This window comes from Vicugna pacos, chromosome 8 (assembly GCF_048564905.1).
Source record: "Vicugna pacos chromosome 8, VicPac4, whole genome shotgun sequence".
NCBI lineage: Eukaryota > Metazoa > Chordata > Mammalia > Artiodactyla > Camelidae > Vicugna > Vicugna pacos.
The window spans coordinates 42,882,258-43,141,511 of record NC_132994.1 but is presented as its reverse complement, the minus strand read 5'-3'; the positions used below and the strand labels follow the sequence as shown (position 1 = coordinate 43,141,511).

The 259,254-nt window shown below is 34.4% G+C and overlaps 2 protein-coding genes and 2 long non-coding RNA genes across 8 annotated transcripts; 1 reads left to right on the top strand and 3 right to left on the bottom strand.

The window, feature by feature from the left end:
- Positions 1 to 11,559: 11,559 nt before the first annotated feature.
- GJA1 (gap junction protein alpha 1) lies at positions 11,560 to 24,412 on the bottom strand. Its single transcript, XM_006200105.4, has 2 exons — positions 24,210 to 24,412; positions 11,560 to 14,472 (listed from the first exon to the last, which is right to left on the bottom strand). The coding sequence occupies exon 2, from the start codon at positions 14,454 to 14,456 to the stop codon at positions 13,308 to 13,310; it is 1,149 nt and encodes a 382-aa protein (XP_006200167.1). The 5' UTR covers positions 14,457 to 14,472; positions 24,210 to 24,412; the 3' UTR covers positions 11,560 to 13,307.
- A 22,684-nt stretch (positions 24,413 to 47,096) lies between these two features.
- LOC140697714 (uncharacterized) lies at positions 47,097 to 71,759 on the bottom strand. The gene is made up of 5 exons (XR_012074971.1): positions 71,669 to 71,759; positions 71,374 to 71,511; positions 60,839 to 61,037; positions 55,843 to 55,984; positions 47,097 to 47,862 (listed from the first exon to the last, which is right to left on the bottom strand). It is a non-coding gene; the product is annotated as an uncharacterized lncRNA (long non-coding RNA).
- A 74-nt stretch (positions 71,760 to 71,833) lies between these two features.
- On the top strand, positions 71,834 to 203,271 carry TBC1D32 (TBC1 domain family member 32). 5 transcript variants are annotated; one of them, XM_072965805.1, is made up of 34 exons: positions 71,834 to 71,922; positions 72,094 to 72,251; positions 78,588 to 78,749; positions 85,114 to 85,291; positions 91,727 to 91,795; positions 93,926 to 94,051; positions 95,055 to 95,133; positions 95,257 to 95,360; positions 95,456 to 95,517; positions 96,076 to 96,220; positions 98,560 to 98,619; positions 104,136 to 104,226; positions 105,625 to 105,765; positions 108,334 to 108,426; positions 110,399 to 110,541; positions 112,128 to 112,255; positions 117,987 to 118,188; positions 118,741 to 118,823; positions 126,901 to 127,039; positions 129,513 to 129,600; positions 131,496 to 131,614; positions 134,886 to 135,002; positions 141,903 to 141,991; positions 153,736 to 153,858; positions 154,883 to 154,991; positions 155,708 to 155,804; positions 171,217 to 171,342; positions 175,845 to 175,928; positions 185,682 to 185,751; positions 187,514 to 187,629; positions 188,430 to 188,584; positions 190,479 to 190,619; positions 192,859 to 193,047; positions 202,972 to 203,271. In XM_072965805.1, the coding sequence occupies exons 2-34, from the start codon at positions 72,097 to 72,099 to the stop codon at positions 203,089 to 203,091; spliced, it is 3,903 nt and encodes a 1,300-aa protein (XP_072821906.1). In that variant the 5' UTR covers positions 71,834 to 71,922; positions 72,094 to 72,096; the 3' UTR covers positions 203,092 to 203,271. The 5 variants fall into 5 exon arrangements, 3 of the variants coding, with proteins under 3 accessions (XP_072821906.1, XP_072821907.1, XP_072821908.1); XM_072965806.1 differs by lacking the exon at positions 98,560 to 98,619; XR_012074970.1 differs by lacking the exons at positions 188,430 to 188,584; positions 190,479 to 190,619; positions 192,859 to 193,047; positions 202,972 to 203,271 and adding an exon at positions 177,381 to 177,464 and having other exon boundaries at positions 187,514 to 187,533.
- Positions 203,272 to 211,498: 8,227 nt separating this feature from the next.
- On the bottom strand, positions 211,499 to 222,462 carry LOC140697715 (uncharacterized). Its single transcript, XR_012074972.1, has 3 exons — positions 222,273 to 222,462; positions 215,199 to 215,417; positions 211,499 to 211,576 (listed from the first exon to the last, which is right to left on the bottom strand). It is a non-coding gene; the product is annotated as an uncharacterized lncRNA (long non-coding RNA).
- Between the last annotated feature and the right edge of the window lie 36,792 nt (positions 222,463 to 259,254).

The window sequence follows — 259,254 nt, the reverse complement described above, 5'->3', positions numbered from 1 at the left end:
TGCTTAAAATTAACTCCTTGCTTTTCTTTCCTATTCTGCTCCTTCTTGTTCAAGATATTACTAAATCAGTGAAATGTTTTTGAAATCTTAACCTTGATTTCATAAACATTATTATCTCTAGCTTCCCATCTTCTCACTTTTCCCCTGGACTCAATTCAGAAGACAGAGAAAAGTGTCTTCATCTGTTGCTCAAACCACAGCAAGCCCAAGTCTTCATGGCATTTCTTATTTTTTTGCATTAAATCCAGGTGGCTTACCAGAAAATAAGTTATTTGCTCAAAATTACCTTTTAAACTGAATGAAGGTATCAAGTAGATTTAGTTTCTAGATTTGTTTTCAGAGAATACTGATATCGAAAAAAGTTGAAAATTATACATAACTTCAGAAATTATTGATTTATGTAAGAGTTTTATGTTTGGTAAGAGACTGTGACCCAAATATTTGGATTTAGAAAAACCTTTGTTGTTTTTGAAAAGTTTAAGAATCTAAGGAAACATCTGGAAGAATAAATAGGTAAGACTATTTTATAAAAGTAGATCTTGAAATAGTGGACTAAGTACTAAAAAGTCCTTCTGGATATTAAAATCTATTCTGAAATTAAAATAACTTTTATGATGCCGTTATAACATGAAACACAGTTCAATAAAATAGATCTGATGGAGCAGAACTGATTCTAGTATATGTAAATTATAATATAATATGGGAAGCATCACAAATCAATCAGAAACAGACGGACAAGTCAAAAAATTGTGCTGACCAAAAAATTCAGTGTCATGGAAAGTTGGGAAGAGACTGTTAGAGCCTTAAGAGACACAACAAAGTGTAACATACAGACTTTGTTTGGTCTCAAATGCAAAGAAATCAGTTGTAAAAAGGCACCCCTAGGCTATTGGGAAGATCTGAATATGAACTGAGTACTAGTTGATATTAAGAAATTATTTTTTTTACCTGTGATAAAGGCATGGTAATTATATTTTGAAAAAGAGTGTATCTTTCTTGGGTAGAAAAACATACTAGATTATTTACAGTTGAAACAACCAGATATCTGGGATTTGTTTTAAAATATTTGAGATTAAAAAAGAAAAAAAGAGTGAAAGAGAGAGAGATGAAATAAGAAAGACAAAATAACTATTGGTAAAGTATGGGAATTCATTACATTATTTTTGCTATTTTTATGTAGTTTTGAAAATTTCTATAACAAAAAGTTTTTTAAAAAACACTGGAATCATTTCTTCAAGTAAGTCTTACACTGAAACAAGATAAAAGGCAGAGTGTTTTACTGGAGGAAGAGAGAGAAGAGAGCTACAAACTTCTAGTTCTTCACCCTTTCCCAAGAGAGTCCCTGAAATGTCTCTGTGAAACATGGTGTGAAAACTGCGGCCTCTGGTTCAGCTCCCTCAGCTGACAGCAGAGGCTCTCTCCAGGCACCATAGTGTCGGTGCTGACTGTCCCCACCCCACAGCTGACCTTTTTATAAAAGTGTCCTCTGCACTCAACTCCCTGTGCAACCCCCTCCTCACCTGCCCAGGTAGCCATCTCCCTTATACACACTTACTTCACCCCTCCCCTTGCCCTTGGTGCCTGAGAACTTGGCAGATATGTTACTCATCTTTTGATTTTTTGTCTTTATATGCAGAATATTTTATCGTAGAACTAACCATAGTCTTCATCTTAATAAAGGATGGTTTTAAAAAAGACAATAGTGTAGAGGCAATTGGTCAACCAGTCAGAAAGAAAGTCAGTAGATGCGTTAACGTATGTCCTACTCCAAAGACTCAGGAGTGGTAAAACATCAAATGTAAAGTAAAAATAAAGCCATAAAATGAGCAGCTGAAATAAAATTGAGGTTGAATATCAAATCTCTAGGTGGAAGGTGTGATTTTCTAATCTTGAAAGTAAAGACCAAAATTTTTAGTACACAGAGTCTAAGAAATTTCATCCCCAAAACATACAAATGTTTTAAAGGTTAAAATCACATAATAAGCTAGAAAAAGAGCCATAGCAAAAAAAGACAAGTGGTTAAACTTTTTATTATAAAAAAGCTCTTAAAAATACTGACTACAAATCAGCAAAAGGCAAAGCTCACAAATAGTCTTTTCATATGAAAAAAAGTATCATAGGCATATCTGTATAAATATATAATTCTTGTAATCATTAATTAATAAAATGCAAGTTAAAAAAATGAGAATTTCCACCTGTCAAAACAATTAAGATGCCTCAACTATAATTCTCACTAGGTTCAAAAAAGTCTTTAAAACATTGAAATCTTTGACTCTAATTCTTAGAATTTATCCTAAATAAACAAATTTGATTTAAAAAAATTAAGTTGTTTATTAAATGTTACTTATCATAGTAAAAAATTGACAGCAAACTAAATGTTGAACAATGGAAGAATGATTAGATAAAAAATGGCTCAAATGCTCAATGACATTTAAAAAGATTCTGTTAATGCAAAACCATTTACACTTTAAAATTAAGCCTAAAAAAAACTGAAGGTTGTAGATTTTCATATAAAAACTATCACTAATATTTTCAAACTAAAAGCCTACCTATTCGTATTTTCAAAAAATCCCAAAATCTCTACATTTAGTCATTCTTTCCTTTGGATGTTGAGATTCAATTATTTTTTTCTTCTTTCTTGTTTTTTCTTAACTTTTAAATGTCTTTCAAACTTTCTTTAAGAAATATTCACTACTTTTATAATTTTGTTAAATATTATTTGAAAGAGGTATGCGCTCTACGTGCAGTATAAACAACTAGAGTTGATTAGGAAAGACTGATAGAAGTTCAGCACTCCAAACTGGTCCCTGATCTTCATAGTGTGTCATATTGAAATTTATCTTGTCCTTTAATTACAAGTCTTTGTGTCAAGCAGTTAGCTAGGCAGAAAGTGAAAAGAAATTGCTGAGCACAGATGAAATAGAGGTCTCTGGCAGAGCTCTAGATCTTCCCTTAGCAAAGTTCTTGGAGATTATGAAAGATAATGCTTCTTGTTACATTAAACCAAGAATTGCCCTCTTGATCAAGACATTTTCTATCATAAGCCAAACACAATGCCAATCATGTTAATAACCATATGCTGATTATGGAGCATAGTGAAACACTTGAGATACGTCATTTAGGGGAAAAAAGGGCATTCTGCTAACTAAAGTTTCCTCTTTTAATTTTAAAAACATGGCCAGGATATGAGTGCAAGTACTGTTGTGTTATTTATCATAATGACATACTGAGAAAAAAATGAAATGCTCATCAATAGAGGAATAATGAAATACAGCACTGAATGTTCATCCTGTGGAATGTTATGCAGCCATTGGAAATGAGGTGGGTCCATATATTTTGAAATGGATGTTTGTAAAGAATAAAATAATTCACAAGCATGTGTGTATATGCATATAATTTGGTTACTTTTAGGAAGTGGGTTGGAAAGAGCCTTCACTTTTTTATGTACTTCTGCCTTTGTTTGCATTTTTATGGTGAGAGGGTGTTGCTTTTATAACTAAAGGAGAAGGAGAGGAAAAGAAGAGGAGGAAGAAGAGGAGGAGGAGGAAGAATCAGGAGTAACAGCAGCAGAAGCAGCAGAACAAGGAAGGAAGGTGGAGAAAAGGAAGGAGAATTTGCAACTGCTGGATACAGAAGGATATGGAGCCCTTCTCTAGAGTTGGTCTTGACCATCCAGAGAGAGTGTCACACAGGAGCATTGTCTTAGTGAAAACACTGTTGGCCAGGGTATGGTTCTAAATGTTTACAGCTCAAATGTCAGTTTACCAAGAGCTGATCTATTTATGGAATGGAGGCCTAATGTTTTCTGCAAATATGAGGCAGATGTAAAAACTAGGAAACCACTGCCTACATTCATAATTAGAAATAGAAGTAAATATTGGACCAGAGCCTCACAGCCTCTGACCAGCCTAGCCCCCTCTACAACAAAGCCACTTGGGAAAGCAGAGTGGGTGAGGATGCAGACGTGGTTGCAGAACTGGACTGGGCCACTTACTGCCACTGATTTGGTCCAGTTACTTAGTGTCGGTTTACTTATCTGTAAAGTGGAGACAATAATTATCCCTCCAGTTTGCTGTGCAGAAAACAGTACACAAGTATAGTGAGCATCCTGAGGAGCATAGTAAAAGCGGGAAGAATCTGACATGAATGGCTAGCTTCAACGCTATGTATCTATTTCCCTAATGGGGACGCAGAGGACATAGAACCAAAGAATTGTATCTATAGCTGCAGTTGCGTTCATTAATTAGCAGTCAATAATTCTTAGGTATTGCTGTAATTACTATGCCAGGCAAAACACTAGGCACTAAGAATACAGCAGAGAATAAGTCAGGAAAAAAAAAAGGCTCCTGTTTCCATAGTGAGTATAATACACAGATGGTCCCTAACTTACGAAGGTGGGAGTTATGATTTTTTTACTTTATGATACACATTGGTTCAAATTTTGCATTATGATCTTTTCACAGGTTAACAGTATGCATGTGGTGTGGTACTTTTTTGTGATGCTGGGCAGTGGCTTCTGTAGCTCCCAGTCAGCCTCTATCAGGACGGTAAACAAGCAAAAGAACCTTTCTATACCCACATAACTATAGTATTTCACTTTCAGTACAGTATTCAATAAATTACATGAGATATTCAATACTTCATTATAAGGTTGACTTTGTGCTAGATGGTTTTGCCCAACTATAGGCTAATGTTAAGTGTTCTGAGCACATTTAAGGTAGGCGAGGCTGAGCTGTGATGTGCTGTGGGTTAAATGCATTAAATGCATTTTCGACTTATGGTGTTTCTAATTCACGGTGGCTTTATTCAGATGTAACCCCATCTTAAGCCGAGGAAGATGTGTAGTAGGGAAGTCAAACACTAAACCATTCAGTCCATGTTGTAAAGAGAGCAAGATGCCATGGGAGTATAAAACAGGCAGCCCCAAGAAATCATAGAAAGGTCCCAGGAGGAAGAAAGATTTCAGCTGAGCATTGAAGGATGAAAAGGAATTAGCTAGATGAAACATGTGAAAAATTAATAAGTAGAAACCTCAATTACATACAGTCAGGAGACCAGAAGGCTCTCACACACTGCTCTGATAGCAGAGCCCAACAGGACAAGGAAAGACTCCTCTTCTCTCCTTGCAACAACTCAGCCAATGAAAAGCCATGGACTTGGTTTTTGATCACCCTCCCAACTTCCTTTCCCCTCTAGAAAAGTATCCTCTTTCCCTTGCTGGGCAGGAGCTGGCGCCTGGCTTGCCAGGGTTACGGACCTTGAACTGCCATTTTCTGCTGATCTTGAGTAAATTCATTTTTCTGGAGAAATAATTGGCAGTCTATTTATTCTAGGTCGACACACAGAAGGAGGAATGTGACTCAGGCAGAGGGAACAATTTGTGCAAGGACCACAAGTAGGAAGAAAATGAAAGCTTTGGAGGGACTAGGAAAGTCTGAAACGGCAGTGGTCAGAAGGCTATGAAGAGGGATGAGTCTGCAGAAGAGCAGGTCCAGCTGATGTCATGTCTTCGAGGCAGACTGAAGGACTGCTGTCATCATTTCCACAAAGACAAAGGGCGTCATTAAAGATTGCTAAACTGGAAATTCATTCTATCTTCCTTCTCTCTTCTTTTCCTTTCTGTGCTAATGGTACCCCTTCCAGCTGCTGCTTTATGGTGAGGACACGTTCTGAACTTTTTTCTTTACAGGTTAATATTTGTTCATCAAATCCTCAGAGAAATGACTGACTATGTATCCCTGTCTACCGTAGGGGCTGAAGTTATTGAAAGTGCTTCTAAAAAACCTTGTTTTCTTTTCGTATTTCTAATGTTCTCCATTTTCTAGTCCTCATGGGGGAGTGAGACACTAAGGTTTGTTTTTCAATGGCTTTGTGATTACACAAACTGTCCTATCATTGTTTTACTTATTACAGTTTTTATAGAAGTAGAAAACACAGTGGCAATATTTGAGACTGAGAATTTGGCTGTACTGGATTTTTTCCCCTCAGCAGTACTACCTCTCCCTTTGCTCATTCCCCCTGAGAGAAGCTGTAACCATTAGTTAATGGCTCCCATCTATCAAGGACGTACCTGCATGTCCCATGCACTTCACTCACATTTCATTTAATTATCACAGCAACCTTGTGGGAATGAATCTATTTTTTTGTAGTTGGGGGACTGAAGTTCAGAGGTTATATACCTTGTTCAAGGTCACATCATGAATAAATGGCAGACACTTCCCCAGGTAGTCAGTTTCAGGTTACCAGTGATTCTGCCAGCTTCAAAGATTACTAGAATCATAAATTAAAATTAAATTTAAATGTATTGCATACTTAAAAAATTCATTTTGAAATTATATGCATTGAAAAGCGTGAGAATAAAGGTATTCTGCTCCTCAAACTCTAGCCTAGAAACAACTAACAATATGCAAAATCTGATCATTGATGAAAAATACACATTACTTGCTTTAAATGGAATTCAGTGATAAAAATAAAAGTTAAGGACACCACATCCAAACCATCAGTAGAGCTTTGCCATGACATATGGTTATATTTATGGTTTGAGGAGATACTAAAAATAACAAGAAAGGGCACAAGACTGGTTTAAAGCACCATCTTTAAAAATGTGTAGCATAGAAGGATGAACACATGATGAAATCTTATTTAACGTGGCAAGAATTTTTTCAGGAGCCGTTTTCTTAGAAATTTCTCATCAAATTCCACTTACGTCATTCTTGCTTGACATATCTTTTCACCACAGAGTACATTTTTATTGATTATCCAAGTTTTGTGAACACTTTTAAGAGGCAACAGAGTTTATGTCCCACAAATATTGGAAATTCCCCAGAAGTCCTGGGATTTTTGGCAAAATCTTGAGACATTCATGTTTTTAATTCTTGAAAACATTTGCAGCTTTAATGTAATGTGGCTTTTAAAAACAGTACCTGCTTTTAAAGATCATCTTGCATTTAGCCATAAATTGTGAGGATTGTTAAAAATATTTTTTTAATGAAAAACAAAATCCTGTCTAAATACCAAAACCAATCAGGTTATCTTTGTCCTCATAAACTATGGGCTTAGCTTTACGAGGGTAGATTGATTCACACCAAATTGATAGACTGAATTTTTTTGTTTTATTTTAATAATTGATTTCCAAAGCTAAGGCGCTGCTGTAAGCCAAAAAAACTTGTAAATTCCTCAGTTAACTAGCTAACCACACTTTGTTTCTGTTAGAACTACTCTTCTTTGTCTTACAAGGTTAGAGCACTTTTGTGTGAACATATTCCCACACTGACATATTTACTCTAATTTGGTGTTACTTGTTCTACATGATAGCTTCTTTAGCTCTCTTTCCTCCCACACATAATAGCTAATTATCATATAGAATCATCAGTTTAGAGGCAGAGCTCAGCAACAATGCTGACAGAAAAGACTGGTCGCATGCCAAATAGCACCCTGGTTTCCACATTTGCCACGTTTGTAGTTTTAGATAACCATCACTCACAGTGCTTACACTCATAATTATAAAGTGCTGCAAGTCCTCCAGACAAGTGAGGACTAGAGTAAAGATGAAAATTAAACACATTTTTTGATGGTTTCCAATGATACTCTTTAATTACAGATGTTAAACATCTGCTAGGTTATTCCAGAATTACTACTGAAATGTTAAGTTCGCACTTGTTTGTTAAAAGGTAAATATTTAGGGGAGCGAGGTATAAGGTATACGTGACCGAAGAAAGAATATCACAAATTAAGAAACAAAAACCAACAACAGAACTGTTTTAAATGTGTGTAAGAGAAAGAAAGAAAGGAATTTGATGGAAATTTTGTATCACTGAAATCCTTTTAAACTTTAATTGTAGATTCAAGGTGGGAAAGCAATTTCACAATTGACACTTCAGCTATGAATGAAACCTGAGAGGAAAATAATGTGTATCTATTTCAAGCTATCACAAGTCAGAAAATTCTGGTAAGAGGTTAGACTGAAGAAACAAAGAATGTGAAAATGGAGAAGAAATAAGACTGAAAGTTCTAGACTGAAAAAGATAACTTCAATCCCATTAGGTTTCATTGTATCTGCTGTCATTTTTATTTTTAAAATTATGAATTATGCAATTATAAATTATAAGATATTTTAAGTGTACAGGAATAATATAACATGTAAATATCTTTTGTAGTTTTAATTTACATAGAATTATAGATAACTGAATGATGGTCATTCCAAATTACTTCAGTCTCACAGAAATTTGTAACTCATGAATGTAAAGTGGTTCCCCCAAATATTTTTAAATTACCTGCCCAAGAAAAGGCATTGCCAAAGTTTGAGAAGTTTGGCCAAAATAAGGAAAATTGTCTTAGAACAAACATTTTCCTAATTCAGTTATGTCTGTCTTTGAATATGTCTTTATACAGTGAGTAGCTTGAATGATTAGAAATTAATATGTTCACAAATTATAAAGGTCAGTTTAATTACAGTTACTCGGAGTTGAGAAAAACTCGAACGTGAGCTGTAATCACATCAAAGTCTTTCATGCTTGGGGACTCTGGGTGGATTTGAGGCTTCAAGTAGTGTTTTAAGGAATCTCAATCTTTTACCCCTTATGTTCTGGAGTTCTCTGAGTTAACCTCAATTGTAGTTATTTTCTCACTGTTTAGGTTTAAAGTTAGTTTAAATTTTTGCAGGGAAGGGTTTCTCATTTAGTTGTGTTCAGAATTAAACATACCTAAATATATGAAATACATAATGGTGACCCAAGTTTTTTGAAGCAGAAGGCAGCCTTAACAACTTCTCTTCATTTGCTTTGAAAATAAAATAACCCTCATGGTTTCTGCTACTGTAACAAAAACTCCCTTACTATCTATACTAATTCTGACAAACAGTTTTGTTAAGAGTAGCTGGCTGATGAGACTTTCCAGCACCAATGCCCAACCACACTCCATTTCATTCCGTATTTCGTAGGGACAGATGGCTCATTGCATTAAATAAGACGTGGGCCCAGGGTTTGCTTTCTAAAGTGGATGCCTCTTGAGACAGTTTTTATATTCAACAGGAAAGTGTGTGGGCATTGAAATTGCTGTACACGTCATAACCCAAATAAGCATTTGGTCGTTTGAGAGAAACATCCGGAGACCAGAAGAAATAATCTGACTTAAAATTTCAATACTTCTGAAGACCAGGAAACAAATGTAATTTTTTCCTCCAAATTAGCTTTCTTCTTTACATGATACTCTTCTTACTCTATTATCCTTGAAGCAGTGTTTCTATGGTGTTTGTTCCACGTCTGCTCTTGAGTTCTGAAAATTGCCAGCTGCAAATTCTGACATGCCAAGGGCTCAGCTATATTTGCCCAACCAACAAAAGGTAAAAACAGAATCTCAGAGCCAGTAAAGATTATAAACATGTTTCTACACTGTTGGTGTGCTGTTTATAAAAAGAAGTCACTCTGAGACTTTCATAAGCCCCCAAACTTCATTATTTTGCTCTCCCTCCAAGTACAAAGCACAGATGTTTTGGCATGTTGAAATTTGAAGATTGGAATTTTTAGGAGAGGCAATGTGTGGGCAGGGAACTAGCACCATGGGCAGGTTGAGGTTCAGCAAGTTTCTCAAAATAAGGTAAAAGAACAGCCCATGGCCTGAAAGCTTCATGAAGATCCACAGGGGCTAGGATGCTAATACATTCAACCAAATTTAATCCCAATATTTAAAGACATTAGACAATCCTGCCACCTTTAAAAATAGGCAACAGAAGTTGGTGTATAAATTCTCAAGTAAAATGATGGTAATGTAAAATATGTGATTATCTTAAAAAAGACTAGGGAATTTCACATGAAAGCAGAAGCTTCACTTAAAATAAGGGTTTCCCACTGTTTACAGAATAAGAAACAATGTTAGACTATAAAAAGGACCTTGAAGTCTCTTTCCTGTTTCTAACATGCCCATCCTCTCCCCCATCTCCAACCCAGCAGACTCAGGAACTGCACTGCCCAGTGCCATAGCCATTAGCCACATGCAGCTTTTTAATTAAAATCAAAATAATTCTTTGCTTCAGACTCATGAGTCACGTTTCAAGTGCTCCAATAGCCACATGTGGCTAGTGGCTACCGCAGCGAACAGACTAGAACATTTCCACTACAGAAAGTGTTCCTACTTCCAGAAGATTCAAAAATTTCATTTTTTAAACATGAAATTTTGTGCAAAAAAATAAGTATCTAATAAATATTTGTGGAATGACAAAGCATAGTTTTCTCATAATTTTTAAACACGGCTCAATGTAATTTTTAGTTGTGGAAAGTGGGGAGCCAATTAAGACAAGCCACAGTGGAACATCGTTTTTAAAACTTCTGGAAGGATTCCTACTCATGGGGCAGGGGACTATGGTGTCATATTAGAATCCCCAGTACTTAACAACGTGCCTGATAAATGGTTGGTATCTGAAACTTTGCAGGAATTAGAATTTCTCTATGTTGGCAAATGGGAAGGGATGAGAGGTTTGATTTTCTACTTCATGTACTTTTGTAGTTTAAAACTGTAAGTTTCTAATATGTTTAAATATTTCTAAAAATAGTGGCAAGCTTTCAAGTTGGGAAATATTTAAAATGGACTATTCCTGAGAGATGTAACTTGGTTTCCCACCTACACACACGTACATCAGAAACCTACATTAAGCCATCAGTTTCTCTATTTCCCACAATAAATGCAAACACAGACGTGCAGAGGAAACTTTCCTCTCCCTTCAGATTCTCAGCCAGGCAAATAATACATGAAGAAATGTTGACACTATCAATTATATTGACTTGTTAACTGATTACTAGATAATCTTTTGACTTGAGGCAAGTTTCAACTTTTGTTCACTGAAAAGAAAAAAGCCACCAGTTATTTCTAAATTAGGAATATTTCTATGTTCCAGTAATCTACTAGTTTGCCTTGAGACAATAAACCTTTATGTAAACAATTTTAGTAAGCTAAAAAGCTTTCTTGAACTGTGACTTTAAAGTGTTCATACATTTTATATTCAAAATTGCTGCAATATTATCAATTGCCCAGAATTGTTCTGGTCTCTCTGAATTGTTCAATTCCTTGGGTGATGAAAATTTTTTAAATCTTATTTTCTGTGTTTTCACAATGTCTTGGAATAATAGGATTATATTTATTTCATTCTTTTGTCACAGAACATGACCATACTCAAACTGACTCTTCTAATTCTTTTACATCTAAAAGGCTCTCTAGCTTTAAGACGTTCACACCCCCATCTGTTTATGCTTACTTCTGTCAATGTAGAGATCTACTAAATTACTCAGTAGTACCTTTAGATTTTATCACACATCTCATTAATCTTAATTTCCAACTTTAACATTCTTATACTTTATCTTCTCCATCGAATAAATATCCAAAAATGTTGGTCAATGTTGCACAGAACTGAGCTAATAAAAAACACTGTCCTTTTAAAGATTCTGGAGCCTTGTGAATCTTCTCTGCCCAAATCCCCAACCAACAGAAATGTCTTTGATCATTGTGAATAGATGCAATAAAAGTTGATGCAACAAAAGTTTTAAAAATCACACGGTTATGGAGGCTATCTTTATACTAAATTAAAACTTTATTGAATAAAGAACACTCTTCAGAACACATGATCTGATGGCCTAGGTCTGCATTACATGCAATGAAGCTGAACATGACAGTAGTTTAACATGGAATGTCAAACAAATTAGTATTTCTCACTGTACAAAATCGTTTATGTTGTTGACATGCAAGAAGAAAAGTATGACACTCTGCATTTTCACTAATCATCTGTGATGAGTTCTAAAAAGGCATCTGAAGAAACTGGTAGATTTCCTTCGGATATATTTCAAATAAATTAGTTACATGTGTACTACTGAAATCTCTTTCAACCTCTCTTGCATTCCATATAAAATCTTAGTGCAAACATCAAAGTTGCTGGTTACTCCAAAAGACTGTCAAACTTCAAATACAAGTTCTGAATTAATGTATATTACGTTGAACAAAACCAAGAATACCAGTTACTGTAAAATTCATTTAGGCACACTTAATAGCCCACTCTAAGCATTTCTTCTAAGTCTCTCACATTAATTACTAAAGCCTGTTTACAGTACTAAAATTCTATCATTCAAGCATCAATGATTATATTTCAGAAAAAGAAAAATCATTCATTTCTGCAATAGCATTACTGCTATATTCTAAAAAAAAAAAAAGAAAAAAGAAGAAAGGAAAAAAAAGAGAATCATAATTAATAACCCCAGTATCCATAATAGGATACCTGGGGAAAAAATATTTTAGGGAAAAAAAAATGTGCTTTACTTGCACAGCAGGAATTCTATAATGTAAACACCATATTGGCCCACACCACAAAATCCATGAGGAAGGTTCAAATTTGAACACCATGTGTGCATTATTTTCAAATCTGTGTTTGTGAATATATACTGCATCTGTTTGTACCAATACATGACAAATAAAACACACTCTTCCACACACATACACATACAAGTGATTGTTAAATATTGAGCATGGCTTTCTTCCCTGACTCTAACTCACAAAACGTTAAGTGACATCCCAACTGTTTTAAAAGGTTTACGGAAATCACTAAATGAATGTGAATAGTAGTTGAGGAATGATGCAAGGTGATGGTAATAATATCTGCAAGTGGATGTAAAAAAGAATGTAAATGTGAATGGCCGAGATGTGCAAACGCATGGAAAGTCTTCTGTGGGCCTTGTCTGAACTTTTAAACTGATACCAAGAATAAAAAGTATCGTAGCACACGAGTCCATTGACACCTGGAGGGTCAGGCTGAAAAAGCTTACCTTCAAAGTGCAAATTTTAACAATGGAATGTTCTTGCAGGGACATAAGGACAATCCTCTGTCTTTTTCTTGATAAAGAGAAATAAGATGTTCAGGAATTACTTTCTCCTGGCCAAAGTTATTTCAGTTTCTTGGTAAAACAAAAAAATATCTAGTCAAAAACATCACCCACTCTTTCACATACACAGAACTATTCTTGGGGGGGGGTGTGGGGAAAAGCCCTCACCTATGGATAGCCTAATGCATCTTTTATTTAGAACTTAGGTTCTCTGAATCAACTACATTAAATACCAACATGTACCTCCCTCAGCTCCCCCCTCTCCACCCACCTTCCTATCCCTAACACCCCCAAGGAACCAGGTATTCTAATGTATTTGTTTTCTAAGCCTCGTGACAAGGCTGTTGAGTACCACCTCCACTGGAACTAAGCAAACACCTAAGGTGCACTTTCTATAGCACCTTTTTCTTCTCCACATTGAGTGGAATCTTGATGCTCTCAAGCCTGGATCTAGATCTCCAGGTCATCAGGCCGAGGTCGGCTGCTGGCGCGACTGCTGGCTCTGCTGGAAGGTCGCTGGTCCACAATGGCTAGAGGCTGTAGTTCGTGGCCAGCATCGAGTTTTTTAGCATTCTGGTTGTCATCAGGGAAATCAAAAGGCTGTGCGTGGGAGTTGGAGATGGTGCTTCCTGCCTGCCCCATTCGATTTTGTTCTGCACTGTAATTAGCCCAGTTTTGCTCACTCGCTTGTTTGTTGTAATTGCGGCAGGAAGAATTGTTTCTGTCTCCGGTAACCAGCTTGTACCCAGGAGGGGACATGGGTGAGAGGGGAGCTGTTGGTGAGGAGCAGCCATTGAAATAAGCATATTTTGGAGATCCACAGTCTTTGGATGGGCTCAGTGGGCCAGTGGTAGCATGGTAAGGATCGCTCTTTCCCTTTACACGATCCTTAACACCCTTGAAGAAGACATAGAAGAGTTCAATGATGTTCAAGGCAAGAGACACCAAGGACACCACCAGCATGAAGATGATGAAGATGGTTTTCTCCGTGGGACGGGAGAGGAAGCAGTCCACCTGATGCGGGCAGGGATCTCTTTTGCAAGTGTAAACAGCACTCAGGCTGAATCCATAGATGTACCACTGGATGAGCAGGAAGGCCACTTCGAAGACAGACTTGAAGAGGATGCTGATGATGTAGGTTCGCAGCAAGCCCCCCCGCATCTTCACCTTGCCGTGCTCTTCAATGCCATACTTGAACTTCTTGATTTCAATCTGCTTCAAGTGCATGTCCACGTTGGCACCATCGGTTTGGGCAACTTTGAGTTCCTCCTCCTTCTTATTCAGTTTCTCTTCCTTTCGCATCACATAGAACACATGTGCCAGGTACAAGAGTGTGGGAACAGATACAAATATGATCTGCAGGACCCAGAAACGCACATGAGAGATTGGGAAGGATTTGTCATAGCAGACGTTTTCACAACCAGGCTGTTGAGTGTTACAGCGAAAGGCTGACTGCTCATCACCCCAGGCTGACTCAACCGCTGTCCCCAGAAGCAGGATTCTGAAAATGAAAAGGACAGACAGCCACACCTTCCCTCCAGCGGTGGAATAGGCTTGAACCTTGTCAAGGAGTTTGCCTAAGGCACTCCAGTCACCCATGTTGTCTGGGCACCGCCTGAAAAGAAACAAAAAGATGACTAAATGATCGCAGACTACAAATCATTAGTTCGACATGTAGTTTCCTTCAGCCAACAGTCAAAATATTGCAAAAAGGTCTCACCTCTTTCTAGCACTCTTCCAAAAACTCAAAAAACAAAACAAACAAACAAACAGAAACAGCACAAGTGCAAACTCTTCCACTTTCCCCTGAAAAGAGGTCTTAAATTTTCTTGAGACGTGCTAAATCTTAGAAACAACAGAGCCCATGTGCCAAGTAAATTGCAATCTTAACCTTGCGAAGATGTATTACTTGCTCAGCCACTGCCTTGCCATGTGACTTGAGAAGCTGCCTGTGCTAAGTGCCTCTGCTTATTTTAGCCATCTGACAAATGAGGACAGCTCTTGCCTGGTAGGCCTGTGTCTGCCTGCACGCCTGAGCAAAATGCTGATGTGAGGTCTTCAAAAAGCATGGGTACCTAAGAATCGAGGTAAGAACACCCGTACCCATGCACAGGCACGCTGCACGCAACCTGTTTTCAAACCTCAATCCCAGTACACATAACACTTTATTCCTAATTGTACCCTGAAATAGTTCTCCTTGGTATTTCAAGTGTAATTTGTGCATACTCTGTATTGTGGTCATTTATACTTCTGTTTCTTCTTAAGCAGTGACTTATGTGGTTCACAAGTCTGTCTTCTGCCTGGAGGAAAATATGGTACTGAAACACACCACTTTAACACAATGTATAACTAGATGCAGGAATCTACTTTCAAAAACAAAGGCTGAGGGCACATCACATTTCATGGAAGAGTATAGTTGGCTTCAATACTAATTATAGCCTGAGAAATACAAACATCACTTTAAGGGGTTATCTCTAGCAAAAAATGATTAACTTTTATCTTTTGATTGCTGTCCACCTTCAAGTTCCTTTACTGGGCTGTGGGCCCTCAGTTTACACACTCATTTAACTCCCCATCGATACCTAGATATCTTAAGCCTAGGACTTCCCCATTATTGGGGATGAGAAATAGCCTCAAGTCTGTAGAGATGACAAGAATCCCAAAAGTTATTTATCTAGCTCAATTTATACTTCTAATTGCCAACAGTCCATTTAACTGATGAAAATTGAAGTCGTAAGTGTATAGGCAATATTCAGCTATCAGTAAAGCCGGAAAAAAATTTTCAGTCCCAAGACCAAGGCTTCCCAATGCATAACGTTGGTCTTAAAACTACAGTAAATCTGGGTTAAAGCTAGAAATGTTTCCATATTTTGATAATATACAATCTTAGCAGGGGCTGAAATCTAGGAAGAAGTAAGTAACATTACCATTACATGGGTTGGTCAGAGAGAATTTAGTCTAATTTTCAGCAGAGAGTAATTGGAGGATTCAGAACAGGATGAAGTAGTCAAAGATTATTTGGTAAATTAAAAGCAAGCAAAGCAAAGACTTTCCAGGAGCTTGGTCATGAATTTTAAACAGTGTAACTACAAGTAGGATTACATAGGCTTCTTAGAAATAAGTTCATTGTCTGAATTTAAAGAACTTTCTCATCTGGTATTGAACTGTGAGCCATCTTCTCCTAGTAGGAAGTAAATGAAATCCAGAATTTTCTTCCCTTCCAAGCAGTATTACATTTCTGTCTAATGCCTGTACCTCCTGGCTACAGAGGCCAGAACAAAATGAATTGGAACCCTGGCCTGGGATTTCCTGGATGGAACAAAGAAGAGATGGCTGTTCTATGAACTGAAACTGCACCAGCCATCAAAATTAGCAGTCAGTGGGTATCTGTGATCACAGCCCAGAGACAGGGCCAAAGACTGCAGGGGGTAAGAGTGGGAGGCGGGTGGGCAGGGAAATCACGCCTCCCAGGGGTCATAAAAAAGGGAGTGTCCCCTCTAGGAAAGGGTATTTTACATTGTGAAGTGACACATTAGACAGTGAAATTGATGTTATGGAAAGAGCAGTCAAACAAGAACAAAGGCTTGTAGGGTTGACGAAGAGTTAAACAGCCAGGGGAAGCCTGAAGTGAGAGGGAGTAATTTAGCTTTGATGGATAGTTTGATGGTGAGAGAATGTGAAAGATTAAAAAAAAAACAAAAAACCTACAATTTAGCAGAAAATACTACACTGGGAATGCAGTACAGTCCACGAGGGTCAAACAAACATAACAGAACTTTTGGAGTTATATCAGTAGATAGTTTGCTATGTGATGATGTGTAAATTGGCCCTAATTCTGTTCGTAGAGAATACAATATTTTGCCAGTGTCATCTGCTTTTGCTCAATACTCCAATTGTGGGGGGTGGGAGGGTGGACGAAGAACAAAAACAAGCAAGTAAAAAATGATAAACTGCACACATCTCATCACATGCATGAAATGACTGAGCTTAAGAAAAACTTAACATGTTTCAGGCACACAGAGAAGTTGTCAGTTTGGTCAGTGTTTCAATGTTAATCAAAGTAAAATATAATTATGTAGATGCTTGTGGCAATTAATTACTAAGTTTCTTTACATTCTATGAGAAAATAAAAACTGACTTTCTTGTAATCCCGAGATTCCACAGAAATACCCTATAGTGCCATAGTATGTGAATTGGGTCACTGGGCAGTTCTCTGGGTATTAGTTCTTTATTAATATACCAGTGACTTAATTGCAAACTTGTCTTTTAAGCACCCACCCAACTGTCATTTGCATTAATGAGTTAGGCTCTTTCATCTGAATAAGATGAATAACCCAATTGGACACTCAGTATCCTGTAACGTGTAGATATCTGGCATTAGCACTGTCATAAATCCCATCAGATAATGCTTAATGTGATGGCTTGTAATGATTGTGATTCTCAAGGAGAGGTAACAAAAACAGTTACCCTTTTTGGTAGCCATTCACTTTGTTGTGAACCAAAAGTTCTATTAACTGGTTGCCCCCTCACCCCCATTAATATTTTCATTTTTCTAAGTCATAGTTGAAAAGTTAATGCCTTTTTCTAAGGAGAGGTCATAATTATATGTTTACAGGATCCCTCGTGTTGATTTACGAACTATGTACCTCATTCATGCTCACCAGTATGAGGCAGGTATATTTCTTGTGATACATGAGAAAATCATGGCAGTTCAGAATATATCCTATATATTCATGCCCTCACCTCTAGGTTCCCAACATGGAACTTTGTATGTAGATTAAGGCCCATGTTAAGGAGTTGTGCAAAGATCTTATTAGGAGTAAATGCTTGACAGCAGCTGGACCGTACTTCTTGTGTCCTCTGTTGGGTCACATTTTCCACTGTTCTTCTTAGCCCTCTAGACTAGAGGCCAAAAACCACAGGCACCCCAAGTGTGACCTGTCCAAGGACCCTCTGGACTCTTTGCAGCGGTTCCTGAATAGCATCACAATCACTTGGCAGCATTTGTTAAAAACATACATTCCTGGCACTCACAAGTTTGGAAGAATACGATGAGGTGGGGATGGCTGGGAAATCACTTTTCTGTTGTCTTTTTTCTTTTTTTAAACAAATGAACCAGGTGATTCTAAGGTAAGGCTTCAGGCCAACAGGCAAACAATGGTTTCTGGACATTTTTGGTGCTCTCTCATTCAAAAGATTTAGAAGTGGGGACATGTCAGGAGAGCAGAAAGGGACAGGGTGTCTAAAAAGGCCGAGGGGAGGGGAGGTGTCAGTGTGAGGGGCAGAGGCTCTCTGGGCACTTGAGAACTGAGCTCACCCTCCACTGCACAGCACTCTGTCCTCCACCTCCATTTGCTGCTCCCCAAGAGCACAAGGACTCCAACACTTTTTATTCAAAATGAAAAGAAACCTCCCATTTTAAATTACTTCTGACTGCCCCTTTTCCAGAGCCTTACAGACAGATCACCAGGCCAAAGCTGCAGTCAAGTCACTGTGTCATTAATGTTCTAATAATTAGACGAATTACAGAATATTTTACTTCCCATTTGAAAGATTCTTCCAAGAAGAGACGCTGTAATGAGTTGAAAGTGGGGAATTAAAATAAAATAAAGGTAAGTAGGGTTGTTTCGTGATAAAATTATTTAATGGATTTTTTTGAGGGGTGGGGAAGGGAAGTGCCATGTGTGTGTTTCTAATATCCTAAAGCCAAAAAACTGTAAGCTCCAAAACTGAACTGTAAATCCTCCTAATGTTTTTCTTTAATTTGTATAAGAACCCCTCTCCCTTGCAGTAAATGTCTTCGAGCGGGCCCCGTTGTGGCCATTCCTCTACAGTTACAACAGCCAGGTGCTCTTTCAGTCATTTTCATCCCCACTCATAATGAACACAACCTGTACTCAGTCCAACAGCAAATGCTCTAGGTTCCATTTTCCCCCCAAAACAGACTGAGAGTCTCACCATCACCCCTGCTCTCGGCCCAGTCTCAGCCGTCATCACCTCTTATCAGGTTTCACGTTAAGAGCCTGGTTACCCTGCGTGCCAGTCTACTCTCCTCCAACAGTCAATCTGGAAAAAACTAAAACTCTGATCTGCCGTGATCAGCTCCATTCCCTCCCGGGGCTCGCTCTGGTCTCACCTCATCAGCCAGCAGCATTCCAGACCTGACACTTGCTATTCCCCTTGCCCTGTTGGTTTTTTAATGGCCCTTAGTTCTACTTGACATATATTTACCTGTTTATGACTTGTCTGCTTCTGTGACAAGCATTTATCACTATCTGCTTTCCTCAACTAGACTGCAAGCTCCATGAGGGGGTTTCTTTTGTCCACTGTTTTATCCCCAATGCTTAAAGGAGACATTGAATAACTATCTACTGAATGAATTAAATCAGAAAAGGCCCCAGGTCTCACCAGTTTTGTTTACTCTCTCCTTGGGATTCTCTTAATTGTAGTTATACCCCAAACTTCCGAAGTTTCAAATTAATTGAAAAGGGATTTTCACAGTAAAAAAAAAAAAAAAAAAAAAATTATCCTTCTCTCTCTACATAGTCAGCATCTCATTATACAGACTATTAAATTTTTAAGTGATAACTGCTCAAGAAGGGAACAGCATGTTTTAAATGATTCCTGAGCAGGCAATATGATCGAATTAAGAAAAGTCTCCTTAACAAATTCTTGAATTTACTAGACAAGGTTGTAGGGACGGGGGTTCTTGCAGAGCAGCATCAGGTATCATAAGATGTGTACTCAGTTTCACTATTGTGCTGTTTTATGGGTTAATATTTTAAAACAACAACAACAAAATCCTTGTGTTGTCCTGTTCCAATTCTGCAGTATTCTAATTCTGACTGTACTACACAGTTCACTTGTCGCTGAGAGTAAATAACACCATGGTGCCTTGCAATGGAAGAAATAGTCTGTGAAAACTTGTGTTTATTTCAAGAATGATAAATCTTGGGGGTAAGACTGGGGCTCTGAAGGTGAAAAGCAATAACTGATATCAATCTTGGTTAATATAATTTTTATGTAGTGTGAGTTTATGTAGGCAGTTAAGTGGTTTGAATCAGGTACCATGGAAAATGTATATTTCCTGTTCATTAGAAGACTGCTTTCTTGTACCTGGGTAGTCAGCCTAACTCTGTAGTGTATCAAACCTATTCCATGTAAACATTTTATTCTGTTTAAAATTCTGCCTCGTAGCTCCCTGATTAGCCTTAGATTCCCCTTAAAGAATGATACTGCTACATTTCAGCAGGTATTTGATGGGTGGCATTGATTTTGCAGAGGGGGGAAACACACTAACAAGCCTTTCTCTCCTCAGACTCTCACCCTTTTTCATCACATAGTCAACCTACATCAGCCTCCACAGAACAATGAGATAAGATGGGAGTTGAGGAGTGAGGGACTCCATTCAAAGAGAAGATGACGCCTACCAAACACACAATCCCCTCCTTGGTTGAACAGCTGCCACTCAACTCCGCTACTAACAGAAGTTTCTCATGGTCATTTTAGGGGTGCTCGAGGAAAGAGCCTACATCAGAGCTGCAGGCTAAAAGCCGAGTTCTTTGATGGTGGTGATGGACTTGGAAAATGTTATTCCTATCAGTTATTGGCGCTTCCCCCAAATCTCACCTCCGAGTTGACTTTTTAGTGAACGGCCCAGTGATGCTGTTGACATAAACCCATCTTCAGAGCCCTCACAAGTGTATTAAGACTAGTCTATTTTCCTTAGTGAGTACTGAGTAACTCATGCACACAAGCTCTTAGTAAAAGCTCAGTAAAGTCTAGCTATTGCTCTTTAAATGGTCTTTAGATATATAGCCCACTTATTTTTTAATTTTGGCATCCTTTCTTTAGCAAAACAGCAAGTAAGAAATGACTAACAATTTCCTAATGCTAAGTTTTCAAGATGGTCTTGTAATGAGTACAATAGTGCTCTTTTAGCAACCTCACAGAGATCTATGAGAAGGAGGAATTTACCTTTTATCAATTAATAGGGAGACAAGACCATGAAAGGGTCTGCTTGTCTCTGTGTTTCTCTTTGGAGCCATCTCCTCTAAATCATGAAAAAATATCATAGCCTATGGAATGTATCTGCTTCACAGAAATTGCTAAAAATCACTCCTTTTCCTCTATTACTGTGAATTTTAAACATCCAGTAAAACACATTTTTAAGAAATTATTTAGAAATCTAGGAAAATCTGGACATGAAGTTTATAGAAAATATTAAGAAATTTTTGAGGAAATATATATCTATGTATGTATTGTATGTATATGTATATATATATATATATATAAATGGCTTACCATGGTTTATGTTTTAATTTGGCAAAACACAGTGTGTATATACATACATAGCCAAATGGTGAATCCAGACAGTCGAAGTGGAGAATATATGTAGTTATCCCAAGGCATGGGGTCGGGGGTGGGGGGGGGCTCCTATGGAGAAACTCGGGGGATTTTTTTAATTTCACTTATCTATATTGAATATTGACATCAATGGTAAACACTAGATAAGAACTTCTCTCCTCAAAGCTGCACTAATGTGTGAGAATACACTTCAACAATCTATTCAAACAACCGAGAATGCTGAAGGGAAGTCAGAGCAGGAAGGGTGGAGTAGAAGGTATTAATCACTGGTGACTTTCCTATCATTCCCTTCCCCCGGGTGTACAGAGAGAGAGGCTCTGAGGCTCACACTAAGCTACACCTCTGGGTATTGTCAGAGAAAGGAAGGAATGCGCTGTATCCTGAGTTTTTCATCCTTCTCTATGCAGGAATGGAAAACATCTAAGTAACAAAACAACTCTCAATATCTGAAAACACGCCCTTTTAGATGCTTGCTTGGAAGTGTGTTTCCCAGGGAGGGTCAGCAATGTGGGAATTACTCTGTAAAGGGTGAGGAATTGAGTGGACCTGGCAGCTGTGGTGATAAACTATAAAAGGTAGTAGAAAAATGTGGAATGTGTTTAAACCGTGAAGAGAGTAGGATCAAAGCACTATCATTGCATTTTCCAGGTGAAAGACAGGTGACAACTACACCTTGGCTCTGGGAACTACAGGGCACCACGTACACACTGCTAAGGACAGAACGCATTCCTGCCACTGGTAGAATTTCTGGCCAGTTTGGCCTACTTAGAAGAATTAATTACTTTTCCTCCAAAGTATTTTCTACCTAACTGGCTTATTTCATTCTTGGGGATGTGGTTAATTTAGTGAGATCTCTGTACTATTACACAATTTCAGCAAGCTATGTACAAAACCAAAAGTTAGGCTTCCAAAATTTTTTTTCACAATCTATTCTTCAAATTGCCTGAGGCACTTAAGACAGAGTTCAAGTGTGCCCAATTTTCAGAGGGTGAGATTAAGCATTTTCTCTACTAACTCGTTTGAGAAGCAAAAGAAACCCACATTCAGTAAAGCCATGTCTGTTTTTCCAACAGTTTATACTTCTCCTCTTCCCACCCCCACTTTGTACTCCTGGAGAGAAACACAGGCACGCCCCAGGATGTGGACGAGGTTGGTCCAGGAGAGCTTTTGATAAGGTTTATATCAGAGATGCTCCGTGGACATTTGAATGGCATGGGTGATCCGCTGCTAGGCACTAGATGAGTGAGTTTCCGAATTCAGTACTGATTTGGCTTTGGACGCACGTCTCATTAGTCATTAGCTTTTTACTCATTTCATTACAGGGCTTCCTCCGCGCCCCCTTCCCCACCCCCACATTCCTGGGACGTTTCGAGAACTTTCAGAAGAGTTACAAGTGCCAGTTAGTCACAGTAATTCCCAAGGTACTGAGGTTTCCTTATCAAGGCTTATACAGTAGGATTCAACAAGTTGGGGGGGGGTCACTGCGGTTAGGGAGGAGAGGGAAGGGAAATTAGATTGACAAATTTAATTTAATTAACATTTGCTCTTCTTTTACCCTTTGGCACGCAGCCCCCCTCCCCGGCGCCGCTCTCCGCCTCCGGTTCCTTTCCAGTGGCGGGACTCGGACCTGCGCTCGGTTTGACTTGTAAGGATTTGGGGGAAACATCTCAACAAACCTTTACAAAACCGGGAGATTTGGGCAGCGTAGGAGCCCGGGCGAGCCGGGCGGATGCTAAGATGGCAGGAGGTGCCCCGCGCCCCCGGGTCCCAGGCCCCCATCCTCCTTCCACAAAGCTTTCATTTTTATTTGCTTTTCAGCATTCTCCTTCAAACGCAGGATCACACCAAGAATTTAAACTACTTAGTGGAGTTAGAACAGACAAAAAAACCTTATCGGGTAAGAAAGTGCACGGTTCCATTTCAGGCTAACAATGTGTGTTACCCGTAAGAGCATGTAAGAAAACTGAACCCTTTCATATAACAAATCAGCGTTATCCTTGCCTACTGGCAGCACCCTAGTGGCTCAAACTCAAAAAAGTTGCTCCAGGGCTCTAAACTCTGTTACAGGTTCAGACAAGCGGAAGGTGGCGGCGAGGGGTGGGGGGAGGAGGGACGTGTTAGCTCTAAGGCGCTGTTTTCAGAGACTTCGTTTCATATTCTTTCTAGGAGCCCCGTCTTAGGAGAGCGTTTTGGAAATGCACCCTGTCATACACTCTTTTCTAAACGTCTGTCCTCCCTCTCAATGCTTTGAAAGTAACCACCACCCATTCAAGGGATTTCACCTTCTGAATTGCCAACGTGGTCGACTCAAAGGTGGCTCTCTTGAGGGTCTCAGATCTTTTCAGAGCGATTACTAACACAAAGTAATTCTTTACTGTTGCTTTAAGAACCTCAATATTACAAACTCTGATTTTTATACCTTTTTGTATGCTGGGGGAAATTCTAGGAAAGGACCACGTGGAAGCCAAGCAACCGCAAGGTCTCAACAAAGCACTTTGTTAAGTTTGCTTTGCAAGGATATAAAACATCAATCAAGATTTCCATATGAAAAAGCACAAAGCGTAGAATTCTATAGCAAGCACACTAGGCAAATTTGCACTTTGATTTCTGTGCTGTTGTCAGTCAAACTCTCAGCCTAGGCCCCTACCCCCCAACCCAAAAAAAGTTACAAAGCACTTAAGACTATTACTGATTACCCCAAAAAGCAAAGTTATACTGTAAAATGAAGAACTAAATATCCAGTAAATTAGTTCTTTATTCTAATCAGAAGAGTCTGAATCTTATTTACCTGTTGCGTTATTAAAAGAAAACTTTCTAACAGTCAAAAAATAAATACCGTAAGTTCAATTTCAACTTTAAAACTATAAACACTTTCATCATTCCATTTACAGTAGCACATCAAAGCTAACTCTAACACATTTAAAAACTTTAGAAAAGTTTTACTTGTAGAAAAAGAAACGAATAGGTAAAGTTCTTAAAACTTACTCTTTCTCTTAAAAGAAGTGAAGTAGGCACGCCAAGTTATTGAACTCCTTAGAGGATGAAGTAAAATGAAAAAGCAAGTTCAGGCACTCAGACCTGTCTATTTAAAGTTTAAAAGTCTGCTGCTGTTGGGTACTTTCCTCACTCCTTCCCCCTAATGAAAGAAAAGTGCTGATACCTCGTAAAAGCTTTTTTCTTACTTGGAGCACAGAGCTTTTAAAAGTTTCAAGCCACTGACTCAACAAGGAGGAGGGACTAGGAGGAAGGGGAGGGGATGAGGAAAGGCGGGCGGGAGAGTGGAGAGGAGGCCGGCGAACGTGGACGGATGCGGGGAAGAGGCCAGGAGGAGTAGCCAGGTCCTCGATAAAGTTGTAGTTTAAATGTGCTGACGAGAGAAACGACATAGCATTAGAGACGTGAATGCCACCACTTGTAGTTACTCCTTACAGATAACAGTTGCGGTTTTAGTTAGTGCTTTTTTCACCAAAAGTCCAGGGATAATAAAAAGTTGTATTTTTTATAGTACTACGTGATGGAAGAGAGTATAGCCTGGGCAAACTTGTTTCATACTGGCCAAGGTGTGTGAAGTTAAAGGTGGGTGTGAGTGAGTTATTTGATGAGCTAATTCCTTTCCTCTTAATTTGAATAGGGACAGTTAACAAATGAAATGGTGGAGATGGGAGAAATTTCAGAAATGAACATTTTATAGGTATGTCCATGCCAAAAACCACCCTCCAACCCCTTAACTGCTTTGAACTTTATTCTTTCCTGCAGTTTAGCAAAAACAAATTTATATTTATAACTGTGTATTAGTTATAATACATGTTGACTGGAATCTTGATATCTGACCTCTACTGGATCTCTGGGGAACTCATAATTTATATTATCTCAGACCTGTTCATGCCAACTCACTAAAAATGAAATCTCTTTTGTAATGAAATGTCAGGATACTTTTTAAATGAAATACTTCTATGTTAAGTTGTCAGTAAGTGTGTCCCCACACTGTCAACCTTCCTGGAGACCATCACCCTCTCTCTAAAACTCCCTGGAGAGTTTTTTGCCTGATGATAGCAGAGCTATGTGTAAAATTTTTGTTTGCTTTTCCACCACTTCCATGGGCCTCCCTCTTCAGCACTCTGTATTAGGGTTTATAATAGCCTGAGTCATGTGGCCTCAGTCTTAAGAGTGGGTAGAACCTGTGAGGGCTCTCCAGATGCCAGACTAGAGGTCTGTGGGAGGACAATTCCCCATAAACTGGCTTCAGTGATGCTTCTGAGGTTGGGCAGGGAACTCTCTTGGCCATTATTTTCTGGAAACAAAGCAAACTCATCCAGCCATAATATTCCTTACTCTTTTCTCACTAATACAAATATCAAGAAAAAAAGGAGGATGGCAAATATTTTCTGATAGATATCTTTCTCTAAATTTCATTTCATTGAAATGATTAATAAAACACCTTTTGAAATGTAGTTTTAAGACACAATATTGCTGTCTCATTTGCTGGCTATGCTATTTCTAAGGGGTACATTTTTCTTTATGTTAAAAAAAAAGGGAAAAACAAAATAGAAATTGTAACCTGACTTTTAAGTCTTCAAGTTCAGCAATCCATAAATATTGTTTTGGTCTTTATAATGTCCTTTCCTTCAAATGAACCTACTGTTTTATCCCAATTAAAAATTACTTCTTTTGATTCAGAACATATTCATGAAATATGATTTATTCTTTTTATTTTAAGAAAATCTGTTTTCCTTCCTTTTAAAAAAAAGGAATGAAAGCATTTAACTTACACAGCTATTTGGTTTACTTTTGTAAAATTATTTACCAAGTACATTACTGAAAATCATCCATTTTATTTAAAAATTTCCTAAAATGCTAATTCAGAACTAGTAACATGAAAGGAAAGTTGGAATTGGCTATTCTATAACAGGGTTTTTTAAATGAAAAATTGTGCTTATTTCCAATTTTGTTTTGTTAGGTGTATAAAAGGACATTGTTATCTAAGTATTCTGGTACCTTTTCTTTTCAGCCTATTGACTATGTGACCAATTAGAAAGAGAACTAAAGAACTTCTTTATACTAAATTAAGTTACCTATGGAAATCACTTGAACCATTTTCTAAGCCAAAGGGATTAGTCACAGCATTAGCCAGAAATTAAATAGTAAGTTCTCTTAACGTATGGAATGTACTATGCTCTTATTTCTAAAATGATTTTTACAAAATCATTCATAAAAGATGAAGACATTCTATGTGATTTCTTCTTTTGGGATAGTGGCACCAAGACTTGATCCTATGAGTAACAGTGCTCGAGCAGAGCTGGGCTCCTGTGAACAGCTTCCCTGTTGGACCACTGACGACATTCTCTGTCGGACCACTGACGACATTCTCTGTCATGGATACCTCGAGGCTTCTCCCAACGTCCAGAAGCAGAAACTCCTGTTATACTTCACACTCTAGCAGTGCTGATGAGTGATATTCTGACCAATAATATATTCTTTACAAAGTATCCCACTGACCTTAGAAGTTCATCTCCATGGGAATATTTTGCAAAAATTGTGGGATAGATTTTTTTAAATGTGCTTTTCTCGTAGTCTCAAAAATGCTAATGCCGTTTCATTAACACAAACACGGACATTTCTGAACTGTATCTTCTCTGATTACCAGAACTTGTCTAAGCAGAAGAGATGGATACAGACTAATCTGCTCAGGAACACTGCTTTCTGAGGGATGAGGGATAGTCACTGAGCGTTCTGTCACCTGCGAATTTCTTTAGGAGCCACCTCCTAAATGAGCCAGGCCTTAGGCTGTTTTATCCATGTTGCTCTGTGTATTGAGAAACACATATTGCTGGCACAGTGAAGAGTAGACTATTTCTCAGAATTGTGAGAAGTATTTCTTAATATGAAAACCAACTGCTTTTTTTAATTTTTACCTTTGTTTCAAAATAGCAATTTCTGAAATTTTAAGAGATGAATGGATTGACTTGTAAGGATTTTGAGTGCTTACCTCACACAAACTCTGTTGGACTACTCCCACTTCAATAAGCAGCATAAATCTTAATAAGTAACTCGTGGTTGTAGACTGAGGATTAGTAAGGAGAATATTATAATGGTAGAGGAGTGAGTTACAAAAATCTGAACTATGGTACTAGGAGTAAGACAGGACAAAAAAGTAGAATTATCAGAACTTGATGACAGACTGAATGGGGAAGAAAAGAGAGAGGAGTGTGGAAACTAATTTTGGAGTTTTGGACTGGGAAAATGTTACTAACACAAAAAAGGAAGTCCAGAGGAGGAACTGATTTGCTGAAAAATATTTAATGATTTCAATTTGGAATACTTTGCTATGAAGAACTGAAACAGCTAGGTGAGGCTATCTGATGTGGAGTTCAGGTTAAAATTATTACAAGATTTGGGATTATACTCATAAACTTGATATTTGAAACCACAGGTACAGATGAGATTACTAAGAGATAGGATGTAAGCAGTGTGCCAAAAAGACAGCACACACAAAACGTCAGTGGATTTCCTCACTTAATGTAGGCAAAAGAAAAGAATGAAAAAAGAAGCCAGGTAGAATCTGGTAAAGGGAAGAGGGCTTATTTGTAACGAGTATCATCAAGTACTTGGGGGAATCTTAACTTTCAAAAAAAAATTAGAACAGTTATTCCTTTAAAATGAAAGTGAATGCAGGCCATAAAGTAAAAGAAATGTTTTAAAGTGCAGAGTATGGGCATTAGAAAGCAAGGGTTTAAATGAAGGTAACTTCTCAAAGTAGATGAGGTTATCAGCTGGCTCTCAGGCTACAAGTTGATCAGAGTTGATGTTTGCATTACCTCTGGGGGACTCCAAAGGCAGCTGTAGAAGAATAAAAAGATTATCTAAGACTGGGAGGGTCTAGGATGATTTTGTTTTGGAGGAAGATAGCACTGTCTTATGGGTTTCCTTTCATTAACATCGGAATAATTCTTCCCAGTCACCAACTCTCCATTTTATCTAATATTTATTGGACTGTAAGGAGAAAAAGTTAATGTGGATCTCAGAAGTACACAAATTCAGAAATACTCTACCCAAATTGTTAAAACCAGCCAGCGTATGTGCTCTTAAGGTGACTGTTGGTGAACTATATTCCCTTTGGATAGTGTAGATTTCCCAACATAATACTGACTTGTGCTAGAATCCTTTTTCAATAGATATATTTCTGGGGTCTGACAGTTTACTTCGGAACTCCAGAGTATTCACTTAACTGAAATTTGTTTGCCATTTATTTACCATTCTGTCATCCTTAAGAGAGATTTAAGGAGGAGAGGTTGTCTCAATCCCGGTAAAATCTGAACTTATTCTGTCGCCCACACCTGTGTCCCAGTGACTCTTACTGTGAGGCTACACACAAAAAAGTATTTGTCAAGGGAAGAATTTTTTTGTTTTGTGTTGTTTAATCAGAAAGAATTCCAGCCAAAGATAAATATGTCTTTGGCTCCACCTTCTGTACAGAGTGAAAATCAGCATCAGAAGTCACTGGTAAATAATTTGTTTAATACTTTCACTTAAAATTTTTTCACCTTTTTTATTAAGCGTATTAGTTTTTCTGTTTACATTCATTCATTCAGCAAATACTTATGTCTCAGGAGCTATGCTAGTGAGGACTTTTTAGTTATGTAGCAAAAACATAAACAGCATCAGGTTGAACTTTATTCAGCTTCAGCCTTTGAGTTTCCTTTAACTGAATTCTGAAAAAGTAAGCAAGTAATGGTAGGAAAAATAAAACTAGTTTTTTTTTTTTAAGAACCTATTATTTTTCTCTATAATTTGACAGGAGGTTGCTATTTTTAAGCATCCTGTTAATGGTGGGCCCACTTAAAAAAAAACTGACCAGAAGTAAAGCTAGAAGTTTTAGATGTGAAACTCTTGATTTTACACATACATTAGTTTTGATTATATAAGGAAAGACAGTACGGCATTTGTACAAATTGACAGTTGGCTGTTGGCTCTAACAGTTTAAGTCAGCTGAATGACATCTAATAAACAGGAAAATATTATAATATTTTAGGACAAATAAACAATGTTTTAGGCCAAATAAAATAAAAGTTAATTTAAAATCATTCAGTAATCTCATCAGCATAATCACTTGCCCTTACTTTATGTTTGCCACTGTAGTAGATGCAGTGGAAATTTGGGGAAGATAGAAAATGATTCGTAAGTGCAGATGACTTCTTTATGTGCAAATGTTCGCAAACAATCCAGACCATGAACAAACATATATTTATAATAATAAATGTATGAACAGATATACTTGTTGAACTGATGCCAAAGAAAAAGACTTAGCATTACTTCAGAAGTCAGCTGAGATAAAAATTCCCAGATGAAATATTTATATGCTTGGTTATAGCACCACTTACCAAAGTCGTTAAAATGCCTTTCTGTTGTATGTCTAAGTCTGCTTGGTGCACAGGAAAAGGTACCTATGGACAGCTTTATACAGTACATCTCCTTTATAGACATCACCAGATTTAATAGAATTTTCTTTTAGGATAACATGAAACAACACAATTATCTCTAAGATGTCATGTATCATAGTAACTATAAATTTTATATGTGTTAAAAATAAGAATGACAAAATTAAAAAAACCCCAATTGAATTCCAGTTTTCTGGAGCTCTAGTAGCAGAATTAAAATATTTGGAAGGTTTAGGTGACTTTTTCAATTCTTGGAAATTCATGTGGTCCCCTATAACAAAACACTAGATGCCAAGGTCAGCCCAAAATAAAGTCAGAATATTATCACCCAATTAAGTACATATTAAGGGTGTCTAAACCATCTGACCTACTCACTCCCTATGGAGGCTAGATTTTCCATCAAGTTCCACCTTTGGATTAAGACATTGGAGTTTTTAAGAAGAGGAAAATGGAAATGAAAGTATATTCTTGGAAAGGGTAAAAGAAAAATTAACAAAAATTAGTTTACCATTGTGACTTACAAAGAAAGTTTTAAAGGCTGAGGATGTAAATTTTTAGGGGAATAAAGAGAAATAAATCAAGGGGTCTGATCTAAATTTGATCCAACTGACCTTAACTTCTTCGGGGCATGTATTAGTGGCCATCACAAAAGATCAAGGTTTATTAAATTTACTCTCCCTTGACACTTGTACCGGCTTAAAATAAAGCAAGCCTTGGACCAAGTTTGGCTTCACATTTAGGTACTTATTTAATAAACACTTATTAGGAAGTAGGCCCTAAACATTTCATACAACTTATTTTATATTCTTTATGAAGTTCCAACTCTCTGTTCCTTTTAGCTGCTGAAACCACCATCTTGCATGAAAAGTTCTTTTAAAGCAGAAGTGACAATTATTCCAGAAACAGCACTCATTAGTAATAGAAAGTCTCAGCCACCAGATATCCTCCCAACCAGTGACTGGATGCAGAACCATTTTGGGGTCAAGTAACTAGTTTCTTAAATTCTGTTCATGCTAAGTAAGGTCTCTAAATTATAGCCAATCTACATTAGTTGAATACCACTCATTTCACCTAGGAGAGTCTGTTTCTACCATTTATTATGCTAATTAATAAATCACTAATTTCATCAGTAAAAATCCATATCTGACATGCAGAATGCTAATTAGCAAATATCTGGTGTGTTTCAAAGACATGAGTATGGAAGGACTTGTAGTCCTCTCTGAGGAGGCCTTTTTGATGTATGTTTGCCATCCACCTCAAACCATGAATTATTGAAAGTATTCAGACTCAATATGTAACTGCAAACAATCAACACACACATTTATGGTACTGCATCTTTGCCGAAGTTTTTAAAAGTAAATTACAGACATCACAAAACAGGGAAACTATGTACTGCTTATACAGTGCAATTTAGTACACTGGAAAATGGAATTAGCTCCTGGATTCCTGGTGTTAAGAGATAGAAGCAAGCGCCATGAGTTGAAAGGAGATACCAGAAGAATTGGAGCATATTAAGAACACACAGGGATATTTCAACAATTTCAAATTTGAATGGCCCCATCTAAAGAAGTTATGTATTTACCCCTAAAAATGGCATGATATTTTAAATGCTTTTAATTTAAGGTTAATATGTGTTCTTAATGCTTCATAATGCTTTCTAAATACTTGCTTCATAAGTAACTAGAATCCTACATGACATGAAGTTCAGATTTACTCTTATTCAGTGGACTTTCTTTATGTTTCACACTGACCCTCTCCAGCCCACCTTCCATCCCAACACCCCTGTCATTTTCCTGGCCCTGGGACCCTCATGTTGAAATACTGGTAGGCAGGTTGTTATCACCCGACTTCTGATCTTGCAAGCAGCAGAGACAGCTGGTGTTGAGTATTCTCTTGACAATCTTGTTTTAAAAAGTTCCCAGTCAAAATAGCAAACTTGGTATGTTTGGAAGGTTCGGGTGACTTTTGTAATCTACTGGAGATTCATGCGGTATTGGGAGGGATTCATTTCAATACCGATTTCACTTCAATAATTTTAGTAGTTCTTTTATTTTCATTTCTTGAATAAAGTATGAATGGACTTTAAATGTTAACATTCAAAATAGTAAAATGTGGAAAGTGAAAGTAATCAAATTATGATTATTATAGGTAATAGAAGGTTTTTTTTTTAATTCCAAAGCTTTAATAGAGGCAATGTCTATAGTTCAGTGATGTGATTTCTCGTTTTATGGATTTCTATATGAAGAGTTTCAGTAACTTTCTTGACTTTTTATGAAACAGCTTACCCATTGGGGGAAAGGACTACAGAGTTGTGAATCACACTTTTGATTACACCTATCCATAAAAAAGACAGCACATTGTGTGTTTAGATTAAATTCTAAAATGTGGCCAGCTTTAGCAGACATTTTTACTGAATTGACCACTGAACCAGGTAGAACATAAAATCAAACTTTATTTAGACCTTAACTAGGTGATGGAAATTGCAATTTTAGATCCAGATTCAAGAAGCAGTTATGAAAGCCTATTATTTCTTTAATATTTCTGTGGTTTTATGTACAGGCAATTCTGTTAAGTCAGATTCATTCCGAAGTGCTTCCAATATCCTTAAAAATGAAGACATGCCAAAGCCAGATTATATAGTGCTTGATATAGTTTAATATTTAAAGAAACTAGTTAATAATTTAAATATAAATCTCTACAAAGATATATAACTTTGCTATTAGTATCATAAATTACAGGATCAATTAAAACAACATAAAATTGACTAATAGTTTATCATGAGGCAGGATAAGCTGATAATGTTCAAAGATTTTCGAACATACTCTTCAAATCATCAGATTATCTCCTAACTCTATGCACATTATTTGGAAATGATATCAAAACTCCACATTTGAGGCCCTTTTTGAATAAGATGCCCAGGCCAAATGGCCCCCTGATAATGGCCTTTTTGTCCACTGTGTTCCCAGCCTCTGAGGAAGGATCTGGATTCTAGGCCAGAAATTGGAACTCCTCCTTTGCCACCTTCTTGCTTGTCACTTTTGCTTTGGATAATTCGCTCTATCTCTTTTCTTTCATACCAATTTTCTTTAATTGAAGTATAGTTGATTTACAATGTTATGTTAATTTATGGTGTATAGCATAGTGATTCACTTATACATATAATATATATATATTTTCATATTCTTCATTATAGGCCATTATAAATATTAAGTATAGTTCCCTGTGCTATACCAACTTTTTGATGTATAACATACTTAAAGAAGAGGGAACACATAAATGTGTAGTCTGAAGGAGTTTTGCAAGTCGAATACACCTGTTTAATCAGCAATCATATCAAGAAATGGAAAATTACAATAGCATCCCTATAGCTTCCCTTGAAGACTCCTCCTTTCATTAATACTTCCCCCGTAAGGGTAATTGTTCTTCATTCTTTCCTATTTTTACCCCCTCTATAAATTCAGTCTTAAAGAATGCACTTCTTTGTGTCTGGCTTCTTTCATGTTCATATTGCTGCAGGCAATCACAGCTCATTCAATATTATTGATGTGTAATATCCCCTTGCAAGAATATGTCACAATGTATTTATCTTTTCTACTGTTAATGGGCTTTTGGGTAATTTTCAGTTTGGGGATTTTACAAATAAAAATCCTCTGGACATTCTAGTACAGGTCTTTTGAGTTGTCTGTCATTTTGTAGTTCTTTATTTATTCTGTCTATGAGTTGTTTGCCAGGTAAGTGTATTGTGAACAGCTTTTCTCCATCTGGGTTGCATTTGTACTTGCTTAATGGTTTCTTTTGATTAAAAAATTTGTAGATGTAAGATAGTCTGAATTATCAGGTTTTTTTCTTTACAATTATCACTTTTTAGCATCTTTTAAAGAAATGTTGCCTACTCCAACCAAAATCAAGAATATATTCTCCCATATTTTCTTCTAAAAGTTTTACTGTTTTATCTTTCACATTTAGATCTGAAATACCTGTGAAATTGATTTTGTGTATGGTATAAAGTAGCAGTCAAAATACATTTTTATCAATATAGAAGTTCAGTTTATTCAGCACTATTTATTAAAAACATCCTTTTCCCACTGTACTGCAGTATTATCTTAGTTGTAGAACAGGTGACCATATATGTCTGGGTCTATTCCTGAACTCTGTATTTCATTCTTTTGGCCAATTTGTTTATCTTTGCACCAATAACATGTTCCTTTAATTTGTATACTATTATAATTGGTTTTGATATATGATAGTATAAGCACTCCGGCTTTTTTATTCTTCAGGACTGTATTGGCTGTACATCGCTCTGCATTTCCATATGATTTTTAAAAATTATCTGCTCAGTTTTCACATACACACAAAATAAAAGATAAACGTGAAAAAAAGAACTGTGGGGATTTTGACTGTGATGGCATTAGGATGGCTCTATAGATCTTTACTCTTTATTTTGCCTCTATTTTCAAAGATATTTTTACTAGATATAGAATCTGGGGTTGACAGTTTTTTTCTTTAAGCATTTTTGTGCAGAATGTTCCATTCTTTTCTGACCTCATAATTTATGAGAAGTGAGCTGTTTAATTGGATTATTATTGTCTTATATGCAAAATGTCATTTTTTCTTGCTGCTCTCAATATTTTCTCTTTATCTTTGGTTTTTAATAGTGCATCTATTGTAAATGAAAATTTCTTTCATCAAATTTGGGAAATTTTGCTTATTATATCTTCAATTAATTTTTTTCTGTTACAGTCTCATTTTCACATCCTTTTTGAACTATTATGCATAAAGAACTATTTGTTACCACCTAGTGGGTCTCTGAGGCTCTCTGTTCCATTTTTTTCCTCTTCATATTGGATAATTTCTCTTGATCTATCTTTAAATTCATCTGCTTTTTCCTTCTGTCATCTCCATTCCTCTAAGTCCAACCATTGGTCATTTTTTAAAAACACATTATGTTTTTTGGACCTAGAATTTCCATTTGGTTTTTCTTTTACCATTTTTTATTTCCCTGCTGAGATTTCCTATCTTTTTTATTCCATTGTGAACATATTTTGTTTTACTTCATTGAGGTAAGTTGAAAAAGCTACTTTAAAACCTCTTCCTATACCAACCAACACTTGTGTCATCCCAGAGTTGTTCTTCACTAATTCTCTTTTCTGTTGGCAATGTGTTCCTTTCATCTGGTTTCTCATGTGTCAGGCAATTTTAAATTATACCCTAGGAATTATAAATGTTAAGTTGTTGAGATTCCGGATTCTAATATTTTCCCCTGATGTGTGTTATTTCTTTTGTTTAGCAGGCAATTATCTTATTGGAATTTGTGTAGGATAAAATTATTTTAGAGCTGGACTAGAACAGCTCTATGTTTACCTTCAGAGACTTCTGGTAGTCTGGCACCTTATCTATCTTGGCCAAGAAAAGGTCAGTCAGCTAACTAATGACATATAATATTCTGGTTTAAGTTCAAAATTTCCCTGGAGGCACCCAAGACTGGCTTGTTTATTGATGAATTACACCTGGCATGACCAGTTAAACTTTGGGGCTTGGCTTTTATACCCAGAAGAGTATAAAAGAGCCTGCTGGAAACTTTTGGGCAGCTCTCCTGAAACCAAGACTTATCAGAGAAATCTTGGCAATTCAATTTTGGGATGAAATACATATTCATTTTGTGAACATGACAGACCATGAGGAGCTACACCTAGAGGCTTCAAGCACCCTCAGTGCTTTTTTTTTAGAACTCTTTTTCTCTTGTTGTACCATATCTTTTGCCTTTAATAAAAATCTTACATGAGTACTGCTGTCCCTCAGTGTTCCTGGGGGATTGGTTCCAGGATCCCCAGCACATACCAAAACTCACTGATACTGAAGCACCTTATATAAAATGACATAGTATTTGTATATAACTTACATAACCCTCCCGAATATTTTAAATCATCTGTACCTTACTTCTAATACCTAATACAATGTAAACGCCATGCAAATAGTTGTAAATACAATGTAAATGCTATGCAAGTAGCTGCTGGTGCAAGACAAATTCAAGCTTTGCTATTTGGAACTTGCTGGAATTTTTTTTTCCTAAATATTTTCCATTCACGGTTGATTCTGCAGATGTGGAGCCTGTAGATACAAACGGCCGACTGTTTGCTCTGTGGAGTTTAATAAATAAATACTTCCAACTATTAATCTAAGCAAAATTGGACTGCAAACTCTGTTTCTTGAGTAGCAGCTTAGGCTCCTTTCAAATCGATTACTATTAGCCAAGATGTTTTCTATCTTCTTTCTACACATGTGTGGCTAATGCGTCAAAGATATGGGTGAGAAGGATTTGAGAACCCCCTTTATGATTCTTTTCCTTCTATACTTTACCTATTCTCTTCAATGGCCACAGTTTTCTGAGCTTGTTTTCTGGTTTACCAGGCCATGTTCCATCATGGCGCCACTGCCTCCAGCGCCATTTGCACTTGGACTCAGGTTGAAAGTTGCAAAAAATGGAAATTCACTTTATGGAACTTCACTTTTCTAGACAAGTACACTGCTTCAGGGAGCTGCTATTTGTATTAGGTCCAGATTTGTTGTTGTTTTCTGTGGAGGACTGAGTCTGGTTGACCTCATTCCATCATTGTTGAAAGTGGAATTCCTCTCATAAAAGATGTTGTTGGTTTTTGTGTGTGTTGGGGGGGGCTATATTCAATATCTTGTAGTACATAAAAGTACAAAAAAAATTTTTTTTAAACTTTTTAAAAGCTACATTTTAGTTTGTTTGGCACACAAAACCTATTACCAATCTTGAGCTAATGGAATGTTTAGAACCAGAGCATTTAAAGGAGAGGCTGTCTCATCTTTAAAATAATCACAAATCTCTTTTTTTTAAGATCAGGATTGGTCAAAAAATTATTTTTACCAAAAAAAAATTTTTTTATTTTACCCCCTCCCCATGAAGAAAAAGTTTCATCAGTTGTCTGCTAATTATAACTAAGTGGTCTAATGATGCATTTGACTCTACTTTCTCACTACAGTCTTGGTATTTTTGAATGATGACAGGTAGGTGAAATCTAGAAAGAAAGATTGCTGAGCAATACATGAACATAATCCCTTCCTCCTTTTCACTATGTTAATATGTTATCTCATTTAATCCTCAAACTAATTCAATGAGGTATTACAAATCTATTTAACAGATAATCAAACAGATGTTCTGGGAAGTTAAGTAACTTGCCCAAAGGCACGGTACTAAATGATAAAGCCTATTCTATTTGATTACTAAACCCGAGCTCTTGATTATATATACCACATGATTAACTTTTGTGAGTTAGTTGGTATTTCTACAATATGTATGCTTAAGTATGCTTTTAGTATATTTTTAGTAAGTGATATTCCTGGCAGAGGGAAAAAGAGAATTATTAAAGGAACAGGCACCTACAAATGTTTACTCTATAATTTCTTGTGCATACTGGTATTAAATTGATCAGGAAATTAATAGGTTTGGTATGAGGAATATAAACAAGTTTATTTTTAACCATAACTATTCAATTTTCTTTAGTATATTTAAAGTAATTATGTCCTATAGCTAGTACCTCTGGAAGTCTAAATATCATATTTCACAGTATTGTAGGAAAGACCTATAAAGCAGGGGTTGGCAAACTACCATCCACAGCCCAAATCCTGCCCACCATCTATTTTTGTTAATATATTTTTATTTTATTTTCTTGGAATGTAGTCATGATTATTTATGTATATATTGTCTATGGCTACTTTTGTGCTATAATGACGGAAGTAAGTAGTTGAAGCCGATACAGTATGGCCCCCAAACCTAAAATATTCACTCTCTGATCGAGAAAATTTGCCAACCCCCTACTCTTAAAGAATCTTTGAAATTCTCTAATGTTTCTTTCTCTCATACTCTCTACTTCCCTATCTTATTAGTAAGACACTTGAGATCCAGAGAGGCCTAGTAAATAAGTTAATTGTGTATCTAAGACTAGAACCCAGGTCTCTTATTCCTCAATTTAGCACTTTGAATGAAGTCTTTTTCTTTTTCTTGTCTTTTTTTCTTTTTTCTAAGGTTTATGTTTATAGTAAAACCTGGATCTCTGAGTGGATTTTATCCCAGTCTTTCTCTAAATCATTTTCCATAGGATGAATTAGGTGCGTAAGCTAGAAAAACATTTCCTTCAAATTTGCAAACACAAAATCAAATCAAGAACAATCTGTTTCAAATAGCTACATTTTTACCCAGATAACACATGACTTGGCAGTTAATCATTTAGAAAACCAATGTCAATGAGTAGAAACAATTTGTTCACTTTATACTTGTTTTTCTTAAGTTACCTGAGATTCATATTTACTGAAATGTTCAGGTGTATAATTGACCTGCCTAAAGGTGGTTGCTGGTCATCATGCTAATCCAAAGCTTTAAGACTGATAGTAAAATATTTCAGAAACTTAACATCCATGTATTGTAGAAAGACTACTGTTCTAGCAGGTATCTTTCTAATGTAGTATGTGTATGAATTTGCCCTTTATGTTTCTAAAGTGTAAAAGAAAATTCTTTTCTTAATATTGATTCCTCCTGAAAACCAAATTGGGATACAGACAGAAGACTTCAAGCCTACAGTTTTATTTGTGTATTTATTAAACCTTCCATCTGTAGGCCGATCATGATGATGGGACAGCAGCCCCTGCTTCACAGTGAAAAGCATTTTTACCATTAAAATCTTGTCTAAATTTTATTCACAAAATATTTTACCTATGTCATACAAACCCCTCTAACTTTTTTGTAGGCTTTGAAATAGTAGTATCAAATCTGCATTTGATATTTATTTAGTGAATTTATTTTAAATGCAGACGACTGGGCATCACTAGAGGTATACTGAATTGATATTTTGGGGTGGGAGCATTTAGGGACAAATATCTTTTTAAATATCTGCAAGTGATTCTGAAGCACAAGCAAAGTCCCTCTGGAAACGAGGAAACAGTTTTCATCTGGCAATCTGGAAAACCAGGTTCTAATTCTGGCTGTCTTGTTAAATTGCAGTGTGGCCTTGGACAAGTCACTTAAGTAGCAAAAACAAAAACAGAAAACAAACAAAAAAAAAAAAGGAAGGAAGGGCTCCTACTGAAAGTTCCTGTCTTGTTCCATAGTTGTTCAGTTTCTTTAGTTTTCTCATCTCTAAAATGGGGATAATAATAGTATTCACATCAGAATTGTAAGAAATAAGGTCATGCAGAGAAAGTATTTAATATAGTGCCTGTTACATAATAAGAACTCACACCTCAATGTTCATAGCAACACTATTTACAATAGCCAAGACATGGAAGCAACCTAAATGTCCATTGACAGATAGCTGGATAAAGAAGTTGTCGTGTATATACACAGTGAAATACTACTTAGCCATAAAAAATGCCATTTGCAGAAACATGGATGGACCTGGAGATCATCATACTAAGTGAAGTAAGCCAGAAAGAGAAAGAAAAATACCATGTGATATCATTTACATGTGGAATGTAAAAAAATGACACAAATGAACTTATTTACAAACTAGAAATAGGCTCATAGACATAGAAAACAAACTTATGGTTCCTGGGGGGAAAGGAGTAGGGAGGGATAAATTGGGAGTTTGGGATTTGCATATACTGACTACTATATATAAAAACAGATAAAAAGTTCCTACTGTATAGCACAGAGAACTATAGTCAGTATCTTGTAATAGCCTATAATGAAAAAGAATATGAAAAGGAATATATATATATGTAAAACTGAGTCACTATGTTGTACACCAGAAATTAACACATTGTAAGTCAACTATAATTTAATATAAAATAATTTTTAAAAGAACTCAGTAGAAGATAATTTATTAGATTTCATTACTATTAGTACTGATACCAAAATGATACAGAACTAGAATTCAGTATAATAAACACGCTATTTCCCCTACAAAACCAAGAAAGGGCTGGCCTTATTCATTTGCTCATTCATTCATCCATTTATTACAATAAGTACTCATCACTGCCTGCTGGGACCCAGGTGCCGCACCGCACTGAGGATACAATGTTGAATACTGTGGAGTCTCTGACCTCAAGAGACTTAGGTACCAGTGGAAGATAAAGGCCATAAAAACAACTCATTATTCCTATAGTTTTCCCTTTGAAGTACATTCACTTCATGAAGAAAATAAACTGACAAAGCTATGGGGCACCTGTGGGACCTTGCTCTTCCCTAATGAAATACACAGTGTATTGCTCACACTCAAGTACTCAGCAAGGGAGAGAAATGATGGCTCTTTTCAGCAATCTGCAGTGTCATATTGGTATCATAACAGAATTTGTATCAAAATTTATGTCCAAAGATGTAATAGTCAAGCATCAAACTGTTGCTTTTATAAAGAAGGCCACAAGTGTTTGATGAAAAGTCATTTCACACACTTCTACAAAGACAGTAATAATTTCCATTTGATAGTTTTATCTCTCTTCTTGAGTAGTGTGGTATATACACACTAGACAAGTTTGCATTTCTGGAGAATTGTTGCTCTGAGAGTAGTTTAGATAAAATGAGCTGCGAGAGTTCATTTAAGCTCCCCTCATTGCCTTTGACTTTTTGAAAAAGTTTTATAGTTTTTGTTGTAATTTTTAAAGACTTAATACATGTGGTGTTAATAGCTTTTCTCTCATTTAAAATGTCTTCTGTCCTTCAGAATTCCACTATTGCTTCCGATAAATTACTTGTAAAAGAGTATAATACATATTCCCTCATAAGAGGGAATTGGGAAGGAAGATGGAAAATGTTTAGATGATCATAAATATACCCAGTATCAAAGTATACTTTAGTAGAAATAACACTAAGATTGTTAAAAAGAGTAAGTCAAGAGATGCCATGCTTATTGTTCTATAAACTGAAACTTGTATTTTCTACTAATTAAATAAGAGTATCAATTGAACATGATTGCTTTTCTTACCAGATCTCCCTTTCTCAAGTTTGAATTTTAGAAATTTCCTGAGGGGGAAAAATAGATCTCACATATGTAAAAGTCAAGCAACAGATTTAAAAAATTGTAACACATGTGGAAAATTAAAGTTAAAAAACTTTTTATAAAACAAATTCAGACTGCATAAAATATCATCATTAACCATAATAGATAAATAGGAAAAATATATTAACAAACAAATCAAAATGGTTAACACATTAGAAACTATCACTCCTAGTTTAAGAAATGTAAACTAAAATAAAATATAAACTAAAATAAAAATAGCACTTTCCCTATAAAATTAGTACAGATTTAACAATAGCAATATGAAACACTGATAAGGATGTGATGATACCCTCATTAAATGGTACTGTGTATATAAATTACAATTTCTTGAAAGTAGAAATAAAGCATCAATCTTTTTTCTTAGTTGAAGTATAGTTGATTTATAATGTATTAGTTTCAGGGGTGCAGCAAAGTGATTCAGTTATATTCTTTTTCATTACAGGTTATTACACAAGATACTGAATATAGCTCCCTGTGCTATACAGTAGATCCTTGTTCACCTATTTTATATATTGTAGTATGTATATGTTAATCCCAAACTCCTAATTCATCCCTCTCCACCCCTTTCCCCATTGGTAATCATAAATTTGTTTTCTATGTCTGTGAGTCTATTTCCAGTTTGTAAATATAAGTTCATTTCTGTCATTTTTTTTTTAGATTCCAAATGTAAGTGATATCATGTATTTGTCTTTGTTTGACTTACTGCCTTAGTATGATAATCTCTAAATCCATCATGTTGCTGCAAATGGCGTTACTTCATTTTTTATGGCTGAGTAATATATACATATATATATACACCACATCTTCATTATCCAGTCATCTGTTGATGAGCATTTAGGTTGCTTCCATGTCTTGGCTATTGTAAATAGTGCTGCTATGAATATTGGAGTGCATGTATCTTTTGGAATTAGAGTTTTTTTCAGATATATGCTCAGGAGTGGGATTGCTGGGTCATATGGTAACTCTGTTTTTAGCTTTTTAAGGAACCTCCATACTATTCTCCATAGTGGCTGCACCAATTTACATTCCCACCTACAGTGTAGGAGGGTTCTCTCTGGTGGTCACTAGAAAATTGGGCTTATCTCTGACTAAGTTATCAATCTATAATGAAAGGGAATGACTCTTCCACAGTAGTTCCTAGAAAAACCAGGACTGAGTCTCGCTGCCTGTGCTGAGTCTCTCATTCAGTCCTGAATGAGTAACTGCAGCCTGAATGGAAGAGGTTGACTTTACCCAAATCTCTTGGGATAAGAGTGATTCTCTGAAGTGGGATGCTATCACAAAAAGAAGGGGAAATAAATACATATTTACTACACAATTTCACCCTTTAATAACGTCCCTGTGAATCAGTGTCAAGAAATAATAGATGCAGATTTACATCAGTGTTTATTAAATAAAGCTTTAGTGACAATGCTAAAAAATAGAAAACAAACAAAAACTTATATAATCCTCTTCCCCAACAACAGGGAGATTGTAATTATGGTACATAAAATGTTTTAGGGAGCCCTAAAATTAAAATTTCGAATGTTTTCTAGTGCTTATGAGGAAATGACATCTTATAATAGAAAGCCATAACAGCAGAATATAAGATAACATATATAGTATGATCTCACCTCTGTAAAAAATTGTACAGAAAAAGCTTAGGAAAAAAAAATCTATTAAATAATAATTAGCTCCAAGAACTGTTGGAATTCACTTATTCATAAAACAAATATTTTTGGAATGCTTATTTTATGGTAAAAATTTTTATTCTGAATACTATTGTCTATAATTTCCATATTTTTACATATTTTACAATAAGCAACTGAGAGGTGCATTACATTTAGATTGAAATATTAATGACCTTACTTAAATCCTTATTATGTTCCAAATATCATTCTAAGGTGCTTTCAGGTACGTCATCTCATTTCAGTGTGTCTCTTATGAAATCAGTTGTCATCTCTAGTTGCTCCACGGGAGTATTGTTCTTCTATAGAAGCCATAGATAAAATCTGCTGATGGACAAAGTGATTCATTTGTTCATTCATCCAACCACCTCTGAATTGTTGGAGGAATTAAAAAATAACCCTTAAAGAAATTTCCTAAAATTGGAAAGATAAGAAAGCTTTTAAACTGTCATAGGTCACTGTACCGGTTTTTGCAGTGATTAGAATATGTTAATTGTTCTTTGCTTTAAATAAATGAAGAACTACATGAATGTCAGCAATAATGGCAGAACCATTGTGTGTGAAGAGGCTGTATTCATGTACAGTAGCATTCAGTTGCAATCATAAACATCATTTATTATGTAAATGGTTTTTCTGTAAAATTTTTGAATTGTAGTATCCTATTATTAATGTTTAAAAATACTATTAATGTTAAATATACTATGTATACATTTAATGTAGTCATAGTTTATTTTCTACATATTTATTTATGAACAATTTTCACTCCATCTGCTGGCTCAGGTGGAGAAAAACGACCTAAAGTTTTCTGTTCAGAGTATCCTTCTGCTGAGAGTTTGTGGCTGCCATCCTTTGAAACTTCAGATTATGATCTTATTTGGGAAGGTGGTGCATGTAAACCTCCAAGGAGACTGCTGTGGCCAACTCTCACAAGAAATAGTTGTAGGCAGAGGTTTCCAGGTTGAAACCTCGGATGGGACTGTCAATAGTAATTGTAAAAGAATGTTTCCATAGACTGTCACAAGGCAGGCAGCTGTGCTACAATGGCCTGGGGCAGGTTTTAGCAGGCTAGAGGAGAGGCGCTGCACACTTCTCTTTCCCCACCTAATGCAAAGCAAGAAGGGGGCATACGCTGCCTGTCTAAACGCAGAGCTTAGTGTGTCCGGATAACTTACTGCTTATTACATCTGCCATTTATTGAAAGCCAAACACCATTCTTAGTGATTCACACACAACAGTACACTTGCTCCTCACTAAACCCTATAAGATAGGTAATATTATACAGATGAAGGCACTTTATTCCCCCCTATAAATGAAGGAATCAAGACTTTGAAAAGTTACAAGACCAAAGTTACTTGACAGAATTAGTAAATATCTGAGCTCAAATTCATGCTCTGATTCCAAGAGGTAGTTTCTAAACTGCTGAAGGGACACAGACAGGTTACACTCGATAGTGGCAGGTTTTCCTTTTTATTTAAAAAAATGCATAATTTTTACACTGCAATGGAATAAATAAATTTCTTTCAAACTGACCTCATGTATTTTTAAAGTTCTATTATATTTTAAAAATATGTTTGTTTTCAGAAGTTGAAGGCATGGAGGATAGGCTGTTAAATATCCTACTCCAATTCCCAGTACCCCCTCCTTACATTGATGCCTGGGAGTGGGGAATTCTGACCTTCCAGCTGCATTTGCATTGCTTACCACTAGAGGGAGAAATCAGACCACGGAGAGCAGCAGCAAGTCAGCAGAGGAACTCCTTGGTCACTTCACGCATTGGCAGCTGCAAACTAGACTGAGCATGAAACTGGGAAGCCCTTTGTTAATAAAAACAGATGTCTTCTTGTTATCTGGAAGAGATGATTTCACAACTCCAGTAAAGAGAAGAGCCAAGTTGTGGAGCCTTGAAGTGAGAGAAGCTAACATGCCTAGTATCCTAGATTTGATCTTCAGCACTACTGGCATTTTAGACCAGATAATTGTTCCTGGGGGTTGTCCTGTACATTATAAGATGTTTAGCAGCATCTCTGGCCTCTACCTACTAGATACCAGTAGCACTCTCCCCTCAACTGTGACAATCCAAAGTGTCTGTAGACATTGCCAAATGTCCCCAGAGGCAAAGTTGCCTCTGGTTGAGAACCACTGTCTTAGAGATCCCAAATCTCCTGAAGACTTGAAGCCTCAAGGATAGATAAAATATCTCCTCTCCCTGGTGACCGGGGAATCTGGGGCTCTTCTTGGTCTGAGATTCCTCAATTCAAGGCTACGCATGGAAAATGAGATTAGTCCCAGTTTATAAATGAAGTGTGGGCAAAGGACGACACATGTTATAACACCAAGCAAAATGGCTAAGGAAGCAAGAAGCAGCTTGAAGCTTTGCAGTTAGGGAGAAAAGAGTAAGAACTGAATCCAAAGGGATGATAGAGTTGATGTTAGGCAAGAAAGAGTTATCAGACTCAAGAAGCAAAGCCTTTCACAAGGGGAGAGCTCTTAATGAGATATCTGCACGGATGGGAAAGAACTATTAAGTTCTTCACACCAATTTAAATACCTGCTTCCAAACTTCCTCTTCCAATATTTTCTGTCCCACTTGCTAGGACTGTTCCCCTTACTCAGTCATGCTAGAAACCTTGGAGTCATCCTTTGCGGTCAGTCTCTTTAGGACGGAAGTGATTTAAATATGAGTTTGCTTACCTATTAGGGACATTCATGACTCACAGGACCTAGGTTACATTGAGGGATGCAGTGAACACAGCACATTCCAGCAGGCTGGCAACAACTGCCTTTCTTGCAAGCATACTGGCCACAAACCCAAAAGAAGTTTAATTAAGAGGGAAAAAAGCAATTACACAAGAGGACAAAATGAAACTGATACTACACAACCAGTGGAGCATATGAATGCAAAATCCCCACGTGTTCTGTCATGTCATATAGAGGCTCTCTCATACTGCCAGGAGCTCTGTTTTTGTCAAAAGTGACATCCATGGGTCCTGGTCTTGACACCAACAACTCACTGGTTGGTGCTCCTGGTAGACTCAGGTCCACCCTCTGCTGTATCCACTCAGTTTTCTAGATACTCTTTGCAGAAAGGATAGTGTGTAGATTCATCCCACCCAGTGATGAACTCTTTGTTAAAAATATGGTTTCTTACACTAAATCACTAAAAAACGTTAAGTCTGTCACATTCAAGGGCATCTGACTTGAACACAGTCAACATTGTTTATTGGAGTAAGCAGGACTCAGTAAATGTTTCTTAATTGATTATATGAAGAAATGAATGAATGAATGCATGGCTACACTCAGAACTTAGAATATTGTAGTATTAACACTTTTCCTCAAACATGGAACTGCTTCTCCTTCTTTGAGTACTTGCTTCTGCTCTGGGAAGTAAAGGAATTTTTATCAGAGGAAGGTGTTGGTACTTGCCTAGATTCCTTTTGTCAGCTGAAGCACCCATCCCACACGGGCTCTGAGTATTAACAACAAACCAAAGCTTCCCCTTTTTCTTTACTGAGAATTTCCCTAGGTCAAGAGGTAGCCAGAAGCTACCTCACTGCCTTGGAGGCTATACCTTCCCAAACTTGACCAGTGACTGACTGATGGGAATTCAAAGATCAGCCCCTTCACCTTAAGGCAAGTCAAATCTGTGGTGTAATTTCTATTCCAGAGCTTCTCCATGGGATCAGACTAAAGCTATTGTTCCTGAGACCGCATTTTGCTGAGCTTTACTTTTCCCTGCCTGTTCCTCTTCCTTCACCCCTCTTCTCCTGAGAACGCTCCTCCAATAAATCAACTGAACAGAAAACTCCTTCTCTGGCTCTTTTAGGGAGTGTGATCTAAGGCAATCACTGATTGCATGCTCAGAGCTACCAAGATTACATGTCAATATTGGTGTCGTTCCAAAACTTTTCACATAAAAAGGAATGGCACAGCATCCCAATGGCACATAACTCTTCTCCAGTTGTTTTGAAGTCACCACTCTCATCTTATTTTAAACTTTTATTTAAACTCAGTGTTATCAGTTTAAGTCCTTGTGAGACAGGAGGGAAGGGGCAAGGCATAACCTTTACAAGAGTGACACAGCCACTGAGGGTACAACAAAAAATGGTTAGAATCTACTAGGCCCAAGATGGTGGAAGATCTGACTTCCAATAAACCTTGAGCCTCATTATCTTCTCACTGTAAAACATCAGCATGAGAAATTGCACACCCACAGGCACCATGACAGTTCTGAGGCTGATCGGGAAAAGCCAAAAAGTGGGTGGGGTGAGCCCAATTCCTGGAAATCCCTGCCCTTTCTCCAAAACAGTTGGAATAATTCTCCTACTTGTTAGCATATGAAATTACCCAGTCCATAAAAACAAACCACCCCCAACACATCGGCTGCCTCTTGCTCTCTGTCTATGGAACATGTATCTCCCTTATACAAATCTGTTTTCACTATACTATGGCTTGCTCTTGAATTCTTTCCCTCATGAGGCGGAGGACCCTCACTTGACTGGGTGCGTCACTGGGACTCGCTTGAGACCTGGGGCATGATTATCCTCTCACGCCCCATTTTCTTGCAATTACTGAGTGAAAGCAATGTAATGGTAAGATCTCAGGATTGCTGTTTGTAGAGGGTAGAATATTACAGCTGGAAAGGACCTTAGGAATCATCTAGCTTAACATATTTTACAAATGAGTTGATTGTGGCCCAAAGACATGATTTTCTCAGGGTGATAGTTATTGAGTGACAAAGCCAGTGCAGAACAGCTTTCCAATCTCCTATTTTAGTGCTTTCTCTAAGCCTGTTTGTTTCTTGTTAGTAACTGTGCCTACATGAGGGAATCTTTGTTTAAATAAATTTTAAGAACAGTGTGACTGCAGGATGATTACTATATAGGTCTTTATTTTTTAATCTTCTATAAAAATTATCTGAATTTCCTTGCTAGGTATAAGTAAGATAATAAGACAAGATCCCACCTTCAGAAAGTTTTGAAGGGGAGACAGTCAAACACTGGGGCTACTCAAGTGTTGTTAAGCAAATTTTGGAGCCAGAAAGAGGCAGTAATTAATCTTGTCTGGCAGAACCAAGGGAAAGGCTCCCAGAGGAGGTGATATTTGAGATGGTTCTTGAAGACTGAGTAGAATTTTGATAGGTAGAGAAGAGAGAAGGACATTATAGTTAAAAACAACAGAATGAGCAACAACAGCACAGAGATTGGAAAGTTCAGGGCGTGGAAAGCCTTCCCATGTGGCCAATGTAGGTACTTCTTAAGAAGAGGGGCTAGGAGCTTGACTGTTTGGGTGAGATTGCTATGAAGGGGCTGGGATGGCATACACAATGTTTTGTCTCCTAATTATGATGCCTTTTCATTCCTTCCCCCAACTTTCACCTCCCTATAAATTATTTTACCCTTCTTTAGCTCTTACAGGGTATGGCACCACACTGAATACTTTGTAATATGCACTTAAATTAAATCAGAGAAGGGAAAAAGGAGAAGGGACCTGCAGCTGTCATCTTCATCTCCTTTTTTGGGCACTAATAAAAAGAAATAAACAAAGAGACTTTAGTGAGAGAAAGAAAACTGGGAAATAAAACTGTAGCTTCAACAAAAATTTAAACTGTTAGTCCCTTAACTAATGAAGAAAAGAAACTAACATATTGGGCATGTACTACGACTATTAACTACTACAACTGCTAAATATGTGAGCACTTTAGAGTTGCCTAATGTGGCTCTGACAAATTATTCCATGAGACATATAACTGTAATTATCTTAAGTGTAAAAATAAGAAACCTCAGATACAGGAATTGCCATGCAGCCAAGGTCAGAGCTACCTTGACAGGAACACTCTGTCTGAACAGTTCCATCTGTTCAACAGGCTTCCCAGGAAGCAGCACCTAAGAGTCAGGTCTAAGAATCTCTTTTTAACAGAAAAATGGAGGGAAAAAAGAGGAAAAGAGGAAGGTAAGACAGAAAGAGTAACAGAGATAGAAAAGAGAAAAGCATTAAAAAGGAACAGTAAAGATATGCTTTAAAAGCATTGGATTGATTATTATTCTCTCCACTAAAATACTTAAATATACAAATATTACATCTCTCAATATATAATGAAAAAAACTTCAAGGAAAACATTTGATAGTATAAAATATATATATATATATATATATATATATATATATACATACACATATGTGTATATATACATTTTGACCTTTGGTTTATACGGGCTTAAATTATAAAGTAAAACTCAACAACAAGATGACCTTGAAAGGAATGATCACAACCTTTGCTAACAATGTAAATACTTTTTAAGAATTCATCATCTAAAATACTGTAAAAATTTTCTCAATAAAATATCATCTACATTTCAAATCTATTAAAATTCTTTATTTTTCTGAAAGAAATATATTGAATTACTTTGAAATGCTCTCATCCATATGTATAATAATGATAAATAATTTATTTCCTGAAACATATTATGTTTTTCCCTGTGGATTAGCATTGCTAAGTTAGACGTGGCTCTGGAATGCAATGGGAAATATTAGATTTCAGACACTCAGAGGAAATTTTCTGCCCACACATGGTGGATAAACACACATTATATTATTTATACATATTGTATTTCTTCTCTCTCTCACTTGGGAAAACAAAGTCTATAAATTGTCTTTATGTTGTTAGCAATGGAGTCTTTGTTTAGTGAACCTTACAGAGCATCAGGTGTTTTTCTCCTTGGGTCCTTAAACTGAAACTTAATTGTCCTATGTCACATCTGTTCACATCAATCACACTACATTATTTTCCTTACTATGTGTTCTTCGAGGTAATGTGATTGATGTGACTAAATGTGATGGATCAAAAAAGGTCTATCAGGCACTACAAAAATTTCAGAATCTCAGGCCTGCAGGCCAAGGGATCTCTGTCTATGCATAATTTGGTATAGAGTTAAATTTAGGAGGGCAATACAGTTCACCAGATTAAGAATTTTTGACAGTGATTCTTGACAAACTACTTTCTGATGATGAAGAAAAAACATGAATAATTTGCTAGGGCAGAGTTAAGGTGAGGGAGTCATGGCTCTGTTGTAAATCAATAAATCTGGGAAGGAATACATGCGGAAAAGGATTTTCGATTGGAAGACTCAGTTTTGAATCCCAGCTCTTCTTGTTCCAGTTACATGACCTTGGAGAAATCACTTTAATTCTCAGAACCACAGTTTCTCATCTGTATCATCCATGTAGATTAGCGTGAGAATGACAGGAAAGAATATATCTAACAGGTTATGAATTACAAAGTGTTAAAACAAGATCCCACAGTTTTTGTTGTGAGCCTGCACCCGGTAGGAATCAGATTATTTTAAAAGACACAGAAAGAGTAATGGTTAAAATAACTAGATTTTGATACCCAGCAGCACCTCGAATTCCAAAAGGGAGTAAAGGTGTGGGTGAGGCAGAATGCCTCATGTCCAGACTCCTCATACCACTATTAGTTACTGTTCTGTTTTGATCATTCACACATTCAAGCAGTTGTCAAAAGTCTAAGTGATCATTCTTGTTGAAAATACTCTCCTGTCAGATGATACATTCTCCATTGTATTTCCACTAGAGTTTTACTGTCATTATAAACCTTAAACTGAGAATGCTGTACCAATATTATTAGAACTCTCAGAGTGGAATTGTGGTTTGGAATTTTCTCCTTCCTACTTTTCCTTCTGGCCCAAGACATCTATTCAGAGTCTATCAGTGACTTTGGGTTCCTCCTTGACTTGTTTTCAGAGGTGACCTGCTGTAAAATAACTTTTTTTTAAAGCTTTTATAAACAATAGATACACAGTCCTGAGAAGAATAAAGAGCTACCTCATTAATTAGAGATTGGGGTGAGAAAATAAAGGTAGTGGCTGGAGAGTCAGATGTAGGGATGAGAGCCCTTGTGAGGAATCAAGATACTTGTGTTTGGTAAAGAAGGCCAGCTTTCTACTAAGGTCAAGGGGAGTTAAAATTGCCCTTTTGCAGATAATAACTAATATATATAAAATAGATAAACAACAAGTTTACACTGTATAGCACAGGGAACTGTATTCAGTATCTCATAGTAACCTACAGTGAAAAAGAATATGAAAACGTATGTATGTCCCTATATGACTGAAACATTATACTGTACACCAGAAATTGACACAACATTGTAAACTGATTATACTTCAATAAAAATGTATTTTAAAAATGCCCTTCTGTATAAAACAGATAAACAAGTTCATACTGTATAGCACAGGGAACTATATTCAATATCTTGTGGTAACTTACAGTGAGGGAGAATATGAAAACAAATACATGTTATGTTCATGTATGATGGAGGCATTATGCTGTACACCAGAAATTGACACAACATTGTAAACTGACTATAACTCAATTAAAAAATATATATATATATACAAAAAAAATTGTCCTTCTTTCTTCAGCTTTAACCTTGGCAAGGACATTTCAGCTCTCCATGCTTCAGTCTTCTCATGGATAAAACCTTCACTCTATAGCTAAACTACTGTATTTTGAGGAGGCAAACTGTCACCACTACAACTCAGATGTGCAAAGAAACAGTAGGTTTAAGTCTTATAAGTCCTTAGTTCTGTCTAAATTTCTAAACCCCAAACAGAGTGTTCCATTCTTCAATCTCCAGCTCCCAGGACCCTCATCCTTATTACAGCAGACACCTTGACAAGCTCCCAGCTAGAGTTTAGAATTGCTGCCAAGTATCCTTGGCATGGTTCTGCATCCAGTTCTGAGAGGTGGGTCTCCTTTTAAAGTTTCAAAGATAGAGAAGGGCCCATTTCTTACATTTGGAGTTTACCCAAGTTACTTGTCTTCTTTGTGAAGAAGATTGGAGAAGGTAGATCAGCATCCACATGTTCTACTTCCTGGACTTCCTTTCTCCCTCTTCTTTCTTTTCTCTACTTTCCCCTCCCTCTCACCACACCACAAAGGAAGGGATTTTTAAAAAAATTGCTCTATATCGTATTCTCTTTTTATAATAAGATGATAAGACATCCTAGTCACTATAAGTAGAAGGAATATTTTTTCTACTCTGTGGGAGAAATCCCATGATCTAGTTTATCAGATGGAGGCTTTGGGTTATTAAATGTGCACCTAATAATATTCATTAGATCAATATTTATTACTTGTATTTTTTGACCATTTAAATAAAAATGAGCTGAGCTCATTTAGTAAAATATGAATAGCTTCTCTTTCCTACACAAAATTTTTTACCTGATATTGATTATTTTACTTCTAGTGCCCTGTGTGGTAGTATTAGGAGGTGAGGCCTTTGGGAGATGATTAGGTCATGAGAGTGAAGCCCTCATGAATGAGTTTCACGCCCTTCTAAAGAAGTCCAAGAGGCTCCTTCATTCCCTTCTTCCATGTGAGGACAGAGCAAGAAGTCTGTGGGGTTTGAGAGGAAGACCACAGAGTGAAGTGCTATTTTCATTGCGTTGTAACAAGGGTGCACACCATCAACATGACTTAGACTGTTGATGTTGACCTTGATTACTCGGCTCAGCCAGTGTTTGTCAGGTTTCTGTACTATGAAGTTACTCTTTTCTTTCTCTTTCCAAACTGTAATTTTTGGAAGGATGTCACTACGCACAGCCTATACTTGAGTGGGAGTCATGGTCTACCTCCTTGAGGGCAGAGTATCTGCATAACCTACTTGGAGTTCTTCTGTATGAAAGATCTACCTCTTTCTTTCTTTCCCTTTCTTTCTTACTTTCCCTTTCTTTCTTTCTTTCTTTCTTTCTTTCTTTCTTTCTTTCTTTCTTTCTTTCTTTCTTTTTCTTTCTTTCTTTCATCATTAGTTTATATTAGTATGGGCTCACAGATACTTATTTTGTTGCTCAAATTGCTCAAATTGGTTTCTGTGTCCCTTTGACATAACTCCATCATTGCAGGTTTTTGTTTTGAGAACTTCCTTACTTCCTAACACCACAAGATAAATCAGTTCATGTTGTGTATTGCCTGAACCAGTCCCATAATCAGCCATTTATCCAAGGATCCCTTGTTCCTTTAACTAGAAAATGATCTTAAAATCTGATATGAGGGCTAGTTGTACTCTTTGCTTTTGAGGTGTTACTGCTTCTAGGCCCTCTCAGCTGACAGAGCAAGGAAATACCTATGTGTATATATGCAGATCTATAAATATTTCTCTGTATAACAATCTATTATTAAGCTAAACCATATTAAGCTAAACATGAGTTCATACTGATGTCTCCAACTTTAATCCACTACAACGTGGATCATTCTAGCCTCCTCTACTTGTTAATCTGTAAACTCTCTCTCCAACAGTGAGTCACCTGGCTCCCACCACCTGCCATCTGTTTCCTTAATTTTTCAATTCCAACATATATGAATAGCAATATTAGAATTGGTAACCTATACCACTGTGGAGAAAAGATGTTATCAACTAGAGTAAAGTGTTTATGTTCAGGTTTTTTTACCTTTAGTCTTACAAACTCCACATAATTCCAAAGTTATTACTAGGTCAGCACAAGTTTCCTTCATCCTCTATATTTGTTTTTAAAACTTTAAAAATTTTTGTTTCACATTATTTCAGATCTGCACTTACGTGGGATCAATATTGGGTGAATTTCAGTCAAAAGTGAGGTGGTTTCTCTACAGTTCTAGGGCTTGTCAAAAATAAAGATACTTCCTATGGGGTTAGTCTGCTTGTTGAAACTGTTATATCATGAAGAGAAAAACAGTAAGTCTTTAAGATATAAGTATCAGTCAAAAATTTTTGATTGTCCCTTTATTCGTTGAGCCATAGTGACAGGCAGCACCCAGATACCACCTCACTATTCCTGCCCTCTGCTTGAAGTGGGATTCTTTAATTTCCCAGGTGGCTTGGAGTTCCAGAGGTGGGAGTGAATGACAAAGAACTTGCTGAACACCTACAGCAGAACTTCTATCAGCAGGACTGGGTTCCTGACAGAAGGGGTTGAAGGTGTTCCAACCCCTTTTATTACTTTCCTTAGGGAAGAAACTGTCTGCCTGTGATTAGATCCACTCATGCTTCATTTGGGGCTCTGAGAGCAAGTTTCTCTTTATCCTTCACAGAAACAGAAAAAATAAGGCTGATACCTAAACCAGCCTGCTATGAGCTGAGTATTTACCCACTGTAAGAAATTCTCTTTCCCACCAGAGATAGCTGCCTGTTTTCTAAGAAAGGGTCATAGATTTTGACACTTCTTTGAGTAAGAATAATAGACAAAAATTATGGTCCATTAATCTCACCTACTTCCCATGTGGAGGAAAAAAGTCATTACATGGTGGCAGATATTTCAAGTTCCCCAAATGAGATTTTTCTGAGGGGCTCCTATAAGGCATCATCTTTTTGCACTAAAAAGATCACTTACATACACACAAAAAAATCCAAAATATTTTCAGAGTCAACTAAACAACTTTGTGGATGAACTCATCCACACATTGAAAAGCTCCTGGGTTTCAAATTCCACATTTAGGGAGTCCCGTGGAACAATGCAATAGAATGGTTTGGAAATCAGCCTCGTCTAGGTGATTCTGGGAGCACCTTTTTAGAATGCCAGTAATGCTCTCACCATTCTCAAAACAGTCCCTTAAGTGCCGTATTTTGAAGTGACTTAGGTTGTTGTTCTATGAGAAAGTTGTTTTCTAGGCAATTTCCTATGGAAGTGGCAATTTTATTTCAACAGCTACAGAGATGATCCTGTTAAAGCCTCAGTACAGGTCATCCTCAGGAGAATTATCTATTGAGCTGATGAAGGAAATTTTGCTCCATAGGTATTCCATCAGGATTGTTACCATGGTGATCATTGGATATAGTTGTTCATAGACGGACCCTTTTAATGCCTTGCTGGGACCGTTTCCACATTTCTGTTATACGCATCACTTTTTAAGGTGACCATAAATTTCAGCTGATATGTCTGTGTCCCCAGGGTTCACACCTATCAGCCCTAATATGCCTCTAGAGTATCAATGGAGAAATCTGATATAACTTTCTCAGGAAGCAACCCAGATTCAACAATAGAATTTATATCTGTTAGTTTTGCCAAATACTTACTGTATATATTAAATAAATTGCAGTATATAACATTTAAATATCTATCAGTCTGATTCAACAATATGATTTATATTTATTAGTTTTGCCAAATATATATTAAATAAACTACAGTATATAATATATAATTATTTATCTATCAATCTATTTATCATCACTCTCTGCAGACAGCCTCCATCCTTTCATAACATACATGAGCAGAAACTAGGTGTTTCTAGAAGCCTTTAGTCAAATTTTCCCTTTATATGCCAGAAACATCCTGACACACTATATTTTTCCTCACTTAAAAACATGTAGGAAAAAATAACTTTGCTATTTTTTCCTCAAATAAGTCGCACCAAGATTTATGTGTATATTACTCAGTAGTTGTAATAATGACAGCTCTAGCCAGAAAGCAAGGTGAGTAGACAGATTGGGTAGAACATAAACGAAATACAGTACAAACATATTATTTGTATTATTGAGAATAGGACTGCTTTCAAATTCATACTGTGAAAATCAATTTCCTTATATATATATATGCTTTGTTATTAATTATGAAATGTCTTCATATTCCAATGTGTTTCTATTTGGGCAAGTACCAGTAACATAATGTTTTACAGTTTAGAGATTAAATATGTGCCTCGATTAAAAAGATGGTATAACATAGAGGCTAAGAAGGGAGGTTCTGGAACCTGACTATCTCATTTTGAATCTAGAACTACTATGTACCAGCTGGTATTGTGTGACCTTGAGCATATTATTTATCTTTTTCCTGCTTCAGTTTCCTTTTTGGAAAAATAGGGGAAAACCTAGTTCTACATCACAGAGTTATAATAAGCATATCAACTTAATTAATGCATGTCAAGATGCTTAGAATAAAGCCAGGCATGGAATAAGCATTCAATAAATGTTAGTTATGTGTTATATGGTCTTATAATGCCACAGTCTGTTTTAATTTGTATGGACTATTCAGTACTTGTAACTAAATAGAAGCTACCAAATATGTCAGCTTATTAATCATCTGGATTACTATGTTAGACAAAAAAACTTGAAAGAAATTAAAAAATAAGACTAATTTGCTTTGAAATTACAGTTTAAATATCTATCATCTCATGGAATAATAATCCATAATCTATACTATTATCCAATAAAGCTGGACCTCATTCTGAAACCTCTAACTCTGAAATCAACCTGAACATGGTATATAATTGAAAAACACACAAATAAAAAACATGATACAATATTTCTAAAAATTTAGAAAGTGACTTAATTTACCAATGTATCCCCCCAAAAAACACAAAACAGGATGTTCAGTCCTAATATATGACAAAAATTCTTTCAATCTTCTTTTCACCTACCTTCCTAAAGTCTCTGCCCACATGGTAGAGCAGATCACACTAAACTCTTATCCCCGGGCCTCAGGCATCCCCTAAGGCCAGTCTGGATTCAACTTTACCTTGCTTGTCCTCCTTTCCTTTATTTCTTCTTTTTTTCCAGAACTTTCTTCTGCAGCTCTTTGTCATCTCCAATTTAAAGCAATCCAACTGGTTAAATTCCTTTCAGGTCTTCCCTTGCCTGGTATCCTGACTGAATAAGACCTGGGAATTTAAGAGGCAAAAGAGAAGTAGGCAGGGAAATATTCATAGTGGGCAGGGTTGAAAAGTAGGATGTGAAAATCTCTTACTTTTTTTTTCTGCAGCTAATGGAGTTGTAAAGCAGAAAAAAAGAAATGGAATATATGATAATATAAATATATACTTATATAAATATTTAGTATTTCTTATTCAATCTTCAATTATGCTTATTATTCAACTGGCAAAATAAATAAGAAAAAAATAACTATAATTCAAATCATGCCTTCTTTAGACATATGGCAAGCTTTGTAAGACTTAAGTCTACTGTTAGAAAGAAAACAAAGATCAATTGATCCTAGTCAAAAAATAATGGTATTTTACATCTTAAAGTAGTTATACACTAGTGGTAACTATAATTAAGCACGTGTTTGGGATAGTGTCCTTTATTTCCAAAAGTTGAAAAAAATAATATTAAAATTCTGTTTCATCAGAATATTTAGTTGAGCTACCCGTTTTGAACCTTTGAATCATTTTTTGAATCTGATTATTTTATTCCTTATTTTCTTTAAAGAAAAAATGAGAGAATGGAGAACTTAATGCCTTATCAGTCAACTGATTTTTTAAATTCAGTAAGAAAGAATTTCTCATTTGAAACATTCTACTGGAACATGAAAGAGATAGGGAGGTCAGAATAGTAATTCTGAATAATACCCAGTTCAGTAAATCGTATTTACTTTCCAGTTTCTCTGATATAACTTATTGCTGATACGTCATTTCGTCATGAGAAAGTAGAATCAGGCGTGGATAATTTGATATAATGTTATTACCAAGCGATAAAATGTTTGATTGCTTTATACTTCTGCCTAAACTCACCTCAAAATGAGTTTTTTGATTAGGAATAACTTTTCAGATATTATGTTACAGACTGTAATCATTTGAAAAATCTTTGAGGTTTAAATGAAGATAAATCAATACTTGAAAATATCTTCATGTAAAAAGGTAGGGATTTCATCATAGGGATGATGCTGGTGTTTCTTTCGGTTCATATTTATAAGCAGCTTATTGAAGGGTCAAGTACAGGTCTCTCTGAGCATTCCTTTGGACACTTAGAAGAAAGTCATAAGCTATGTTATTTTCTACCACAAGGATGCATTTTCTGAAACACAATGACCCCCCTAAAATAAAAATGAACACAATCAATAGCAAGATTTTCTGAACCTCAGCCTAGTTTTTGACTATTTGCTGTAAATTATCATACTTTTATTCAAAACCTTAATATCTAGGTATCAAAAAAAATTGGCTTAACTTTTTGCCTTAGGAAACAGTTTAAATATATTTAAGGATTAGACCTTTGGGGAAAAATAAATCATTCAATTTTTCCCTGTATAATTTATTGTCTCCATCACAACTGCATATTAACAGTTCTTCATGGTGAGTATAAGTAGTGCTTTATATTTAACTATGAGAAAAGTTAGCCCTGGGGCGGGGGGGGCGGGAACTGTTGCTGCTTGAGAGGATAAGTTCTCATTTAAGTACTATTATAACATCTGAGCTACTTAGAGGAAATTCTTTCACCCTTAGCCTAGCTGTCAGATGTTTTAAGACTTATTCTACAGGGCCATCCTTAACTCCTGTTAGTCACATTTAGTAACTTCCAAAGAAATATGCAGAATATATAGTTGTACCATAAATTATGGTCATTACCACAGGAGTAACAACACACAGGATATAAACTAGTAGTTATTTTTATGTTTCTCTTCTATTGGCTTTTTATAGAAATTTGTGGGAATTATTCTGTGTAATATTTAAAGCAAAGGGAAGCAAAGACTTCAACCTAAGGTGGAGACAGGAAATTTCAAGTTCTCAACCGTCAAGACTAATTATGTATTTTTTTTTTCTGCAGAAAATCAAATAGCACAATACTGAATGAATAATGTGCAGAACCTTGGTTGTCATTTACCGTCTACCCACAGGTCCCTGAGGCTGTCTGCTCTGTTCCTAAATGTAAAGTAGCTGATGGCAGGGTATTTTCATCACCAGTATTCTAGTCCTTCCTGTAAGTCTATCAAATGCTACTAGAAAAAGAAATCACTAGCCCTAACAAATGTTCCCTGAGGAAGCTCTGTCTTGATATCAAAAAGTAGGACCCGAGTTTTGGTAGGCATAGGCTAACTAGCAAGCAGCAGAAGAACATATAAAATATGCTTTTCTTCACTGGTTACTAACTTGGAAAGTAGTGTTTCCAGATCACTGACTACCGGACAATGTAGAGACATTACCAAAGATATCATGAATTATTATAACATCCTCCCCTTACTTGTCAAGCTAAGAAAAATAATGAAGTATTGCTAGAATAAGTTAACTGTGTGACATTAGGTAGAACAGCGTAAGTTTGTACTTACTGTGATTAAATTTGAGGTAATAAATTTTCTTTTACCTTATGCTTTTTTCCTTTTCTTTCTTTACTCTTCTTGTTTTCTTTTAACATTTGAATCCACTGAGTTAACAGGTTTTTTTTTTAGTTTATCATTATTTTTAAAATTTTATTTATTTATTTTGGGGGGGATAATTAGGTTTATTTATTTATGTTTCAAAGAGGTACTGGGAATTGAACCCAGGACCTTGTGCATGCTAGGCATGCAGTCTATCACTTGAGCTATATCCTCCCCCTAACAGTTTTTTTTTTTAAACTGCTTTCCTGGGGTTCTTGATTCTTCAGTTAGTAAATGGGTAACACTGCTCTTTATGTGTCTTAAAAGCACTTTTTTCTAGCCACATGCCATGGCTTATAGCTACTTTAATGCAAGCACTTGAAATACTACGCCATTGTTCTTTCCCTTGTGTCTACTGCAGGTAGTCGAAGGGGTGATGAGGATCAATGATCACTATATTCCATGTCTTGACAGTTGAAGTAAGACCTAAACATGACTCAGACAAAACTACATAGGACCCAGTGTGACACCTATGACACATATTAAAGATACTGAGATTTTGGATTCTACCACTATCTTTGTAATCTATGTAAGGTAAAAGTGCTAGGTTTATACTTTTATTCATACCACTCCCATGCCTTTTTTGTGGTCACTTCTTGGATTAAAAAAAATTGGTTGAGGAAGTAAAACTCAGTGATAACATTTCATATTGCACTGCTAATTAAAATCTTCAGGGCTTTTATGAATTTCTTTGTACAAGTAAAAATATTACTGTTGATTTTTTTCTTAGAGATATTTTGTTGGAAGAAGCAAATCCATAAATATTATTGAGTCAAGGAAGGTTAGTTAAAGTTGTCTGACTGCCAAGACACCTCACAGGACAGCTCTACCTTGGAGAATTTACTGCAGTGTGACACTAGGGTCTGACACATTGTTTCAGGCTTTTAAAATTTTAAATATTTTTGTCAATGTGCCACAGTTAGAAAACCAAAAACTCAAAGTAGATTAAGTAAAAATGTGATATATCTGCAGGCTACAGGGGAAGAAGTTCATGGAAAGAAGTTCAGAATGAGAAGCCAAACCTCAGGAACAAAAAGACAAGTAACTTTCTAATTCTCTCTTGGTCCTTAACTCCTTTTATATATTTTTTCTATTTTTCTTTTGTAGATTGATCTCATATGTTTATCTTTTTTTCCTTTTGCTTATATTGTTGAAGTCAATTTATTAATTTTCAAAGAGAAATATAACCCTCAAATGCCAGTACATACTTCCTCAGTAGGCAAGCTTCAAGGTAAACCAAAATATTAAATGATACTTTTGTGGGCATGGAGTCAGATCAGGTGAACAGGTATGTCTATGTAACTTTCCAACAGCAGCCACTTTTTTGAACTTGTACCCCTCTCAGAGCCCTTGTTGAAGTGATGGGTTTGGGTGGTCATGTTTGTACTGTGCGATTCCATGACAGGTAGAAAATCTGTACATGGACTAATCATTCAGAGTCTCAGTGCTTGGAATTTGAACTGAGGGACACAGGCATGAAGTAGTTTGAAAATTGTGCGTACTGGATTCTCCTTGTGAAATCAATGCCAGAGTTGGCTCCTTAGAGAGACTAAGCAGCCAATAAGCAGATATTATAGGGAAGAAGAGAAAAATGGAGCAAATACATAAATATAATAAAAAACAAGGGCATTTGTGTTCTAGAGTGAGAAAGACTTAGGCCAGAAAAATAATGAGACATGGAAACCTAGCTTTGGGTCCCAAATTTGCTTGAAATTTCTTCATAGCCTAGTAATGTATGGTATTTTAACGATCTATTTTGGGTTAGTCTGTATACACACAGACACACACACACACACACACACACACACACACAAAGTTACACAAGTACATAATTTAAAAGTCAAATAGTAATTCAGGGTTGATAACAAAAAGTAGCAGTGGTTCATTTCCTCCCCATTCCCAAATAATTCCTCTTCTGAACTTTCAACTGTTACATGGTTTCTTTTAGAATTTACTTCTATATTTCTAAAACTTTTGCTTAAATTCCTATTTGCCATTCTATCAATTTTAGCATTGTGAATTGACTTCCTACAGTGAAAGAATAGGATTTAGCTGCCTTTGCCAATTGTCCTCCATTTATCTAGAACAGTTTTATCATAATTTTAGGTGAAATCAACATTTAGCTTTTATATTACTATGACTATGGCTATATATTATTACTGTGTACATATTATTCATAGCTGAGACGTAAATTGTACATGTCCTTTTGGAGTTAATGACTGCCTCATTTTGGATAGGTTTTAGGTTTTCATTTAACTATCATTAATTCTTCCCCAAACTCTGTAACAAAAACCTGAAAAAAAGTGTAAAGAAACTCTTGATATGGTTTAAAAAATCAGGAAATCTATCAATTTCTTTTGAATCTCAGAAAAGTCACTCCACATACCTTCCATCTTGCTGATTCAGCCGAGAGTGGTTAATTTCAGTGTCTGTTTTACAGCTGTCATTCTGATCCATCCACTCACCAACATTTAAGAAATCCTTTGTCTCCTTGCTGTGTTGAAGTTTTTATTTTCTGGGTTCCGTGTCTTTCACTTTCTTTATTGACTACCCCATTTCAGCAAAGCACATCTTCCAGCAGCCTCCTAAGAAAGGGTTTATGGAAGGCAAAATTTCTGAGCACTTGCTTGTATGAAAATTTCATTTTTCCATTTCTACACTTAATCGATAATTTGCATGTAAACTTCAAACTTAAAAGTTACTTCCCTCCTCCTCAAGAATTTGTCTTCTGTTTTCCAGCTTCTGTTATCAACTATGAAGAATTCTAAAGGCCTGTTCTCTTCTGTTTATGACCTATCCCCCCTTCTAGGCCACTTGGTGTGAGTGTATTTTTTTCATTGACCATTTCGGGCATCAGGCAGGTCTTTTCTATGTGGAGTTTAGGTCTTTTTGCTCTGACTTTTCTTTTCTCTTAATTTATACCTTTAATTATTGCTCCTCATCCATTTTCCTTATTCTGTTCCTGAAAATTTAATTGATCAAATTTGGGTCCCTTGGTTTTGGTCATTCATCTTTTCTCTTCCATGGTACAACTCTTTGTAATTTTGTTATAATTAATAAGGAATATTCTCAATATTAACATCTAGAAGTTCTATGATTTAAAAAAAATTATACAATTATACATTTAATTTCTAAGAGCACATTGTAGTTGCATGAATATTCCTTTATTTTTACCCTCAGTCAACAAGTCAACACATAGTTGTAGCCTTCTGAGTTATCTTGAGGTGGAAGTTAGCAGCGTAGGCATGTCCAGATTTTGACCCACAAAAATCATGAGATTTTTACAGAGAGAACAGAGTGGATTAAAGCATTATTCTCTTTAGATAGAGCAGAAAGAATATTTTATACCCATTTATTATTAGTGCTCTTGTTATTATACATAGATCAAATAACAAAAAAGGAATGCAACTATATATTTTTCCCTTTCTACCATTTATGAATTTATGACTTGCCACCTTAATAATACTACTAGTAACTCAGAGAGCATTTGTAAAGTAGCCAGAGAGGTAATACTTAAATGTGATGTCAATGAGTAGCTTATCTTCTCAGTTTGTTGTATTATTTTCCATGTTGTCAGCCAGTATATTTTCAAATTGTACTGAATCAAGATCAGTCTTTGACTCACAAAATCTCAAATCCTCGGTGTATTAAGAGCCCTCTTCTCCCCTTCCCCAACCACTACCACTAAGGTAGTACCTACTGTAGTCAAGACCAGGACTGACATGAAATCTATCTCATTTTGAAACATATGTTCATTGAAGAAGCTATGATCAGGGATGAAATTAATGGAAAAAAATGGGAGTTCTGTGCACAGCGCTTCTTTTTTGAAAATAATCTTTGCCATTTGGCCAGAAACTAGACAAGGCACAATGTACTGTAAGAGAAGCACTATTATAAAGAAGAAAAAGCACCATGATAGAAATCAGATACAGGCAACATACTCAATACCAAATAGTAAAAATTATAATTTTAAAATAGTATTTGAAAATGTAGGTGGAGGAGAGTAGGAAAACAACTTACTGAATAACAACTTTGTACCAGGAACTATGCCAGTTGCCGTCTCACTTAATCTCCACAACAGCTCATTAAATCAGGCATTACAACCTTCCTTACAGACTAGGAAACTGATGCTCACTTGTTAATGTCAGGACATAATGAAAGATGATGCTAAAATACGAACACAGATCTATCGAACCCTAGAGCCTAATCTTCTTTCTCTGTCATTTTCTTCCTGATACAAATGGGGAATTTTAATTTAATATCCCTTGACATGATTATTCCTTTCATATATATTTAGCTATTCCCACATGCCAGCGGCAGTGCTAGGCATTGTGGATACCAAAAAAAATTTCTTGCCTCTTAATTTTCGTGACTGTTTTCCTCTTCTAAATATGTGAATCAAGTCTGATAATTTCAGTTATGGTGGATGCAATTAAATAGACTCAAAATTTCTGTCGTTTTGTTCAGCAAACATTGAATTAGATAGCAAAACAAACACAATTAAAGGTCACACTCATAGAAAAAACAAAGTAAGTTAGACATAACATCTTATGAATGTCTTTTTGTCATTCTAAAAAAACCCAGAAAATGTTTTTAAGATTAACATTACTTATCTGAGTAATCTCAACTATGTGTACTTGGCACAAATTCTGAAGACATGAGTTTCTGTTTGGCATTTGGGAAAAGTACATCAAATGGGCTACGAAAGAATAATACGATCTCTTATGAATGTTAGAACATTACTACATTATTTCTGAGAAGTGAGAGCCAATAATGAGGAACTTTGTGTAGGTGTTTGGGTTCAAAACTTGATGTGTAACTGAGTGACGTAATATGTGTTGGCATGGGGATAATATTCCTGGAAAAAACGTAATCTTGTTTTCACCAAAAGCAATGATATCAGGGTGTAATGAATGCACACTTTTCTCCTGATATTTTTACCTACTGTAGGATATGCAATATATGGCTTTTATTGGAAAAGGAAAAAAAAACTTGGCATTCTCATTACTTTTTGAGAAAGGATTTCAAAATTGTTTAGAAATCCTAACATTTATACTGGTTCTTGCATCTCATCTGAAAAAAATCAGCAAATTAGTTTGTTTTCATAATCCTACAACTCATCTGGTGGTTTCCGGTACCATGGTAGGCTAAGTGCCTAGGCTGAGTTGCCAATAAAAACAACTAAACATTTCTCGCAAAATATATTTAATAAAATTTTCTTAAATGCATCAATGAATTGACAATAAGCTAAGAAAATCTCTGGTCAATTAGCTAAGTGAAGTCAGGAACTCAGAAAAGTCAGGAAAGAAAGCCCAAGACTTGTTCAAGATAATGAGTCTAATAAGAAGGTACGTCTCTCTCATAAACCTAGGACATCAAATGGCCAAATGTATAATGGTGAGTCAGCATTAAACCTTCCCTCCCTACCTCACACCCCTGAAGAGAACAAGGAAGATCAACTTTCTTGAACCTAAGTGCTGTGCTGAGAAGGGTAAAAAGCTGTCACTGAGATTTTGAATCAGTCTGATCCTCAGGCTTAATATGTACTAGAGGTCCAGTATAATAAGAAAGAAAAATAAATACAGGAGATTTGGATTGGAAAAAAGAAACAAAGTAGCCATTATTTGTGGATTTTGTGAATAGACATAGCATAGTAAAAAATTTAGAGATAAATTTCTAGAATTAAGAAGAGATTTTAATAAGGTTGCTGGATACAAAATTAATATGCAAAAAGCAAATGCAATTCTGTATGATTTAATAGTTTTGTTTGCAATGGCAAAAATAGTGGAAACAACTCAAATGTCAAGAGTAGAGTGAACAAAAAATGTGGTATAGGCAAAAAAGCAAATAGTATACAGTGACAAAAAATTAATGGCAGGAACACATCTTCCTAGGCCAGTCTCACAAATATATGTGAGAAAATGGAGCAAGTTGTAGACTATATGCAGTGAGGTTCATTCAGATAAAGTCAAAAACAGGCATCACTTAACAACCTGTTGGTTAGGGATAAAACCTTGATGGCACAAAGATAAAGAAAATTGAGAGAATGATTATGACAAAAGTAGATATAGTAAATATGGCTTTAGTAGGAGAAACTCTGACCTTCAATTTGGCATTGAATTTCACTGAAAGTGTTTTGAGAATGCCATCTTAGATAACAATGTTGTAGATTCTGGTCCTACAGACCTGTATTTTACATGTTATCTCTTTATATCCTTATTTGTAGTCATTTCACAATTTAAAATGTACATTTTTAATATCACTTTTATTTTTTAAAAATAATACATATATACAGTTTAAAAGAACAAACAGTACAAAGCCTCTGATCAGTAAGCACTAACACTCAGCCCTCTCTCCCTCCAACCTTGCGATGTGATTTCCTTGAGAGGTGAGCAATTTCAAATACTTAAGTTTTTTCTTCTCTTCTTTACCTTCATATTTTAAATACAATATTAATACTGCCATTTCCTGATGTTTTTCAATTTAAAGCATATATTGACTTCCTCATATGGAAGACAAAGATTAAGCACTATAATAATATATATTCACTAGTTCATCTGCTTATATATTTATGTCACAATTTTTAGTCAAATTTGTATCCATTATGTCTATATTTGTGACATGGAAATATTGTTCAATAGCAACCCACATAGTACGCTATGATTATAAATTACTTTTCTATACAATGCTTTGTTTTTCCAGGAATCAATGGTTGTCTTATCTGTTGTTGTTATTGTTGACTTTGCTTTTTATATTCCTACCACTAATTCTTTCCAAACTGTAAGATGGTTGCCAGAAAAATACCTCAATGTGGTCAAACACTTCAGTTAATTTCTCATTTCCAATTTTATTTGGCAGAAATCATTCCAGGACCACTTTGCCTTCGATTACAATATGGCTGCTCCTTAGGTCGGGCATTCTCCCCCCACCACCCCAGCTTTATTCAGATATAACTGACATATAATGTTGTTTAAGTTTAAGGTGTACAATATAGTCATTTAATACACTTATTAAGAAATGTCTACCACCATAATAGTAGCTAACACTGTCATCATATCACATAATTACCATGTCTTTTTGTAGTTAGAATATTTAAGATTTACTCTCTAAGCAAATATATAACACAGTATTATTAACTATAAGCACCATGCTGAAGTTTGTACCCCTTGACCACATCTCCCCATTTCCTCTACCTCCCAGCACCTGATAACCACCACTCTACTCTGTTTCCGAGTTCAGATCTTTGAGATTAAGTGATATCATACAGTAATTGTCTTTCTCTGTCTGACTTATTTCACTTAGCATAATGCCCTCAGGGTTCATTCATGTTGCAAGTGGCAAGATGCTATTTTTCTCACAGCTGAAAAATATTCTATTGTATATATACACATCTTGTTTACCCATTCATACACTGACAGACACTTAGGTTGTTTTCATATCTTGGTTATTGTGAATAATTCTGCAATGAAAATAAGAATGCAGATCTCTTTAAGAATCTTATGGAAGGGATAAATTGGGAGTTTGAGATCTGCAGATACTACTATAGATAAAGCAGACAAAACACGTTTATACTGTATAGCACAGGGAACTATATTCAATACCTTGCAGTAACCTGTAATGAAAAATAATATGAAAACAAATATATGTATGTATAGATATGACTGAACTACTATGCTGTACAGCAGAAATTGACAGTAAACTGACAGTTCTTCAATAATAAAAAAAATCAATTTCTTTGGATAATACTCAGAAGTGGAATTGATGAATCATGTGGTAGTTCTATTTTTGATTTTTTGAGGAATCTCCATACCATTTTCCATAGACGTTGAACCAATTCACATTGCCATTAGCAGTGCACGATGGTTACCCTATCTCCACATCTTCATCAATGCTTGCTATGTCTTGTCTTTTTGATAATTTCCATTTTGATAAATGTGAGAGAATATCTCATTGTGGTTTGATTTATACTTACATAATAATTAGTGATGGTAATCACCTTTCATGTATCTATTGGCAATTTATATCTCTTTTTTGGAAAATCATCAAGACTTATGGACATAGAAAACAAACTGTGGTTGCCAAGGGGGAAAGGGTGGGAGGTGGAATAGATTAGGAGGTTGGGATTAATAGATACACATTACTATATATAAAATAGATAAACAAAAAGGACCTACTGTATAGCACAGGGAACTATATTCAATTTCTTGTAATGAGCTATAATGGAAAAGAATTTGAAAAATATGTATGTATGTATATGTATAATATGTATAATTGTATAACTGAATTGCTTTGTTGTACACATGAAACTAACATTGTAAACTGACTACACTTCAATAACATAAATATTAAAAAAAGAAAAAGGTAAACCCTCATCAGTAGTCTCCACACAGCACAAACCAAACTCTGTCATCTCTTCTCAAATTCTCTTTGTCCTTAGGGTGGCTTTATGTCTTTTGTATTTCTTTATCATCATTTTAGGGAGGTTTCTGGATAGAGCAGGAATAAATGCATATGCTCAAGTTGCCATATTTAACAGGTCAAATAACCTTAAAATCATAAAAATCCACTACTATATTTCTTATAGGGTGTTTCTAGTTATAACAAGTGTATACTGATAGGCAACCTTGCTAACAGCAAAGTAAGTTTCTCAAAATGATTTTTTAAAAAGGTTTTAAAAATTACTCAGTGCCTATTGTTGGTAGCTTACAGTATTGGTGACATTTTCCTATAATTTTGTAATTCACTAGAATGTTGTATTATGGAGTTATGTTAGTAATTTTTTTATATCTGTATTAGGAAACAAATTTAAGTTTTTTACAGAAAACATCAAGTTGCCAAATTCTATTGAATTGATGCTTCTTCTAATTCAAATGTTATTTTAGTGCCTTGCTCGCTTTAAACTGTGTTATCCTAATGTTCATGGTCACTATAAACAGGAAAAGTACCTGGGAAAAGAAAGGATATGCTTAATTTTATTGTTGAGAGCCATATGTAAGTAAACTTGAAACTGGTACTAAAATATTAAATATTACAGGACCCAAAGGCCATTTTTAAATCTATATATGAAAGAACTAGCCTGGGAAACAGATTTCAAAAGTAATAATGGGATAAATACAGGCAGCTGAAGAATTTAAATTACACTATTATAGCATCACTTAGATAATGCAAGTATTATATGCCAAGATAAAAGGAATGGACAAATGATTGATGAACTGAACAGATTCCAAACACAGATTCTTAGAACTGGAGGAAATCATTCAAGATGATATTTAGCTAATAATTTAAAAAATTCTTTAGGCCAACTTAGGTGGGATCAGGAAGTGAACTCTGCAGATGAGAAAAATCGATACCTATACTAATTGAAAATCTTTTTCCAGATATTGGAGCAAACCCTCAATGCCAAGCATCTATATTCTGAGTAAATGGCTAAACTCTATGTCAGACTTTTGGAGGAACTGTTCATCAGTAAGACTTTGGTTTTAAAAGCAAATGACAATATTCTTCTGGGAGAAAGCAAGTCCATTCTGAAATGGAGGATCCAAAGATAACAAAAGCTTTAATTAGGGATGTGGGAGGGCTATATCCTAATTTCACTTTAATTTATTGTCTAGGGGGAAAAAATAACCAATTTCAATACTTTGAAAATTTAAATTTCTTTACTCTCCTATTAATAAGATTATATAAGTTCTATGAAAATATTCACTTAACACTTGTAGAAATGGGTAACAAGGATGATAGTATCCAATGGTTATTAAAATACTTTCCCCAAATTCAAGGCCCTTGTTAGTCTTTTACATGTTTTATAACTCACTGCAAATCCATGAGCTCCAAGCACCTTCCATGCCCACAGTCTAGTTTTGATTTTGTTTTTAATTAAACACATAAAACCATGTTTTAAATAATTGCTCCTACTACTGTGTCCATATATGTTAGGAAGAAAAATCAGTGCCTTGGTAAAAGTCCACCATGTACAGAACAAATAAAATAAGAAAGATCAGCAGTTCATGCCATTATCAGAGACTCCTCCTATTAGGAACAACATGTATTGGATAATGTGATAATATGTAACTGATCAAATCAGATTCTGTAGCAGAAAGCATTTCCATGGAAACAAACTCTGAGAATCTGAGATTTGTATGCAGTAGGTTTATTAGTGTGTATTCTTGGGAACAGTATCAGGTAGGAGGCTGTGAAGCAAAGTCAGGAATAAAGGGAAGTTTAACTATAATGCCCTTGCAACAGAGACTAGCAAATCCATATGAGGAGTTCTGAAGCTGGAATGGTGCTTCAGATTTGTACCAACTGAGATAAGAGGGATGGCTCATTTGATACCACATTGACCAGTCGTTAGAAAGAGGCCTCCCTCAGGTGGGGCACATAACCTCGGGCATGGCCACTTCCTCCTTCCTGGGCAATTCCTGAAGAGGGTTCAGCTGTAAAACGTCAGCAGCTTACAATAAGGAGCTCGGGAAGTGAGTGAGTGGTCCTGAAGGGAAATCTGGGCTGTGCTGTGGCATCCTCTGCAGAGTCTTAGGGAGTTTTGAATGGAAGAGGCATTGAGAAAAGATGATCAGAAGCAATAGAAACAGAAATAATAAAGACAGAGACAAACTGAGTCATGAAAATAACAAGAGTTGTTATAGTCTGAACAGCAAGGTAATTAGGTTGCCGCAACAGCTTTTGGATATGTTGAGAGGCTTTTGTATCTTTAACAATGATAAATGATATTTCAGGTTTTCATAAATGCTAATTGTGTAATTGCTGAGGCAACTGTATTTTCCCTACCTGTTTCCTGCAATCTGAAAAAGCAAATGTAAAAAAACATAGATCTTAGTTACTCAACTTTGAAGTGCATCTCATTCAGGGACATTTTATAAGAACATGTGCAGAAACCTTCTCTGGGAAATATTAAAGACTTTTGAAGAGATCAGAAACTTGGCTTACTTTAAGTTCAAAATTGTTATATCTTCCTATCAAATTAAACAATCTTTTAAAATTATGAAGTGACATGCTATTTCTCTAACATTTTTTTCTTAAATTTTATTTTTGCTGACATAAATTTTCTTTTGGATAATATTTACCTGGTTTGTCTTTCCCTACCTTTTTATTGTTAACTTTTGTATGTTTTTAGGGTTTTGATAATTAGCATATAGTTGGTTATTTTAAAATCTAATCTGATAGTTCTTTTAACTAGAGGGGTGAGTTCATTTAAATTTATCAGTGTTTTGGACTTTTTCTATCATGTATCTTTGTATATTTTAAGTTTTTCCTATTTTTATTTGCTTCTGATCTCTTGACTTTTTTTCAAATTGATTAGGGCTTTGTATCATTTTATGTCCATTTTTTGTTTTAAGTTCTGTATTTCTGATCTATTAATGGTTACATTTGAAATTTCACTATGCCTACCCAACCAAGCTTAATATCTTAAACTCCCTTTAGAAAAATTCAAGGATCACAGAATACTTCAACTTATCATTACACTTTTTACTTACACAGGGTTGTTTACAGTATTTCAAAACTATGCATTTTTACCTGCACAAATTAAAATATTATAGATTACTCTTTTATACAGACAATATTTATTGAGATTTACTTAAACACATTACCCCTCTCATCTCCTTTTTGGCTAACTTTTCTTCTTAAATATCAGGTATTCTTTTATGTTTTTTTTCCAAGGTGTATCCTTTAGATCAGTGTTTTCAATTTGTGCAGTTCAAATCTCCTCCAGTGCCCCCCTCAAAAAGCATTTTAGAAATATGTGGGATATTTTGTCATCGTAATGATTTGATGGTATTTATTGGTATTTGTAGTGTGACCTAAGGAATTCTTGAAAAAAACAAGATATTCTCCCACATGAAAGAATTATTCTGATTCCTATGTGACTTTCAATGGTCCTGCTGGACATTCATGAAGATGAAAAAGCTCATGATAAGTATCTGAGTCTAGGAACTAATTCCATTTATATAAAAAATAATATTTGGCACAGTTTTAGTGCACTGATTTTTCCAGGAATGTAAAAACTATGTAAATCAAATAAAGAGTATATTTTATTTTGTTCTGAAGTTTACCAATAATAGTTTACCACTTCAAAAAATCGTATCACTAGTTGTATATTAATCCTGGTGTCTGAGTTGCCAATACAATTAAACTGTGTTGGTCTGAAAATGTAGTTTTCACATTGCTAGTGATTCTAACATATACATATTGGGTTTTATATCTTCGCTCACATTAAGGAAAAAGATACTGGCAGAGTTGGTTCTAGTGGGACAATCAAAAATAAGCATATATTTCACCAAGAAATGTGTGGCTAGAGCTGGCAAAGATATAGCATAATTTTGCTCCTGGAAGTAATAGCTTAGACATCAAAGTAGTCATTTATCCCGGCTAACATGTAAAATTTGTCAGATGTTGTTGGACCAGGGGTGTAAAACATAAAGCTGGATAAGGGTGAATTTACTGACACTGAACCACTGATCAGTGGCTTGAGACTGACTATTCTGCAGGCACTAGGATCTGATCCTAATACTCTGCTAGGTTGGTTCCTTGTAGCTCACATGATCATAGTCTGGGGATTTATCTAGATTGGAAACTGGATGAGGGACTATGATTATCCACTGTAACCTCCTGTAGAGTGATATTTATAGAAGATATATCATGGTGTCGCTCTGGGATTCTATTGTGTCCTACTACTTACAAGATAAATCTCTAATCCCTTAAGAGTGTCAAATAGGACCTTTTTCCGATGTGGCCCACTTACTTCTCTAGACTCCTCACCTCTTTCTAATCCTACAAACTCAAGGACTGGAATATGCTACACTCTCTCAGATCCTTACCCTTTGCAAGTCATTTGTTTACTCTTCACTTCTTTCCTTGGCTCTTTTATTGTGTTAAAAGGTGATTCGGGGTTTCCACAGCACCTACCTGGAGCATTTCTCTAGCATTACACTTAACTGCATGGGTTGCAATCCTTCACTTTTGTCTGTTAGATTTTGAATGCATCCTCTTCTTCATAGTTCCTAGTACGGTGCTTCATAAGGGTTAGCAGTCAACAGACGTTAGCTGTTAGAAGGAAAGAGCACCGCAACACTTCAATACCATTCACTCAATTAAAACGTTTCAAGCTGCTTTCAGTTTCACTTCTATTATCCTTCTTTTATTGACATCTTTCCCTTCGTACTCTTTTTCCTCCTACATATAACGCTTTCAGCGAGCGCACCTGACGCTTCTTTAGGAGCCCAGTGGTCTGCAGGCGGCACTCCCTCCCACCTGGGAAGACACGTCAGCGTGCTGACGTCACGCGTAGCGCTGACGTCCTGCCGTCAGGTCCACCCATAGAGCCTCTGGGATTTTTTTTTTTTTTTTTTTTTTTTTGCCGTTAGCTGGGGCTCCTTGAATTCTGGAGGTACAGAAGGCCGGCAACGACGAGTTCTAAAGGCGGGATCCCGCGGATCCTTGCCTCCCCAGTGCAAGGTAACTTGCTTTCCTGAGCGACGCGGGCAGCCGACGGCCTACCCGCAAGCGTTTGCCGCGGTCTCCAGGGGAACGCGCTGTGCGCCGGCGGGGGCTGGGTGGGGACGCGCGTGCGCAGGGCGCGACGTTCGCAGGACCCTGAGTAATGGGCTTGGGCGTTGATTCTGACAGGGGATGGCCCATTTCTCCGCCGACGACGAAGCGACGCTGCAGGCGATGCTGAGGCAGCTGTTCCAGAGCGTGAAGGAGAAAATTACGGGTGCGCCCTCCTTGGAGTGCGCCGAGGAGATCCTCTTACATCTGGAGGAAACTGATGAGAACTTTCACAAGTAAAGTTGTTTTTGATGTCTTAAGCAAACTAGCTAATTCAGAAGAGGTTCAAGTGTAGTTAAAGAATGTTTATTTGATTATTGTTAAAATAGTGCCCACGTAAGAGGTTCATGTTTTCGTTTATTTACCTAAATGCCGAATTTATTTTTTATTCCTGTTTTCCAAAGCTTTGCCTTCTCTGTGCTTCTACTGACACCGCTAACATATCCTAATTATTTTTTCTCCTGGGCAGCGTTGGAACATTAACTGTAAATTATTATTGTTCATGTAAGAATGATTTTATTATCTCGAGGGATTTCTGTCACTATACCTAAAAGCATTCAGTTCCCAAGATCCCTATTCCTTTACTGATCTGATATTTCAGTGGATGCACCAATTCTGCATTCTGAGCACTGCAGGAATACTCAAGTGAGATTATTAACTTCTTATAGAATAGTTTAAGTTCCTACAAAGGAATAATGTACATACTGAGATGTCTGCGATGCACGTTGGGAATATGAGTGCTCTGGGTTTGGGAGCAGTGGAGATAGGAAGTTTAATGAGAGAGGCACCATTTGAGGTAAATCTAAAGGATATGTTTCTTTAGAGACGTGTTTTTCTTTTGATTTGATTCAAGTTATGTAATTTAAATTAAGCCTCTCCACTGAAAAGTTTACCTCCAGCTTCCTCAGTTTATTAGTAGTAGTGATGTTTTTAATTCAGTATTTGCCTTTCATTTTGATCTCACAGAAAATGACATTAAGCATTTTTCTTGTTATGTTACCTTTACTGACTCTTGGGTATAGCGGATAGGGAGACTCCCAAATTGGGAGGCCTGCGAAACGTGTGAGTCCTTGCCCGCTGGTTGAGAAAGAATTCTTAGCAATGGCAGAAGGACAAATTAGGGTGGGGGGAACGGCTTTATTGCTCACAGAGAGGAGAAAAAAAGTAAAAAAAGAAAATACTTGATCAGGGAGCCATTAGCCAGGTAATCAGACAAGACAGCTCCAGCCCTAGATTGGGCCGTGGGGTCTTTTATTGGATATCTCTGCCATGTTACCTTCATTCCAGTGGTGCCAGTCATCTTTTATTATGAGCTCTTTCCACCTGTGGAACTCAGCACTAAAATAGAAACTTCAGCGGGGAAAAAGAAGAAAGAAAGAGATACTGGGGTGTGTCCATGGGATTGACACAGGACTTGTGGAACATAAAATGTCCTGTTGAATGGCTAAGTTCTTGGAACCCAGGAGCCAGCTATGGGATAAGAGAAAATGTTCTGTGATTCAACAGCTTGGCATTTTTTTTCCCTGTGTTGATAACCACCCTAGGTTGGTAAGCCTGTCTAATCAACTCTCACTGGGTGCCCTGATGTTCTTATCTGGAACTTTTACCTGTTTCATACATGGGCATAGGGATCCTTGAGCCCTTTAATATTCTTTGTGGAAGTTTGTGTTTACTTGCAGTTTTATGGAAGAAGCATTTACAGTTTTCCCCAGATTCTCAGGGGGAGTTTTAAGAAGTGTATAATTCTTGTTGATACAGAATTTGTAGTTTAATTAGTATTTCTGGTTATCCGTATGGTTTCTTTTGTATTTCCATGAGTATCTTGTTTATTTCTTCATTAAATCCGCTACTAATAGCTGGTATTGTATTATAATATTCTTTATTTGGAGATACCAGAGACCAGCTTTTATTGTTTAGCTATTGAATTCTTAAACAGAAGAATATAGAAAAACTGCAAATTCAGATTTGGTCATTAATGTTTTGTATACTATGTAATACCAGTTTACTTCACACATCCACATCAAGCATTAAGTTTGAGACTTTATTTCTGATTTTTATTTCACATGCCAATACTTGTTTAAAATATTTGTAAATTACTGACTGTTTTCTAGGATTATATTCTGGGAATTTGTCCATTTAATCTAGATTTTTCAAATTTATTTATATAAAGTTTTTTGTTAGTATTCTATTTCCTTTTTAATATTTCTAGTGTCTATAGTTTTATTATTCTTTTTATTCTTATTTTTTATTTGTGCCTTCCCTCTTTTGTTCTTGATCTGTTACTGTTATAGGTTTATCAATTTTATTAGTCTTTTCAAATAACTAGCTATTAGCTTTGATTTTCCTTTATATTATGCATTTATTTTGTGTTTTATAAAATTTCTTTTTTTTTCCTTTTTGGGAATCTTTTTAAACTTTTATGTTGAATGTTAGCTCATTAATTTGCAGCTTTTATCCTTTTTAAAGTGTAAACATTTAAGGCTACACATTTGCCTGAAAGTATTGCTTTAGCTGTGTCAATTTTTAAATGTTTTTCAGGTTAAAGTTGGATCATTTTGGTTCCTCTCAGCAGTGTCATGACTGTTGTAATAAAGTAGTTTACTCTTCTTCAACAGTTCATTAGCTAGATTAAATGCCTGCTGGTTAGCTTGCATAGTTAATGTTTACTGTTTAATAAAGAGATTTACTTGTGGCCTACCTAGAATAATCCAGACACATTCAAATTATAACAAGTCTATAGTCTTGAAAGTAAGATTTATAATCCTAAAAGTAATTTGAGTAGTTTGTAGTCTTAAGTATAGACAATAAAATTCATGTGTTAGCTGCACTAGTCTGAGATCTGTGTCTTAGGAGGAAGGAACTCCTTCTGTAGCAGGGAAAAGGAGGAGATGCTTATGTTTGGTGTTTTTATAGTATCTTAGAATCTCAGAGTTTGATGAGGTCCTGTTAATTAGTCCAAGTACTCATATTTTCATTTGTCTTTCTATTCACTGACCTGACTCTTCTGTGTTCAAACAGTACATTTTCTTGAGTCACTTAGGTATATATTGCTTCCCAAAGTGTTTTCATGCCTCAGAATTATCTGTCGTCCCATCTCCACCATCAAAACATTGGTTCCTTAAATCCACCTGATGTTGTTTTAGTGTGTTGGCAAGAAAAAGAACCTTATTAAATAGACTTATAGGGGAATCTGGTGTTTCTAGGCTATTAGCATTTTTATAAGAAAATGATTGTTAAGACAGTTGAGTCCATAAATGATGGAATTTCAGGTAGTATAATAAATTTGCAGGGAATGCAGTCATTTGGGGGAGAAACTGTAGTGTAGGCAACAGCCCTATCTGGGGATTTGCCCCATAGTGCAGGTGCCCTAAACTTTCTCTGCTTTCCATTCCCTATTCTATTCTATTTTTTTTTTTTTACCTTAAACTATACACTTCCTCAAAAGAGACAAGCTTTCTCTGTTTTCTGAAAGTGGCAGCTAGAATTTGAGGCCTGTGGGCATGTGTGGGGGGTAGTAAAGAGGCATAAATCTAGAAGGATAAATTTGGATCTAAGAGGGCTCTAAATGTCAATAGCAAGATGTGTCTTAAATTTAGTAATTATGATAGTAATAATTTCTACTTCTTATTGATTGTTAAGTTTATGTCAGGCCTTGTGTTATTGTCTAGAAGCTTTATGATGATTTCCAAGATGGATGCTTTCCCCATTTCACAGATGCAAAAAACTTGAAGCCTAGAAAGAATATGTAATTTGGGCAGCCTCACAAAGCTGATAAGTCTGGGAGCTAATATTAAAAACTAATTCTACAAAGTCCTAAAACAATGTCAGGACCTGCTTATTCCAAGTTATTGGGATTTACACTTAGTCTGTTAATTGAAAAAATCATTTAATACAGAGGATCATAAAATGATACCTATATATTTTGAATATAAAGCAACTAAATGTATGTTTATTCATTAATAGTTTGGCTTAATTCTGCTTCTTTGAGTAGGAATCTGCTGATCAGAGTGCCAAGAAACTTAGGCTAATTTAAAAGCTATCTGGATACAGAATCTGTCCGGATCAGTGGTTCTCAAATTATGGTCTGGGAGCAGCATCATTGGCATTGGCATCGGCCTCGTCCTCAGCATTACCTGGGGACTTTTTAGAAATGCAAATTCTTGGGCCCGTGGTAAGCCTGAGTCGAAGCTCTGAGAGTGGGGCCCAGTGATCTATGTTTTAATAAGCCCTTCAAGTAATTCTGATCCATGTTATAGTTTGAGAACTGCTGATTTATAGGATGACCTAAGAGGGCTCTATGCAGTAATTTAACTAAAGATTATGAAGATGTGAACATCTAAATCTCTTGGCAGTGGGAAAGGAAAGAGTTCTAGAAGAATTTACAAAATTATAGCGCTTGCTAACTTATTAGATCTGAGATGTAAAGGAGAAGATTGAAGCTATACACAGGTATCTGATTGAAGGATGGTAACATTAACAAAGATGTATGTCAGAAGAGAAGGTGGTTTGTGAGTGGGTGGGTAAGATGATAGATTTGGTTTCGGTTATGCTGATTGGTGAAAAAACATTAAGTAGCCTTGTCCAGTACGCAGTTAATATACAGGCATACCTTGGGGATATTTTCGGTTTGGTTCCAAACCAATACAATAAGGGAAATACCGCAATAAAGTGAGTCACATGATTTTTTTTTTTTTTGGTTTCCCAGCACATCTAAAAGCCATGTTTACCCTATACTGTAGTCTATTGAGTGTGCAATAGCATTATATAAAAAAAAAAGTGTACCTCCCCTAATCAAAAAAGTATTGCTACAAATGATAACCATCATCTAAGCCTTCAGCAAGTTTTAGCAGTAACATCGAACATCACTGACCACAGATTATCGTAAGAAATATAATAGTAATGAAAAAGTTTTAAATATTGTGAGAATTACCAAAATGTGACACAGAGACACAAAGTAAATAAATGCTGTTGGAAAAATTGTGCTGATAGGCTTGTTCTGACACAGAGTTGCAACAACCCTTCAGCTTGTTAAAAAAAAACACCAATATCTGTGAAGTATAATAAAGCAAAGTGCAGTAAAATGAGGTATGCCTGTACAGATCTGTATTCTGGGGAGACATTTTTGGCTGAAGAAAGAGCTAAAGAAATCACCTGTTTGTATTGAATCTGAAGTTGAAGCTATGGGAGTGGAGAATATTCTTTTTAATTTTGTTGTTTGTAATTATAAAGTTTAAGGTTTTGTCTACTGCCTCCTTAATTTAAAGTAGTGCAATGAAGTAGACATGATCATTGCCAAGTTACAATGAGAAAACAGACTTCCCAGAGCCAGTCCAGCTAGAGGGGTAGAGCTGGAGCTGGTGTCCAGGCTGTTTGACTCAGCCTGTACTTTTGCTGTAATACTATATGACTTCATGTCAAATATCTCTCCTTGACTCTTGAGGCCTGCACTGTCTGTGGCAGGCCTGCCACTTACATTAGTGAAGCAGCCATGGGGATTCCAGGAGGCAGTGATGAGTTCAGGGTTATGGAAAGATTAGCAAGGCAGGGCAGGAAATCCCAATCAAAATCAGTTAAAATTGAAAATGAAATCCTTTGGCTGCCTGGGTAAGGTGGCTGTTCTTTAGAGGACATCAGCCATTTAATAAATATGGACTGAAGGCTATATGCTGGATACCATGATGGACTCATAATTATGTGAAGAAAATTGTTCAGGCTCTCCTGGATCTCTTGGACTGTGTATATGCAAGCCTCTTATACAATCATGTATTCAAAATACAAGTCTTGAACATAGTGGCATTTACAAAAATGGCCTGTCCTAAATTATCTGTGTCATTTAAGAGACCACAGAAACTTTAACCTTTCTAAATCGTGGTATTAATTATAATCATTGCTGTTTATTTTCAGTAAACATGTTTTTATAGAATAATTATCTGCTTTTGGAATACTTACTTTCCCATATTTGCTATATTGTCTAAGTTTGCAAATGAATTTTAATGTTAGCATTGACCTAACAGTATGAAGAAAAATGTCCAATGTATTGAAATGTCTGAGGTACTTCTGTCTGTGAACGTAGACAAAAGCTGATTAGGTGGAATATAGGTCAGTTCAAAATGTACACTATTTCACAATGTACACAAAAGTCTTCTGACGATTGGAGCTTAACCTTTTCCTATTTATTCTTTCATAATTACTGTTATTCTAGTGTAGTTTTCTTTGTCAGCTTGAACAATTATGAAACTCTTTAACAACTGCTTTCTCTTCCCTTAAGCATCACACTTAAAAGATATGAGCACAAAGTGTGAAAAGACTCCTAACCCACTAAATGTTGCACTGGCCCCGAAATTTTCTCTTCACCACCTGTCATCTTTAAATGTGATTTTTGCCATATGTCTCAGAGAAAAACAATAAAATTCTAGATTAGCTGTCTGATTGGGATGAATAACTAATTTAATCCTAGTTTAAGATAAGAAATCGGAATATGTTACAAATCTTTCTTTGGTAATTTTTTTTCTGGATATGATTGATAAGTAAGTTCATGATATTGACTGCATTTATTTTTCAAATTGTTTCAGCTATGAATTTGTGAAATACCTCAGACAACATATATGCAACACTTTGGGGTCTATGATTGAAGAAGAAATGGAAAAATGGACATCTGATCAGAATTGGGGTGAGGAATTTGGCTATGACACAGTTGTACAGCATGTTACTAAAAGAACTCAGGAATCTAAAGAGTGAGTATGCCCAGAGCAATATCTATATTTTTTAAATTCTTACTTTTTATTGAAGTGTAGTTGATTTACAATGTCAGTTTCAGGTATATAGCAAAGTGATTAGGTTATACGTATACACACACGCATATATATTTTTTCAGTTTCTTTCCATTATGGCTTATTATAAGAAATTGTATATAGTTCCCTGTGCTATACAGTAGGTCCTTGGTGCTTATCCACTTCACTTATAGTAATGCCTATCCATCAATCCCAAACTCCAAATCTATATCCCACTCCTTCCCCTCTGGTAACCAAGGTTTGTTTTCTACATTGGTGAGTTTCTCCCACAGTAATATTTTAAAGTTTTTTTTCTCTCAACAGAGCTCCTTGAAAGCTCCCCTAACGTATGTCTTCCACAGTCTATTTCCCTCATAGCAACCAGAATGATTCTTTAAAGCAATAAGTCAGATTGTGCCACTCTTCCAGTCAACTTTCTCTGAAGGCTTCTCATCTCATTCAGAGTGAAATCCAGTTTCTTCTGTAGCCTACAATGCTCACCATGAGCCTCTGCTCCCTCTCCTACCTGATTGCTTATCATATTCTCTCTTATTCCCTCATATTACACTGTTCCAGCCACACTGGTCTTGTTCTTTTTCAAACAAGCCAAGCAAAGCTCTCCCTCAGGGATTTGTATTCATGTTGCTTTTGCTACCTAGAACGTCCTTTCCCTAAATATTTGTGTCATTCACTCCTTCACTTTTCACTTTTTTAAATAGTTAATTTTTTAGAGAAATTGTTGGTTCACAGCAAAATTGAGCAGAAAATACAGAAATTTCCCATAAACCCCTGCTCCTACACATGCATAGACTTCCCCATTATCAACTTCCCCATTATTTCCTATCATAGTAGTACCTTGTTTCAATTGAGGAACCTACATGGCACTTCTTTGTTACCCAGAGTCCGTAGTTTACATTAGGGCTTACTCTTGGTATGGTGCATTCTCTGGGTTTGGACAAATTTATAATGACATGTATCCACCATTATAGTATCATACAGGAATTTTTCACATTCTTAAAAATCCTCTGTGCTCTGCCTATTCATACTTCTCCTTTTCAGCCCCTGGCAACCACTGACTTTTTTACTGTCTCCATAGTTTTGCCTTTTCCATAATCACATACTTGGAACCATATATATAGCATTTCAGATTGGGTTCTTTTACTTAATAAGATGTATTTAAGTTTCCTCCATGTCTTTTCATGGCTTGATAGCTCATTTCTTTTTAGCAATGAATAATATTCCATTGTTTGGGTGTGTCAGACATCTTGGTTGCTTCCAATTTTTGGCAATTATAAATAAAACTGCTGTAAACATCATGTGCAGGTTTTTGTGTGGACATATGTTTTCAGCTCCTATGGGTAAATATCAAGAAGTGTAATTGCGTGGGCCACATCATAAGAGTATGTTTAGTTTTGTAAGAAATTGCCAATTGTCTTCCAAAGTGGTGATACCATTTTGCATTTCCATCAACAATATATGAAAGTTCTTGTTGCTCTACTTACTTGACAACATTTGATGTTGTCAGTGTTCCAGACTTTGGCTATTATAATAGGTGTGTAGTGGTATATCATTGCTTTAGTTTACATTTCCCTGTGACATATGATGTAGAGCATCTTTTCTTATGCTTATTTGTCATCTATATCTTCTTTGGTGAGTTATCTACTAAGGTCTTTGGCTCATTTTAAATCAGGGTGCTTCTCATTGTTGAGTTTTAAGAGGATTTTTTTCTTTTGTATGTTTTGGATAACAGTTTTTTGTCAGATAGGTCTTTTGCAAGTATTTTTTCCCAGTTTGACTTCTCTTTTTATTCTCTTGACAGTGTCTTTTGCAGATGAGAAATTTTTAATTTTAATGAAGTGCCTTTGGTGTCTTATCTGAAAAGTCATCACCAAACTCAGGGTCATCTAGATTTTCTTCTGTATTATTTTCTAGGGACATTATAGTTTTGCATTTTGTATTAAGGTTTGTGATCCAGTCTGAGTTAATTTTTGTGAAGGATATAAGGTGAATATCTGGATTCTTTTTTTTTGCATGTGGATGTACAGGTTTTCCAGCACCATTTGTTGAAAAGACTATCTTTATTTCATTGTATTTTCTTTGCTCCTTTGTCAGAGATCACTTGACTATAGTTAAGGGTATTTCTGGGCTCTCTGTTCTGTCCCACTGATCTATTTGTCTATTTTTTGGCTGATACCACACTGGCTTGATTAATGTAGTTTATAGTAAATCTTAAAGTTGAGTAGTGTCAGTCCTCCAACTTTGTTCTTCTGCAGTACCATTCTGGCTATTCTGGGTTTTTTCCTCTTCATATAAACTTTAGAATCAGTTTGTTGATATCCACAAAATAAAATCCTGGGGTTTTGATTTGGATTGCACTGAATCTATAGTGCAAGTTGAGAATTGAGTCTTCCTAATCCATGAACATGGACTATCTCTCTATTTATTTAGTTCCTCTTTTATTTCTTTCAGTAGAATTTTATAGTTTTCCTCATATAGATCTTGTATGTATTTATTAGATTTATACCTAAGTATTTAATTTTTTTGTTATATTATATATAATATTTAATTATATTGTTGCCAATATAAATGGTATTATGTTTTTAATTCCAAATTCCACTTTTTCATTGCTGGTATATAAGAGAGTGATTGACTTTTGTATATTAACCTTGCAACCTTGCTATGATCACTTACTTGTCCTAGGAGCTTTTTGGTTAATTCTTCAAGATTTTCTGCATGGATGATCTTGTTATCTGTGAGCAGTTTATTCTTCCTTCCTAATCTGTTTGCCTTTTATTTCCTTTTCTTGTCTTATTGCATTAGGCAGAACTTCCAGAAGGTTGTTGAAAATCAGTGGGGAGATATACCTTGTTTCTGATGCTTCTTTACTCTTTTTATGTCTGACTGAGTTCAGTGTCTTCTTATCAGAGAGTCCTTCTCTGACCTCTCTACATAAAACTGTAGCTTTTTCTTATTATTTTCTCTTTCCCTCACTTTGCTTTATTTTTTTTCTTACCATTTTTTGTCACTAATTGATAAAGGAAAATGTGTTTGCTTATTTTCAGTATCTCTCCACTAGAATGTAAGCTCTATAAAGGTAGATATTGTTATCTTTTTTTTTTCTCCCTATTTCTGTTTCCTTAATGTCTCAGAAGTGCCTGGCACATCCGAGGTACTTAACAGATGTTTGTTGGATGCATTAATGATGTTGTCTCTTGCCAGTATAATCAATTTTATGTTACTGATGCTTGACATAATTCTCATAGTAAGAAAATATCCGAATTGCTAACATCACTACTCTTGTGCTTTGGGGCCACTGTTAAGTAAAGTAAGGGTGACTTGAACACAAACACTGGGATACTGATGAGCCAGATGGCTATTAAGTGACTAATAGGCAGGATACACTGGAAAAAGGGATGATTCACTTGCTGGGCAGGACTGAACTGGATGGCTCGAGATTTCATCACCTACTTAAAACAGCACACAATTTAAAATTTATGAATTGTTTATTTCTGAAATTTTCCATTTAATATTTTTGGACCACAGTTGACTGTGGTAACTGAAACTGTGGAAAGTGAAACCACAGATAAGGAGGGACTATTTTATTATAATTCCTGGTACTCTATTTCTGGCAGTATTGTTAAACTTATTCTAAAAAGAGGACTAAAACACTTTATTAACTAAGAAAATGAAAGCATTTTAATGCTAAGAGCAAAGTTTTATGTGGGACTGTTAGTAAATTACTTTTTATCTCTGGGTAAGCAATTTAATTATCTTGTGTTTTAGTTCATTCATGTGTAAAAGTTAATACAATAATAATTACTTCAAAAAGATTCTAAATGTCTTAATGAGTGTCTTCTGCTTTGTGAATCATGAATGACAGACTTTAAGTTGTACAGAGTATTATATTCTTTCTTTTTTGTGTGTGATTCTTCAGAAATTACTTAGGGTTGATGTGGCAACTGTACATCTATTAAAAACATCTTATGTAGTAATTACAAATTGCTTCTCTAATTAAATATTTTGATATTTTTAAAATAGAGGCTTGCATATGGAAGACTTCATTTGTAGGATCTATCATATATTACTCATATATGTAAGTGGAGGTACTCATAGTATCTGTATTTTCATTGTTCATTGATGTTGTTTTTATTCACTACCTCTTAGAGCTTTTACTTATTTTAGCTTCTTGGAGTATGAAGGATTCTTCTCAGTAGTGTTCATATTCTGTCCTTGGCTTTTTCGAAACAACAGTTGCTACTATTAAGTTCTAGTTTATTTAACTCATGATACTGAGGGTCTTACTCTCTAGTTTTTTTTACTTAAAAAAATTATTCTTCTATCTTCCTTCAATCAGTTTGCTGATATTTCTTGCAGAAGTCATGTTGATGGTTTCAAAAGATTATGTTTTCTGGAGGAAATATGTCTAAAATGAAACTTACAAATTTTCCATGGCTTTAACTATTACTCTTACTCTTATCCTATAAATCACTGATATTTACTTTTATATTCCTTTATGAAATCAATATATTGTGAGTTTTAAGGGGACAGGAGTTTATGTTCACATGCTATACTAACTGGGTTGGAATTTGGGAAGTGTACTTTAGTCCTCTTCTCAGCTATCATCCACTTACTGTGGAAGGGGAGAGCAGCTCTGGTGGATAGCTATTGATTGCTACCAACACATTGTTATACGCTTTCTCACCTCCATATCAATTCTTTTCTGTTCATGTTTTCCCTTTATATTGTTTCTAATCTATTTTCAACTTCTTTCAATACTTTGTGTTTTCTCATAATTTCTAGGACTTTAAAAATATATATATATTTATAGATGTATGTGTTATATTAAATTTATAGTTATATATTACATAAATTATATATGATTAAATATATATTTTAAACTACATATAGGAATTACATATATTTAGCAATATATAATATATAATTTAAAATGTATTTTAAAATTTCTTTAAACTTTAAAATCTCAGTCTATTATTTCTATCCAGATCCCCCAGCATGATTTTATTGCTTTTATGAAGGAGAGTACCTTACCCATCCTTTCTTTGATTTATGCAGTTAAATGACCCATTGACCAGAAATATAAAGAAAGGGAGGTTTCTGTGCTTATTTTCTAATGTATTTCCATTATTATAATGATAATAATTATATCTATTATGCTTTATATTTACAAAGAACTTTCAGATATATATTGTCATTTATTTCTTGCTGTGGCTGTGTGAACTACGTCAGCTAGATTTTTTTTTTTTAATTTGAAGTCTAAGTGGCTTTAGTCAATGATTCATGAATTGAGCAGCATCCCACTAGTAAATAGAAGGGTGCTTCTAGATTGTGTTCTTTTTATCTCATTATATAGTTGAGGAAAATGAGATTTATGTATGTTGACAGAGTTGGTAGGTAAAGTAGTCAGGATTCAAATCCAGGTTTTCTGATTCCAAATTTAGTACTTTATTCAGTATGTTTATTTAAATCTTTATACCTTCTTGTTTTAAATATAGACATTTCAATAGTACAGGCCACATATTCCTCATATGTAAAATGAAAGGTAGACTAGATTATTTTTATGTTTTCCATCTAGCTCTAAAATTCTATTTGTAGGGTTTTGGAGGATCTCAGTCTAATATTAATATGGATGCTTGGGAGTTTGCACTTAATAAATGGAGAAATTTATTATGTTTTTAAAAATATATTTTTAGACCTATAGAGGTGAAAGAGATCTTAGAAGTTACCTTCGAACTTTTACTAATTTCAGGAATCCTTTTCCTAATATCTCCGACAGTGGGTTCTGTAGCCTTTGTTTGAAAGGACCCACCAATAGCTTAACGCTTATTTAGGTCTCAGTTGTGGTGATGAATGCCTTTAAGGCATATAAATAATACATTATAGGCACGGGAGAAGGGAAGGAAAGAAAACAGAGGAAGGGAGGATAGAGAAAGAGATAGAAATTTAAAAAAGGAGTAAAATGTTAAAATAGTCTGGATTTTGGTAGTATGATATTAACAGTTGACTTTGTTTCTGATTACTGGAATCCTTGCCATTGGAACATTTTGCCTTATATTTTGATAATTTTATCACCTTGTTCCATGTAATCAGGTGAAAAAACTTAGAAAATAACACATTTTGGATTCCCTATTAACTTTTTCCCTGTTGTGTGAGTTCTGTTGTGCCATTTGTTCTTTAAGAAAAACTGACTTTTCCCTTTAGAATTGTGTTCTTAAAGGGGCTTTATAGAAAAAATAATCAGATAGTTTAGTTGAATATTTTAACTTGTGCTAATAGTTTTTCTCTTACTAAGATTGTTTTGAATTTAAAGATACAAAGAAATGATGCATTCCTTGAAGAACATCATGATGATAGTGGTGGAATCCATGATTAACAGATTTGAAGAAGATGGGCTACGAAGTCAAGAGAGGCAGAAAAAAATGCAAAAGGAGAAAAGCAATAGTTACTGCACAGACAATTGCTCTGATAGTGATTCATCATTCAGTCAGGTGTGTTGTTTAGTTTTTTGCTTATATCTTGAAGTGGTGTTTAACAATCACTAACTTTAGTACATTCTTTATTAGCCAAACTTTCTTCTGCTTTCTAGTTTTGAGATTCAAAAGAATAATAAATAATAACATCATTTAATATTAAAGATTTAGTCCATGAAATAACATCTGCTGTAATTATATGTTCAGTGAATAATTACATTTTATCTGAATAATTATTAATGAGCTAAGGAAATACACTAATGGATTTTGGGTTAAAAAATAATAACAAAACAAATTTGTTTAACCTTTAGTTAATCAAAAGATTCTATTTCCAATTAATCCTTATTAATCAGAGTTTATGTTGTAGATGAGATGTGAAGATAAAACATTTCCCTTGTTTATCTTCTGGAAATGAAGGTTGCTGTGAATTGTTTTAAAGCATTAAACTTTTTTTTTTTGATGTTGAAAGATTTGGAGTTTTACATTTTCTCTTTCCGATTATTGGAATCCTTGTCCTTTGGCTATAAGAGAGCTAAGAGAAAGACAGGCCAATGTCTAGTCCTAATAGAATACAATGGAAACTAGTGAGACTAGAGCCCATACATGCATTGTGAACTTTCACACAAAAACTTTCAGACCAAATGGAGTCTATTTGACCTTTGTGTGAATCCTATCTGATATTTTTAGTGAAACATTTTTACCTAATTAGTGCTAGGGACATAACTATAACATGCATCCTAAACATATACCAAAAAGGGATTTAAGGAGTTTGGGTGAAACATGAAATAAGTGTGTATGTTGGTCACAGTTGAGACTGCACTTTTGAGGGAAAAATGACTTTGGAAGTAGTCAAAGCAGAATGTAAAAGTTACTCTGCTCGGTTATTACTGCATCATTTAGCAAGATCTATTGTGCTGAGTTTTGAATTTTACAAGTCAGATTGATTACCTGATCTGATGGACGAGATGACAAAGATTGTGAATTTTCTTCATGTTGTAGCTCTTAATCATCTCTTATGGTGTACTCTTTGGAAGAAGCTGGACCCTGGAGATTTTAGTTCAGTTTAATGCAATCAGATAGCTTATTCAGTAGGTTTACTAAAGTTTTTCTTCAGATCAAGGACTTACTAGAATTGAAAGGCACAGAAAAACCCAACCTTAGGACTCTGAGAGGTCACAATATTATACATCCTTAGTTATTTGATAAACCATGTTTATACATTGAAATTGAACTGCAAGAGAAAAAAATGGAGCATTGTTCATTTGTTTTAAGAAGTACAAGTGTTCAGACCTAAATAGGATTAATTGAGTAACTGGCAGGTAAGAGGTGCTAATCTCAAATGCTAAGTTATTTCCCATCATAGAATCATGGATTTTTGGAAAAATTCAAAGCTTTGGTAAAAATGGGGTCATACTTTCAGAAGATATTCTTGTTTTTTATTTCTTGATAAGGATCATGCTTTAAGTTAATATGGCTTCCCTTGGAATGTCCACAGGGTATATCAACCTTTTCAGGTGCCTTCCTTATGAATTTGACTTTGTGTCAAAAGGGACTCATTGAATTAAAACTGAGCTATACCCACCAACAGGGTGTGGAATCTCTGGACTTTTGGAAAAAAAGCACATAAATGTCAGAACTATCCTGAAAGTGCTTTCACTGTGGTCAAACTCTAGGAGATGTTTAAGTATGCTTTTGTTTAGTGAAAAAAGACTCTCTTGCATGTAACTGACCAGAGAGAGGCTGAAATAATATGTTAAGAATTGAAAGGGTCTCTGAAAATACATCAGTCATTCATTCTATTAAATACTGTTGTTATTAATGATGCCATCAAAATTGATAAGTTACTTGCATTGTAAAGTAAAATGGTGAATCATAAAAAGCTGTCTGAATTGTTCTATGAATAACATTCAGTAAATAATTTTGATGCTGCTGTTTTGATATTAGTAGAACATTTTGCATTTTATGTATAGGATAGGCTTAATTACATCTTTATTTTAAAAATTGCATACTGATTATATATAGATTTCTGACCCATTATTAAAAAACTTTGGACATTCTTGCCTTGGAGGCTATTTTTATAAGTTTGAGGGTATTAAAGAATAAAGTTGAGAGATTTTTTTAATGCTAATTAACATCTTATTTATTTATTATTATTTTTTTAATTGAAGTATAGTCAGTTCACAATGTTGTATTAATTTCTGGTGTGTACAGCATAGTGATTCAGTCACACACACATATATATATATATTCATTTTCATATTCTTTTTCATTATAGGCTATTACAAGATATTGAATATAGTTCCCTGGGCTATACAATATGAACTTATTTATCTATTTTATATATAGTAGTTAGTATGTGCAAATCCCAAACTCCCAGTTTATTCCTTCACTCTCTCTTCCCCCCCGGTAACCATAAGTTTGTTTTCTATGCCTGTGAATCTGTTTTTGTTTTGTAAATAAGTTCATTTGTGTCATTTTTTTTAAGATTCTACATATAAGTGACATCTTTTTCTTTCTCTTTCTGGCTTCGCTTAGTATGACAATCTGCAGGTCCATCCATGTTGCTGCAAATGGCATTATTTTCTTTTTAATGGCTGAGTAGTATTCCGTTTGTGTGTGTGTCTGTGTGTGTGTCTGTGTGTGTATACTACAACTTCTTTATCCAGTCATCTGTCAATGGACAGTTAGGTTGCTTCCATGTCTTGGCTATTGTAAATAATGCTGCTGTGAAATTAGAGTGCATGTATTTTTTTGAATTAGAGTTTCCTCAAGATGTATGCCCATAAGTGGGATTGCTGGATCATAGAGTAAGTCTATTTTCAGTTTTTTTAAGGAAGAAAGATTGATTTCTTTTATTGTAGCTGTGAGCAGAGCACTCACTGGACAGATTTGGTATCGTGATTAAACCTGGAAAAATTCTCTGCAAAATAATGCTGAAAAGATAGAAATAATATTAGCTCTCTTTTATTGAGATTTCTGCCATATATTGGTCCTTCTGCTTGGCTTTATATTCACTGTGGGTGCTACTAGTCTACTTTACAGAAAAAAGTGAGTCTTACAATAATAAGTAAGTTATTTGCCCAAACTTGTGTTGCTGCTTAGGATTGAACTGTGAATTTAAGCCCAGTCTCTCTCCCTCCATAGTCTGTTTTCTTTGTTCCATGCTACACTACCTAGAGGTTTTTGGGTTCAAATCTTGGTTCTACCGCTTTCTAGCTATGTGACCTTAGACAAATGTCTAAACTTCGCTGTGCATTCTTTTAAAAATGGAAATAATAATCCTCTTACTTCATCATGTTGTTGAGATTAACTGAGTTAATGTAGATCAAGTCCTTAGAATAGTTGCTGCTGCTCTGTACATGTTAGTTTTCATTACTGTTTCTATCTCTTTAAGGACATGTGGGAATGGATACCATTCAGAGACATACTCAAATAGAAAATTTCCCAGCTATGGCCCTGTATAGTTTCTAACTGAGCTTCTCTAGGTCATTTTCTACTGCTGGAAGATTAGAGGATTATCTCTAATATACATTAAGCTTTCAAAATTAATATCCTTTCCTCTTGCAGGTTTTCTGTCTTCCTCTTCCCTGATAGTATTCAGTTGTAATGTAGCACAGGCATTATGCTTTTTTATAGTGTGTAAACTATTTTATTACATTCCAAGGAAACTCTTAAGATGTGCACTGTGTGTGGAGAAGGTGAGTTTGGTTATCTGCTGTTCTTGCTTCATGTGAACCTATTTAAGGCATTTACTGTTTCTTTGCTTTCATGGTAACCTCTCCCTGAAGCCCATACTTTGGTACTTAGAGTAGGCAGAAAGCCCTTTCAAGTTATCCATGTCTTAATCCAGATCCTGTGAACCTGTTACCTTAGATGACCCAAAGGACTTTGTTAATGAGATTAAATTAAGAATCTTCCGTTGGGGAGATTATTCTGGATTATCCAGGTGAGCCAGATATAATCACAAGCATACATATAACAGAGACTCAGGAGGGTCAGAGTTGGAGAAGGTGCTGTGCAGGTTGAAGTAGAGGTCTGAGTGATGGGATTGTTGGCTTTGAAGGTGGAAGGTGGCCCATGAGCCAAGGAATGCAGGCAAAGGCAAAGAAATGGATTCTCCCCAGGACCCAGGAGAAACACAGCTCTGCTGATGTATTTTAGACTTCTGAGCTCTAGAACTGTAAGATGATAAATTTGTGTTGTTTTAAGGCACTGAGTTTATGGTAACTTGTTACAGCAGCAGTAAGGAAGCTGATACAGTGCTACTGTGTTTACTTGTTCACCTGAAAGTTTTTTTTACTTCCTGGAAAAGCTACTGTTACTTTGACGTTGTGTTTGAACTACCATCAGCAATTTGAACTCTTGTCTTCTTGCCAGGAATAGATGAAGCTTTTCAAATTTATAAATCAAGTTTCTTTATCTCCCTTACTCAACCCCACAAAAATACTTCCCACCTCACTCAGAATATGAAAGTTCGACGTACATGATCTGGCCCCTACTTACCTAACTTTTGAATTTTTCCAGTAAGAATTTTCTTGAGTAGCTTTTTTATTTTATTGGGTGCATGGCCTTCCCCCTGTTTCTGAGTATATGCTGTGCTTTCAACCACCCTAATTTATGTTTTGCCCTGACTTCTCAAATCTTGATCAGAGTATTTTGAGTTCAACCTCTTTTCTGGCCTCTCCTAAAACTTTTGAAGCTTTTGCAGTGTTCTTTTAGTATTTTAATTGTTGTATAATGGGAACTCAGAGCTCTATTCTGAACTATCAGGCTGTTTTAGGTTTGTTATGGGGTGGCAATATGTACCCTGTATTGTTAGAGATGATGTAACATGGTGGGAAGATGGTTTTGGAGCCATTCTTGTATTAAGCAAATGTATATTGAGTGCCTACTCTGTATCAGGCAATGTTTCAGGTATCGGGGATACTATAGTGAAAAAGATCAAATTCCAAGTGACAAGAGAGTAACCATGCAAAAGTCTAGAGGAACAGCATTGCCATGCAGGAGGGATGGCACTGGCAAGGGTTCTTAGGCTAGAATGAGCATGGCGTCTTCCAGGAACGGGTAAGAAAAGCCTGCAGAGGGTTGAATGATATGAGAGAAAGTTAGATAAGTAGGGGCCAGATCATGTACGTCAAACTTTCATATTCTGGTAGGAATATGAGGTAGGAAGTCTTTTTGTGAGGTTGAGTAAGGGAGATAAAAAAACTTGATTTGTAATTTTGAGAAGCTTCGTCTGTTGCTAAAGATGATGATGGCGTAGAGTGGAATGAGATAATAGTAGAAGCAGCAAGACCAGTTAGAGTGAATTTAAGTAGTCTAGAGTTGATGATGGTGCTTTGTCCTAAGGTTTTAGCAGGGAAGTGGTAATGGGCAGTTGGAATTATGATATGTGAAAGTTGGGGGTTGTCATGGTATTGGATGTAGGAAGTGAGAGGGAGTGAGGAGTCAAGATTGACGCCTATTTTTGATCTAAGACAAAAATCTGGATGGGTGGTAGTACCACTCACCAAAATGGGGAAGTTTGAGGGAGGAGCAGATTTGGAATTAAAAAAAAAATCAAGAATTCTATTTTGGATATGTTAAGTTTGAGATGTTTGGTAGACACCCATGGGGAGTCATTGAGAGGATAATTATATATGTCATTTTGGAGGTGGAGTGACTGATAAATTTGAGTCGTCATGACGTACTTCAGAACTGGGTGAGACTACCTCAAGAGAGTAGAAATAGCAGAGAGAAGAGGGTCTCTATTGAGAACGGGAATCTGAGTTCTGATAGCTGGGTGACTTGGCTTCCATATTTCAGAATCATTGTGAATTGAGATAGTATGAGGCTTGTTACATAATACTGACAGCTTTGTTATTTTTAGATGATTATTTTAGATATTAGTTGTATTTAATTTGCTTTGGCAAGAAAAAGATTCTTTACTTTTCCAAAACAGCTTATGGTCTACTATAAACTTTTTTCTAGATGGAAGTTTTTACCTCAGAAATTACTCACCTATGAGAAGGCATGGAGAAAAGTTAAGGAAAAGTACAGGAAAGAAAAGGAACAAAAAAGTTCAAGCAGCTTTATAGTTATGCCTAGGATACCATTAGTGCCTTCTTATTTGTGTCATTTTATCTTTGTTTCATATATCTCATATTCCTGGGGACAAAATGTTTTTAGCTTTATGTGTTTTGAGTCTTACAATGGTCTACATGTTGCAGTTGCTTAGCAAATAATAACCTTAATATACATAAAGGTACACTGTCCTACTGGGATATTCAGTTCTCATTTTAATGCCTTGGGATACAGAAATTCTAAGTTTGTTGCCAAATCAAAATGGATATCCCCTTCTCTTGTTCAGAATGCATTTTGTGCTTAGAATTATATTAAAAATCATTTATAACAATACTTCTGGAAGTCTCCTAAATTAATGAAGGAATGAATGTTCTGTCAATTGTGTTACAGAGTTACAAATTTTGTCAAGGAAAATTACAGTTGATTTTAGACCAGTTGGATCCTGGACAACCTAAAGAGGTAAGTTTAAAGCATAGCTGTCAAGTTCAGTCATATATATATATATATATGTATATATATTTATAATATGTTAGATTATAATCAGTAGCAGCTGGATTATTTCTCTTGAAGATAGTCCTTTAATATCGTGGCATATTATTAGCAATATTCCTGCTATGCCTCCCTTTTGAAATAGAAGGTCACAGAGTAAGAGAGGCTCTCCTTGGAGAATTGTCATGGTTTGTAAGAGGAAATTTTTATTTCTAGTTTAAATTTTCAAGGGGTGAAGTTATGAGCAGTTTCCCCCAAACTTTTCCTCCACTGTCACTTTGTATGTGAAACTTCAGTGATATCTTTGAAGAAAAAAAAAAATCTTCATTTAATGCTCTTTCTACTTCTGGAAAATGTGAACAACTTTGACAAGTGTGTTCATTTATTAGAAAAAAATATTTTAAGGAAGCAATTTTATTGAATTGTGCCTGTTTATATTGTGTAAGATTGTGTAAATTAATTGTTTATGAAGTCTTACTTCATTTGTAAGTCAGTATATTTCATTTGAAATAGAAAATTATAGGATATTTGAAGTACCTCAGACTTTTGTTGTATCTTGCCATTTGGTCTTATTTTTTTTTAAATATTTTTATTGAGGTAATTTATATATAATGTAATATGGTCATTGAAACCATGTTTTTAGCGGAAGTATTGAGGATTGACCCCAGGACCTTGTACATGCTAAGCACACGCTCTACCACTAAGCTATACCCCTGCCCTGCTATTGTAATTTTGTTTTATTTTATTTTTTATTTTTTTATTTTTGAAGTACATTGTTTTTCTTCAACTTTCCATTCATTTTAAACTATATGAATAGCTATGATATACTCCCACTGATTTCTTTATTCCTAAAAAAAGAATCACTGATTAGTTTTTTTTTCTCTCAGCATTTCACTTTCTGACTTATCTTCTAAGTTTTTAGTAAATGTTTCAACAGATATTGGCAGTGGGACCTGACTTTATATGATAGCAATCTTATTGTCTTTAGTTTAAGTGGATTATTTGGAAATCTATGTTTGTTCGGAAACTTTTATTCTACTTCTGCAAGTAGTAAATTGTTAATGGAATTTTGTCCTAAAAATTAACTGAAGAGGAGAAATTACTTAATGTTTTTACTCTCTTCATAATTCCCCTAATTCCTATCACAAAGAAAATTGTATTTAGGAGTTCTTTCATGTGAATATACGGACATTTTTAAACATGCGTATTCTGTCTGTTTCATCTAAAACTTGACACCCTGATTCAGAGTGCCTGGTTTTTTGAGGTCTTAGCTCTTGTCTTTGACTCTTAATCATTTTTTTTCCCCTCCTTAGGCTTTAGTTATTTCACCTAGGAAACAACCAGATTTTGAGGAACAGGTTGAATTCAGTGTATTTTTAGTCACTAGTTGGAGTGTTAGTGGGGGAGAAGCTTTGCTTTATTTTTGATTAGAGCTGTTTGCCACTGCTGTCCCTTGGGTGATACAATTTTGAGTGAATTCTGATGGATTTTGAGAAGAATGATTCAGAAATAAGTTTTCTGTGAAAATTCAGAAGTTCAGTTTTGCTTCACATTGATGAATGACTTTCTCCCCTCTACTTCAGTGGTTAGAAGATCAGAAAATATACGGTGTAGCAGCAAAAACAAGTTCAAATTAATTGTTTTGTGAGAATTGTTCATATTCCTGGAATGAGAATGCTTTACCAGGGGTGTATCTGGGCAGTGTTTTAAAATTAAAGTCCTCAAACTGTGAGACCACATATGGGCTCTGTTCAAGTGAGGAAAGTCTGTGGAAAGAGGACCCTGGAATACCTTTCTCTGGTAATTCAGATCTGGCCACCATCCCTCCTCCTCTTCCATTTAGACATGTAACCTAGAATCTCCTAGTATACTTAGTGTTTTAATTTTTTGCTTTACGTAAAATAACAACCTGTTTTTTTCTCTGCCTAACAATTTTAAAAAATGAGTTGTCAAGAATTATTTTATAAAAGGGCATCTGATTCTCAATTGACTTTTAAAAACAATTATCAAACTCTACTCTTTCAGTGTTTGTTAATGTTTGGAGAATTGCTATTATTCTGGTGGCTGGGTATTAATAAAAATTCTTTTAAAAAATTACAGGTGAAATATGAAGCCTTGCAAACATTATGTTCAGCTCCACCCTCTGATGTACTAAACTGTGAAAATTGGACCACTCTCTGTGAGAAACTGACAGTGTCTCTTTCAGATCCTGATCCTGTGTTTACTGTAAGGAAATACTTATAGGAGTATTAAAAATTTCTGTTTTTCTACCGTTCTAGAAGCAAATGGGTTATAATGCTCTGTAATCATAGCTCAAATATTCACGGAATTTCAGTTCCAGCTTTTCAATTGTCAAGATTTTCTTTAAGGGAATTAACTTACTATTTCATGATTAGATTCAAAGTATGACCAGTATCACACTTCATTGCCAAATAATAGTAGATCGCGTTACCTTATGTATTTTGTTTCATTTTGCAAAGGGATATCCAAATATCTGTGTCATTGTTTTCTTTCCCCAGAGTAGAATATTAGAGGGAATTTTATATTTTTATTTAATGGAAAGTTGAATTTCAATATTTTAGGATTAATCTCATCAAAGTTGGTGAAATTAAAATGATAAGCTGTTATTTCTAAGTACCTACTACTGCCAGATACTGACTACATCTATCACCTCATTTAATTCATTTATGTTGTGTGATAGTTTCTACTTTTCTACTTTTTGTTTTAATAGTGTGAAATTTTGAAATATAGTGTTTTTCTTGGGAATAGGCAAAATTAATTGAAGTCCTGAAAGTCTAATTACTGAAATTACCCATGTAAGCAATTAAAACAAAAAGACTGGATTTGGAAAGGAGTGGTTTGTTTGTTTTTTTAAAAAAACATTTAGTATGCCTGTTGTTTCTTTGACACCTTACATTATGTCAAATTATAACAAATTACATTTTTCCTTTCTTCAGTGAACCTCACCCCAGTGGCCCCCATGTCTGTATCTACTGTTACCGGATTTTACAACAATATACTGCTGTATTAGATTGACTCTTAGTTTTAGTCAGTTTTACTTTTCGCCGACCAACACAAGACTGTGCTGTTTTTATAGTTACATTTCTACTGAAGTTTTTGAATGGTCTATTTTGTGTTTATTTTCTAAGTTTTTCACTAATTGAAAAATGATTCTTACAAAAATAAAACTAAGAGAATCTTGGATACAAATGTCGTTTCATTTCCATAGGACCGGATTTTAAAATTCTATGCGCAAACGTTTACACTTTCGCCATTATATATGACCAAAGAAATTTATACAAGCTTAGGTATGTTTCTTATATCATTTTAAAAACTTTAAAACTTGTACTTAAGAAAATTGGATAGGAAATAACCTTTCCAGAACGCACTGCATTTAATGGTATGATCTTATTTTTACTTTTTCTTTTTAGCTAAATATTTGGAGTTATACTTTCTTTCTAGAGAAAATCATATTCCTACTCTTTCAACTGGCATAGATATAACTAATCCTAATGTGAGCCGCTTACTTAAAAAGGTATTCGTTTACTATAATATGCTTTTATTTCTATTTAAATAATTCTAAATTTAAGAATTCTAACTTTTTGAAAATGGTTATATACTGTTCTGTAGGTTCGTCTCCTAAATGAATATCAGAAAGAGGCTCCATGTTTCTGGATTCGACACCCAGAAAAGTAAGCCCCCTAATTTATGCCAACATAAAATTAGGAGTGTTACTGTTCACATACATTTCAGAGAGCAGAGACAGTCCTAACTGGTTTATGTGATCAGGAAAGGATTACTAGTTTATTTTTCAGCTTTCCATGTTTTGTGCTTAGCTATGTGAGTAGCTTTGTGCAGGTATCATTTTATATCATTTAATTATTACAACAAAGTAAAAAGAGTGTGGTAGCCTCAGATTCTTTTATTACTGGTCTTTGCTACTTTGGTCAAGTTCCTTAAATGTTCCTTAAGCTTTTCCTTTTTAGTTCTAAGATTTTTAGTAAGATTGTAAGAGTAACTGTGGATCTAAAAATGAAAGTTAAATTTGGACAGCTAGTGTTGAAGTAGAAAGAACATGTTTTTAGAGCAGAAAAAAATTGGAAGTGAATCCCACTTCTGCCATTTACTGAAATATAAAACATGTTGTTTCTAAAGATTACTTTATCATTCCATAAATGTAAGATATCACTAGTATTATATATAATAGCATTTATTTTTTTCTAAAAATCACTTCTTTCTCAAACTTAAAGGTACATGGAAGAAATTGTGGAAAGTACTTTGTCTTTATTATCAGTTAAACATGATCAGAGCCATCTTGTCTCACAAAAGATTTTGGATCCGATATACTTTCTTGCATTGGTTGATACCAAGGCTGTGTGGTTCAAAAAGTGGATGGTAAGAAAATGTGGAATGTTTTTATACCTTTCATTGCAATTGCTTTATTGTTTCAAAGAATAGCTGCTGTTTGAGTGTTTGCTATATGCTAAGAGATCTAATTACTTTTACGTGTGTTAACTCAATTCTTACAACAATCAATGAGACAGGTGGTGTTATTACTCCATTTTACAGGTGTAGCAGCTGAGGCATAGAGAGGTAACGTGCTCAAGATTGTTTAGTAACAAGTAAGTGACAGAGCCAGAATAGAATTTTAAATGGTACTTCATTTGAATTTATTAAACTGAATGACCTATCCAAAATCATGTCCTAGTTTAAAAACAACAAATTTTTTAAGCAGATATAGTAGAACATTAAGGGTTCAATGCTCACTTTTCTCTGGCTTAGATGTCTGAAAACGTCTTTTCATTTGCCACCTCCTGAACCTGCAGTTTGGAAAATGTGTTTTTTACCTGAATGCTAGTGATTTCTTATGGAGCTCATCACTGTCCTGGAACTGAAACTATTACAAGAGCCTTGTACTGTTTCCTCCTTCATCTGCTGTTGAATAAGAGTGGTCTTTGTCTGGAAGTAGTGGTAGCCGTGTTGGCTTGCGTTCTTGTATCTTTGTCCCTCTCCACCTGTATTTATTGCAGTGGGGAAGGGAGAGATTGAGGCCGTGACTTGGCATGCAAAGCAGTAATGTGTTCATTTACTGCTTAGCACAATTTGCACAATTTGGCATTATCTAGCTGATGGCTTTTTTTTTTTTGGCCTTTTATTTAAACTGTATATAATGCCCAATTAACCAAAACAATTTTTAGTGCTTAGCACTTACCTCTCCTGTGCGGTATTACGTTTGATAAATGCTTGCTCAGTGTAATTTAACCCGAACCTTTTATTCCTCACATCTAACACTTAACCATTTTCTTTTCTTTTTACTATCAAATTACACCATATTGTAGAAAATATGCAAAATATGAAAAAGCAAAATTAAAATTAAATTTCTCTAATTCTATAACATAGGGATAACAGCTTTTAAGATTTTTGTCTTATATAGTTATATGCTTTAAAAAGACCTAGAAGGTAAATTTTAACAAATCATAGCCTATCCTAAGAGTTTATAATTAACTTTTTTTCCCTTAACATTTTTATTGTCACCTCCTGATTCTTAAGAGAATGAGACACATCATAGGAAAACTAACCTATAGAAAATTATTAAATCAGCTCCCCAAGTGTGGTCCAGTATTCAGAAAAATTTATCATGTTCTTTTCCACTCATAATAAGGCAGATGGTTGGCATTAATGTAATGGACCAGGCAGTGAATATTTCTGGCTTTGTGGGCTGTCTTGTCTTTGTTGCAACTACTCAACTCTCTGTTGTGGCACATAAGCATCCATAGATAATATATAAATGAATGGCTGTGATTGTTACAATAAGACCTTATTTACCAAATCAGATGGCAGCTGAATTTGGCCTGAGGGTTGTGGTGTGTTGACCCTGGTCTAAGGGATATGCTGTGAGGTTTTCTTTTCAGAACATGGTCAACAGTTTAATTGTAGATCAACATGTTTCTCTTACCAAACCTGAAAAAAGGCTGACTGGTTTTTTAAAAACATTTTAAGCCTCAAGGGTTGAAACACAGAATTTTGATTAACCCCCAATTAACCAAAACTGCATTTAATTAGTTTCTATTCCCTGCGTTTCTAATAGTTTTTACAGAATATTATTTATTTTTTTAAGTAAAATGAAGAAACTACATTGAAGGCTAATTATATTGAACATTAGTAATACTTATATAAACTTTCCCCTTGCTTTGTGCAATGCATAAAAAGCATATTTTAATTCGATCTATGTTTAGCTCTAGGGAGAGAGGTTTTTTTGGCGTTTTGAATAATTGATAAAATATGATTGACAGAGAATGATTAAGATACTGTCCCTTCAGAGCATTCAACCTTGGCAAATTTCTGCTTGTGTAAATAGTACAGTATCCTCTTCATTGTGCAAGTTGTGAATTCCCACCTCTCCCTCTCCCACTTCTTAATCTTTCCTTTAGTCTCTGTCATACAGTGGTAGTCAGATATGTTTTTGGTTTTAAAATAACTTAGCATGGTAACTGGACACAGCTGAAGGATAGAATGTTTTCTACTAGCCTGTTAGTAAATGATCATTTTTATATAAAATGCATTCTTGTGATTGCTGTGCCTATATTCATTGTGTATGAAAAACCTTTTGCACTGATGACAAAAATTTAAACAGTTATTGTGTAAGTTATATTATTGTAAAGAAATGGTGCAGGAAAAATAGATTTTGAATGGTATAGCTTGAATATAAATATCATTTTGCTCCTAATTTTTAGCACGCATATTATAGCAGAACTGCAGTACTAAGACTTCTTGAAAAGAAATATAAATCTCTGGTAAGTCTGTATTTCTGTTCTTATGTTGAGAAATAATATCATAACTTGAATGTGCAGAGATGAGTGATTATATTGGATAATGAAGCAATCCCCCTTTTATGTAACTTTTAAACTACCATTCTGTGAAGTGTAAAAGGATGAAAGTAGAAATTTACAGTACAGTCAGGATAACAATTAGGAAATATATAACTTTGTAGTAGATTGGGCTGCTAACAAGCTAGTTTGGGCTAAGCCAAATTTTTCAATATTATCATATAGTTTAATTTAGATCAAGTAGTTGTAGGGGAGTTAGTTTAAATTTTACCCATGCTTTAGACCGAAAGTTGATTGAAAAAACTCAGAATGGTAAATGCTTTTGTATTAGCAAAAATTGATTCAGGTTACACTAAATTTAAACTAATACTGTAAAATATATTAGTAAAATTTCTACATTTATTGCTATTAGTAGAAGGACACGTAAGGGCACTGAAAGGAATTGTAATCAGCAAGTCTAACAAATATTTAAAAAACATGAAAAATATGAAATTAAGTATTTAAAGTTATGCTGTGACTTTGAGATAATAAATATGGTTTACCATAGTTATGTAGAATCTTGAGTTTAGAAGTGAGGTGAAGGGAAAGATTTCTCGAATTGTGAATTTTAGGAAGAGTGCAATAGAACATAAATTGAAAAGTGGAACAGTAATTGAGAATAGAGAGAACTGAACTTCAGAAAGGAGAAGAGAGACTGAATAATAGGACAGAAATTTATTTGTAAAGGTAATGGGTATTTAAAAATCCTTAGAGACACTGAAAAAAAGTCTTTCCACATTACTCTCTCATTTCCATTTTGAATGAAAATTTGTTGTTGCCGTATAAGCATAGAATGATCTTGTTAGAGAAAGGGGAGAAAACCAAGAACAGAATTTTTTTCCTCCCATGACCTGACATAGATAACTCACTGTTGCTGTCACAGAGGCCCTCGTGGAAATATTTTAAATGTTTCTTATAGATTAACCTTTAAAATCTTTTCCTTATTTAAAAAGTTAATTGTACTATAATCAGTTCTTAGCCTACAAATAGCTACTTTATTATCAACTCAATATTCTGTCAATTTGTTCAAATATATTCATGTACATAATGAGTAAACCTTGCAGGAGATTTCATCTTAAACATCATTTTTAAAAATTGAAATGTAATTGATTTACAATGTTTCAGGTGTATAGCAAACTACAGTTGTACATATATATTATTTTTCAGATTCTTTTCCATTATAGATTATTGCAAAATTATTTATGGTGCGTGTGTATGTACTTCATATATATATATATATATATATATATAAAGTAAATTTGACCCAACTTTTGAAAAGAAACATTGGGGAAAATAGAAGTCATATGTATTTGTCCCCATTTTCTTTTTAGAATTGAAGATGAGATTTTGTACATCTGCATTGGGAACTGTGAACTGCTCTATGGATGTCTTTTGTTTTATAAGAGATCCTTACATAAGAACTAAAGTCATAGCAGTCTGTTTAGTATGAGTATCTGCTAAAGCATTTCCTCTAGGTTCTAATCAGGGCTGTCTGATAACATTTTCTAAACAGTGAAACATTTGCATTGTCCAGTAGGGTAGCCATTTGGCTGTATGCATCTACTGAAAATTTAATGTGATTAGGGAAACTAAGAGACTGAATTTTAAATTTTCTTTAATTTTAATTAATTTAAATTTAAAACTAATATGTGTCAGTCGCTACTCTACTTTTGCAGTTCTGTTCTGTCTGTGACACAAGACATTTTCAGTAGGTAGCGTTGGATCATGTATGTACAGTCAGTTTTTTAAAGAGCTACCTAAGGAAGTTGAGAGCTTTGTTTTTGTAGTGTTGAAAAATCATAAACTATTTGAAAAGCATTTTGGCTATCAGCATAAATATTTAATCTTTTATTTTTTTAGTAATTTGAATCTTTGTCCAATCTATCTTAAGATTGCCAGGCTTTTTTTTTAAATGGCTAAGTAGTACTCTATTGTGTATGTGTGTGTATATATGTATATATACACCACTACTTCTTTATCTAGTCTCTAGTCATCTATTGATGGACATTTAGGTTGCTTCCATGTCTGTGGGGAACTATATTTAGTATCTTGTAATAACCTATAATTAAAAAGAATATATATATATAACTGAGTTACCATGCTGTACACCAGAAACTAACACAATGCTGTAAATCAATAATACTTCAGTTAAAAAATTTTTTTAAAAATCAAAAACTTAAAAAAAAAAAAGGATTACCAGGCTTGGACCTGACAGGGAACCTCACTTTTAGCTGCCTGTCTTCCACCCAGGAGAGAGATTGACCTCTTCCCAGAAGAGGAGCTGGGAATACAGGGGATGTGGTCTGACAGCCCAGGATCTTCTGGCTCTCTCTCACTACTCTCTTCTCCATGTATCTGTAAGGCGAGGGAATGGCTTCTGAAAAGTTTTTATGTAGTACATTTCTTATTTTTCTTGCCCTCTTAAAGTCTTTAAAAAATATTGACAGCTAGTTTATTTAAATTCCCATTTGGCTTTTCCAACTCTACTGTTTTTTACACACACACTCCCCTTCAATCTTAGTGGTTACCAGTTAAGTGAACTGGCTGGTATATATTTCCTAGTGAAGGAAAGTAAGTATTAAATAAAATCCTGAATTTTCCAGCAAGTTTAATCTTTCCTAAGACTTAGGAAAACCATACTTTATACCCTCAACTTGACTCTTTAGTGTTTAAATTTACCTCCTATAGATCTGCTTTCTGCTCCTACAATTTAAAGGAGATATTATATGATGTGTTTGTTGCTCTTCTGAGATGTATCTTTTCCTGTTATTGTTACCCCTTATCAAAAGGTGGCACATATGAGAAGTGAGGGGAAGGAGTAGAAGGAGCAGAAGTGAGTTTAAGTGAATGGTGAAGATAAAGGTGGGTGGAGATGAGTTCAAGGAAGAATGGGTTTCTGAAGGTTTGGAAGTGGACTGAAGAGTGTCTGAAAGAGAGTATGTTGGAGATAGTACTGTGAGTTCTCAGAGGAGCTGAGTATTCTTTGTTCTTTTGTCTGTTACTTCTTTAGAGACTCTCAAGAATGTTATATTTGTCATGTCAGAAGTTCCTCATAATGGCAGTTGTTCTCAGTCATTTTTTATTATTCCTGTTTACCAACATATGTGTAAGAATTAGGATTTTACAAGTAAGTTCATTTAGGAAGTAGTTCTGTCAAGAATAGGTTGTAAGAGAAACTCATGACAAACATGAAACAGATCACTATACTTCAGGATAAAAGTGTGTGCTTACGAATGGTGTGTCTCAGATTCTGAGTAAGCAGAAGCTAGGAGAGGGGTGTATGATTGGTGACATGATAATCATTGATTCCACTCTTTGAAGAATTGACAAGTCAGGGAATGTCCTCATGAAATTTCTGTAGGTGTCTCAGGGCATTTTGACCAATTGCCTTTGCATAAGTTTGTTGCTGGTAGCCACTCCTCTCAGGGTTGACTTGGATTGGATTGACTGGAGTAGAGTAGAGTAGAGATTGTTGGACTATGCCTGCTTCTGTTTCCTATAAGCATGCCTTTATATATTCAGAAGATGTAAGCTAAACCAAAGCAAAACAGGAGTTAAGAGTCAGTACAAGTTACAAAATAAGTGCAGGCAGGACAAGTAGGTTAATAGCAAAAATATTGACCAAATGGTGCTTCTCCAAAACAGAAGGCTAGTTTGTACAAAGATGTATTTTAATACAGATCTGAGGATGATAAACTACAGCGATGAAAGCTCAAAAAAACAAGTTGGAGCTCAGATCATTGTTGAGACAGACTCACGTGGTAGTAAATCTGAAGGACTATCAAGTTTGGGACTCCGGGGCCCAGTGAACACTCTTCTTTGAGGATCCTGTAGAGTGATGCCAAGTGAGAGTCCTTAAGGTAATCTTTATGGAAGCTGCAGAATTGTTGAGGATTAAGACTGCTGTTCAGTATCTGAAACAATGTATGAAGCTACATCTGTTGCTTAATTAGGCAAAACATTGTTAATACAGGGTTTTGGGAAAACTTGGAACTGAGGGATGGATGGTCTCTCAGAGGTGAGAGTGAGTTCATGCCAACTGCAGATTTCCCAGAATTTTTCTGTTGTTGGCTGACTTTTAGAAGAAAGGAGCTAACTGACTGGTTTACTTCAGAAGTATATTCATTGAGATCTGTTGATTGTATTGATTTACAAGGTTTTAAACTTGTTCTAGATACCTGACACCATGGTTATATACAAATATGGTTCTAGTTTTTATCTATAGAACAGTTGCTCATTTCCGAGGATTGTGGGGAATTTTTTATTAGTGAATAGGTGTTATTCTGGAAAAGCGGGGGGATGTGATTAAGTGAGAAAATATTTCAGGGCCGTGGAGTAACATGTTTAAAGGCTTTAGAGATGGGAAAACACATAGTCTACTTGGAAACTGCACATATTTTATATGATTGGACATGGATTGCTAAGAGAAATGTGAATTAGCATTAGGGAAATTTCCTGAAAATCAGTTCCCTGAAAGCTAATATTAAGTAATGATGTTTTTTGGAGAGTTCTTAGATGCTTTCAATTGCATCTGTGCCAGCTGACCTGTTTGCTTCATTCTTAAGCATAACCATACCCTTCTAACCTGAAAAAGAATTCATTCTTGACTCTAAGATCCCACCCCTATTTTAATTAATTTTTCCCATGGCCAGCCTTCCTGAAAATGAAAATTATACAGCTAGCCTTTACTTTTTCAGTTCCTATTCCTTTTCCTTGTAGTTTGGTTTTATTCCCCAACCTTCCCTGAAACTGATCTTTTCAAGGTTACCAAAAATAGCCTTATAACCAAATCTAACAATTATCATTCCTCATCTCACAGATGGCCTATATTTTATTTGAGAGTTAGGATGAGAGGGCATCTACAGGAAGTATGTAGGTGCAGAGGAAAGGGAGATCTCTGCTTGTGGAGGACGGGAGAAGGAGGTAGAATAAAGACTATTGGAGAATCACTGGGTATAGTAGTTGGAGATCTGAACTTTGAATTGAGATTTTTCCATATCAGTTTTTAGCAATTCTGGTAAATTGAGATGGAAATAAAGGCTAGATCCAGTGCATGTTTCTCTGGCTAAGTTAGAAAGAAAAGAATCTTAGACAAGGGAACTGGGGATACTAGCAAGAGAATTTTTAATGTCATGGCCAGAATTTTTGCATCTTTCACTATAAGATGTACATGTGCATTTTCATCTTGACACCAACATTATAACAATACTGTATTTGTTGGTCTACAGGTATTTTCAGTATTTTCCAGAATGATGCCATAGTTAAATTTAAAATGTAGCTGGGGAGGCTGAGCTTCAATGGCCTGGAAAGGTGCTATTCTAATATTCTCAGTATTTTTCTTACGTGCTTTTCCAGCATATTTGCAGCCTTGATTCACTTCTTTTAATACATGGACTTGTGGGCTGCAAACTTCCAGAATTAATAAGCTGTTATTATTTTGGTAGATAACTACAGCAGTTCAGCAGTGTGTTCAGTACTTCGAGTTGTGTGAAACCATGAAAGCTGATGAGGCTTTGGGACATTCAAAGCCTCATGGTGAGTACTATGTTCTGTTAACATTTTAAAAATGATACATTTTATTAATCAAAAATAACTTAGTAGTATCTTTTATTTTTAAATAGTGTGATAAATTAGATTGCTTTTGATAATGTAAAATGCTTTCCACAAATTTAAGCTATACTATAATGATGACTTTTTATATCAGCTCTGCACTTGAAATTATTATGGTAATTCTTACCTTCTGCAGTTCTTCAGTTCAAACCAGGGTGTATGTCCTCGTCTGTTATACTGCAGTAACACTCTAGAGGAGGAAAGGATGAACAGTGTATCAGACATTTATGTATTTTAGAGGGAAGAACATTTCTATAAAATACTGTTGTTGCTAGACACTTCACCCCACCTTGTGATTCTTCTCTGCTTATCCTCAGTCTGAGCTAAAATAATCCTAAATGTTTCTTAATCTGGCCCTAACATCTCTATCCAATCTTATGTCTATTATTGATTAATGTGAATCTTCTCTTAGAAGACATACCAGTGCCTGTATACCTTTGTTATCCCTGCTCCTACGGCCCCTAGTCACAATCCTGAGCACAAATATAAATCTTACTGTAAAAGAATAAACTTTATTTTAAAATTTTCAAAAGGACTGCTCTGCTTACTCTGAATTTTTATTGCTCTGTTTTCCACATGCATATTTGATTACTTTTCCTGCTTAAAACCCTTTAATAACATCCCAGTTGCCTCTATAATAAAGCCTGTATTCCTTCTGCAGCTAAATCCTCTGTGATCTGCCACTGCTGCCCTCTAGTCTCTTGTTTCTCCTACTTATCCCTCCCATACTCTCTTCATAACAGTCTATTTGCTATACTCTTGAATTGGAAGCCCAGTTTCATGCTTCTTGGTTTTTGACACCAGTAAATAGTTCAGGGTCTTATACAAGATAGGTACTCAGTAGATCTTGAATGTACAGATGAATGAGTGAATGAATGATGTATATTAGAAGGTGTGTATATTTTAGAGATTCTAATTTCATTTGTAAACATGGTTATAAATATGATCTTTTGTAGTACTGGCTTTTAACTGGTAGAATTAAGCAGTAACTAATGTTTTCCATTGACTTCCTTTCCTCCTTAAATTGAAGTCCTTCTTTGCAATGACAAGTAACTAACAATCTTACAGTATTTGTTTTAGAATGAACACTGTATGTCTATTATACTTTTCTAAGGCTTATTAAATTTTACAGTGAATGCTTTTCCTCAGAGATTTAGGTGTGTTGAAGTATCTTGGGAAGCAGTAAAGTATTTTTTTTCCCGTTAATTTATACCAAGTGTCTCCATTACAGACTGCAACCTTGTTTAATGTTCAGAAGGGAATGAAGACAGGTACTATAAAATATAATGCCATTAAAATAAATGTAATTGTTTCTCTTTTAAGGGAACAAGCAGAAAACTTTCTACTACTCAGGACAAGAATTACAGTATATTTATTTCATTCACTCACTGTGCCTTTTAGGAAGATTATTGATCTATACACAAGGCAGGAAGTTATTTCCTATAAAGCTGAAGAATAGGAAAGGTAAGTGCAATTAGGAGACGTGAGTGTGTTCAGGTATGGTAAAATTTGTGCTGTGGATTACTACAGATGGAGGTTTGGCTTGGTCTCTCCTAGGGTACTAAGCAGTATATACCTTTTGGTCTGCTGACAGGCTTACATACCTTGAAGAGTGTACTTTAAATTTTTTTTCAGTTATGTACTTCTTCCTACATGTATATTCTTTCTATTTCCCCTGCCTTTAATATTTTCCATATTTTCCCTCTGCCTTTCCAAATCCTAGACATACTGGAGCTAGAACTGGAAGTCCTTGTCAAAGTCCTGGTTCCCCTAAACACTAGCTGTAATCTTTTGGGCAAATCACTTTATTGTTTCAACTTCTTTATCTGTAAGAATAGAATAGTATCATTGCTGGACTCAGGGAATTTTTGAGATGATCAAAGAGATGAGGTTGGGAATAGTGATTTATAAACTTCAAAGCCCTTTATCATTTGATATATTATTATATTATTGTTGCCATAATTCCCACTTTTAAAGTTTTCTCCTTCAAACTTCACATGCTGTTACTTCTTTTCCTTACCTCCGTTAAAACTTTGTCTATGTTAGGAATGTTGTGTAGAGATCAGCAAACTTTTTGTAAAAGTGCCAGAAAGTAGATGTTTTGGGCTTTTTGGGCCACTTACTGTCTCTGCTGCATATTCTCTGTGTGTGTGTGTATGTTCACCCATGCATACGCATCTGTGCAAAAAAGTTAACACGTTAGGTCAGAGACTGTTTAGGAAGGCCTGTTTGCAGGGTTGGACCTTGGTTTTTTCACTATTTCCAGAACTAATAAGAGTGGCTCACTGTGCCTAAAATGTTAATACAAATAATGTATTTTATGCTGAAAAGCTGCTTTCCTTCTGGGAGTCTGAAATTCTGGTGTTTGTTGGCTAGAGGGTGCTTACATGATCAGCCTCCAGTAAAAACTTTGCACATTGAGTCTCTAGTGAGCTTCCTTGGTAGATAACATTTCACACGTGTTGTCACGTCTGATTCTTCTGGGAGAGGAAGGACCCTTGGATAGTGTTACCTGGTTTGCTCTGGACTTCACCTTACATGTCTTTTCCCTTTGATTTTTGCTTTGCATCCTTTTGTTGTAATAAATCATAGTTGGGAGTACTATTATGTGTTCAATTCTATTAGTTTCCCTCGGGAATCAGTGAATCTGGCCATGGTCTTGAGGACCCTGATACATTATACACTTTTTTCTTTTTTTTTTTTTTTTTGAGAGGGGAGGTTATTAAATTTACTTATTGATTTACTTGATGAAAGTACTGGGGATTGAACCAGGACCTCATGCATGCTAAGCATGCACTCTACCACTGAGCTATACCCTTCTCCCCTTACAAATCTTTTAAAAATGGAAAAACCATTCTTAGCTTGTAAACCTTACAAAACCAGGATATGATGGCTCTAGTTTCCCAGTCCTGTTATAAAGCGTCTTCATTTTGAACATTTTATACTGTTTCCTAGTTTTACTTAAACCTTATCTCCTTGGTTAAGTTGATTGTGGGCTCCTAGAGAAAAAGTGCTTTAGGTATTTTTATTTCCCATGGTACTGCCACATAATCCTAGGTATAATGGGCGCTCAGAGAAATGGCTTTCAAGAAAAGAGCTACCATCTTATGGGTTATTCTGAACTTTATAGAAATAGAAAGATTAACATATACTTGTGATGTTTCAGGTATTCAACTTAAATTTATATGTCTGTCATCTAACTTATTTAGCACTTTAATTGACTTTTGACACCTACATTTGGCCTATCAGATAACTGGTCATCTCAAAACTTGAGAGGTCTATTCTACTGTGTTAGTAGGTCAGCATTCACTTTTAAGTTTCACATGTGCCCTCACCAGAAATTTTTTATGTAAGCTTCTATAGCAGGTGTTGATAAACTACAGCCTACAGGCCAAATCTGATACACTATTCTGTATGGTTTATAAGATTGGCTTGTATGTTCTTAAATTATTGGGAAAAACTTATGTGACATGAAAAATATATAAAAATCAAATTTTAGCATACATAAACTTTAATTGGAAAACAGCCACACTCATTCACTCGCACCTTGTCTATTGCTACCTTAGTGCTTCAACAGCAGGGTTGAGTATTTGTGAAAGAGACTGGCCACAAAGCCTACACTGTTCACTATCTGATTAAGAAAAAGTTTGCTGACCTGTGTTCTACAGTGCTATATGGATGAGTGAGCTGGACCAACATATTAAGCTGAATTTTACTGTTTCTCATTGAATAAAGTCAAACAGCCCTGATCAGATTCATAGATGTTCCTAAGGTAGGTTTATCTTAAGTGACTGGTTCAACATACATGGTAAAACTACACCTTTACACAGCACCTGTTGCATCACTTGCCTTACTGTCTTTTAACTATCTCTAATTTGTTTTTCGGGAATCTTCTGTCTTGTATTATAGCCCCCTTCACCGTAATTGTACCACAGTCTCTACGAAAACTAATATAGGAGGATGGAAGCTCTGTTAAGTTTTTCTAAGTTGTACACATGCTAGAATGTAACTTTTTTTCCTTCCTTTTTGAAGATTTGGTAACCCTCACGGATCTGCTGGTTCTGTTTACCCAGCTTATCTATTACTCACCGAGTTGTCCAAAGATGACATCATCTATACATTTAGGTAATTCTGCTTCTATTATAAATGGAGAAATACTAAAAATATTCTATTTTCTGAATGTTTTGAGTGACCTAGTTTGTTAAAAGAGGTTTCATTAATATGTGGCATTATTCATAAGGAATTAAATTGGTCCTAGAAGTAAACCATGAAATTTAATTCTATTCATTGTTGTTTAAGGTGTCCCTTTTTATTTAGAACCGGTTTTGCTGAGAATTTTAATGTTTATTAAGATTGCGATGTTCCTAAATGATATTAAAAGAAGTTTGATAGGTGCTAATGTCTTCTTCACTGCTATTTTTTATCCTTTATACTTTCCTGGATGTTTTGATTAGCTTCGTTGTTTCAGCTAACATCCAAAACTTAATTTCAGAGTTGTCTTTTATTGAAGAATAAAGCAAAAAGAAAACTTCATGTTTTTTCAATAAAGTACTTTTTAGTCTTACAACTGTTGACTGACTTATAAAAGTTTAAAGGACATTAACATTTAAAAGATAATTTTCATTAATATTCAAAGGAAAAAGTTTAAGTTTTCAAAGTAAAATACTTAGTAACAAAACACCCCCCAGATTTATACTCAAGTGTCCTAAACATTAGAAGTTACCTTAGAAATGCTGGTACGAACTTGAGGAATTCAGGTGAATCACAGAAAAAAAGTTATTTGGGCCATACATTAGTGCTGTAATACATCTATGAATTGGTAGGTTTTATCCATGCAATTCTAACAGCCTTTTCTTCCCAACAATTGTTCTCATTCTTTTCTCTGCCTTTAAAAGGTATTTACATGTGTAAAGTACTAGGTTAAGTACCATTGTTATGTGCTCTTACAACATACTATACTTCCTTTATGAAAAAAATTATTCTTTGTTCCAATTGGTAATGTCTTGGTTTACCATCTCATGGACTGTTTATCCTACTTACTTCTCTATCTATAGTGCCTAACAGAGTGTTTACAACAGAGTACTCAAAAGTATCAGAATGTTGGATGAATGAGTGAATAATGGTTAGATACTCATCAGTAATCTCTCATTGCAAACAGAGTTTCTTATTTGGAATGGTTAAAAACAGTCACTGAAATTTGTCCATTTTCTTTTTGTCAAGTATCTACTTAGTGTATTCATGGATTACAGAATATTGTAACATAAATTAAGATATTTAGTTTTAGTATTGCATCTTACTAGGACAACCTTATATTACTAACTTTTGTTTTCTTAACTTCTTTAGGTAAAACGTTACTTTATTTAGTATGTTAAGAGGTCAAAAATCTGAAAATGTTAATTTATGAAACTAAAAATGCCACATTTATTTTAGGGACTGTTCCCAATGTTGTGTTTATTTGTATTTTTGTTTTCCTGTATGTATTTTAAAACAAAGTCTTAAAAATGCTCATTCATTTCATTGGTTTTATGGTAACACAAGAAGTGTACTAGTCTCCATGAAACTTTCCCCTCTGCCTTCTATTTTGGCTTTAGTTTTGTCTTAATGACTTTAATTTTCTACCAGGCTTAACACCTAAATACACTTTCTTAATAAAAAGAAGAAAAGTGAATTTAATAAGTAAATTGTTTGAGGCAAATCCACAACTTATCTTAGTAGGAGAGGAGAAGTTGTGAATTTACTTCAAACCACATCTTCACTGTCAAGCAGGGCTTTTTTTTTTTTTTAATTGAAGTATAGTCAGTTTACAATGTTGTGTCAATCAATCAAGCAGTGCTTTAATGTCAAATAGCAAATGATCTTATGCTGTCTTTTGGTATTTATATTTATTGTCATTTACTCTTTATTAACTTAAAGATACCTTAAGTTTCAGGTTATAATTTGGTAATACATCATCCTTTGGGCATTGAGTTGTGTGAGTTTTAAACTTTTAGTTATCCTTGATGAGGTTTTTGGAACAGCAATAGCTGATACAGAAACAAAAGATACATTAAGCAATGTCTTCAGTTTTAATTTTTAAAAAATACTTCCTTCTTATCAGAGAATTATTCTCCTGCAAGTATGGTAACTGAAGTTCTGCGTATACTCTGTGATCAAAAAGAATGTGCAATTGAGTGCTTGTATAACAACACTGTGATTGAGGCGCTTCTTCAGCCTATCCATAACTTAATGAAAGGAACTAAGGTTGGTAATAGAATCTCTTAATTGGGTATTAGTGAATATTCAATGGGACTTTATTTCTAAATTTGATGTTTGAAGTATTATACCATTTTCCATATAAATGTATTTTATGCTGACAAAGATTCGTATTTATTATTAAGCCTTAGTTTATACAGTCAGTTATTCTTAGTTATGACAGTGTGGGGGAAAAGTACATATAATATCATAAATTTTTTCTGGTTGGGCTTAGATCTGATTATAAGGACTGATGTTATTAAGAACCTATTTGGCAAAAAAAAAAAAAGAAGGTATTTGTCTTGCAAATGCAATAAGTCTTATGAATGTTTTGTTGTTTGTTTTAATGGCAACTGTATAGCCTTTGGAAATACTTTCCTGCAGAGCCAGCTCTGTTTTATATGAAGAACTAGTATTTAGAAAAACTTATAAATATCCCGGTTCTAAACATACATATCTCTCTTTACAGTTTGTACAATATATTCCCTTACATTATATAATTTAATCCTTAACAACTGAGGCTGAACGAAGCACCTTGCTGAGGCACTGAGCCATTGCTACATCATTTGTTCTGGCTGAGTAGTTGAAATATAGAAGTGACTAAGACATGTTCATTGCTTTTTAAGGAGCCTACTCTATTTGGAAAGATAGACTATTAAACAAATAAAATATTGAAAATAAGAAACTGAGTTTAAAAAAATGTGTATGAGAGAAGGAAAGTACTCTAAGCAGAGAAGTTCTTTTAAGAAAGATATTTAGTGTAAAAGTAATACATTAGACATTAAGTTGTCTAATTAGGAATTCTTCAGGTGAGTGTACCTGATTCCTCATTAGTTAAGCTAATCCATTGAATTTCTGAGAATGCACTGGTTGCAATGTATAGACATTCAAAATTATTGTAGAGAAAATGTGCATGCATGTAGGTACGGGTATGTATGTAGGCCCTAGAAAGAACAGGAGCTTTTTTCTAGATGGGCTCCAATGTGAGCATGACACTTCGGTTTTTAGTATTTGCTTTGTACTAATTTGCTGTATACTGATAAAGAATTTTTAGTACTTTTAAAAATCAAGAGTGAGGAAATATGATTGGTCCAGACTATGTTTTATTAGATGGCATCATTGGCTATTGTCCAGCCCATGAATTAGCTGTCCTTAGTCACACCTACAACTCATGACCCAGTGAGGTCTAGGACGGGATGATATCCCTTACAAAGGAAGGTAGTATGTTAGATACCATGTGTAATAAAATTAGATTGGTTATACAGGAACCCAGTGAGTGAGAAGTAAAGGGCAAAGGAGAACTATTGCAGAATTATATACATATAAAACAGTAGCAGCAATTCTCTTGACTGTCCTAATAAACAGTAACTGGTTTGGGTAAAAAGTGTGTATGTATTATCCTTATCAGCTGTGCTGGTATGAGAATATAAGCTAATGACACATTTAATTCAGACGTATTATTGCACAGCCAAACAATCATTAACTTTCTTTTTTGTTGTGCTAATATAACTTTATTACATTTTATTACATGCCTTTGAATTTAGTCTGTGATATGTTAGCATGTCATAAAATTATATGATATCTTTAATGTACAGGCTGTTCCATATTGCTCTGAAACAGCTTTAATTCATATAGCTGATATCTTGGCAAGAATTGCATCTGTGGAAGAAGGACTTATCTTACTACTTTATGGAGAAAATATGAACTCTTCTGAAGAAAAAAGGTAGGTATTTGTTTTGAATAATTTGTGGAATTTTTTAGCATATTTTCTCAATCTGATTTAAAGTTTCCAAAAAAAAATCGTGTTGTATGTTAGTGACAATCTGGATAACTATTCTAGATATAGTTAGGTTTTATGATCAGCCACTAACATTTTAGATGAGCAGAAAGTTGGAGTAACCAGGATTATGGCCTATATAAAGTGGAGTAGGTCTTGATGTCTGTAACTTCAAAATAAGGAGAGTTCATTCTACATGGGATCTTTTTTGCTCCCTTGGGCTTTACTCTGTGAACTTCTGAAGCCACACATGGTTTACCTTGAAATCACAAAGGAAAAGCTAACTACTCTCCCGTTTTCCTTCTCTAACCCTCAGTTCCATCTCCTGGCTTAGCCAATGGGAACATTTTGGTTATGCTTCTAGACTTTCTCTGCACCTTTTTATGATGCATCAACCACCCATGTTCATATTCATTGAACTTTGATTTTCTCTTTACAAAAATGGTATCATATATATTATTCTGCAGTTTTGTATGTAACTAGGCATCTTCCTAGGTGAATACAGAGTGAAACATTTTTAATAGCTCCATAATACCTTTTGATATGGCTTTAGCGTAATTTATTCAAACTTCTTCCCATTGATGGATATCAGGTTGTGTCTAGGATTTTGCCTCCATAAATAACACCACAATAAGTGTTCTTTTATCCTCTTGATGTGATAAATTATATTAATTGACCTTTTGAATATAGAACTAGCCTTGCATACCCAGAATAAATCCTGCTTGCTGTGGTATGTGGTTCTTTTTATACATTGTTAGATTTAATTTGCTAGTATTTGTTGAAGATTTTTGTCTGTGTTCATGAGAGTGTTTTTCCTGGGCTGTTCCTCAGTTACCACGTCTGGCTGCTGCTTTCCACCTTCTGAGTCATTGCTGACATCTTTTGGCTACTCTTTTTTCTTTTCCCTTGTGGGTTTACATCTTGGTCCCTGTTTTTCTGGGGCTCGTCGGGGAGGGTGCTGAGGTAAGCATGTGGTGTGATCTGCTTTCCTGGTCTTCTGTTCTTGCTTAGTAGCTGTGCTGTCTTCCTAAATCTCTCTCAGCGCAGTAGTTAGCTGTTCTTTTCTATTCCTTGAGCTCTCCTCTTTGGGATCAGCTTTTCATGTTGCTAGTTCTGTCCGTATTTAAGACAAAATGGATGTAGATCAGGGTTCTGCCACTTTTTTTTATATGTTTGAGAAGTTCTAGCTAGACCTTTCCTGAATAGGATTTTGTTTGGCAGCTCTGTGTGGACCAGTGTGGTGAGTTGATCAGCAGATTTTCTCTGAGACTGAGTGTATTGCTGGGGGTTTTCTATCATACAGGGGGCATTCCAGACACCAGAGTAAAGACTCTCCCACAGTGGCTGCACCAGTTTACGTTTCCACTAACGGTGTTGGAGAGTCCCTTTTTTCCACATCCTTGCTAACATTTGCTATTTGTGTTCTTTTGGATGATAGTGATTCTGACAGTTCTGAGGCGGAACCTCATTGTGGTTTTGATTTGCATTTCCCTTCTGATTAGCAACACTGAGCATCTTTTCATGAGCCAGTTGGCCATCTGCATTTCCTCTTTGGAAAGTTCTTCAGCCCAGTTTTTAAATTGGGCTGTTTGCTTTTTTGATGTTATATGAGCTGTTCATATATGTTGGATATTAACCCCCTATTGGTTATATTACTTGCCAATATCTTCTTCCCTTTAGTAGGTTGTCATCATTTTGTTGATGGTTTCCTTTGCTATGCAAAAAACTTTTAAGTTTAATAGGTCCCATTTGTTTATTTTTCCTTTTATTTCCTTTACTTTAGGAGATGGATCCAAAAAATATTGCTGCCGTTTATGTCAGTGTTCTCTAGCATCCTATTCTTGTTTCATGAGTATAAGTCCTTTTTACCTCAATGAAGTTTTCATGACATTTTTTTCTTTTCAAATAGACTTTTGTATTTGTTCTCTTGATCTCTGATTTTTAAAATTAGATTTCTTCTAATATATTAAACATTGTAAAAAGCTGCTTGAAGGTCATGCAGGAAAGTGGGACTTGTCACTTATGGTCTTTGCTATAGAGGGACTTGCCATGGGATTGTTGGGGAACCTCAGTGTCAGTATCTTTTAGTCTTGTTCTGATCAGATTCCATAGAGGAGGCTCTTCTTAGTTAGCTGCCTGAGGAGTATAAGCCTAGTGGGAGAAGACCACTGAGTGGAAAAAGTGATGAGTCTCAAGCTTTAGTAAATAAACTGATTTAATCCTGTGGTGCCTGCTATCATTTTTAATCTCTGCCTATCTTCCGAGAGTACACTGGGGTGGCTACGTGGAATGTGGAAAGGAATCTGGAGGTCAAAGTCCTTAAACTGACTTCCAGGTGTCTCTTTCTATTTCCAGATATTTTTTTGTGCCACCAATTTGAGTTTTTTGAGAGATTCTGTGAACTCCTCTTGATTCTGTTTTCCATACTGTGGCTGATCATTCAGTTTTTCCAGGTCCTGAAATAATTGGGTTTTTTTTCCCTAGGTTCCAAAACTGTTACTGTCATATCCTTTCTTTTCTCCTTGTCCTTGATGCCTCCAAGAGCCTTCTGATAATTTTGTTTACTTTTTTGTTTTAATGCTTCAGGAGAGAGCAGATGTGAATGTATCTGTTCAATCTGACATATTTAACCTGGAAATCTTTTTTTCTCGTATAACATTTCCTTTAAAATTAGAAATTTTGTCATGAGTTCTAGGGTTTCCTTTTATTGTCCATCACTTCTTTATTTTTTTTTTTTTTGCTATTTAGACATCATTTAATTGTTTGCAGTCCAGTTTTTCCCAATCATTATCCTTATGATTTCTAGGTTTCTTTTTCCTTTTTTAAAGAGAGTTTCCCTCACATTGCAGTTAAATAGCTAAGACGTAAAATGTTAGAATATCTTCTGAATCCTCATTGTGCAATGGTTAAGAGTTTGAGTATATTATACACATTATAACTGACTTACTTCAAATAAATAAATAACTACATAAATAAATAAATGTTAAAATAAAAAAGAGTTTATGAGTATATTAGTGAATGACTAGAAACATCACAAATGTCCAATACCAGAGGCTGATTAAATTATGTTTATACAAAGAATAAATTGTGTTTATACTTAGAAGCTGTAAAGAGAGAATGAAGAGTTTTTTTATGTACTGCTGCAGAGTTATCATTAGGATATATGAAGTGACAAACCAAAACAGAAGACTGTTTATAGAGTGCTACCTTTGATATAATAGAAAGGAATATGAATAAATAAAATCATCTTTTGTCTTCCAAAAGGGAATGATGAAAGGTAGTAGTTTTAGAGGAAGGGACAAAGTAACATGGGTGGGCAGGTATAGTTAGAACATAACTGGGACTCTTCCTTGATTGTATTTAGGTTTGACTTTGGAACCATATATATCTGTTTCTATACTAAATATAAAAGTTAAAAAGTCAAATTTAAAAAAATTCAAACAAAGGGAAATAAGTGAACTTAACTACCAATCAAGTTAGTGACATACTCATTTAGAGAAAAGAAGCACTTAAGTGACCTAGTTTGATTAAATGTTTCTAGTGGAATATATTCTAAGGTCAAAAAAAAATCCTCAAAGTAATCTTAAACTGCATTCAGTCATTGAAACTATGTTTAAGATAAAGCAAATAAGTAATTGTCATCATAAGGTACTGAGAATTCAACATAATAGAACATAAATGAGAGTATAAAATTAAAGAAGTTGAATTTTTAAGTTCATAATAGAAATATAAGTATGAACTTATTTTTCTTGAATTACACATTACTTAGCACTACCATTGAAAAGCCCTGGAAGTAATGACAACTCCTTAGCAATGAGCTGGCACCAAATTGTGGTCTGTAAATATCTTTTTGCTCAAAGAAGAGACAGAGAGCCTTGAAGAAATAGCTGTTTCTTGGTTGGGCTAGGAAATGTGCAAGGTGATTCTGGAATATCTTACCATTCTAGATAGTAAGGAAATCATCTATGAGACTAATGGGCTAGTGTCAAAAGTCTCTCCAAACGACCAGAAGAGACCTCCTACTGGTTTAAGATGGGCAGTTTAAGAATTAAAGTAATGACTGCAGTGGATTGAAATATATAATGTATATAAAAATACATGGGTTTTAAAAGAAACTAAAATAAAGACCTTGTCAGTTACCCATTGAGATTGTAGGGGGCCAACCTCTTACTTGCAAATTGATAAAGACTCAAGCATTTTTTCCAGCCTTCCTGTATACACTACTTTAAGTTACTGAAGTATAAGTTCTTAGAAGAAATTTACCTAATAAGTGAAAAATAAGAAAATCACCATTTGATAATCCCAAATGAAATAGTAGATTTAGGAAATGATCATGAATTGATGCCAAAACCATTAGGTGAAAGGCTAGGGGAGGGCTTCCTACTAGAGAATTTAGCCTTATACTATCAGATCAATTAATTTTGGTACCACTAAAATTGAGACAACCAGATATGTGACTCATAATATGATGCAATAGGTACACAGCAGGAAATACTTATAAAGTTATTCTGCCAGGAAAAAAGTAAGAGATTGAGCTTAATTAGATCCATTGTCTTAGATTTATCACTTCATAGGAAATATGGGGAACTAGAGGAATACATTAAATGATACCGTGGTCATTTATCATGAAGCAGTTATTTAAATAAAACATGGACAAGAAAAATAACTGTTTCTCCAACAAATCAGTGGCATGGAGGAAGAAACAGTGGGCCTAATGATCATAACCTAGTGCACTCTATGGAACTTGTTTGAATTCTGATTTGAACAAACATGTTGTAAAAAACAACTTTAAGGCAATCAGGAGAATTTTGACATGGGCTATCAGATGATATTAAACAGCAGTTTTGTTAGGTGGAGTATTGGCATGTAACATAGGAACCTTTTATCAAAGTTGTACACTGGGTTGAACACTTTTTTTAATTGTTGAAGATGGATGACAGATGCATGGAGAGTAAGTTCTCTATCCTATGTACTGCCTACTGTTTTTTGCTTTGTTTTTAAAGCCAGAAAAACTAATTAAAACTATATTGTTCTGAATCAGATAGCCTGGGGTTTGAGTCCTGGCTTCGCCTCTTACTAGCTATGTGGTATATAGCTCAAGTTAACGCCTTATGTGTAAAAACTGAAGAATAGTATAACCATTTCATAGGATTCCTGTAAGGATTAAATAAGTTAATACATCTGAAATACTTAGAGCAATGCCAGGCACATTATAAACTCTTACTATATTCCTTCTTATCTACCATAAGGTATCTGTCACATCCACTGCTACGAAAATGTCCCAGCCTTTGAGATAGGAGAACTGAGTTGTTACACGTTCCCTGTTCCTTTAACAAGTGCTGAGAATGGAGAACTCAGGATGATGTTTTCATTATAGAATCAGTGAAGTTACATGTGGCCCTTCACCTATGGCATCCATAACCTTTTAAGTGTATTGTTTTGTTTTGTTTTTCTTTTCTGTCGATATATTCTTTCCATTCTTCTACTGAAACTGCTCTCATTATTGGACATCTGCACAGGAGTGGGAACAGGGATACTGACATGTCAGAAGAGCTATAGGAAGACTAAAAGGTAGCCAAGCAAATGAAGAGTTTGTGACAAGGCTAGCCTTTTTGGTAGTGCTCTATGAAGTAATGATTTATATAACCTTGGAATTGCTTTAGCTATCATTTTTTAGTCTTACAGGTGCTCATATAATTGCCCAGTTTTCGAAAAAACTTCTTGATGAAGATATTTCTATTTTCTGTGGATCGGAAATGTTTCCTGTGGTTAAAGGAGCTTTTACTTCTGTTTGTCGTCAAATATATGGTACATGTGAAGGCTTGCAGGTGTTAGTTCCGTATAGTTTGCATGAATCTATAGTGAAGGCATGGAAGAAGGTAAGTATTTTCAAGCTTCTTTTTTCTTCCTGGGAAATCTTTTTTTCAAATACGGTTATTATTGTAGTATCATACTGCAGTTAAAATTATTTACTGGAGCAAATATGACCTCTTTGGCACCACAGTACTCCAGGGGACATAATGCTTTCTTATTTAGCAAAGCATGACTTTACTGCATCCCCTCCCTGTAGGACAAAACTCTGTGACCTAACTGGGCACTACTTCTTGTAGGAGAGGCTTTAGATAAATTGTCTTTGCATAGACTGACTCTTTTGAGTTCATTTCTGAGCAATTTTTACGGATAGCTGGATTTTCGTTATGGACACTAGAGATCATAATGTAGCAATAGTTAAATACAGTCAGTGAACTGTCTTTTCCCCCCATTTATATGCTTTATTTATGAAATAATTTACATGCTATTTAAGAACCAAATAACTTAAATTTTGCAGATAATTTAATTTTAGTTACATTAAGGATCAAATATAAAAATGTGGTATCGGAGTTTATGAGTAATGCTATCAGTAAAAAAAATGTTAATTTGTTATATTTTAGACAAGTTTGCTATCAGAAAGAATTCCTACTCCAGTAGAGGGTTCTGGTTCTGTTTCTTCAGTAAGCCAGGAATCCCAAAACATGTAAGTACAATGACTTCAGCTCATCTGTTGTTTTACATTTGCTGAAATAATTTTAAGATGAAAATGTAATAGAATATTTTGGCAAAAACATTTTCTGGGAGCTAAATGTATACATATAGGATGAAGGAAAATTACATCTAGGAGGAACTTTAGACATCCTATGTTCTTGTGTCTTTTAAAGGAAAAGCATAGCAATATTTATTATACTGCAACCTTTATTTTGGGTTAGGAAAATATAATGTGACATGAAGTGTTTCCAGAAAAATTGGAGAATTACCAAATACTAAACTGAGAAATCTAACTAGAGAATTTAGTAGAAGTGGAATGTTTTCAAATGTCAATGAAGTCAATGTGTGGGAATGCATTTTAATTAGATTTTGGCATTGGAGAATTATTTAAATCATTATTTATACTAATTTTTAATTAGATGTTTCCATTTTTTTTACACTAATGTTCTCATATCAATAGGATATAAAGTCAGATTAATAGGGAATACATATATATATATTTAAATTAAGATCTGGTGCCATGCTCCTGGAGTCTCTTAATTGAGTGCTGGCATAATCTACAAAGATAATAATTAGAACTTTAAGTGATAGTTAAGAGGAATTCAAAAATTAACATTTTTTTTAGGTAGGCAAAAAGATAGGCATAGTTTAACTTAAAAAAAAAGCCAGTCAAACAAATAAAGCCTTTTGCATTTCCTTAATGGTGTAATGATTCAACAAGGAGTTAATTTTCTAAAATTCAGCTATAGATTTTTTTTCTGGTATAGTTGTCAAACTTGAATCAGCTTCCTTTTTTTTTTCCTTTGCATAAGAGGGTGAGTAAAAACATTGCTGCAATTCATTTTTGAGTTAGTTTTTCAGTATGGTTTCTTTGATCTGTAATTTATCATTTTTCATTTTCATTCATTTTCTATTCATTCATTCAGCTGTTTATTGGACCAACTGTTTTGCCAAGTTCTGAGGATACCTATATTCTTTAGAGAACTTACTGTGTAGTGTCAAATACAAATAAGTAAATGCAATGTGGCAACATAGTATGCTAAATTTGTGATAAGAGTCATGTAGGATACTTTGGGCGCTAACTTGTGAGGGAAATCTTTCCATAAGAAGTTGTCATTAAACTAAGTTAAAATGAATACATGGATATTAACTGTCTATAAAGGGGAGAACATTATTTTGTGCAGAAGAAATAGTGTGGTCAGTATGCTACAAGTGAGAGGGAATATGATTAATGTATTTAACACATTTTATTGTCAGTAATATTTTTACATTCTGATGTTTGAGTGTGAGGAACTAATTATGTCACTCCTTCCCTCCTGTGTTGTGAACCAATTAATAGAGATAAATCAAGCAAATCAAAACGCTAAATAACATAGGCTTCGTAAGATCAGAAGAATTAGATTAACCCTTCTGTCACAATTATAGTGGACAGCCATAGGCTTCCCTCACCCTCACTTAATCACTTAACTGTATAGTAGAATAGATCAGATTATGTGTTTCCTACAGGTACGTGGATCCCAAAGAAGTGGTGGATTGTAGAGAGGCATTGCCTAGCCAAGCATAGTTAGGTCATCTTACAAACCTCCTGAGTCCCTTCCTTTAATGGGGAGGAGTGAATTATTAAGTAGAGAGAGGCAAGCAGTGTTTGTTAAACTGGGGAATGTGCTCCATGTGTAAACTTGATGTAGGGGAAAAGGAGGTTCCCTCAACATCTTACATTAATGTCTTAGAAACAAAGGTTTAATAGTTTTGATAAAATAGAACTGTTTTCATTTTTGTCATCAAAATCAGATTACCTCATAGAGTTGAGTATCTTTTGCATTAATTAAAAAGTTGGTATGAGATGGGCATTATTCCTTGATAGTCTGGTAAAACATGAGTGTAAAACCATTTGGGCCAATTAACTAGACTAGTCATGTTGCCAGCACAGAGCAGATGCTTGATAGCTTGGTTGAATTAGTTAATGAATGAATAACCCTTCTCCTGCCACAAATCCTAGTTTCTTTTTCTTTTCTTTTCTTTTTTTTTTTTTGTAACAAGCACTAGAGGAATTTATAAATGGCTGAATATAATAATCAACAGCAAACAACTTTCATAAGTACAGACAATACTCAATTGGAAGATATAATAGAAGAAAAGATCACATTTACAATAGCAAAACAATTTTATAGAAATAAATTTAATGAGAAATATGCAAAATCTGTACAAACAAGGATAGAATACTTTTCTTTAAATAGGAAGATTCAATATTACAAAGATGTCACCTCTTACTAATTTAAGTAACAAACTTAATTCTATACAATAAATACAGTAAGACTGTTATTTCGTTGTTCATTTGCTTTTTGAACAGGAAAGGTTGATTTATATGGAAAATAGGAAAAAATACTCAAGAAAATTCTCAGCAAAGAAAAGTAACAAGTTACAATCCCTTTCATATTTTAAAATATAGACTTATAGTAATTGCATTAATAATAGTGCATGAATAGACATGCAGATAAATGGACTAAACAAGAAAGTATGTCATGAATTGCAGACAAAATATTTTCCCATGACTTATCATTTGTATCTTTTACTTTGTTTATAATATTTTAATGACAAGGTAGTTTTATTTTAATTTTACATGGTCAAATTAGTCTCTTTTCATTTAAAATTTCTGAGTTTTGGATTAACCCTAGAAATGTCTTCCCAACCTTGAAATTTCACACATACACATACACAGCTGTGTCTATACATGTATAATATTTCTATAGTATACTTATATTTCTATTTTTCTATTTAAATATTTGAAACATTTGGAATTTGGGGGTAAGTAATGACATGAGAGTTCAAAAGTAATTTTATTTTCCAAATTACTGTCCAATTGTCCCATTTATTAAATGCTTAATCCCTTACCCACTGATTTGCTATGCCATTCTTGCCATGCACTAGTATCCAACATATATTTGGGTCTACTTACAAGATCCTAGTTTCTTAATAGTAACACTGACAGTAAGACTTGAGATGTCAAAGTAAAATTAAGGGTAAGTTGCCGAAGTCCATGTTCTTGAGCCTCTGACAGACTAATATTAGGCAGTTTGATTTTATATTTTCTGACAGCATATGTTGGAGATTTCCTCTCTATCTTCTCATTTATTGGTGCTTGCAATTTTATAAAGAAGATAGAAACTGCTGTGTAGTCATCATAGGTGATGTTTTTAAATCTAGATGTTGAAATACAACCCCAAATGAGATTTCTTCAAGGCTACTTTGATGTCAGTGATTGGGATGACTGCAGACTACTTAGAGACCATCCTTAGGGTGACTGTAGAGAAGAACGTAATCACAAAACAACCAAAGATGCCCAGCCTGCCCCAACCGTTACCAAGGAGCCTTTGATAAAACTAGAGGCTGAAGTAGCAGGGGATCTGTGATCTGAAACAACAGCCTGTGATTCCCAAAGAAATAAACACCTAAAACTTAATTTCCACAAGAGTATCTAACCCTCTATAATATCTAACTACTCAAAAAATGGAATCCTCATGAGCTAACAAAGCCATGTGATCTTTGCCTTGGAGGGTCCTCTAAGAACAATTAAAAAAAAATAGAGAATGGCTTACATCTTCCTTCTGTTTTGAAACATTGAGTATCTTCACTAATTTGAAGGGAGAATTAAATGCTGAGGTAGTATTGGAAAAGACAAACTAAAACATTGTATCACATAATTCTGAAAAAGTTAACCTGCAGGTTTTTTGCCTGTGTTTTTATTCGTGGGAATTCAGGGTAGACTTTTTAAGAACACAATTTCTTTAATGGCTAATGATTCATTCATGTTTTATTTCTGCTTGAGTGACTCGACTGTTTTGTGAAAAATAACACTACATTTTTTTATCTGAATATTTACTTTTTTGGTTTTAATTTGTTCAAAGTTTTCTTGTGTTGTTAATTTCTTTAACTGTGGTTATTTTTGATTCTTAGTATTTTTTGGCTCCCCTCCCACACTTGGCCAATTTATTGCATTAGTTTATGCAAAGGCCAGGTTTTGGTTTTGCTAATGTTCTGTTTCCCTCTCTCCCCATCTCCCTTCCTTTTCTCTCCTCTCCTTCCCTTACTTCAGTAGTACAGGCAAGTAAATAAAAAGATAATTGAGAATGGATATTAAAACAAACAATTACATCATTTATTCTAATTGTAATACATTTTGATATGTAGCACTTTCACTGTTAAGCGCTTATAAATATTAAGAACTTTCTATCTTGATTTTACTCTTTAAATTCATGAAATATTTGGAATACATTTAAGTTTCCAAAGAGTTGTTTTTTAACTACTATACTTTATGTTGTTTTCTAATTCATTTATATTGTTTTCAGAAAACATGGATTGCATCGTATGTGTTCTTTTAGGCTGGTTGAGATCTTGTGATGTAGTATAGATTCAATTAAAACAAATCTGTCCTTGCGTGAAAAGGCTATTTTATGTTCTTAATTGGAAGTAGGTATTTAAAATTTTCAATATTTTTTCTGCTTGATGTATAATCATTCACTATAAAAGTTGATATGTAAATTGTTCTTTGTTCTAGAGTTTTGTTTTACATACTTACATTTTATGCTATTAGGAACATAAAAGTTCACTGTTTCTTGGTTACATTTTTATTTTATTATTTAGTTTCCCATTACTGCGTTACCTTAAGTTTTATATTGTATGATATTGATATTGTTACTTTGCTTTAATTAGTTTGCAAGTATATTTGTTTGCAGATAACTCAGCAAGACTTTCTTTTTCTCATAAAACAAGAAGTCTCTTGGAATTCACCCAGGCGTTGGCTTATAGATGCTGTTTCAGACCAAGCCTCCTTTTTTCTTGTTCGTCATTAATGTCTGCTTTTTGCCCTCAGGGTTGCACAGTGGCCAATCTCTAGACCTCACAGCTGCTTTCTAAGAGGAAAAAGGTTGTAGAGCCAAATGGTTTCTTTTCATGATGCATTGTCTTTTATTTACGACAGAAATCTCTTGTCATTAGATTCTTTTGTGAACATCTTACTAGATATGCCATATGGCCATCTCTTGCTGCATGAGAGTTGATGAAAAAGGAGTTTAGATGGAGATTGGATCAGACAATCAATACTGCCTGTTAATGCAGAGTATTTTTTTCATCCTTTTATTTTCTGCCATTCAGAGTAGTAAATTGTGAACTTTTACCCAACCTTACAGTCTCATTTTTTACTAGATGAGTTTTTTTTTTTTTTACTTTTTTGCAGTACTGATATTTGGCACTTTTTTTTCTTATTTTTTATTTATATTCTATTTTCTTTCCTTTTCTCCTTTATTGCCTTATCTTAGATCAATACTTTTTTATTCCTTTTCCCTTGGTTTTGATTTTATAAATTATGTTTCTCTTAAAAAGTGGCTGTTCCTAAATTCTCAATAGTATGTTTAATTGTATATTTTTTCTAAGAAAGTAAAAAGTAATTGAGTATTCATATCATGTTTTGAAAAGCAATATGGAGCTTAGTATACTTTGACCAGTCATTGCTTTTCTAAATACTCCATAATTTTTAGTCTTGTTATAGTTACCTAGAAGTTTGGTTTTATTTTTTTAATCACCTAATTTATTTCTTCTCACAGATATTAAATTTGTTGGCATTTTTATTATTTTATGCCATTTATTGAAACTTGTAACCCATTTTTTTCTGATAGGCTCAGTTTTTCCCTAATGAAGTATGTTTCTAAGTTTCCAGTTATCCTTTAATTATTTTTAAGGATTTGAAGGTAGCAAACTGACCTTATCCTTTGATATCTGATGATAGCTATGCTCCCTCCAACCCACACAAACCACCCCCTCCCCTGCCCATAGCTTGCTATAGAGCTCACATTCTCTCCCTTAAACGGTGGTTTATCTGGGTATAAAAGTTTTGATAGACAATCATTTTTTACTAGTATTTGAAGCTTTACTACATTGTCTTCTGAAATAATTGGTAACTGATAAATCTGTTAGTATAGTCACTTTCTTATATAAGTTATATCTTTTCTCATAGCTTTCAATTTCTTTTTTGGATGTTTTCTATTTTTGTGTGATTTAAGTTTACTTTGATTATTCTTTTGAGTATAGACTAGACTTGTATCTTCTAGAAAATTCTTATTTTTCAAATATTATATTCTCTTGGAGCATTTATCAGATGTATTTGAGAACTTTCAGTATATTCTCTCTCTTGTTTGTTCATTTATTTCTTGTCTAGCTAGCTACCATTCAGTTCAGTAATTCTTTTCAGCCTAGAGTTTTCCCATTCCCATTTGCTTTCCAAGTGGCTGGTTTTTTTTTGGGTTTTTTTGTTTATTTTTTTTTACTTCCAAGATTTCCAATGGTTCTTATTAAAAAAAAAAAAACACCTGTTTTTATTTGATTGTTGCTTTTTGCTTCAGTTTTAATGGAAGATTAAAAAAATTTTCCTTTGAACATCATGAATAAAATTAGTCATTAAATTGTTTCAGCAGGAATGGATTCAATTTAATGAATGTTGATTCTGCTGATTCTTAGCTTTAGAAGTCTTTTAAAGTTTGAGTGCAAGTCCATTTTCAAATGAGTCTTTTTTCTTCCCTGCGTTCCTCTCTTCTCCCCTGCCTTGTTTTCTCCAGTTTCTAGTTTTATGTTCATTCTTCCTTGTCCAGTGGTTTTATAGTTTTTTCTTTTATCTTCATGTTTTAAATAAACATTGTAATGGCATTTTGAGGCTCCTGTCAGTGATGACAAGGATATTACATATAAATTAGAAGGTAAAAGATGAATTGCTAATCTGCTTATTTTGAGAAATGAGACTTTCACTGTATCCTCCTGTCTCCCTAGGCTTATGGCTTGTTAGAAGCCACAGCTTTAGGCAGTTTTATACATATACATGTATTGTATGTATAATATATATATATATATATATATATATATATATAAAATGTATTTTGTTTACATGTATGTTCTTTAAATATTTAACTAAACTTAAAATATGTAATTTATATATGTACTATTTTTAGTAGTCTTACCCAGTCATGAATCTTAAGCAGTGAGCCTACCACTGGTCTTAACATTTCATATGTAACTCTTTGAGTTCTTTCTATCCTATTTAAGACAAATTTGGATTTCATTGCCTGCATTTGCCTCAAAACTAGTCCTGCTTCTTTTTGCTTCTGTTCTTTGTCTAAGGTGATATTTATTTTGTGTTTCAATATGGTTGTATCTTTGGCCATTACTGTATAATCACAGATGGATATGTGTCAACATGTACTGATTGTTCCTATTTTTTTTACCAGAAAAGTTCTGGATTTCAAATCTCTTACCAGTTTCAAAACATACTTCTGAAACTTCCTTGGGGAAAAGGGGCACACTTTTTTATACTCAGTTTTGCTATTCCTATAAACGTTTGATTTTCACTTGTTTCAATGTCCACAGTTCCTTTCTAGACAACTAGGTATATCCAGTAGGGTGGGTAATACATTTTCTCTTACTTCTGGTACTTCAGAATGAGGTGCCCATATCCCCTCCTGTGTTTCCAGATTTCTAGCTCTGACTCTCCTGTTAACTGTGTCTCCTGAATGTTTCAAGTTTTTTTCTTTTTTTTTTTCCTCTGGAGAATGCTAATTGCCTTTTAGAAGTATTCTGAGAAAAAATGGAATTCTCCAAGAGTAAAACTAAAAAGCTATAAAAATAAAGATAAAATGCCTGATATGCTTTAGAAAGTCAGAGGAGAGATACCTTATAATGAAAAGGAATATAGAAATAATGGGGCTTGGAATCCAGGCACAGCAGAATTATAATAGGAAAACAGAATAAAATTAAGACATGGTTGAGAGAATCTAGGTGTAATGAAAATGCTGACATGTGCAGCTAATATTTGATTTATTTAGTGAAGGAAAATTATTGGATAGAAGATATAAGAGTAAAAACTCATTGTCAAGGAAACCATACTATTGATCTTATTTTTAAACATGTGAGTACTTTGCAGCCAATATATACTCTGTAAATTTAATGTTAGTAGTATTAAGCTGAGGTTTTGTTTTCAGTTTTGAGTGTAAGAAAGACATTCATACTTTTCTTTTTACCTATTTCAGTATGGCTTGGGAAGAGAATTTGTTAGATGATTTACTGAATTTTGCTGCCACTCCCAAAGGACTTCTACTTCTTCAAAGAACAGGTGCCCTCAATGAATGTGTGACATTTATGTTCAGCCAATATGCAAAAAAATTACAGGTATGAATTACCATCTGCCACAGGCAAAAGGAACTTTTGTTTCTGTAAAAGCCATTAAGAACATCATTCTGTTTTCTTTGTGTGAAGAGATTATTAAACCTCAATTAAAAATCCATATAGCATTGTAATACTTGATGTTTTTTCAGGAAAGCATTAGAGCGTTGATGACTGTTAACAGGATGAAACAACTGGATGAAATTGAAAAGTTCAGTTACTTATCCAGATGTTTTATAAATATGATATCAAACATCTAGATATACTAAAACTAGGTGGAATTCAAGGAGAAAAACCTATTGTGTCTAAATGTATGTGTAATTGAGAGTTTAGGCCTCCCATTTTTAAAGAAAGAAATATTTGTAGAGGTATTTTATTATTGCTACTATTAAATAAAATTTGCAGTAAATTTAGCCTTTCTCAGATATTATTGAGGTATATTCTTTTTTTTTTTTTTTTGCAGTCCCAGTAAATATCCCTAGTTTTCTGGACATTTTAGGATCATAAGTATGCTTTTAAAAATGTTTTCTTTGTCTCTGGCAGTTACTGTTTCTTGATACTCAGACTTCTCGTTGTATTTTCATGTAGCCTAGGGAGCACTTGGCAATCTTTTTTTCATAAGAGTGCTAACTCAGTTCCATCCATGAACACTCTCCATCTTCCTGACCTAATCTCTTCCCAAAGGCCCTACTTATTACCATTATCTTTTTTGGTTTACAAAAATTATATTTAGATCTGGTGAATTTGAATCTCTCCTCGTGTGCTAGTTAACTGTTTGGTTTCTTTCTTTTTTTTTTTTTTTCGGTTTTGAAAATAGCTCAAGCAATTCAAAGACACTTTTTTCCCTCATTCAGATGCTTGAGACCTTGCAGACACAGCTTTGACTATTTTAATAATGCACCTGGGACTAGATGTCATTTTTTTATGTACGTAAATTTTGAAACAATCTCGTCTTCCTTTGTACTATACTGTTTTAATAGAAGACATTGTTCTTGAACCTCAGTAACTAACAACTATAATTTAGTACAATACTTTAATGTTGCTTTATACTATTCAGGGTGTTTTTTGAAAATTTAGATTCTCAGTTATCTTATAAAAAAAGCAACTAGGCTTTCCTAAGTTTTACTGAGGAGAAAGTGGAGATCTAGGCTGGTTATAAATGATCTGCTTATGTTCACATATCTAGTTACTGATGGTAGTAATACTAGAACTCAGATGAGTCTTTAACAGTGTCCATGAAATCTAAGTCTTGTTTAGTGAAGCACCTGTAACTTCTCTCAAGTTTTTCTTGACCTCTTCCTTTTTAGTTTTTAGTGTTGACCTGGGAGACCCCTCTGGCTAGTATCTGAATCAGCAGAGTCAATGGGGGTGATTGATGAGTAAGGTGTTTTTTCCATTGTCATGGAAGAGGCAAGTGGGAAAGGATAGTTGCTGTACTTCTATGTTATCTAACTGCAGAATATTGGATGGTAAATTAAGAAACATGGAGAATAAGAATCGTAAAAATGGAAAACGAAGGCAAGCTTAAAAAGAAATGAGCAGCAAAAGAATTTAAGAAATAAACCTAATTCTTTCCTAGGGTCTTTTAGTTCTCTTTTTTGCCCTTAAAACTGAATGTACAGTTTATATTTTAAAATTTTGATTCAAACACATCCTTACCCTTTTAATAAAATGTCGAAAAATACAAATTCTGAATGGTTACCTTTGTATAGAAGTCAGATATTTCATAGAGCAACATGATCTTAGCCAAAGTCTGAAGAGGGAGGAACATTTTATGATGTCTTGTCTTATTAAGAGATATTTCTGAACTTTACCATGAATACGTGTATGATACTGTCTGTGAAATAACAAGTCATTTAAGGTTTTCTCCAGTGTTGTTTAGAAAACTGTATATTAATGAGGATTCTGTGTGTGTGTGTGTGTGTGTGTGTGTGTGTATGTGTGCGCATGTGTATGTAATTTCCTCCTTTAGGGAAAAAAAAGTCACATTGCCTCTAAAACTGTCATTGTTAAGAAGTCATCATTATTCTTTTTAAAATTGTCTATTTGAAACCCCAGTTAAAAAACTGGCAGTCAGTACAGATTAGTGAGAATTTATTTGAAGAGTCAACGTAAAGATAAAATATTAAGATAATAGAATTTAGAGTCGGAAGGAATCTCTTTTCATCTGGTCCAAAGCCCCATTATTTTATGTATAAAGAGATTTAGACCTTGAGACATAGTGACTTGTTCAAGGTCAAAAAGCTACTTAGTTTTAGAGCTGGTAAGAGAACCTAGATCTGAAATAAGATTGTCAAAAATATTACATTAGCATTAACTTACTGATTATTATAATTTGAGTTTTTTCTACTCTTGTTATCTTTACTTGAAAGACTGTCCAGTATTTTAGTAAAGATATCAATAACTCAACATGTAACATCTGAATAAAATATTGGCATGCTATGTTTTCCTGCTTCTTACTGTTCCTTATTTATGTTAGATCAGCAGGCATAGAAAGTTTGGCTATGAAGTTTTGGTTACACAAGTGGCATCAACAGCAGCAGGTGCAGTAGCACTACAAAGTTCAGGTAAATTCTTTAGAATTATAATTTAAATGAAATGAGCAAGTCAGTATAAAATTTAACTGCCATGATCAAGTATCAGTTATTTCACTCAAAAATTTTTTCCCAGGTTAGGCCTGAGGTGAAAGAATGCTAATGGGATTTCCTTTTTTTTTTTTTCTTTTTCATGAAATTCCACTAGGAATTTTTTTTTTCTGTAAAACATAAACAGATTTTTTTTTCTTTGCATTTAACAATGGCACATAATGACCTAAGCTGAAATATACTCGATCCTTTAAGAAACTTTCATCTTATAAATCAAAAGTTTATCATCCTCTCCCTTGGTGTAATTGCATCTGATAGGATTTAATGCTCAGTTTCAGTGAATTATATATAAGCATGATTTACAATCATAATAGTTTATCACAAACATATACCATTTTCTTATTCTCTTTCTTCTTTCCTTCTTGAGAGATTCCCTCTTACTCGCTTAATTTGCACCAGTATTTTTGCAGTTTGCAGTTTGCGTGTATTATCTTCTACAGACTGGATTTTTAAGATGTTCGAACATTGAGAATTTTATATATTGGGGTTATCTGAACCCTAAGCCAGAGACAAGGTGTACTCTGTATTAGAGATGCTGTGATTATATTTAAGTCTTAGAAGTGAAGAATCATAACATCAGTGATCACTATTGATTCTTTCCTTAAAGGAAAATATTTTTCTATAGTGTATCTTAAATATTTTTTGGCTGAACTAATTTGGACTACTTACGTTATGAAACATGTTTCTTGGCAAAAGTTATCCTAAGCTGAGCCACTTATTCTTTTCTTTTGTTTCTTCAAAGAATAAAATCTAATTGGTTGTAGTTACTCGGGGGTACATTAATGGAGCATTTGAAGACTAGATTCAACCTCAGATTTCTCTGTTGGTTGAGGCATTAAGTTTCTCAGCCTCATCATATCAGACTATTCTTAAGGCTAAATGCAGTTTTTCATTGGGGAAAGGAAGGAAGATTAACACTGCTTGAGTTCTGTGGTGTCTTAATACTATATTAAGAATCTACGTGTATCATCCCATTTATACTTTATGGCAACCCTCAAATGCAGCACTGTTTCACTTTTCAGATTTAACTGGTGCTCTAAGAAGTCAAAAGATTTAAGGACATAATGCTAATACGCTGGCAGATTTATAATATGAACCTTGATATTTTTTATTTCAGAGCCTGTATTTTTCTTTTGTACCACAGAACCCTTTCTGCTCTAATGTTATTATGAACTTGCTGATTTTATGATTAGGTGTTCTGTTTTACACTTTTCCATATGATTTGATATGTCTTAAAGGAATTTAATAATTGGGCTTAATAATCACTTTCATATAGATAAAATAATACACTATCTGACTCATGAGAATTTAAAGACTGTCTAGAGCCAGAGGTTGTATGAAACGAAGAATTGTTCTAAGCATATGGAAATGGGAAAAAAATCGTTACATGAGACTAAGGGAACACGCTTAGACTCTTTGGGTGCCTGCTGTGCCTTCAGTACACACCTTCTGTACACACCCGCTGCCCTAGCTTTCAAGCTGCCTTTCACTCATTTGCAGAGTGAAGTGTAAACCTTAGTTTTTTCAGAAAAACTTACTCAGAGAGGTTACTGGCCAAAGGTTAAAAACAGACTCAGTCCTTCAGGGAAATAGTCTTTCAGAATTTGGTCATTATGTAATTTTATGATAATGAGGCATCATAGACATATATTAACAGCAGTGGATATAATTTATACCAAGGTTATAGGTTATTTCTTATACAAGATACAAGTATGTCTTTTGTCAGTATGGACCAGTCTTGTCAGAAGGATAATTATATATTTCCTCTGTAATTCAAAGACTAGTATGTTATAAATATTATGCAAAATTCTTCTTAGGGTTCATTAATGCACTTATTACTGAATTATGGGCCAATCTGGAATGTGGAAGAGATGATGTTAGAGTAACCCATCCCAGATCTACTCCAGTGGACCCTATTGACCAAAGCTGTCAAAAGGTAAAAAATGATTTATCTAATAATGTGGAGATTTTAAGTTTTTCTCTTAAGTTACTTCATCCAGACTTACCTATATTCAGTTACAGAAAACAACCTTTCCTAAGTTCTTCTTTTTCCTCTTTTCATTTCTAAATTTTTATTTTCAAAATATTTCAAAACTTAGTGAAAGATACATACCAGTATTCCCTATGAATTATTTTGCAAGGACATTTTTCTTTTGTGATATTCCTACTATAACTTTTTTCAATTAATAAAAGTAATACATAACGGACATGTTACCAAAGCAAAACAATAAACACTGACTCAAAGAACTGGAAAAAGAACAAATAAAACCCAAATTTAATAAAAGAAATTATAAGGGTCAAAGCAGAAATAGTAACTAAAAAAAAATAGGAAAGATCAATGAAACTAAGAGCTGGTTCTTTGAAAAGATAAACAAAATCGGTATACCTTTAGCCAGATTTATCAAGAAAAAAAGGACCCAAATAAATTAGAAATAAAAAAGAATTTACAGCCAATACTGCAGAAATCATGATACTACTATGAACAATTGTATTCCAATAAAATGGACAACTGAGAAGAAATTGATAAATTCCTAGAAATGTAATCTCTCAAGACTGAATCAGGAAGAAATGCAAAATATGAATAGACAGATGACCAGTAATGCAATTGAATCAATATTAATAGTAGAAAACTCCCAACAAAGAAAAGCCCAGGATCAGATGGCTTCACAGGTGACTTGTACCAAACATATAAAGGGTTAATGCCTCTCTTTTTCAAACTATTCCAAGTTTGAAAGGAAGGAATGCTTCACAATCAAGGCCAACATCAATTACCCTGATACCGAAACAAAAGACACTACCAAAAAAAGTTACAGGCCAATATCACTGAATGTAGATGTAAAAATCCGCAACAAAATACAGACTATATAAATCTCTTGAGGAATCTCCTTACTGTTTTCCACAGTGGCTACACCAAACTGCATTTTCACCAACAGTGTAGGAGGGTTCACTTTTCTCCACACCTTCTCCAGCATTTATCTTTTGTGGACTTCTGAATGATGGCCATTCATACTGGTGTGAGATGTTACCTCATTGTAGTTTTGATTTGCATTTCTCTGATAATTAGTGATATTGAACATTTTTTCATGTGCCTATTGGCCATTCATATGTGTCATTGGAGAATTGCTTGTTTAGATCCATTTTTGGATTGGATTGTTTATTTTTTTCTTAGTAAGTCTGTATGGTTACAGGTTTCTTGAATTTTACATGATGTTGCAAAGTACTGATTATAATCCCTAGGAAATATTTCTAATTCAAATTTAGAGTTAAAAGAATTTTAACTTCTTTGACTTTGAGTTAGGAATGTCCATATAAACTAATCATTAACTTTTCTCTTAAAAAAATTGTACATTTTCCTGAACTATGAAAGACCTAGAATCTCATAGTGATAAACAGTCTTAGTGCCCAGCTTCTAGCTCTAAATATTATTCTTCCTTAGGGATTCTATTTTCTTTTAGGATTTAATTCTATTGTTGTTTAAATTTTAGAAAACAGTGATGCAGCTTCAATACATAATGAGGCACATTTAAAAGTTTACTTCCAGTCCAGTTCCTTCCTCCTTTTCTCTATAATGTTGCTTTGCAATATGATAGACAATAGTCCCATGTAGCTACGTAAATTTAAAATAATTAAAGTTAAAAATTCAGTTTTGGGGATGCATGTAGCTCAGTGGTAGAGCACATGCTTTAGCATGCACTAAGTCCTAGGTTCAATCCCCAGTACCTCCATTAAAAAAAAAAACTTATAAAAATTCGATTGCAGCTACATTAATCATATCTTAATTGGTCATCAATAGCCACATTTAGTAGTGACTACCTTATTGTACAGTACAGAACATAAAACTTCCATCCTCACAGAACATTTTATTCATAAGCCAGGACTGTGGAGTAAGGGCAACATTGTTAATAAATAGTGTCTGAAGATTACTTATTTTGTAATGAATAATATTAGCCTGAAAATAAGAAAATACTGTTAGTTCTGCTACCAGGTTTCTGATTATATGTCTTTCGCTAAGTCACTTCACTTCTCTGATCCTCAAATTTTCTCATCTATTAAATGAGAGATTGAATTAACTGTTTTTTTAATTATCTTAGTGTACTGATTTTAGTGAGAATTCTTAATTTGTCTGATTGTCAAATTTTCTGAGTCTAATGAGTATTTTAACATGACAAGCAGAAAACTTATTAGTTACAACTCAGTGCAGTTAATATAATACAAATTAAACATACAAGTTTTGACAGGATATAGGGCTTCTAGAGATGGATAGACTTAGTTGGAAAGCCTTCTAGAAAAAACATAGCAAGCTTGAAAGCTTGTGAAGGAGGATAATGAGTAAGTGGGAGGGCAGGAGAGAGCATGTTAGTAGTATAAGGGAAGTTTGTATGTGTGGCAGTCACTTGAAGGAGACCACAGGCAGATTTGATTGATGTAGCAATGACTTCAAGGTGAGGAAACTTAATGGGAATTGAGGCTTTTGAGACTGAAGAGAAGAAAGGTGTCGATTAGTAAAGTGCCTTGAAAGCCATGCTGAGGAGTTTAGATCTATTGTTTAGTAGTGGGCAACCCTTACATTTGCACAGGGGATCCAAAGAATGAAATGTGCTTGAGAAAAATATTTAGGCTGTTGTCAGTAAGACGAGAGCAGGAGCTTAAAAATTTCATGGAAAGATTAACTGGATAAGCTTGCACCAGAAAATAAGCTGGTTTTCATAGTAAAAGCCATGGCTTTTAAAAATTAACTATAATTAGGTTACTTGTATTTCCAATGAATGTAAAGGATAAAAGGTAGTCTTGTGACCTGAAAGTAGTAATATATAAAATTTATTATCTTGCTCCAGAACTCCAGAGTATCTTTTCTTATATTTTCTTACACATCAGATATAACAAGGCAGAGTGAGAAAGATGGGTCATTTCATTTTTTTTTATCAGAACCAAACTATCAAAAGATACATGATATAAATGGAGTTGGAAAATGTTTTAAAATGTTTTGTTACAATTGTTACGCATTGTCAGCATGTAGATTGTTATTTATGTTAACTATTTTGTACTTACCATATAAGCATGTATTTCATAGTTATATGGATTAATTGGGATTATTTTAGAAATTACCCCTTGCAGTCATACTGCTGTAAAACTTTACATTAATGATTCTTTGATAGATGTGGTTAAAAAAATGAACCATGTGAATAATTTTTTTCCCCTTTCCTCAGTCTTTTCTAGCACTGGTGAACTTGTTATCTTATCCCGCTGTTTATGAGCTGGCAGGCAATCAAGGTCTTCCTAATAAAGCAGAGTACTCTCTTCGTGAAGTCCCAACATGCATTGTTGTAAGTAATTTTCTTTTAATCTTTCACTTTTGTCATGCACTTTTTTAAGATTTGTAGTAAAAATGCAGTTTAACAGAAAAAAGAAACACTAATCATATTTAAAGGCTGATTTGATTTAGTTACCTACAGAATGTTAGCTTCTGAATGATCTATAAGTGCAATCTTTGATCCAGGCTATCTAACAGCTGTAGCACCTGTCAAAATGCAAGGTTAAGTCTTCCCAACTAGGAAGTAGACTTGGCATAAATAGAAGGATGTATATGAGTTATTTTAGGTGACTTATACTATTAGTCACACCAGTACTGCTCCTTCATTGGCGAAGATAATTAGGGATAAATTGTTTCCAAGGGGTCCAATATTTTTCTGCTTATTTTGAATGAACTATGTATTACTGCCCCATGAGGGCAGTATGTACATATTTATTTGAGACTTATTTTATATTCATACTCGAAAATAAGTAACTTGTTCTAGTCATTCAGAGATACTTAGTTCCTCATCTTTGGGTAAGTTTCTGAATTGAAGACACATAAATACGTGTATATATACATTAGTAAAGAATTATTTAGTTCTGAAATTCCACTGTTAATCAGTACTTTTTATTTCTGGTCACTTTGTCCTGTGTTTTGTCTTTTTACTATGGTCTTGACATTTTGAGTACTTCCAATTCTTATTGACCCTAAACATTTTGATTTTTTAAAACTTTCTCAAATTTTTGATAAATTTTGGTAAATTTTTGATAATGTATTTGAATGAAATATAAAGATAAGTATTTTTATCATTAAACTTTTAATTTATATTCTTTAAGTATTCCCATTCTATCTTGTCCTTACTTGTATCTTGACACTTCTTAAGTAGTTTTGTAATTAGCCATTTATTTGTCGGTCTTCCCTACTACTCTGTGAGAGCCTGAGGGCACGTAGGATATCTTAGTCACATTTGCACCTAGCACATAGTAGATATCCAGTGAATTGGTTTTGAAAATATTTCTAATATTATTGCCTTTGTTTAAATCTATTACGGAAAACAAGTACAAATGAGTTGTTATTTCTTCTCAAACAATGGCTTGGATGTTCTCAAGTGTTCATGGATGTTCTACAGTGCATAGTCAAAAATGTCTTTCCACTTATGTAAGGATTTGTCTTTTATTTAGTATTAAAACACTTAACTGTGAGTGAGTCCGTCTTTCCCACTACATTTTAATCCTATAGAAGAATCACTGCTTCTTATCGTTTAAACATATATAAACTCTCCTTGTTAAAAAAAGATTTCCTTGATCTGTGTTGTCTTTTAGCTACCATCCTATGATTTTCTTTTTTGTTTCCCTGCCAAAAAGTGTCTTGAACTTGCCTAAACTTGAAATTTCAACTTCTTTCTCTTGTATCAATTCTGGAAGTCACTGTAATCCTGAGTCTTGCTTGATCACCTTTAGAAATGGTTCTGCAGGAAGTCCCCGATGAATGTGTAATTCCCTGATCCAGTGGAACCTCCTCCTTGTTGATTTATCACTTTGTGGTGTTTAGCACAGTTGATCACTCCTCCTCAGTATCACTCTCTTCTGTGACCATGGCATTGCTTCCGGTTCTCTTCCAGCTTCTCTGGCCTCTCCCGCACACTCTCCTTTGTGGGCTTCTCCTCCTCTTTTTCATATCCTTTGTGTTCATCTCATCCAGTTCTGTGCTTCAGTTGTACACTGACAACTCTCTGACCTGTATTGCTTACTTGACTGCCAGATCTATAGCCAGATTTCTCCCAGATAATGGACATCTGGAAAACTCATGGGAAACTTACCATGTCTACAACTGAATACAATGTTTTTTCTATCCTAAATCAATTCTGTCTCTTATTTTTCTATCTTAGCTCTATCATCCACACAACTGAATAAGCTAGAAACCTGAAAGTTGTTGTTGACTCCTCTTTATATGTAGTTATTCACCATTTTATAGATTTTTCTCTCTCTAATGACTTGATTTTATTTACTTTTTCTATTTCATTTAAGACCATCTTAGTTGGGGCCTTCATTTTTTGTCTAGATTACTTCAGTGAGATCTCAACTGCTCTTTTTTCTTCCAGTCTTAACCCATAATTTATCCTCACACTAGTTTATCCTCAAGATGATCCTTTAAAAATGAAATCCAGATGCAGTCATTCTGTTGTTTAAAATCTTTGCTAATTTCCCTTTGCCTCCATGCGTGGTCCATGTTCCTTAATGTTATCTAATATTATCTAATATCTAGTGTAGACTATATAGCACCTTCTACTAAAAGGAATGAGTACTCTGAAGATTCCTTTGTTGTCTCAAAGGTGTCATTTTTCACACTTGGTCAAGTCCTGATCCAAACAGATCCACATGCTGCATTCAGTCATTGTGTCCTTTTAAATCTTATTCTAAAAAAATTGATCTTCCCTTTTTCTTTCCATGGAATTAACTTATTGGAGAAACTAGAATATTTGTCATGAGTTGTACTCATTCATTGTTTTCTTAGGAGATGTGAAATGGTGATTCTAGTTCTATCATTCTTTTTTGTATTTAACTGGAATTATTTATTAAAGGGAATCCTGAAATACAGTTCTTCCAGAAATGACAGAATAAATGCTTGATTCTATTTTTTAAATTTTCAGAGTAATGAACTGATGTTCTAATACTCAAAGGGAGGTTTTATGATTGTTATTATCATTATGAACTCCTGGTTTTACATATATATGTATCAGTCCAATGCAATCACTTTTGCTTTTGATGGTCAAGACACTCATTCTTTGGCTACTGAGTCCTTTTGATAGTTGATATTTTTTTCTTGATTTCTTTTATAAGATATGCTGGACTCATTGTACACATTTTCTGGTTCAGGCCTAGAATCTTCTTCAAAGAGTACTCGTTCCTTTTGTAGAAAGTATTTTTAGAAACTACAACCTGAGTACTAGGAATGTTCACTATTCAAGATTGTCATTATTTCTAATTCCCTTCACAGTCTTTTCAGTGGACAGCCAAGGGAAATAAGTAGTTGTTTCTTTTTCTTTTTTTAAGAGAGAAAAATTAATCAGGAGCCTATACTGATATTTCTTCTTACTTTGTTTATATATTTCTTTCTTCTTTACAAAGTTTGGTTTCTAATGACATAAACAAAATAACTCATTTGCTTTATTGCACAATGCACATATAATACTTTCAAAATAAGATTAGTGAACGCATACAGGCATTTCAGTTTTGTCTTTGGATTATCTACTGGGGATTTACAATCAGAATACTGTGTTTTAAAGTAACTTGAAGTAAATAAATCTGTACTCTGCCAGGTTCTGCCATTAACTTGATAGATAAGTTCATGACAGAATGTTTTAAAATTAGGGAAGTTCTTTTTTATTGTTTTAATTTTCTTTTCTTTTAAATTATAGAAAAATACTGTGTGGTTCCAATTTATAATAAGATTTATTTACAGAATGTGCTTAAACATTAGTCCTCACTTTCCTCTCTCCCCTTATACATTTTGATGTTTAATGTGATAACTCCTAGCCACATGTAGAATTTATAAATTATAAACTCTAATTAAATAGAAATTTATTTCCTTTAAGTAGCATTCACATTCTAAGTTTTCAAGTTCCTACTAGCTGTATGTGGTTAACAGCTATAACATTGGACAGCACAGAACATTTCTGTCATTGCAGAAAGGTCGGTTCTATAGTGCTGTTCTATAGCTCTAGTTTCTATTTTTGGTTAATCTTTCTGTCCATTTCAAAAATGAATATATATATATATTTTTTTCCCTGCTGCAGATTTCTTAAGCAAAAGATGGTATGCTATAAACACCAGCCTGCTCTTCGCATATTTCTTTTCTCTATCTTTAAATTTACTCCATAGTGGTACAGAGAGCTCTTCCTCATGTTTTTTTACAGTTGCATAGTATTCTGTTGTGTGGATGTACTAGAATTTATTCATCTAGTTGTCTGTTGATGGATACCTAGTTTCTTTAAGTCTTTTGCTATTATCAGTTACGCCAAAATTAATAACCTTGGCTTATCTTATATTTACCAATGTATCTCTAATTTTTTTTCTATTGCTGCATATCAAATTGTTGGAATGAGTACTCTGTTAGCTCACAGTTTTGTAGGTCAGGAGTCAAGTACTGTGTGCCTGGGTTTTCTGCTCTGAGTATTACAAGGCTGAAATCAAAAGTGTTGAGTAGGCTGAGGGCTTGTCTGGAAGCTCTGGGGAAAATCCATGTCCTAATTCATTCTTCTTGTTGGGAGAGGTAAGCTTCTTACAGTTGTGGGATTGAAGTGCCTGGTTTCCTGCTGGCTGTCAGCAGGGGGCTACTTTCAGGGCTTTGTCCTGTTGTCCCCTCCAGGTAAGCAATGAAGGACTTCTCTCATCCTCTGAATCTCTCTGACTTCTATGACCAGTCAGAGAGAACTCTGCTTTTAAGTGCCTCATTTAAGTGTCTGTCTTTTTTCAAATAGGGTAACAATGATAGGTTTGTGGGGATTAGAACATACACATATCCTTTTTGGAGGGAATCACCATTCAGCTCACTACGCCATCCGAGTGGCATTTTCCTCTACCTCCTGGCTGTAGACTGAAAGTTTGAATAGCCCTGAACTTACATGTTGAAACCTAATTCTCTGTGTGATGATATTTGGAGGTGGGGCCTATAGGAGATGACTGGTGCCTTAAAAAAGACCCTAGAGAAATCTCTCGCCCCTTCTGCCATCTGAGGACATAAGAAAAAGATGACTTTTTATGAACTAGAAAGTGGGTTTTCACTGGACAGAAAGTCTTTTGGCAACTCAGTCTTGGACTTCTCAGCCTCCAGAACTGTGAGAAATAAAGTTTCTGGCATTTATAAGCTGCCCAGTCTGTGTTATTCTATTACAGCAGTCAGATGCGCTAAGAGACTCCCCAGTTTGAAAAATCCCAAGGAAGGACCTTAGTAAAGCCTGCATTTTGTTTGTGGGTGTTCTTGATTAACCAGTCATAAGCCACTCCTAATAGTGCAGGTATAGGAATATTGGCATTACGGTTAACCTAGCTCTCGCCCTTCACTTGGCCCTTTCTTAAGTAAAAGGGGTCAGATAGCACAAGCATAGCCATTGGGACAGTTGTAAGCAGAATGGGCACTTAAACATACATTTACTCGTAGAGAATGCATATTCCTCTTTGTTTTCCCAGTCTTGGTCTCATTCTGGCCTGCAAGATGATTGAACATAATCTCAAGATGGACGATATGCTTTTAAAAAAGCAGGGTTTCAGACTCCTTTTTTCCGAGACCCAAGCCTTACTTGCATTAGCTTGTTACTGGGAAATTGCTACTTAATTTAGGAAACTAATTGCCTTATTGACATGTGTTGTAGTGCTTAGAATCTGAATTTCTCCATAAGAGTGGCTTCCCAGGAGTTTCCTTTTCTTTCGTAAGTGGTGATCCATCAGTGTAATCCTCTGTGAAGAAGAAGTTATTTACTGTAACATTTGTTCTCTGAAAATGCATTATTATTGATAGATTGCTGCGATCTACTCTTCCAGCTTGCTGGGAATACATTCTCTGTCTTGTATTCTTTCTTATTCTTACAGTATCTAGATTTCAGATTCAGAACTAGAACTCTGGAGTCACAAAGTGTCACATACTGTTTTGATACAAGGAATACTCAGCTAAGAAGCAGACAACAATGACAGATTATTTAAGATAGCAGTTCTTTCATCCTTCATTGTGAGGCAGTTTATTTTGTATTTGCTGACTATAAATTCTTATGCTAATATTATTTACACAGTTTTACAGGAAAAACTATAGGATGGTAAATGCATTCCTAAATGTTCCATATAAACTTTCATTAGGTAAGTTTATACAAAATCCAGTTTTTACTCTGTCTTGCATTTTTTCAGATGTGATATTGAGAGCCATTATTTCCTCCTCCTTATAAACTTACTCCCTTGCCTCTTACTTATTTGATGATATGTTTGTAGTATTATCTACATAGTTCCCCATAAGTATTATGTGACTTTATTCCCCAGCATAACCTTCCTCTTTTACCCTGTTGGTTACAGAAATATCTTGAATTTAAACTCATGGAGGTAGCAAGTTTCTTGGCCAGGAAAATGAGCAATGAGAGAGACAGGTTTTTGTCTATGCGTAGAGTTCTTAGGCTTGAACCCAAAGATATGCACAAATACCAAGTATTATAGAAAGAAAGGCTTTTAGAGAGTGCTCAAAAATTTGCAGTAGTAGGCTTTAATTTCCAGTGCTTGGGACATCTTGTGGCACCTAGATAATCGGATTCTCTGCACTTGCGCCAGTGAGTTTTAAGCCTGGTTACCCATTGCAACAACTTTTGGAAGCTTTCACAAGGTTATTAATGCCAGAATCGTACCCCCAGGGATAGTGACTTAATTGCTCTGGGGTAGAGCCTGGGCAGCTATATATTTTTTAAGTTCACTAAAGTTTTTTAAGTTGATTTCAGTGTTCGTTCAGGACTGGAAACCACTGATTTACATGAGCAGAGAGTATCTATTAACAAAATCTCAAACAGTTCCTAGGTAAAACTGTTTAAACCCACTGTTCATGATTCACATTTGTAGAGTTCATATTTGTTTTTCAAAGTAGTTTACATTTTTAGCAGTTTAAATAATATTTAACTGGCTGCTCACAATACTAGATGGGGTATAAATTAGTAATTCTCTATTTTGGTTAAACATTTGATGATTCATTTCAGGAATCTTAATGCCCCTACCACACCCAAATGAGTTAATTAAGAATCTTTAGGGGTGAGATGCAGGAATTAATTTTTATAAACAGCTCCGTAGGTGATTCAAATGTGTAGCTGAGTTTGAGAACCAGAAATCTAAGTAAGTATTTGTTGATTTGGTTTTCTTTAAATGGTTCCAGTCAAGCACAGTCTCACCCTAAGTCTCTTTTTCAGGATATTATTGATAGACTTATAATTTTGAATTCTGAAGCTAAGATTCGTTCTTTATTCAACTATGAACAGTCACACATATTTGGTTTAAGGTAAGGTGCTAGATTTAACTTAAGATACATTTTCTGTGTTGCAAAATGTTAAGCAAATGTTCTATATACTTTCATAAAGTATTTAAAATAAACTAATTCTTAAAGCATATGTAAGGGTAATTTGTCTTCCTATAATATTATGAAGTAAATTATAGATATTAGATTTTTACATTATGGCCTTTGTCTACATTTAAGTTCTCTGTTATTACAATGTCTTTCCCTTTTGCTCGATTTATTAAAAGGCATTTTGTGGACTATTCAGTTTACTAAGGAGTGAACTGGGACTTCCCCGGATTGGTATTTAATTGGACTCCTGCTGTAATATAAGCTTGAAAGAGGCCTAGAAATGGACAATTTTTATTTTGCCCAAATTCTGCTCCTCAGTGTTAATCATGTTCTTTTAGTTTCGCCAAGGTTTAAATCTTTTCTGCTTGATTTTATATTTCTTAACATTTAAAAGCAACTGAATTACAGAAATTTCTCACTTTCTTTGGTTCATGATTTTATTCCCTTTTTACTAACAAAGTAACTTTCTCAAGAATGAGGGAAGAGGTCAGTGAGAAATGTTCTACCTAAGAAATAAAGCAATTACTTTTCTAAAATTAGAATTTTCTAGTTTTATAAGTCTTAAACTCTTTTTTTCCATTCATTGATAGCTGAGCTTCATTTTTGGACTTTCTAGTTCAAATAAGGTAGAAAAAAGCTGCAGCTGTTATAGTTCTTTGGATGGTGTGCCCTTTATCTCAAAGTGTATTTTCACATTAAATTTTAACTTTCGGTGAATAGCATCAGGTACTCATATAGTAAGCAGTGATGAATTCTGGGAATAATCCATTTAGTAGAACCTCCTTTTGCATAGCAAGTATGTTTGAGTTTTCTACTTACAGAACACTTTGGCTTCTTATTTTTGATACATAGGGTGAATTTATTCTGTATGTTTTCTTTTATAGAGTAGTATTTTTCTCTAGTGTTCTTCTGGCAAAAAAAAAAAAAAAACTAATGAGGGGATGTTAAGTCATGTAAAAAGCAGTCCAAGAAGTAATTTAAATCATAGCTTAGTGTTATATAAAATCTTGTGTTTCTGTGTATTTTGAATTTTTACCTGTATCATTTTCTTTCACTTTCACAGTTTGTTTCTAACTGTACCATTCCCTTCAGTAAATCATCTCATTAATGTGCTTGATTTCTACATTTAGCATTGCTTTTTTCCATTCACTGTATTTTTTCCCTTGCTTCAAAAATCTAGAAATAGCATAATGTTAAGTTTGATAGTTTCTTTAGTTTTACTAAAGCACTTAGATGAGGCTAATTTGGGGTTTAGTGAAATGTGGATTTTCACTTTTAACAACATCACATTCTGTTTAAATTTCTGCATTTTTGTTTGCCAAGATCTTACAAATCTTATATTGTAAATGACTAATGGACAAGAAGGTTTCTCCTTTGATTAGCCCTCCTGTCTTCTTTGTTTCCACTTCCAACCTATCCTTCTCTACTGTTGCTATCAGTGTGCAGACAGGCCTTTACATATTTCATTTCATTGTAAAATGGGGCAACACACACACACACACACACACAGAAATTTCCCTTGACCTCACATCTCCCTGCAGCTGCTGTCCTGTTTCTCTGCCTCTTGCAGCAAAATATATCTATACCAACTGTCCCCTCTTAGTCACGTCTCTTTACTCCTCAGCCCACTTAGATTTGACATTGACTCTATAGCTCTGTCAGAACTGCACATCCTGCTCATCTCAAGGTCACCTGTAATTTTAAAGGCTGTTCTTTAAGTACAGATTTCTGAATTTTGTTTTGAAGAAAATTAAAAATAGATCACATTAGAGTTTCAAATGAAGAAGTAATCGGTTTTAGGAGAACTGTATTAACATTTTTAATCGTAATAAATTCTAATGTGCATATTTAAGAATTACTACATAAGATTTAAATTGTTAAAAATAAACAATTCCACAGCCTTAATTAAACTTAATTTATAGTTTGATATAAAGAAAACTATAAATACTGAGTGATGATATAGTTCTTTCTCTGTAAGATATACAGTTTTTATATTGAAATAAAATATTCAAGGGAAGAGTGTAACATTCCTCTAAACTAAAGATGGTTAAGAAAAGCTTAAACTGCAACATCAGTAGTTTCCAGGGGACCTGGCACCAAAAGCAAAGGCAACGTGAGCAAAAATAAACAAGTGGGCCATCATGAAACGAAAGCGCTTCTGAACAACAGAGAAAATCACTGACAGAATGAAAAGGCAACCTATAGAATGGGAGAGAAAAAGTTGCAAATCATATATCTGATAAAACGTTAATATCCAAAATATGTAGGGGGGAGGGTATAGTTCAGAGATCCAAGGTTCAATCCCCAGTACTTCTATTATACTAAAAAAAGGAAAAATTGAAATAAATAAATCTAATTACTCCCTAAAAAACAAAAAACAAAATATATAAAGAACTCACACAACTCAATGGCAAAAAACAAAATCTGATTTTAAAATGGGCAGAAGGTCTAAATAGACATTATTCCAAAGATGACATACAAGTGACCAACAGGTACATGAAAAGATGCTCAACATCACTAATCATCAGGGAAATGCAAATCAAAACCACAATGAAATCACCTCACAACTTTGGAATGACTATTATCAAAAAAACAAACAAACAAAAAAACCCCCAAAACAAACAAAAAACAACCCCAAAACAAGAAATAATACGTGTTGGTGAGGATGTGGAGAAAAGGGAACTCTTGTGCACGGTTGGTAGGAATGTAAACTGGTTGAGTCACTATGGAAAACAATACAGATGTTCCTCAGAAAGTTAAAAATAGAACTACCACATAATCCAACATGATTCAGCAATTTCACTTCTGGATTATTTACCCAAAGAAAATAAAAACACCAATTCAAAAAGATATATGCACCCTCATGTTCATAGCAGCATTATTTGTAGTAGCCAAGACATCAAAGCAATCTAAATGTCCAATGATCGATAAGTGGATGAAGAAAATATGGTATATACACAATGAGATTATTTAGCCATAAAAAACCAAAATCTTGCCATTTGCAACAACATGGATGGACCTTGAAGGCATTATGTTATGTGAAATAAGTCAGGAAGACAAATACTGTATGATCTCATTTACTTGTGGAATCAAAACAGAAAAAAGCTCATAGATACACAGACCAGACTGGTGGTTGCCAAAGGTAGGGTGGGGAGAAAATGGGTGAAGAGATCGTATTCCATACTTGAAAGTTGCTAAGACAGTAGATCTTAAAAACCACAACAACAAAAAATTCCTATAACGATTTATGTGATGACTTCTGTGGAGACCATTTCACAATGTATACAACTATCAAATCATTACATTGTACACCTGAAACTACTTTGCTATACACTATGTCAATTATATCTCAATAAATTATAGAGAATAAAACCGTCATTGTGCCTTAATTAGTGTCCTTAAAAGGCAGGTGTTCAAGAAAATAATTTGCACCCAGAATGTTATAAATATACAACTTTCTTTAAGAATATATATATATATATATATATATATATATATATATATATAATACACATATCAAATATTTAATTTTATTCTATTAAGTTAATATAAAGAAAATAACCAAATGATCTGTTACTAACTGAAGACATCAGTAACTGATTCAGAATTCTTATATAATCAAAGAATTCCCGTTTATATAGAATAATTAGAATATAATGAAAACAAAAGAAAGCAATACTCATTATCCTTATAGGGAATATTCATATCTGTTGAAGATAACCATCACTGGCCTCTTCATGCTTCATGGCCAAAAGTATTTTTTTTTGAAAAATAGGTTTATTGTTTTAAAACTACCTTTTTTACTTAATTATTTTACATTATTCTTTCATACATACAGATATTCATCTATACCATAATTTTAAAGGATGAGTAATATTCCAGTACATGGATAAATCTGAATTTTGTTTTTATATATGAAGTTTATTTTAAAAATTTATTATACATCTTCATAAATCTCTCTCTCCATAAGTATTTCTTTAAAGTAAATCTTTAGAAATGGACTTGCTAAGTTAAAATGCAGGCACATTTTCAAACCTTATGTGTTTTCTTTCTTTCTTTCTTTCTTTCTTTCTTTCTTTCTTTCTTTCTTTCTTTCTTTCTTTCTTTCTTTCTTTCTTTCTTTCGGAGGTACTGGAGAATTGAACCTAGGACCTCATGCATGCTAGGGAGGCACTCTACTACTGAATTATATACCCCTCCACACCCCAAACCTTATGTATTTTTATCTGTCTTCTTGTATGACTCATTTTATTTGAACTCTCTGCACCATTTTATATTCTAACCACTCTTAACACTGCTTCCTTTCAGCTGGTTCATTCATTCAGAAAACAGTTATCGAATTCCTACTAAGTGCTACACTGCTATGTATGGTCTGTTGGAGAAGGATTCTGTGGCTTTGTTATCTTTTTATTTTCTGGAATCCTTTATGTCAGTCATTTTTACTGATGTTCCCTCTTCTACCTACCTTTCCAGTTGAACTCTAGAGTGTGTCTTTAGTCCTTTATCCATTTTTTTCCTATGGTGGCTTCAGATTTCACTTCTTTACTGGCTAAACCTTTATCTGTGTATCTATCCCTAAGCTGTCTCTTGTCCATATGTCCAAATTTTATTTAACGTTTGGATATGCATACCATACAAGTTCAGCAAACTCAGTATGTTCAAAAACAATACACTGTGTGTACTTACAGAAATCCACACTAACTTCCAGCTTCAGGAGATCCCAGAGCACTTTATGAAACTGAAATATGAATTTGGTACATAGCACTAGCGAGCAGGCTCTCCACAGCCCCTGTTCACAATTTGCTGCTTGTGTAGTTTTATTGGCAAACTGACCCTGCTCTCTTTTCTCTATGCTTCAGATATAGGTGTATCAGAAACTTTAAGTACAGATTTGGAGGTATGGTTAGTATGGGTGTAATTCATGTCGCATTGTTGGTTTTGATCATCAGGCAGGGAATTGGGCATTGGATTTCTGCTAGTTAGTTTGTATGTAGTAATCAGAAGGAAATCTTTTGTATTGGATTTTTGTATTTGGTGAAGTAAAATATACACATGCAGCGTATTTGATTAGAGTCTGTTAAACTATAACTTATGGAATTTATGGTGGTGTATACATGGAGGTATCTAAAATGTTGTTAGCAATATGTTATATCCGTATATTCATGGAAGAAATACTAGGAAAAAGTGGCAGGTTGAAGAGAAGAGACTTGTGACTGCAAGCATGAAGTAAACAAAGAGCATTCTTGGAATTCATTCAAGCGGAGATGACAGCTAAGACTAAACTTCACAGAACCATTCCAGGTGTCCTGGACAAGTGCTCATCTGCTCGCATTAATAATATGATGATAATGTTTAAAAAGTGACGTGTAAGAATGTTGTAACTAAGAACACAGAATTCTTCTGGTAGTGATATTTGATTGGGGTTATTTGCAAACTCATGGGGGATCCACCGTATTCAAGATACATTCCAAACCAAATGAAAGGATTAGTCCCAAATTTCAGAGATTGTTTTATTCCTTTATACAGTTCAAATGAACTGTCACTTTAAGGAGACACTGCTTTTTATTTCTAGGAATGAATTGAAATTTAGTGATGTTTGGTTGGATTTTTCAGATAAATTAGACAAAAATTCTTGTAAACTTATGAACTTATAGTGAGTATTAAGTTGGCATTACTGTGCCTCAAGTGCCACAATTTCTGATTTGAAATTCAAAAATTCTGAAAACTTACTTGCTATATTCATCTAATCTTACCTGAAGTAATAGGAGACTCTTTGTAGTCTTTATTTAGCCTGTCTAATTTGAATATCAGTATATTTTGCCAAAGAAATATCGATGTGCTTGATTATGAAACATTGCTCCATGTTCTGTGTATACTGTATTTTGCTCCTAAATGACCCGAAAGTTTAAATTCTTGGTCCTTGGGTTTCTAGATAAAGAATTATAGACCTTTACATCATGACTTTGCAATTTTTAAATCACTGAGGGTTAAGGAGAAGGTAGCAAGGGGGAAAGAAATTTTATAGTGTATGGTATTTTAAACTCCAGCTTTGCAATCATGTAAAATGCCCACTTCCACACTAGATTGGGAGGCTCTCTTGGCATCTGAGGCAAAACAGTGTCTTATCTTCCTCGTTGATAATGGGGCCTAAGGCTCAGCTGCAGAACTTTCCGCATTTCTGACTCATTTAGGGCAAGTGGGCTCTTCTCAAGGCAGTGCTGACAGGGAACCTCACAGAGGCTCACAATATGATAAGTGTGAGCTGAAGCACCTCGTAGCCTGATCACATTGTTAACAAAAACAGTCTTTCGTTATAACTTGGTTATGCTAGTATGCTTATTGGTACATATTCAAAGATATATTGATGTTTCCTGGTGAGCATCAACACTTTATGCAGCTGTGTGTAGTGATATAGTGATAAAATGGACATCTATAATTGTTTGGGATGATAGAATGTAACGTATCAAGAGCCTTTTTTTCCAATGCACAAGAATTCCATCATTAGTGTTTTTTATAATATACATAAAACATAAGAATATCACAAAATTTATAGGGCTAATATAGAATTAATGTTATATTCTTAACAATATATTATTATTTACAGATTAACAATTAAGAGCAGTAACATAGTCTTAATGTTTAGCATGCAGGCCTGCGAGTTTTAGGATTCTGGTAACCCTGGTTAACAATTCTTTGTCCTGGAGCTCTGACTGAATATACTTAGATTTTTCTTTTCCTGAGAATACTTCGGTTTTTGTTGGTCACTAATGCTAGTTTCCTATGGTTAAACCTAAATCCTTACTCAGGAGGAATTTTATTTCAGACTTCTAATGTAAACAAACTCATTAAGAAGGTTAAATTGGCATGTAAATTTTTTTCGTAACTGCTTTATCCAAGATATTTCTCTATGACACAAATTAAATCACATGTATTATTACATTACATTAGAGATAAAATTTAATAAAGTAAAAATAGCATTTTTAGAAAGATAATTTAGAGTTTAGGAAACAAATAATTTGTTTTTGTTACTTGAGCAAAAGCAAAGGACTGAGCAAAGTCCAGATTCCGTGTGGCTTAAATTCACTTTCCAGTTCCATCGGAGTCTGTTTATCTTTTTTTGGCAGAATAGCTAGAGAAGATAGTAGTTCATGGTCCATCTGACATCTATGAAGCACTATTTTTTATTTAAGTCAATAAGTGTGTATAGTTTAAAAAGCCAAACAGTATGGAGAAGCTTTTAAGAATAAGTAACCCTCTAACCCTTCTCTACTCCCGAGCCCTGCTCCTCAGAGGCCACCTCTTTCAACTCCTTGAATTGTTTCTTTTGGCAATCATCTCTAGATTTTTAAATAATATGCTTATGCTATGTCTTGATTTTTTAAATTTAGGTTTAATCTCTTGACTTTAGAGATTTAGAAGTTTAGGACTTAAGATTTCCTCTGCCATCCCTCTTTCTCCGCTGTGTAGTTTCATCACGATTTTGATTAAATCGCCATTGAAAGTTTACATTATTGTGTCTACATAAATATTACTCATTTATGGGCCAAGTATTCTAGCTATTTCCTTTTTCCTACTTTATTTTTCCTGAAGTTAATAATTGCATGACTTTTCCCCATTTGTTTCATTTTCTGTGTACCTACGAATGTATCTCCAGACTGTCCTGAGAATATACACTGCCACCTCTGCTGCTGCATAACACTTGTATAGTGCTATGTCCCAGGTACTGGTATTAGGTTCACATTTAAATCTCTTGATTTCAGAACAACCCCATCAAATAGGTACTCTTACTAGCTCCATTTTTTTTTTTTTTAATGACTCACCTGAGCCACGGAGAAGTTAAGCCATTTAAGGTGACACTGCTAGTAATTAGTTGAAGCTGGTATTTGAACCCTGACAGCCTGGTTCCAGAGAGTGTAATGTCTGGCTCATATGTTGCACCGTTTTACAACATGAATGTCAAGGGGCCTTATAATGATTCTTTCCAATTATGTTTTATAGTCTCAAGGTTTTCACATTCTTGAAGGTAGGGACTATGTATGTCCTGTTCATATTTATGAAAACATACACTCTTGGTAAACTAAAGGATATCAGGTAATATTTTTTTTTCCTGTATCACATCTTTTTGTTTCATTTTGTAGTGGAGGATCTTTTAGCCTTATATATCAGCCTTACTGGGATTTTTCTTCCCCATCATCCTGGAAATTGCTTTCTTTCTCTTCCAAGTTGGATCTTCTTAACTGGGATTTAATATCCTGTTTCTTGGTTTACTCCCTTGTTTTGATGGAGACACTTTCTCAGAAGGGATTGTGGGATGGAGATATCCACAATGTGATGTTGGGAGCTACAAAACAAATGCATAAGTGGTAACTGATTTAGTAAGCCAGGAAAGCTAAAAGTAAATTGTCAGGGAAAGCCCAGAAGCAACTGTTTATCACAACATTCTAGAAGTGCTAGGAATTAGAGACACCACTGAAAATGAGATGAAAATGGAGGATTAGGTGTGAAAGTCTAAGATTTTCAGTAACAGGATTCGTTCAATATAAGATGTAGATATGCCGTCATGTTTTCTCCATTCCTATCCCACCGGCTAGGTGACTGTTCTTTCCTATCTTCGGCAGAACATTGGAGATTTACCTTCTGGAAATCATGAGTCTAAGACAAATGCAGCTAAGGAAAGGGGTACTGTGTTGAAAAAAAATTAAATGTTATTATCTTGCAGTTCAAGAGATAATTTATCATTCAATTTTCTTTTCTCTCGTAATTTATTTTTTAGCATTAATTAGGCATCATTTTTCCATTGCTGCATTTTTCCTATATTTCTACCAGTAATATATCTCAGGATTTTTTTCTACAAAAATATAGTAATAATAATAATAACAATAATAATAATAATAATAATAATAAAATAATAATGTCAAATACTTTAAACAGTACTTACTGTGTGCCAGATATTATTCTAAGTGCTTGGAGGGTTGGTTTCAGAGGATGGCTAGAAGAGGAATATAGATGGTACTCTGAGAATACACCCAGATGGAGGGAATATATTTGACTCATGTCAATGTTCTTGAAAGCGAACTCTCCTGCAAAGGTGGTAAAATAATCCCTTTTGTTTTGAGTCAGCCTCTTTTCTCAGCTACCCTAGTGCTCACTCAGATGGGCTTATGAACAAAGTGGCCATGATGGCAGGGGCTAGAGATTGTTTATCAGATAAGGATCATAAAACAAGAATATTTATTTAACAAAGAGAACATGGATTTACTTCAGAATCTTAAAAGACCATGTGTAAATCTTGTATTGCCCCTTGTCAGAAGCTCCGTATAGTATCTAATCAGCCACTAAAAATTAGACCAACATTGAATCTGCTGGATTAAAGTCTTGAGTGATAGAGGTTCTTGACTCGGAACCTGCCAAAATTTTAGATCTTATTCTAGCCTCTAGGTCACACAGAGTTGATAGGGGTTACTTGATATAAATCAGCAAAGCATGCTCACATATTGTAGGTGTTGTTTCTAAAATTCAGAGAGGCTAAAATCATGCATTATGAGACTTCCTTAGTGGTAAATAGTATAAGATTTAATAATACATCATATATATAATATGTGATATCTTGGCGTTCTAGGCCACTAGAACTCAGAAACTTCACTAAGATGGCAATGAAATGTACCAGCTTATACTACCATCTTCAAACTAGAAGTCTAGGTATTCTTTTCATTCTGGTTGCATTGCATTTTATCTAGCACAAGTGTTTTTACTTTTGTAAACTAAGTATAACTAACTTCTCTAAATTGATGGTAGCAGGTTTTCCCTTAGTTTTATTTATGCATTTGGTTATTTTAGCCAGGGTTCTGGAGAGTGATACCGAATTACCATTTTTTTAACTCTAAATTGCATCCACCAAACATTTTTTCTATTTACAGATGCTACTGAATAGGTAAAACATGCAACTGTACCAAAATTCAGAAGCTATAAAAGATACACAAGATATACTGTGAGAAGTATAACCCCCATCAGTCTGTCAGATTCCCCCCCGCAGAGCTAACAATTCTTACCGGTTTCTTTTTTTGTCCTTGGAAAGAGATTCTATGTAAAAACAAATATGTATTTACGTATATCTTCAGGTGTTGCTCCATTTTTATTCAGATGTTACCACTATACACATTTTGTGATTCTCCTCTTTCACTTAACATACATGGGAGATAGTTCTTCATCAAAACATAAATAGCTGCTCTATTCTAGTATCTGCATGTTATAACACCATAAAAATGCACCTCAAACATTTAAACTTCTTGTTATAGATAGACAGTAAAAAACATTTTTATTGCTATTATAACCACTCTGCAATAATTATCCTTATAAGTAGGTCGTTGTGCTCATGTCTGAATCTATCTCTAAGATAAATGAATAGATAAGTAATTAGTAGGCTGGTTTCTTCTTGGACTTCCTCTTTCCTCAGATGCCACCTTTCAGAGAAACCTTTATTAGCTACTCTAAATACCAGTGTCCCCTTCACATTATCTCTTCTATATACTTTATTATAGAATTTTTAGGCATATAAAAGAATGAGCAGTAGTGTAATGAACCTTCCATGTACCCATCACTCATCTTTATCAATTACCAGTATTTTCCAGTTTTGTTTCATCTCTTTCCCCTTCCTGTATACATTTTTTCCTTAAGAACTTGAAAGCAAATTCCAGATCTATGAACATTTAACTATGAACAGTTCAGTATGCATCTCCAACAGATAAGGAACTATTTTTTAAAAAATTACCATTATGCCGTTGTTACATGTAAAAATTCTGTTTCTCTGATCTCATCTAGTACCTATGCCATATTTTCCTGTGTGACTCAAAAATACACCTTCATGGTTTCTGCTTGAATCATGATCAAAACAAAAATCTTCAGATTTGTTTTATTTTTCTCTTAATTTATAACTTCCTTTATCCTCTTTTTTTTTATGCCTTTTTTAACCCTAGAGAAACATATAATAACGTGTAGGATTCTCCAAATTCTGAGTTGGATTGACTGTTTCCCCCTTGTGGTATCTTTTTACATATTTTTCTGCTCCTTATACTTCTTATAAACTGATAGTGAGATATCTGAGATTGGTTAGTTTTGGGTTCCGTTTTCGTAGAAAGAATATTTTATAGGCGGTGCGGCAATAGTCCTCTTGCATCACAATGGAGCCACATGATTTCTACTTTTAATAATGTTAAGATCAGTGTGTTTAGATATTCTCAACTATCTGATAGTTAGAACATTAGCCACTGACATTCAGCTAATAAACATTTCCTTAATTGGTAGAAGAGTGATTTTGTTATTCCTTCTGTATGTAATTGAGTAAAAAGGGATGGCGATTTGTAGTTTTTATGCATTTTCTAATGTTCCCGAACTAAAATTTTTAAAATGAGTAGCAGTTGAGAAGATAATTTGCTATTCCTAGATTTAGATAAAACTTTAAACTAGATTAGAAATTACCCATGATCTTTAAATAATATTTCAATAAGAAAACTTTTGAAGTTATTTGTTATTCAAAGTGATTAAAAATGTATCTGGAATAGCTACCTGATTTTTCTTACAAAATTTGTCTTTCCATTTATAGGTATTTGAAACATCAAGAAAGCTTCTGAACTTTTAGGGTATATTTTATGAATCTACTTTTATTGTTCCTTTTTATATAGATTATTAAGTGTGATATGCTGTGATCTAGACACCCTTCTCCTACTAGAGGCTCAGTATCAAGTGTCTGAAATGTTACTAAATGCTCAAGAAGAAAATACCTTAGAGACCTCTGAGAGCCACAGGTAAAAAAAAAAAAAAAAAATAAGACAAGGTAACAGTTTTCTTTACAGATGTTCAGTTAAATCAGTAATTTTCTGTGTAGTTTATTGAATGTTTCTCCACTACGTGAACTCAATAGATTTTAAATGAGAGTAAAAAGCAATTAAAGCATAAATATCACAGAAAGATTGTGAATGATGTTCTTGGAGATGGTTTGCAGAGTACTGCTAAGTTTTTGTTTAATTTAGGTTTTTGTGTAATTTAGTTTTTTGTTTTGTTTTTGTCTTTTATGTAAGTCCTAACTTTATTAATGGCTTCATAAAGTTGTATTACCTTTAAATTCAGGCTGCATGTGAAAGATGACCCATTAAACAAAACGTTTGATTTTTGTGTCCCTTGTAGAGGCACTTTTTACCTCATTCCCTGAATTATGTTAGTTCATAGTCATAAATTCTGATTATTGCAAAACAAGTTTATGGTAATACCTTGAAAGCTTTTTTCTATTAGTGTATCATTCTTGCCATTGCCTGAATTTGGTTGACATTTATTGGATACACGTTCAATGCTGGCATTGTTTTTGTGTCTGTAATTGAAAACAAATAGTGTGCCTTAATCCTAGCTAGGCTTTGGAAAAATATAGATCAGGCTACATTACTGGATACTGTAGGTTTAGTATAGAAGGATAGTGTTAAGAGAAACAGGAGGCATGGAGGCTGTAATGTTTAGAATTTGAATTAAGACAGTGCGTCTAGAACTTAAGGGAACCTTGCCTAAAAATGTGATAGAGTCTTTGTAGAAATAATGCATGTCTTAATCCTATTTCTTTAAACATGTAACTTTTGTCAAGGAAATATTCTTCACCTAAATCATCTCATATCAATTATATCTCCAATTTTTTGCTCTTTAATGAATAAAGCTATAAGATAAAAGCTGAATTTATTTTTTAGGCTTTTCTATAGAAATTGTGTTGCTTTCGTTCTCTACATGACCTTAAAATTAAATCATATTCAATTAAAGCAATAACAAATTGATATATTTATTTTTCAGAGATTTTATAATTGACAGCTTATCAGTAGAGAGAAATCATGTTCTTGTTAGGATAAATCTTATTGGTGGGCCAATGGAACGAATTTTGCCTCCAAGGATACTAGACAAGGTAAGTGGAGTAAAGAGGAGGGAGGAATGTTTTTCTGATGTATTTTGAAGCAAGGTAGCCAACTCAGGTGACAGTGAACAACTTGCAAATAGATACATCCCAGAACTGAACTTTTGTTACTGGAAAAACACTTTCATGGCAGGATGTCATGAGTGGTAATTTGTGTTGCAGAGTAGGGTATTGTTCTATTAAAAACCTGTCATTTTCTTTGTCTTTGAAGTTTTTTCACTTTTAATGACTTTCTTTCATGATACCTACTTTTCATTAGAGGACTAATTCTTGTATTTTGTACCTCTCCTTCTGTCATATTGAGTACCTCTCCTTCTGTCAGTATCCACAGAGTTTCGTTTTTCTCTTGTAGGGTTTTTTATTGTTGTTATTAAGTACACTAGTTTTGATTCTTCACTCCAAGAACGGTGAGATAGAAATGATTGACAGCACAAAAGAAGTAGTTTTGAGAGCCATCTAGTTGCTAGAACAAGTTGAGCAATCTGGTTGCTAGAACAAGTCGTCATATTTGTCTTCAGCATTTATTTAATGTTGTTTCCATTTTTCATTTTAGTTAGTATCCATTAGAGTATTGGATTGTAGTATCAGATAGCTTTTGGTTAGTTATCTTACAACTCAGAAATTTATGAAATTTCAAAAGGTCTTAAAGTTTTATATTAAACTACTTCCTAAAGTCATCTTGTCTTGCCTTTTTTTTTTTTTTTTAGGGAGATGATCTATATCCTTGGCCGATGTTTTCATCATATCCTTTACCAAACTGCTATCTGTCAGACTGTGTTACAAGAAATGCTGATCTAAAACAAGGTAAAATACTTATACCATCACGTGACATGTTTTAGTGCTTTTGTTGTTTTAATTTGAGAAAAAATAAAGTATTATAAGGGGAGATTAATACAGTTTTTCATTCAGCTTGTATACGTGGATACATTTATTCCTGTTTCTTCGTAAGTTTTCATTTTTTCCACATGTTCGTTACTAAGTTAATATTTGTATGATGCCGAATAGTTTTTATCAGAACCTTTTTTTAAAAAAGTGGAATTAGTGATTGTTGAATTCTAGACATGTAGAACTTTATTCAACATATTAATGTTTTTAAACATCTGTGTGCCACACGTAAGTCCTTGTGTGCTCAAAACTTAAAATATAAATGTGTTATATAAATATAATAAAATAAAATTTCAGGTATTCACTTAGAGGAGGAGTTCATGACCTTTTAGAGAATATATTCAAGTAATCGGATAATTTTATGATAGGACAGTGTGATAGGAGCTAATTAAACAAATGTGCAGCCTGCTAAGATAGCACATAAGCAAGACCCTCTCCCAAGGAAAATTAAGTTTAAAGTGAGACAGGAAGTAGGCGTTTTCAGGGTATTAGAGGAGCATTTTTGACACAGGAAACAGCATCAGGGCTAAAAGGAGAAGATTATATTGAGAACCATGAGTAGTTCAGGATGTATGAGATATGGAATGTGAGGGCAAAGTGACCAGAGATAAGATTTAGACAGGTAAGCCAAGTTTAGCCATAAGGCCAGGCTACCTCAGATTCAGGGGTTTAGATGTTATCATAAGAGCAATGAAAATTCAGTTTTTAGACTTGAGAATTCTAAGATGAAATGAGATATTAAACCATTAATTTGAGAAGTTAAATCTTACCGTGATCTCCTTTATATTACCATCAAACTTGCATTGGAAAGAAATAATGTATATAAGATTCATTTCACATAGGTTAGATTCTACAGCGTGATTGTTGAAAAATAGGAAATGTTTCTTCTATGTGAAGTGTCGTGTGTCATTTACCTTTTCTTGCACTTATTTATCTTAAAATCAATAGAGACAATCAGTTGATATACTTTATTTCCAGTGTTTTAAGATAGATACTATGTATCTCATAATTGCATAGAAACAAAACTTCTGTTTTTTTCTGTCTACTTAGAGGTTACAGAAAGAACATGAGGGAGTTTTTAATATTTGTCCTTTTAATGTACTTTTAAAATTTTGCCTGTGTGTTTTTCTCTTGTGTGACCTAATCTATGCTTTCAGAGATGTAGGAGTGATAGTATTTTTCAAGAAGAGACTCTTGGAAGAGTGTCATTTTGGACCCTTCCCACTGACTCACATCTTTCAGTGAACCCAAACCATTTTCAATCTTTTACGTGTGTATTTTCTTATCCTACTTTCAGTCTTTTTAAACAGTCTTTATATTTTGTCATTCTTTTTAAAGATTTCATTATTTATTTGCCACTCATTCCTTTATTCAGCGTGTTTCTTGAGTGTTGATTATCAGGTTCTTCACTAAGCACTGGAGATAAGATGATATACAAGACATGGTCCATAGATAATTTGTTTCTTCACAATAGTTTGATTTAAAAATATGCCCTATTTTAAACTGATCAAGGCAGATAAATCAAAAAGTAAGATTAAATGGATAGTTCCTTGAGAAGAGAAAAAAAAATTCCTAGGAATTGGTGCTCAGAGAAGCATACTTTTATTCCTTACTCTACTGTTATAAGTGATGTAGAAAGGGAGTAATAATAGCTTCTCTGTCTAGCCCCCAAAATAACTGTAGAATGATTATTACCTCTCGTGAGCCCATAATGCTGCCAGGCAGCCATGCAGTGTGTCCCCAGGTCCAGTTGCTCTCCTAGTCTCCTAGATGTTATCTTATGTTTCATCAAACCTTTCTCACCTCTTCTGCATCTTTTCTGTCAGATGATAACTTTGGTTTCCTTTCTTTTTACTGAGGAAATAGAAACAGAAAAGAGCTTCCATGTGCTCCTGTTAATATCAACTCACTCCACTGCCTCTGTGCCAATTTAGGATTTGTATTACTATGAATAAAACTGCAAATTTTACTTACAAAGGTTGGCTTCTTCATCTGTGCACTACATCCCATCCTCTTCCTTAGCAAAGGTATTGCTTTCAATAGTTCTGCCTTTTATTTTTTGTGGAGGGTGGGGGTTGGGGTGGGGGAGGTAGGGGTCTCCACTGTAGCTTTTCCATAAGCCAACAAGCGTTCTGTTAATTCTTCCTTATTTAAAATATCTTCTTTTGAACTCACTTTCTCCTCTCTACAATCCCATTTCTATTCTCCTACTGCAAAATTCCTTGAAGGAGTTGTTTAATCTTAATATAGTGGTTATTCTTTTTCTGTGTTCTCTTGAATCTACTTGAAAGCTAACCAGGCTTTGGCTCTTCCCATTCTACCATGATTAAATCGGCTGGTCAGACCTCAGTCCTCATCCTACTGCACTTAGCCATTATCACTTGACATGTTTGATGCCTCTCTTTTTTGAAACATTTTCTTACTTGGCTTTCAGAAAGTACGATTTCTGGCAAATTCTTCATCTCTTTTGTTGGTCACATCTTTCCAACCTGTAAACTTTGGAGTGTCCCAGGGCTCATTTCTCAGGTGTCTTTTTTTTTTTTTTTTAATTCTTGCTGTACTTACTCTTTTGGGGATCTCATCTAGTCTCATAACTAAAATACCATCCAATATACTAATGGCTCTCAGATTTTTATCTTCAACCCGTATCTCTACCCTGACTCTGAACTCATCTGTTTACTTGCCACCTTTGGTAGGACGGGTGATAAACATCAAACTTAACAAGTCTGAGTTAAACTTCTGATACTCTTTCAAAATCTGTTCCTTTGGTATTCTTCCTCATTTCAAAAACGGCAACTTTCTGCTTCCATTTCTTAATTTAAGCTGTTTAAACCTGAAGGCTTTCTTTGACTCCTCTGTCTTCATAACTTCACATCTAATCTATCAGCAAATGCTCTTGACTCTTCATACCTGAAGAGTCATACCACACTCATCTCTCTTCTATATTATTGTAGTAACCTGTTCAGTGTGTTCTTAACATAGCAGCCTGAGTAATCCTGTTGAAATGTGGGTTGGATCATTTTACTCCTCTAATTGAAACCCTCCAGTGATCTACAAGGGTTTCTACTTCCTTTCTGACATATGTTCTGTTTTAGTTTAGTATAGTTTTGAGTGTTTTTATTTCATATTTTCCCACTGTGTTGGACAACAACTTGCAATGGCCCTAAAACACAAGTGTTTGAATAAGACCTAATTCTCAATTTAACAGCAGATCTAATACTTCCTCCAAATAATAGAGGTCCAGACATTACTATGGCAGGTACCTCAGGAAGAAATTTTACATAGATACATTCTGAATCGAGTATAAATCAAATATATGTCATTCTGATATTGCTGATTATCACCAATCCTGTACTCATAGTAGGATGGCAGAAAATGAGAGAGGAGCTCAGAAGCACGTCTGACTTTCCATAGTACCTCAGAGAGTACAGTGATGATGTCTCTGTAAACTCAGTGAGAACAGTGGAGCATTTCTAGCAGATATAAAGTTAAGTTGAAAGTAATGTTTCTGGTTAAATACTGTTCAAGAAATTAAACATTCATTATGCATTTTTAAAAATGCTGTGCTTAAGCTGTTAATACTTTAAGATGCAAATAGCTGTTTTAAAAGGCAAGAGTTCATATACTTGCCATTTTGCTTTTTTGATTTGGAAGCAATGATTCACTGATTCTGGTAGATGTTATTTTTTTAGTCATTTGCATTGCAAAATTTGGGGACATCACTTTAGTTGTGTGCACATGGTGGCATTCACCTAATTTGTCTCCCAGCTTCTAGATTTATCTTTCTTGCTACAGTTAGCATTTCTTCATCTGTTAAATTGCCTCTTGTTAGTTCCTTGGCACCAGTGTTAACTATTAGATGATTTATCTTCACCTGCAAATAAGAATCTTGAGATATCATTTGGTTCAGTTATTTTTCTTTGTATGCATTTTTAGGGTCACCATATTAAAATGTAAAAGTCCTTTAAAAGCTGTTTATTATCTTTTATGTGCATGTATATATGTACCTATGTGTATATATGTATAAATATACATATGTATTTATACATGTCATATGTATTTGAACATATAAAAATCATCTTATATAAAAATTCTCTTCCATGTGGCAGAAATAACTTCTACTCAGAATATCATCTTTTTATTACCTCAGAGTCAAGTAGGAAGATAGGTCCTAGTACAGTAACTTGCTGCTCCCGTACAGAAGATGAGAGAAAGGAAGTGGGAGAAAGCAGAGTTGTACAGTGGTTAAAACCAAGTTCTGGTTAGCAGGTTAGCATTCTATACTAAAGATTAACTCATAGTTCCTTTCCTATATGAGAGAGGAAGATTGTGAGATAGCAAACTGTTTGGTGTCGTTTTTGTTTGCTAAAATTATCTCCCAGACATGACTATACCCCTCATCAGCTGGTGTGCTCTTCTACATTTCATTTTGCTGTGTTCGGGATGGGGACTTCTTTCTCTAAGGAGGAAGGGGAGTCCAGTACTTCCATACTGAGAAATAAACATGGCTTGAGGGATTTGATAACATACTCTGGTTATTGGAAGCATCGGAGACACATCGTAATAATATGAGAAATAAGTTCTTCTTCCCTTTCTAGCCTGCATTCACTTTATTTTTAATTTTACAGTGCTTATTCAGGCTGAATTATAAAATCAACAGCAATCTAGATTATATCTGTATCTTATATACCTTACTACTGTAGAATTTCTCTCATCAAGAAGCTATTTGGAAATACGTTTACTTAGTTGGGGCTGGTATCTTCAGAGTGGAGAGTAAGGGTTTTTTCTTCTTTTTTTGGTCATTGCGTGTGTGTTTCTAGCACTCCTAACAGGGTCAACAGAGTAGCAGAGGCACAGCATTGACTCACAGGGTCACTGCCAGCCAGACCACTTGATAATGATTGCCTTTGTTTGGTTTTAGAAATTCAAATGGCTACTCATTGAAAGCCTCAAACATATTAGTAATTTCTGATGCAAGTAAACTTCCAAATGTTCCTAAGAACTCCTCAGTGGTCACTCTTGACCTACGTATCCCTCTCCAGGCCCTTCTTGAAAGTTGACCTCTTTTGTGCCACCTGAGAAGTAACGAGAGTGACAGCTACTGTGAGCCACCTTTACAAACAAATGTTGTTTTCCCATTCTTTTATCTTACTGCCCTTTACTGCACCTCTAGTTCTTTCTCTTTCCATGGTAATTATCCTATGTATTCTGCATCAGTCATAGAGACCTTTAAAATTTTTGTCACCAAGGTATAATTAACATCCCATATAGTTCACCCACATAAAATGTACAGTTCCATGCTTTTTTAGTATATTCATGGATATGTCCAACCATCACCACAGACAATTTCAGAACATTTTCATCACCTCGAAAGGAAACCCAGTATCTTTGCTTCTCCTCTGCCCTCCCCCAGCTGTAAGCTACCATTCATCCCACTGTCTCTAGAGATTTCTACAGTCTGGATTTTCATATGAATGGAATAATGTGGTATGTGGTATTTTATGGCTGGTTTCTTTCCCTTAGCATAATGTTTTCAAGGTTCATTCATAAGGTTTGTCCGTATTGTAGCATGTATAAGTACTTCATTCCTTTTTATGGTCAAATAACTTTCTATTATATGGATATACAACAGTTTGTTTCTACATTTGTCTGCTGGTGGACATTTAGATTGTTTCCACCTTTGGCTATTATAAATAAATGCTGCTGTAAACATTTGTGTACAAGTTTCTGCATGAACATTCTCTAGAATCTATACCCAGGAGTGGAGTTGCTAAATTATGTTAACTCTGTTTAATAGTTTGAGACACTGCTTCACTGTTTTCTAAAGCAGCTACACCATTTTACATTCCCACCAGCAGTATATGAGAGTTGTGATGATTTTCTACATCATCATTTGTTGTGATCTGATTTTTTGATTCTAGCCATCCTAGTGGATGTGAAGTGCTATCATTGTTTGATTTGCATTTCCCTGATGACTAATAATACTGAGCATCTCCTCATGTTCTTTTTTTTAAATTGAGGTATAGTTGATTTATATTATATAAATTTCAGGTGTACAACATAGTGATTCACAATTTTTAAAGATACAGTGACAAAAATGTGACAATGAATGTATGTCTGTTCATTTATAACTGAAAAATTGTGCTCTACACTGGAATTTGACACGACATTGTTAAATGACTGTAACTCAATTAAAAAATGTTAAAAAAGATTATACTTCATTTATAGTTATTATAAAATATTGGCTATATTCCCTGTGGTGTACAGTATATCCTTGTAGCTTATTTATTTAATACATAGTGGTTTGTACCCCTTAATCCCATACCCTGTTGTTACCCCTTCTCCCTTCCCCCTCCCACCTCTCCACTGGTAACCACTAGCTTGCTTTCTGTATCTGTGAGCCTATTTTGTGTTATATTCACTAGTTGGTTGGCTTTTCAGATTCCACATATAAGTGATGCTCTTCATGCTCTTATCAAGCATTTATAGGCCTTCCTTGAAGAAATAACTCTGCAGATCCTTGACCCATTTTTCAACTGGGTTGTCTTTTTATTACTGATTTTTTTATATATTCTTTAAGTCCCTTATCAGATATATGATTTGAAACCTCTTTCACATCTTAAAATGCTTTGCTTATGCTTCTGGGCCTCTGCTCTTGATGTTCCCATCACCTGGAGTACTAATTCCTACTCTTCATGTGGGTAACTTTTGAGCTTAGTCTGAATGTTACTTTATGAAAGTAATCTCCACCTAAGTAAAATAGACTTCTTCCGTTGCTTCTCTCTCTTTGGCTCCCTGTTTATTTCTCTAACAGCATTTACACTTTACTGTGCGCTTATGTATTTATTTGTTCACTGTCTACTACCCTAGAATGTCACCTCCATGAGCATTTTTGTCTAAAGTAGTAGGCAATAATAAATATTTATTGAATAAATGGATGAATTAATATTGGATTTCTTCTCCCTCTATTTTTCTCATCATCAAACTCTATTTTCCAAATCTTTGTCAGAGGACATTGGGAATTCCTTCCAGGCTAGTCTGAAGCAAGTTTAGAAGTTCTTATTCATACCTGGAATGACCTGTGATCTGAGAATGAATAGCTTTGTAGTTACAAAACTCCTTGAGCTAGACTTCTATATATGTCATTTATGAAGTAGTCACTTTTATTATAGTTATTTTATCATTTACAAAATAATACTTTACATTTATATAGCACATAAAAGGTATGCATTGTTAGCATTACATCTTAGTTATTTTGAAGAAAATAACCAAAAAAAAAAAAGCACAGGCTTTATTCTGTGATTACTTCAAATTTAATCTTTTATAACTTCAGTATCTTAACTTTGCTGCTTCCTCTGCTGCATTTATACTTATCTGATAGGAAATTGATTTTCTGCCTGGCAAAACATTCTCTTTCACATACTATATAAAAGAGTATGTTCCACAGTGATAATCATTCCCTTTAATGGAATGCACGAAATAATATTAAAATCTTTACAGTCAGATTGTTGAGATATGTTTAATTGAATATTTCTAGGTGACATTATTCATATTTGAGAAGACAGATCATTTTAAATCTCATAACATATGAGAGATAAATATCACTACAGTATCCTTTTTTTTTTCTTTTTTGCCTCAACATGAAGCTGTTTTTCTTTCTACATATTAAATGAGAAAAGGAGGGAGATTGTCATAAATTGAAGCAAATTGCAGTTAGCACTTGCTTTTCACACTTTGTAAATTTTCAGCTATGAATGAATTTAGTATACAATCTATGTTGAATCATTAGGTTCTAGGTGTTGCTCAAATGCCTGCAAGGACCATAACATGTTCTTAGGTAAGGATTAGGAATCTAAGTCACTATATTACATCTATATTACTTGTATAGACTTGATGTTTTATAAAAGTACAAGTAAAATTCAAACCGTGTCTGTTAATACATGTTATGTATTAATATGTTGGGGGATGGAAAAGGCTTTTTGATAGGCATTTTTATATGTGATTATTTTGAACATTTTGTACTTGCAGACTACTGCTTATGGAAGACTTAATCATTGCAGTGTATTTTGGTCAATAAGGAAATGAATATGGATAAAGTTTCAGAAGTAGAAATGGAGCTGATGAACAGGAGTACCGTATTCTGTGTCTCTGGAGTTATTCATTGTTCAAATGAGCAGTAAAGTTCATGGATTTTGTAGTTACTTACTTAGAATGCCCACATATTTTATCCTAGCTCTCAAGACATGCTGATATTATTTTAAATTGTTTGCATTAATAGATGTTGAAATTTAGCCTTTTCAAGTGTAAATACTGGTATTTTGCCATTGGAATGATATCCTTATTTTAACAAGGAAGTTTTCATTTGTCATTGGTTTGTTTACTAAACTCTCACATTTTTACTGGGTTTAATTCTTTATTCACTGATGCTGCTTCTTGCTGACACTTTGATAATTTCAGTCTTTTCAGGCTTTTAAGTCCATGCCCATGTCCTGATGAATTATCTTCATGTCTTTTTAATTTCTAGGTGAGACGGCAATCATTATATAATCCCAGTTGTATAGATTCAAAATTAGAATATTATCTACATAGTAAGTAGAAATAAACATAAGAGGAGAAAAAGGAGAATGAGATTACCTATAATGGCAACTGCATTTTAATAAAATAATGAAAATTGCCAAATTAACAAATGAGTAGGCTGGATTGTCTTTATTGCTAATCTGATAATTTATGTAAGATTTAGGATCACCACTCTTCCTGAATCAACTAAAAATAGAATCCTATAGGAAAAACTGTGAAAGTACTTGAAAAATAGTATGGTAGGTACTACATATTATATAGTGCAGCATGATGATGGGTATTGTTGTTTGTTCTGATTATAAAAGCCTTTTGTACTATGTCTTATACAGTAGTTAATCTATATGTATTTTTGGTGATGTATTCTGCTTTTCATCAAATACTTTTCTAGGCCTTTATGTCAAGTCAGATACTTTCTCATTCTTTTTTCTTTCCGTATTGTCTTTAACCTTGGAATTAAAATTTATTTTCTGCAGATAAAGGTAAATGGCTTTTATTTGGCATCATTCTGTTAACTGAGGAGAATGGAATATAAGATTGTGATTTCTTTCCAATGTAGTAAATCATGAGCTGCAGCTGTTGAGACAGTTTGAAAATCAGAATAAGTATTTTTTTGAATGGTAAAGCCCTTTAGGTACTTTTTATTTTCATGTTTTAAACAAATATCAGTGGCAACCGGAAGAAATAGATCACCTGCTAGTTTAGATGCTGATGATAGGGAAACTAATTTCCCATTTACTCGTCACTGATTTCTCCTATAGCACATGCTTACTTATCACATATTAAAGAAAAGGAAAAGTGATACGGTAATTCTAAAATGAGAAATAATCTGTATAAAATATAGATGCCTTATGTTTAAGAACCTACAATTAAAACAAAATAAAGACATGTAAGAATTTATATACTCTCACATTTTAGAAATGTAGGGAGAACTAATAGAGAGAATGAAGGCATTTTTCCACTTGGTGCTTTGAGACCACTCCAGAGTCTTTTCTTATTTGTTGTATTAAGAGTAAACTGTGTTAACCTACATGGAAGTAGGAAAGATAAATAGAAACACAAATTGGAAGCAAAATTTTCACAAATAAGCTTCAGTGTAATGGAAGGGAGACTGTCCAAATTAAGCCTAGGAATCTTTTGCTAGTTAATGAAGTCCTCCATTTATTGTGCTTCTTTTGTAGCATCTGTTTATGACATTCTGTATAAAGTGGGCATTCAAAATGACTGATGCCCTAGGAAAGAAGTACTAAGTTTTCTGTATAAATAGTCTTTGCATTTGTATTGAGCTTACATTTTTCCTCCCCTTGAAATTGAGATTCTTTTTTTTCATTATCTACAATAAGTATAATCTTTCCTTCCATATAACAATCTTTTGAGACACAAATTATACAATATCAAGTATGAAAAGATTATAGTGCTTATCATAACAAAGAATTTCAGAGTTTAAGTATGAAATATTACCAGCTATGACGGGATTTTGTAAACATGAAACGATGTTTCCTTTTTTCTGTTTTCCTCAGTGGTAGTAAGAATGAGTTTAAAATAGATTTTTTTTTTAAATTTTCTGTTCCAGTTTTTCATATTTGCCTATAAATCCAAGTAACCTGAAGGAACATAAGAAGGACGAATATACCCTGCTCTTTCTTACTCACTAGATACACCAAATCTTTTTTGGGAAAACAAAATGGTAGTTTTCCGTGGTGACTACATTGTAGCTAGATATATAACTGATATCCTGAAACCCAATTTATTTTACTCTCTAAATACCATATGGTTTGAAGTATGTAAAAATTGTTGCTATAAAAATGTGAATTAAGAAAGGAATTATTATATTCTGTCAACGTATAGAATATAAACCTCAGTTCTTCTTGTAAAGTAGAGAAGTTCTTTTTTCATTTAACCCTAGGAAGTGAGTATTTGTTTCATTATTGGAGACTGAATTATACCTAGAAGATGTATTAATGAGGATTTTTTAATGTATACCTTAAAAACACTTTAATATAGTGATTAGGGTTCTTATAAGTGAGTCATTTTATATATGTACTTCTATTTAAGGTTTAGTGAGTTCTGATAAAAACTTTATACCAAGTTAATGAACTGTTACATCTCATATTTGGCATTAGTATGCTTAGAAACTTTTCAGTCACTTAAATAACTTTCAGTTATATTATACACATTTATATACACATATGTATATGTAATTACTTTTTATGTACAACAGAATGCACCCATTTTAAGAATAGTTTGAATTTTGACAGATATCTGTGCCCACATGATCACCACCACAGTCAAAGTATAGAACATTTTCATGATCCCACAAAAGTTCCCTTTTGTCTTTTGCAGTCAACTTCTCATCCACACCCAGTTGCAGGCAATCATTGAGTTTTTTTTCCATGACTATGGAATAGGATGTCTTAACCTCAGCACTGTTAATATTTTGTATTAGGTAATTGCTTATTGCCCCAGGGGACTGTCCTGTCTGCATTGTAGGATTTTTAGCAGCATCCCTGGTCTGTGCTCACTGGATGCTTATAGCACTCTCTCTCTGCAACCCACACTCCCAGTTGTGACAACCAGAAATATCTGTAGACATTACTGAGATTATGAGAGCAAAACTTAGTCCATTTGAGAAAACAGCTATAGATTAGTTTTCCACTCTAGCACTCCATACAAATAGTAGCACATTAAGATACTTTGTGCCTGGTTTCTTTCAGCATAATGGTTTTAAGATTAATCTATTTGTTGCGCATTTGTGTGTATCATTTTACTGAGTAGGATTACAATATAGATTAAACTAGAGTTTAGTTAAACATCCACTTTATGTTTGTGTTTTCTTTAAATTGTTAAAAACATCTGCTTTAAATCTTTGCCTGCTAACTGTATCACCTCAGTCCTTTCTGAGTTTTTTTAAACATTTTTTATTGATTTATAATCATTTTACAATGTTGTGTCAAATTCTAGTGTTCAGCACAGTTTTTCAGTCATACATGGACATATACACACTCATTATCACATTTTTTCCTCTGTGATTTCCTGTGCTATACAGTATAATCTTGTTTATCTATTCTACAATTTTGAAATCCCGGTCTATCCCTTCCCACCTTCTGCCCCCCCTGGCAACCACAAGTCTGTATTCTATGTCTATGAGTCTATTTCTGTCCTGTATTTATGCTTTTTGTGTTTGCTTGTTTGTTTGTTTGTGTTTGTTTTTGTTTTTTAGATTCCACATATGAGCGATCTCATATGGTATTTTTCTTTCTCCTTCTGGCTTACTTCACTTAGAATGACATTCTCCAGGAGCATCCATGTTGCTGCAAATGGCGTTATGTTGTCAGTTTTTATGGCTGAGTAGTATTCCATTATATAAATATACCACCTTGTCTTTATCCAGTCATCTGTTGATGGACATTTAGGCTGTTTCCATGTTTTGGCTATTGTAAATAGTGCTGCTATGAACATTGGGTGCAGGTGTCATCCTGAAGTAGGGTTCCTTCTGGATATAAGCCCAGGAGTGGGATTCCTGGGTCATACAGTAAGTCTATTCCTAGTCTTTTGAGGAATCTCCACACTGTTTTCTACAGTGGCTGCACCAAACTGCATTCCCACCAGCAGTGTAGGAGGGTTCCCCTTTCTCCACAGCGTCTCCAGCATTTGTCATTTGTGGATTTTTGAATGATGGCCATTCTGACTGGTCTGAGGTGATACCTGATGGTAGTTTTGATTTGCATTTCTCTGATAATTAGTGATATTGAGCATTTTTTCATGTGTCTATTGATCATTTGTATGTCTTCCTTGGAGAATTGCTTGTTTAGGTCTTTTGCCCATTTTTGGATTGGGTTGTTTATTTTCTTCTTATTGAGTCATATGTGCTGCTTATATATTCTGGAGATCAAGCTTTTGTCGGTTTCCTTTGCAAAAGTTTTTTCCCATTCCGTAGGTTGTCTTTTTGTTTTACTTATGGTTTCCTTTGCTCTGCAGAAGCTTGTAAGTTTCATTAGGTCCCATTTGTTTATTCTTGCTTTTATTTCTTCTAGGAGAAAATTTTTGAGATGTATGTCAGATATTCTTTTGCCTATATTTTCCTCTAGGAGGTTTATTTTATGTTTGAGTCTTATGTTTGAGTCTTTGATCCATTTTGAGTTGATTTTTGTGTATGGTGTAAGGGAGTGTTCTAGAATACAGACTTGTGGTTGCCGAAGGAGTGGGGGTGGGAAGAGAGAGACTGGGATTTCAAAATTGTAGAACAGATAAACAAGATTATATTTTATAGCACAGGGAAATATATACAAGATCTTATGGTAGCTCACAGAGAAAGGAATGTGACAATATATATATGTTCATGTATAATTGAAAAATTGTGCTCTACACTGGAATTTGACACAACATTGTAAAATGATTATAAATCAATAAAAAATGTTAAAAAAAAAGGAGAGACAGGAGAGCAAGAATAGGGTGTAGAGAATGAGAGAAGAGGGAAAAGGATTTTTAAATAGCAGATAATTTACAAAAGTTATATGGACATTCTCTATTTGAAGGAGATAGTAGTGGTTATAAAAGGCAGAATAATATAGAAGGAAACAAAGATGAAAAAGAACTGCATTTGTCTTTATAATCATGTGCCAATACTGATTTTTTTATTTAAGTATAATTGACTTTTACAGTATTAGTTTCAGGTGTACAACATAGTGATTCAGTATTTTTATAGATTATACTCCATGTAAGTTTTTATAAGATATTGGCACCATTCTCTCTACTGTACATTACAGTAAATGTTGGAAGGGGAGTTAGGTGAAGGGGATTAGTGAGTACAAACCATTAGTAACTCTTAATAGGTTCTAGATAGTTTGTTCTTGGGAAATAAGTGGTAAGGATATTCTAAGTGGAAACTATAAAAATTCCTTTTTAATGCTGTTGAATTGTCTTTTACCTAATTTGTATCAAGGTGTTTTTAACATTAATACTTTGCTGTTAATAATGTAATTTTCAACAAAATTATCAGCTTTGGTATTTCTTGTTTAAAGGTTTTGAGAGTCTTTATTAAAAATAATCATTTTCTCATTTGACTAAATCAGTTTAATTTTTTCTAGATATTGCTTCTGATTGAGGCTACTTATGGAATATCACAGGATCATTTTGGCCTTGATGTTTAAAGAGAATATATTAGATTAGTACTAAATATTAGAATTATACATTCTTCCAATAAGACAATTCTTTCTGGTTTATATGTATATTTACGAGTATGCATATGTTTGGCATATTTATTTGTATACTCAGGTTTGTATGAGAGTGTGTCTATAGCTTTGATGTAAGGGTTTTTTTTGTGACCTAATTGTCAAATAGGGAAATAGTTACCTAAATTATGATTTATATACTTAATCATATAATTTTATGTATGATAACCATTAGGATTGTGTTGGAATATATAGCTGCCTTTTTAAGGCTAAAAAAATCAAATTAGGTAATTGAAATGTATATCTTGATTATACTCAGTTATACTCTTATTTGTGTGTATACATCTGCATATATATACACACATGCGCTTTGTGACATGTAAGTCTCGTGAGGGCAAGTGACCTTGTCTGTTTAGATTGTTATAGCCATATAGGAGGAACTCCATACATATTTTTTGAATGTATTTTTACAAAGATTGGATAGAAAAATGAAATAGTTCAGCATGGTAAAAAGGTTACTTTTTTAAGACTGATAAGAATAAGGACTTGATTTCTTTTTTATAATTGTATTCATTTTAAAGGGTAGAGAATTGGTTGAAACCTTTTCTAGTGTTAGGCTGATTACTGATGTCTTCCTGGTGGAATTCATCAGCCCATGGCAGAGCGTAGGTGGCAGTGTTTTGTAGTGCTCCAGACCACATCTTTGGACAGAAGCAATCAGGCCTTTGACTTTATACTTTCAGAAGGTTCTTACTCATTTTTCCCCAAAATCTTCTTCAAGGGAAGTAGTAAAAGGTATGAGTTCTGTGACTACTTGTTCTACAACATGCTGTTGTAGAAAACAAGAGAACATCTTTGCTTATTTTTCTCCCCCTTGAATTTTCACTCGTGTGTGTGAGAAAATAGTATATATGTTTACATGTATACATACTTGTATATCCTTTTTTAATGACACCTAAATCCTCAATATATTTATAGGTGCTTTCTAATGCAAAATCTTACAGTAATACAATTAGATGAAAGATGGAAAAATCTCATGAGAATAAAATGAAAATGAAAAAATAAAATTGCCGTGTATTCATGAAATTGCTAAGAAATAAGAAACGTTGTATTTTAGCCCTAGATACCAATTCAATTTCAGCATAGTTTTATTTTTCCTCCTAGAGGAGGAAGTAAATGATTGACTAGAGATTTTCTACACTTATGCTTTCTTTTTGCTTTTAAAATAAATGAATAACATTGCACCTAAATGTACATGAAGAATGAATATAATGTTTGTCAGTGTATGTAGTGAAATCTTGAAGTCCACAGTGTGTATTAAATACTCAGTAAAGAGTCATGTTTGTTTAAGAAAGAGTTATGGTTATAAATCAGCCCATTTTATGAGCTTTTATGAGGTTTTAATAAATTTAATAGCAGTTTTCTGGTATGCGATATAATTACAGACAATGTCTCTTTTCCTTTGAAACCCATCGAAAACTTTGTCTAGAACTTGTGACTGTTTACATAATTAACATTAATACTTATTTTTCAGTGTATCTAGTGTGTCTTGTTAAAATAACATAAAAAATCATCTTTCTTATTAGACAATATTGTTGGCAAACTTTTACTACATTTCAAAATGTGTGATAAACAAACTGAGTGGATAGAAAACTGTCGGAGACAATTTTGCAAAATGATGAAGGCCAAACCTGGTATAATCAGTGGAGGAGGTGAGTATGTTTTAATTTTCTGATTTTTTTGGTATGGAAACTATATTAACAGAAGCTGTGTTTCCTTAAGATTAGTACTGGCACTTCTAGAATACATAATATTAATTCCAGAAGTCCTTTGACTTCTGAGAAATTTGTGATACTGGAGAACAAAAATTAAAATTCAAGAAACTACTAAGCTTTTTTTTTTTTTTGAACTATTTCAGAGGTCTTGGTAAGCTAAATACCTTTCCCTGGGTAACAGTTCACTTGGTTTCATCAGCTTTCACCTGGATGTACCTCACTGCTATATTTTTGGAAACTTTATTGAATTTTTTGACATATTTTAAAACTCTGCCACATCCAGCCATTTAAATTTAGTGACTCATAAGGGAAATTTTGGGGGGAATAGCTATGTTGTCTAAACCAGCAAACAGTTTGTTTTATACTAAGATATGTGTGCTTGTTTTCCAGAATCATGTTTTAATTAACATTATTTTGAATAAAGATGGTCTAAGGAAAAAGTTTTAATGTCAATATAAGCTAGATTTCTTGAATGCTACAATTTAAAAAGAATTGTCCACTTCATCAGCCATGCTTTATGGTTTTCATGATTGTGTCATTTGCTATAAAATTTAAAATAGAAAATAAAATAAATTCATATTTTGTTGGAGAAATTGTATGTTCAGGGAATATGATATATATCTGTGGGTAAGAAATCAAACATTCTCAAAAATTTTAGTGTAAAATGAGCAGTTCAACTGTTTTATCACCCCCCAATACTTTAAAAATATCAGAAATGTATATTGATCTCTGGTTGCATAATGGAAATATTTAAAATAGATTTTGCACATATCAAAAGGTTCAGAACAAATTGAAAAAGCAGCAGCTTAATATATTCAGTTTAAACAATAGGTAGAGGTGTAGTTTTCTGAGTTTCTCTCTTACGGGGATAGTGATAAGACAGAAGAGAAGTCACCTGATCTCTGCCCAGCAATGTCTAGTAGCTTACACAAAACTCACTTACTCTTCACAGAAGCTTTACAAGATACTCTACATTTTATGGATAAGGAAACTAAGGCCTGGAAATTTAGGTAACTAACCCGGTTCACAGTGGCAGAGGCAAAAGTGAACCCAGGCAATCTGACACTAAAACCCATGCTCAGTATCGGTTTGGTCTACTACCTCTTTGCACCTTCTCTTTAGCAATTAATGTTCTGCACACGAGAGGCAAACAACACTTATTAAGTAGACACAGGTAAGCATATGCTGGTATAGACAAATGGCGATTAATTAATTAATTAATTAATTTTTATTAAAAAAATTTTGTAAATTGAAGTACAGTCAGTATATCTCGTAGCATGCTTGTTTCCTGTCTGTAAGCTAAGATGAACTATTTTGATGGGTAAGCTCAATTCAGAAATACTAAGCAAATACATGCCTTTGTACATACATACTTATTTGTGTGTGTGTGTGTGTGCATGCACATGTACAGTCTGGCTCTATAACGAGATTCAACATGGGTTTTCAATATAAGCAATCTACAGTTAACAAGAACCAGAGATTTTTAAATTATCATTACCTATTCTGTAGTTTCTCCCCAAAATCTCTATATAAGACTCTGCAATGCACAATAAGTACTATGTATATTCATTAGTATTTTTTTCCATAATTATAATAATGGTTGAATGAATTAGTCTTAATTTCTCTGTAAATTATGTGATCTGAATCCAAAAGGAGGTAGACAAAGGGAAATTCAGTTAACAAGAACGTACTGAGGACCTACCTGCTGACTCCCTGTTGTGTCCCCCACTATGGGAAGCTACTGTCCTTTGTGGGTAATAGTAAGGAGGGGAAGAACAGTCCATCAGTAGTCTTCCTAAATTGGTTTAAACCCAGGCCATCTAAACAGCTATCAGGAGAGAGAATTTCTAACTTTTTCCTGTTTGGCCTCCTGCTATTTCTGGAGTTTCAGCTTATAAGAAGTGAGACAATGTAGATGTATAATTGCAGAACATTCCTACACACTTGTAATGAGTCAGTGGGAGAAGCAATAGGTTATATGATCTAGAGCTCACAAGTTAATCTGTTAAAACATGTCAGATTTTTTTCTTTTTCATGACCTTATTTTTGGTCTGTGTGCATCTCCTTTCCCACCCAACCCCCAACTATATCCCAGACCTTTTTCCTAACACAGAACCAACTAGGACATGTTTGCTGAGCCTCTGTAACTTTCCTTCATTTTCGTGTGTTGATTTCATTCAGCATCAGGAAAGAACATAGTTAGACAGTCTACTCCATTAGGTTGAATTTCAAATATATTCACGGGCTAGTTCTTTTTATTCACTGAAGTACAAATCATTCCATACTTCTCTTTTTCTTCTTCTGTTCAGGAAGCTCCCTGTAGACTTCTAGTTTCTCCTGAATTTACTAACTTAGCCTCTTGATGTCTATCCATTTTAAATAGTAGATTCTTAACCAATTGCACTTTTAATTTTTCTGCTCTCATATATCTGTCTTTCTAGAGGCGTCTCCCTATAAAAAGAAGCTCCTATTTTTCACATTATCTTCTAATCATTATATCCCATTAATATTTTATTTCTGACCTCATAATTAAATCTACAATTTTAAATATATTCTGTAATACATTTAAATAAGTATGTTGTCCCTATTTCTGTTTACTAATATTGATAATATAGGGGACAGAGGAGAGAATAGTGAACTTAAGGACATCAAGAGAACAGAAAGACAAAATGTTTTTTAAAAATTAATAGAGTCCCAGAGACCTGTTGAACTGTAACAGATCTGACATTTGTATCGTTGGAGTCATGGAAAGAGGTTGGAACTACAAATGTATTCAAATAAGTGACGGCTGATAACTTTTCCAAATTTGACAAAACACTTAAAGCCTGTGGATTCAGGAGCCCCGTAGAGGGTAAACCTAAAGAAATTCACACCAAGGCACAATACAATTGACCCTTGAACAACACAGGGCTGAACTATTTATATCTATTTATATAGAATTTTTTTTAGTAGTAAATACAGTACTATACTATCTGAGGTTGTTTGAATCTGTGAATGTGGAATTGCATATAAAGAGGGCTGATTATAAATTTTGTGTGATTTTTGACTGTGCAAAAGGTTGAATAGAGTTCAGTGAATAAAAAATTTATTTTCATCATTAACCATTAACATATCATGAGATGTAGCTTTTTAGACCTACAATTGTTGGAAAGCATATGTTATTCCTATTTGACTTTACATTTTTCACAGGTTGAACACTAATTTTTCTTCATGAATTATATGTTTAAAATGCACTTGGATGTGGGGGATATAGCTCAGTGGTAGAGCTCATGTTTAGCATGAGGTCCTGGGTTCAATCCCCAGTACCTCTACTAACAACAACAATAACAAATGCACTTGGAAGTGAAAAAGGGTGCATTCAGTTAATACAGTACATAGTCAGTATCCTGAATATAACTAGGGCACGATTTTAAAAGATGACTAAAGCTTACTTGTTGTGTGTATAAGCATATCTGTTACTCTATAGATGTATCTCTGTCCAGCAAAATAATTCTGGATTGCATATTAATTATAATCTACCTGGTTCTATTCATTTTGGAGGTAATATATGCAAATACAGTGGCCTTTTCTATATAACATTGACGGGTAGCTTTTTCAACTTTCTTTAAATTAACAAACTTTTAGAGAAGTTCTGGATTCATAGCAAAATTGAGTGGAGAATATAGAAAGTTCTCCTGTACTTTCTATCCTTACACAGGTCCAACCTTCCTCAATATTAAATCTCACCCCAGAGTGGTACACTTGGTGAATTGATGAACCTGCATTGACATATTGTTATCATCAAGAGTCCATAGTTTACATTAGTGTTCACTCTTGATGTTCACATTCTTTTAATTTTGACAGATGGAATAATAATGACATGTTTCCACCATTGTAGTATCTGACAAAAGAGATTCACTGCACTAAAAATTCTGTGCTCTCTCTGTTCATCCCTCATTCTCCCCAGCCCCTGGCAAGCTTGCTTTTGATCTGGCTGCCTTGAAAAGATACCATCTGTTGCAAAGTATATAAAACACATAATATGTCCTACTTTTAAAAGGGATGCAAGCTATGCATTGATTCTGGTCTTAGGGTTCACTTTTTTTTTTCTGTGTGTGTGAGTAATGATTGTAAGATGTTATAGCCTAATTAGTGATAATTTTTTTCTGTGTTGAAATCATTTAGCAAATTCTGAAGTAATCCTTAGAGGATCTTAAGATAACAGATGATTCTTTTCCAGTTTTACATTGAACAGATTCTCAGTGAAGCTATTAAAATTTAAATTACACTGGAAACATTGTTATGAATATTAAAATGATAACGTGTTTTGAATTGGCCCTCCTTAAGAGCATTGCTATGAAGAAGTTATGACTTTTATCTACTAGTCTGTGATTTAGAGATGCAGTATCACGTATTATTCTTGACCTTTAATATCCTAATTATTCTCTTGTTTATTACAGCTTTAGTAGAATTACTTGGAAAATTTGTGCTTCATCTCTCTGAAAGCCCATCTGAATGCTACTTCCCCTCAGTGGAATATACAGGTACATTTTAAACATTTTGAATTTTGTAAAGTGCTCAGTGTGCAGATAGATGTTTCATAGAGGTGTGTAATTAGATTACAAATATGCACAGGGTTTTTCATCCTAAAAATCTCTCCCTTCTTGCCGTGTATATTCCAGACATCTTTCAGTCTCTTCTGTGCAAATGTCTTGAGTTTCCTTGTAACTTTCTAAATTTTTTGAGCTCTTTTTTTTCTGTCTACCCATTAAAAATTGGTTTTCCTTAACGCAATGTCTTCCAATGTCTTTGACGCTTCTGTTTTTATCCACTGTCCTCTAGTGATCTCATCTGCTCATACTATTTTACGTGCCTTATATATTGATGACTTCTAAATTCACCTTTTCTACTCAAAGACCTATAAGCTTCGTTCTCATACTTCCAGATGCTTAACAGGTAAACATCACCTGGATGTGCTTCACAACCTCAAACTTGGAAGGTCCAATAGGGACCTCACCTTACCATCCTTCACTGAGATACACCCTTCTTATACATTGTCTCTTTTTGTGGGCAGTGCAGTCATCTGTCCATCTAAACCAAAAACTGAGGAATGATCGACTCAGTCCACATTTCCCTCCCAATCACCAAGCCATATCAATTCTGTCTTCTTAATATATCTCAAGTTCATCTATATCGATCTTTACTCTTCTTTATGTTAGTTTAAGCCACTGTTACTTTTGCCTAGGTTATTACAACAGCCTCTTTACCTGATGTCTCTAACTGAAGTCTCATTTCTTTTCAGAGGTATTCATTATGCTGCTCTCAGAGTGACCTATGAAGTGTAAATCTGACTCACTCATTCCTGTACCACTTAGAAGCTTACCATTGACGTGAAGTTTAAGCTTCCTATCGTGATGCCCAAGGCCTTACATTACTCTTCTTTCTTCTCTAGCATCATCCCTTTCTCTCCATGCTTCATATTTGTTTTTCAGGAACACTGAACAATTAGCAGCATTGCCAGCCTCCCCATCTCTTCTCCAAATACACATTCACTTATTCAACTAATGGATATTTTTCCTCTACTGTGTAATAGAACTTTTCTAAGCACTTGGACACAGCTGTAAACAAAAGAGAGAGAGAAATCTTGACTTTATAGAGTTTACCTTCTGATGGGAAGACAGCCAATAAATAAGTAACAGATTCAGTATGTCAGGTTGGATGATGGTAAATGAGAAATGCACAGCAGGGAAGGGGTCTGTAGAGTGCCGGGTTGGGGTGGGGGTACCAATATTAAATAGTGTTTAGAGCAGCAGAAGTGGGAGCAAGATATATGGATGTTTTCAGAGGGAGAGAATTCCAGCAGGTGACTAGGAGGGAGACTGGTACAGCTGAAATGAAGTAAGGGAGAAGGAAGAATTGTTGGTGTTGAAGTTAGGAGAGGATAATAAAGGGTCTTGAACAAAGAAGTGACATGTTTTGGTTTTAATTTTTTAAAGATCTCTATGGCCTCAGGAAAAGACTGAAGGAGAACAAAGGACCAAAGCAGGGAGACGAGTTAGGAGGCCATTGAAGAGATCCAGGTGAAAAGTGGCGATGGCTAGGATGAGTATGTCAGTGGAGTCGGTCAGAAGTACTTGGATTCTAGGTATATTTTGAAAATAGGATCAACAAAATTGGGTAACAGATTGAATATGGAGTGAAAAAGCAAGAGGAGTCAGAGACCCAAGCTATTGATCTGAGCCACTGCCAGGATGGTATTATCAAACACTGAGATAGAGAGGAATGGGGGAAGAATAAATTTCAGAGAGATTAGGAGCTTGCTTTTAGGTTGTTTTGAATACTTGTTACACATTTAAGTAGTCATGCTCTGTACATGTTGGCTGTTTGAATCTGGAATTTAGGGGAAAGGTGTGGGCTGAAAATACAAATTACTGAATCATCATTTCAGTGTCTGAAGCCAGTACACATCTCTTTGTCATGTTTTTCTCATATTCTGACTTAATGTCTAACTCACCTGGCAGCAAACTCCTATAGGGTAGTTTCCATGTCTTACCTGTTGTATTCTCTGTATCTAGAATAATAATGTCAATAGATGTTGACAAATAAAGGGAAAAAATGGGTAAAAGAATGAAAAAGAGCTTTATATACTGTGTCAGTCAGTTTGGATTACTCTATTGCCTATTAAAACTAAAACATTTAAGATTTCTTAGCAGAAGCTTTACTTGATTCATCTGTAGATTAGGATGATTATTTTAGTAACTGTGTAAAAGATGACGCATAGTAAAGAACTGCAATTTCCCAAGGGTGAGGGGCTCAGTAAATGAGGACAGTGAGAAAAGTAGAGATGTAGTGTAGACTCATGACAATAGATCATCGAAAGACATTGCCCCTCTTCCTCATAAGGGTAACATGACTTTTCTGCATGTTGAAGAAATCATCCTTCAGATATGTGTTATTTATTCAAGTTAGACACGATGTGTCATATCTCCATTAAAAAAAAATTAAATATATGCTTTCAGTGAGGCTCAGCCTGTTTTCCTGTTTTTGTTTTTTGTTTTAGTTCTGTTATCCACCACTGCCCAAACACATCCTGTGCATTCATATCACTGAACCTTTGCTCCTACTGTTTCTTCTGGATAAACTTTTTCTTCTCCATGACACCCATATGATAATATTCAACTCCATTGTAAAGTTGCACCTGGAATGGAATGTCACCTTTCTTCTCACTCCCAATCAAAAGTCCCTCCTCTGTGCTCCTATTGCATTCACATTAAACTACCATTTTGATATTTATTATGTTACATATGGCTAATTTAAATTATTGTTAGTTCCCAAACTTATCCATCTTTAATATAGCATTTAATATATTTTATTGAATTACATATACATATTGTTACATAGCATGTATATTCACACAATATATTTGTATAACAATTCTAAAAATATTAGGATTTGCAAATATACATGTGAATATATACTTAATTAAGTCTTAGTGGCATCTAATGCAGATTTAGGAAAGGGATAAAAGTGATCATAAGAAAATGAAAGCAAAGAAATGAAAGGAAAATACAAGGCAGAATTAAACAGAATTAAACAGAAATGAAGGTAGTTGAAGGGAATTGATCCCCTCGGAGCACTGCTTGTGAGTTGAATAGTGTGCTGAGGCGCTGTAGTGTGCATTGTATCATTCAACCCTGTAACTGCAGTTTACCTTTGAGCAATGTGGATTTGAACTGCACAGGTCCACTTCTAAGCAGATTTTTTTCAGTTACTACGTACTGCGGTACTACACAATCCATGATTTGTTGAATCCGTGGACGTGGACTGGAGGATATGGAGGGCTAACTATAAAGTTATCCTTGGATTTCTGACTGCGCGGGGTCGGCTCCCCTAACCCCTGCATTGTTCAAGGGTCTGTTGTACGCACTGAAGTAGGCATAATCATCACATTTGAAATCAGGAAACTAGATTCAGAGGAAAGAAAATAGGAACTGTGAAGAGAAGTTTGAAGAAAAACATTTGTAAAGAAAATGATAACTTTATAAACTAACCTGAAAACATACGTGGAAAAAAAACATACAGAGATTAATGCTCAAGTCTGTGAGTAAGAGAGGAAATAATTAAGAAGTCATGGAGATTTGCATGGCCAGAGTGGATATCTCGCCATTCCTCAGTATGGCAATCTTCAATTTCTACAGCTTTCTTTGGTACATTGTTCTGGTGGGTCATATTTTGTGTAGATTATCTAAAATTAACATTATGCTGTATGCATTATCTAAATACTCAACAAGGCGGATTGCTCAGGGTGCATGCATTTATTGCCCTCTGTAATATTTCTAAATTATGCTGAGGGAGATCTCATATATTGTGTTTGTTGGAAGTATTATCTAGGCATATAAATCATAAATGTGAATTTAAATTTTGGAAGGCTTCTGCTGAACAACTATCCACTGGTGTTTTAGAGTACAGCTGAAAATAAAGTGACTTCCTGTTGATTGATTGTGTAATATTTATTATGATGATGTGGTAAGTTTGTTGCTAGTATTGTTTGCTACCCGTGGCTTTAGATATCCTTATCCTTTATCACTTACTTTTTGGCAGGTGGAACAATGGTTTGCTATTACAAAATTTCACTCTGTTTACTTTAAATAAACAAAAACCACGTTTGATATAAAAGATGTTTCATAGCAGACGCTGGATAGATATATTCAGTACTTTTTCATGTTTCTTGAAATGAGAAATTGATTGTCTTTTTAAAAATGACAGCTTGCTAAACCCCAAGGTAGCTGAAATTAGAATAACACAATCATCCATCTGTTGTTAACTCCCTCAGGATTTCAGTCCATTATAAAATTAGCAAATTTGGAAAAATCAAATTAGTTTGGTTGTTTATCCCCTTAAAGAAAGAGGGAAGAACAAACAGATCAGTTCTGCACATTTGCAGTTTGTAAGTCCGTGCAGGTATCCTTCCAAATCTGAACAGACATTAACCATTTGTCAACTCATTTCCCTGGAACGAGTTGGGGATTTTTTCCTTCTGTAATTGCTTCTTTGAAATGATGAATTAAATAGTCCTTTCAGGGTGGTAAATACCATAATTTTATCTCTTTTCTCTTTATGTTGTTAATCAAAAGGTTAGAAAAAAATCCCAGAAAATTTTGCATTGTTTCATCTTTTGATTAGTGAAGTATTTTTTTTGACATTTTTATTGATTTATAATCATTTTACAATGTTGTGTCAAATTCCAGTGTAGAGCACAATTTTTCAGTTATACATGAACATATATATATTCATTGTCACATTTTTTTCTCTGTGAGCTACCATAAGATCTTGTATATACTTCCCTGTGTGAAGTATTTTTAAACTTAATATATGCAGTTAAACACCTATTATACTTTGTTTGGATGTTCAGCAAATATGCTTTTTTTCTGTCTTACATTTATGAAGCATGTTTGTGAGTATGCTTGGTAATTGCAAGAAGGTCTATAATATGAATGACCTTGTCCCAAAAAATGATGAATTAAATAATTTTCAGCATATGGTAAGAAAGAAAATAAACAAATGGGTTGGCTACTTTGTTTCAGGCAGTGTACGAGAGGTTTGAGTATGCTATTTGAATTGAGTTTTTGTTAGTGATGGGTTTTGTTGTATGTGCCAGAGGTGTTGAGTGGAAAGAGTGATCAGTGTTGACTAGTGCCATTAGGAAGATTAGAGGAGGAAGCAGTGGTAGAGCAGGAGGCACTGGTGCTGCCTCCTGGGCTATTACAGCTGAAAGAAATAGGAGAGGGGAAGAGTCTTGCAGACAAGGGCAACTGTATAATCAAAGACATGGAATAGTGATGCTTTTTTCCAAATAAAGCTGACTGTACCAATTAGGAGGCTGAGACTCTCAGTAGCTTATTAGTCACAAGGAATTAAATTTTATGGCAGTAAGAATTGAATAAAATGGATAGATAAAAGCCACACGTTAAAAAAAGAAGCAACAGAACCTTCAGGCTTACTTTGGGGAAGGAAGGAGGTAGGAGGATGTAGACTGACTGGTTGATTTTTGGAGGGGTGGTGGGAGTTCTCTGACTTTACTACTGACATAGCAGGGCTTCAGGAGACTCAGTAAGCAGCCATGCTGTAACTGTTTCTCCAATAGTGGTTTTGTCCTCTGGTGAAGATATGCTTTACTCTTCTGAACATTTATTTTATTTCTTCTACTGCTGCTCTACGTGCTATACACATATAGAACAGAATGTATTACCCCAGTGAGTGATTTCAGTCAGTATGAAGTAAATGTCTTCAACTCATTTTCTTCTGAGACTATTATGTTTATAGTTAAAATGATTGGTTATTTCAAGTAGTTAATGTTAATGCTGAGGTTGAATTAGGCATTATTAAGTAGGGTAAGTCCAGTGCTATAGATATCATTGTTTGACCTTTATTCAATAACTTACTTTGTTATGCTTTCACAGTGACTTTGGGGAATGGAATTATATCATACATTTGTCACTTATTTTCAGTACATAGAAAATATTTTTAAAGTTCATATCTATATCCATCTCTACCTCGCTTCTAGTTTGATATGTAAAGCAGTTTCTGTTGTTGTTTATTAGATGTTTGTTCATTCATTAATTCATCTACTCACTCATTCACTCAATGCTTATTAAGCATCTATTCTGTATGCCACACACTGTTGTTCCCATTTCAGTAAATCACTGTTACCAGTGATACATCAGAGTCCCCTGAAAACATCCATTTTTATCATTGAATTTTACTTACTCATTTTGCTCCATCATTTTTTATTCAGGAAGATTTTAATTCCTACTTCATAAGTTGTATTTACTCCAGCTTAAATGTAACAAAGATTATTTCACTGAATTTTTGTAGTCTAAGATCCATTTCTACTTGTCAGGTGGTCATATTATATGTCAAATACAAATTTAAAACTGAAACTTCTTTTAAAGTATATACCCATCAACCATTTTCTGACTTCTTTAAGAAACTTTTCATTTCTTACACTTTGTTTCAATGGACCTTTATTCATTCTAAAATAACCTACATCCATAGCAGATTAGTGATTTTTTAAGTGGATATTTGATGTTTGTTTTAGTATGCTTAATACCTCATATATTCTCATTTAAAATCCTTTTTGGAGATTTAATTGATACCTTCTTAAAAGTGAAATTTGTGTAGCAGGGTATCACTGCCCATTTGTAACTATGTCTAAAGTCCAGTTTTATTCCTTTAACTATGGATCTCAACTTTAGCACACAGGAGTTAAGCTGTTGAGGTCTTTGCAAAAACAAAGGACTGGACAGTCACCCTCAGCAATTTCATTCAGTAGTCTGGAGTAGAGTCTGTTTATTTTTACTTTTAAAAAGCTTCTCAGAGGATTTTGATATACAGCCATAATTAGGAACCATTATCTGTTGAAATGTACAGGGTTAAATTTTTATTCTGAAGATACAGAATCATAAGCTTTTAGAGGGAATAGACCTGGGAAATTATTCGTATAACACCAGAAAACTTCCTCTTAGGCCAACAGCTAGACCATTCTGGAAGGACTCTATTCTTCCATGGGGAAGAACTAAGAACCTGAACCCTGTACATTTAATGTCACAGTCCCTTTGGACAAATTCTGTGACCTTGATTCTTAAGTGTATTTCATTCTTCACTGTTATGGAAGCTAGAATCTTCTCATAGAAGCTACCCTGATGTGTAGAATTCGTGACATTGGGAATGCCCATTCTTAGCACCCTTTGTCCACGGCATACTCTGCCTCTACTGTTAAGATATCTATCTGCATGATACTTTCCAGAGGGGAAACATACATATTATTATGAGCACACAGATCTGCATATTAATGAAGACATTTCTTATGTTTCATAATCTAATTTTATATGTACTAGACTTCTAAGTGTTATATCATCCAATATAACTTATAAATATATAAAACTGCTCTGGTTGTAATCATTCATGTTATTATATCACATTATGATAGTTGATTGGTAGGTCTGTTCCATATCTATTGGCATATATAAAGTCAGAGTGTCTACTTTGTTGAGACTAAATTTTATAAAATCAGTCAATGTCACCAGCACTAAAGTTTTGCATTATTTAAACTTAGGAAACTGAAGTATAATCAGTCATAAAATATAGAGTCACCAGGAGCAGATTCAGAAACTGAAAAAGAACTCCCTGGTCACTATCCAAATTAATTTAACCTGAGTGTTGTAATGGACATTGGTAAAGCTGTGTTTAAATTATGCCTGAATAAAAAATAGCTGTTGATAAGACTAAGAACTTGAAATTATAGTGAACATATGAATGATGATTAATAGTTTTAAATATTGGCCATTATTTTGAGAATGAGAATAATTTGTGATATGTTTTTGGTACCAAGTGATGGAAACACCAAAGTTTGTTTTTTTTTTTTTTTGGTTTAAGAAGGAAAAGAGGCAGAATCATTGGCTCATATTAATGGGGTACAGCTGTCCTTAGCAATTTGTCTCCTTTCTGTTCCTCTCCCTCTCCTTGTAGAGTCGATTCATTTTTTTCTCTACTGGGGACATAGAGTACCTCATAGCTCTGTGATTAATGGCGAGGGCATTGTGGGGGGTAGGGGGAAGACCATCTTCACTCCAGTTTGAAAACTCTGGAGAAGACATTGAGTAATCTCCCTTGTTCAGCCTTTGGCTAGGAGAAGTGCAGAACTGGTATCCTTTTTCCCTAGGGACGGAAGGTACATCTATTAGTGCAGTAAGAGTTACAAATGGCAAGGGATTCTAAGCTATATAAACTATAGCATAAATGGTATCATTATAGGCAAAGTTTAACAATATTGCTAAGATTGTGTTCTGATCTAAATAAGTAAAACTAAGATATAGCTGATCAAGAAATTAACTGACACTGTGTTTTAAAATTTTCATTTATTTTTCTTTAAGAAAATTACCACTCTAATTAAGTGGTGACCAACCAGTCTGGTTTGCTAGAGCTGAGAGGGTTTCCAGGGGCATGAGACTTTAAGTGCTAAAACCAGTAAGTTCTAGATAAACTAGGGAAGTAGGTTACTTTCTCTAAGAGTGCTGAAAGATGTATTATTGCTGATTTAAAGAGTAGATGTTTGATAACAGTGATTTTTTTTATTTGTTCTTCCCTATCTCTGCAGATCTCAAGTCTACCCGTATTTTAAGGGTCAGTTTAAATGCCTCTTCTTCCTAACTCTCCCTCTTTTGAATTCATATAATTCTTTGTTTGTACCATTCTTGTTCCACTTTACACTTTAAAACATCTTTATCAGAGTTATCTGTATACAAATTTTACCTCTGATACTACATGAAAAGTTCTTTTAGGGCATGATGTAGGATTTATCTTTTATCCCCTACAGATTCTAGCATGGTACTCGACACTTAACCTTGTAAGAAGGGGTTTATAAAAAGGAGTAAGTTCATGAGTTAAGTAAATATAGTATTAATAGTATCAGATCTACCAGTGTGTAATGGGGAAAAAAACCTGCTGATAGAAGATTCAGAAAACCTAGCTTTTGTTTTTCTCTATTGCTAGGTAACTTTATGATTTTGGACAGTTCCCTTATTTGTGTGTGTGCATGTGTTTCTTCAGTCATAAATAGAAAGTTCCAACTAGACCCTCATTGCTATCTAGTGATGCTTTTGAGTGATCACTCTTAACTTGATCATCCAGTGTTGTCAAAGATTAATCCAAACTTTCAACCTCTTCTGTAGTCCTCTGTACTGTACAACCCCTTCTTAACTTTTGGTAGATGGTTACAACTTGTACTTCACAAAGAATCTGTCTACAAGAAGAAACTTGCTCCCTCCACTTTCGTACTTGCTGTACATTATACAGAGAATAATACTAATTATTTCTTGTTGACACTCACATTTAAATCTTTAAGAAGCAAACAGCCATACTTACTTATGTTTGTAATTCAAAGTCTTTTGTATGCATTACTTGATGAAAGTACAATATTCTAGACCACTTTTGGGTTAACAGCTTTTGTGTTCTGAGAACCAACTAAAAATAGATCACTATAAAACTGTGATTATTTGTTTTGTGTTATACATGCTTTTAAATGCTCTTTATGGGAGAAAAGTTATTTTGTAAAAAGTTTCCTGTTAATTCCTTTGAAAAACATAACTGACAGTACTTAAAAGAACAGATTCATCAGCGTGTCTTCAAAATTTACATTAAAATATGTAAAAATATTGCTTTCATCAATTTTCAATTAAAATGTGATTATTATGCAGACTTTTATACATTTTTATAACCCTGTGTTCTATTGTTTTTAGCTATTGATGCAAATGTGAAGAATGAAAGTCTTTCATCTGTGCAGCAGCTTGGCATTAAAATGACCGTCAGGTATATTACAGGAAAATATCTCCCTTGTGCATTTCTAAAATTTGTTTTATCTAGCTGATATGTACTTAATAATATTTAATTTAACCGCCAACTATTTTGTATACTTTAAATGCAGAGTTTATCATTCAGAAAATAGTAACTTTGTTTTGAGGATATTGGCACATGATTAAATTACTCCTGCAGGTAAATCAGTTACGGTTCATTATTATTTCAGAGGCTAATTACAGTGATTTAAGGCCTTATGACTCTCAGGTTTTTCCAAAAATAGCATTGTAAAAATCAGCACATTGGTAGCACAATCATGCCATTTTCTAAAATATGATTAGTTTTCATTGTCAAGCTGTGGTTATGAGTACAAAAGTACCTTAACAATAGGTGCAGAAGTTAAAATGAATAAATCAATTATAGTAGTTTGAATTTTTAATAATCACATTGTAATTTTCAAGTGAAATGGACAACCTGAACAGACTGGGAGTTAAGGACTGAGTCCTTGAACCACCCCCTCCCCACACACACTTTTCTTGCTGATTAAATGGGGATCTTGACAGTCCCATTCTATATATTTGAGTGGGTCATCTTCAGAATCAAGTATAAAAAAGATGCATATGAAAGCTTTTAAAGGGACAGTTTTTGTGAATTAATAGCATTATAATAAAAACCACGATAGTGATTCTAGCTCACCCACCTGTATCACATAGGACGTGTAACTCATTATGTTTTGTGATCCTGTGCCTGCCTTTTATTTTGTAATGACCTATTTCTATTCTAAGATGGAATCTATAGATAATACGAGCAGGCTAGTCACAAATTTTTTTTAACTCAAGATAATGTTTTATTGTTAAGAAATAAATGGAAAGTGATTTATAATGAAATGTTTCTATACAATTACAGTATGAGACATAGCTGTCACCCATAAAGAATTATTGTGGCTGTGGCAGCTGCAAATAGAGACTGATTTTATTTTGGTGCTTTAAATATTGCAAGAGTATTGCTATTGGCAAAGTGACTTTGCAAAATGGTAAACAAGTCTTAGTAAGGTTTCAAGCAAAGCAAAAGTACTGTCTTTTGCTAATATATGCATGGTCTCATTCAGCGTATAATAAAAAAATAAGATAAATGTTTCTTGATTTTATACAAAACAGAATTAATTTCACATAATTATAAATAGCTTTTTCATCTATGCAAGTAATAGGCAGGACATTTGCAAGTTGTTACTGTATAGAACTGACTGTCCCACGTCTGATCTCCTGGCCCTCACTCACCAAGTATCAGTAGTGCCCCCAGTCACTATGACAGTTAAAAATGCCCCCATCAGTTTCCAGACTGGCCCCTGGGCCACCCTCGTTTAGAACTACTGGACTAGATGAACTCTAAAATTGCCTCTAGACTTAACATTCTGTCAGTCTAGCTTGTCAGCATTCCATATTTTAGATTAAGTTCAGGAAAAAATGTTTATAATTTACTACTCATCTACAGTATCTATGTTTTATTCTCTCATTACAATTTCATTTTCCTTTAAAGTTATTGGTATTTACTAGATGAATACTACTAATTCAAATATATCATAATTATCCGGTATATACATTGAGTGTTAATCTTTCTTAAGTGCTCTGTATAGCATAGTTAGGCTAAAAGTAGAAGTTTGAAAACTTAAAATCTTGAGATCTCAAGAGAGCTGCACTTTGATGAATTAAAAAAAAATGAGTTTGCAATGCAGGGCCAGACATTTTTCATTTGTGTGTTTTCTGGGTTTTTATGATAGGTATGGCAAGTTCCTCAGCCTGTTAAAAGATGGTGCAGAAAATGATCTTACCTTGGTTTTAAAGCATTGTGGGAGATTCCTGAAACAGCAGCGAGCTTCTGTAAAATCTTCTCTTCATATCCTTTTTGAATTATTGACAGTACTTGATTTGGTCTATCTTCATATATTTTTCAGAATTCTTTGATGGAGTACTTTAACACATTCATAGTAAAATAGTACTTTTATAACCTATATTAGTGATTTATTATGATACATCTGTATAGCATTTTATTCTATATTTCAAATATGTACTTTATTAAACTGAGTAGTAATTACTAAATTCAGTTTTATTAGTTGAATCTTAAACTAAATAATTAAAGTTATTAGAAAATATGTTCAGACATATATAAGGAAGTTTTAAAATAGATTAAGTCAGAATAATATCTAGATTTTGTAAATCTAGAATAAGAATAAAACATCCATTTTTTGTTTTAATTAGTCATCTTTCAGAAATAGGCTTTGACCTGAAAAAATGTATGCAAGTCATTTGCATTACTGAATTCTAAAAAGTATGTATTTTTTTAATACTTGATTATGCTAATAATCTGGCAGATAACCTAAACTACAGAAAGGTTGGTATTATTGTGTTAATGACTTGAACAGTGTATTTCCAGAAAGCAGATAGGTTTGTCCTCCAGTAGCTGGTGCTTTTCGCCTCCACTGTCAGCAAATAGTACATTAAAATAGTTACTATATAAGTAATTTTGTTATTAATTTAATTTTATATTAACAGCTTATAAATTGGTTGAAGACAAAATGAGAACTAAGTATCATTAATATCTCTTTCCTGATAGAGATCCTGGAAACGTGTATTTATGAAGTTCTTATATTTAACCTTGTAAGATACTATACAAAGTTCCTTAACTGTGCCTTTCAGTTTGCTTGCAGGGGAGTTACACTGGCCATGACTGGTTTGTATCTTCTTTGTTCATGATAATGCTGGGGGATAAAGAGAGAACGTTGCGATTTCTTCAGCAGTTCTCCCGGCTTCTGACTTCTGCTTTCCTTTGGTTGCCAAGACTACATATTTCTGTAAGACTTTTTAGTCTGTTTTTAAAGGAGTGTTTTAAATTTTAAGGAAAATTCTATTTAAATTTATTGGGATCTTGTTATTTTATTTGTAGAGCACTCTATAATAATTTATTCTCATTTTCTAACTGAATGCTTTTTTGACTGATTCCTTTTGAAGATACAGATTAAAGGTTTTCTCAAATTATTGTTGTAGTAGCTGAGTGAAAGATTAATAATAATAAATGCATTATTAAATTTTAAACCTGTCATTTAGTAAAGTATAAAATTCCATATGTAAAAAGAGAACTATTGGATGGATATTTTATTGCTTTGTTAGAAAGAATCTCTGGTTAAATTGCTGTTTAAGGAAATGGTATATTAAGTCAAAATTATATACATATTGTATAGAGGAAAAGCACACTAATTTTATATACATTTTGGAAATCTCTGATGAGTTTTGATTACGACATTACAGTGTATTCTTAAAGGTTTTATTACTAGTCTGTGAGATGTAAATTTAATTTAGAATTAAGTGCATGCCTCAATTTATTAATGTTTCCATATTTTGTTTTACTTATTTACTTACTGCATTTGAGACCTCCAACATGGGGAAACTGTCAATTATAATAAGCTATGTCAATGCTCCCCAAACCTTTTCCATGACATGTTGTACTTGGACAACAGAATCACTTGGCATCCAAGAAAAATTTGTTAAGGAGGCTGGAGAGTTGTATCTATATATCTATATTATATATGGATATATCTATATAGTTATATCTATAGCAAGTTAAATGAAAGCATTTATTATCATATGCTTTTACAATATATGATAAGAAGAATAAAAGCAGAGCGCCAAGGAACACATTAAATATTGAAATTTTATCCTTGGAATAGCTATAAGCAATTCCAGTGTAAGACTTTCTATCTTTCGTATTTTACCATAATGAGAAATTTGTTTGTGTGAACAGGAGGAAGCAAAAACGCAAAAGAATATGTACTAGTTTTTCTCAAATCAGTGGACCTGTTTTCCTCTGTTAACCAAAATTTGAACAGTTCTTTAAAATTTACATGAAGTTTTAAATATCTTAAAGATTTTTCACTCTTGCATTTACAAATGTAATGTTAAAAATTCTTTTGATAATAAGTATGGATTTTTAAGTCCAATCACACATTTTCATGTCAAGTACTTAAAAATGATACCTACATTCCACTAGTCTTAACTATTCTACTTTACTGTTCAGATTCTGACACTGTCAGACATCATCAGTGAATTGTTTTTAACCATAACTTTATGAAGTTGCATTTCTGCTTTGACTATAAACCTTTTCCAACACATTATTTTTAACACAAGAGCGATGTGTTCTAATAGCCTTTCTTCCCATAAAACTGAAATCAGGCAGGACTTTAGCAGCTTTGATGTTATTAGATTTACCATTTTGATACCATCATTTAATATGGAATATAGACCTGTGAATGGAATGGAGTGACATATTACTCAGGGGTTTTAGACCGAAATCTCGATGTAAAGCCTTGACATCTTTCTGTTGGTGCAGTTGTATCGTCAGTGACGACTCATGCAGTGCCTTCTATAGTATCATTTTTTCTTTTCAAGTACAAATATACCAAGTTGAACATGTTATTGCCAGTAGTTTGTTTTACCGCTTCTTTGTAAAGCAAATAACATTCTGCTAAGATTCCTCTTCAGGGATTCTATTTATACTGCATTTATTGAGATTTATTCTCTCCTCAGTGTTTAACGTTCTACTTTTTAACTTCCATAAAGTTTGGAGTAACTTGTTCTGCCACTAGATTAATTTTGAAGTTGCAATATAGACAAAATATTTAGATAAGTTTGCTTGATTGTTTTTAAATTAGCTGCATATTCATTAATTCTCAATTTCTCTCTTTCATGCAGAGGTACCTACCTACTGACACTATAGAATCTGGCATTCATCCAGTGTATTTCTGCAGCACTCACTACATTGAAATGCTACTGAAAGCGGAGGTGCCACTTGTGTTTTCAGCTTTTCACATGTCTGGTTTTGCACCATCACAGGTAATCCATAGGAAGTAGCATTTCTTCAACTCCCGGAACCTCAGTGTCTTTAAAGAAAATTACATTCTCAGCAAATATAGGAAATACATTTAAATTAATCACATCATTTTTGTAAGCAGTCATACCTCTAAATGTGTTAAATCTTTAAACTGGGGTTTTTCCCCTAGGTCTATTGTAATATATAGATTTACACTATAGTAGATCCTGGCATTCACAGGTTTTGCGTTCATTTTCAGCAATTCAAGACAGGCATTTTGAAAGTTTATGACATGTAGGCTTGTTAATGGAGATAATAATATCTGCTTGATAAGTCTTATATGAGGATTAAGGGAGGTAACTGAGGACAAGAATTCTTATCTAAACTGAACATCTGGTATGTGAGATACTGTACCTTATCTAACAAAGCCCAGCTCTCTGCTTCTGTTGGGATCTGGAAGGCTTAATGATTTTCTTTTGAGGGCCTGGAGTTGTACATGTGATCAGATGCAGTAGCTACAGATGTCTCCCTCCTAGTCCTTCATTGGACTGATTGTTTCTACCCTATGTTATAATGAGGCTAAATTTAATATTTGATCCAGTATGATCAGTGTCCTTATAAGAAGAAGTTTAGACACCAGTCATGAACAGAGGAAAGACCATGTACAAACATAGGGAGAAGATGACCATCTATAAGCCAAGGAGAGAGGCCTCAGAAGAAATCAGCCCTGCTGAAACCTTGATCTTGGACTTCTTCAGAATTATGAGAATATAAATATCTGTTTAAGTCACTCAGTCTTTGTTATGACAACACTAGAAAACTAATACACCATGTTAAAGGCAGTTAAAAGCAGAACCAGCATCCCCCAAATTGAATCAGGATATAAAAACAAATTTTAGAAACTACTCAAAAGTATGTTTTTAAAAGGTCAAAACAATAGAACAAAAAAGGAAAATTTGTGTGTATCTTATATATCATGACAAATTGAGATTAGCCACCATATCTGTTCCCATTCCTTACTTCCCACTCCTCAAAAACTTTATAGGGAAGAGAGGGTCATTAAAGGAAATCTTTCCTCAATAGTAATTTGCAAATCATAATTGAAAATGAAAATATTGGAAAGTAATTAATTGTCTCAGTTTCCCAGGACTGTGGTATCAACGTACTACAAACTGAGTGGCTTCAAACAACAAAAATATATCATCTCAGATTTTTGGAGAATAAAGCATCAGAATAAAAATGTTGGCAAGGCTTTGTTCCCTTGAAGGCTCTAGGGAAAGAACCGTGTGACCCCTCTCTCCTAGCTGGTAGTCTTAGATATTTCTTGGCTTATGGATGCAGCTCTCCAATCGTGTCTTCATGTGACATTCACCACGTGTGTCTTTTCCGCGTCTTCCCTCTGTGTGTGTCTTTGTGTTCAAATTGTTCAGTTTCCTTGACACCAATCATACTGGAATAAGGCTCACCCTAATGACCTCATTTTAACTTAGTTATCTCTGTAAAGATCCAGTTCTCAAATAATGTCACATTCCTGAGGTTGAGACTTTGACGTACTTCTGTGGGGAGACACAAAAGTATAACATTAATGAACCAAAATATTAATGACAATGTTAATCATTGTGTCATTCTTACTGTTTTTTTTTAACTTTTCTGTTTCTTTTCCCATAATGGGCATGTATTGCTTTTATAATTTGAAAAATATTATTCAAATAGTAAGATAAATGATTTTTATAAAAGTCTCATTTTTGATGTATTCTCTATATTAGTGCTCAGTTTTTATATTATGTAATTCTAGTTGGTTTAAATTGTTTTCTGAATCAGCAAGAGCCCATTTGCATTAATGTAACATTTAGCAATCTGTCATCTGCATAATTATACATCTGTGATCATAGGTAGGGTAGAAAAAGCTCCCATCTCTGAATTAAAATAGTCTCAGCATTTGTTGTCTGTAGCGATCAGACTGGTATTGAAGGTAAGAGGAGGATAGTATGAATAAAGGAGGCATTTAGCAATAGGTGTATCAGCAATGTGAACACTGTCAGTTACCCCCAGGTCCTGAGTCCTAAGGCCATGAAAGTTTTCTTACACATTAGGCAAACAGGTGAAGCATCCTTATTAGGCTTCTTATACGTAGAATGTCTTTCTATTTTGATTAAATGCGAAGCTCTTCACTGGTTTTGTGTGCATTATTGGATGCTGCTTTTTAAAAGTTAAATATAGTTTCATAAGCTTTCTAATGAATTGACTTTTTTTTTTCCCTAGATTTGCCTGCAATGGATAACTCAGTGTTTCTGGAATTATTTGGATTGGATAGAAATCTGCCATTATATTGTTACTTGTGTTTTCCTTGGTCCTGATTATCAAGTGTACATCTGTATAGCTATATTCAAACATCTACAGCAAGACATTCTGCAGCACACTCAGACTCAAGATCTGCAGGTGTTCCTAAAAGTAAGTAAGTTTATTTCTAGAGGAAAAATGTTGGCTGAGAGTTAATTGCCAGCTCTAATGGGGTACCTAATGCCAGATACTTTTCTAGACACTCATGCGGTCCTAAAAACAACCTAGGTATTATCATTCTCATTTTAGAGATGAGGAAACTGAAGCACCGAGTTAAGTTGCCCAAGATTATACAGCTAGAGAGTGGTGCTGAAGAGCAGTGCAGCTGGTATATGAAGTTAAACTGCCTGGATAGAAAACTTTGCTTTAACCAGTATGCTGTGCCAAAAGGCCTGTTTTTTTATTGTTTTGGGGAAATTATTTGGTGGATAAAAATTGAAGTTACTGTGTTAATACATAACTTTGATACTTTTACAAAACACTTAATATCCTACGCCTTTATATTCTATACTTTTTAAAAAGTCACCACCATATATATGTTAATATTTTAAAGCAAGATATAATTATATTTGCTTACTTTCTCACAATAGTGTGACTTTTGAAGCTCTGGACTTTAGGGAGTACAAGATATATAAATACGTCCTGGTGGGTGATCCTTGACAGAAATCCAACTTTTTTTAAGTTAAAATATTTCCTTGAATTTCCCTCCTCCTGATATGAATGCATACGCACATGTACACCAAAACCAACATTGGTCATGTGCTTGTTTTTTCTAGGTTGACAAATAATTTCTAAGTGAGTCAGTTTTATCTTAATTCTTTACCATTAGATACTTATCAGAGTTATTTTTCACTTGATGATTTTTCTGTAAATAAATGTCATTGGTCTCTTAAGATTGCCAAAATATCGAGCATTTTTATTTCCTAAATACTGAATTCAAAAGGTCTCAAACTTCCTACATATATCACTAGACTTATGACCTTAGAAACATTCTTAATGAAAAAAATTTAAGAGGACAGTGGTTGTACATGTAGAAGGAAGATTTAGGTAGGGGAAAAAAAAAATAGTGACCTGCAAGAGGAAATTTGGAGAACAGGGATAGCTAAGTAAAATATGTTGAGGACAAAATGTCCATTTCTTTTCAGTAAAGGACATTTCATCAGTTGCAGGGATTTCAGAGTCCGGAATTTCCCCCAGTCTTACATTTAAATATCACCTAACCTGTAATTCTCTAATCTCTTATCCACTTTAGTTTCTCTTACAGTGTTTGTCACTGGCTGAAATTATTTTATATATGTTTTTGTCAGTCTTTCTCAGTATGCTGTATAAGCTCCACAAGGACTATAATCTTGTCTATCTCAATTACTAATGTATTTTCAATGCCTCAAATGGTACCTGGCACATAGAAGGTGCTCAGTGAATACTTGTGATAAAGTAAACAAAGAATGTAAATAAATACAAATGGAAAGATGAATGAACTTAGTTTTATTCACATTGAATAACAAACATTACTAACTTCTTCTAATTGTTAACTTATCTTCATTTCCATCAGAAGGATGTCTTTATATTTAATCATCTTTAATCTGATTAATGTTGACTGTTGCAGTTTCAGCTCTTTCTTGACCACTACAGGGAAAAATTATAATAGGGTTTACAAATGGTGAACTCTTCAAATATGTACCAAAGTCTGTTTGCTCTGGACATAAATGCTATCAATTTAAAACTAAAGAATTTTTAAATGAAGGAGAAAAGATTATGTTTACTATCTAAGTCCTATTTAAATTACTAAAATTTTAATTGAATTGGCAAAAAACATGGGCAAAGAATTAATTTTAGCACTTGTCTTGAAACTAACGTTACCACTGATCTCTTTTGATGGACAGTTATTTTTCTGTGAGATAAATTCCAGTGTATTTTTTTTAAATATGCATTTACATATCCCTGTAACTACTGCATTAAGCTCTCTGTTATAATGTCTTCTTTGCAAAGTATGTAAATATATGTACACTATTTTTTTACTTATTCACATATTAACCAATGATGAAATTTCAATTAAGGAAGTGGTTTTTATTCTTCCTTCTCTCAGAAGATGCCCCAAGTCAGAAAGATACATAATTTTAAAATTCCTCATTATACTATTGTTATTGGGTTTAAACCTTGGAAATTATCTTTTATACTTTCTGATCCAAAGTCTCAGATCTGTACAAAAGAGAAAAAAGCTCATAATAATTCTCCACATAACTACATACCACAGCCATGATAATATTCTTAATTGATTATGTGTCATTCCCTGACTCTCCATATTTAATAATGACTCCTCCTGAGAGGAGAGAGGAGGTAGAGTAGAACAGGGGACTTTTTATTGTATATGTTTATGTGGGCTTTTTCATAATTTTTGAAGAATGAACCCATACTTCTTTTATAATAAAACTACTTTTTAAAAGGAGTGTATTGAATCATTATATAAAAATGGATAGAAGAAGCATCTGACTATGGTAAATAAGTTCAAATAATCAGGCTCAATTAAATTAGTTTCCAAAATATTGAAAAACCACAAACATGTTATGTTTTCAACTATTACCAGTTATCCTGAGAAACTTTCGATAATGAGATGGTTCCAGAAGACTGAGAGTATGCAATTCGTTTCCCAGTTTACATTTCATATATTGTCATAAAGGGACATGATGAAAGCATTGCTTTAGGAATAAGAATCTGTCTGAAGCATGTAGAATAAAGACAATATCAACCTGTTTTGTATCTATTTTGGTTTAGGCTCAAGATTTTAAATCAGGTAATTGAGTCTGGATTCTTTGCCTGCATTTCTGATAGCCCACTGAACAGTTTTTCATGATCAGTATATTAAAAAGACGACTTGGAATTTCTTAACCCAGATTTACTAAAAACAAAACAAGCAAACAAAAAAACTTGTTTTTTTTTCCTCATTTGATTAAATCACTAAAATATTAGATGAATGCCATGGGTATAAATTATTCAGCAAAGTGTATTGTCTGAGTTTTTCACAATATCTTTTTAGACATAACAAAGATAGAGGTTGGATAATAACAGCTAAGTACATTATTCCAACAACCCTGTGGTGATTGATAGATTAGTACTGAGCTAGACGGCAGCTTCTAAAGGTACGCTGAAGAGCTTCGTCCTTGGACCTAATGTTTTCTGTGACAGACAGTGGTTCAGAAAATCTATAGGCACAAACTTCCAGAAACAGAAGCATCATCCAACAAAATAAATATTCTCAGTATCTCAACAGAGTTGAAAAGTGTAAAGTTGTGTTTTTGTTGTTTGTTTTTAGTGGAGCATTCCCTCCCTCCCTCGGCCTTGCCTTCACCCTTCTCACCTTCTTCTTCATGTACACACACACACACACACACACACGCAACAGGTTTAGGGAGGGTCAGTTTAATAGTTCTTCAGAAGACTCACTGTTTTAGCCAACTGGCTTGTATTCCTTTTTGCGTGCTAATAGGCTAGCAGTGATGTTGGTTTTACTTTGTGGACTCAACCTGGGGATAAACTTCACTGAAATGCCAAGCTAAGAAAAGATTACCTTCCAGTGAAAATCAGGCTGTGAAGACTCAAAATACTTAAGTAAAATGCTTCAACTAAATCTTTCATATTATGGCAAAATCAATTTATAATTGTGAAAAAAAAATCAGGTTAATTTCAACCCATCAGTAAACTGTCAAGAGGAATTTTTTTGTTGTTGCTGTTACAGCTCTGTTTAGCCGAACATGTTGACAGGGTAAGAAATGGAGATCAGACTGAGAAAAACCAACTGTATGCTAAGTTTTTAAAAGACCAAAGTATTTATAGAATTAAAAATAATTCACCATTTGAAGGAATAGATACAACATGCTCAGTAATATGTCAGCTATGATTTTCAGTTATGTTTTCTGCATTGTCTGTATATCATTTGAGTCCATCTGAAGTCAAATTCTGGCTCTGTCCCTCTGACTGTAAGCTTGGGCACCTTGCTTAACCTCTCTATGCCTCAGTTTTTCCATTTGTTTAATTGGGTGTGAAGTAATACCTATCACATGGAGTTGTTGAGGAATTAAATGAGCTGATATTTGTAAAATACTTCTAGAACATTATCTGGCACATAACAAGTGCTCAAGTTAAAAAAAAAAGCCATTATTTGAGTTTCTATTTCCCTGTTCCATTCTTCTTATTTAGGAAAAAATATGCAGACAACACAACAAAGGAAATAGGATTTTCTCCTGAGTCCTTTGCTGGACTATATACTTTTGCTCCTACTTTTTTTCTCCAGCTCTTGTGACATCTTAGTGTTATAAAATATCATAGTAATACCCAGCATATACTTCAGATCTGTGTCAGGAACAGTCTCTTACATTGCATCTGATCAAGACCTACTCCCCCATTTACCCAGCCAAAACTGAATCCTCTCCTTAATTATCACATATGCCTTGTACCCCTGAACTGAGTTAAAACCTATCCTAAATGTTTAAGAACTTCATATTCTATCCAGAACCATACACTCCAGACCCATACACTCTATCTAAACTATCCTGATCTTAAGGATCACAAGAGTCTTTATTAAAACTGATGCACTGAGATTTCTCCCTAGTTCTGCTAAAACAGAATTTTCATGACAGAGTCCTGAGTTGTCAGTTGTTGTAGCTTGCAGCTTTTATAATATGTAAAACTGTTACCTTTGGAGCTTGAATCCAGAATGCCCCACCAGTGATTCAGCAGTTTTAGGGGATATTGAGTCCAGGAATTTTTAGTTAGACCAGACACCTCAGGAGTAACATACTAGAAGAAACATGACTTGCAGGTTGTTGGTATTTCTACCACTTTGGTCAGGAAAGAAGGTCCTTTTTCATGTGATAGGTAGGACACAACACACAAAAGGTCACATCTAGCAAGGGTGAAGAGCAGAGCTAAGTGCCCAAAACTCCGTCTTCTTTGGGGCCGTCTCCTTTGGGGTGAGGTCATGGGGCCTTGGGTTGCCCCCTAATGCCTGTGTTGAGTCAGAGGGGCTGGTTTGATGGACAGAAATGCTGGCCCATCCTGCAGTGCCCTAAGCCCCCTAGGAAGGGGCAGGACTGGGAAGGGGCAGGGCTGGGAAGGGCACTGCTGGTTAGGGTAGGTGCAGGGGGATGCCGGGCAGCAGCAGGTGAGGAGCCCCATGTGCCTGCCCCCCAGATTTTGAGGGCCTCTCCTTAAGCTGCCTCTAACCCCCTGGGGAAAACCAAGCAAAAGCACTTTCCCAGGCCAGGCCTCTGCTGCTCCCCCTGCTGTGTTTTTCCCCTGCTTTCACAACCTAAAGGTCTTATATCCATTAGTTCTCCGGGGAGGCAGGAGGTCTGTGGGCTTTATTCATTGCTGTCCTACAGTGTCCAGGACCACTCCTGCTGTGTGCTAGGTGCTCAGTAAATGTCTGTGGGCTAGATGAGTGAACTTTCTATGTTTAAAATATGTAGATAGATAGATAGCTTCCTATGTGAGAGTTGACATTAATACAAATTCTTTAAGTGACCTCAGAGCATATTGAGTCCTACACCTTTTGTGGTAAACTTATTTTATATACCTCCTGATGGTTATTAATAAGAATTGACTCTTTGTTCCAGTTTAATCCACTCAAAGTGACATATCTTACTTTTTTCCTCTGTAGTTTGTAAAGAGCTATTATATTTTTATCACCTTTTAAATGCATTAATAATTAAATATTTGGGAAAGAATATATCAGAAAATACCTAAGCTTGGTCCCGAAGTCATAAAACTAAGGCATGTCATAGTAGCGTACTTCATTTTTTTGTGCTTTGTATCTTTTTACCACCCTGAAAGGCCTTATCTTCAATTCAAATTCCAAATTTTCAGGGCTTGCAGTAGCTGTAAAAACATTCTGCTAGAAATTGTTTTTGAAAGCTTTGTTAAAAATAATGTTTGAAATTATAGGTATAGCTTAATTTCCATAATAGGCATATTCTTGAGAAGTTGCAAGAAAGTACAGTAATAGTTTAGTATTTTAAGTGAACTGTTCTCTTATATTTTTGGTAAGGAGTTGAAGAGCAGAGACTGGAGTCAATAATCCTTAATGGGCCTGTCCATGCTTAACATTTAACAAATTTGCAGTGCAATCAAAGCAATCTAGCTCAACCATTTCAGAGAACATATGTTAATAAAAATGTTTTTATTATTATGACCACCATTAACACCTTGAGTGCTTACTGAATGCCAAGCACTGGACAAAGGGATTAACAGGTATTGCCCATTCATTGCTCATCAACTTATTCAACTATTGTGTAACAGCTGTGTTTCAGGCATTGTAGTCACAAGACAGGCCATGGCCCTGCCACATTGACCTCATATTCTACTGGTAGATAAATAATGTGTGAATAAATATGTAATATTTCAGGTATTGCTAGATCTTACTATAAAGAAATTAAATATTGTAAGGGACTCAGTCAGATTCAGGGGTGCTATTTAGATAAAGAGTCCAGTGAAGGCTACTCTGAGGGGGTAGGCAGAGACTTGAGTGAAGCAAAGGAAAAAAGCAATGCAAAGACTTCTGTGCATAATCTCTCTAAATAGGAAGAAAGACAAATGCAAAGGCTCAGAGGTAGGAATGAGTGTGGACCACTTAGAAAGTGCAGGATGACCACTGTGGCCAGAACAAGGTGAGGGAGTAAGAACGGTCAGACGACATAAGGCTTTATAGTTCATGGTAAGGAGTTCAGACAGCACAGTTTATGTTATTATTGTCTGCAGTTACACATGAAAAATCAAGGCTTAAAGAATCTAAACTTTCCCAGGTTCATACATCTAGTAACTAATACAGGGGAGTTTGAACCCTTTTTTGGTCTGAATCCAAATCCTGTGCTTCTTCTAGAATGTCATTGACTAGTCTGTTTCCCTTTTTTAAAAAAATCCTAAATTCAGTGGATCTTTTAATTAAATACTCTTGATAGTAAAATAAAACCAGTGGATACATACTTGAAACTAAATTCTGTACACATAGGAGAGAGAGAAGCTATGTGTATGCCGTATCATGTAATATTGAACACATATGCAGCATTGTGGCTTAGGATGGTAATTTTTAATGCTTTTTGATGATTTATCATTCGAAACCAAACTTTAATGAAGAGAGCAAATCATTGAAGGTATACTGGTTGAAAAGCCATTAGGTACAGAAAAGAAAATACGGTATGCTCAAAATGAACTTCTTAATCAAGACATAAACTACTCCAGTAGTGACTTAGTGAAAAAACAAAACTTGAGCAAATAGAGCACTGTTTATATAAAATGAGATAGTGTTACCTTATATAATGACATGTCTACCAATTTAAAGAATAAGGGGATTCATATTTTTATAGAGTCCAATATATGCAGATCTATAAATGAAATGATAATAAAGCAGTATTCTGAGGAAATGGTCCTTTATAACTTGAATGATAAGCTGGCTGTCTAAATGGTCATAATTACAAGGAAAAGTTATCCAGTAAAAAGGCCATTAGAGAACACTTATGATAAAATGAAAAATATTCCACTTTGAAGTGAAGTGGAATTCAGAGATTCTGAAATTTTATTCAGAGTTCAAATTGCCTGTGAATTTTAAATAATAAACTATAGCATTTAAAAACATCCCATTTAAATGACTATTTAATTTTTCTCTTATAAAATAAGACCTTAATAGCCTTATTTGCCATTTTTATGGGTGTCCCTTCAGTATAGTTATCAGAGTATTTTCTCTTTATTTTAAAATTAATGTCTAAGATGGAAGTCATAATTCAAAAAATATGTCCTCAGGAAAAAATATTTAAACCAAGTAAAAGCTATGGTTCTCTATAGGTAGTTTTTATTTTTAAATTAAAGTGGAACAATAATTAAAATATATTAAAATATATTTTGCTTATTTTCACCCAGAATTATTAGAGCTATTGTTCAAATACCATCATCTCCTATTGTAATTCACATTTAATGAACAAGCATTCTTCTAAAACTCATGAATATGTACTAAAACATTTTTTTTTGCACAAGGTTTTTTCCCCCTCTGGTTAGTATGACACATTACTATAATTCCTTTCCAACTTAAGTATAGTTTTAGTGAAGAGGTGATTAATGCCAAATCACAAGTAATTTGGATGAAGAGAATAGATAAATTCATAAATAGTTCCATGACTATCACAATAACTGTTTATAGTGAATTCTTGAATAGTAATACTGGTCTTATTTCAATCCTATTTCTTCCCCAAAGAACAAAGTGAAATATGTTTGATACGAGAGAAATTGACAAAAACCTAGTATTCTTGCTATTCATAAGATGAACATCTTCCCTTTGATTCAGTTGCTTATACTTAAAACTGGAGATACAGTATATACCTCAGCTGTTAATTTTTAGGACAAGGACTTTCTCATTCATCTTTGTGTCTTCAGTATATAACCAAGAACTTTACATACAATAAGGGGATCAATGAATTAATGAATGAAGAAATGGATATCACAGTTATTTAAAGATGAAGAGTAGAGTTCCAATTGTTATGTTGGAAGGTTTTAGCTCTAGTCTTAAGGGTGTAATGTTATCCATATAACTTAACATCATTTGGTTTCCTTAGTTATAATATCAGCCTTATAAATCAGTAATAGTTTTTTTTTAAGTACCAATTCACTTTTCCCCCAAATTACCCAGATTTTAGGTGATATGTGGCAAGTAGGTGTACTCTTCTCCCAAGTTATTTGCAAGCTGTGAACTATTACTAACCTCGTACAAATGATTGGGGGGAGGTTGCTCTTTAAAAGACACTTTATTATATCCACAAGAAATAAAATCCCAGAACTACTGTTAGGCACATAAATACAGATCCTGTTAAATATTTAATATCAAGCTTGTGCGACTCAAGCGTGGTTTTGAGGCCAGCAACTTTGGTGTCTACTTTCCTGTCTGTGCCATGGCCCGATCATGCTGGGAGCACAATGACACTGTTTCTGTTTTATTTCTAGCAGCTTTGTTTCATTTAATGAATACAGTTCTTTTACGCTACACTTTTCTAGACTGAAATCTAATTTGGTATCTGTTCAAACTCTGTTCACTTCATCCATTACTTGTTTTAACGATGAAGTTCAAGTGTAGACTAGTGACATCTGAGGCCCTTGAACACATTCATTCTTCCTGAGATTTTTGTGACATTTTCCTAGCTACCTTACATTGATTTCTCTCATCTACAAACTGATTGTCTCTAACATAATATTTGGTGTATGATAACATATTATCTTCTGATCTTTTGAATTGCTCCTGTTTATTGTTAGCAGCTTTTGCCTTTAAACTATAATCTCCAGAAAAGCATGAACTGTACAGAATTCCTTATAACCTCTCAAACTTCTAACATAATACATTACAGTGAGTCAAGGATCATGTTTCTTTTGCAGAATTTTGTTGTTGTTACTTTGAAGGGGAAGCATTGCATAGCTAGTATTTGAAAATGCTAAAAGGAATAGTCGTAAAATTTCCTAAAAGTCTCTAAGATTCAGAATGGATGCTCCTACTGTTTTACATTCTTGAGTGCCTCATTTGGGACACTAACCATTAATTCCAAATTCGTACAGACATGCATAGTACCAACATTATGAGTTGCAGACTGTTGGAGATTTTATGAATAGCTGTAGAACAGATATTTCTTGCAGTATTATGGTACCCTTTGAAAAGCTTTAGAGCCATTACTAGTTACAAATGTGAACAATCATTCTATAATTGAAACTTTACTACATCTAAAATATTAGGAAGATTTCATTATCTAAGATTTTGGTTTTGTTGTTGTTGTTAGCACTAAAGCTTTTTTGGTTTTGTAAACAGACAACCTTGTTTCACAGGGACATGATTTCTTGCTATCATATACATATAGCCTACTAAATAAAAAGCAGTTGCACATTTACTAGCAACATGAAACTGCCATCTAGAGCTGCAAAAAATGATACATCCACTATTTAAAATTCATTAACTTAGAATTGCATGTCTTTACCAAAGCAAATGAACTTCTCTTTATATTTTTTTGACAGGAAGAACCACTGCATGGGTTTCGAGTGAGTGATTACTTTGAATATATGGAAATTTTGGAACAAAACTACCGACCAGTGCTGCTGAGAGACATGCGGAACATTAGAGTGCAAAGCACATAGATCATAGAACACACAATTTAATTTTATGTTTTATTTATTTTTAAAGAAAACAAATGGACTTGACTGTTTTCTATCTGTGTCCATAACAACATATGCTTTGTGAATATACAATATTGTAAATTGTAAATCATTCCTGAGAGTTTTGAATATAATAATATATTCAAGTATGTATCAGCTCAATATGTGATATGAAGTGAATTCATTTTTCTAAGTTTGTTGTTTTATAAGGTTGTTTAAGAATAAGATCTGTCTTATAGTTCTTTGTGTTTAAGAGTTAGTCTTAACATTTCTTCCTTCCCTAGATGAGTAAAACATTTTTTTCAATGAGTTTGGAAAGTAGCAGCAATATTGTAAAAGTAATTGTTTGACCAGCGAGAGGGAGTCCATGTAAACAAGGAAGATAACTGTCTTCCTCATTTTTTATGTCTTCACATATAAAAGAAAATAGACAAAGCCACAACTGCTTATTTTACATACGGAGGAACAAATGATATTTATCATAGCAAGTAGTATGAAAATTATTGTCCTCAGACATAATTGTTTTTCTAGGAATTGCTTTTGATACCTATTTCAATTTATAATTTTTCAGTGTGAAATGTAGTCTCCACATGGTTCATTTAAAAATAGATTGGTTATTTCATACTGATAAGCATTTGACTCTCATTTGTTACGCATATTCCTTACTGATAGGTTTAATTTGTCCTGAACTTGAAGACGTTAAGGAGAATAGATCTGCAAATTATTTTAAATGACTAACAATGTTTTATTCTATTTAAATACAAGGCCCAGCCAAATGAGATTAATACAGTATGCTAGGATCTATTTCCTTATAACTGTCACATTTAATATATGAATGATAAGACACAAAATATTAATTTCAATTAATTTATAAACAAGTTTTAAAAATTATAGGTAGAGATTGTTTTATATTCATTACTTATGTTTAAATATAAGTCAACCACTCAAATCATTCTGAAGCTTTTTTTTCTTTTCAACCAAAAATGGCTTATCCACAAATTCATTTCTCCTTTAGTATGATGAAACAACTGGTATCATACAATTTTTAGTTTCGTGATATTTAGGCAACTGCAAAATCAACCTTCCAAAATCAGGTTTTATGCTGTAAATGTCAACAATAGCTTCTCGTAATGGTGTTCCTAAAGGGCACTGAAAAAATTGAGAAAAGGAAATTGAGCAGGTTAATTTGACATATTGCTCACTTTAGCTCTGGCTGATATGAGTTAGGTGACAGAGCCCTAGGTTACTCAAAACATCAAGTTTTGTCTACTTTCAAACTTAATTTTGAAAAGCTGTTCCACAGAATCTGTAATACATGTTTATGGTTCCATTTCTTCCCATTCTGTTTCTAAGTTATAGTTATTGGTCCTGAGAAAGTTGCAGCTTTCTTTCTTTTTAAAAGCTCTTACATGGTAATTGGAAATACAAATAGAGAAGAGCTATAACTTAATTTTATAATATCCATTGGTGATTTTGATTGGAAATTGAAGTAAGACCTAGATATTACATTTTGGAAAAGTGACTTCAGCTGGAACAAGAAAGCTTTCATTTTCCACTTGACAAATCTGAACAACGACCTAGCAATTTGGTGAAATAAAATGTAAAATATAGTAGTTTTTGTAATTGCCATTGTGAATTTTTTTTCCTATTTTTGATTTAAGAATATTCTTTAGAGTAGAAATAAATACAGCCCTGTCTTGCCTCACTTTTGTTTTTAATTATTTAAAATATAAGTCCTTAAGACTTATTTCTAATTTGTGAAGGAGTACCTTATACATTTTACAGGGTTTATTATAATAAACTACATTTTATGATACAATGTAAACAAATCTGTGAAAAATTTAAATGTTCATATGTAAATCTTTGAATATCTACTTTTGAAGTTTCATTTTCGTAGTTATGCCTCCTTTTGATATTTAGGCATCTAAAGAATCTGTGAAGGTAAAGTAAGCCTCAGAAATTCATCTAAACTTTCTACAGGATTCTTCCTCAATTTATGATTATTAAATTATGCTGTGCTTTAGTTTGACTTTCCAATTCCAATGTGTTAAGGACATTGCTTTGGCCATTCATTATACAGACATATTTTGAGAATTACACATATAATGAAATATTTTGAATATTCAAGGTAGGATAAAGGAAAGACAGCATCTCCATTCAAAGAGTCCACAGCCCTCGTGGGAAGGTAGATAATTTTAAAACTGAAAATAGAATTATAAAGGTAAGTGAGAGCTGACCTCTGAATTTAGTGACCTTGATAAGAGCTGTTTTGATGGAGTAGTGAGGGCAAAAGTTTGTTTGGAGCATGTTTAAATGATGCTGAGAGGGAAGATTTTGGAAACTGCTCTTTCCAGGACTACTGCTGTTACAGGGAAAAAGAATGCAGGTGGTAAACTAGAGGAGGCATGGGATCAAAAGACTTTTTTAAGATGAGAAATGGAAACATGTTTATATGTGGGTAGAAATGATGCAGTAAAGAAGGAAAAACTGATGATGCTGAAGAGAAATGCTGGAGTGAATGTCATGAGTAAATTGTAGGGGAATGGGATCTAGTTAATAAGTCTTGGAATTAGCCTTTGCCTGGAATATGGACACTTCATTCAGAGTAACAGAAGAGGAGACAGTGTAAATGGGCACAGACCCAGGATGGACATTTCTAGAAGTTACTGTTCTGTCAGCGAAATAGGTAACAAGGTCATCAGCTTAGAATTAGGACGTTAAAAACTTTGGTAGGTTTTAGGAGATAAGAGTAAGTGAAATAGTTGTTAAGGATAATGGGAGAATGAATAGACTAGGAAAATGTAGTGTAATTGTGATTTAATGGTCTTGAGACAGTTAGCAAAGTTATGTTTTTTTTCCAGTCACATTTCACTGTGAAGGGGCAGGCAAGGGAGTAGGTAGTAAATAGGGTTTAGCTGGGGTTTTGGTTTAGCAAGAGAATATGATGAAATCAGGGAGGACCAAGGGAGTTGATGGTATATGTAAGTGAATTATTATAATATTGTGACCATGGCAATTAAGCTAGATCAGAAGGAAGTAGGAGACAAGAGAGGGATATGATAGATATCAGTTGATAGGATCAACTGATTGTATGTTCTGTGTTGAAGGATTTGATTTGGAGTACACAGGAGAGGAAGGTGAGATTAGAACTAGCAGTTAAGTAAAATGCTTAAAATTGAGAGTTTGGAAGAGGACCATGATAGCTAAGGGAGAGTAGAGGATGAGCTCATTGAAGGAAGATGAGTCAAAGAGCTGAGATTTCAAAGTATTGGAAGAATCATCTTTTTGGTTATTGAAATTACCAATATTTTCATAAGAAACTATTTTGGATAGCTTGAAAATGACTCAAAAGTTAAAATCTTCAAGGATTTAGTCTAGAAAAAAAGAAATAACAAGAGGAAATCTGGGCTGCAGAATCATAGATATCAAAGGCAATGGTACACAGTGATTGTTACTTTAACATAATATTTAATTTGTAAATAAAACAGTTAATCTAATTTTTGAAGCCTTTCATTAGACAGACATTTGTTACCACACAAAAACCACAAGCCATAAAAGAAAAAATTGATAATTTTTATAGACTTCTTCAAAATTTAAAAAGGAAAAAAGAAAAAACTCTTTAAAAGCACTTCCAAATACATGAAAAGATAAGCCACAAACTAGGAGAATAGATTTATCTAGTAAAAGACCTTGTGTTCAAATTATAAAAAGATTTTTAACCACTCAATGATAACAGAACAAATAACCTAATAAAGTAGGCAGAATATTTTAAACACTTTACCAAATAAGATACACAGATGACAACTAAGCACAAAAAGATGCTCATCAGTTATTTAGAAAATGCAAATTAAAACCTCAGGAGATACTAAAATGCAAGGGTTGGCTAGGAAGTATAACACCTGGGACTCATACATTTTCTTGTAAGAATGAAAAGTGGAACAGTCATTTTGGAAATCTGACTTTAAAAATTCTCTACAATTCAAAGCTAGACATATTTTTTGTACTTTATCCAATTTTCCCATTTTTCCTTCTTGTATTGAAAGGTAAATTTTTTTATACTCTAGATCTGGTGATGTAGACCAGATCAATGTATAAGGGATTATTGATGTATTTTTGAATTGTTTTATATTCTGTAGTGATAGATAAAACAAATGTTCCCTTCTAAGTGATGTAAATTTAACTAACATGTTCTTTGTAGCAAAATTGACTGACTTACATTTTTTCAGCAAAATATTAAGAAAGAGTTATTACTTAAGTAGGTGCCAATGTATTTACTTATCTGATAAGTTTAAACAGGGTCAGGGCAGTTAACCTCACATAAACTCTGAGTTTTCAGCATTAGCAGTATTTTAGCTTTTAAAATCAGTTAACTTTGGCTCATTTCCCACCCCATACTCTACCACTGGCAATAGGCCACCATGAAATACTGAGCACCATGGAAATAATTGGACTGTCATGTTTGCTAATAGAGTGCTTTTGAGATTCAGTGGGAATGTTGGCTGTTAAAGTTTGATCATCTAATCCAAGATTTAAGCATTTATCTGCTGTCATCATAATTTGTGTCAGCTGTTCTTTATTGAATAATACATTTATGTTTAGCCTTTTCCTAAAATGCTAAAGTTCATCTTTTTCAGAGCATCTCTAAAATGTAATACTCTTACAACATCAAATATATTAACTACAGTTTTATTGGAAATCATCGGATAACGGAAACCAAAATGCTCCAAACCAAAATGATCTCCATAAATGTCTGCATTTTTCTTATAATTTTCCTCAGAGAAAAATTTTCAAATTAATATTTTGCTTACTGTCAGGAAATTATTTTAACTTGAAAAAGGTATTTATTAGAATGAATCATGGGAATGGTAGAGACTAATTAATGTTCACCAATCAGTTTCCTCTCCCTGGGTTAAATATATTGCAAGTCATTTAATAGGCTTAACCAATGTTAAGTTAGTGGACCAGAGCATAAAGAGCAGGTGTACCTTCTCTTCTATGGCTTTCTTTTCTCTTCCTGGTGCCCCCAGAACCTGGCTGCTCAAATTTGTAGAGAGCAAAAACCTCCCTATCAACCCACATTGGACTGTGACCTGGAAGTCAACCTTGCATTAAGTGACTGAAATCGTATGGTTGTTTATTATTGTATCTAGCATTAAATACCCTGTCAGCTTCTTTTGAGTTTCCCCATTTCTGCTCCCCTTTCTGAATAATTTTTAATGTGCCTAGACAGGCACATTCGTAATTTCATAGTCTTTTATAGGTTTCATACTGAGAATCTAAGTGTATTGTCTAGCATAAATGAAATTAAGTTTCATCATGCTCTTCATTGATCATGTGTGTGTACTATCAAGGAAGCCTTGTTTCTACGAATGAAGGTTGGGACATATAAAGATAGCCATTAGGGTATCAGTCTCATCAATGAACTCAAATTCAATCAGAGTTATGTATTTTGAAAATTATATATGATAATTTTTAGCATATATAACCTAATTCTACTTTTTTGGCCCCTAAATCAATAACAGGGGGAAGCTTATCTGCCAGCAAATCTGCAAAGTGTAGTCTAAGATTCCAAAAAGCTCAATTTCTTTTGTTACCATTATTTTATTCTTGAAGCTTGTATCATTATTCAGAAAGCGTTGCTCAAACTATTTATGTTCCTTTGGTTAAAGAAATGTTTACAACCTTTGTTTGGTTCTGTTGGTCCTTGACCCTAACTCCACATCCAGGCTACATCTCCATCCTAGGGAAGAAAGCTGAATCAGGGCTCAGCATGCTTAAGCAGTATCACAGCCTTGGGCTCACCAGAATTTCCGAAAGCCCAATTCTCCCCCAAAGAGTTAAGTGCAAACAACAGGAAACAGAAGTGACAAGTCTAGCTGAGTACACAGAATACATCTAATACCATCACTGAAAAGGGAGAATAACTCCAAAGAAAAGTATCAAATAATAGTCTGTAGTTTTTTTATAGTGATTTATTGATTTCAATGTAACTGTATGCATATTTCATCTTTACAGCTCTACCAGTCAAATATGATCTCTTTTAACATTATACATATACATATATGTATATATTTCTAATATTTCTCATGAAGTGAATGTCATCTTTATATCTAGACAAAATTGTGATTGTATGTGTAGATCATTTAAAATTCCTTATTTTTATTAATAGAACAGTATAAGCAGTGATCAATATTTAAACTCATTAACATGCTGTACATGGAAATTACTTTCATTTACCTTCCATATTATAGGATCACTTGACAGTGAAATTTCAAACTGGTAAGTATTTGAGAGTCTACTCTTAATCAAATATAAGACAGTTAGTCTCTACCTTGAAGATGCTTGTAATATGACTGAAAGTGATAAAACTCATATAACAGGAAAGAAAAGAGTATAAGTTCATATTTTATAAATCTTGAGTGGTAAGAGCATTTGGTAATAGGCAGATTCAGAGGGCAGAGGCAATACCTTGAAATGAATAATCATGGGAGGAGAGGGATTTTCATCCAGAATGGATAGGAATAAAGCAAAACAGCAGAGTGCACGCAGGATCGAGTGGCAGAGGGCATGTTGAGAATAGCCTGAGCAGAATGAGGGAAGGGGCAATGAGTTTGAGTAAAGCCCTCTGGCTAGAGTGTAAGTTTTGCTTAAAGGAACATATTGAAACAAGCTTGCCTGGACAAATCAAACTTTCTCCCATAGGTTGTAAGTAATACTGAAGATTTTTCAGCAATAGAGTAACATGATGTAGTATTTAATCTTGAAATTTTAAACACATTTCTTTGACTATTCTAGTTACTAATTTTAAGCCTAATTTGTTTTATTTAAAATATCTTTAAAGATTTCTTTTTTAAAGAATTTCTAGCTTAGCAATTATTTTAATTTATTTAACAAATTTTATTAGATATATTAATCATGAAATCAAAATCACTTCTTTAAAGCCAATTTTTTAATTATTTTACCATATACCACATAGTATTTACTAATAATTCACATCTCTTTTTAAGCTGTGATTTATGCTAATAGGGAACATCCTTCAAAATGACTTCATGCAATTTTTAAAAATTTCTCCTTAAATGGCATTTGAAATAGAATTCTATAAAAGATGTGAAGGTGAAGAGGTTTGTATTCAGAATAAAAGGACAAATAAAATCTTCAGCAACTCTAGAACAAGAATCTATTCAAGAGAGTCAAATGAATACTGCTAAATTTTTCTAATGAAGTAATTATTTCAAGCTGTGTTTCTTAAGGAATATTAAGTAATTAAGTTCATGAGTCCTAAATGAGAGCAAAGCTAAAATAAAGCACTGTGCAGAATCCTCCTGACTGCTGTACAACAGTCATAGGAAGTAGATGAAAGGATGTAACCTTGAAAGGCCACCATGCATACTACTTTCACTTTGTGAGAGGGTCTTGACAATATGTTTAATCCTGTTTTAAAATGTTATATGGCAGCAGCATTGGCCAAGGACATAACTGTCACCTAGAAAATCTGTTATCAGTGCCTCTTCTCCATTACTCTCCCACTTCTCTACTTCCATTAATTTTCCTAAGGCAGCCAAGTGCTTTGATCCTTTCTGTTCTCCTTCTAAGACATCCCTGTTCTATATTCTACAATCTAGAGCTTTATCTAACTTTAATATTTTCATATTTAATCATATTACATAGCGCAGTGAAGAACCCTAGGACAGAATGTCAATAAGCAGGTACTCCAGTCTTGGTGCCATGAACAGCTAAACATGTCATCTCAGTACTTGAATGTTTGTGGGCCTCATTTCTTCTGGTGTAAAACAGGATACTGCCTGACATGACTTCTTGGGTTCATCTTAGTCTAACTTTGGTTCTAATACTCTGCCATGTTAGTGAAGTTTAACTCACAGTGAGGCACAGATCGATGATCAAAGTTTCAAGTGATCCCCTTCCCAGTTTCCACTGACATTTTCAAAATAAACTTAATCAATGAAATTGTAAAATAGAAAGGGCTGTGGACATGCTAGGCACTAAAATATGAATTGCCTTCGTGTGTGTTTGTGTGTGTGCGTGCGTGCGTGCGTGTGTGTTTAATTTGATGGCAAAATTGCTAGAGCAGATAAGGTTGGAAAATTAAGAGCAACTATAGTGCTTGGATCCATAAAACTTACATTGAACAGTGTTTAATGAAAAGCAATATCAATTTTAGGTAAAAACTCATCCTTTTAAAATACTGAACATTTGAAGTTTATTAAGATAGAAATTTAAAAATTTGTACTTTAAAAGAACCTCTAGCACAATGCTTTTATATATGAGTTGGCAGAGAAGCAGAGTGTTGGAAAGCAATCTGGCATTGTCTATCAAAATTACAAATACATTTACCTTTTGACCCAGCAATTCCTCTCCTAGAAGTTGATTCCCACAGAAACAAAGGCACTCGTATGAAAGACAGTGGTACAAAGAAGTTTACGGCAGCACTGTTCCTTGTGATGAAAAACTGGAAACAAAGTGGACGCCAATCAACAGAACAAAGGCTTATTAAATCATGGTACATCCACACACTGTACCATTAAAACGAATGACTTAGAGCTTTATCAGCTAACCTAAAGAATATTCATGAATTATTCTTGATAGCAAAAAAAAACCAAGATACACAGAAAGATGTATAAGCCTTTTTTTTGCTAAACAAAACCTGTATGTGTATACGTGTGTGTATGTGTAAACTGTTGTAAGAGCACAGAGAAAAACATGAAAAAATACAAACTAGATTGTTAGCATCAACGCGGTGGAGGGTGCAGGAATTCTGATATGTAAGGAACATATAACAAAGAAAAAGTCTCTAGCAGTGGAGTAAAAAGTTGAGAAACAAAACTCACAGCATCAACTCTTACTTTTTGGCTCAAATTTCTCTCACATAAATTCTTGCAACTTTTTAAGATATAAAACTTCCTGATTGAATTGACCAGTGTTAATGCACTGAGAATTGTCAGCCACAATCAACTTAGCTTGACAAATCTTAACCTTTGGAACATGGTGAAAAAATTTGATAAGCAAGGCAAACAAAGGCAATGATGGGTTTGAGGTCAAAATAACATGGTATGATTAAAAAGAAGGGGGACTGATACCTTCACATGAATACGCCAGACTAGTAATAACTTTTTATTCATAATATATGACAGATTTCCAAGAGTGAAAAAATAGTAATGTGTCAACGAAAATAATCACTAAATAAATCTATAATAGGAACAGAAAAGAGTTTTTCTGAGCCAAATTGAGGACCATAGCCTGGCAGACACAGATTCAAGAAGCATTTGAATTGTGTTCCACTAGACTACAAAATGGGGAAGGCTTTTAAAGGCTATTTAATTTACCTCAGAGAACCAGTCGTTTTAGGAAATCTGAGCCATCTTAGCAGGCCACTGGAGTTTTCTGTGCATAACATCCCTAGGCAGTTTGAAGAGACACTGAAGGAAAGACCAAAACTAATGACCATGTGTGCAAATATCAGGACTAAGGGTCCTGGGTAATAAAGTCTGGCCAAGACCAGGGCAGAGTATTCCACACAGCTCAAGTTTCAGTAGGCTCTCAAAGACCTGTGGCCTCTCCAAACACAAGATAACTGTTATTAAGTTTAAACATAGAAGGCAGGGGTGTGCCACACATATACCTCCTCAGCCTGGTCCTTGAGGCATGTGACATAACTTCTTAAAAGCATATAGCTACTTGGGGTAGAACAAAAGAGTTTCATTACTTAGAAAACCAATTGTCTAAGATGACTGAAGTCAGTGTCACATTGAGAGAAATTTCTCTGTTGGGGTGGAAGAAGCGATGGCTCCCTGGGCATGAGTTGGAGAAGGATGGTAGCATGTACAACACTGAATAATTAGGAGCAACTGGAGAGAAGTCACTGCTATTGCAGGAATGGCTGAGGGTTGACACAGTGTGAACTCTTGGTAATGATTATTGATGGAGATTTTCTCCTGATTTTTCCAGTCTCACGTGAGGGGCAGGTGAAATTGAAATTTCTCTAATGGGGGGTCAGGAGCAGAGTGCATCCAGGATTGTAGTTCAGGCCAATGACATTCCTTAAGCTGTTTTATAATAGAAGTAATCTTTCTGCAGTTGTTTATTAATTTGTTTGATAAATATGTATTGAGCTTGTCCACTAGCAGATTTTACTTCATGCCTTTATGATCCAAGCAGGTAGACTGACTATGCATTAACCTCTGGCCAGTACTCAACTTTGACTTCAACTCCAGTTGCCTAACCTGCCCTCCATACCTGATGACTGTACCAGGAACAGCTCTGCAATGGACCATCTTTCTCTGTGTCTATTCAAGATTTACCTCCAACCCTGCCTTATTTCTCAATAGTCCTTCTTTCCATCTTGCAGAAATTATCATGACCTTTTTATTTAAATATTCCCAACTCTAATCCATGAAACTGTTATGAACTAAGTATTTTTTACCCATGTTCTATTATTTGGATGGGATTTTGGAAGGACACGATAAATGTGACAGGAAGACATCTTATATTGGTTAGCAGAACAGATGGTGGTCAAGTATAGAGTAGGGACAGGAGTGGAGGTAAGGAGATTAAATGAGGCTACTTCAGCAGTCCAAGCCAAAATATTTCGCTCTTCTGTTTTTTATTTGAAATAAGAAGTTTTCATCTTAATTATCAAAAGAAAATTGGAAATGAAGAAAAGTAAAACAGTAAAAAAAGAAAGTTACAGAGAGTAACTTAATAATTACCAAAACCTTAACAGTGTGTCTTTACTGCAGAATTTTTATCACTGGATATATCATTTTTTATTGGTATCATCTATCCTCAGAAAATGTTATTGCTGATTCTATGCTTTTATTAGCATATTATGTATTTTAAACATATTTTTGATATCTGAGTTTATATAATTATCTCAAACATCTATATTGACAAGATTTTCTTTTGCAGTTATAGAAGTGCCTGCAATCACACCAGATAGACTCATGTTTGTACAATTAACAAAAAGAAATATATTTTCTTTCAATAAGGATATATCAACCAACAAAATTTAAAAGGAAAGCAAAAAGTAACCTGACAATTTCAGAAGTTGAGCCCAGCTGGAAACATGGTCAAAGGCTTCATATTCAATCAAAACCTGAACTCTGCCTATAATTGCCACTTATAAAAAGCATGTGCCTATTTCTTTTGGCTATTTAGTCCAATTTCATTATACTCACCATAGGTGTTTGAAGAAAGAATGGAAAAGCCCAAACTAATAAGTATGTGTAGAGTTGTAAATCTGTACAATGGCCAAAAGCTATTGCCATGTTTTCTGTAGTGGCTCAGACCACTTTTCCTCTGGGCAGTCACTGCTTGAAATAATTACTGACATTAATGATGCAAGCTCCTGAATTTAATAGATCTGGGTTTATGTTGTCATCCATCACTGTGCAAACATCTTCTATCTTCTCTACTATCACTAAAAGTTTCTTTAAGATATTTTACTGAACCAGTAAGGCATTGTAACAAAAAGAAACTATCAAGCAAAAATTCCATCTAAGTTTATGTATATTACAATAGTCATATTAGTATAGCTTTTTTTAACAAAAACTTGAGACCAATGGATGTTAATAAGCTCCACACAATGCGTTATCTTAGTTTCTCATATGTTGTATAATCTTTTAACACAACAAATTGTTTCCATTTAATAAAGGCCTCGGTTCTGTATTTTTCTAGTCTTCTTAAAAGGGAGACTTTTACATAACTTTGCTACATAATTTTGTTCAGGATTTGACTGTCATCTTTTTCTGTTGCTCAAGTGTAAGTAAGATGGATTTTCCTGAATTCAGTAGGGAAGTGTGGGCAAGGAGACACTCTTAGTTTCCTGGCTCCCTGGCTCCCTCTCCTGTTGTTATTCTGAGATGTTCAAAAGGATGTGTCTTCTCTCCTTCCCCATTTGTATCTATAAGAGCCCTTTTCTTAACCATTTGTTCCTGTCTTGCTCAATTTAGATTCTCTGAATAAATTCTCTTTGTAGGACTTTGTTCTGGAAGGCTAGTTTCAAAAGTTCTTACAACCCACATTGTACCCCCCGACCCCACCTGACTTTAATTTTGTCTCCCCCTCGCTCTTACCCGTGAGCTCTGATGTAGATTTGCCTGCTCTTCTCAGATGGTCAGCTGAGTGTTCTGTGTGGAGAAGGGACTCTGCTTTGGTAGTGCATGCTTGCTGACAATTTAGTGTCCGGGATTCTTACAGGTCTTTTTGCCTTTGTTTCTCATTGGGCACTTTGCTAACACCACACTTGTCTTCTTGCTGCTGCTGTTCTTCAGCACCTACTTGTGTTCTGAAGTCTGTGGTGATAACAAATCATTTAGTTTGTTGTAGCTTTTGTCTCTGTGTATTTTTCTCTGCTGTCTTATTTACCATGATTTTGTGGGGGCTTGGGAATTTACCCAACTAGGCTGCCCACTACAGCTTGCAGTCTTCCTCCAAATTCCCTTCTTATTTATATTTGACTTTGTTTTGCTAAATTATATTTTTCTAGGAATTTGTCCAATCCACTTTTTGTTTCATTTTGTTGAGAAATATAACACACATACAGAAAAATGCACAAAACAAAATGTACAGCTTATGAGTTTTCATAAAGTGAAACTCCATGTAACCACAACTCAGCTCAAGAAACAGGATTAACATTTTCTAATTTCCATTTGACTTCCTCTTTGACCCTGGAGTTAATTAGAAGTGTGCTGTTTAATATCTGAATATTTGCGGATTTTCCAGATATATGACTATTAGTTTCTAGATTAATTCCATTATGATAAGAGATCATGTTTTATATTTTATTAATCATTTAAAATCTGTTAAGCCTCTTTTTAAGGCCCACTATATGGACTATTTGGTTCTTGTTCCATGTATGCTTTAAGATTGTATATTCTGATGTTGCTGGATGGAGTATCCTATAAATATTAATTAGGCCAAATTGGTTCACAGTCTTGTTCAGGTCTTCTATATACTAATTGATTTTCTTTCTACTTGTTCTATGAAATATTGAGATAGAATGATAAAATCTACAATCATACTTGTACATTGCCTATTTCTGCTTTTCATTCTATCAGTTTTTGCTTCATGCATTTTGAAGCTCTGTTGTTACATGTATACATATGTAGTATTTTTTATGTCTTTTTGGTGAACTAGCCCCATTATGTGTATGGGATATCCCACTTTATCCCTGAAAACATTCTTTGTTCTCAAATCTACCTTATCTTTTACTAATATAGATATACCAGCTCCCAGCTGATGAGTTTTGCACGATGTATCTGATTCTATTCTTTTACTTTTAACCTATCTATGTCTTTGCATTTAATGTGAGTTTTCTGTAGACAGCATGTGAGTCTTGCTTTCAATCTAGTCTTTCTTTCAATTGGTGGTTAGATCTTCTATAGTTAATGTAATTATTCATATAATTAGATGAAAACCTACCACCTTGCTAATTCTATTTCTTACTTCTGTTCTTTGTTTTAACTTATCTCTTTTTCTGCCTGCTTTTGGTTAATTGAATATTTTTCATGATTCATTTTATCTCCACTATTGTTACATCATTAGTTATACACACAGATGTGTGTGTATATATATATATATATATATATATATATATATATACACACATACACACACACACACAGGCAATATATATGTATACATGTATGACTAACGTCATATTATTAGTTATATATCACAGTATATATATATACACACATCTATAACTATAGTTATATATAACTATCTATAATATGACAGTAGTTATTTTATTATTATATACAATGTAAGTGTATATATATATATATATATATATATTATCTTTAATCACAATACCTTCCGATAATATTATAGTGTTTCACATATAACATAAGAATTTTACAACTGTATGTTCCCAGTTCCTCTCATCCTTCTTGCAATGCTGTCACACATTTTACTACATTGCTACTACTTTTGCTAGTGTTAGTCAAGTACTGTTCCTGGTCTTCTGGCTAGAAGTCTAGGGTTTAACTAACACCCACCTCCACTGAGAAATTTCACAACTGTGTTCATGTCTAGGGCCAAGCAATAGATGGGAAGACAGAGAAAGAAAAACAAAATGAAACAAAACAATGAGTGTTCTCCCCATTTTTTGGGTCCCACATTCACCAAACTTCACCTGGACAAGAAGTTTCCTATTACTAAATTTGGTTCCCTGTGGATTCTCTTTACTAGTCATTGCCACCAACACACCAACACCATGGATGTGCTTAGGGGCTGAAGTGCCAGACAACAGAGAGAGAAAAGAGAAAAAGAAAAAATCAGTGCTGTTATCTCTGAATAGTAGAAGTTCCCTTTCCAGCTCCTTGAGCCAGAACCAGAGGGATTCTCTAAAGGTGCCCATTTTGGGTCATCAGTGCTTTGAGTTCAGGTCAGGGAAAACTGGAAGAACAAAATGTCAAACTCACTGACAAATCAGTAGTACTTTTAATTTTGGTCTTCTGTAATCCTCATCTAATATTTAATTTATGTGTCTTCAAACAGCTGTTCCGCATAGTCTGTCAGTGTTTTACAGCTGTATTCGCTGAAGGAGACAGAGCGGAGTGTGCTTATTTCATTTAACCCCCAAACTGGAACTGTATATTATGATTTTAATTTGTATTTCTCTGCTTACTGTTGAGGTTGGAAACCTTTTCATATATATACTGGCTGTTTGTATATTCTTGTTTGTAAGTTGTGTGTCAAAGCTTCTTGCTCTTTTTTTTGTTTGTTTGTTTACATTTGGGTTGCCTATCTTCTTATTACTGATTCATAGAAATTATTTTGCTCTAACGTGACATTTCCATCAATTATCAAGTGCTCTATATGTTTAAGGTCTGTTCCTGGGCTCCCATTTGATTATTCTCGTATATTTGTTCATTTTAGCTCCAATACCACATTGACTTAGTTATTATTAATAAGTTTGATTTGGAGTAGAACGAGGCATTTTATCTCACTTTGTTCTTCAAGAGTTTCTTGGCTATCTTTAGTATTTTGTATTTACATACACATTTCAGGATCAGCTTATCAATCCCAGCTCCAAAACGAAAATCTGATAAAGCCGTGTTTGCACTGCATTGAATGGATAGATCAATTTGGCAAGAACTGATATCTTTATAACATTGAAGCTTCCAATCCTTTCAATTTTTTAGGGTTTTTTTTTTAATCTCAATAGTTCTTATAAATTTCCACATCAAGTTTTCATACAACTTTTGATCAATTTATTTCTAGGTATTTAATATTTTCATGCTACTCAAAATATTTTTTTAACTTAATTTTCTGTTTGCTGCTGGTAGGTAAACATGCAAATGATTTGTGCAAAGCAATCTTCTATCCATCAACCTAATAATTTATCTGTGTGTTTTTTGGATTTCCTTTATATACAATCATCTTTGATACGATTAGAACTGAAATTTAATTTGTAAGTTTCCAATCTTCACACTTTAAAATTTATTTTATTCTTACACTCTAGCTAGGACGTCTAGTATAATTTGCTGGAGCATCTAGTATAATGTTGAATAAATTATGCAACAGTGGAGAGCCTTGTCTTGCTTCAAATCATAAAAGTAAATCTTTTAAACTTTCACTATTTAATACTTACAGTAGAATTTTATAGTTTTTATTTTTTCAGTTTAAAAAAGTTTATTTTTCCCCTAGCTGGCAATTTTTTAAAAAACCAGGAATATATGTTTAATTGTATTACATTCTTCTTCTTAATCAATTGATATATACTTTTCCCTAATTGTGTAAATCCGGTGAATTACTTTGATTTATTTTTGATATTAAACCATGCCTGAATTCCTGGAATAAATCCTACTAGGCCATATTTATTATTATTTCAAAAAATATCTGGACTTGGTTTGCCAAAATACTGTTTGTAGTTTTGCATTTATGTTTGTGTGAAATATCAGTCAGAACTTTTTCTTTCTTCTACTGTGTTTTATCAATTTTGTACTACGATTATTCTGGATTAATTAAATAAGTGAAATAGTATTTATTTTTTATCTGTTTTTTGGAAGTGTACAAAATTGAAATGCTCTTTCCCTGAAAATTTGTTAAAATTTACCTCTGAAATTGTTAGGTAGTTTTTTTGTGGGAAAATCTGTAATGACTGCTTTAATTTAAGAAAACATTTATAGGACTACTCAGACTTTCTATTATTTCTTTTGTAAGTTGTAAAGTTATATTTTCAAGAAATACATCCATTTTACTAAGTATTTAACTATATTGGCATAGTTAGTAGTTTTCTCTTATTTAAAAAAATCTCATTTCTATAGTTATCTTGTTTTGCATTTAAATGCCATTTATCCGTGTCTTCTCTCTCGTCTTTGTTCATGACATTTTACCAAATGTTTGTCTAATGTATTATTCTTTTCAAAGAATCGACTTTTGACTTTGTTAATAATCTGTAATGTGTCTTTGTTTTCAATTTTTTAAAAAATTCTGCCCTTAAATATATTTTTCTTTCCTTCTGTTTTATTTAGATTTATTATTTTTATTTTATTAAGATGTAAGTTAAACACTTAATTTGTTAATTTTCAGAATTTCTTATTTAAAATGTACATTTAGGGTTAAAAATTTCCCCTGCAGGTCTGCTCTCACTGAACCTTTAAGAATTTGGTATGTTAGTATTTCATTAACATTTACATCTATGGAGTTTTAAATGTACATTATAATAGTTTGATTGCAGAGTTTTTCAGTTTTTATAACCTTATATATACATAGAGATTTTTAAAAGCATCTTATTAACTTTCACTTAAATTGTCATTAGAGAATATCCTTACTTGTGTGCGTATGTGTATATAAAATTATGCTTGTTAGCAGTTTACAAATGTATTTTTAATTTCCTTATATATTTTCTTATGACACAGCAGTGATTTAAAGCTTTATTGAAATCACTTGCCATGATGGTGGATTTGTTCATTTCTTTCTATAGTTCAATTTTGCTTTCTGTATTTTGAGGGTATTTTATTTTATGCCTGCATATTTAGAACAGTTTTATATCTTCTCCGTGAAGCAAAAATTTTAGTATTACTTAGAGACTCTAATAAAGTTTTTTGATTTAAAGTTGTTTTCTCTCATGTTAGTAGGACAACATCATTGCTTTATTTGTTCCTGATGTGTATTTTCCATTCTTTAACTTTCAACCTTTGAATAATCCATGTTTTAGATGTATCTTCTGTAAAGAGCATGCAGCCAGATTTTTAAAAATACAATTAGACAGCCTGAGCTTTTTAACTTTAAGTTAATGTAAATTGACAATGATTATGTATTTGCATATTTGTAGTCTTATATTTTTATTTTAATTTATCCCATTCTTCCTATTTTTTTTCCTACTTTCTTGCCTATTTAAAATTCAACATTAAATTTCTTTTAACAAAACAAAAACTTTGATGTTTTCTAAATGTGTCTAGTTCTTCCCTATCCTCTCCCAAATGCTCATAAATTTATATTAAGTAGGATTCTCCTTGGGGCTCTATGTTAGCCTTGGTGGTAGTAGCTATTCCTTATTTTTGTCATTCTTATATTATTTAGAATTCTCTTTGCTTCTACAAGCCAACCCTTTGTTATTTATCCCAATCCTCTATTATAATGAATAATTCTTTATCTTGCATTATTCAAATTACTATGTGGTTTTATCCTGAATAATTCAATTCATAACAGGATGAAATAAACTTAACGTGAGATGCAAGAGTATCTGAATGGTACAAGAGGAGGATTTAAGTAGATAATGTTAGTGCTCCACTCAGATCCCCTAGTATTTGGTGAGTTCCCTCTATAAGAGCCGGAACGTGCAGCTCTTATTCAGAGAATTATTATTAGATTGTGGAGTCCACTGCCTATGGAAAGCTAGAGGAGCTGCAAATTGTCTCTTCCCTCCCTCTTCTTCCTCATAAACAATATGACTGTAAAAGTTCCTTCTGCCTTGTCTTGAGTCAGGAGGACTCTGAGGTGTAGTAACTTTCAAAGGATCAGTTGAAGCTACAGTCTACAGTACTTTGCCTGATAATACCACACCCTTATTACTTCCCCAACTATTTTTCTAGTTTTTGTGTTTTTTTCTTTTCTTTTTTTCCTGAAAAACATTTGCACCAAACTCTTTATCTCAGGTTCTGCTTCCGAGGAAACTGATTTAAGACACTCAGTCCATTTGTTCTACTAGTTCTATTTCAGATAGCGTTAAAATGTTCAGATTGTAAAATTTAATATTGTAAAGCTCAGTTTTGGCCTGTGTATGTGAATCCACCTGGTGATACTGGCTTCTGTATGTGGTGAGATGTATTGGGGAAGTGCAAAGGCCACACTCTAATGTGCTTACCCTCTAGTGAAACTGAGAATAAAGGAGGTGAGAAGGCTTAAGACAGAAGCATTAGGTTTCCCAATAGTGCTTTTTGCCATTTATCTTTTTAATAAGACTCTCCTTAGGTGAAGACTTTTCTTTGGAATAAATAACATTGGGAGATGGCTGGCCTTTCAGTTGTAATCTACGATCCTAGGATTTTACAGATGGAGGGGCAGAAGAGCCAGTACCAGACTGTAAATTCCAGTGGTTGTTTTAATGGACAGCTCACCCAAGTAGAAATTTTGCACAGCCTTACATTATTCTGATGGACAACTTTATCAACATATAATCATTCTCCCTAATTTTTTTAGTGCGAATGTAGGCATGATTCCAAACTAATAGCAGAGAGAGGTCAAAGTAAAGCCTAAAAGACATTTCTCTATTTTCTCATAGTGCCACAAACCAAACTCAACTTTTGGTTACTTTGACACTTAGTAGTTGAATCTACTTTCTATCTTTCTAAAGGTTTTTCATATATCCCCCACCGCCCCACCCCGTATTTCTATATACTTTTTTTTTTCCTGCATAGTTTCTCTATGGTTGGTTTTATGGAAAAAGCTAGCACCTAGCGTTCTTTCTCTAAATTTCGGCAAGAACTTAGAGCCTTGCTTTTTATATATGTAATGTGTGCTTTTATATCTGGCACACATTCCAAAATTCAAGGGGAACATAAATACTTCATAGGTAAAAGTATTATCACTCTGAAGAAAGGAAAAATTGGTCCTTCATATAAATGGTTCCAACCTCTGGTTCTGCTATTTGTAACCTTTTGGAAGAGTCCGCTTTCTTTTCTCTCAACAAAACTCACAGTTCTGTGAACAGGAGCCGGAAGGCAGGAGACGGCAGGTGTGAATCGCAGAGCAGCGGAGGAGCGCGAGGGGATTCCCCAGGGTGTTTGACGAAGGCTTTCTCTGCCTCTTGTCTGAGTGACAGCAGAAACGGAAATGACAGCGACAAGACTCGGTAGGACTCCTGAAAGCCAACCCGGGAGGTTTCCCGTCGGAGCCGGTGCGCAGCCCGCTGGGAGCTGCTGTCTGGACACCGGAAATGCGGGACTACGGTAACGGAAGTGTGGCTCCACCGCTGCTGGGCACCTACCGCGCAGGCGTCCTGGAGCCGCTCGCCTGCGAGGGATGTGGACCCACGGAGAAGCGGTCGGACTGTGTGTCGGAGTGCTGACCCTCGTCGCTTGGCACTTTGCGGTTCGTGGAGAGAGGGCATTGGCTGTTATCTGGGCAACAGTTGGTACTGCCGGTTAATTCCAGGCACCGTCAGAACTGGGACGAAATGACAGGTAGAAGACCGTCGAACGACGCCTGGGTGCCTTGTTACCTCGACTGAATATTCTAACAGCGGCCCAGTGCTGATTTCAGTGGACTGAAGTTTTTATTTTTATTCTTTTGACATTCTGTTAGAGCAAGTTGAAAGTATGCTTAGCTTTTCAACCAACCGAATTTATACATGTAAGTCATGTTACTGTGGCTTCAAAAAGCTATTGATTCTGAAGTGGTGTGTTTTGATTGAATTGATTTAAAAAAAAATTGGATTTTTAGTTACCATGCAGAAGTTCTGGTGACAAACATTTGGTTTTGTACAGATATCATTTCCCCTGAAGTCATAGCCTGACAACCTTCTGGCAAAGATCAACCAACCAACCAGCTTACCAACGGACCCCAATTCTCATCAACGTGTTGAACACCAGGGGCAAATCAATGACTCTTATAAGCAAAACAATTGCTTTCTGGACTTGTCTTCAGCTCTTGGGATAATTTCCAGCATGAGTCTGACTGGCATTGCCAGTATTCCTATCAGGTACTGAACCAGCTGTTTGAAAATCAAGGCCCACTCTCCTCCTGACCCTCATTTGGGCACTCAGTTCCTCAGGTTAGCAGGGTGACTTCTGTTCTGCTCCTGGTACAGCCCCTAGAAAAGAGAGGCTGTTGAGGGTACAGAGGTTGGGGATACTTTAAGAGACAGCTGGCAGATGTGTAATCAAGAGAAGGTCGAAAGGGCCATAAAGAAATCCTTCCTAAGAAGAAATCATTTTCATCTTTCTCTTCTGTTCAGAAGATATCTATCCAGCAGGTAGGAATCCCTTATTTTTTTGTCTTCATTTTAAGGTAGAAGTTGTGCAAATCTATATAATCTGAAAAGTAATTGAGCAGGAATATGTGGTAGTCAATAGTTTCAAGACTAGTAGGGGTGAAAAATGGCAGCAGTATTAAAACAGCTGGTCAGCCATGTGTTATTTTATGAGCATTTGGGCTATTCTTTCTGGCACACTCAATGGCACAAGATTTTATAGGAAATAGATACCCCAAAATACAGTAAACTTTTATTACACATATTTGCTCTAGATATGCCATGAATGTTTAAACAAACCCACATTTTAATTGGAGAAACAAGAAAAATCTAATGCAATTTTGCATTGAGAATAGTTTGTGTGCTTCATTTGATTTTCTATTCAGAATGAATGCAGAGTCATTTCATCTGGTGTTCTACCCATTAGTAATAATAGTAGCAATAAAAGGTTAATCAATTCCTACTGAGAATGGAAATTATATATGAGAAAAAGACTGTATAGTTAATAATAATCCTTTTAAAGGACAAAGACCAAATCAGTTCTTTAATTTACTAATTCTTTTGCTCAATATCACTTGCATTTTTCATATTCTTTTACTTAAGCACCTGTAGGGTATTTTTTTTTTTTAAGATTAAGTGGTAGTGTTTGGTATCTTAATGTAATATCCACTGTCTTTCACTGTACCCAGTGTCTAAACACGCTGTAGAGTTTTAATAAATGTTAAATAAATACATAAAAGGATGTTGAGCTATGCCATGTTCTGCATAATACTTAGACTTTAAAAAGGGTTTATGTAGAGAAAAACCTTTATATAGGCTTAATATAATACTTTGGTAATAATAAAATCATGAAACTGGCATTTGAATTCTTAAAAGTATCACAGAGTCATAGCAGGTGAATGTGTGGTCTTGATTGAATTTTATTTTGAACAAAACAACTGTAAGGGGTATTCTTTACAGTTATAATTGGATAAATCTGATTAAGGATTAGGTGTTAGAGTAACTTATTGTTACTTGTTTTAATTGAGATGAAATATTTTCATTTCATGTAAGAAAATATTCTTATATTGTAGAACTACATAATGAAATATTTAGAGATGAGATCTTATGATGTATATAATTTACCTTTAAGTTTTTAGGGAAAAATATATGAATTAAATATGGCAAAGTGTAAACAGTGTCAAATCTAACAATACTGTATGGTATATGGCTATTTCTTACACTCCTCTCCCATGTGTAAAGTTTTCCAAAATGAAAATTACAAAGGCAAGAAAAGGCAGGCAGAAAGGGAGGACACTAGCATTGTGTAACAGAAAAAGCAAAGCAATGATATAGAAATAGGAAACTTGGTTCATAGCTTTTACTATGTATGTGATTATGAATAAGCTATGTAGCTGCTCTGAATTTACTTCCTTCATTTTTAAAGTGGGGATAATCTACAATGAAATACTGCTACATATCCACCTGATAGTTAAATAAAAAAGACTGGCAGTAGAAGTTTTTGGCAAGCATATGGGGCAAATGGAATGTAGGTTGCTGGTAGGAGTATAAAATTGTATAATCACTTTGGAAAACTTATAGCATCTTCTACACATACATGTAATTTATGGGCAAGCAATTCTACTCCCAATTACATATAAAACTCAAATGAGTGCATATGTCATCAAAAACACATATATAGAATGTTTACTGTCTTATTAATAATGACATCACCAACAAGAGAATAAATAAATATTGATATATTCATACAATGAAATTATATGCAGCACAAAAAATAACCAACTCTGGTACATGTAACAACATGGAGGAAACTTAGAGATGTTAAATTGAGAGAAAATAGGCACAGAGACATATTTATTCTGTGGTTATCTTTATGAAGTATAAGAACAGGCAAAGGTAATCGAGGACAATAGATAAAGAATAGTGGAAAGCTTATGAGATTCTGGAAATATTTTATATATTGATCTTGGTGTAGTTACTCAGGCTCATATATATGTTAAAAAATCATGCTATACACTTAAGAGTTCTTTATACACTTTCCTGTATCTCTGCTATCCTTTAACTAAATAGAATAAATAAAATAGAGTATTAATATCCAAATCTCAGGAGGGAGGAGCAAATAAAATAATGTGAAATTGTTCACTTAATTATAAAACTCTATAGGGATTTCATATAGTATCATTTTCTAAGTTAAACTAAAAGTTTTGCTAAACACAAGAGTATATTTTATTATTATTGTACTAAGTTTGACCCACATATTCTCTAAATCCTGTCCATTTTGGACTAGCCTTGCCACAACCTTATTCTTAAAATATCATCTTCACTGTTCCATTGGTAGTAGAAAAATTGTATATTTTTATTTCTTTGCCATTGTCAAATATTCTTGAAACCAAACACTTTGCTGCACACTAGTGATATAAATTTAAGTAAGACGTTATCTCTTCTCTATGTCTTCGCACTGTAGTCAGTTGTGATATAGTTGTTTTAAGTGTCGTATTTTTAAATTTTATTTATTTTTTAATCATTTGTTTTTGGTGGGTGGTGTTTTGGAGATAATTGGGTTTTTATTTAATTTATTTATCTTAATAGAGATACTAGGGATTGAACCCAGGACCTCATGCATGCTAAGCACACAGTCTATCACTGAGCTATACTCTCACTCCAAGTGTCCTATTTTTTTAAATGAAAGAAGCCAAAATGATTACTATACAACAAAAACAAATATTTTTTGTTTATAATTCTCAGTTACATACTAACTAAAGAAATAAATGCATTTACCTTGATTTTGTTCCTACTGAACTTCTAAAAGTTAAGGTATTTTAGGTTGAATATTTTTTTAAATAGCAAACTTATGAATTCCCAATTTTTAAAAATGTATTAAACATCATAATCATTTAAAAGTACTTTAGAAACTGGAAATTACTGTGTAGATTTTTTACAATATTAATACTTCCTTATAAATGTATAAATTGTATCTTATTTTATAATTGTTAAAATTTTCTTGTTCTATACTGTGTAGTCTCCCATTTAATCTTTCATTTCCTCAGTAGTAATCACTCGGCAAATAAAATATTTGTTTATGGCTTTGTACTCGCAGACACATTAGCTTCTTTCCTAAGCTTTAAGCTAGGCTTTTAAATAGGAAATTTTAGTGCTCAGACCTTCAGATGTTACTCAGCAAGAAACTTGAGTATTAGTACTCAGCTTCCATGATTCCCATCTTTCAGAGTATTAAGTACAAACTGATCTTTCAAGAAGTGTGCAAATGACACACAATATGCTGAGCAGCATAAATGAAAGATTTGAAAACAGCAAAATCACTTTGAAACCTTCTTATAATTCAGGTACAGAGGACTCCCATTCTGAAAGGTAATATATCTTTTTAAACACCCAGTTTTCCTGTTCTCATCTCCCAAGGTTTCATCTCATAAAAAATGTTAGTTGACATTATAAGCAGATGCCGGAAAGCACTCATCCAGTTCGTGAAAAATTCAGCATAAGTTTTAAGCAAACATAGCAAAATCACTTATTAGGAAAAAAATGCATAGTCTGATAGATGACCACGATAAGCAGGTAGATTATTCATTTCTCTTCACAAAGCTATCACCAGTGAAGACTCACTCATTACTCACAGGTTCTCAGGGAACAGGGGTAAGGAGTGAGGATGTGGTATGAGTGAGCAGTGTGCCTAAAAACTGAGTGCAGTAAGAGGTCCAAGTGGAGTAGAGTAACCATGAAGTCTGAGGCCACCAACTTGCAAAGTATCCACTGTCAAATTAGTATTTCAGTGCAACAGATTAAATCCACAAGGAGTCATCAGAGCCCAGAAACTTTTCTCTCCAGAAGCTAAAATCTAGCTGTATTAGGGAAATAAATAAAAATTCATGAATTTGCAGAATTTTCAGGAACAAAAATAATTATAAACCTGAAGCAGCACTGTGAGTTGCATGTTAAAATATTTCTGACAGAGACAAATGTTGAAATGATCACAATTACATCTGTGAGATTATACTATGGATTATTTTGTACTCTATAAGCATTAGAAAATCCTAAATGCTAAATATGAATTACATGATGCAACATATTACTTGCTAAGCAACATACTGAAATTTAAAAATTACTTTATAGCTGTATCTATACAGTTGTGCAAGAAGAGTTCTTTTCCTGTTGAGCCGATTACACACCTTTTTCATTCAGAACAGTCAGTATTTCTGGCCTTTGTTGTTCAGTTGTATTTGAAGTTGGTTTTGAAGATGGGTTGTAGTCAGAATGATCCTTCCCTCCCATGTCTGCAAGTAGTCATGGAGGATATAATAAGATAGATGTCACCCATCTTAACCAAAACACAGGTGTTCTGCCTTCTAACTAGAAAGTAATGTCTTTACAGGTCATCATCCATGATTCAATTCTACTTTTTCTTAGGGTTTATCTTTACCAGAGAGTTGTTAAGTGGCTTATAGTTAGGGCACAATAATGTGCTAGTTTATGCAGCAATGCAGGGCTCAGCTCTTATCACACATTCACAGTTGGGTCATATTTAGACATATGTATCCTTCATACATAGTCCACGTTCAGATAGGTTCCACTGCTGCAGAGGCCTAATAAGAGATCCAATAGGAAATATATGTCTATATAAAAAATGAATTTGGATATCTAGTCCTATCTCAATAAAAAGTAACTCACTTTGGGGGAAACGGTGGAATATGACTGCTCAAGTTACACACAGATTGAACAGCAAACCCCTACAAAATAATATTCACTTTAAAGGAAATTGAAGTTCCAGTTCAAAAATTTCCTCCCCAGGAAACACTGTACATTAACAGACTGGCAAGTCCAGATCTGCCCTAGAGTTATGGAATCAAAGGAGCAGAATCCACAGGCATTAAGAGTTGGCCTGATCTATCTTTCTACTTTCATGTTTGATTATCGTAAAAAGGCCAGGTGACAACTGGTTCTAGAATAAATTCACTAAAGAATCAATTTATTATAAATGAGTGCTTATAATCACAATGACAAAGAAAAATGTTGTACTAAGAGATCTTGGACTTGAACACATTTTTCTGTTTATCTTTCACTTCCTGCTTGCACTCTCTTTTGAATTTGTAAGTACACAATTAATGGTCTTTTCCTTCCTAATGATTATTTTGTATGCATTTGGCCTGTAAAAAGTTTTAAACTCTTTTAAAATGACTTGTATGAGGTGAATTTGTTTATACTCCTTGCATTTAAAAGTGTTCAAATCTAGATGTGTATTAACATTTAAAAATTGAACAGTGAGTGCAGGGAGGCCTGTGGAGTAACACTAGAGTCAGCAGAGAAGGCGCTGTTGGAAGTTGGAAAGCAAGGTAGAGACCCTAGGTTGGTCACAACAAATTATTCTACTAGCACTGAATAATTATTAGGAAATAATGGGCAGAATGAAAGTTTTGAGACTGAGTGGCCTAAAACACAGACAAAAAACCAAACCAGCCTTTAGCATACTGCTGATACTGGTTAACCCCACAATTCATAGAAACTTTCTCTATTTTGACAGTTCCCATTCTATTAAGTGTTTTGTTCCACCTTTTTTTCTCTGCAAGTTTCCTTTCTCTGGGTTATCTTTAAAAATTCTGCTAGATGGTATTAGGTTCCATCTCACTGAAATATTTCAGTTTCCTAATACCTCTTTCCTCCCCTTCCTTTCCTTGAGCAATTACTGTGGCTCAGATACAGGTCATGATCATGATCTAGGTGCTGGAGATACTTCAGTGAACATAACTCCTGCCTTGAAGTTGTTCATAAACTAATGTGTGGATCAGACAAATGATACACTTGTTTTTATTTTTCTCCACATAAACTAGTGGTTTGATACCCAATCTGAATAAGTCCTAAAAAACATATGGAGTCACCAGTATTAGTAATCTCAGTTGCCGTAACAAAATCCCACAGACTGGGTGGCTTAAACAAATGAAATTTGTTTTCTCACATTTTTGGAAGCTGAAAGTATGAGATCAGGGTGCTAGAATGATCAGGCAAGAGAGTTCTGGTGTCTCTTCCTCTTCTTATAAGAATACCAGTTTTATTGGATCAGAGCTCCACCCTTATGATCCCATTTAACTTTAATGGCCTCCTTAATGGCCCTGTCTCTAAAATAGTCACATGGGGGGTAGGGCTTCATCATATGAGATTTGGGAGACACAATTCAGTTCATAGAGACTCTCGCTGATATCACCTTCAGTGACACAGCCCATCTGTCAATTTGAACCTGTGTAAGCTTCCATCATACCTTTGGTTAACTATTTAATATTTAAAAACTTCCAGTTCAAAAATACCTCTGCTCTCCCTTTTTCTTACTTCCTAGCTCATAGAATTTGATACATAACTGATACGGTACTTTGATGTATAATTAGTTATGCATTCTGTCTCACTGAGGAGTGCCTCAAGGACAATTGTCCCAATTGTCTATTGCTTTGTAACAAATCACACCAAAACTTAGTGACTTAAAATAGGCTCATCATTTTATTACCTTGCATAGTTTTTGTAGGTCAGAAATTTGGGGAGAGCTTGACTGGATGGTTCTGGCTCAAAGTTTCTGTGTTAGTCTGCTTAGACTGCTATAATAAGACGTCTAAGATCAAGGTGCCAGGCAGAGTTAGTTTCTTGTGAGGCCTCTCTTTCTGGCTTGTAGATGGCTAACTTCTCTCTGTGTTCTCACATGGTCTTTCATCTGTGCAAGTATGAAGACAGAGAGATATCTCTGGTGTCTTTTCCTCTTCTTATAAGGACACTAGCTTTATTGGATTAGGGTCCCACCCTTATGACTTCATTTAATTCTGATTACCTCCTTAAAGGCCCTATCTCCTTAAAAGTTACTTTAAAGGTTAGGGCATCAGCATATGAATGTTGTGGGGGAGGGAGCTACACAATTTAGTCCAGAGCAGTCTCTCATGTAGTTTAGATGGAGCTGTAACGCAGGGGCTGGAGCAGATGGAAACTGGGTTTCTCTCTCGTGTGCACATGCTCTCTCTCTCTCTCTCTCTCCACATTTTCTTAGGATGTTTCTATGTGATCTCTCAATGTGAACTGTTTTGGGCTCAGCATAGAAATCTTAGGGTTATATGGCATCTGGCTTTCCCCAGAGCAAAGGTTTCAAGAGAGCAAGGCAGAAGAACATGGCATTGTTATGGGCTTGCCTTTAAAGTTATATCACTTCTGATATAATATATTTGTTGAGGCAAAAGCTGACTCAGGTTCCAGGGGAGGAGTCATAGACTCTGCCTCCTAATGGGAGGGATACCAGAATCAGTAAGAAGAGCATAAAGTTTAGGAGATATTGTTACAGCTATTTTTGGAAATTATGATTTGCCACAGGTGGGAACTATGTTTCCATGTTTTATATTCCTCATGATTAACACAGTGACCTATGAACAAACATCCAATAAAGTTTATGTGCATGTGTTTTTCCATTTGAACCCTCTAGGAGCAGTCTTTTTAAAATTTTAACTTGTTTATAATTTTAATTGAAAGGATAAGATACACTTAGGATACAAAAAGCAGTAGCAGGACTCATGGAGAACATTTAAACATATTTCTGTGACAAGTATATTAATTTCAAAATGACAGTAAGATGCTATTTTACTTGACATTGGTTAATTAACACACACACACACACACACACACACACACACACACAGGTGAGGAGGAGAGAGAGAAATTTTAAGGAGTTGGTTCACGTGATTGTGGAGGCTGGCAAGTCCAAAATTAGTAAGGTTGCAGAGCAGGCTAGGGACCCAGGGAAGAGTTGATGCTGCAAATTGAATCCAAAGGCAGTCTGATCATAGAATTCTCTTCCTCAGAGTAGGCTATTCTTTTTCTTAAGGCCTTCCATTGACTTGATGAGGCCCACCCACATTACTGAGGGTAATTTACTTTACTCATAGTCTACTAATTTAAATATTAATCTCATCTAAAAAAAATGCCTGAAGTCTGGGAGGATTATTCCTCCAGCTTCATTCTTTTTCTTCAGTATTTCTTTGACAATTCTGGGTCTTTGTGATTCCATGTAAATTTTTAAATTATTTGTTTTGGTCCTGTGAAAAATGTCTTGGCTAATTTGATAAGGGTCACATTAAATCTGTAGATTGCTTTGGCTAGTATAGCCATTTTAACAATATTGATTCTTCCAATCCAAGAGCATGGGATATCTTTCCATTTCTGTAAACCATCCTTAATTTCCTTAATCAATGTTATATAATTCTCTGAATATGTCTTTTACCTCAATGGTTAGGTTTATTCCTAAGTATTTTATTTCTTTGATGCAATTTTAAGAGGATTTTTTTTTTTTACTTTCTTTTTCTGATATTTCGTTGTTAGTGTAAAGAAAACTGCAATGAGGCATCATACCGGACAGAACAGCCATCACTAAAAAGTCCACAAACGATAAATGCTGGAAAGGGTCTGGAGAAAAGGGAATCCTCCTACATTATTGGTGGGAATGTAGCTTGGTACAGCCATTATGGAAAACAGTATGGAGATTCTTTTAAAAATTAAAAATATTCTTACCCTATGATCTAGCAATCCCATTGCTGGTCATATATCTGGAGGAAACTCTAATTTGAAAAGATATATGCACCTCAGTATTCATAGCAATTCTACTTATAATAACCAAGACGTGGAAGAAACTTAAATGTCCATTGACAGATGACTGGATAAAGTTGTGGTGTGTGTGTATATATACACACATATACATACATACACAAACATGCAACTCAGTCATAAAAAAAAATAATAATAAAATAATGCCATTTGTACCAACATGGATGGATCATCATACTAAGCCAGAGAGAGAAGAAAAATAGCATATGGTATCACTTACATGTGGAACCTAAAGAAAGGACATAAATGAACTTATTTACAAAACAGAAACAGACTCAGAAACATTGAAAACAAACTTATGGTTACTAGGGGAGAAAGGAGATGGAGAGGGAAAAATTGGGAGTTTGAGATTTGCAGATACCAACTACTGTGTATAAAATAGAGAAACAACAAGGTTCTCCTGTATAGCACAGGGAACTATATTAAATACCTTGTAATAGCCTATAATCAAAGAATGTGAAAAGGAATACACACACTCCCCACATACACACATATAACTGAATCACTGTGCTGTACACCAGAAATAAACACAGTGTTGTAAATTGACTATACCTCAATTAAAAACAATAGTAATAAAAAAATACTTTGACAGAAACATCCAGGTGTATGTTTGACCAAATACCTGGGCATCCACTTATAGCCAAGTTGACATAAAATTAATCATCACAGTTACTAATGATGGGGTTAGTCATTGTTTTTGTTAGGAATGTTGAAAAACCTTTAAACCCACATTGAGCAGATTTTTACTTACAAAATTATCTCAGATAGCTAATGTCTGTATTTCACAATTTCCTCTTCACTGAACTACTCTGTGCAAGATCCTCAAGGAGATATGATGTGAAAAGTTTAGGCTAATTGTAGTAATAAACAAACTCAACATTTTAGGATCTTAGCATAATAAAAACGCATTTATCATTTACACAGAAGTCTGATATCCATGAAACAAATCAGGCACCCAGACTCTTTCTAGCTGTACCTCTGCCCTTTTTTACATTCTCAACATCCTCTCTACTTAGTTGGAGTATGCGGAAAGAAGAGAGTGAGGAGTAACCCTGCCTTGGCAGAGGGAGCTAAGAAATGTACTCTAGCATTGTCTCAAGGAATCAAAGGAAATCGTAGATCTTGGTGAGCAATCTTAGACTCGGATGCAGGCCATCACCTAGGGGCATGAGAACTGTGGGGACTACCTTCCATTTAGCAGTGAAAAATAAACCTAGGAGTAACAACAGAATAGGAACTCCAGCTAGAACTATCCACATTCTCTTTAGCGTATCCTATCTCTTGATTGGGATGTGACACAAGATTTTTTCTACTTTCCATTCTGTAAATATACCTAAAGTATAGTGCGTCCGTTTTAACTATGTATTTTAGTGTAAGTCTTTAAGAAGAGTGAAGATTCTGCAAAATTTTTTTCTTTGCTGGGAAACAGGAGATTAAAAGTAAGACTCCAGGCTTTAAGATCAATCACTAGTTCCATCTGGTGAATGTTCTCTTTGATGGCCTCATTTAGAACTTCAAGAGATTTTGCTCAAATTTAAAATTCTCATTAGTCTTTGCCAAAACATCTTAAATGCAAAGCAATCTTAACTTTAAAAATTTAGAAATTGCTGAAGGAGACATACCATTTACAGCCAATAAATGAAAACCATGAGATAAAATAGGTCATAAAAAGAAAATTCTAGCACATTCTATAATACTGCTTGTCTCTGGAAATAAAAGTAACAAGACCTGCATTACATTTTAAGTTTCTTTTCTATACAGAGCTACATTCACTTTTTTTTTTTGTAGCTTTGTAGTTCCCATTCCAATTTATAGGGAAATGTGAAATATAGCTGAGGAGATTTTTTCTAATGTTTGCCACTTTCTTCACCTTTGGAATGAATCCCAAATGAACTTGGTTTTATAAGTTACATGTTTCTTCTGCTCTTTAAGCAGTATTGATCTCCTTCAAATCCATTTCTTTCTCTTCTGGAAAAATGGACATCTCCATTTGTGCAGTGTATTCTATATAGCCAGTTTTAGTGGACAAGAAAAAAAAGTACATTCCTTTTTTTCCCTCAAGAAGCAGTATATTTTATCGTTAAATTAACCTTGGTCTAAAGTCTCAGTGGCTACTAATTTTAAGTCTTCTTCATAATGTCTTATTCTTACTGGGTTTTAGAGATATTTTGGTAACTTTACTATTTTATCTGTGAAGGTCTTTCCATATTTTGTATGGACTCTCACAACACATATTTTTTTCAAATTTTAATGTCCACTCCCATATGCATAATTGTCCTTGCACATTTTCCTATTTGGATTTCTAATTTTTACTACCTTCTCTGTAGCAAAAAGAACAATATAATATTTCTTTAAATAGAATAGAAGAGAGAGAATAAGCAGCAGGAAAGTGTGCAGAGCCATCATCGTGATAGATTGGCAATATCTTTATAATTATTTCTATCATAACTCTTATAGTGATAGCACACAATGACTTCAACAGAAGATACATGTATTTAAGTTTTCTCGGGGATGTCAAACACAGTATGCTACAGAGAGGTGCAAGGCATATTGCTGCACACTTACAATGTCAACAAATTGAAAACAATGTGATTTTAAAATTCTTTTTCAGAATTAATGCTTTATTTGCTATATAAATGAGGATAAAATAGGCAAAAAGAAAATAGTCCTAGTTTGTGATGAAATGGAAGAAAGGGAAGAAGACCAACCTTTAGTGAGTAATCTCTTTAGATCAGGCTCTTTCACACAAATTATCTCATTGATTCTCACAACAATATCCTAATTGTTGTATGTGTGTATACTTGTGCCAAAAATATGAAAAAATGAAAACTCAATTCAATTGGTAAACAGAAGGTTGCATTGCTAACAAAAGGACATGTAAGCAATTGAACCAACTCAGTGTGACACCAACTTTGAATGATAATGACACTATGGCCATGAGGCCTGGAGAAGAAAAAAAAAATATGGAATCCATTGGATGGTTTAGAGTGTATTAATAAGCCATTTATAAAAAAAAGACTATTCAGCCATCTTCAAATCTATACATTACAGTATTTGATAAAAGCAGAGCAAATTTTATTTAATTGGTCATGATGTGGATCATGTACAAAGTGATGGTAAAGACTATGAATTTGAACGTAGCCAGACCTTTTTTTCTCATGATTTCATGGATGACTAAACTAAAATAGCTGAAGGATCATTAAGCACACAGGATTGATTACTAAAGCAGCTTGCTGAATTGTTTTCTTTGGCTCTCTTTGAGGATGAGGAAGAATGATTATCTTTTTCAAGTTAAGTAGATGAGAGAGAGAATTCATTTTCCTCAGCTTCTTCAACACATAGCTCCTCTGAGAAATCTACCTTAATGAGTTACCTTAACAATTGAATCTTCTATCCTGTGCTTCCTCAAACACTGAATGTACCGTAATGCTTTGTACAGTAATTTATATGTGGTCACTACAAGTTCTGTAAATGTGATTGGAGTATTATGTATAGTATGGCTCAGTGAACTGGTTAATAAGCTTCCTCAGGACAGTGCTCAGCTCTTTAAAGTGTTTGTATTGGGGTACATGTAGGGGAGGGATAATGGGAAAGAAGGGCAAAGAAGCCAATATTTTAGGGAAAAAAACAAGAGCAGTAAATAATACTGAGAGTTAGGGGACTTAGGAAGTAAGTGGAAAGCCAAAGAGAATGGTATAATGAGTCAAGAGAACGAGATTCCGGAATGAGAGAAGAACCAAAGACCACAGAGAGACTGAGCAGGGTGGGATTGACAGGAGTCTACTGATTTTCAAGGAAGTGATTGCTGGCAATTTTACTAGACTGATAAGAGAATAAGGCAGATTGTAGAGGATATATGAATGAATTGGAGATAAGAAAGTGGAGGCAAAAAGAGTATACTATCTTGTTTTGCTAAGAAGCTTGATCATAAAGGAATGGAAGAAGCTATCGTGGTGGTTTGAAGGGAAATCAAGACTAAAGAAAGGTAGTTTCAGGATAAAAATTCTTGAGCCTGTTTAGAGATCAAGAGGATAGGAATAGATTGAGGATAAGCAAGAGAGGAGGCACTATTGTTCAATGCTAATCTTGTGTGATTTGGTAGTAGACTACTAGGGTTTGAAACTTAGATTTGTGTATTATTAGCTGTGTGAACTTGTGCAAGCCTCAATTTTGTCACTTACTAAATAGAGATAATTTAGTATTATGGTGAAGATTAAATGTTACAATTAATTAGAAGTGCTTATTCTAATGACTGGAACATGGTTAACGTTCAATAGAGAACAGCTATTATTGTTATTATTAGGAAGCTTCTAAATAAAAATCATAGAAGGAGATGTTGGTGTGCAAAAGAACAGAAACATCTTTTCTCACTGGGGGAGATAGGACTGATGATGTTGTTACACATTATACCTAGGAGGTAAGCTGAAGCTGAAGGAGAAAATATCACATAGACTAAGGTTTTATTTTGCTTTTTTTTTTTTATGAAGAAGGGAGTTTAATTGTATATTGAGAATGAGGGCTTAATTATGTTAGATTTGGCTTGAAGCAACTTTATTCTATTGACAAAGAGAATTATGAGAAATTGATGAGTACTGTGGTGGATAGAAAACATTGACAACTCTATTGAAGATGAAAACCACAAATTTTATTGTAACTGATCTTTACTGTTATGTGAATTTTATCCAGCAATGTGCAGTAGTCCAGAGGAAAGAAATAAGGAAAAATGATATTGTGGTTTTCCAGGACTGATTAAAGAAATTGTTATGATGAAAGTTGGGAAGGTCATAGGATCTGTGAATGTTTTAAGAGAAGAAATAGAATTTAGACTAGTTAGGGAAGGAAATGAAATCAGGAAGGGATAGCAGTCTTAACATTAAATTATGTTGAGTTTAGAGCAGGATTAGTAGGTCCAGCTGTAGGAGGAAAAAGTTGAATCAGAGAAAAGAATTTCAATATTTCAGAAATTTAGGGGTATAGATGTTGAGGATAATAATGATTCCCAGATTTATTGCTCACATTGAGTAAAGGTAAATGGTGAATTCTGTAATAGATACATCTTCTGCAGACAGAGCAGAGAATATGATGAGAATCAGACTTAAAACTTAATTACAAGGGAAGTAGAGCTTCAGAGAATGCTTTCTTTTCAACCCTGCAAGCCTGCCATATCAATTTCAAGGCTCTTTTGGGAAAATAAGGAGTTCTGAGATACGCGATGTGGATATCTGGGTCAACACACTTGGAAAATAAGGAATTCTGAGATACGGGATGTGGATATCTGGGTCAACACACTTGGAATCCTTACATTCCCTGAACTCTCTGAACCTATGGAAGTGGCCTGCTTGCAGAAGATCAAGATCCTTGGGAGCACCCATGTATCCAGTAACTAGTCATTGTGGGGTTTCGAGGACTCAGTCTTTTTGCCTCAATTCTGGGCACATATGAAAAATCTTCCCAGCTCTAGAACTTCCTGTATGACCTCCTGAGTCCCCTGTTGTCTGCAACACATCTCTACCTAATTCTTCTTCCAGCACTTCCTTATAAACCTCATTCCTAAGGGCACGCCTCAAGAAAATACGTACATATAAATTCCTGTCTCAGAGTCTGTTCCTTGGGAAACCCAAACTAAAACACTGATTGATTGGAAAAAGTGAGTACACATGTTCTTAAGAGGCTACTCTATGAACCCAGAATGGTCTTCTTGTTTATCTTGCATCTCTCTACTTTCTAACTTCCAAATACGGTTTCAGTATAACTTTTTCCTGAAATATTATATACAATATCAGAATGTAAAGTTAGAATATAGAGAAAGTAATATTAAAATATATTTATTTTATACAGAAATTGAGATTAATCATTTAGAGATTATTTGTGGAGAAAGTTAGGTAGAGATGCTTTAATAAGCGAGACTACCTATTACCTAGCACAGGGCTAGGTACATAGTGGATGGTCTATAAATGTTTGTTGAGTGAATAGGTAAATGAAAATTTTAGTAGAATATTCTAATTCTCATACTGTTACTAATGTCCAAGTTAGGTGTTGTAATTAGAGCAGCAGTAGCTCATGAGAAAATTCAGTCATCTTTAGTTGTGTGACTAGAGGAAGTTGTTTAATTTCTTTGAAGCTTTGTTTCTTTGTCAGTACAATGCCTGCCTTCATGTAGATTCTGATTTAACTCAGCCTTGAAGGTAAATTATAATTTTTCCCACTTCTATTCCTTATGTGATATGATGACAAATGTGATCAACCAAGAGAATACTGTTACTTGCTTTATGAGTACCTTTCTCTTTTAGCATAGTTTTTTTTCTCTGAAGTTTATTATTTTTGATTTTTATTATTTATTTATTTAGTTTTATTGAAATATGGCTGATATACAATATTATATAAGTTTTAGGTGTGCAACATAGTGATTCAGTTTTTGAAGTGGTATTGTTTTAATTTTTGCTTTCCTACAGTACAACTTATATTAAGTACATTTCTGTTCAGATTATGAATCTGTAGGTTCTTGCAAAGTTAATTTTTGTACTAAATCATTAATTGGAAATAACATTAAGCATATATTCAATTAGAAAATAATTAAATTGTTAACCATTAATTTTGGCAGGTTTTCAATTTTGCTTTAGCTGTTTTGAGGTCACATTTGTAATTATTAAGCCTTAAATATAGCTGCAGTCAGCAAAAGCAACTGATTCAATCAATTGTGATCATAGATCAAAATATACATGCCCAAAACCTTTTATATGCATAACTGAATGGGAGAAAAAGTATATTTTTATTCGCTGGAAATAAAATATCTTTTGGGAAAGGAACTATCTTGGCTTAGGAAAATAAAATGATTTTGGTAACTTGAGATTGGAAGGAGAGATATCACAGGGAAATGGGACTGAAGGAGATTTTTTTTTCATGTTAGAGCAAAATTACTGTGTGCAGATACTAACTAACATATGTAGATAAACAAGTTCATACTGTATAGCACAGGGAACTATATTCAATATCTTGTAGTAACCTATGATGAAAAAATATGAAAACAAATATATGTAAAGAACAATGTAGAGTAAAACCATACATATATATATATATATATATATACACACACACACACATATATATATATATAATGTGTGTGTGTGTGTATATATGTATCACATGCCAGCATTTTGGGTCTTGAGAGTAACAATGAGAGGAGAAGGAGGGAGATGGAATCAAGCAACATGGAAAGAGGCCTGAACTGGCAGAACTGTCCAAAGGACTTTAATAAACGATATAGAATGTGAAGTTGTTGTCTTTGCTGTCATATTACTTCTTGCTCTGACTTAACTGAACTTTCTGTAAGATATGGCCTTTCAACACACATGGAATAGAGTTTCTTTATGTGAAAGCTAAAGGGGAAGTTCTTCATTTTTAGTTAGTACAGAGTACACAGAAAAAAACAACTTCATAACAGAGAATAAAGACAAAAATTCAGTAGACATAAAAAATTATAGCCAGAGGTGGCTCTGGGAGAGTCTCTGGGCCTTCAGTGCAATCTTAATTAGATTCTGAGATGTAAAAAGATCCAAGCTGACTCTGTGTTACACATAGTTTGGTCTCAAGGTATTCAGAATCGTTTCTGCAATACTAGCTGTATCACTTTCATTAAGTAATTTCACTGCTCAGTTTCAGTTTGTTCATCTACAAAAATGGAAGAAAAAGAGGGCCTACCTAAATGAGTTGCTCCAATGGGAATTAAATGTTAAATAATTTCATTGTAGTTGTTGTTATTGTTACTATTAATGTTGATACTGTTTCTCTCTCTCTCTCTCTCTTTTTTTTTTTTTCATTCCTAGGAGACAGTGTTACTATAATAGTTCAGTTAAAGACAATTAGGATTTGTGGGTATGGAGATGAAGAATTGAAGTGGATATTTCTAGAATTAATCTTTTTCTTCCCGTTCTCAGCTTAACCCCTGCAAAAGGCCTGTATTCACTCTCTCCCATTTTTTTACTCCTCGTCACTTCTCAGCCAACTAGTTTCTTTTTTGCTTGCAAGTACTGTTCCTAAAATGCTGCTTTCATAAAGGATGTAAATGTACCAATTGCAGAAACCCTATTGACACTTTTCCTCCTTATTTTTGTTGGCCTTTTCTAACATTTATACTACTGACCAGACACTCCTTCTTGAAATAAGCTACACTTGTCTTTTCTGTATCCACCTTTTCTAGTTCTCCTTATGCATCTCTGTTTCTTTTTTATTTCCATCCAGAGCATCTTCTTTTTCACGTACACCCATCACCAACTACACTACCATCTCTGCCAAATATTGCTATCACTGCCATCCAGTGTTCTTCCACCTTATAGTTTCCAAATCTATTATCTTCAGTTTCTGAATTTTAAACCCACTTATTCAGCTATCATTTGGAAAGCTCTACCAAGTTGTCCCTCAGATACTTCAACATACATTCAAAATTAAATCTACTTTCATTCCTCCCTAAAATTGGCTGCTGATCTGTTGTTTTCAGTCACATTTGGTAACAACAGCACACAGAGCATCTTGTCACTCAAGTAGAAACCATTATTTCTGGAATTCCTTTTCCCTCCTTTTCTTCTGTATTCCTTTTCCCTCCTACTTCCTACCCATATCTAATAAATCAGTAATCTCTAAACTCTTTTGATCTTCTTACTTAGTAACATATACTAAGAAAGCACTCAGAATGAGTTAATTTAGATATTATTTACATGTATTATCAATCCACATATTGAATGTAAGGAAAACCTATTTCTTATATTTTAAGATAAAAATTAAATTTCTAATATTTATTGCCCACAATCAGTAATATATTGTCATGCTAAATCCTGATAATTCTACCTCCTCAGTATTTGTTTAATTGGTCTCCTCATATTCCTTACCTCTTTCCACTGCTCTGGTTCGGACTGCCGTTGCCTGGACTGCTGCAAATGCTTCAGATTGTGATTTTTTGATTCTGCATGTGTCTTTCCCAAATCTTCACATATATTCTATTTGATTTTAATATTTTACCTAAGCTATACAACAAAACCTTTTTTTATTCTCCTGCTAAAAATCATTCAGTAGCCTTTCATTGCCTGCAGGATAAAACTAAACTCTGTTTAAAAGCTTTCCATGATCCCTTTCTAGCTTGATATGTTACCATTCCATTCTTTACATTTTAATTTACAGCACAAACTGTGTATAATAATAAATATAAATATATATATAAATATAAAATGATAACTACATTATTCTCTCAACCACTTATTTCTTACCTCTGTTCATTTCTGTATTTTCAGTGCTTCTTTGTGTATCCACATCCTTCCTTTTACTACATTTATTTTTCTGATAATCTCTGTTTATTCTTTTAGACTCAGATTGGGTATTGCATCATCCAAAATGCATTTTCTTTGGCTATTGGGATTAGAGATACACATAAATCTATAATATTCTTGGATAGCTCCACCATTTTGGAGGTGAATGTACTGGGAGGAAAATTCCCAATTACATTAATTAGTCTCACCCGTATATTTAATATGATTACACCTTTCAAGTGTACTCTTAAAAATCAGTGGTTGCTCCTAATTATTCACTCACTTAATCTCTTGGATATTATTTGACAATCTTCATTCTGCAAATTCCTAGCACCATCCAGTTCATCCTACATTCCAGCAAATGGCCTCAAATCTTACTCACTAAAAGTAGAAGCAGATGGAAGAGAAATTTCATGCACTCTCACCACCCAATCTGTCAAGGTACTCAGCATCTGTGACCACAGCAAACACTGTTCCCTCTTACCTGTTAGGACAGATGAACTATCCATGTTCTTATCTAAAGCTAATTCCTCTGCTTGTGCACTAGATCCCATGCCTCTCTTGTTTGCTCAAGGATGTTGCTCCAACAATATAATTTTGTCTGTCTTACATCGTCATTTTTTCCTCTACTGCATTATTCCCATTACCACAGAAACACCTTACCATTTCCCCCAAGTCAAAAACAAAACAAAACTTATCAGCTATTGGATGATATTAAGAACTTACCATAAACTTTGTATGGTGTGGCAGTGGTATTGTGGTTATGCTAAAGAGGTGTCATCACTTGAAAATACATACTTAAATATTTTTAGGTGAAATGATATGATGCTTAAAATACGCTTTAAGAATGTGGGAAGAGAGATGAAACAAGATTAGCAAAATATTAATAATTTTCAAACCTGGATGATGGGTACTATACTATTTTCTGTACTTCAGATCTTTTATGAATTTTGTGTTAGGTTATTTTACTACTGAGCTGTAAGAATTTTTGTTTGTTTTGTTTTTTATATATTTTGGATACAAGCCCTTTATTACATATGAGTTTTGCAAATATTAAGCCTTCCCATCTTTGACTTTCAATAGCCCTGAGTTTAAATTCTGCTCCGTCATCTGTTGGTTCTGTCTAGGACTATAATAATCTGTTGTATACATTTTTGTTTCCCTGTCTTGTTCATCTTTGCATTCCTCATAGCAGATGTTTACACATGTTATGTTCTTGGTAAGTGAATATTGAATTGAATCGGAGTGTTTCAAACACAATGAATTCATTTTTTTTTAGCAAGATAAATCTGGTGGTCTTTTATAGAATGCATTGGGGTCTGGCAGATCATGGAGTTAGACAAATATGTTTTCAAACACATTATGATACTTAAGCATAAGGCAATAAGGATCTAGAAGTACAGTGACTACGGAAGAGGAAATTGTGATTCAGAAGGCAATTCTAAAGAAAAAACAACGGATTGTTAAGATTAATGGTGATGATGGTGATGATAGCAATGCAGACGTTAATTTATATCTGTATAACAGCTTACGGTTTATGTACATTATTCCAGAGTTATGTATGCAAATCTCACTCCTGAGACTCACATGAAGTGATGTGATAATCATGTGTTAACGTGATAAAATGCATAGCATTCTTGAATTTTTCTGGGAAAAGCTTATTAGATTCAAAATTGGAAAAGGTATATGGCACAGAACACGTTTGCAACTTAGAAATCAGGTTAATCATGGCATTTTAAGAGTTGCTGCATCTCTCCTGCTCATCATGGGGTAGTTAGAAGACTTATCCAAGGAACAGACTGAGAAATACATTAGAACAAGTCCCTAATAATGAATTTCAAATACCAGTGCTATTTTTAGCAAACACTATTTAATTCCCATGGATTTTGTGAGAGCTGTATTATTCTTCCCTAAGGGTAGAGACAGAGCAATAGTTTTCTTCACCTGGGGAGACATTGGCTTTCAGCCTGTTATATTTTGGTGCAAGGGCTATAGTGAATGTCTTTGCCCTCTGAAGGCAAAGGTCACAGGAAATTTTTAGCAAGTTGCCACTGGGTCACTTGTATTTACACCGTTGGAATCTAGAGCTGTAAAGGAAGCTGACTGCAGAAACCTCAGGGACCAGAATACTTTTTCATTATTGTAGATGTACTGGGATGTACTGATGAATGTCTTGCTATCCTTTTAAGCAATTTAATTGAAGTACAAAGTACCGTATGTATAACTGGTGTCTACTTTAGTATTTCCCATTGCCAGCTAAAAGATAAAGATTTAATATGTGCACACAATGCCCTGAATTAGTCTCATTTTTGTTTCCTTTAATTTGCACTTGTAAGAAGGGCTTGAATTTGGTCCTGTTGTAGGACAGGGAAGAAATGTTATTTTAAGACATAAATTGGTGCCACACCTTGGGTTCCTCTTTTCTCTTTATGCCTAACAGAAATAAGGGAGTAAATGAAATTGTGTTATCTATCTAAACATATATATATAGTCTCCTTAGTATCCATCAGTGGAGTGGAATTATGGCATTATTCCTAAGTATCCATTGATTATTAAGAAAGAAAATGTGATATATATATATATATATATATGCAATTCAGCCATATAAAAGAGGGAGATCCTGCCATTGTTTACAACATGGATGGACATTATGCTAAGTGAAATAAGCCAGACAGAGAAAGACAAATACTGTATGATATTACTTATATGTGGAATCTAAAAGAGCCAAGCTCATAGAACCAGAGTACAGTGGTGGTTATGAAGGGTTGGGGCATGGACAAAAAGGAGAGATGTTGGTAAAAAAGGTGCAAACTTCCAGCTATAAGATGAATAAGTTCTGGGAATCTAATATACAGCATGGTAACTGTAATTAACAATATTATATATTTTAAAGTTAAGAGAGTAAATCTTAAATATTATCATCATACACAGAAATGGTGGTATGTAATGAGATGGAGGTGTTAACTTTGTTGTAGTAATCATTTCACAATATACATTTGTGTCAAATCATAACATTGTACAACTTAAACTTACATATGTTTTATGCCAATATCTCAGTAAAGTTGGAAATAAATAAAATTTACTGTGTTAAACATTAAAAAACAGAAGCTGAAATTGCTAAAAATTAAAGAAATATTTTATGCGCTGATAACCATTTCAGCAGGTTCCTTCCTTGATGTCCTATTATAATATAAACACGTAAGAGGGGTTTCTTCCCACACAGACATTCTGAAATGTTACCTCAAAGGACAGCCCCTTTCCAATCAGATTATCAGTTTCCTGTCAATTCCACTATGCAGTTTTCTTTATGCATTCATCATCAGTGGATGCTTAGGTAGTTTCCATGCCTTGGCTCTTGCAAATAATGCTGCAGTGAACTTGAAGGGTGCAGATACCTTTTCAAGATAGTGATTTCATTTTCTTTGGGCATATACCAAAAGTGAGAGCTGGATCATGTGGTGGTTCTATTTTTAATGTTGAGGAACCTTCATACTGTTTTCCATAGTGGCTGAAACAACTTACATTCACACCAGCAGTGCTCAAGAGTTCTTTTTTTCCCCCACAGCTTTGTCAACATTTGTTGTTTCTTGTCTACTTGGGAATAGCCATTCTAACAGGTGTGAGGTGATATCTCATTGTGGTTTTGATTTGCATTTCCCTGATGATTAGTGATTGAATATCCTTTCATGTACCTGTTGGCCACTTGTGTTTCTTCTTTGAAAAATGTCTATTCTAGTCCTTAACCAATTTTTTAATTTTTTGCTTTTGAATTTGGTATGTATTTTGGATACTAACCCCTCTCAGATAAATGGTTTGCAGATATTCTCTCTTATTCCATAGGTTGATTTTTTATTTTGCTGATTGTGTCTTTTGCTTTGCTGGAGCTTTTTAGTTTGATGTAGTCCCACTTGTTAATCTTTTGTTGTTGTTGCTGTACTTTAGGTGTCATTTCCAAAAAAAATGTTGACAAGACTTATGTCAAGGAGTTTTTTCCCCTTTATTTTCTTCTCATAGTTTCATAATTTTGAGTCTTAAATTTAAGGCTTTAATCCATTTAAGTTGATTTTTGTAAGATAGTGGTCCAGTTTCATTCTTTTACATGTGATTATCCAGTTTTTCCAATACCATTTATTGAAGAGACTTATCATTTCCCCTGTGAATATTCTTTGCTCCTTTGTCAAACATTAGTTGACTTTATAATTGAGAATTTATTTCTAGACTCTCATTTCTGTTCCATTGGTCTTTGTATCTGTTTTTCTGCTAGTACCATATTGTTTTGATTACTATAGCTTTATAATAAAGTTTGAAATCAGGAATTATGATGTCTCCAGTTTTGTTCTTCTTTCTCAGGATTGTTTTGGCTGTTCGGGTCTTTTGTGATTCCATATAAATTTTAGGGTCATTCTTCTGTTTCTGTGAAAAATGTCATTGGAAATTTAATAAAGATTGCATTAAATCTGTAGATGGCTTTGGGTGGTATGGACATTTTAACAATATTAATTTTTCTGATCCATGATCACAGGATATCTTACCATTTATCTGTGTCTTCAGTATTTTTTTTCAATGTCTTGTAGTGTTCTATGGGCAGATCTTTCACTTGGTTAAATTTATTCCTAAGTACTTTATTGTTTTTGATGCTATTGTCAAGGGGATTATTTTTTAAATTTCTTTTTAAATAGTTCATTATTAGTGTAGAAGTGTAGTGTAGACTTCTGTATGTTAATTTTGTATTCCACAACTTTACAGAGCATTTGAGGAAGTAGACACTTCTTCCAGTCTTTACAGACTAGCTTCAGCAGGCAAAGCCCTTTATCAGTTAGCCAGTCCAGACATTATGGGTGGACACTTAATGATGTTTGAAGGTAGGCTTGCTGCTGGAGTCCTTTGGTGGGCAAGTTTGGTGGGTGGATCAGCAGATGGGCAGGCCTACTGCTTGGGTCTGGGGGGATGGACCTGGATCTTGGATCCAAAAGGGCCAGCCAACCAAGTACTGGGACTACTAGGGTGGGTTCAGCGTCCGGGTCCAAGGGAGCCTACTTAAGGTCAGAGCAAGCCTGGAGCCACAATGCCTGCCTGCTGGTTGGGTCTCTGGGGGCCAGTTTGCTGCTGGAGCTGGCTAGGAGCCTGGGTCTCAGGAAGCTGATCTGCAGTCTACATCCACGTGGGCCAATCTCAGGCTCATCTGAGCCAGGGGCCTGGGGCTCTGGAGCCACCCTGGTACTGGGGCAGATCTGGGTCTGTGGTGAAGTCCAGTGCTCATTTTATTCTCCTTTTTCCAGACAGTGTGTGTCTTTCTGGGCTGCGAGGGCTTGGGGGAGGGGTGATGGGGGTAACATGAATCTATCTTTCCTATCCTCCTCAATGTATCTTTTCGTATTTTTCTGCTTTACTGAGGTACTGTAATCCCTCACCGGGAATCCTTGGCTCTTGTGAGAATATTTCCATGTGAAAATAATTGTTAAAATTTATATTTGGTGGAGGGGCAGGGAAACCAGCACTAGAAATTCCTATGCTGTCATTTTGCTGACATCACTCCCAGAAGTACTTCTTTACTAGAAAGAGAACACATAGCATTTTCTCACTACCCAACAGTTGTAACTTTTAGGATAAGGGACACATAGATTGGGGAGGAACCTATTTTCCTCAGGCTCGTCATGGCTCACATTTACAAAACTAGAGAAGAAGCAAAGGTTCAAAGATATGTGTGGTGTTGACTGTTTTTTGTGGTATGTTATTAGCAGAAGGCCCAAGGCAAACTGAAGGGGAGCTCAGAGATCTTTGGTATCTATGATGGTACTGGGACCTTTGAAATATGTGTGTCCTTTGTAACTCCTTCTTATCTTATCGTAGTTTGCTCACCAATATGGTATGTGAGACCAACATTTTCCACATACTTGTATTAGTCTTTTTGTTTCTAATAACCAGGATCTGAGGGGTTGCCAAAAATGGAGTTTTATCCTTGGAAAAATACATAATAGAAAATATTGAGTAAGAGAATAGAAATTATACATACAAAGAACAGTATAATTGAGTCTTTCTTTAGAAAGGGAACAGAAATGTAAAAACCATCTAAAATTAAAATATAAAATCTATATCCAAGACTGCAACTTAAATTGTATTGATGTTACTAATAACAACTGTATTATGGAACTGTGGAAACCCCACATCTACTAATCAGGAAAATCCAAAGATTGCTATCAGGCAAAGCTACAGTTATCTCAATAAAATGGTCTTATTAACAATGTGCTTAATTCGAGGGAGATGAAATTGTATGATTTGCAGAATGACTTTTATCTAGAAATAATTTTATTAGAATATTATCACTTATTAGAACACTTCTTATGAATTAAATGTGGCAGGAGCTTTGAAAGTAAATAAATTAGACACTATCTGATGGACAGAATAAATCAGAGAGACTAACATTATTGCATGCTACTTTATACTAGCTATTATGTTAATTTACTTACACACACTGTGTTGTTTCAATTTCACAGAAACCATAAGAAATACAATTCTTTACCATTCTGGAGATGAAGAAGCTAAGGTATAGACAGGTTGATCAGTTGCTCAAATAAAAGGTCCCACTTTTTTTTTTAAGTCTTAAGAATGATAGAATGACAACCACTAAATACAGAAGGAATTATGAAGTTTAAAACGTATCCAATTTAAAACTATAATACAAATTAATACTGGCAAGAATAATTAATAGATTTTGCATGTGGGACATTTTAGTGAGGAACATATGTTTACATAGTCCCAAAGTATCTCCCAACAAATTATTTATTAATAGAAAAGAGAAAAATAGTAACAATGCAATGGAGAAAACAGACAAGAAGTGACCAAAATTAACATACCCAGTGAGAAGCAGTTGATACCGTGCTTCTGGATGTGGTACTCTGAGAAGCACATGGCATCACTTATGTATTATTCCAGCCAAGTTGCATAATGTAAAGGTGATCATGAAGAAAAGTAAGAAAACACACATTGAGAGGTCTATAAAGTAAATGGCATATTCTTCAAAATTGTCCGTGTCATGAAAGACAAAGAATAAAGAAGACAAAAGGGACATTCTAAGATTAACACCTGATATCATAACAAAAAAGTGATATGAAGATTTGGGGCAGCTGAAGTAATAAGAATGTAGACTAGATGAAAGTATTGTATATGTGTTAAATATTCTGAAGTTGCTAACTCTTTTTTGGGTGAAGTACGAGGATATTTTTGTTTTTATAAAATGTACACTGAAGGAGTAAAGGCCTTGATGTATGTAACCTACTCTCAAATGGTACAGAAAAAATATGGATATAGCTAGAGAAAGGTAAAGCAGATTCTGTAAAATACTAAAATTTGGTGAATCTGGGTTTTGGTTATTTGGGAGTTCTTGGTACTATTCTTATAAGTTTTTTATGTATAAAAATATTTCAAAACAAAAAGTCGAGGAAAAAAGCCTGAATCATTGAAGAAATATAGAAGGTCATGGAAGCATTATTTGAAGAAAAGCATTGGGTGAAAATAGTTATACAGTCACTTTTTATTCAAAGTCAAGTAACAGAAAGCGCTAATGCTATATAAGCTGTTTCAGAACATAGACAAAGATCAAGAAGTTGCCAGACTTTTAAGGAAGCTAATGTAATCTTGATGCTGGGGTCACCACATAGTGTTCACTGCCCAGGGGTACCTGGCGGAGGATGTGAGTGAGGGTAGGTGTTGAATGTAGCTTATATCCTACTTGGCCAGCCCTACACAGGACTATGCCAGCCAGCAGGAACTTATATGAACATGCCACAGGGCCTACTTGTTTGAAACTCAAACCTGAGAAAGTGCAAAAAGCAAACCAAAGATCAATTTCTCTCATGACTGTAGTTGTAAGAATTCTAATAAAATAATGCAGTTGAAAATGTGGCACATATTAAGAGTATAGCATGCCATGACCAAGGATTTTATTTCAGGATTAGGCAGATGGCCAATGTTAGAAACTCGTTACTCAGTTCATCAAAAGATCAATGGAAAATTTAGTGTAATTATTTTAATAGTGTGAAGTATATTTGAAAACATTTAACATTAAATTCTGATAGGAACATTTCTGAAAACTAGAAATACAATTTCATAACATGAAGAAGTCAAATCATACTCAAAGTTTAAAAAACAAAAGCATTGGCGTCATAATCAGAATTCTTCCATTTGACAGTAGGTGTAATAATGCCACATTTCAGAATTGCTGTGAGAAGAGAAAAAAATGCTGAAAATAGCTAATAAGCATAAATGAAATAAGATGGAAGTAATGAAATCAAGTATATCAGTGATTACACTGAATGTGGTTATAAAGAATTCTCCTATAAAACACATACACATTTAAAATTATTGGTAATTTCTGGGTATGAAAGACAAGATCTTTAAGTTTGAGTAATCAAACTGTGTATGATTAGAAGATCCTCAGTGCACATCAAAGAGCAAAGACTCAATATTGTTATATCATGTGTGTTCCTTTGGTTAAAAGCATGTAATCATACAAATCTTCCAAATAAATATTAAATTATGGGATACTTTATCATTATTATTCTTGTTACTAAGATATTAAACTAGTAAACAGAAACATAAGCTCAGCATACACCATGGAAATATTAAAGCATCTTATAGGTAAGTTATGAATGATATAGTATGTAACGACTAGGTAGAGACTAATTTTTACTGAGCCAAAAAATAATTTTTAAACACATATTTCTGCTGGTATTGGCAGAATTCCTTAGAAAGACATTTACAAAGTGAATGATTTATATCATCTTCTTACCCTATAAAATACTTGGGAAATCTTAAGTCAAATTGTTAGATTTTGAGAAAAAAAAATTTAAAAGATAAACAGCAAGACTCTGGCATGAAGAAAGACCAGTAAGAGATAAAAGGAACTGCTGAAGTGAATGGGTTTTTCCACCAAAATCTCCAAAAAGCAAAACATATGCTTATGAAATATAATATTCATTCTTTAAAAAATATTCTGTGATGTCAAATCACATATATGATTGATTGGTTCATTTCTGACTTGGGCTGTGTCGACCCATAGTCTCCTGACTACTCCTTTTATTAGGCCTTGCTTTTCCTTTATAGCACTTATCACAATTATAGATTAAGTTTTTGAGAAGTTGCTTAAACAGTGTCTGCTTCTCCCACTAAACTCTGAACTCCAAAAGAACATGATTCATTTGTGCACAGTTGTTATCTAGGTATTAGCAGAGTGCTTGGCACAGAGTAGGACTCCATCCATATTTACTAGTGGATGAACCAATAAATATATGAACTAGTCAAGTCAGTAAATAAAATTAATTGTTAGTACACTCAAACAATTAATTTGATTGTTTCCCAGATAGTCTTCACCTTATCCTTATTCTCCAGTGATTTGACATATTGGAATGAAGAAATTGCTTCTGTAGTTGTCTGTTTGGTAAGACCAAAACCAAACAAAATTTCTGGCAGCAAGGTGGAATAATTCTTTATTAAGGCAACATGAATGAAAGTAAGTGCCTACCTGGTGTCTTTAGGCTGGGAATTGGTATGATGACTATAATTGTCAGGTGAATCCACTTGGTTTAGATAGCTGTTTTCTAAAGGATCTGAAAAATTCATTACAACTAAAGAATGAAGTGGCTAATCCCATGCTGTGGAAGGAGAACTGTGTAGAATGACTACAATTTATAGTTAATGTGTTTCTGATATTTTCTTCCAAACCCTCCTCATTAGAATTACGGACCCATGGTATAGGGGGAACATTTCTAAATTATTCCCGATGTCAGAATATAAACAGTCAAAGCCATTTTAGTTCCTCATGATTGTAAGAGCTCTGACCTATGGATCTAAAGAGCAAATCATCCCTCACAGTACTTTGATGAACTCAAATTAAATGGGATGAATTTGGAACACTTAGCATAGGGCCAGGCTCACACTAGATGCTCAGTAAAGGTTAATTTCTTTACTTTTTTTTTAACCTAATTTATCTTTTAACATCAAAAACCAAACAACATAAATACCTGGCATCCAAAAGACACAGTACCTGTTGATTTCATTCTTTGAAAGATCAGATATCCTGAAAAACAACAAAAGGTATAGTTTTCTTGACTCTTATATATTAACTGTTTTAAGCATTTTAAGAGAATAAGGAGTTCTGCTACTCTAAGAAAGAGAGAAATTAAATATTTATGTAGTTCCATTGTTCAGTACTCTTCAATTTAGATTCAGTGTCTATGTGCTTATTTACTTACAACACAACTCGTAATTTCCTTTCATATTGATGACTGACTTTTAATAGGCTGTCCATCATCCCTCATGAAATAGCCTGAAAATTATTTTTTATAAACTACTGAATATTCTAAAGTTGCATGACTGTTCTCTTTAGTATCTCAATGTATCTGAAAGTCTGAGAGGAGAAAAAGATACTAAACAATGCCCTCCGTGTCTTTTAATAGCATGGCCACAAATACTCATTTTGCTGGAGAGTCAAAATGATGAATAACTGCTGTACTAAGTCATATATTTGCAGTGGTAAATTAGCAGTCTTTGTGTGTGGAAAAAACACATTAAGCTTCCCTCAAACATGCTTCCTTAGTCTTTAATTCTAACTGTAATGGAACAATTAGTGTTAGAAGTAAGAAGACACTTTGAAACGATGGTGTAAGAATGCTACTGCTTCCTCAGTTCGTGGACCTAGATTAATGGAGCTCTTTAAATCCCCAAACCTTCTAACTAAATACTATTCAAAAGTCAGTTCTCTAGTAGGAATACATAATGAGGAACACACTGTACCTAATAAAAGAAGTTATGATTATCTATATTTCAGTTTAATATTTTTAGGAAAATTGAGATAAGAAACTAACATGCACTATATTTGATCCATCATCTGTAATAAACATTCATCATTAATATATGTATAGTTTATGTGTAATAACTCTTGTCAATTATCTTAAAAATTGTTACCCAATTACAAAAATCCTTTTATATGTTGGTTTTTCTCTTGAACATGCTTACAGACTGGACCTTAAAAATATTTAATTTCTAAAAATTCTGAGGATAAATATAGAAAATTAATTTTTATGTGCTGCTTCAACTTCCTCTGTCTTTCTCTCTGCCTTGATTATACAGTAAGTTAATAAAATAGAAACTTGTTTCATTTTTTCAATGAAAATTAAGTTTATTTCACTTTTATTTTTATTCCTAAGATTGTCTGGCCAGTAATCTTACAAATGACTTAGATGGATTGAGTAAAAGAGTATGGTTGGGACAAGTCACAAAAATTTGAGCTGCAAAAGTCTCTATAAATCATTTAGTCCGAGCTTTCATTTAGAGCTAAGAGAGGAAATGTGGTTAAGAGACATTGTCATTTATTTAAGAGTGTTCAGCTACTTAATGGTGAAAATGAAGAGCAGTTCTTATGATTCCAAGTCTGGTGCTCTTTCTGCTGAACTCAGTTGTTAATGTAATTATTACTTTAAAACTTGTTCCAAGTGCTGAGGGAAGAATGTTGCTCTGTGACAGTGGGTCTAAGTCTTTGAGGCAGGGCCATCTGGGTAGGCAATTGAGCATTAACATTTCCACATCAGAACTCCTTCCCTAATGGCCTTTGAAAAAAATCTATAGCTGCTTGAGACTCTGTATTGTTCCCTATCTTTAACAAATAAGTTCAGTTATCTGAGTAACATGTCCTGCCAAATCAGTCCATAAACATTCAAGTAGACCACATTTTTAATATGACTTATTTCAAAACTCAAATGCCTTTTACTTAAATTGATGATAAAAATTTAATATAAACTTGGAGACAGTCTGTGGAATCCATATTATTTCTGGAGTTCCCTAAATCAAGATTTTTTCCTTTAAATTTTGACATGCAAAATGGACTGTAGAGTGACCTGTTGAAATAACCATATTAATAATCTGACCTTAGAAAATAACATTTTAATTTCTGTTTTGACTCCGTGTTTACACAGGGAGGTGGTCTATAGCCTACTTGTAACTAGCAGGAATATACAACTGGCCTATATATGTTTATTGATAAACAAATTAAAAATCATACTTTTCCTGGCAGAAATTAAAATGTTATTTTCTAAGGGAAAAAAAATCATACTTTTCCTGGTTCCAGAATTGTAGTTAGTCCCTAATTTCTTGCTGGCAAGGTTAAATTAAAAGAAAATACTAGAATTCCAGGAAGATAGAAACTGCTACTCTTTTCTTTAATATTAGAAATACAAATAGAAAAGTTTGGACTATTTAAATAAAGATCAGTTAGCATCAATGAAATCCTGATCTATAATCCAAATTTTCATTTAATTTCTTGATTAGCAGTGCTCTTTAGTTTGTTCACGTATGTTACCTTCATGCTGTCGATGAATTATAATATCATTTGAACACCTTTAAGGATTAGTTCAGTGTACAGCTTTTCATTTTTAGTACAATTCGTATCACAATTTTAGTCATCTTGGGCTCAATTCCTGAAGTATCAGTAAAAGGAAAAGTTATTTCCCTCTTTTCAAAGTTTATTTAACATATTAAGCACAGTATTTCTCTGAGTAGTTTAGCACTATTGTACTTTTTCCAGTTGCACAATAGAAAAGAGATATTATGATACATGCATTCAAATGACTTCTTCACTGAGTTACTTCTGTCTGCTTACTGTTGCACTTTTTAAGAAGGAATACTTATTCTTTAGAGAATCTTGATTTATTTTCAAAATAAAAAACATTTTAGAAAATAATTGCAATTAATGCTTTTAGTTCAGTTAATATTCTATGTTCAAATGGAAAAACCTCTACTGCTTAAATGAGTTAATAATACTAAAGAGCTTGAGAATATCCACAGAAAAGAATAGCTAAAGACCATTGACATTAGGCAAGTGAAATATGGTCAAAGAGAGAAGCCTAAAAAGCAATCAACTTATATTTACAGTTGATAAGGTAAATTTTGATCCACAATAAAGTATTTTACCCTATAAGCATAAATTAGCAAGGTATATGATCCACCTTCCTAGAAAAGAAAAGTCTGAATATTTATGTATTCCTCCTCTTCCCCTTCTTCCCTTCCTTCCTTCCTTCCTTTCCTTCCCTCTTTCCTTCCTTCCTTGCTTCCTTTCTTCCTTATAACAGCTTTTGAAATTTAGTTGTTTTGGGGGTATGATCTTTCTTGCACCAAAAGGGAAGAACTCTCTCATTATAAGTATTAAATACTAAGATGCCTCGAAGGAATTTTAATCTTCAGGGAATTATTTCTTAAGTGGGCTCTTCCAGAGGTGATAGTGCTAGAAGTAGGGAAACGAGCAGAAAAAAGGAGCAGAAGAGAGATTGGGATCTAGATAATTTTTTATGAACAAAAATCCAAATAATCTCTTTATAGAAGACTTTGTAGCTACTATGCAGTCAGGCAAAGAAATTCAGTATAAAACTTCAGACTCAATAAGCTTCACACAGTTCATACTAAACTCCCCTAATTGCCAATGAATAGTACACTCTCACAAAGAAAACCAGAAAGGTCATGCTAAATTACACAGGCCCATGCTGTTCTGCAAATTCATTGCACCTTGCATCTCTGTCTTGTGTCTGCATGCAATTTCCTGAACTTTACTCAACTTTACCACCTACTGGTTATTCAATTCTAATCAATAGAAACAAATATTCATGTTGCCTGACCTTCAACAAATTGCAAGAAGACAAGAAGGGCAAGAAAATTCAGAGAGGAAATAAAATTGTGAGCATGTCTTGTAAAAAACAAGAAAACATTTAATTTTTAAAATTTTATTTTAACTAGGGAAGGGCGGGAATGAGAACTATAAAAAGAAACTGGCTTTTAAGATAAAAAAAATTATAGTTTTGGGAAATGTCATGAATTCTGCTTTTCATGAGTTAAATACATTAACAGTAGATGTAAACACGTTACCATAGTAGTAAAGCTTCTTTTAAAAAGGGAGGCAGAGAGGAGTCACGTTCTATAATTCCAGGGCTGGGGAGAAACCACAAGGGAAATTACAGTGGTTACTTTTCCTTTCAATCTTTTAAATCCCACCCCTCTACCAACTGTTTTATCTAGGACACCTGAAAAGAATGCATGGAGAAATGTCTAGCTTGGTGCCTCTTGACCTTCATAATCCTGAAAAGATACACAAGGCTGTCAACCTCACAAGGAAAGGAATGTTTGAGATGTAAGATAGAGGGAAAGAAAGAGACTAGAAAATGGGAAAGGCAGAAGAGGAGGCTTGTTGGTAAAAGACAAAGTTTGCCCTTAATTAATTCATTGCCCCTTCAGCTTCTCACCTTCTTTCTGCAAAAAAGGACAGAAGTTACTAACTATACACTTAAAGCAGCGATGGTGGGGCCTAAATACTCCACGTGTGTTATATGGAAGATGTAATGCTAAATACTCTTAGCATCTGGAGAGGAGGATGGAGGATGTCAGGTAGTTGTTATAGCCTTGGGAAAGGGAACTGTTGTGCTTTATAATGGATTGTGAGAAGAATTAGATCTACTGATTTACCAGGATGTTTTGACTCCGTGTTTATATAGGGAGGTGGTCTATAGCCTACTTGTAACTAGCAGGAATATACAACGGGCCTATACATGTTTATTGATAAACAAGCAAAAGTTATATATTCCAAGAGATAGGCACTTCAAGTTCTCATAAGCTTTCACTCTTATTCCATAGAATGAATTTGTTGTATCTATTTTCATTATCTGTGGAATTTACCCTAAATTAATTAACATCCAAACTTTTTCAAAACTTTGGTGAGATGCTCTCTCGAAAATAAACCCTTCATTAACTCTACAGAAATGACAGACTTGTCCATAATTCTTTAAGCAAATCAGAAGTGTTTTTGAAATGCATCAAAAGGTCAAAGACAGAAAGCTCACTTTTAACAGACTATTCCTTTAACAATGTTTCTCTCAAAAAGTTTATATTAAAATTCAGTGTACCTTTTTCTTCCACTCCAGATATTAATTATTTTGACAAGCAATGGGGAAATGCCAGGAATATGTGAGTTGATAACAACAAAAGCAGTGATCTTTCCAAGGATGCACCTGACAGCTCTTAGGGGATCTAGAGAAATGAGAGCAGAATTACAAAGAGGATTTCAAGTGTTTTAGTAATAAACTCAGTCAATTTAAAGTTACAAAATTCATCAGATTTCTACTGAGCTTAGATCCTTTCTGAATGTATAGTAACTGTCTTATATAATTTTTTAATGCTGTAAATTTATATTAGAATGATTTGATTTTATATTATGATAAAGTATACTTAGTATGGATTTACATAATGAGACTTAGTTTTATATGTTGTCATAACTGTGCCTTGATCTCTAGTCTACAATATACTTGTCTGGATTACTAAATTTTAGATTTGGAGAATTCTGTTAACATCAAGTTTCTTTTGTAACCCAGTTAATTTATATAATAAATCTTTATTTATTATTTAATATGTTTTTCTATCTCTTTTAGTTTTTATACTTAAAAAATACTAGAATTAATGAAATTTCCCTTACAGAAAGTTAGACATTTAAAGCTAACTTATGTGATTAAACAAAAGAAATAAATAGACAACATTAAGAAACTTGGAAGATACTGAAAATGTCATGGGAATTCCTGGGAATCCTTTCATTTAGGAATTATAGTGGGATCTTTCACTTACTTTTAAAATCATTATCCTGGAATTGAAGCAGTATCCTAGAGTTCACTATCATTTTTATCATCATTATTGCACAGACTTCTGAATTGTATTGAAATATTAAGGAAAGCTTATTTTAATCATTCCTATACCATTTTTATGTTCTAGATAGATAAAGCATACTCTATCCTGTGGCCTTAAAAAAAGGGAAAAAAAGGCAAATTTGTTAGCATACTGGACATGGAAGAGACATAAGCAATCTGCCCATCCTATTTGCCAGGGCAGGATGTTCTCAGGAACTCTTCCCCTAGAAATGGGTTAGACTGGCTATAAAAAAGATTGTCTGCAGAAGAAAAGGTTTGAGCTTGCAGAGGCATCCAGACAAGATAGGTGGTGTTAACATGTAGTAGCAATTCTACTTATTAACAGTCCTCCTATTGTGTTCTTTTATTCCTGTCCAGTTAGGGCAAGATCTGCTTCTCACTGGTCCATCTCCCAAGGCTGCAACATTAGAAGCTAAAGTTTACTTCTCATTTTCTCATTTAAAGAAGTGTGGGCCTAATTATTTATGGATTAAATTATTTTCTTACTTAGGGATACAAAGTTTAACTAATATTGAGAACCTTAGCATTTTTGTGTTTCTGTCACATATACCGCAATAAGATTGTCTAATGAATTTTCCAAGAAAAGTAAATTCCAATCCAAAATGTAATCAGCATGACTCCCAGTTTTCCTTTTCCCAAAGTGAGGATAAAATCACTGTTTTGTAGAAAATCATTAAGCTTGTAGCTTTTTCTCCATACAAATAACATCAATTGCAAAAGCAAAAATATTCTAGTTATAACTTTTAGACAAGAAAACCAACACACAATTCTTTCATAGATAGGAGGTAAAGATTCTCAAAACCCTATCATCATCTTTATTGAAAAGACTATAATGTGATTAACAATAACAGAAATGATTCATATCTTCCAGAAAATTGAATCTTGAAAAAGAGATTCAGATAGAAACAATGATCTCACACATAAAAATATTTGTATATATATCTGCGTTAAAAGAAGGAGGAGCAAATCTTTCTGGGCAGCTACTTTACCAGTGAGGAAACTTTTCTATATGCTCCCCTATGTTTGAAAGAAAGAAGAGGGAAGGTTGGATTTCGGGTGGCCAAACAATGATATACTTTTCTATAATGAAAATGTCCAATAAAGCAATAGTCAAGAATCAGACTTGGGGGTGTGGGAAGGGGGAATTGGATGAATGCAGTCAAAAGGTGCACACTTACAGTTGTAAGACAAACAAGTACTAGGGATGTAATGTACAACATGATAAGTATAATTACCACTACTGTATGTTATATATGAAAGTTGTTAAGAGAGTAAATCCTGAGTTCTCATCACAAGGAAAATATATTTCTTAATTTCTTTAATTTTATATCTATATTAGATGATAGATGTTCACTAAACTTATTGTAATAATCATTTCATGGTGCATGCAAGTGAAATCATTGTGCTGTACACTTTCAACTTATACAGTGCTGTATGTCAATCATACCTCAATAATACTGGAAGAAAAAGAAAGAATCAGACTCAAATTGGGGCTAAAGAACATATAGACGAGCAATAAGGAAGTGCAGTCAAGAACACAGTAAGTCTTAACAAAACAGCTAACCTAAGGTTTGTCCAAGAGAGATTAGAGGTAATTGTTCAGAGCCTAGGAAGTAGGTGGTACTTCAGAAACAAAACACCGAAGTTTAATATATGATAATACACAAGGATGACCTATTCTCTTTCTGACCAAGAGTGAAAACCTTTTCCTCATCTTCTTCTCTTCTGATTTATAATAGTTAATAAAATATTAGTTTGTATTACCATATATATTGTTTAATGATACCAATTTTGCTTCCCTAGTTGACATTTCATTTGCAGGGACTTTTGTTAAAGGAGAACTCTATTATTACTATATTTTTGGTCATTAATTCACTCATTTCATAAACATTTGTTAAGAACTCATTATGTGCTGTGGTTCATGGTGCTAGGTCCTAAAGTTCTAAATAGGTTTACAGTCAGAGGACCTAAATGTGTAAATTTATAATTGCAGCAGAAAATACTATGTTCAGTATTTTTAAAAATTTGTGCTGGCAGAGCAGGTTCT

Coding starts and splice junctions, on each gene's coding strand:
- GJA1 (XM_006200105.4), bottom strand. CDS start 14,456: ATGGGTGACTGGAGTGCCTTAGGCAAACTCCTTGACAAGGTTCAAGCC.
- TBC1D32 (XM_072965805.1), top strand. CDS start 72,097: ATGGCCCATTTCTCCGCCGACGACGAAGCGACGCTGCAGGCGATGCTG. Junction 95,361..95,455: donor TGAGCCGCTTACTTAAAAAG/GTATTCGTTTAC, acceptor ACTGTTCTGTAG/GTTCGTCTCCTAAATGAATA. Junction 127,040..129,512: donor AATATGCAAAAAAATTACAG/GTATGAATTACC, acceptor TATTTATGTTAG/ATCAGCAGGCATAGAAAGTT.